Source organism: Astatotilapia calliptera, chromosome 2 (genome assembly GCF_964374335.1).
Source record: "Astatotilapia calliptera chromosome 2, fAstCal68.1, whole genome shotgun sequence".
Taxonomy (NCBI): domain Eukaryota; kingdom Metazoa; phylum Chordata; class Actinopteri; order Cichliformes; family Cichlidae; genus Astatotilapia; species Astatotilapia calliptera.
In genome coordinates this window covers 35,686,898-35,951,774 of record NC_137423.1, presented here as the reverse complement: position 1 = coordinate 35,951,774, position 264,877 = coordinate 35,686,898, and the positions used below count along the sequence as shown (strand labels likewise).

General features: G+C 40.3%; 21 protein-coding genes and 2 non-coding genes across 45 annotated transcripts; 10 read left to right on the top strand and 13 right to left on the bottom strand.

Moving 5' to 3' along the window:
* Positions 1–7,141: 7,141 nt before the first annotated feature.
* elf1 (E74-like ETS transcription factor 1) lies at positions 7,142–46,254 on the bottom strand. 6 transcript variants are annotated; one of them, XM_026146046.2, is made up of 10 exons: positions 45,675–46,254; positions 15,602–15,919; positions 15,071–15,127; positions 12,106–12,280; positions 11,546–11,650; positions 11,261–11,422; positions 11,057–11,140; positions 10,198–10,390; positions 9,687–10,046; positions 7,142–8,222 (listed from the first exon to the last, which is right to left on the bottom strand). In XM_026146046.2, the coding sequence occupies exons 2-10, from the start codon at positions 15,671–15,673 to the stop codon at positions 7,430–7,432; spliced, it is 2,001 nt and encodes a 666-aa protein (XP_026001831.1). In that variant the 5' UTR covers positions 15,674–15,919; positions 45,675–46,254; the 3' UTR covers positions 7,142–7,429. The 6 variants fall into 6 exon arrangements, with proteins under 6 accessions (XP_026001831.1, XP_026001823.1, XP_026001815.1 ...); XM_026146038.2 differs by having other exon boundaries at positions 45,509–46,197; XM_026146030.2 differs by lacking the exon at positions 45,675–46,254 and adding an exon at positions 31,755–32,089.
* Positions 46,255–46,426: 172 nt separating this feature from the next.
* Positions 46,427–46,498, bottom strand: trnae-uuc (transfer RNA glutamic acid (anticodon UUC)). The gene has a single exon. It is a non-coding gene; the product is annotated as a tRNA-Glu (tRNA).
* Positions 46,499–46,923: 425 nt separating this feature from the next.
* Positions 46,924–50,710, top strand: ube2a (ubiquitin-conjugating enzyme E2A (RAD6 homolog)). 2 transcript variants are annotated; one of them, XM_026146020.2, is made up of 6 exons: positions 46,924–47,354; positions 48,758–48,838; positions 48,940–48,965; positions 49,331–49,420; positions 49,518–49,606; positions 49,710–50,710. In XM_026146020.2, exons 1-6 carry the CDS (start codon positions 47,311–47,313, stop codon positions 49,836–49,838), a joined length of 459 nt encoding a protein of 152 aa, XP_026001805.1. In that variant the 5' UTR covers positions 46,924–47,310; the 3' UTR covers positions 49,839–50,710. The 2 variants fall into 2 exon arrangements, with proteins under 2 accessions (XP_026001805.1, XP_080145658.1); XM_080289532.1 differs by lacking the exon at positions 46,924–47,354 and adding an exon at positions 48,649–48,671.
* Positions 50,711–50,770: 60 nt separating this feature from the next.
* nkrf (NFKB repressing factor) lies at positions 50,771–57,866 on the bottom strand. The gene is made up of 3 exons (XM_026146014.2): positions 57,476–57,866; positions 56,049–56,173; positions 50,771–53,811 (listed from the first exon to the last, which is right to left on the bottom strand). The coding sequence occupies exons 2-3, from the start codon at positions 56,137–56,139 to the stop codon at positions 51,503–51,505; spliced, it is 2,400 nt and encodes a 799-aa protein (XP_026001799.1). The 5' UTR covers positions 56,140–56,173; positions 57,476–57,866; the 3' UTR covers positions 50,771–51,502.
* Positions 57,867–62,928: 5,062 nt separating this feature from the next.
* septin6 (septin 6) lies at positions 62,929–81,129 on the bottom strand. Of its 5 annotated transcripts, none has more exons than XM_026145981.2 (12): positions 81,046–81,129; positions 80,754–80,870; positions 78,949–79,063; positions 76,136–76,331; positions 74,648–74,834; positions 72,823–72,984; positions 72,000–72,096; positions 70,790–70,958; positions 70,428–70,560; positions 70,139–70,329; positions 69,032–69,078; positions 62,929–64,091 (listed from the first exon to the last, which is right to left on the bottom strand). In XM_026145981.2, the coding sequence occupies exons 1-11, from the start codon at positions 81,112–81,114 to the stop codon at positions 69,075–69,077; spliced, it is 1,440 nt and encodes a 479-aa protein (XP_026001766.2). In that variant the 5' UTR covers positions 81,115–81,129; the 3' UTR covers positions 62,929–64,091; positions 69,032–69,074. The 5 variants fall into 5 exon arrangements, with proteins under 5 accessions (XP_026001766.2, XP_026001752.2, XP_026001744.2 ...); XM_026145973.2 differs by lacking the exon at positions 62,929–64,091 and adding an exon at positions 66,221–67,122; XM_026145967.2 differs by lacking the exon at positions 69,032–69,078.
* A 333-nt stretch (positions 81,130–81,462) lies between these two features.
* pttg1 (PTTG1 regulator of sister chromatid separation, securin) lies at positions 81,463–88,756 on the top strand. The gene is made up of 6 exons (XM_026146002.2): positions 81,463–81,603; positions 83,197–83,284; positions 83,388–83,518; positions 83,596–83,692; positions 86,490–86,648; positions 88,611–88,756. Exons 2-6 carry the CDS (start codon positions 83,197–83,199, stop codon positions 88,691–88,693), a joined length of 558 nt encoding a protein of 185 aa, XP_026001787.2. The 5' UTR covers positions 81,463–81,603; the 3' UTR covers positions 88,694–88,756.
* A 105-nt stretch (positions 88,757–88,861) lies between these two features.
* sowahd (sosondowah ankyrin repeat domain family d) lies at positions 88,862–91,340 on the top strand. Its single transcript, XM_026145993.2, has 2 exons — positions 88,862–89,057; positions 89,191–91,340. Exon 2 carries the CDS (start codon positions 89,305–89,307, stop codon positions 90,271–90,273), a length of 969 nt encoding a protein of 322 aa, XP_026001778.1. The 5' UTR covers positions 88,862–89,057; positions 89,191–89,304; the 3' UTR covers positions 90,274–91,340.
* On the bottom strand, positions 90,994–99,010 carry rpl39 (ribosomal protein L39). The gene is made up of 4 exons (XM_080289526.1): positions 98,979–99,010; positions 95,161–95,266; positions 94,744–94,847; positions 90,994–91,206 (listed from the first exon to the last, which is right to left on the bottom strand). The coding sequence occupies exons 1-4, from the start codon at positions 98,993–98,995 to the stop codon at positions 91,158–91,160; spliced, it is 276 nt and encodes a 91-aa protein (XP_080145652.1). The 5' UTR covers positions 98,996–99,010; the 3' UTR covers positions 90,994–91,157.
* On the bottom strand, positions 92,405–92,539 carry LOC113009628 (small nucleolar RNA SNORA69). Its single transcript, XR_003270219.1, has one exon. It is a non-coding gene; the product is annotated as a small nucleolar RNA SNORA69 (small nucleolar RNA).
* Positions 99,011–99,636: 626 nt separating the features above from the next.
* Positions 99,637–103,863, bottom strand: upf3b (UPF3B regulator of nonsense mediated mRNA decay). Its single transcript, XM_026145935.2, has 10 exons — positions 103,591–103,863; positions 103,287–103,393; positions 103,094–103,200; positions 102,838–102,936; positions 102,548–102,658; positions 102,422–102,465; positions 102,158–102,346; positions 101,914–102,071; positions 101,123–101,438; positions 99,637–101,045 (listed from the first exon to the last, which is right to left on the bottom strand). The coding sequence occupies exons 1-10, from the start codon at positions 103,699–103,701 to the stop codon at positions 100,908–100,910; spliced, it is 1,380 nt and encodes a 459-aa protein (XP_026001720.1). The 5' UTR covers positions 103,702–103,863; the 3' UTR covers positions 99,637–100,907.
* Positions 103,864–107,634: 3,771 nt separating this feature from the next.
* Positions 107,635–110,978, bottom strand: nkap (NFKB activating protein). The gene is made up of 8 exons (XM_026180592.2): positions 110,339–110,978; positions 109,985–110,065; positions 109,564–109,628; positions 109,381–109,476; positions 109,251–109,293; positions 108,968–109,165; positions 108,359–108,508; positions 107,635–108,041 (listed from the first exon to the last, which is right to left on the bottom strand). The coding sequence occupies exons 1-8, from the start codon at positions 110,794–110,796 to the stop codon at positions 107,867–107,869; spliced, it is 1,266 nt and encodes a 421-aa protein (XP_026036377.2). The 5' UTR covers positions 110,797–110,978; the 3' UTR covers positions 107,635–107,866.
* An 840-nt stretch (positions 110,979–111,818) lies between these two features.
* zbtb33 (zinc finger and BTB domain containing 33) lies at positions 111,819–117,752 on the top strand. 2 transcript variants are annotated; one of them, XM_026145890.2, is made up of 2 exons: positions 111,819–112,391; positions 114,505–117,752. In XM_026145890.2, exons 1-2 carry the CDS (start codon positions 112,079–112,081, stop codon positions 116,355–116,357), a joined length of 2,166 nt encoding a protein of 721 aa, XP_026001675.1. In that variant the 5' UTR covers positions 111,819–112,078; the 3' UTR covers positions 116,358–117,752. The 2 variants fall into 2 exon arrangements, with proteins under 2 accessions (XP_026001675.1, XP_026001682.1); XM_026145897.2 differs by lacking the exon at positions 111,819–112,391 and adding an exon at positions 112,466–112,756.
* A 3,836-nt stretch (positions 117,753–121,588) lies between these two features.
* On the bottom strand, positions 121,589–138,097 carry tmem255a (transmembrane protein 255A). 2 transcript variants are annotated; one of them, XM_080289507.1, is made up of 10 exons: positions 137,823–138,097; positions 132,304–132,446; positions 131,738–131,800; positions 126,099–126,188; positions 123,307–123,372; positions 123,073–123,158; positions 122,843–122,914; positions 122,352–122,514; positions 122,106–122,252; positions 121,589–121,874 (listed from the first exon to the last, which is right to left on the bottom strand). In XM_080289507.1, the coding sequence occupies exons 1-10, from the start codon at positions 137,956–137,958 to the stop codon at positions 121,731–121,733; spliced, it is 1,110 nt and encodes a 369-aa protein (XP_080145633.1). In that variant the 5' UTR covers positions 137,959–138,097; the 3' UTR covers positions 121,589–121,730. The 2 variants fall into 2 exon arrangements, with proteins under 2 accessions (XP_080145633.1, XP_026001705.2); XM_026145920.2 differs by lacking the exon at positions 137,823–138,097 and adding an exon at positions 137,315–137,627.
* A 3,671-nt stretch (positions 138,098–141,768) lies between these two features.
* atp1b4 (ATPase Na+/K+ transporting subunit beta 4) lies at positions 141,769–147,732 on the top strand. Of its 2 annotated transcripts, XM_026145877.2 has the most exons (9): positions 142,327–142,508; positions 142,642–142,698; positions 143,217–143,433; positions 144,958–145,086; positions 145,207–145,311; positions 145,650–145,849; positions 146,355–146,411; positions 146,511–146,603; positions 146,700–147,732. In XM_026145877.2, exons 2-9 carry the CDS (start codon positions 142,645–142,647, stop codon positions 146,859–146,861), a joined length of 1,017 nt encoding a protein of 338 aa, XP_026001662.1. In that variant the 5' UTR covers positions 142,327–142,508; positions 142,642–142,644; the 3' UTR covers positions 146,862–147,732. The 2 variants fall into 2 exon arrangements, with proteins under 2 accessions (XP_026001653.1, XP_026001662.1); XM_026145868.2 differs by lacking the exons at positions 142,327–142,508; positions 142,642–142,698 and adding an exon at positions 141,769–141,922.
* Positions 147,733–150,718: 2,986 nt separating this feature from the next.
* On the bottom strand, positions 150,719–163,241 carry lamp2 (lysosomal-associated membrane protein 2). 4 transcript variants are annotated; one of them, XM_080289467.1, is made up of 10 exons: positions 162,970–163,241; positions 160,080–160,192; positions 158,174–158,384; positions 157,921–158,082; positions 157,656–157,831; positions 157,410–157,592; positions 157,198–157,308; positions 156,794–156,848; positions 156,540–156,707; positions 152,091–152,997 (listed from the first exon to the last, which is right to left on the bottom strand). In XM_080289467.1, the coding sequence occupies exons 1-10, from the start codon at positions 163,007–163,009 to the stop codon at positions 152,855–152,857; spliced, it is 1,362 nt and encodes a 453-aa protein (XP_080145593.1). In that variant the 5' UTR covers positions 163,010–163,241; the 3' UTR covers positions 152,091–152,854. The 4 variants fall into 4 exon arrangements, with proteins under 4 accessions (XP_026001632.2, XP_080145593.1, XP_026001623.2 ...); XM_026145847.2 differs by lacking the exon at positions 152,091–152,997 and adding an exon at positions 150,719–151,920 and having other exon boundaries at positions 157,410–157,831; XM_026145838.2 differs by having other exon boundaries at positions 157,410–157,831.
* Positions 163,242–164,348: 1,107 nt separating this feature from the next.
* cul4b (cullin 4B) lies at positions 164,349–181,571 on the bottom strand. Its single transcript, XM_026145824.2, has 20 exons — positions 180,503–181,571; positions 176,907–177,022; positions 176,714–176,817; positions 176,559–176,628; positions 175,105–175,178; positions 174,853–175,015; positions 174,550–174,639; positions 173,681–173,763; positions 173,530–173,597; positions 170,633–170,751; positions 170,350–170,542; positions 170,132–170,236; positions 169,938–170,048; positions 169,741–169,826; positions 168,719–168,826; positions 168,517–168,630; positions 168,320–168,425; positions 168,056–168,228; positions 167,823–167,975; positions 164,349–165,483 (listed from the first exon to the last, which is right to left on the bottom strand). Exons 1-20 carry the CDS (start codon positions 180,960–180,962, stop codon positions 165,388–165,390), a joined length of 2,592 nt encoding a protein of 863 aa, XP_026001609.2. The 5' UTR covers positions 180,963–181,571; the 3' UTR covers positions 164,349–165,387.
* A 1,744-nt stretch (positions 181,572–183,315) lies between these two features.
* Positions 183,316–186,710, top strand: mcts1 (MCTS1 re-initiation and release factor). Its single transcript, XM_026145810.2, has 6 exons — positions 183,316–183,560; positions 185,003–185,155; positions 185,648–185,745; positions 185,851–185,984; positions 186,083–186,150; positions 186,240–186,710. Exons 1-6 carry the CDS (start codon positions 183,550–183,552, stop codon positions 186,319–186,321), a joined length of 546 nt encoding a protein of 181 aa, XP_026001595.1. The 5' UTR covers positions 183,316–183,549; the 3' UTR covers positions 186,322–186,710.
* A 1,775-nt stretch (positions 186,711–188,485) lies between these two features.
* On the bottom strand, positions 188,486–191,410 carry c1galt1c1 (C1GALT1-specific chaperone 1). Its single transcript, XM_026145797.2, has 2 exons — positions 191,276–191,410; positions 188,486–190,115 (listed from the first exon to the last, which is right to left on the bottom strand). Exon 2 carries the CDS (start codon positions 190,102–190,104, stop codon positions 189,151–189,153), a length of 954 nt encoding a protein of 317 aa, XP_026001582.1. The 5' UTR covers positions 190,105–190,115; positions 191,276–191,410; the 3' UTR covers positions 188,486–189,150.
* Positions 191,411–195,673: 4,263 nt separating this feature from the next.
* Positions 195,674–198,842, top strand: urp1 (urotensin-related peptide 1). The gene is made up of 5 exons (XM_080289449.1): positions 195,674–196,104; positions 196,299–196,427; positions 196,529–196,569; positions 196,797–196,902; positions 198,625–198,842. The coding sequence occupies exons 1-5, from the start codon at positions 195,915–195,917 to the stop codon at positions 198,654–198,656; spliced, it is 498 nt and encodes a 165-aa protein (XP_080145575.1). The 5' UTR covers positions 195,674–195,914; the 3' UTR covers positions 198,657–198,842.
* A 59-nt stretch (positions 198,843–198,901) lies between these two features.
* Positions 198,902–204,526, bottom strand: clic2 (chloride intracellular channel 2). Its single transcript, XM_026145775.2, has 6 exons — positions 204,202–204,526; positions 202,052–202,161; positions 201,384–201,509; positions 201,192–201,292; positions 200,214–200,395; positions 198,902–199,545 (listed from the first exon to the last, which is right to left on the bottom strand). Exons 1-6 carry the CDS (start codon positions 204,253–204,255, stop codon positions 199,384–199,386), a joined length of 735 nt encoding a protein of 244 aa, XP_026001560.1. The 5' UTR covers positions 204,256–204,526; the 3' UTR covers positions 198,902–199,383.
* A 4,607-nt stretch (positions 204,527–209,133) lies between these two features.
* LOC113008374 (protein eva-1 homolog C) lies at positions 209,134–218,084 on the top strand. 2 transcript variants are annotated; one of them, XM_026145744.2, is made up of 8 exons: positions 209,134–209,730; positions 211,779–211,984; positions 212,108–212,231; positions 213,518–213,670; positions 213,918–214,061; positions 214,175–214,246; positions 214,333–214,413; positions 215,555–218,084. In XM_026145744.2, exons 1-8 carry the CDS (start codon positions 209,634–209,636, stop codon positions 215,938–215,940), a joined length of 1,263 nt encoding a protein of 420 aa, XP_026001529.2. In that variant the 5' UTR covers positions 209,134–209,633; the 3' UTR covers positions 215,941–218,084. The 2 variants fall into 2 exon arrangements, with proteins under 2 accessions (XP_026001529.2, XP_026001536.2); XM_026145751.2 differs by lacking the exon at positions 214,333–214,413.
* Positions 218,085–219,242: 1,158 nt separating this feature from the next.
* Positions 219,243–238,390, top strand: ocrl (OCRL inositol polyphosphate-5-phosphatase). 6 transcript variants are annotated; one of them, XM_080289419.1, is made up of 24 exons: positions 219,243–219,729; positions 220,243–220,321; positions 223,661–223,752; positions 224,094–224,132; positions 224,462–224,575; positions 226,277–226,444; positions 226,534–226,771; positions 226,894–227,067; positions 227,962–228,063; positions 228,163–228,277; positions 228,466–228,582; positions 228,886–229,067; positions 229,283–229,394; positions 230,173–230,282; positions 230,602–230,737; positions 230,860–230,970; positions 231,049–231,214; positions 231,520–231,755; positions 232,470–232,493; positions 234,421–234,540; positions 235,355–235,439; positions 235,635–235,762; positions 235,867–235,978; positions 236,398–238,390. In XM_080289419.1, exons 1-24 carry the CDS (start codon positions 219,687–219,689, stop codon positions 236,520–236,522), a joined length of 2,928 nt encoding a protein of 975 aa, XP_080145545.1. In that variant the 5' UTR covers positions 219,243–219,686; the 3' UTR covers positions 236,523–238,390. The 6 variants fall into 6 exon arrangements, with proteins under 6 accessions (XP_080145545.1, XP_080145537.1, XP_080145549.1 ...); XM_080289411.1 differs by having other exon boundaries at positions 219,246–219,729; positions 226,534–226,777; XM_080289423.1 differs by lacking the exon at positions 232,470–232,493 and having other exon boundaries at positions 219,249–219,729; positions 226,534–226,777.
* Positions 238,391–238,526: 136 nt separating this feature from the next.
* On the top strand, positions 238,527–261,538 carry vimr2 (vimentin-related 2). Its single transcript, XM_026145764.2, has 10 exons — positions 238,527–238,746; positions 241,180–241,318; positions 241,401–241,559; positions 241,751–241,870; positions 245,030–245,125; positions 249,047–249,175; positions 251,083–251,214; positions 255,616–255,726; positions 255,821–255,945; positions 260,565–261,538. The coding sequence occupies exons 1-10, from the start codon at positions 238,637–238,639 to the stop codon at positions 260,605–260,607; spliced, it is 1,164 nt and encodes a 387-aa protein (XP_026001549.2). The 5' UTR covers positions 238,527–238,636; the 3' UTR covers positions 260,608–261,538.
* Positions 261,539–264,877: the final 3,339 nt, after the last annotated feature.

The following is a 264,877-nucleotide window of genomic DNA, read 5'->3' as shown; positions in this document are numbered from 1 at the left end:
GCATTTTCCCCTACAGCGAATCAGTTTGAAGCACTGCAGGGAGTGAGCTGCAGGAAACAGGCTGCATACCTCCAACTTCTCAGCAAGGTAACCAACTTTCACTTAGTTGTTGGCAAACCCGTGCCATTTGCATGATTAAGCTGCTTGCACAATGATGGAAAAGACCAATTATTGCCTGATGTCTTTAAACAGCAGTTTGTCTTGTTGCCGGCCAGTTTCTGTGAACTGCAGTACTAAAATGCATTGGCTATTACCACCAACAACTACAGGTGTTATCTTAAATACTGTAATACTGAAAATGTAATGCAGTATATCGCACCTAGTAAACTGATTGTCTTTCCAATGTCAACAATAGATGTACGAGCTTCAAAAAGCCAAATGTATGGCAGAGCTTTTGTATAGGATTGCGTTAGATTGCACGGTTTTCGTGCTTAGTGAGTGTTTATGTCTGACTTTTTTTCATAGCCTTTATCTTTTTCCTGCTCACATACCTACAGATAAAAGTCCATTCTGTGCCCTGTACTCCTTTGGGCCCAAAGGACAAAGCACACAACAGTAAAACAAAAACATCAAGAGAAACACATCCATACACCAAATCACAAAAAATGCAGAAATACACAGTCAACAGGGAAAATGCTACCTAAAAAGTTGCTACATCAGAAGTGCTCTGCTCTGCTTGATTTTAATAAACAGCAACACTGCTGAAGAGATCAAATCAAGAGCTATTGTGTTGCTATTATGCAAGCGACTTGTGCCACCATACCAAATATATCCCAAGATCTTCATAAAATATGTACTTAAGCGCTGATGCAGTGGCACGAACCAACTTCATAGATCCAAACACGGACGTACGCACAAAACCAACTTCAGAAAATTTGATTATGTGAGGATAATATTCACAGTTTAAAAATATTTAAGCAAAAAAAGAAAAAAAGCAAATTATTCCAGCACGCCAATACAGAAACACGAGTCTAACCGGCACTGAAAGTTCACGACTCGCTCTGCGTATTTTAGTCACTCTTTTCTCTGTTATTTGTATCATGTAAAACAAACATTGTTTAATTAAAGATTCACAGACCTCAGCAGTCGCTTCTCATGTGCTCACTGATGTGCTATCCTCCATTGTTTTCACCACTGTTGCAGTCTTCAAAATGCTTTAAATAGTGCGGCTGTTCAAACATTTTCTTATTTGCCGAGGCGATTTTAATCTCTAACGCCTCATCTCAGTGTGTCGAGCTGAAATAACTCTCATCTGCAACTAAGCAGGCGAGATAGGCATTTGTAATTGATGTTCTGTCATCACAATAACAAGGTGCATAAATGCCCAAGAGTATTCAAGCTATGTGAGGTACTCAGAAGTCAAACAGGGAGACAAAAATGGAACACTCGTGTTGTGGTAGTTTGCGTTGAAGCCCTCTGTATGTTTCTTTCTTTACTTGCTTTTTTCCAATTAAAATTTCATTGTACGAATAATCTCCGTTGTCCTATCATATGAAACAATGTGATTTCCTTGAAAGACACTTAATGCCCGGAGGGTGTTTGTCGGAAAGCTGATAGCAGTATGGGTTTTGAATCCAACTAATGCAATTGAAACAGGCAGGTCTCCTTCTCTACTCACCATTACTCCCATTCCTCATTAGCAGAATTTTTTAGCATCACATCTTGACAAGCCAAAACAGACATATATGCTTTTATTGTCCTGATTTTATAACCCGAGACTCTCTCGTGTATCGGATGTGTAATAATGCTTTGTTTACGCTAATATAAAAGTATCTCGCCTACAAAGTAAATATAGATCTTGACTCATGTTGGCTCACTCTGATGATAATGTCAAAGATATCAATAATAATTGACAGTGAAATGGATTTTGTTGAAAGAGAGGGCGAAACTTGCTATATGTAAATGTTTTATGAATATGCTCACAAATGGAGTTCAGACTGAAGCCATATTGTTATTTTTGAATCAATAATGTCAATGGCCCAGAGCAACATGTCAAGTGAAAAATACTGGCATGAGTTAACAAATACAATAATTGCAAACATACTTCAAATAAACTGACAAGTGTACTGCAAAGCCCTCGAGGCGGTTCTGAAAAGTTCATAAAATCAGTGTTTATATAATTCATTTCTCACTACTTCCTGCTTATCACATCAAATAGGCATCTGTTTATTAAAATGGATGCATTCAGCATGCTGCTGCTGCCGCCGCTGTTGTTGTCATTGTTGTTGTTGTTGTTGTTGTGGAGCTACCGCACTCACTGTGTTAGGAAACAGTATAAAGTGTTATTTTTTCATAAGATGCTGTTAGTTGTCAGTTGTCTATCTGGCGAGGTCTCTGAGGACTCTGAGGACTCTTTTGTGTAGTCGTGAGAGTAAATTGCCATGGAAGCCCAGAGAGTCGCTGTGAATGGGATGGTTCACCCTGACTGGAGAGGCTGATACAGATATTACAGCGGGCTCCCAGAGAGCTCCTCGCGCCTGTTGGGACAAAAGTCCAATATTAACCATGAAAGTCAAATTTTAAAGTACAGATGTCTCACAATTAAAACTCATTGTAGAGGAGACCTTGAATGACACCGGATGGTGGTAATACTGCCGATGGAGGATTGCAAGAGCAAAGGTTTTAAAAACAAATAAACGGGACAACAGTCTAGTTGATGCCTTCTTATCCACATTTTGTTGCCTAGTACACACATCTACTTGTGTTGTTTTATTTTTCCATTAGACAGTCTCATGATGTAAACATTCTATTAGTACAAATTATTAAAATTGCACTATTTTCTGTTTGAAGTTAAAAACCTAAGAAATTACAAACAGGGCCGACAGACTGCAGTGAAATTTTTGCATTTTCACAGGAAAATGTCAAAATCCCAACAACTCCAAATCAGATGGTATTTGATTGTTGGCTTTTTTTAAACCCTGCATTGAGGTTAATTTGCATTCCTACTATCTATGAAGAGGTTTAGCACTGCCTGCATTAGATATGAGCCAAATCTGCGAGTGTCTGACAGTGAACTCCTTCCTTGTAGACCAGAATTAAAGAATATATCGTTTCAGCCTAAGCCCTGCACTATTTTTTCTCATGCATTTTAAATAGGAAAGCCCGCCTCCAGCACTTGTTTATCCCCGTTTAGATGGGGAGAGGAAACAAGATCGACTGCTCTGCAGGATGAACAGAGATACCGAGCATTTACCAGGTTATCACAGTTCAAAGGATTTTTGCCTACCTGGCCCGAGGAATGGCCACTTCCATTGAAGCTCACATGTGAATTAATTCTTTTTGTTACTTATCAAAAAATGCAGGGAAACTTCCCTCCCAGCTGCTTATTTTCATTTCAAATAATCGCTCCTTCGTTTCGAGACGTAAGTTGCTATTCTGGGGTGGAGGAGAGTGAAAACCAATGTATGAAGAGTGTCTGTATTTAGATTAGTGACCTGAAGGAATACTTCTCTTCGATCCAGACTGAGGCTCGGGCTCTGATGAGGACACGTGTATTACCAGTGCCATCTTGTGTAGACAAAGGTGTACTGCTGTAATATCAAAGGTTAGGTGAGGTATTTTCAACACTTTTTTTTTTTTACATCTTAAAACACGCTGTACCTCGCTGTCCTTAATACATCCACATCTGCTTCTGTGGAGTAAAGTAAAAATAAAAATGGGATCCATTTGAATCTAACTTTACCTGCATGTTGTTAATAAATTGCACAAAGCTTCAGCAGCCATAAGACAGCAGCCATCAACTCCTTTTCTTTGTAATGTTGCAGTCAGTCTGGTGACCTGATGGTTAAATAAGCTCTCCCTGTACTGTTCCTGCTACAGGCTGGAGGCACAATAATGTCAGCCGTCATCCCTCAACTGCTCCCACTGTGAGAGGCAGCATGGCACAGCAGTAAACACTCGCGCTGTGTCAGTGGCTGCAGGCGACACAGAAATAGTCCTCCTCTCCCAGGACCTGGCTCTCACTCCATCTTCAGGGTCTCTGACTCACTAACCAAAGGAATAGCACAGACATAACGGCTGCTAGTAGCCTTTCATTATTTTAGTAATCCATAAGAACCTCCGCTTACCCTATGGCAGGCAATCGATGAACCGCTCAACAGAAAAGCAAAGTGTCTGCTTGGATGTAATGGAGGGCTGTTTGTTGCCGAATGTGGAGCTTGTGCGATGATTTCATTCCCATTTCAAACCATTTTTTTCATCTGAAAAAGGTTCGGGTAGCTGTTCAGTGGCGTGAAGAAGGTTGTAATGGTGGCTGCGGCTGAACTTGGTCTTGTTTCTATGTGTGTGTGTGCACGCGTGTGTGTGTAACCCTATGGCAAGATTGGATTGTGTGGTACACAGCTGTGTATGTGGGTGTAGACGGAGCAAGGCACGGTAGGCAAGCCCCGACGCCAGAAGACTTCCTCAACACCACCCGTCTTCCTGACCCTGCACACACGCACACGCACACACACATGCACAGTCACTCCAAGCCAATGTAAACCCCAAACACACAAACACTCCATCCTCACATATATAAACACATCAACATAACACATGCTTGAAAAGAATCAACCCACTTCAGTGTAACTCATTCTCGCGCCAACCACAGCTTAAACGTGCACACACACACACACACACACACACACACACACACACACACACACACACACACACACACACACACACACACACACACACACACTTTCCACTATGCAAACTGTGGTGACAGACTCGTCTGTCTTCAGCTCTGGGCATGTCACATGCTAATGTATTCATCCACCCACAGCAACTGGAGAAGCAGAGCTCTTAAGTACAGTCCAATCAGTCTCTGGCCCGCTAATGGCTCCAATCCAGTTTTCTACAGTAGCTTTTTCTTTCTCTCAAAATACCATGTGATCAAATGTCCCCCAAAGCTTAAACAGCCCAACAATACAACTGAATTTTCAAGGCAGTTTCATTATCGCAACAGCGCAAATGAATGGACTTAGTAACCGCTTGGAAGCTATTTGTTTCCAAGTTTAATTCGGTTTTCTGTTTCATTTTTCCAAAAAAAATAATTTAAAAAAAAGCTTGTATGACACTTTATCTGCGCCTCGCTCTATTTCCAAATCATTCTGCCAGCAAAAACAGCAACAAATAAAAAGAAAGAGAGAGAACAGTCAAAAGACAAGATTTTGCATTTAATTAGCATATTGACTTTTTCTTAAAAATCTATTCTATATTCAGCATAAAGGAGGCCATTGATAACCCAAGTCATAAGAAGCAACAAAAACATAAGCAGTGGACATACCTCAATGTTTCACAGACAGTAAAACAGTGCTCTGAGAAAAAGGAAGGGTAGATACAGGAATATATACAAAGCAAACAAGGCAGCAAATCCCCACCGAAAGACTGACAGATTTTAATGCAAATGTAACCCAGTGTACTTATTGGCTGCATGTACTTTAAAAAAAAAAAGCATGTACTTTAAAAACAAGTATACATTCAGAGTGTCTTTGCAGACCCAGAGCCCTTTTGGCTGATGTGAGGTTGTAAAGTAGCGTTTAACACCTGTCCTTAGGTGCAAGTGCAGATGGAGGTCAGTATGTCTGAATGTCCTCACTCTGCAGCTACAGTCCGGCTGGAAAATACAACCAATTTAGCCGGGATACCACTCAGGATCAATATGGCTTCATCCCCGGCAGGACCAAGGGGCCAATCGGATGGCTGGCCTGAGAGGTTCTTAACCAAGTGGGACAGCAAATAAAGAAGGCACAGACTCGACTGACCCGAGCCGAGAGCAGTCGAGGAGGCGGTGAGGAGAGAAAACCAGACAAGAGGTAACAAGGTGACAGGAGTGGAGAGGAGAAAGAGGAAGGAGGGGAAAAGGAGCAAAGCTTGAAACAAGACAAAAAAAAAACAGCACTGGTTCCTCTTTGTACCAAACAAATGGCGAAACAGAGATAGGATTTCAAAGGCATGTGAATTGTTACATTTGATACTTTATACAGCACATACACAGCGAATATATATTTGAATGCATAGTTTCGTCTGCTTGACTGTTAAAAAAGATAAAGAGGTATGTCCGCTGATAAGAAGGAATGAAAAGAACATTCAGTACATGTTTAAATCAGAGGATATAAGAGAATATAACAGTGGAGTAATCATGCTGCACTGAACACTCGAGTCCAAAACTCAAGGAAATACCAAAGCTGATTATATGGAAAGCTATACACGTGAAAAATGTTGGTCTTACAAAAAACTACCAAATAAGCCTCCTGGTATTAACGTTCATATTCTTTGTATTTCCCCTCAGGTTTTTACATGTAAATAGAAAACAAATGTGCCTGGTTTTTACACAGAATTTAGGAATTCACAAAATAAATAAATTCACTGTGGCCTTAAAATTGAATCTCAATTGTATATTATATGTATATATATATATATATTTATTCATTTTTATCAATAGATTCATATATATTCCATTTGATAACAACAGGATTTAAACCTCGGAGCCTCTGAGGCAGAGACTGATAAAATCTGTTTTATCTCGTGTATTCTTTCTCTCCATTTGTGCCTCCCTATCCTGCTGTGCCTTCGGTCTGCAGCTCTATACAAACAGTTTTGATGTTACACTGTCCTTGATAGACGGAAAATGCCCATTTCCATAGTAACACAGTGTTTTAAGGCCAAGGGTATTAGAGAGTGAATGCATACCTATTTTGTTTATATGAAAATAAATGCGTAATAACTTCTTGGAAGTCTGAAAGTCTGTGAAGGTATTTAGTCTGTTTTTCATCTCTTACGCAGCTGTTTCCAACAAACGGTCTTGAACTGTTCTGAACTTCCGGTAAGGCACTCTTCAATTGAACTCCGAGATGTGTGGGTTTTCTTTTTTCCAGCAAACACAACATCCGTGCGAAAAGTAACTCGTACCTGATGTAAAGATCAGGTACGCTCACACATTGCCAGATGCCAAATGGTCATTGCACCATTTGGCATTCAGTCCCCGGTTTTTGGTTTCTTGCATTTTTCTTTAAACACGTGAGTCCAGTGAGATGAAAAGTTAAAAAAAAACAGCTAACTGGCACATTTGGTAGACAGGGATTCCTGGTTTATCCAATGGCTACTCTCCTAGAGGAAAAAAAGCATTTTGTGTTTGTGCATGTGTGCATATGTGTGTATTTGTGTGTGTGTGTGTGTGTGTGTGTGTGTTGGGGATTGTGTCTACAGAAAAAAAGAATCCTAAATCTGAAAAGTTACTTCTTAAAAAAACTAAACACTCCCTTGATTTTTAAAATTAGGCACATGGTCACAAATATGTTGGTAAACAATAAATCCTGAGGCTGAACTGACCAACCTTTAAAAGCTGCAAGATCCCTCGTTCTGATCTTTGATCAGATCACTGTGGTAGGTAAAGAAAATGGATTCAATTTTGGTTCAGCTTTTGTTGAAGAGTCCTGCAGCACTAAGCCTCTGCAGGTTCTGTCTTTATCTGGATAAAGTTTGCAGGCAATTGAACAGACACTGGCAGCTCCTGCAGGCCTTTGATTCCCTGCTCAGGCTGCAGGGACATCTCTCCACGCACTTCCAGCTCCTCCACAGGGGTCAGACCCTCACTAGGGCTGCTGCTCTGAGAAGAATGTCCATTAATTATAGTTTCACTTGCGCCCTCTGGGCCCTGGCTTTGACTGGTATCAATGATAACAGTCCTGTACTGCAGCTCCGCCTCCCCTGCTTCCATCTCCTCTTTTTCAAAAGTATGTGCGGCCAGTGATGGATCGCCGTTCACCATCGACTGAAAGTAGGTGGGGTCCAGCATCTCCTCTTTCACCTGCAGCCCTGAGAGGTCGCTAGATTTGAGCACAGTGGCAATTACGGTGCCGGGCTGCTGTGCCACCATGGTCTGCCCGCAGGTGGTGTTAATGGTGACAAGGCGGGGGAGACCATTGAGGTTGGAAGCGGTGGAACTAATGACTCCTGGAGGGGAAGTGCAGGAGGAGGAGGCAGATGAGCCCAGACTGGTGACCAAGAGCTGCTGCGGGAGGCCATCCTGCAGGCTGTTAGCCCCACCTGCTATGGAAGCCGTATGGATGGTAAGCACATCTTTACCACCTGCCGTCGTGGAGGGCATGGTGTGGAGGATAACCCGAGAAGGGGAGTGGCTGGAGTCCCCGTTGGCTAGAACAGTGAGGGGAACAGACTGAAGCGAGCGGGAAGATGTCAGGACCATAGGAACTGATGCAGGGGTGTTAATGGTCCTGATAAAATAAAAAAAACAGAAGATGTAGGTGAGTCTCCTCACTGTCTCTGACAGAGTTGGTGTAATTGAATATTCTCTTTATATCTTTGCAAATATATACAAGGTTTGTTTTTAACGGACACCTACTGTGAAAATTAGCGACCGCACAGCTATGAGCCTAAAAAGCACAACTAAAGCCTTTATTAAAATAACAAATTGTGCTGACAGCTGTACTGTGGAAATTATGAGTCTCTTCAATTTCTAACAGCAGACAATGTTTAACCACTAAAAAAAAAAAAAAGTAGAATTTTGTGATAATACAGGCAGCAGACTTGGCAACAGAAAAATAAAATGCAAAGTAAAGCTGTGCCAGAACGCAAAAAACAGAAGAAGAAGAAATGCACTTTATAAAAATCTAAAGGTGATCTGGCACTTTACTGACATCAACAACAAAAAAATGAATTATATAAAGTAAAGATTTACTTCAGCTCTGCTGGGTTGGCTGTTGCTGTGCTCACCTCACAGTTTTATTATGTATAATGAAACTCTGCATCTCAAATTCTCAAAAGGTGACATTTTGTACATACGAGGCTTCGAGATGTAATTGAGTTCCCCCTACAAGACGCCGCCACTAATATAAGAGCGATAAGCTTTGACTCAGACATTTTCTGTGAATATCAGGTCCAACGCTATGATGCATGCATGTGTGAGTATGAGTAAGATTTAAGCATAAAGCATTTAACATAAACTTAGTTTAGAATAATCAGTTTATGTATCATTTGAGATTAATAATGACATTTATATTTTAATTACCACGTTTTTTATGTTATTGGTAAGGATACCTGACTGACATGCACTTTGGTGGATGACGATTATATGATTTCTTACTTCTTACTTCATTTGTTTTACACAAAAATCACAAAGACAAGAAAGCGTGAAACACATGCGTGTCTGAAGAATTGAATGCTGGGCATATTTCGTGTCTAAGAACAATGGCTTATAAGAGTCTTGCATTTAATGCTCTTAAGAGGCAATCAGCAGAGACAAGCTAGCTGTTACCCCTTTTCTAGCCTTTGAAATTACCAGCATTTGGCACATTTTCATCACACACGACAACAGCGTCAATCTTGTAGTCTAGCTCTTCGCAAGAAAGTAAATAATCATAAGATCTGACTCAGTGTTATCTGTGTTCTCTGGTGGATATAGAGTGTATTAGAGACACCGACTCTACCATATATCAAACTCACTCTTGGGTTTTCTGTATTGCAAATCTGTTACTTTTGCTGACATATGGACAGATAGATCCAGAATAAGCTAATATCAGCCCAACTGATTTACCCATCGAGCCCTAGTTTGAAAGATCATTAAGCAGAGAATGATTTTCTGGTATCCGCTGTGGAGTAATGAAACAAAAATAAAACTACTCCTCATTTTGCTGTTGGTTCCTCTTAAAACACCTCTGGTGTTTTTCACAGTCGCTCACCTTAAAGCTTGTGCTGTTTCCTGGACTCCGGCCCCTTGGTTGGCTTGCAGCATATGAACAGACTGGAGGAGCTGCTCAGCCTGTCCACCGTTAGCTTGCTGGTAGAGACATTCATTGTTTGGCTCTTTCTTCATCTGTTTTACCGAGACGTGCTGCTGACCATGAGCTCTTCCGTGCCCTTTGGACCCTCCACGAACCACAGACCGCCCGTTGGTCGATCTCTGGTTTCCGTAGCCGACATTGGTATCAGAACCCGTCTCTTCATCCTCAATCACCACGAGGTCAGCTGGCATCTCCTTAAACTGATAGACCAGCCTCTGCCCCTCCACTTTAGCCAGGATGCCTCTCTGATAGTAGTATCTAGAAAAGAAAACAGATGTCCAACACATTATAATCATTCCTGATGGGCATTATGAATACATCTATGGAACCATGTCTTTAGGTTTCAGAGCAAAATAAAAGCTCATTTGAAGCACAGCGTTGCTCAGAAAAATGATGCTCGTATGTTCACCTGAGAGCTCTTCCCATGGTCTCATAGTTCATGTCAGGTTTGTTCTTGTGTTTGCCCCACAGCTTTGAGACAGCCTTGGAGTCCACAAGCTTAAAGATGCCTTTCTCCCGCTGTGTCCACTTGATGTATTTGGGACAGGTGTTTTTATCCTGCAGTAAGGCCAGAAGGAATTCCCACAGGTAGATGGTATTGCCTGCAAATTGGGGGGGAAATAAATTTAGTCTTGTTTTTAACTTTCAAGTGAGTCAGACGTTCGCGACGAAGCCTTGGAGCTGTGCTATAGACATCTATAATTCATTTAGTAGTACAGTTTATGAATATATGAACGCCACAGGGTTACAGGAGGAGCTGCTCTTTTATTCCAGCCATTGTATGTGTACATGCGTGCCTTGGGATGACATTAATTATATCAAGTCTGGGAGTAGATTACTCTAATTCATGAAATGCTTCGGCCAGAAGTGGTTAAAAACAGCAACGCTCCCAGTAGTCAGATGAATCCCAGACACCATGACAGGGTGATGTATATGTGTGCAACTGAACCTGCTGTCCCCAGTCCCCTCCTCTTTGAGTCACACTGTAGGGTGCAATGAGGTTTTACATGGCACACCACTAGTCTCCTTCTATCGGCAGAGCATCAACGTGCCCTCCAGCCTGCAATCACTTCTGTTTCCCTGTGAAACACAGCACTTTGAGATCCCCTCATCCATTAACTCTCCTAGATTCGACCCCACTGGACTGCAGGGGTTGAGGACTGCTGTTTGCACACTCCACATGAGGAAATGGAGCGTACACAAGAGGAGGACAGACCTTGATTTTTATTGGCTGATTATAGAAAAGTGGACTAGTTAGTGAGGCTTACCTTTGCCCTCTTTGCTCTTCTTCCTGAGTGGTAGGTTAGGGGTGGTGATGGGAGAGCAGGGACGGACCGCCCGCGGCTTTCGCACTATGATTCAAATTATGGAGTAGTGTGTTATAAGGTGAAAGGCCACAGTGAAATCATCTAATTACCTACAACAGTGAATTTTTAGTGAGGGAGTTCTAACAAGGAGGAAAAATGTCTTACCTTTGGTTTTTTTCTGAGGTTTTAAGGGAAATTTTTGGGGAATCTCATCCATAGATGAGGTGTCCTCGTCTACGGACATGTCAAGGGCAACACCGTCCATCTGGTCAGGCCTCAGTGGGGCATATGTCAGGTCTGACTCAAGCAGAGTGCCATAGGTGTGAACTTAGCATAAACAAGAGATACAGAAAAGTGTTTCAAGCTGCAATTATGAACAGCGCTAGATCAAAGCTGACGTTTTTGTCACAAGCTGAAGGAGTGGAATAATAAGCATGCAAATTAACTTACGCATACGCTTCTCATCCAAAATGTTGTTCGGAGACTCCATGTTAAGAAGAGCCGCCGCTGCTTCATTTGTCTCCATGCTGTCCTCTGTGCCTGAGACTGTTGTTTCTGTCCACCAGATGACAACAAATTCATTAATAAGAAATACTCGGAGGCTGATGCTTTGCATAATTTACTTTTTTGAGAAGTGTAGGTCAAACACAGGTGAATGGCTACAAAGGTTCTTTTTTTATGTCAGCTTTCACTTACGACAAGGAGAGTACATTTTTAAAACGTTTTTCATTTTAAGGAGAAAGACTTATTTTTAAGTTAATATCGCTGAATGCATGCTTGCATGTTCTGAATTTTCAGGTAACTCACTGTTCAGTGAATAGTTTGTGGGTCAGTCTACAGATTAATTGTAATGAATTAATTCGAAGAGTACCTAAGAAGGCTGTTTGTGCTGTGCAACGGAGCAGGAATTAAATGTGTAGTTTGTAATTTTCTGGCTTTGCATCTTCCACTTGTGTGCTTTGTTAGTTTTGTTATGTCTCATTAAAATTCAGCGTTTATTGCATGTGCACCTGTGAGATCCACCCCTCCTTCCAAGATGGATGGTTCCTCAACCACATGGAGAGTGGTATCCACCATGATACCGTTGGTCACCTCATCGGACTCGAGCCCCGAGTATACTTGCAACAGATCGGCTGCGGGAACTTGCTCAACAATCACCGCTGGGAATACTGACGGGTCGTCCAGCTGCACAGAGAGCAGACACACAGACACAGAAAGGTTTGAGATGCTGTAACACTAACGATGCCCCTCGGAGGCAGAGGACCGTGGATCTTTGTACATACGTCTTTGAGTGTATATGCAATAAAAATACAATCAATCCCTCTGCTGCACGTCATAAATGTGATATAAAAACCACACGATATCAAGATAGTGTTAAAACACTGGTCTCTTATTTTTACTGCCTTGTGAAACACTGTAGATTCACACTCATTTTTAGCTAATGTGTAGGCGCATAGCATGGAGGAGAGCTCATTTCTGTGGTGCTGTATTGGTCCAGAGGAGCCTGCTGAAGAAGCCAGGAAGCAGCTGTTTGTTCTAGCCCACTTCACCTGAAGAGTTAATCTTATGTTCAGAAATGATATAAGACCAAATGAATGTTAATGCATGAAGTCATGAATTGCAGGCAAGCACACCCTTCATCATCTCCTAAATGTGCTTTGGGAATTCGCTATCTCATTTCAGGCATGGCACAATCTGATGCAGGAAGGAGCGAGGGGAAAGAGGGAATTACCAGAGTGTGGGCCAAAGTGAACTCCACCAATAGAGACCATGTCAAAAGGGCTCACTGGGCACTTGGTTTGTGTCGGTCAGAGGCTAATTCAGTCCTTTGAATATGTGCAAAATGTGGTTCTCAAAACCTGACAGTACTTCTCAAATAGTATAAAGAAAATGCAACATGAAAATCCAGTGGAATGCTGACTTAATAATCATTCAAATAAAGCATTTTATCAGCATTATATAAAGAAGTCAACTTGATGCAAAACATGTAGTCACCTGGGCACCAGCAGATGGCAGCACACTACACTTCAAAATGCTTTGAAATCATTTCTTCTGTGCCGCTGACAGGCAGACGAAGCTACTATGTTTAGCTTCGTGAGAAATGGTCTCTAAATGACAATGTGTCGGAACCTCGCTGAATTACATCAAATGATTCATGTTGTGATTTGTTTTCATTTTAGACAAACAATGTCGATCAATGAAACACCTTAAATCACATTCCTAGAGTGATGACCTGATTAAAAGGAAAGACAAAAAGGTGTGGTAGGCGGAACATGAATAAAGGCTTATCTGTCTCTTTGCACAAGTGTCCATTGTTGGTTTGGCCCTCTGGGGCATACCAGGTGTCCAGGCCTTGAGCTGGGGGGAGGCTGGGAAGAGGGGCATTCGAGTGTGCGTGGCTGCATACCCATCCCGGCTATAGTTTAACCAGGAGCCTAACCGATTGGCTCATTATTTGGACACAGTGTTAAACGGTTAGCCCTCCTTAGCAGCACTAGCGCTAATTATTCATGGATTCTTTATTAATAAGGTGTTTATGAGTCGAGGGAGGAGGTGGCCCTGCATAATGTCTACCATACCTCTACCAGATACAGACAGCTTGTGCCATCTAAGCAGAAAAACCACAAGGCTTCCTGGGACTACTAAAAACCCTGGATTTTGCTATGACTGCGAGTGCTATCAGTGTCTCACTGACATGCACTGAATATTTCCCATTAATCAGACTCTTTGGTAGACATACTATCAGAGTGCGAGACAGTGAGGCTACCCCATTTTCCCGGCTTGACTTAAATTAAGTTTTCTGTCCTTGAATAAGAACAAAGCGTGTGTCAGGAGATAAAACCGTTGCGACTATTTGTCTGCGTCTGAAACAGCAGCCTTTCCCACCCTCTCCCACTAAATGCAGACAGCCTGTGATCCCACACAGTTTGCTGACAGAGCGGCAGACACATGTTGCTGCCGTCTCCGCTGTTGTTTTGATGTTAAATTGATTGTTTTTTTCTGTGAACAATTCAGAGTTGCATTGCTGTGCGAACCCGCTGATAATCCGGCAAGAACTATGAAAGAGTGAAACTGTTGTTTAAAGGAGTAAAACGATGAGAAGGTGGTACAAGCACCCTGCATGCAACACAAATTATACTGCACATACAACAAGTATCCTAACGGCTTCTTCCTCTTTCTTGACCTAAATAGTGTTTCTAGTAGGGAAACACAGGCGATAAAGCTCCAACCAATTTGCATTTCTGAGTTCCCCATTCTGCTTTGAAAGCACAGCATCTGTGCAGCCTGTTCCCCCACACCCCACTCTCTTCTGCTTTACCTGCCTAACCACAATGTAGTCCAACTGTCTGTACACTTTCTGTATCCGCATCACGATATTTGAGAAAGTGTAGCTGGCGTAAGTAAGAGATACCATCACGTTTAAAAGCTGCTTGTTTGCCTAAAGCCACATGCCTTTATAATGTAGCTTAAAAATGGAGGAAATTTTGGGACCCTTTTCGCGTCTCCCTACCCTCAGCTGAAGCAGATCCCGACTGTGTTCAAACTACACATTGGCTTACAAACCAATATAGCAAGGCTAATCGTTACAGAATCTACTTGGTGATTTTACTCAGCTCCGACAGCTTTACTGTGGCGAGAAAATAAAATCTTTAAATGTCTAAATGGCCGCTGCAGAAGTGCCATTGTGAGTTGTTCGTTTCAGTGTGTGTGTGGGGGTATATTCATGAGTTAGTAAATAGAGGCAAACTGCTTGTCTAACAGGCCAAGTGGGTGCAGCAAGTCACAAAACTGTAGCACTGGAACAATACAAGACCTTTTGCTGGAATTATCCCATCCCTTCTAAACAGCCTTGTAACTGGTCCATCAGGTTAGGCTTGAACTGGTGCTATTCAGGGATCCAATGACAGCCTGCCACTCTAGATACACACATACAAATACTAGGACACATAAACACACATACATCTCCACACTTACAATCAAGCCTGCTCCACAGGATTCAGACCCGGGTGTGGGGAAGAGATAACTGCACACCTGACCGAGCAATGAAAAAACACACAGGCACAAGTTGACATCGAATGCACACAGTAACCTTTGGGTAATAAACACATTCACGTCCTAGCCCCACCCTCTGCCTCCCACACACCCTAGCCTCACTGCAGGTTTTTCAGTCTTTCCATTTCTGTGCTACCGGCAGCCCGCACTCTTCTTCCCAGACCTCCTCTCGGCTCCATCCTCCTCCCTTTCTGTGTCGTCAAACTTAGAGATCACAGGCTAATCCTACCCCAGTGGCCATGCTGTTTACACTAGTTTTGTTTGTTTTGAAATGTATTTCATTTTTCAACAGGATTGCATACAGTGTGTCATGTAGGAAAAGACAGACGGTCGGCCACTGAGCTCGACGGGTTTGAACGCTAATGCAGACCCTATAAGTCGAGTCATGAAAAAAAAAATCAACAACAACAGAGAGTTGCATTTGAAAAAGTGATTTCTCTGGTGAGATTGTACCTGATTGATTTCGTCCATCCCATTGCTGGCAAATTCAAACACCAGTTCACTGGGTTGTACTGCTGTCGTCATGGTAGTGGAGTTTCAAAGTCGAAGAGCAGCCTAAAAAAATCCCAGCTATAACTACTCCAGCGCAGACAGACTCAGTTTCACCTCACAAAATGGCCTCCCTGTAATCCCGTCTTTTTAATCTGAGCAGTTATTGCTCAGAGAGAGACCATGAGCCAAGTTTCAGAGGAGTCCTGTGGCCCAGGTGGGAGCAGCCTCGTCCCACTCTGACACGGAGGCTGGGCCCTGCTGCGCCTGAAGCATCTACACCTGGAAGATGGAGAGACAGAGGTGATAGGTCAGCAGTAATTCTAGTAATTTTACTAGAAAATCCTCATAAAGTGGAACTCCTGGGACTTCACATTGGTTAGATCTATAACCTGCTCAAATCTATGCAGTTTAGGCATTATCTGGGTCATGCCTAGTTTTGATCTGATGCTGAAAAATCAGATCACTGACTGGTTCCAGCCTAAAAACCTTTTTTTTTAAAAAGTCACTAATTAACAAACGTTAGTGTCACCAGGTTTAAAATTTCTTATTTACAATCTGTGCAGTTACTTTTACTGAAAATATCAATGTGAATACAAACGGTAGAGATACAAAGCGCAAATACTCCATTTACAGTGTTAATAAACAGACCGTCAACACTTGTTTAATGATCAATTAATCTGTCAGTAATGTTCCAGATTGACTGATTATGCTTTAATTAAATGCTGGAAAAAAACGTGAGCATGTAGAAAAGTTACATGCTCTTGGTGACATCATCAGACAAAAAAATTCAGGACCACCCCCCCAAAAAAAAAAACAATAAAAATTACTGTGATAGAATTTTCTGCTGTTTTTGAACTTGTAGGGTCGAGACCTACTTTATACATTTTTTAAACAGGATTTCTGGTAGTATTATGAGTAAATCTGTTTTCTTTTTCACCGAACTACTGCACAGTTCATTCTGATTTAAACACAGATGTCTTTTTCTGCCCCTCAGTGTGAAACACCCCTCAGCACTCTGCCTTAGATCATAAGGCTCAGCGGGGTCGATATTATGATCACATGAGCAGTCTGAGCAAACCCTCCCTTGTTTACACACACACACATGCAGACACACATACTCTCACATACACACACAGGCAAAAGATCACTCGTCTGATGCGGCTCTGGAAGCCCCTCTGTACTGACCCTCAGGGAGTTACTGTGATCACAGCCTGTGTTGAAGGGAAACTGGTGGTCATGTACTTCTTGTTGTGTATATGTGTGTGTGTCTTTAGGTGTGTCCCAGCAATCGATACCCAAAGGCAGGTTTCGGGAATGAAGGGTAGGAGGGGCTGATTTTGGGTTAAAGTATAAGTATAAACCCAGGGGCGACAAACACAGCCCCTCCCTCTTGTTTCCCAGAGATCAGAGCTGGCAGGAATAAAGAAGTAAGTTGGAAATGTTTGGTACCTTCCCCCACCTCCAAACACTCGCTATTCCTGCTTTTGCCACTGCTTCAGGGTGGAGCTTATTTGCTTTTAAATGCCTGTATGAGTGACAAACTTGCATACGAGGCCAAACTGTATTTTAAAGGAACAGAAGAGGAGGTGATAGTGAAGGACTTCTGCAGCTCATAGGGCACAGCCAGCAAACACATTAAAGTGTATTTCTCTGCTAAGCATCCAAACAGACCAGTAGCATGCAGTTACTGTCTGGAAGGCATTGCTTTGGGAAACAGAAGAGAGACGAGGAAACTTAATCAGAAGGCTAGTGTTTCACTCCAGTCAATCTTTCATGCTGTCCCTGCTGCAGCATCCATGCCCACCTCCGCCAGGGCTGGACGCTGCCGCCATCTGTCTGGAGCTCAGTGTGCTGGACTTCTTGGCATCTTTATGCTTGGTACTGTGAATTACCAGATTCAAGCCGAAGCGATATACTGTGTGAGGCTTCCAAATTAAACACATATGTCTGCTTTTTAAATCATTTGCAGTTTCCACTGGTGTACTCGTACACTTACAACAGAAGCCTTGATCCATGTTTTGCAAACTAAATGTGTGTTATCTGTATCGCATGCAATCACTCTGACAGGGCCCTGCCCAGCTTCGCAGCAGATCTGAGAAGACACGCTGCTAATCTAGCAGATGTTCTCCGCTGCAGACGTTCTTGGTTCCCCTTTTGTAGTTGCAGTTTGTGTTCGATTTATGGACGTTTATCAAGCTGTACATTTCAGCTATCAAGGACTGTGCCTATAGAAGGGTAAATAATCAGCATCCAGTCACTAGCCACTTATCAGATGACAAAAAAAATGGCTGTTATCAAATCAACAGGCATAAAGATGAAAGTAAATATAATTTATTTATTTCTCTGCTTTATGCTTGTGTTTATGTGCAGTTTGCTACAATGTACCAGACCATGTCAGTGGTTGCATGTACTTTCTATATTCCTGTCAGAGCTTCATTGATCTGGATGACCCAGTTGGCAAAGTGCTAACAGCAGACTGGGATACAAGAGAGCCAGCCATTAGTCAGACGCAGCCTGCACATTATCCCCCAGCACATGACAACAGCTGCCTTGTCCCAGCACAGGGGCAGGGTTGTAACTGCATTTACTACGTCATAAAGAGGAGAAGACGAGGACAGTGAAGGGAGGGATTTTACTGGGATGTTAGTGAATGCATAATAGTCTACAGAGCAAATAGACTGCCTGTGATTCGCTATGGGTGGGGCCTTCTTTTGCCAGACTTGAATATTTCAGCGTGGTTACCAGGTGGGGCGTTCTGGTGAGGTTTAATGGCTTAATGCTAGTGTGTGCAAGGTTTGACTCCAACCAGACACATGTGTTTTTTTGGGTTTTTTTCCATGTCATCCTGTCTGAATATGTCCTTGTGAAAAGAAAACTATATGCTATAACATATTAATAACTACTTAAAATGTGCACTCATTTATTTTGGAGGGGGATGGGTGGGTGGGGGTTCTGGGGATGTTATTGGGGTGTTATTAGCGCAGAACTACCCATTAACACCCAGCAGACAGAAATAGTTATCTTTGTAAGATTGTGGTCAACAGCTACCTTCTTCTGTTTGTTGCTGGTGTTGGGCAGACATCTGTACACAAGTGTTTTTGCTGAAAACAGCTGCCTGATGCAGCTGGAAGCAATGGTGATGTGAGTGATGTGACTGAAATAATAAAGTCTGATGCCTAAAACCAAAATAGTAAGCCTTAGGGCACTACAATTCTAGCAGACATGGGGAGATCTATAAAGCTGGGCGCTCAGGACTCCTTTCACATTAAAGCTTTCTTTCACATATTCAAAACCCAGCATTGTTCACTTTAGTATTCTAAAAGATTTTTGAATGTTAGAACTCGGCTGAAATTACATTAACACATTTTTGGTTATCCCAAGTGCATACTAATGGTATAGCTCATTGGAATGTAGCATAATGAGCATTATTATCAGTTACAGCTGACATTTTGGCTCCATTGTGGCCCCTGTCAGGTGACACAACGATGGGAGTCTTTCTATCACTCAGCTCTCCTCAGACAGTTATGACTGGCTGTTATATATGGCAGTTCAGTGTGCAGCAGACTGAAGAAGCATATGAACCAAACACTGGCGTACTCCACCCCTACAGCATGGTGACTGCCAGTCCCAATAACAACCAATTAGAGTCAGGATTCATGAACAAATGAAGCATTCCCAGAAGGCCCTACTTCCCCCGCTTTCGTCTCTTCAGCTGAGCTCATTGTTGACCATGAAAGGAGGTAATTTAAGCCAATTGAATGACTGTGCAATGAGTCACCCTGCATGTGGTGAGTGCAAACATTGTGAGATGCAAGAAAAGGGCTAAGCAAACTTTACTTATCAATCCTTTTCAGCTCAGGTTACAAAAATACAGGTTTCCTTAGGTGGCTGATTGTTCAGCAGTGTACTGGGGTAGCTACATAACAACGGTCACAGGATGGATGGTGCCAGAGGGGCAGCGGTATTAATTAAAACCTCACAAAGGTATAGAACGCTGCAGAGGTAAAAACTGAAAGAGAAATAAACCAAGAATCGCTCTACACTCATTACACCTGCAAAGTTCAACACCAGTACAAAGAAATCTTTACCTCACATGAAAGGTTTAATTTTCCCCGGTCGCCTGTGCAGTGATACACCTATGTCTGACATGGCACATAGATGAATGAGAATGCACTGGCTTACTTACCACTATGTTATTATATAGCTGCGAGCATGCTGTTTTTGCAGGAGCCTATTGGTTCCTGTTAGGGAAATGACTCAGTTATATGAGGCCCAAGTTCATTCCTGGAGCTCTGTGATAGCCCACATGGGCATCAGAGGATCCTGATCATCATTTCTGGACAGCAGTTCCCCTTTGTTTTTCTCAGTTGTGGCTAACCCACCCACATCTATGTAACAATGCCACTTTGGACGCCAAGGAAAATTCCTTAAGCACAGCAGTGTTGCAAACACAGCACAGATCAGAGCGAATAATGAAAGAACAGCTGGATGTATATTCTACATTTTGAGACAACAAAGCACTAAAAGTACAGGCAGTGTGGATGAATTCAGCAAAGTAAGAGAACAGTAATTAAGGTCTTGCATCACAAAGGCAGACAAAAAAAAACACACTAACAGGGCGGTTTCATCACTGCCATTGCACTATGTCAGCAACATAATTGTTTTGTATACAGCATTTTCTGCGTATTCTATATTTTACTCAACACCTAGCGTTGCACAATACAAAATGCCTCACCGTGTTTCAAACTCCAACTCCACTTTATTGACCAGAATAAAGCAGCACTTTCACAGCACTCCAGGGGCCACACCAAGCGTGTAGTGATAAAATGGCTGGAATGGGCACAGAGGCAGGCATAGACACCGGCTAATGGCATGCAGCTGCAGAGCACCAGGCATCAGAAGCACAGACAGCAATGCATCCGAGCCAGCACTCGCTGTGTCTGTGTTACACTAGTAGGCAATTGGTTCTGCCGTGCCAGGGCCAAATGAAGACTGAAAGAAAAATGTCACCTCGCGCACAGGCTTTCAAAAAGCGAATGGAATGTAATCTCATCTCCTGCGAACGTTGTACTTTTCCACTCAGGCTTCAAGCTCTGGAAGAAGGACCCATGCCTTCCTGTGACAACGGCTGTCCGTGCCAGCTAACACACTATTCAGTATAACATTAGGCTTTTTTATGGAAGATTGGACATTAGCTTTAGCAGGATAATATGGTCTGGAGATTAGGGATGAAAGCCTAGTGCTGTCCCCGGAGACGACAACTCAGACATGTCCACAGAGACCAGATTCCATTTCTCTTTTGGTCACATTTTCCTTCCAGTAAAGACATGAGACACAGGCTATTCTTGCTCCTAACGTGTGCTTCATCACAGCGTAGAATACTGGACGTTTCTGTTTACGCCATTCGACACGAAGAATGACAGACAAAAATAGAAATGACTTATTTTAAAGCCGGGTAGAAGAAGAAAAACACCCACAAACTGACCTGTGAATTTTGCACTCACAGGAACAGCATCACTGAGCACTGGGTTTCTGCTGCTTCCTGTCTGTTAAACCACACTCAGAAGAAAATTTCTTCCTCTGTGTAAGAGCGGAAAGTTCTCAACTCCCCCTCCTTCCTCCTGAAACAACACACTATCACGCTCGTAGACTTGAGTGTTGTCATACAGGTACCATTTCTTTATAACTACTGCCAGAGTGACGTAAAACATGAAGGTGATTACACTGCAGTTGGACTTTAGATAAAGACTAAGTCTGACAGTGTAACATATAATTGGATTTTAGAAGTTAAACTAGTCAGAAGTAAGAAATCTGTAAATATTGTATATTCAAAATATTAAGAAGCTAATGAGTCATTTCAAAAATGTATTCTGCAGATGAGACGCTTCCCAGCTTTCTTTTGCTTTCTGACATTTTCAAACCTGCTACTGCAGTCAGGGCTGTTTAGTGATTCAAAAGGATCACACCAGAGTTCTCAAAGCCACACCTGCCATTTGCAGACATCTCTTCCCCACAATGCTGACACAAGTCATGCACAAGCAGATAGCATTACTAACCCACCCACCCCTCAAAACAGACACACATCCCTTATTTGGCCCCGTGAGTTGGTTTTGCACAAATTCTAAGAAGAAACTACAAAGTTCCTGTCACACAGTGTTCTCTTATTGGTCATACAGTATTTCAGTGTGCGCAACGACAGCACAGCAAAATGTTTTTAGAAGACACAGAGAAGAACTTGCCTGAAGCCCAAGTCATTCATTACAGGTGTGAAAATATTCGGTTTTGTTCTTAACTGAACATGAACAAATATTAAGCTTAGAAATACACGGTAAACAAATCTAACCACAATAAAGTATCAATAAAATCCATCTTGACTCCAGTACTGTTGTCTTGCCTGATACGCAACAAATCCAAAGAGAGGCCTTTTGTAAAGTAACAGATGTGGGCTTTTAGTAAAAATTACCACCAGCAGCCTACTTCTATAATGTGGCAACCAGCCACATGTCACAGATAGGAAGAACCACTAAAGTTGTGAAAACAGGACAGGAAATTGCAGCAAAGTTTTAGAAAAGAAACTGCACCAAACATAACAGTTTGATTCGCTGTGTGCTGCTGTGACCGCCACACTTCTGCCACAGTTTTATTTAAAAATGTGATCTTTGCCATCCATGCAAGTGTAAGCCTGTGTGCAGCGCCATATCTTTAAAATATTGTTAACATATATATTTACAGCACTGCCGTGAATGTTTTTCGAGACGTTCACAGCAGCGCTGCGTGTAGTCGGATCTGTAGGCAGTAATGCTTTACATTTATACACCTAAAATGAATACTCGAAGCAGTAAAGCATGTAAAGCTTGTGATTTCAGTTTTCTATGTTGCTCTTTGCCAGTAAGAAAGAACAAGAAGCAACTGAAGTTTTGATAAGAGCAATAAGATATATCCAAGCTTTTTACAAACCAGAGCTGGCTCCAAAACTGTACTGGCCTGTTTTCAGGGAACTATATAAACCATGTTGTTGCTTTTTCTAAATGCTCTCACATCTGAGCTCAATGACATAATTTCAAAATAACCCAAAAAGATCTCTGAGTAAAAAGAACTCAGAGAGCACGGATGAATAAAAAGCATGCATGTCTGTGCATGTGTGTCAGGAGTTTCATCGCCCTGCTGATTCTTTTCTTGGAGACATAGCTGAAATGTTTCATCTGAACTTCTAGGCTCTGCTGTTGTTTTGGCTGCTGAGTGGGAGCCATTTGATGCATGACTAGACTGGAAAAGTCAAAGTTCTCTCTTTTTGTAGACAATAAGCAAGCTTCCCACAAGCGCTAGATATATACAGGAGGCTAGTACATACAGAGTCACGTCTTTGTATGAACCAAAAGTTGGAAAATTGCTTTAAACCTGTCCTTCATCACTATAATCAAACTAAAATTCAAACTTTAAAGTAATTATAAAATTTGCACTACTGTACCACTCACAAGCACTTACATTCATACCAACACAAAGATGTCATTTCACAGGAATACTGACAGCAGCAAGGGAGGATACTGTACCCAAGGGAAAAATACCAGCAGCATACTATCAACTGAGTTTAAATAAAAACAAGTTGAAAGTTGACATCCTAAATTCCTTCTTACACTATAAACATCGATGCCAACTTTATCTCTGATAGCTGCCACTCTTTTACGCAACTTTCCACAATTCCTAATAAACTCGAGGGAAGAAATCCACAAAGCCTATACTGTATGAACTTTGCCAAGATACTTCCTAGATTGTCTCTTAGCGTAAGTACATGTTACGGATGGAGCCCAGACATTTCAGGGCTGACTGTGGAATATAAAGGGGGACCTGGCTGTTGCAAAGGAGGCTGCATACCAAACAGGTCTGGACACAAGCAGGCTGATGTGTCCACCTACAGTCAGGCATGCAGTAATACCTAACAGGCAACACACCTACAGAAGGCACATAGTCAGACAGAGACAAAGTAATCTTTGTCTCGTCATACAGTTTGACTCTACCACTAGTTCAAGAGACAACATGGAAGCTGAGAAGATTGATGTGACTCACAGATCTGTATGATAAATATTTACCTTATGCTACAAGGGGGGAAAAGCTAGCTCTGTTCAAAGGTAACAAAACCTGCCTACTATCTGATAAGTTAACCTACTTTGTGAAAGTACAGACTTTACAAATCTTTGTACAAATTATGCAAACAAACTATAACATTCGAATTACATTAGATTTAGCACACAAACATATATGTGCCTTAAATCTCCTCATCATTATTGTGCTGGAAGGCAAATAAATTTATTTCTCAGAAGTATTCCTTTTAATGCTCACTGTCTTTAGAAATAAGTACCATATAATACGAGTACAGCATGTCATACTACATCCTATTACATTTATTATGTTTTCATCAAAAGGATAAAACCCTCTCAGAGATGCAGATTTACAGCCCCGGCTGTTTTTGAGACTTCCAGGGATCATGCTTCAGTTTAACAGCTAATAACAACAAAATCAGCTCTTCTCATCTGATCCCCCATAAAGCCTCCCTGATAGGACCACTCACACTGAGTCAGCTTAGCCCCTTCAAGACAGCTTATCTGATTTCGCACAATTGGATACTGGGTCAGTGTGGTATTGGATACCACTGGCCAATGTTTCTATCTAATCTTGCAGCCAGTAAACGTGTGCCCATTCCTGGATCGAAGGACAGAAGTGCAAAGTCATTGCTTTTCAAGATGCCAGGTGCATAGTTCAAATACAGACAAGGGAAAAAGTGTTAAGCTGTGTGAGTGACCTAACAGGCCTAAGCTACAACAACTCATGGACTCATGACAAATGTTTGGATTGCATGCTTTAGGTATTAGAGCATTACTTGGACTTCAAACGCTTGAGCTCGTCATCTTAACAAGTTTTCTGGAATCGTGTCCGCCCTGTGCTTTCACTACTCATAACATTCAAATTAACATTCCCTGCTAATACCACCCTCTTCCATCCATTTCGTATATTCCAGCTGCCGCAGATGTGAATCTATGGCGCAGCTCATACATTTGGAGAGATGTTTGACATATTTGCAAGGGACAGAAGGACTGTCTGCTCAGGCTGGTCAATATTTGAGAAGGCTTTATGAAATACACTTGTTTATGACAGTCACCTGATGAGGAAGGTGCAGCATAGGTGCATGAAATGAGGACAATAAATCACCTGGTTAAAGAGACAGCTGTGCTCAGTACTGCTGTATAACAAAATATTTACACGGTGTGATTGCTTTACCATATTTGGGATCAGTAATAACTACACGTGCAGAGAAAAATGACGAGTTTCTAGGAAGATACACACACTACAGGCTCATACAAATGCTAATCTTTGCTTCATGCTACTTTGAATAAAAAAGCCTGACAATCAGTCTCCAGAGGGGCTGGGGCTATGTTGTTCTGATGAGAATCACAATGCAAAAACGCAAAGGTAAACAAGGAGTGGCTGTTGCCTAGGAACACGCAGAGGGAGAGGGCTTGTAAAGTAGGCTCTGTGGAACAAGAACAGAGCAGGTGGGCCTCATTCAGCTCAGCAAAGGCACACTGTGTGTTTGTGAGGATACATGTTGAAGACCAAGCATAACAAGCACAAACACACAACTGAATGGATTGCCAAGCTGGCTGAAATCAAAAAAACTGAATTGTAAAAATTACTCCTCTGATTTTTCTTTTCTTTTCCCCAACAAAGAACTCTTCCAGCTAAGAAACATTTTGAAATTGTCCAATCTGTAATAGCAGCAAGCCTCAAAGTGCCTCAGTTCTTTATATACTGCACTTCTACAGTCGTGCATTTTAAAACAATGACGTCAAACTCCAGGCAGTGGAGCGTTTCCACACCTGAGTCACATGACAGACTTTTTTCAAAGTGCTTTCTGACTCGGTGACATAAAACCATTAACAACTAAAAAAAATTGGACCTACAAGCAGAAGCCATAATCACTTTGGCATCAACAGAATCAAACCCATCCATAATCTTTATTCACTGAAAAAAACCACTACATTACTATCATCCTAGTATAGCCTACAAACTTCAACAGCTGATTAGATTAACTTAGAGCAGCGACTAAAAACATAGTAAATCACTATACTTAGCTCTAAATCTTACCTACTAACCCATGCTATCTTGGATGTTTCATCCCTGGCAGATTAAACAAACATAATATTGCATGTTAATCACTGGCCTATTGACTGATTCTAGCTAAGCTCAAATGCTGCTATTAATTATGTCATCAGTATTCACATCTAACATCCTGCAAATAAGGAGATCTTCTGAATTGTCAAGTTATGTAATGAGAATGCAGTGGGGGGTTTTTTACTTGTGGGTGAGGTGCAATTGAATACGCAAGAAAAAAAAGAAAGAAAGAAAAGAACCAAAGCGGTACTGTCACATAAAATCAATCATCTCTGGATGTAGACCCAAATGTGTGGATGCGAGAACTTAAGAGTTACAGATGTAAGAAGTGATGTTATTATTGATTTTTATACATCGACCATGTCACCACAAATTTTTAGAAATTTGCATGCAGCAGTCATTCCTTGAAGCCCTCAGGCATTCGTTTTAGCTAAATTAAATGACTGAGAGTCTGTTACAGTCCTTTTATATTTGGACACTAGCACTCAGACAAGGGGATCCACTCAGCAGATCATCTGAGAACTGCAGTAATTATGGGCATGGCCAGTTTTCCATATGAGAGAGCTTGCTGCTGAAAGTTTCAAACTCAGACACCACTGCAGCTGGGTGTCTGGGACCAAAAGCCTCCTAAAAACATGTGGCAAATCAATTTTCCTGGGTTAGAATGACTCTTTGTACCAAACGATATTGCATTAAAGCAAACACGATGTCTAAATTAGCACAGCAGAGCTGGGAAACTATAGCAGCTAAAACTTTTTTCAGACTGTGTGAGTTTTATGTTCATATGCATCTCACACAGGGTGAGTCTACGTTTTTGCACTTTGTTACCTCATGCAGGGTGGAACCCACATAACTGGAAACAAAAACACTGCACTGTGAACTTGCTTTCAGGCCTTTATATAGCATTAGCAATTTATAGCTACTGCATCAAACTGCATCAGAAGACATGGAGTTTTCTGTTTGTAAAGTATACAGTCCCAAATGACTGTGTTTCAAATAAATGCAGAGCACAACAGAAGGTTGTAATGGAAATTTTTTTCTGATGTCTGTATGCTGTTTTTATCTGGAGGAAAAATAAATCTGCACCTCAAACTCCGCCCACACAACTTCAGTGAACAACGTCTATGAAAGATTAACTTTTATCAAGATAAATGAGTTATCATCATTTCCATGTAGACGCTTTATATAAAATGTATATCAACCAACACTAACTTAATAGTAGGTCTCTTTAACTGCATGATAGTAAAAGGGAAGTAATTTCTAAACAGCATTAACCAAGTCACACGGCTTCCAGTTCATTATTTTATAGATGTTATATTTATTTTTCACTGTTTCTGCGAGTCTGTTGGTTTTATTAGTACTAGGGATGTGGCCAAAAGGTCCTATCACAATCCTTTTTGGGTAGAATCGATCTCTAAATGACAATTCTCCCCACAGATAGTTGATCTGAACCAATTAGATGATTAGTTGTGCTTCTGATTGCCTGGAAACAGCCAAACTCTCAAATCTCTGCATCCTTTTCCTGTTGTAATTTAAATCTTAGCATTAGTCTTCGTCTTCTTTTTTATTTTTATCTTGTGTTACAACTAGTCACGCCCAGTTCATGTGAAGTAGGAAAGTTTGGACAGGGAAGTTATTAATTTGATTTTTTTTTTTTTTAATGGAGCATTTGTTTTATTTATTTCACTTACTGTTAACCAGCTAGTTCCTTGTCCTGTTACATGTCCATGCCTGCGTGGTGGCGGTTAGTCCCTATTGTGGCAGTTGCTGATGTCAGTACTTGTCCAATGAGTCTCAAGTCCTGTGGGTTAACCCTCCCCTGGTGAATCCAAGTGGAACTGGTTCATGTACTGATACGCTAAGTTCACCAAGGCCTCAAAGCAAAAGGACTATCATCTCCGCCAGCTGCAGTTGAAGACAGAGGAAGTAGAGTCCAACCACAGAGCAAGAGACTCACAGGAGATAGCTGAACTGCATTGATAGCAACTGAACTTTCACATTAAGATACGTAAATATAGCACCTTTTAAATATGTGACGCCATTATTCCTTTGAAAATCTATCAAGGATGCAAACTAATCCATTGCTAAATGCCACCTGAATTTTATGCCACTGAGAAGAAAGCAGCAGGATCAACCTTTTATTCTAGAAACATACAGGAGGACTTTGCATTACATTTCTTTGTGTCCGAAATGGTGTACGGAGTACTCAGATCTTTAACTTGACCAAAGGTTAATCTTACTTTCCTTGACACGCAACTGTACAGCGCATAGATATTCATACATCATCATGAGGCAGCGCACTAGAACCATTAATGTTCTCTATTCTTTTAATCTGAACAATAACTACTAAGTAAAGCTTTTGAAGTAATGTAGCAGATGAAAACATGCAATACTTCCATCTGAACTGCAGCAGAATCCCCAAGTTTCAGTACCTCAAAACTATGACTATGTATGGTACTTGAGTTAACAGAAGTTACATTTACTTTTTCACAACTGACCGTGACGCCATATGTCATGCCAAGACTCGTGTTATGTTAAATACTCCCAGATAAGTATGCTGCATTACATAAGCAGGAGTGTTGTGAAAAGGTGTGATCTGATATTCCCTCTACTAGATCATTTCTCTTGTGCGCCCTCTTTCTTTGTGAGAAAACATGACCTACTTCACTTATTTCAGCCTGGCTTATTATACCAGTACTTTTGTAACCACGAAGTTAATGAGTACACACTGGAGGGGTTAAATCTATAGGATTTACAGTATTTATGTGAGAAATTAGCCTCAAAACATGTAGTAAGTAAAACGTCTAGAAAGTCTTTTTACTTCACTACACAGTAAATCAACTCCAAATAAAAATGACTTAAAGGACTAACACAGACAAACAATATGATCATCAGTATCTTAGAGAAAGCATCACTGAAAGAAATCACAGACGAGTTCCCAGTCAAGAGAAATGCACTGAAGAAAAGAGACAAAAGAAAGAATCTCTGCCCCTCGAATATAAATCAAGATCGGGGACTGAAATGAAATACACCAGGCTAGAAGAACTTCAAACGGTTTGGTTTTTGGGCTCTGTGGTGAGATGTGATGATAACAGCTCTGGTTCGGTATGTACTCCAGAACAACGGCCAGTCCTAGCACGCTCCGAGCATGAGACGGTTGCAACACAGGGAGACAGTTGCTCAATCGATTTAACTTTATTTATCAAGGGAGGGTTCTTGAGCACCGGCAGCATATTAACAGAGATACACAACCAGCTTACAAACTGAATACTGAATGTGCCTTGCTCAGTGGCACAGTAGCTATTAAGCAGAAGAGAAAGTTATACATTAACTTTCCCCACCCAGGTTTTCCCAACGGGTCACAGGAGTTCAAACTTCCCATCACAAGTGTACTTCTCTAACCTTTAGGTCTCCATCCATCCCATAAAAAGAGAGCAATGGAAAATAAAACAGCAAAGAAGAAATGGGGGAACTGACGTGGAAATGTGATGCAAATTCATCGTTTAGCAATACAAAAAGGGCTCTGATTGTGCTTTCTCATATGAGACATTTTCCAGTTGGGCTTACTGAAATACAATGGCTGCGGGTGCACAAGCCTTGTTTATTCACTAGTTTCACTATGAGTTCACTGGTTTTCCGCAGCGGCTTCAATAAATAAGGCGGCTGAAGGGTAGTGGTAGAAGTCATGGTCACCAGGCAAAAAGGAACACATGAACACGTTGATACTTTAAGCAAAGTTGTTTGTATAAAGAAATAATTCTTGCCAAAGCCATCATAATATTACTAAGAAAATATTTCATTACTTGAATCATGGAAATTATGGCACCATTTTTGTTTTGAATACGCAGTCATAACATCGACAATTAGGACTATTTAACAACCATTTCTCTACTGCCATCTGACCACACAAAGGTGATGTTACTCTCATTTATTCTATTCAAATCATAACCAACAGTTTGTACCTGACCATTCACAGTTGGCTCTGTGTTTTCTTTTCTTCTCGTGATAGCATGCACCTGCAACATGGAGCAACACAAATCCTCGATTTTTACATATCTCGGCCTGCCCGAGTTGTAGTAATAAACTAAACCCCGCCTGCTCCTGCTCTCGTCACGTCCTTATCTTGCACCACCTCCGTCATCTTGCCCAAGCCTAATGATCTAATTACAGGCTAAGACCTGTTGACACTGTATTGAAGGAAGAAAGACTGCAGTCAAGCCGCCCTCCTGTTCTTTCAATGAGAGGCATAAAACCTCACTAAACAGCAGCTTCACTATGAGTTCAGCCTCTGAGGCAAGAGGCCCTCATTTACAATCCAAATCAAGGTGGGCCATAGGTTATGATGAGAAAGTAAGGCAAGTTAGGTCAAATGCAAACTTCTACCGGCTCAACAACAGAGCCATTCACACACTGAATCATGTGTTGATGGTACAACACATAAAAAAAAAAAAAAGTCCTCTGTTTTTCAGGGCCAGCCCACCTGACCCTCACCCAATAATACTCAATATTCAGTCTAAAGTATAGAGATATTTATTTATTTGGTGTCTGTAAGATGACCTCTTCTACACTGCCTTTAATGGGCCTCAGCTGTTATGCAAAACATTACATCAACAAGATAATTTCTGAATGCCAAACCAATGAAATAATCACACGCTTGGATATTTTGTGTATAATTACATTTTTTAAAAGCCAGACTAAAAATTAGACGAATGTTTTGTGCTTGTTCGGGGTTTCACTGAGATAACTGCACAGTTCTGTGCATCTTCAATGAAGCAACATTTAAAAGCAGATTCAGAAAAAAGTGCATGTGAAGTCAGAATGTTACTCAGACTCGGAGGCATGTTTATTCAAACATGTATTGCATGCACACTGTGGTGCACAAAGTGCAGAGTAGATTTCTGAGGAAACAGGAAGTGTGCTTTTATCTCTGCTGCTCTGTGCAACTTTTAGAAACAGATACTCAACAACTTTAAGCACAATAGCCTGGTTGACAGACTTTACACAAGGTTAACTTTTACATGCACAGAAAAGGAAGCAAGGCACTTCAGGGTCAGACTTTGCTGTGAGCTGAAATGTCAAACATCTGGGCATCTACATTACAAGATAAGCAGCATTCTGTTCTAGTGATCAGAAGATTTTGAAGAAGCTCTGCATGACTGACTCGATGTGGCTGTGGCTAAGAGCTCCAACAGCGAAACCACAGCCGTTCCTTTACTTTTTTTCTTCTCTACTCTAATTGTGAATGTAGCAACTCACAGTTTTTAATAATAGCATGACATTTGTGCAGCAATTATGGATCAAAATCATCACAGAGTGTAATTACTTTTTAGTAGACCATTACTACACAGTGAAAAATACATGTGGGCTTGGTCAGGCGACTTGCAAAATACTGTTCCCGCCCTTATTTCAAGACGCCATATAAGGCAACAATTCAGAAAAGAAATGCAACAAACACACATATAAGTTAAAGATCATCCTTATTATATCTACACATGGCAGGTTTTAAAGTTAAAAGTGATTACCTTATCTGACAAGTTTTCAGGCACTAAAAAGTTTCAACTAGGTTTGAGGAAAATGGTGAGATATGGGCAAGAAGGTGATTAGAATAAATACAAATGCAGGTTTGTTGTTTTTTGAAGTGACATTTGATTTATTAGTATGCCTCCAAAGATGCAATACAAGAGAAAACATGCTCCTAAATGTAAGATGAACTGGGATGACTTGTTAAAGCTCTCTATTGAAAACCTTAAAACATGTCAGCGCAACGATAACGAGAGCCATGCACAGCAGAGCAACCAACTACCTGACTGCTTGTCCGCTTACTCACATACGTCCTAAATATATATTATTTATGTTTGTTCATGTAAAATGTATACCTTTCCTTTAACACACTCAAAAAAAGCTTAAAACAGGTAACATGTGGAGAGGAGAAGTATCTGTCACTGACCTCAAAGACACAGGATTCGGGTGACAAGGTCCATAATAACAACCAACCAAGTGTTGATCTCGGCAACCAAGAGAAGAATCGGCAGCAAATGGTGAAACTGGAAATAATCCAAGACGTGTTCAAAGGAGGACAATGGTGCCTAAAGACGTGGACAGGCCCACACCTTTCTACAGTGACAAAACAAAGCTGGAGATGAGGGGGGGGAAAGACAATGCAAAGGCTGCTGGTTGAAACAGAAAAAGGAGAAGTGTAGTGAAGCAACTTGTCCTCTCCCTATGAGTCACGCAGCACTGTCGCCATTGGTAGTGAAGCCCTGAGGCAGAGTGCCTTCACCTGGCCAATCAGCGACGAGTATCGGCCCTAAATACAAATCCTTTCAGGTGAGTTCTCCTGGTGGCGGGGATTGGACGGAGCTGAAGGGGGGGGGAGGGGAAACCAGAGAGGACCAACAGTAGGGCCACACCTTAAACACCATGAAAGACGATAGACGGGTTTCACCTGCAGAGGCGGTGGAGTACTGGATGTGTAAGTAAACAGTTGGACAGGTATGCACTTCGTTTAGACTTTGACCATGCAGTGTGGGCGATTAAAATCTGTGTGGCACCTTAGAAGTTAAATTCACCTGTCTTTGTGGCCCATTAAAACACTTGAAATGAATTGTAAGCCTATTAGGCATGCCACACAGTTAAGCAGCTGACATATGGAGTTGTTCTCCCTGCACTAAAATGCATCATAAAATAACTTCTAGCAGTGGGAGGTACAAAGAAATCAAAATGTAAAGTCGACTGCGTTTAGTATGAGCAAGTATGACAACATTTTTAGTGACACACATCTTGTTAAGTTCAGCAAATGAGAATAGATAGGAATCTTTATCAGAAATGACACTTTAGCAAACAGGAAGTGGTGGTCTGTGGTAAATGCTAAGCACTCTGTCTTCACACCCTGTGCACCAATTTGTACATGTATTCCACTGAAAACCTCCACGTAGTATTTTTAACAGAAGCAAACGTCAAATGTTAGTCACTGGATAAAATTAGTTTTCAATTTGGATTATTGTGAAAGAACTTAACATGATCTATCATAGGACTTAGTATTCAAAAAATTGGCCCATTAAATCTACTGCAGCCAAGTCTGTTTGTCATGAACCTCCAAATCGCCCTCTCGATCTCCACTGAGTGCCCTCATCTTCGCATTAATTCTTCCTGGCCTCCGTTCGGCACAATACAGCTCAGAGTAAAAGCAACTGTTTGCTTGGGAGCGAATTGATAGCCTTGTTGTGAGGGAAAGTTATACCAAGCAAGCTCCATTTATCACTCGCCTTTGGAAATACTGTCCACAACCTCGAAGCCTTAGAGGAAGCTGTTCACTTCTTGTGATATAAACTCTTAAGGCTAATGGACTGCAGCACTGCCCAAATCCAGGACAACCATGTAAACATAGAAAAAGAGGCAGATGTATGCAGACAGGCAAACTTTCAGACATGACAATAGCTCTACAAAACACCAACAAAAGCAGAAACAGTGCGTGAGGCCTAAAGGAGAGCTACGTGCATTTTGATCTTCCTCTAAATGTTAAACAACAAGCTATAATTCTAGATATTATAATTTGGAAACTGACTAAGCTTTTCAACTAAGTTTTTATTTTTACCTAAATTTTCCAAAGAACAAATTCAGCATAGAAAGCTGATAAGTAGTAAATTCAAAAAAACTCCAAACGGAGAAAATGGTTAGATAACGAACCACACATTCCAGCCTTCAGTTAACACTTGGGAGAACATTTATTCCCTCAACCTCTTGCCAGTATAGTCAGAGCCAGACAGACCATTGCCCATGGAGGAATTATAAGAGCAATGCTCAAGGAACTGGACTTATCTGTCCTGGGCAGCAGGCATATATAACTTGAAACTGGTGTCTGAACATTTTAAAAGGTTCCCAGCAAGAAATGGTAAATGGCCTGTATTTGTATAGCGCTTTACTAGTCCATAAGGACCCCAAAGCGCTTTACACACCCAGCCATCCACCCATTCACGCACACATTCACACACTGGTGATGGCAAGAATTGACTAGTTTATCAAATCAATTTATCATGTATGATGGATCAAAGGGCATTAGAAAAAGAAATCCACTAAAATGTACTGAATATACAATGAATAGCACAGATAACAAAAACATTCAAACGATAAATGATTGCATCACTTTAAAGTTTAGCGTTTGCTTCTGAAATGTAGAACTTGGATGATTAACATATTTCCAACAGAACGTTATCTGACTGGTTTCGAAACTGGCTAATGGTTTAAGTCACTTTCTGAACATGCGGCAAAATGTTCTTTTCAATATAAAACGACTATAAAGGAAATCTTTTGATATGAAGTCATTATTACTTGGTTACCTGAAGTAAAATACCAAATAATTAATACTGAAAATTACTGAAAATTTCTAATCAAGTTGAAGTGGAAACAGATTTTTATATAGCGTTTCCAAACGTTATTACAGACTGTAATCTTGCTGCAAAGGAGCCCTGTCCACACATGAAGTGCCTACCAGTGAAGTGGCAACCAGGCTCTATGGAAAGTTGATGATAATCAGCAACTTGAATCAATAAGGAGCAATGTGAAGTAGGTGGTTACCAACTTTTTCTTTTCTTTCCAACTGAGAGTAATAAATACTGTAGAGGCTTATCTCAACAAAGAATGTCTGCTAGCAAACAACCATCAGCAAACTACCAGCAAAACAATCAGCAACACTTTAGAAATCAGAGAGAAAAATTAGGCATGTTGACCCAGAATAACTTATTTTTAAGCAACACTTTTGGAGCTAACAGCATGGTGGTTTGTTCAGTGGTTAGTGCTGTTGCTTCAAAGCAAGAGGGTTGTTGCATTAAAACACTGCTTCTGTGTTCTCCTGCATGTGCTCTTTATTCTCCCACAATTAACCCTTTAACCCCTAAACCATGAAATATTTGCCATAAAATTAAATTTTTTTGAAAATTGAGAGTTTATTGAACCACCTGACAAATTAGTTTAAAAAATGAATTCAATTTTTATTTCCATATATGACTTTTAATTTGTAACGTATTTGTAACATGTGGCTTTTTGTAACTGCTTAAAATTGTATTGTGCAATTTATTTATGTTTTTACGAGGGGAAAGAAATCACACTGAAGTCTCACATAAAAACTGTATGTATCAAATAGGATACACTGGGCGTTAAGGGTTTAAATTCTAACTCCTTCTAGCATAATGCTGCCCGTCTTAACTGACAGCATGCTTGTAAAAGACATGTTTAATCTCAAGGATGTCACCTTGTTACTGGGTGAACACAGAGAGACAGACATCAAACACATTCAGCCTATAGAGTATCACCAATTAATCTAAGGGGTAGGTCTTTGGACTGTGATAAGGAGCCAGAGTATCCAGCGGAAACCCCTGAATGCAGAGAAAGAACATGCAAACTCTACAAATAGAGACCCTTATTGACCAAATACTTTAATCCAATAACCTTTTAATCTGCACATCCTTTAAATCCGTCAAGTATTAAAAAAATATATACATTTTAGTCATAAATTTCCAACCAAAATTAAAATCTTCAGTTCATGATGATACACAACAATACAAAGCATCAATCTTTACATCTGAGCATCTGAAACCAGCAAAAATTGTTCATCTTAAAAAGATTCCTATGATGCTTCACGTCTCAAACTAGTTGATGATTCATGCTCAGAAAATCGACTAAACACCACAGAACTAGAGTCATCTTTATGTGGAAAACATCTGGGTAGCTGTGAGGTGACATTTTTAGCCACTGCATCACCGCACTGCTCCGTGTTGTACTGTGCTTTAACAAAAGAAACAGACAGCAAAGGCAGACAAAAAAATTAATATTTTTGTCAGATTCTGCAGCTATTGCATTTTCTTTATGCAGTAAACCTTTTGCATCCTGTGGCAGACAGACTGCATAATGCAAGTAAGGTTAATATGGAACAAAATCTAGAAGGATGTGCTATTATTGCTGTATTGCTAATATATAATCAACTTCTAAGTGCAATAGATGTCATATACTCACTTTACATCTTTAATGTATGGCAAAACAGACACTAGATTACTGACTGGGCTGTGGACTGGATTGGCTATCTATCTATCTCTTAAAGTGTTTGGAGGAACATATTTGTGGCCTTAAATCTAGACTAAACTGAGAAGGATGGTGTGTGAATAATTTGCTACAGTGTTTACAGGATTTTCCTTGAGTACAGGAAGGAGAAAAAAAAAAAAGGTCTCACTTATTCTCTCCAAAGAATTTGCCAAGCTTCCAATTATCTTTTGTAATACTGAATGCAAACTCACCCAAATTTGCACAACAAATCACATCCACACTCTGGGGAAAAGCAATAACAGCGAAGATGTTTAAATTGCTGTTGCTTGAAGACGTGTCAGTGGAATGAAATTAAATTCAACCCACAGTATCAAAACACAAAAAGCCTGTCTCACACACAGCTCTGTGTTCTTGCTTTAGTCCTACAATGGTTGTGTATTAACTAGAGCAGAGGGGGGAAAAGAATGCCTTGATGTGTGATCAGTGCAGAGCCACGTGACCATGCACACTATCTGGAAGGACACACCTTTCCTTTTGCAGCCCAAGAATAAAAAAAGGGTCAGTGATTACTGTCGTGTGCTCATTCTACTTAACAGAGGCCAACCACAATAGAAGCAGGCCTCAAAGCCCACATTTTCTGCGGTATGTCCCCATTAAAGGCAGAGCACAACACCAAAGTCTGTCACTGAATTGCTTTCAACCCCGAAGGAGAAAACTAGATGACTAATTGCATGATATTAATCTTATAGCTGGTCTAAACTCCAAAGCTAGCGTCACCGTTAGCTGCTTGAATCGAACTGTGACACAATCCTCAACATACTTAAAATGTAGCCCTGAAATAGGTCTAATTCTCGCATTTCTCACCTTTTTTCACACTTGCGAAAACACTTTATGCTCTGCAAATTTGCACCGCACAAACTTTCACCACAAATTGCTACAAGAAAATTCTGATCACTCAGCCGAGAGTCAAGATGGAGAACTGTGGGCCCTGACAAACATTTTGAAACGATCCTTGACAATGTGAGATACAGGAGCATTTGGAGGGCATGCAGAAATATTTGTGTAGCTTGGAGGCAGGTCTAACACTGGCGGCTCCTCTAACACCGAATCTGAGGCAGTCAGATGGTAGCTAACAGAACAGATGAGCACCCTGCAGGAAATGCAGAATGAGGTAAGCAAGAGGGCAGAAAGGCATTTTAATTAACTCCCACTGAGATGTTCAGTGAATTACTGGACAAGATAATACTTGAAAACATTTCTCAGGTGTGGATTATTGTCAAAGATTGAAGGCAGCCAGGGTGATATGCAAATACTGCAGTAATTTTGGATTTATAGCACACCACCTGGTTGAGGTCAGACTTTGTTGTTGCAGCAATCTAACCGGTTCAGTAAGCTGACGGCTCACAGCGCTATGAAAACGTTCTCGTTCTCGGACAGTGACCGACCTGAGCTGAGCCGGCATCTATGATGACTCACTATGCTGATGAAGCATGACTGCATAAAGACTTAACAAAGAGCTGTGCATATACAGCTATAAAGACAATGCAATGTGGAACTTCTCAGCCCATCATATGTGAATGATTCATCAGAAACTGTAAGCAGAGAATGATGGAAGATTGCAGGTCTCTATCGGAGAGTGTTCAATGTGGTACTCAGTTCACCCAACTACACTCACGCTAATGTGTAACATGAACCATATGCAGCTGAAAATGACTTGTGAAAGAGATACTGTGTAGCCTTCTGGGCCTGTCTTCTAAATGATAAATTCAAACACTTCTCTCTCCCTCTCGTGCCTGCTTTCTCACTGCGAATGGGCATAAGCCAGCCACATGAAACTCTGCGAATGTGGAAAAATGTGTTAAATAAAAAGCTAGTGTAACCCACATTTTGCTGACTATCATGGGAAATGTAATTATCATTTATTCAGAATTTTAAAAAGGGCTTTAAACAAAAAGATCTTTAAGAAGAGATATACTTTTGTTTTTTCTGAAAATATACTTCAGGCAATTAAACTATGTCACTGAAATGTAAGATCTCATCTTAGGCTTTCTTCTGACCTAATTCTCAGTGGTTGAATTTTACATCAGGATTGTTATTGGTTATTTATTGGCAGTGGGGGGAACAAACTACCTGTAAAATATTGGGAAGTTTTTGCTGATATTTTGGATTTCCACAGCTCTGGAAACAACCAGCCTCCTGGGAGTTGGCGCAGAATGAACAGAGACCGTGCTTAAGAAGATTAAACCTCATTTTGTTAAAGTTGAGTGTCGTAAACATTGCTCATGTTGTTGCATATAAAAGTTTAAAAACCGACATATCATCTAGCAGTACATTAGCTCTAACTTAGATTCTTTCTAGTGCCAACCAGGATCATCTCCTCTGGTTGTGAAAAGACTAATTGAAGATTATGTGAACATCTATGGGAAAACAACCTTGCTGCTCACTTCATCTGTCACCTCAGTAAATGCTTTGCTGCTAAGTTTATGACCTCAGTTACTAATTTCAAGGTTTTCTGAGTACAACATGTTGTTTGGTTTGTAAATCGTGTCCCCAGTTACAGTCAAACAGACAACAAAAGAGTGTATGCTTTAAAGTGATCATTCCTTGTCATTCACAAGTTGCTTCTGTAGGAATAAACATTGTGAGATCCACCCCTTTCCCCATCACCTGACTTCACTAACCAGTGGCAGACGTCACAGTGGCTACGTCCATCTTTAATATACAGTCTGTTATCCAGCCACGGTGTCATTAGCATCTTGCCACAGCATGAATCAGGCCAGGCTGCATGTGACGCCACCTCTTATCAAAATGGAAACATTAGATCACAGTGGGAACTGTGGAATGTATTGCGCAAGACATCAATCAGGCTGTTAGCGTTACACAATAGCTGTTGTACAGGGATAACCGGATGACATCATATGTGTATGGACAGGTGCAAACTGAAGCCTCAGAGTCTATTTTTTTCACATTTTTGGTACATTTTCGCATCTATTGGGCTCAGTTAGGCTAACCAGGAGGAGTGCATACAGTAACAGACTTGAAATGTCCATAAGACACTAACTACAGCTGTAAACTGAAGCAAAAAGCTTGTTTCCTGCTAACTTTAGCATACAGGGAGTGTTGTAAAATTGCTTCACATGCTCCCACAGCCCCAACGTATAAGAGATAGGCTGAGTTATCAACAGTTTTAGATTTATCTTCTGGGTATGCTAGCAAACAAGGCAGGGGTGGTATAAATATTTTACTTTATTGTACAATATAATGTACGTTTTTATAAACAGGGAGTGGATGGAGTAGTAGCATTAGGTTCACTGCTGCTCAAGCCACACACACAGACTGCAGCTTATTAAAAATTAAATACAGAGATCACTCACATCACACCTCGGTTACATGGGCTATTTCAGCTTCATGCAGTTAGATATTTGCAGAAAGGATTTATAACCACATAGGCTGATTCTCACACAAGCAAGTTATGATGAAAAACAATACGGTTTTGAGAAGTCCACCTGTGTCACACCAGCTAATTCAAAGTTAAGCACATGTTCGCCCCGATATAGGCAAATACAAAGTAGTTTTTAACCCCAGAGCCCTAGCTCATCATCTGAAGCTTATTAATAAAATACTATGAGAGCTTTAGAACATATTGCACCACCACTCAGGGCCTTGATTATAATGCCAATAGGCTGCATGCAGTTAAATAATTCAGCAAGGCTGAGAACTGCCACTGTCACTCTGAAATTAACCCAGAAGAACAAAACCAAACCCCAAATGCACGGATGGCGAAGACAGACAATTGCGTTTCAGTGGATGTAATGAACCGTCAGAGAACCCTGTAAGTTCTGTCAGCTGTGCCTCTCCTTGTGTATGTTACATTTAATGAAAGTTGAATGAGGGGAGATCATTTGGCCTCTCTGAGCAGAGCTAAATCCAAACCGCACTGGCTAAGCTGACTCATGAAAAGCGTCTGTGAAGCACTTGCTACTACAGTACCTCGTTAGCTCTAAGAGACATGAAAAATGATAGGATGAAATAGCATTATATGCCAAAGTTGCAGACAAAGCCAGTTTCTATTTTTGTGAGGAGCTACTTCGTGTGGTCAAAGCTAGAACATTACAAACTAAGCCACTCCTTAATGTAATTACACATACATCAGTGATACAACATGCTACACTGTGGGTCTACAAGGACCTCAGTTGGCACCATAAAAAATATAAGTAATATGGTTAACTAATCTCATGAAGTCAACATGCTGCCAGAGCCAACAACCTACAGCAGTTTTCCCCGCAGACAAAGTCATACACTGAGACTGGATTGTGTGCTCTGGCCAAATATTAAATTATGTTATTTTCTTAGCATCTGAAGGGTTTTAGTTTTCCCAGCTGCATATAAATTCATTATATTCTCTTGATTTTTTTACTTAAAAGGAACAGTAATGAAATATACTTATTTAATTTCCTGCTAGGGTTCAGATTAGAGGATCAATTTTGCTACCCGATCAATATAAAGTTAGTGCAAATAGGCTTTTAGTTTGGACTAGAAATGAACAGAGGAAGTAGTTTTGTCTTATGGCACCAAACCCCATAGTGCCTTTAAAAGGCAATAATCATTAACACCAATACACAAATATATGTGATTTTTCAATGTATGCTTTTTAATAACAAACAAATTAATCATATAAGTTTTATGATGCACCCAGATTCAAAGCTTTCCTCAGAGTAAAGCCAATAAACCCAAATAACTCTCCCCTCCCATAATTTCAGCTAGTCTGTATAAATGCTTTACAGGCCTCGTTTTTAAAAGACACGTAGCCAATGATAACAAACAACCTTTATGGGGGCACATTTAGCCCAGTTCATTAGAGTTGTTACTGTGTTATTATTAGCATAGACTTAGCCTCCCCTTTAGATAGAAAATAAAAATAAAGCTAATTTGGAGATTTATTGCCAACTTGCGGTAGAAATATTTTGACCTGGCACTTGCTAGTACTCTGTTTAGAGTTCGATCACCTTTTGCCTTCAGAGCTGCCTTAATTCTTCATGGCATATATCCAACAAGGTGCTGGAAACATTTCTCAGAGTTTGTTCCACGTTGACATGATAGCATCACACAGTTACTGTAATCCAGGATGTGAATCTCTTGTATCATAAGGTGCTCTATTAGATTGTGATCTGGTGACTGTAGAGGCCATTTGAGCACACTGAATTCATTGTCATGTTCAAGAAACTAGTTTGGGATAATCTGAGCTTTGTGCCACAGTGTGCTATCCTTTAGTCGCATAAGAAAATGGGTACACTGTAGTCATAGAGGGACGGACACGTTCACCAACAATATTCAGGCAGGCTTTAACTGATCTTCAATTTTCACTAAGTAGCCCAGAGTGTGCCAAGAAAATATTCTCCATACAATTTGACCAGTACCCCCAAGGCAGGATGCATTCATGTTGTTTACACCAAATTGCAACCCTACCATCTCAATGTTACATCAGAAATTGAGATTGATCAGTCCAGACAACACTTTTCCAATCTTCTATTTTCCAATTTGGGCTTGCTTTTTGCAAATACATGGTTATAACAAGACGTTTTCTGAGTTACTGTTGCCTTCCTATCAGTCCAATTGACCGTTCTCCCCTGACCTCTGACAAGAACAAAGCATTGTCACCTAGAGAACTTCTAGACCATCCTATCCCATCTAACACTAACAACCATGCCACATTCAAAGTCACTAAATCACTTTTCTTCCCCATTCTGATGCTCGGTTTCAACTTCAGCTGCAGATCATCTTGCCCATGTCTACATTAGGGCTGCCACAAACGATTATTTTGATAGTCGACTAGTAACCAATTATTTTTGCGATTAGTTGACTAATCAGATCATCATCCATTGGAGTAAAACGTACAGCTTATTGCACCAGCAGCATCTGCTCTTATATAACTATCATTAGCTTACAGCTTTAAGTGTTTCAGGTCTGTGCTAACTAAAAATAAAGACAAGATGATAGTTTATTAAATTTTAATGAAACTTGCAGATTGTCTCGGTGAAGTTTAATAAACTCCTTGCTATCTAAAATATAACAGGACACCGGAGTCAATTCTCGAGCATCTCACACTTCTGATGATCAGCTGTCTGCTTGACGTTTATTCAGCTGTGTAAAAACTATAACTTTAATCTCAGACAAACTGATTTACTCAGGAACAAATAAAATACTAAAAAAAGCCAAACAATAAAATTTTAAGTTATCTAAGTGACTCATATATCATGTTTAACCTGAGTAGCGAAAGACGGCGGTGGGTTTGAAAACGATTTGCCGGGAGTCCGGTGTTCTCACGGCTCTAGTGAGCCTAGCCCCGGCTAAGCTAGTGGGTAACAGACGTCTCCGAAAACGTCGGAGCGCTTTTGAAAGTATGTGGCGTCTTGATAAACTGAGCAGATATTTGAGGTTTACACAGCTACATTCTCGCCTGAAAATATGTTAAACGTTTATTTTGTGACCCAGAAAGAATAATAAGAGTAATATTAAAACTAACTAGCTGCGCTATGAATTCTGGGACACAGCTTCTTCTTCTTCTTCGGGGTTTAACGGCAGCTGGCATCCTTGTACATGCAGTGCTGCCATCTTCTGTTTCAGTCCATTATTACACTCTTAAATCCTGCTACTTATTCCTGCGTCTTTTGTGATCTTACAAAGCTTCAAACGACGCGTCGACTATTAAATCAGTCGTCGACGATTTTGATAGTCGACGTAATCGTGACTAGACGACTAATCATGGCAGCCCTAGTCTACATGCCTAAATGCATGTAAATACAAACCTGAGTTTCTGCCATGTGACTGGCTGATTGGATATTTTGTGTTAACAAACAGTTAAACGGATGCACATCATGAAGTAACAAGTGAGTCTATCTATCTCTTTAGCTATGTGGTTACATTCACCTGTCTGCTACTGATGTTGACCACATGTGCACAGTATTGTTTTGGCTGAAACACAAAGGATTTGTTAGTGCCCCAATGTGCATTTTCATAATTAACAAATAAGCTAAGCATAGGTATAGGTTTTACAATGATGCTTCATGATTCAAGGAAGGAAACTTGCCTCACAGTAAAGAATGGCAGAATTCACAAAACTAACCCATCCTAACTTCCAAGTATCACAGCTAGATACTTGTATTACACAATCTAGTTGTCCTCCTTTACATGCTAAATATAGTTCTAGTCATTATCAGTGCTTTACGTCATAAAAAAATATGCAGATCCATGAAGAAACCAAGGTCTAATGACTAGACCGAGTCACATGCTTGTGAGGCAAGCAGCATAAGAGCAGAACGAGGTTACAGGTGGAATTTCCCCTGTCTCTCCTTTCTCTCTGACGTCATGTCCAATGGCAGTGGTTCATTGCTGCTCCTGCTGCCTAGCAATCAAACGTGTCTGACAAGGTGATACTCAGGTGTCAATGGCTTGGGCTGGTTCAACAGTAGCATACAATTAAGGAACTTTGCAATCAGCAGTTCCCCTGCAAGCCTTTAACAGAAAACAGACAGACGTGGGTATTTTTCTACATGTGGAAAAAAGGGGGAAGTTCAACAGTTTTGTTTCTCTTTTCACAAGTCAGTTCCTGCATTTATGCAAGTCATTTGAGGTTTCAGCCTTCCCATATGATTGTTTGTTTAGCATATGAACATTGCCATCTTGTGGTTATTTCTAAGGCATTAATTTACACCTACAAGCAAGGATCATTGAGCAGATTTGGTGGCCATGTGAAATTGTGAGTCATTACGCAGTTATTGAGGTTGAAATTGCATGTGTGGGCACTAAAGCACCAGATAACAGAACTTCATATTAGCTCTTGATACTCAAACATCTCTGAGATTTGCAAGAAGTTTGACTTGTTTTCAAAGATTACCACATACACCAACTTGCAACCAAAAAAAGCTACTATATTCCCTTTCTGCAGCAAGGCTGCTCTGAAAGCTTATTATGAAACTGGAGTGCTGCTTTCTAAATGGGATAAGAGCTCAGTTCTTCTTTTTGTGTAGTTAAATCAATATCCAGAAGCCCATTAAGCCAGGCGGGTACATCTTGGGCAAGGAGACATATCTGATGTCTGAGGAGCCCTTCAACACTTAAAGAAACACAAGGACTCTCCATTGTTGTCCTCGGTCATCTTCAGACTCCTCAGCTGCTCAGGCTGCTGATGGTGACATCACTGTCACAAGATAAGAAGGCTAACAGGAACTGCTTTAGCCTAAACCACACAGTACTCTATCCACAGAGTGCTCAAGTCCACACAGATGAAGCCTATGCAACATTAAAGCAATGAAAAGCAGAGAGGAAAGGGGCAAAGTGTGGGCAGCAGCGTAGCAAGATGTTCCTAAAACAAGGAGCACATGTTTGAAACAAACAAGACTCCACACTGGAGTATATTTGGAAAGTCTTGTTCTGGATAATTGCTTTCAGTGGATTGAAGTTTCCAATTATCCACAAGCCTCTCTGCCAGTGTTCCCACCATGGGAAGTCTAAAGGGGAGAGGGGTGGGTGAAGGACTGGTGGGTCCAGCTGTTCCCGTCTCTAGTGGGGCCGTCAGACTAAAAGCTCTTAAATCCCCCCACCTCTTCCCTCTGCGTCACGGCCTCCTGCTCCGAAAGGCCGGCCAATCAGACGGTGTTTGTCGTTCCCATGATACAAGCATCTCAGAGCAAAAATGTAAACATCTGGCAAACATTTAGACTCACTACAGAATAGGGCTGATCAACACTTCTGTCAAGCATGCCGGATCTATATTTGTGTAAATCAGTAAACATTCATTGATCCTGCAGAGACAGAGAGACCCCTGTGAGGAAACCTCAGGGTGTTTCAGTACAACATACTTTCTCATAGCATATATTTGTATTTTATTCAAGAACATTTCAGGAAATTATGAAAATTGTACATAATTACGTAGCTGAAGTTGAAAATACACATTTAAACAGCTCTGATCTAATGTAACAGAAAGGCCAAAAAAAGACAACCAGCTCACCATGACTGCAGACATGAAAAATGACATTCATGCTTAGAAAATTATTCAAATGAGCAGTCATTTCATCTGTAATCTCACTTAATTGCAGTCAGAGATAGAAGATATGCCAATTTGAATATTGCTCTAACTGGCTAGTTATGCACAGACTCTCAATTTCCACACTTTCTAGGCCTATAGTTAGTGCAGCTGTGCAGGGGTCAAGGCTATATTTTTCATAATGGAGGACAAAATGAAAGCTCTCATCTAGTAAAACAAAAGTGGAGACAGAAAAAGTGCCCTGGTACTCTTCTGTTATAGCTGATCTGAACTATTTTTCACACACTCATACAGACACACACCATCACACCATGTAGTCACATGCCAGCTGACTGACACAAAGGGGAGTCACAGAAATCTATGGAGTAGTAAAGCAAGGCAGAGCAAAGCCCTGCAGGTCGTGTGGCAGCTTCTAGTACATCATATCGGTTCAGTCGTGTTTCTTTAGAGTGCATTTAGTATATAAATGCTTACATGTGGTGACAAAACACATTATTTCCTGTATCCATAAAAAGAAAAATGTACATTAAGGCGATCTCAACGTTAGCACCCACGCTGTTAGTCACAAAAAAAAAACAAGCAATTACTGTAAAACATGCCTTTTAAATCCCAGATGTACTTACCCCAGCAGAAGTTATCAGTACATTATATTCCCCGGCTTTGTATAGCCAGTAAGAAGCTGTTCTCTTATTTTTTAAGAAGCGGCGACGTTAGAAAAACATCCCTGGAGCGAGTTGGAGACTTTACGGTGCTACAGCTACATCATCACACAGTCACCGGTCAGCTTACCCTCCCGCTGCTTTCGTGTGCTTGCTGACACAAGGTCGAGGTTTTCTCCGGCGGGGGCTGATGCGTGGGGAATTCCTATCAGTCACATTTTCCTGGGAAATAGCTGGCCCGGCACCAAAGTTTTCCCAAAGCGTGGTAGTAGTACGCGAGTCCGAAGCAGACGGAAGCGGTTTAAGAGCTAAAAGGCGTTTTTAAAAAAGTTTCTTAGTTTAAAAAAACGGCAAAAAATGGTTCATAATTTTTATACACGTCATGAAAAATTGTCATTTGCGTGTGTCATGCGCAGCAAAGTTGGATTTTTTCAAGTTATTTACACGTTAAAAGTGAATTAATTTTACTTATACCGTTACGAAGTCGCAGGTGCGATTTTTACAGACAACCCACAGCTTCAGACACAATGTACTTAAAAATTAAGTTGAGAAAAGAGAAAATGACGGTGTTACACGCGAAACTTGGGGTTTAGTTTGAGCAGATTTTGTTCCCCTGTACTCTGTTAATATTACGACAGGCGTCATGGAGATATAAAGTGGGAACAGGCATCTTCCGGGAAAGTCCAAGCCCTTGTGAGATGAGAGCAACTGACGAAAACTCCCTGACGGGCGGGGTCGATTCCCTGGAAATATTGACCGCATGCTGTGCCAGACGTATCAAGGAAAAAAATTACTGAATGGTTTTATGTATTGCTTGTATTACTGCCAATGTCAAATCATCATTAAAAGCCTAAATACTAGAATTTGAGACAAAAACAGCAGTTCCCATACCGGGAGTCGAACCCGGGCCGCCTGGGTGAAAACCAGGAATCCTAACCGCTAGACCATATGGGAAAGTCATGTCTGCCAGGAGGCAACATTACTTTTTCACTGGTTTCCAGATTGGTTAAATCATGATTGTTAGCTATTATTATCTGACCTTACAATCTTTTATGGTTTCGCGTTATACATTACACGTTTATGTTTATTTATCATTTACATATGTTTAAAGCTATCCTGTTTTGGGTTGCTGTAGCGTATTATATACAACACTTGGGAACTAGGCACCATCTAGTGGTGTTTGGAAAGTATTGTACATTAAATCTCAATGTCTTAGGCACGGGTTACACCTAAAGTAACAGAGCTAACTGGGTATGCATCGAATAGATCAGTAAATTAATAAAGTCAGTACTGAACAGGACGACAAACAGAAGATAGGCCCATTTATGAGGCGTTAGCGCGTCCTAATCAACTAATGTGGGTGCAAACATATGACGTAATTTTTGCTGGGATAGTTCAAGTGTAGAGACGGGTTCCACCAACCTACATAAAAACGCTCTAGCGATAGTAAAAACGAGCTTCAATATATTCGTACAAGTACAGGAACATCCAAAAGTTTTATTCTGTATCCACTTTTTAATTTGGCTTTATGTGATTGTACAGTTTACTAATTTCAACGCAAGCGGCGTGAGGTCTCCCTTTTGGGTATTTGGTACAGTCGTTATACTGGCGAGGGGCAGCCAAATATTTGACAAACTAGCCGCAAATCGTTTAGCTTAGCCAGCTAAGAGTTAAAATAATATACCGATTAAAAAAAAGAACACGCATTTCATCACGTTTGACCCGCTTAGGTATTTGTTAACGATTTGGGTTTCCATTTAATCAAGATGTCAACTCCAGCAAGACGACGTTTAATGAGAGATTTTAAACGGTAAGCGAAAGGAAAACAACAGAGAAGTAGCTAAGGTTAGCCTCCTGCCGCTAGCTTGTTAGCGTTAGCCCAAACGGCAATCAAAACTACAACACCGCTATTAAACAACAACAATAAAATTCAGGGTCTTAAAAACACGAGATGATCATAAGTGGGTGAAGATTCGGGTAGTACTAACGAATGTTTGACTGGTAAGCTACTGATCTGTAAAGATAATTACGCCGGGGCGCTGACACCGGTGTTAGCAAGGCATCCGGGAGTAGTAACGTTCAGGTAGTGCAACTTAAGAGTCCCGGCTTATTTTAGGTGTCGTAGTACTAACTGAGACGATCACCGAACATTTAGCCTAAACTGTAAACAGCAATATTTCAATATGATTTCAGTTGGATGTGCTTCTAACTTGTAATTAAGGTTGTAGTCAAAGCGAGTAGCCAGGTGGCCCTTCAAATCCAGGTGAAACGTTTAGATAAACTGTTCATATACACACTGATCTGGGAGACCTTCTATCCGTGGGCCTTGACAGAGGGCTACCTGAACCCGAAGATCAGAAACCATCTGCTATGCAGCCACTAAAAACCTGCACAGTATGTTCCAACCACACAGTACTGGTGGTCACAAGGTCCAAAATCTAATCTCTTCTGGGCCACTGTAACACGATATTTATAGTATTTCAGCATACTTCAAGAGCGTGACTAATAGGATGAACTTGAACTGGTTAAATCAGACAGGTAGTGGTTGTAATGGCCCGTCAGATGTGTTTTTAAAAGGACTCTCTTTTTGTCTTTTGCCTCAAAACATTACTCTGAAAAGTTTTAAGTTTCTGTCTTACTGCAGGCAGAAACATTAAACATCATCATAAAAACATGGCTTAAATAAAGCCGAGTAGCTCTGTAAAATATCTCATTAAGGTAAAGCTACACAAAAGAAGAAACACAATGAAACGGAAAATAGTGGAATAATATATATATATATATAATTGCCAAGCACTAAGTGTATGTTATTGGTAAATATGTAAGGCAAGTTTGGCAAGGCAAGTTTATTTGTATAGCACAATTCAACAACAAGGTGATTCAAAGTGCTTTACAGAGACATTAGAAACAAGAACAAATAAAAAGCATGATTTAAAATTGATTAAAACAAGCAAATAAACTAACTAACTAATTAACAAACAAACAAAACAGTATATAAAATCAAAACAGATAAAATCAGAACAGATAAAATCATGTAGTGTCAGAGTCCTTTTAGGATTAATACATTAGGAGGTTCATTTTCAGTTTTAAATACTTAACTCGCCTGCCCTAATGACCAGCCTAAGAGGTAATAATAGTAAAGACTTTGACAACTGACTGTTTCAGTCATTTTCTTTACCTGTGATATAACTGTGTGTCCATTTTATCTGTCAGGCTGCAAGAGGACCCTCCAGCTGGAGTTAGTGGAGCCCCATCAGAAAACAATATCATGGTATGGAATGCTGTCATTTTTGGGTAAGTTGCTCTAATAAAAGCTATATCAGACTTTTTGTGGCTGTTTTGAAAAGTGCGTTTTTGCAGGTGATTTATCCCCTTTACTGTTTCCTCTTTTGTAGACCTGAGGGAACACCTTTTGAAGATGGTAAGATGTCCATAAAGCCCTTTGCATCCACATAATGCATCTTCCCAACGCTGACCTGACATTAACTCAGCAATAAACCATGATGACTGTTAAGCATAGAGCTTTCGTAGTTGGATCATATCGATTGGTACAGTTTTGAGTATATTTTAGTGGAAGAATTTTTTTTTTTGTTTTTGGCCAGAAAGCAACAACTGCTTATCGTTATGCATTGATTAATGTATTTATTAATCTTAAACTTTTTAATATTTGAAAAACATTAATAACGGCAGAGAAGACACTGTCAATCACCATCAATATACATGGTACTCTATATCCAAACAATTCTGTAATTTAATTCACGTTGTGCTGTTCCTTCTCTCTCTCAGGAACCTTCAAACTTACCATTGAATTCACAGAGGAATATCCAAATAAACCTCCGACAGTGAGATTTGTCTCCAAAATGTTTCATCCAAATGGTATCTACCAACATACTGAGTTTGAGATATTTATTGATGTTAAAATAATCACGCCCTAAAGTTTTAACATTGTGTGGTCTTCAATGCTCTTTTGCAGTGTATGCAGACGGCAGCATATGCTTAGATATTCTTCAGAATCGTTGGAGTCCAACCTATGATGTGTCTTCAATCTTAACTTCAATACAGGTATCCTGCCGCCTTACAGTAATGAGTACGCAGCTCTGACTCTTACGCCATAAAATGTTATTAGAAACCTAACCCACAGGCATTCTCTGTTGTGTATTTAAAGTCTTTACTGGATGAGCCAAACCCAAACAGTCCTGCCAACAGCCAAGCAGCCCAGCTCTACCAGGAAAACAAACGGGAGTACGAGAAAAGGGTTTCTGCTATTGTTGAACAGAGTTGGCGTGACTGTTGACCCCCGTTGTCGTTGGGAGTATGAACAGTGTCCAGCCCAGAAACAAGAAAACACTGATCAAGAAAATTGACCGATCTCACCAAAATGAAATGACACATCTTAATAAAATCCTTTGGTATATTTGTCCCCCTAACTGTTGCAAAGTTTGTATGCCGTTGTGTTGTGGCATTCACTCCTGCTGAATGCTGTTGTTGGGCAATAGCGTATGTTTGGTAAAAGTTAATGTACCTTGTTATATCCGGGTTACTTGCTACATGCCCCAACGTTTTGTTTCTCTCTTCTCTCAGCCGTCACTTTTCTACCCATTTATTCATACATGAAGTAATGTGGTCGGATGATAGGGCGACAGATACTTAGATGTGCTTGCTGTGTGGTTTGCTGTGTAGATACTGGCAGTTCATATTTACAAAAAGCAAAGCTGTTCTTGGGTGTTTTGGGGCTCACTCTTCTTGGTTTTGTCTCTGCCTGTCAAAAGCCTTTAAGAGGGATTGAAAATTAACCTGGCATAGACATCTATCCCTCTAACAACTCAGCAGATGCCTTTTGGGGGTCATTTTCTCTCTCAGCTTTTCTTGTAAAGCCATGCCTTTGATTTAAAAGGAAAATAATCTAAACACAAATGTCCCTCTTCAATACAGAGAAAGGATATTTCGTACCCTGTCCAAGCACTTAACTTGGTTTCATAATGCTGACTTTTTAAAGCTGTGTAAACATTTCTATGCTATTTTACAATCTTGGAAATCAGCTGCCATGAAAAGCTGATTACACTGTTTTAAACAGGATGGTGTCCATTTTCAGATTATAAACCTTTGCACCGGTAACCCATGTAACAAACTGTACATTTTCTTGTAAATAAAAATAAATATACACCATTTGTTTGCTACTTATTTCTTAACCCGGATGAACAAAATATTTGAATTAATTTCAGCCTCTTTGATGATTCTCAGTTTTAATTTATTCAGTCATTACAGCTGTGAAAACAAGCAGACACGTTGACTGTACTCACATAAACCAACACATCTGACATTAACAAAGATCACAGCTTACAATGTGAAGATTTTCTGCTCATGGATGCAGCTCTTGTACTTGTAAAATGATCTCCATGTTCTGAAATAGCAAACAACATTGCAGGTATTGCTGAATAGATGCCTTATTACTACAGTGGGACTGGTATGAGCACCTAGCTACAGTTTGATGTTAATGCCGTTGTAATCCTTGTCTTTGATGAGTTAACTGTCTACCAATGTTCACAAACAAGCAGTGAGAAAAGCTGCATATTCTGCCAGGTTTCTTAAATAGTCACAGAACAAAACAAAAGGTGACAAAAGCCTAAATGTGTTTTTTTTTTTAAACTGGAAAGAATTGCATTAACAGGAGCGTCATTAGGAGATGATAGCACAATGCACTGACCACAAGCTCATGTGGAAAAGCAGGAGAGACAAAAAGACAAAATCCATCCTACAGCCCCTGTTAGAGCTAAAATACAGTTCATGGCAAAGGAATGCTGAAACCACCAGAGATACCTGAAAGATTCTCATTTATTAACATGTGCTGGAAATTTGTAACATAGTACAAACACAGCAGGTACGCTTGAGTGCAGTTTGCCTTCAAGTCCAAGACGATGAATGCGTCCTTTAAAAAAAAAATATACACGATTTTTCCTATCATGCAAATTCGTGTGAGGTCTGAGGTTTCACAAGCTCATATCGGCCCACCTGTCCTTCCTGTAGAAGTTGACCAATGAGCTGGTCTTTGTGTACTTTGCGGCTGACGACGAGGAAGCGTTGCCATCCCTGTCCGTACGACTTGCTTCGCAGCCCGTATTTCTGGGATATCTGGTGGATCTGTTTGCGTTCGTCATTGGTGAGGTCAGTGGAGAAGCGGAGATCGTCCTGGCGGTCTGAACTGGCGTAGCTCCGAATGATGTCCTCGATGTCGCGCTTGCTGAGCTGATTTGCGGTTTTATCCGTGTCCATACCCAAACCCTCTCTCGAGAACTGTTCCTTCACTCTGATTGGCTCTGCAATTCCATCCCCGTCGCGGCCCAGACCGCCTCCTTTCCAGCCCATCTTCCGGAGCAGCTGGTTTCCAATGTTGTCTTCCTTTATCTCCTGCCTCGTGGCCTCTTCGCCTGAGCGACCCATGATCTGAGAACGTGATATGGCGTCACTGTGACCCTCCTTTCTTAAGTTGGATTTGACCACAGCCTGCGTCTGTCTCAGTGTGACTAAAGCCTCCATCGCTGCAATGTGCTTCACTATTTTCTTTGGCCCAATTCCTGCTGCGACATACTGTCCTTCTAAGTAAACTTCACACTTCCAGCGATGATCGGGCAGAACTGTAAACTTGTAGTCAGCAGTCACTTTATTAAACTGAGCGGTATCATTAATAATGCAGATTGCATTGTCAGAGTTTTCCAGGATAACCAGCTCGCTCAGCTTCTTTTTGCCACCTTGTTGCCCGAATCGTCCACCAAAATCTGACTGAATATTTCCTCTGGAGTACTGAGACTGCGGTTGACGTTGCTGCTGCATCTGCTGCTGCACCTGCTGCTGCATCTGATGCTGCACCTGCTGCTGCATCTGATGCTGCATCTGCTGCTGCTGCCGTTGCGCTTGGTTCAGGCGAAGTTTTCTGACCGCCTCCTGCGCTGCTGCGTGCTTAGAGCTCTTTTTGGTGCCCATCGCCTGTGCCACCAGCTCGCCCTGCAGGAAAACGCTGCACAGCCATTTACTGCTGTTGGGCAGCAGATCAAATTTATAGTCTATCTTCATGCGATTAAAAGCTGCAGAGTTGTTCAGTATGCAGATAGCGTCGTGAGCATTGTCCAACACCACAAACTCTGTCCAGTGCTTATGCTTGTCAGGCTCGTACTGGCCCTTGGAGCTAGGTGTCGGCTTATCTTCCGGGTTGCGGAGTGCAGGCAAAAATGCTGGTGTTGGGCTGTGTAGCTGGCACACAACCATGTCATTAACTACAGTGTGTCTGAATTTACGCTGCACGACACGAACCTCGACTGGTTTCAGGAAAAGTTTTACAGCCTGCTCAGAGGCTCTGTCTCTTGCCCCGTTTTTACTTCCGGAGTATCCAGTAGCGAGATACACACCCTGGCATCTCAGTTCACAGGCGTAGCCGTCTGTCGGTACTTTCTTGTTCTTTGGTAGATCAGCCTGAGGAATATCCTTCAGGCTCACATAAATATACTCAGGGTTGGTTTTGCAGGCCTGGATGCTACGGCTCAACATGAAATTATAGTTTGGTGAGTCACTTCCAGTCATGTACATAGGGTCCCTAAAAGCAACAGCCAGTGCAGATGCTACATTGGCAATCAGCCTTTGCTTCTCATCTAATGTTGGCTGAGATATTGGAAGAGGCTGCAATGAAGAGCCCGACTGAGAAACATTAGGACTGCTCCTCCCCGGGCTATTGTAGACTCTGCTGAACAGCCTGCTCGATGACGGCCTGTCTTGATGGCTGTAGCCCAAACCCTGACGTCCCGAATCCCAGCCTCCTGATCGCCCCCCTCCCCCGTACCCATTGTACCTGGGCGGCTGAGAGTAAGAGTCTGAACTCCGAAAGTTTTGGGCTTCATATTTTGCTGTGTACTCCTGCTGTGTTTTTGCCAAGAAGTTTGACGACGACCCACGACTTCCATAACCCAACCCACTACCTGAAGAAATGTCTCTGTCTCTTTCTCTGTCCCTGTGGGAACCCCAGGAGTCAGATGTGTATGCTGGCACTCTGTCAAAAGCGGGCCTCATTGAGGAGGATCCCTGTGCTCTGCTGCTGCTATTGTACGAAAAGTGTTCAGAGTCCCTCGGACTGTACAGCTCGCTCCTCCTGCGCTCCTTATCGTTCTCCTTCTCATCAGTGTAGGTTCCTCCACTGCTCCCGCCGCTTACGAAGTGCACAGGCTCAAATCGAGGTCTGGAACCAAATTTTGTCAAAGGCATTTTTCTCATGGGCTCCTCTCCTGCAATAAAATGACACAAGTAAGCAATTAAGGAAAAACAAAAGGGACCCATATAATCACAGATGTTTACAAAAAAAGTAATAAAGACATCTTTTATAAAACAGAGAGCTAACTTATTTTTATTACAGTGGCATTTATCGTCAGGTTCAGAAACATATGAAGAGGTAGTGCACAACATGTTAATGGTGTGAGGAGCTGAGCCATATTAGCTTTTCAGACTAACTGTAGTTTTGACACTCTACATTTAGCTAATGATTTCCCCAAATGATTTGGCCTTTTAAAACAAATGCCAACATTTTTCATAATGGATTTTTACATGTGCATGTCAGATGTATGCTGAATAGTGCTGTGTGATCTGACTACATGTCTGTCTGCATCTTCAAAACTAAATGATAAAAATTAAAGGAAAAAAAACCCCACTAGCACCTTATTTACAGATAGTGTCATTGCAGGATATCGACATACACCTATTGCATCCCTGGTTTGTAAACAACAACAACAGCAACACAGAACTGTCTTTATACTTTCAAAATAGAGAGCTGCAATGTTGCTGAAACCTGAAGCGTTAAAACACACCTCTGACTCAGGCTTCCTCTGCTATTCCCTGGTATATGGAGACGTATATTTAATCTTTTCTGTCAGCACATAAGCTGTGTGTTCAACTGCTGAACTTTGCATTTATCTAAACAGTAGTGCTAGCAGCTGTGCAACTGTGTGTACATTTTCTTATTATTACTATTAAACACAATTAATAACAGCAGGTCCTACTGTCCTGAATTTTGGATGTGTGCGCACTTCAATGTCGATGATTGGATACAGGAACACTATGAAATTAGAGTGATCTTATTATTCAATTCATTATTGTTAGTTGTAAGAAGTCTGTAAAAGTCAGTGCTAGCTGAACCACTGAGGCTGCCACTGTAGTGCAGTGGAAAATAAATAAAAGGCTAAATTAAATTAGAGCTTAACTGTAATGTATTCAAACTAATAATAGCAAAGATAACAACCTGTAAACTGGTATTAACTCATTCACTGCCAGCCATTGGCAGTGAATGAGTTAAACCCATTGACTCATTCACTGCAATTGACGGCTATAGAGGTCAATGGCAGTGCATGAGTTAACAATGAAACATAGTTGGGATGAAGACCATGCCCAGAATGACTAGAATGAAAGAAAATACATAATTCACACAAACACATATTATATAAAATAGAGAGATGCATAAGGTATATTAAGGTTGTGTCATTGTTCAGCCAAGGAAAGCATGTGAAAAGGAAAATGTCTCCAGCTTGGGAAAGGGTGAAACTGCAGATCACCTGCAGCCCTTGGTGGATGCAAAGTAAAATATAAATAAAATATTGTAATATACTATTGCTGTTATATAAAAAAAGATAATAGCATTAATAATGAAATAATATTAATATGAAGAGGCACCTCAGTCAGTTATGATGTGAGGTGGATAATTGTTAAAAGTAGTCTGCATCAAGCTTAAGGTTTGCTCAAATTCAGTACAATGACATATGAGATGAAGAAAATAAAGAAAATATCTAAACTAATTATTATATATATATTATTAACTATTGTCAGTGCTGAGTGGTGCTTGGAAACATATCCTGATGACCTATGTGGGATTCACAATGCCACATTTGTGTCCACCTGAGTGGGTATTGGGCTATGCAGAGTGAAGGATTATGTGTGTGCAACCTACAAATTTTACTTCAGCTCTTTTGTCTCCTATGTGGCGATCTAAAGGGCCCAATAATAGCCTAAACAAGAATGGCGCACAGACCAGTTTCCCCCGGTAAATATAAACTGTGAAAACTTAGGATCTGCATGGGGCCAGTGCACAGCTATGAGAGCCCTATTATAAAGGACTGAGTAGGCTTGCACTGACAGACTGTCATGTCCATAGTGAGGCCATTTTGCTAGAGTTGGATGATGGGAAGATACAGAATAAATCTTAAATTAGTAGCAATATTACATTTATTTTACTTTCTCATCAAACGTTTTGACTGTGCATTATAGCAGCTTGGTTTGGTCTTGTTGATGAACAAAACTTGACACTGTCTTTGTTCCTGTTTTTAAGATCATGTTGCTATCAAACACAGAAAACTTGCTGTATCTGATGATCACATCCTGGGGAAAACTATGAATTTAAGTTCCGCTGATGTCCCGGAGTAACTTTGGCATGTTAAAACAGAAACAGAAAATGACAGCAACCCAGATAAACACTCACTGCCATCAGAAGAAATATGTCTCTTTTTTGCTTCAGAACTGGGACTTGGCTCAAAGGAGGGCATCTCGCCAGTGTCCGTCCCTTCTGCCATAACCAGCACCGTCCAAGTCAAATCCAGGCCATACCTGTTAATGGGGCCAAGGATTTCAGACAGATTAGGCAAATGTACGTGTTACAGTTTCAGCATAAAGAACCAGAGGTCATCTTTTTCTTGCTGCATTAAGGGGTCACCACAGTGGATCATCTACCTTCATCTCACACTATACCTGCCATCCTCCTCCGTCACAACAACCTTCTACATGTCCTCCTCCTTTCTCTTATCCTCCTGCCTGGCAGCCCCATATTTAACATCCTGTATCCAATATATCCACTATCCCACCTCTGCTCATTTTCAAGCCATCCCAGACTTGCCTCTCTAACGCTGCCTCCAAATCGCTCAGCCCAAGCTGTCCTCTGATATACTCATTTGTAATCGTGCGCATCCTGGTCCCTCCTAGTGAAAATCTTAGCATTTTCAGCACTTCCACCTCCAGCTCCGAATCCTGTCTTCCTGCCAGTTCCAGCGTCCTGAACCATACATCACAGCAGCTCTCACTACCATCTTGTAAACCTTGCCTTTCACTCTTCTTACTATCCTTCTGCCACTCATCTCTACCCTCTCCAGTCTGTCTGCACTCTTTTCTTCACCTCTCTTGTGCACTGTCCATGTGGGTGGTTGGCCTAAGTATTAAAGCTTGTTTGCTTTCACAACCTCTACTCCTTGTATCTTCACTGTCTTCTTCTCATTTACACACGTGATGCTTCTGCTGACTTTCACTTCTCATCAGTCCATACCTCCACATCCCCAAACTTTCCTCCACTCGGTCCCTAAAGATAACAATGTCATCTGTGAACACCTTATCCAGCCTGGCCTCATCTGTTAACCTGCCCACCATCACTGTAACCATGAAGGGGTTTAGAGAAGATCCCTGTCTCACTGTCCTCATACATGTCCTGCACCATTCTCACACACTTCTCTGTCACTCCTGACTTTCTCTCACAGTACCACAGCTTCTCTCCTCGCGCCCTATCACATGCTTTCTGTAGCTCCACAGACACAAATAGCTGGAGGTAACGCGTTCATTCACACTCCATGCGGTTAGCAGAGAAAACCGTCTCCCAGCAACACGTAGAGTCTAAAATACAAAATCCGTGAATGGGCAAAATGTTAAAATACCGAAATTTATATTTTAAGCCTATTATGGATGTTAAAGTGTGAGAAAACAGCTGGATTTCATGCCATCACAATCGCCTCGACATAGTGACGCAGTACACCGACAGCTTCCATCCTATGCAGGGTCCATCCCTCACAAGCAAACACGTTGGACAAGCTAAACACATTTATCAACATTTAAGTTTCTCGTTAGATATCAGTGTAGTGCTCTTACCTTAAGGTGTAGCCTTTGATCGCATCTACATGTACACTTGTCTTTTAACTGAACTGGAAACAGCGCATTTATTCTTACGATAAACCGGCAATTATTATTATCGTGCTAGCATTAGCCCGCTAACTGATTCTGTAGCTTCCAGCTAACCCAGCCCCGCATCAAAAACTTGATCACACTCTTTGATAACAGTTAAAGGATCAAAACAGACCAAAGAAGAAACCGTCTGGTAGGTCTGTTCTCTTACTAACTCTTTCCTGAAAAACTGTAGTTGAAAATGTTACAAAAAACCAGCTTGCAGCTACAGCTACCCATTCAGCTAGCAGGAAGCATCCATTTTCTGGTCCAGCTACAGCAAAATCATGGCGTCTGTCACCGCACTGCCCCAGAATGCATTGCGTTTGATTATTAGAGAGCACATGTAGCGTACAAAACAGGCTCTCGTGGTTTGTGTTTGCAGTGCTTTGCCACAGTCTTGAGCCTCCTCTCATTTCTTTGTATTTTGCTTCCAGTGATCCAGACTTTCTTGGAATTTTTATGGTGTTCAAAAGCAATAGTTCACCAGGCTGAAGAAAACATTTGATTTGTTTACATTTATTTAGTTTAATCTACAGAAGTGTCAAATGTAACATTATGACATAGGCTACCTATACTAGTAGTTTTGCAGAAACAAGGTGATTCCCAAAGACTTATTAGCTGAAAACTTGGCTGGAAAGTGGACAATTAGTATAAGACAAATAACAAGTAGAAGGCCTTTGGGAAGGAAAATAATGAATAATCAATAGTATCTGAAAGTCACGCAGGAACTGAGAGACTTCCAATTTAATTTAATGTATCACCTTAAGGTGCTTTATATTGTAATAGAAAACCCCCAGCCTCAAATGACCTTCTATGAGCAAGCACATGGCAACACTGGGAAGGAAAAGCATCCTTTTAACCTCCCACAGAACCAGGCTCAGGGACAGACAGTTATCTCCCACAGCTGGTTGGGAGTCGGGAGGAAGACAGAGATTAATAATAAGTAATGATTTAATGCATCAGATGATCGGTCTGCTAAGCGAAACAGGGAAATGACACAAGAACTGGTCTGAAAACCTCGAACAGGGATTTATGAGTCTAAATTTGAAATCTTTGATTCAAAGTTTGATCACTATGTTGATGTACAAATTACTTTTTAATACACAGTGTTAATACATTTGTTTTTGTCAAATGTCATACAGACTGCCGCGATGTTTTGTTGTTGTTTTGTTTTTCTTGTTACTGTTTGATCTCTTTGCAAAGGTAAATGCAACTTAGGACAACCTGGTTGTGTGTGTCTCAGTTTCTTTCAGATTTCCAGAATGAGCTTGGTTGGTGTCAGAGGTGGGATCTCTTGGCTTTTACTGATCTTGAAAGAAGGCTTTACAGCCTCTAACCTCATGTATTTGAGAGATGGAGAGCCTGACTATTTGGACCCCAGACCATCTCCATGGGGATTTCTAGGAATGGAGCACATTGTCCTCAAATGGCGAGAGATCTGAAATAAACTGTTAGAATTTAGGGGGACGAAACAGGAAAACAATTGTTTCTCTGTGTTCACATCTGGTCAAAAGGTGATTTCAGGGATGAGTAAATGCTGTGTTCCAGGAACACTGGGAATATTTTTCAAAGAAAGAGAGTAATTGAAGACCGGCTCCTCCTTGCTGAATTGACTGTCCATCAAATTATGGTGAAAAACACTTTGGATTTGTGGTGATGATTGCCTCTAGAATAGAGATCAGGCCCGTCAAATAGACAAAACTGGACATTTGTGAGCGTGGGAAACAAGTCTGATAAAGAAAAATACCAATCAAGAGTTGGATTGTCTCCAAATGTGGTTTATGTGAATAGGATAGTGATCAGGGCTTTTTGTGTTTGGATAAAACATTCTGGATTTCTGCAAGGACAGAAAGTCAAGAGATAGAATACAAGAGAAAAAACATGTACAAAATCACCTGAAAGCATTAAATATGTGGAAGTATGAGAAGCTTTGTCAGAGAAAGTTCTTGTCTGTATCTCTTGTTAGAGCCTCAGTCTATTAGAATGGACCATGACCCTGACTCTGGCTCTTCAATGGCTACACCTACTCCACCTCCACCCCCACCATTTAGCAGAGATGACGAGGAGCGCACAGTGCCTGCAGACTCTTCCAGTGATTCATTATCAACCACAGCCTGCCACCGGAGGTTTCATATCCACAAGCTGACTCATCAGAAAGCATGATCGCCTCCACAGCAGAGTTTTCTACCACAGTAAAGTACACCCGACAGCTACACCCAATATGTCCCTTAAATGCCCACAGTTTAAGTGACAAGCACCAATGTACAGCCCCTATTAATCTTTTGACTGTGATCAGAAGCTCATATTAAAGAAGCCAGGAGTCATGACTGGGGAACAAACTATAAACTTCTAGAAGCATCTAGGATCAGACTTCAGCAGACATCACGAATGGGATGATTGTGACAGTGAGGCGCACATGGAGGCCACAACAGCCCTGTGCAAGGTCATGCTGACAATCTCCTCAGAGCCCTACAGAAGAAGACAAAGGACAAGAGCGAACCATTTACCAGTCTATCATTAGATGCTACAGCATCTGGGCCCACACCCCTGACTGCAACTACATATCAAGCTGCTGCTGGAGGAAGAGGTGGCTCCAGAACGGGATGATGTGAACCAGAGAGCTGTTTCAAGTCCCATTAGAGGGGACATTGTGCCTCAGCAGGGACAACCATGCTAACGACAAGTATGGAAATGTGGACTGAGGCTGCTGGGAAGGCAAAAGAGAGATGTGCAGCTACTCTGACTCATCTGACGCTTGAAGATGACAGTACCACCTACAGCACGCATATTAGTATACAGCCCACACTCACACACAAGTTTTTCCCTACCTTCAAGACAAAATTGAGAATTGCCAACTTCTGCAAATCAAGACAAGTGATCCCAGGTAAGGGAGCAAAGTCTCAGCTCTGCTTTGTTGCTTAAGGGGAGAGAGAGAATGCTCAATGTACTCTTCCTGTTTGAGCTTCAGCCATCAACCAATCCCAGGATCAACAAAGCAGTGAGGTGTGATGGACTGACTTACCTGTGTGCACCATGGAAGAAATAAATATCAGTGGACTTTCTATCAGTGTTTGGGTCTAATGTTTATGTCATAAATTTCATGTGTGTGATCAATGAATCAGTGCTAAAAACAAAGGATTGTAAGGGAAAATAGTAGGATTCTGCTGGATTCTTGGAGGATTCTGCTGGATTCTTGACTATACCAAAGACGCTGAATAAAATAAGGATGTGCATAGTTTTAAGCTTGGCCAAAACTTTGGACTCTTTCTCCTGTTCTTGGAGCTGCTACACAGGTTTTATTCCTGTGTTGCAGGGTGTTTGCTGCTCCCGAGGGAGACAGCTGCCATCGAGGAGTGTCACCGACTTAATTTATCATTGTTCGCTTTATCTGTGTGGTTTTAATGTTGTTTTGTCCACTGATAGTTAAGACTAAGTGTGTAATTACAAGTCAATATGATAATAATAATATGAGAATTTTAGTGTTTTTCATATTTATGTAAGTAGGAGTATTATATAGAAATTGTAGTTTTGTACGTCTTCTAGTTAAAACATTTTTTAATATTCAGGGAGGGAATAAATATTCTCTCTTCTTCATTCAGATAGTTCAGTTGATACAAGCAAAACCAAATTCACCATGTTAGACATATAGATAAACATAAGTATTGCAAAAAATACATTTATAGTATTGTGCAAAATGAATAATTTATAAAGTCCAACCAATAGCAGGCAGTCAAACTTTAGGTACTTGACAGGAAGTTATACTTGCCATTTCTCTGGAGTTAGTCTGTCTTGTCTCCTCTGTCTCTTCACATTATCCTGGATGGACTCCATTATGCAGACATGATCTCTGTGGCTCTGTGTCAGACTGTATGAACCAGTCCTGTTTTGCTTGATACTGAAAACAGTTCTTTCTGACTCCGGTTGCATTTTTCATTTGTTGTTATGTTGCAGAATGAATTTGGGGTTGATGGCACACCTCTCCGAGAACTGCAAGACCAATATGAACTTGAAAACTTAAGACTGTAATGTAGTTGGCTCATTCCATGTTGGTTTTGTCATGTCATCTCCAGATTTGGAGGACCTTAGAAAACACAGTTTTGCAGGTAGTGAGCTGGAATGAGCAGCAATTCAATGCTGCAGGTGGTCAACTATTTTAAAAAGATTAAATAATTTAATCCATAGTATAATCAGTAATAAACATACTGGTTCTTTCTTTCTTTATATGTGCACATCTTTGCTTACACTGCCTCCTTCAGGACAAAGTGGGACAGAACAACTTCTCCATCTGTAAGAGTGGGTATTACCATTACGTTAAGTCTTGGGACATTAAATTTATTTAGCTTATGTCATTTCCACCAAAGCTCCACCCAACTAAATATAGAGGTCTAATCAACCAGTGATAACAACATCTTATATATGCAAAGCTATTGGTAACTGTAGCTGATAAATACAAGTCATAAAGTGAGGCAAACCAGGGAAAAGTGCAATATTTTCCTCTGAATTATATTCTTCCATCCAGTATTTTACAATGTGACATTATAATTTGCTATCATTGTGTATGTAGGGCCTGATAATAGCCCTGGGAATGTTACAGTAGATATGTTTAACAGCAGTTTTAGAATTTATAAATGAAACAATTCTTTGCAAAAAGATTTGTCTCTAATAGTTAGGCTTAGTTTTTGCATCTATGTAAGTTTTCTTTAATTAAAATCGAACATTTCTGTCCACATATCTCTCGTAAATATATATAATAAATCCAGAGAAAGACTTCGAAGCAGATGAACCCTATGAAGAGACACAACTTTAGGATTTGACTGTGGTCATCAAAGAAAGTGAAAATAACAAAGACAAAAACCATTAATGTCACAAAACCCAGTTTGTATCAGTTATTTGTCTTAAAAAGGCATCTAAGATGTAGTTTAGTTTCATTCATTTATAAGTAAATATGTTTAAATAAATTGTGCAATTTTACTTTCCCTTAAAAAAAAAAACCTTCATTCATTTTAGTTTCTTTTTTTTTTTTTCCTCTACTTGTCTGTGCCTCACAGATTGAGAACCATCTATCCATTTCCTTCCAGTTATCCAAATAGGAGTCACAGAGAGGGCTGGAGCCTACTCCAGCTGTCACGGGACGAGAGGCGAGGTAGACCCTGGTCAGGTGATCAATCTGTCACAGAGCTAACACTTAGAGACGAGTCAATTTAGAATCACCAATGAACCTAAGTCCATGTAAAAAACTCTGAGAGAACATTTACATTCTACAACGAAAGACCCTGCGCTGGATTTGAACCTAGCACCGTCTTGCTGCGAGGCGACAGCCAGCGCTAATCGCATCAGTTTTAGAGCCACTGTTGAAAATGACAGACAGAAGCGTCAAATGTTTGGATCACCTTTTTTATTCAAAATGTACATCAATGGAATCAAACTAAAGTAAGATCCAGAATCATTTGAGGTGTGGGAGAGGTTCTGACTACAAGAGGTGATGACTGATACTAGAAAAAATGTATGGCAATTCCTGACACCAAAATGTTACACTCAGAGTCACGTCCAAAGATCATAGGTAATAAACAACAAGTCTCCACTTCGATACACAAAATATATCCTTATAAATTATATAAATGCTCGAGTATTTTTTTAATACTCCTATCTGGGGTTTCAATTCAACTCCGTCTTATACTAACATTTGGCAAAGTGGGAGCTGAAATCATAGGACAGAGCAAATGTACATGAATTATATGCACCGATTTGAAGAAAACAGCAATGAAGGAAAACAGATAGCAAAACTTTGTTATTTAAGGGTTAAAAACAAGCAGGTCAAAGATCACTGCAGTAATGAAAAAGAGAGAGAGAGAGATGCATGCAAAATATAGAGTAGGCAAGTGAATATTAAAGCACAATGTGTAGTAAAAGGCCATGACATGTGACCTCCATGGTATTCAGCAGTGACATGTAAACATGGGCACCATAAACATTGCTTTGGCTCTTGCATGATTATGACTCTTAATTTAGATGTGCAGAAAACAAGGGAAGAGGACATCCTCATTATACTGTATCACTTTAACACATTACACATAGTTTATTAAGTGCTTCTGTTCTTTTGTTTAAAAGTAAGTCTCGATGATTCACTTTCATTTTATCCTAATGCCTCTGGGTTGAGAATTCTCTTGAACAGATGAGTGCATAGTGCAGGTCACAGCAATTTTATTTCAACTAAAGGTCAAATAATGACTTCCTCTGTGAGTCCTAAAAGTGTGCGAGTCCCACCCGACGACTTCTATGAACTACAAAGAGTCTCTCTATACATTAAGACATGAAAGCAGATTTAAATTGTGCCCGGTTCCTGACCTGCCCAGCTTTTAACCATCCTTAGGTGGTCAGAAATACCATGCGAGTCCACATTAAGGCCGTATTCAACCAAAGGAGATGCAATGGGGAGAGTAAAAGGTTCATACAGCGAGAAAAACAGGAAGAGGTAAAGGGTGCTTAGTTCTTGCTGAAGCTGCAATCCCCTCTTCAGGTGGTCAAGACAGATTAAAAGAAGCTAAAGAGACAAAGAGAAAAGAGCAGGCAGTTAGAGGGAGGAAGCCAAAGCAGACACGCTTACAAATAAAAGATTCAGAAGTGCGATTCATATCAAGGAGAGAAAAACTTTAGGTTTTGAATTAAATCTTAGTGATCATAGTTATTCAAACAATACACTATAGACATAAAACACCCGATTATATTGTGTCCACACCATGATTTTTTTAAAACAGTGAAATAAAAGGTACAGCCCGTGTTACGATCCCACGACTTGTCTGTGGTCATTCAGGTGCACAGAAATTTAAATAAATGAACAGGTGCATGTCTTCTCCATCACAACTGAAGTGGAAAAGGTATTAGTCACAACAACACAAAAAGTAAACATGTAAGCATAAGCAGAGGCAACATATCGTGGATTAGATTGCTCAAAGTGAGTTTAAAGCAGCATTGAAGCACATACACGTTAACACGTATTATAGCAGAGCAGGTAATGTATAAGAAAACCCTGCAGGGATGGGGAGGGGGGGTCCACAGAGCCTCTGGTCACATTTGAGGTACTCAGTACCCACAAAGGCTGGTCCCTTAGCAAAGCTTGAGGGCTGAGGACCTACTCAGTGCAGAGCCAGGGATTACTGCAAAGGAAAGTGAAACCACACAGACCAATGAGCTGAGGATTGCGAGGAAGGAAAGGATCTTCTGTTGAAGTACTTTGACCCTGGTATCATGTGGAATTATGTGAGTTAAGGCAGGAGTACTTTCAACCCAAGACAATTCCCTCTTTCAAGAGGTGATAAAAGTAACCCTGAACCTTGAAGTGGTGGAACAATAAAGTATAAACTAAGTCAGCAGGCGCCTATTTGATCTGAGGGCCATGAAATAAACACACCTAAAGATCTTCTTTCAATAAAAAATGTTAAGCAAAGCTAGGACAGCAGCTGGCCAATGAACTTGCACAAGTACAACCTACTGGCACCAACATTTGTTCACTGTAAGCCCCTGATAAATGAAATATAACTATTTCATCCATTTATTAAATAAACCTTGATTTAATTTCCTAAAAATAAAGTAATGTTTGTCATAGACAATGATTATGTTCACAGGTATAATATATGGTGAAAAATTGGCCTTTATTTTATTAAAATTTTCTTTAATATATGCGTAACACTGATACAAATAACACTGGTCCCTGCAGGACAATTGACATTAAGATGATTGACTTTTAAAATGTGCCTTCATATTGAGAACAATAAGAAAAAAGAAAGTTACAATTGCACTTACAACATTAATATATAGTATGTAAAAAACCATCACATTCAGGTATAAAATATTAAAAGTGCAAATGTGAAAGCTAATACAACGATGCACAAAACACATGATGATGAATGAGGTATGGGAGAAGTGGCAAAGAGAGGAGGCTCACATCTGTTCATGCATGAGGCTGAAGAGAAACAACATCAGCAAGGGGACATTAAGAAAGTAAATCTCCATTTTATTTTTTATTGTTTAAAATGTCTTTATAATCCTTAAAGAAAAACAATGTAATGTGGTTACATTCTGCAATTAATTTACAGTGCCGGGAAGCACCTTTCTTATCATTCAAACTGCTTTTACAAGCAAGAAACTGTAATACAGTATGAATTTTATCTAGTTACAGCTGAGTTGTTGACTCTTGTATTGCTGAAGCTTCACATAAAAACAAACAAACAAACAAAACTTCACTTACTAAAATTATAGACTGTATATAAAAGAGAGCCATAGCTGCTGTGACATCAGTGGTTTGTAAAGCCCCGCCCACAAGAACTGGGATTGGAATTTGGAAACTAGCAATCGCAAGAAACTGCAACGCTCATACAGTAATAATTTGTTGCCCTAAAGTAGATCTCACTTAACCTATATTGTGATTTATACCGTAAACTCGTAGAGAATGTTTTTATTGAGGTATTAAACATTTATGCAATTATACTTCTTTTTATCAGCAGAGGAACTGCCCCCTAATGGCCATTGAAAAGAATGCAGACGTAATCCACTTTCGCTTTGACTTTACATTTTAAATCCTGAAGATACACCTATCTTTTATATACAGTGTATGATGAAAGCACACGGTGGCTTTTATTGTGAAGGAGATTAATCAAAGGAGACTAATCAAAATTTTATCTACAAGAGAAGCAACTTTACTCCCTGCTAACAATTTGAACAATATAACATGAGACAAATTGACAGATTTTAAATATCTACATCAAGACAAGGTTTTTTGGCTGCACAATAACGGACACAGAACGGACACGGGCTGCTTTTCTGTCGCACTTCTAAAAAAGAAGGTGCTTGTTGTAGCACAAAACTCTACTTCCTGTTACCACTTTAACCACAGGTGTCACCAAATAAGCAAGAAGTGATTAGCCTATCAGAAACCCAATGATTAACTACTTGAAGTGTGCTTTTCTTCAGCAAGACATTTTCTTGAAATGCAGCAATTTCAGACACCACAGTTTCATGGAGGCGGCTTAAAAAAAACAACATTACTAAGTCTACTGCTTTTCTTCAATCTCACAGTCAATCTGCCTTCATATTAATAACAGTCTATTCTTGTAAAGTCTGAAATCCAAAACAGATTTCTCATCCTTCATGCTTCAGTCCCATTGTTTTAATGCATGTTTCCATTTAGCCTCAGTACATTTCTGCCCATCACTACAGTAGTCATGTATGTTAATATCTTTTTAAAAGCTCACATCATGCAAAAAGTCACTAAATATTAAAAAAACAAAAAACAAACATGGAATGCATTTTGTAAATTTGCATAAAAAGAGAAGCCGAATAATTGCTTGTACAACCCACACAACTGACAAGCATCATTCAGCATGAAAAAAACAAAAGAGTAAGTCAAACTGATAGCAATGCCCAGCGTCTTCCACAGAGCAGGGAGGGGCATGTGGAGGGTTGGATTATGGGGTAATGTGAGGGTGAGGAAGGGGTACTGTAAAGGATGATGGGGTTGGAAACTCATTCACAGCAGGATGGCCACAAGGGAGCACTTTTTCTACAGGAATCCTTAGCTGGAAATAAGAGAGAAGGGCTGTTATTGCTTTCTTGGAGTTAAAACATCATCACAAGACAGTTTCACACAGGTGACATCACATCAACATTAGTTATCAGGGGGCGCTGACGGGGAAAACATGCTTCTTAAGGCAACTCAAAAGGACTGAGTGCAGAGGTGAGGATGTGAGTACAGCTGTCTATTTGTTTGAATCAGACAGTTAAATAAATCTTTTTCTTTCTTTTCAGGTTTTCCTCCCTCCCTTGAGTTTCAAACAGCGGGTCTTATTGTCTTCCTCGAGCCTTGCTCGTCAAACACCATCTTGTTTCCAGCTTTTTTAAGAGCTCTGAAATGCTTGTGGAGTTTACAGATTGCAAGACAGATGTCTTTATTCACTTCTACCCTCCCCAGTGGTTGAGTCTTAACAACATGTCCCTCTGTGGATTTGGCTTTTGAATCCACAAAAGTGGGGTGGGGTGGTGGTGGGAGTGGGGGTCGTCATATGGCTCTGGCTGATCAACAAAACATGTCATCTCTGTAAACAGAGAAGGGCCCTGAGGCTGCTAGCTGCTCTGGTGTGACCCGTTAGTTTCAGTTACTCTTCAGTTCAGCCTTGAATGAGTCTTTGTGCAAAGTCAGGGAAGGGCCACGAGAAAAAGAGACTGTTGTGCTTTTTGGGAGGCAGATGGAACAGTACATCAAATGGATGGGTGGGGATCTAATAAAGTGGCTGATTTAGAAGCTGGCACAAGGACGGTAAACACTGCCAACTCAAGGATAGGATCGGCACAGATGTTTCCATGAAGTACTGCAAATCTGTGGCAATAAAATGCTACATTTGGATTAGCCATTTCTCAAACAGTGATGTGCTTAAATAACTTAAATGGGCAAATTAAATCCATGCAAATTAGAGGAGATTTAACAGCTTTATAAATCTTCAGATTGTGTTTACATATTCAGATTCAGAGAAGTATTTGGCTGCACAGTTTGACAGCCACTAATGCTTCAGTTTCATTTCTGGTTAACTTGTACTACTTATCAGTCAATCGTCTGAAGTACAAAATGTCAGATAATGAAAATGTTGCCTTTTCAAAGTCAAATAAAATGTTGCGAGCTCCATCAATGTTCTGTTAATCTGGGCCTGGGTCACGATGGCAGCACTCTCAGGAAAGATGCCTAGACATTCCTCTCCCCAGCCAACAATTCTAGCTACAGTAGGGATGCAGGGGCGTTCCCAAACCATCCAACAGACATAATCTCTCCAGCATGTTCTGGGTTACCTCCCATTAGTACTCAGACACATCTCCTATGCGGCGTCCAGAATGCCTTGTGATCAGAAGCACAAACCACTTCAACTGGCTCCTTTCCACACAGAGGAGTTGCAGCTCTACTCTGTGCTGCATCTTCCCAGACATCCAGACACTCTTGGCTGCTACATACAGCTTGTGGTCCTATGAAGGTGGGAAAGTAGATCAACTGTCTTCACTACAACAGCCAAGTAAAGTGTCTGCATCGCTGCAGACACGCACCAATTTGACAGTCTTCTGTTCCATTCTCCCCTCACTCGTGAACAACACCCCAAGATACTCAAAAACTCTCCCACTTGGGACAGCAACTCCTCCCTTTTGCCCAGAGTGGGCACTCCACCCATGTCCAGCTGAGAACCATGGCCTCAGATTTGGAGATGCTAGATGCTCACACTCAGCTGCAAAGTGCCCCGGTGCGAGCTGAAAATGATCAAAAGCTGAGAGGTGATCCTGAGACCACCAAACCAGAGAACCAGTGTCATAAAAATCTATGAATCAGTGACAAAGGGCCGTTCTGGTGGCGTTAATAATGATTCCCGAATTGCAGAAGCTTCAGAATTTTAATATTTATATATTTTTTTTCACATCTGTTGGCGGTGTAACTCAAGAAGGGGGTCTTACCCGAAAAGGTGCCTCACGCAGCATGCAGCAAGTGTGGGAGGAGTTAACTGGAAAACATTACGGATGCAACATAGGTGACACATGCACTCACAGGACACATTCAAAACACAACATTCATCATAAATAACTGTCTCCCGGAGACTGAAAAGAACTTGATTATTAGACCCCGCTAGTCAGATTTAATTTGTGACCTTGAGACAGAGCCTAAAAAAGAAAATTAGAATGGCTGTGAAGAAAATCAATTAGCAAGAAGGAAATAAAGCAACAAGAAACCTCTCAGTGCAAGTGTCTTCTTCCTTTTCCAACGGGCACATCAGCTTTAACACAACCAGGAGTTGATTAGCACCATGAAGGGACCAACAATGTCAATAACACATCAGGCTGCACACGCAATACCAGCCTCAGCCTCACTAAACTTGTGGTATAAGCAAAAGCATGTCAGATCTATTACCAAAGCATTTGGAAAAGTGTATAAAGTATTGGCACATGTGTGTAAAGTTGTTTACACACATGTATTGAGAGCGTTTGATTCTGTGGTGAACCAGCAGCAGCGCTTAATTGCAGAGCAATGATTTCTGACTGAAATTCATTCATCTAACTCTGCTGACAGTTGGCTACTTTTCAACTATTTAGATGAGGACAGATTGTAATTTTCACCAGTCTCTCTCCCCTCTCTTCTCCTCTTATTTCTCCACACTGGCGATGAGTTATAGTCAGCTCACTTAGCGTGGAATTTAGTACTAACTACAATCTCTATTATTATATGGAGGGAAAACTGGAACATTCATCTGCCTCTGTGAATTAAAGAGCAGTGTCAAAGTCTGCTTATAAGGGTTTGCCTGAGCCTGTCAGCTATACAAATCTAATATGGATTAGCATCAAATTACACAAATCCACGGTGGGTTATTAACCAGTGGTGGCAGATAAACCACTGAGATATTGATATGACAGTTCCAATACATACTGATATAAAACCTTGAAGTCAGTTATTTTATCACTGGCTTGTCAACACCCTCCCAAATTCATTTCATACTCCATTTCCTGTAGTCACACAGCCAATGGTACACCTGTGAGGGTAAAGCCACAGAGCGGGATAACAATACTCACTTTTTCCTCTCTTTGTCCCTCTTGAGTGTGGTGGAGCCCCCTGCCTGCTGAGCTTGATTCTGCAAGAGCTCTGCAGCAGTCTTTTTCTGTTTGAATGTGTTGACCTCATCGTCCAGAGTCTTCTTCTTTTCTTCCAGCTTCTTTTTCTCGTCCTGGTGGAGTTTCTTCAGACGGTCGAATTTCTCGTGCAGCTACGTGACAAGAAACAGACACAGTTGTTTTGTGTTTTAAAAACAAAGCAGAAATATATCTGGCTCACATAAACACTGGTTATGCTGCTGATACTTACCTCTTTCTCTGCTTCTTTGAGCTCAGCCTCCTTCTCTTTAACTCTTTGGACAAACATTTGCCTCATTTCTTCTTCCTTCTTTTGCAGTTCTCCCATGAACTCGTTCCTCTTAGCTTCATATGTTTCCTGCAGACTGGCAGAGGAAAATGACAGAGGGAAGAAATATGAGCAATAGAAACAGTAAAGCAAATCTCTTATAAGATAAATTTAGCATATTTTATAAAACCATTCAAGATTTTAACCTCCATACTATGAAAACTTTCACAGTTACAGGCCCCCAAAGTGTAAAAAGTAAATGGGAGGTTGGGGGTAGAAATAAGATGATGAATGCAAAAATCAGCTGCAATAAAGGAGTCTGCTACCTGAAGGGCTTGCTGTCAGGATCCGTGTCCTTGAACCCCATTTCCTCCAATTTACATCTCCGATAGAGTTCATAGTGACGCGTGTGAGTCTGCTCTCGCAGGTCCTCCATGTTAACTCGGATCAGCATTTCCCGCAGTTTGACAAAGTCACAGTGAGTCTCATTTTCCACTGTGAGAAACAGAACACAGGGACTTAGTGCATGTCTCACAGAACAAACTAGAACGCATGCTAAAGCTACAGTATAAAGTAAATCAAACAAACTGCAGCAGTATAAAAAGGCAGTGTTCATGTCCTGTGTTTTCTGTATTGATTTTTGGTGCTGGACTGAGCCGAGCTGCATGCCTCCACAGGACATGTGACACCATGTGAGTATGCATGAAGACAGTCTGGGGTAAACAGACCCAGTGTTTGATAAAAAGCCTTCTTCAGTCATAAATATTATACACTGCAGGCCATTCGCATTAAAACGGCGGTGTGGGTTTCATTGTTTTGGCAGCAATCCAGCACACTGAATTTTAAATGAAGTATTAATGATATGGGAAAAACGCTGACTTTAAGCTTTGGGGTTTTTTGATGTAATCCACATAAATATTAGACACACATCGTGGGAAATGCATCTCATATGGCTGCTTGTATAAAAGGATAGAATTTCTAAAGGGATTACACCAAAATTAAAGCAAATTTAGCAGAAAATTGTTGTTGTTTTTAAAATAAAGACTTCAGGGTGTTTTTTATGTTTGATAGCATTATAAAGTAGACATAACAAGAAACGAGAAGAGCAGTCATACTGCAAGCATTTAAGCTGCGTGTGTTGAATAAGACCGAATCATATAAACATCTGCCCACATGCATGCATACACATTTGATAATAACAGCAAGCACGTGTCTGTAACAAACGGCATAGGAGCAAATCAGTGCAACTGGAGTTAAAGTATTGACAGTTCTGTCTACTTCACATACATTAACCACACCATTGATCAAGGAGGTCAATAAAAGCGACATAAAATTCCTTTATGGGCTAAAAGCTGGTGCTGCAATGATTTACAGTGTGATGGCAGTGATGGAACTGCAGGTTATATAACGGGTTATCAGCTAGTCTGTAGCAGCTATTTGAGTTGAGCAGAAATATAAGGGGAGGGAGTGGCTAGAGCAGCTGTGATGAGAAGGAGCATGCTCTCATTTCCTGTGCAGGATGTAACCCGGGCTTACCCTGCACCGTTCCCCAGGGGTACTGCCGGGCCTTCACCATCTTGTTCCCAATCTTGACTTCCTCTGTGCTCCCCACCACGGCAAAGGGCAAATGGCTCTGTGAAGCGTAAAGAAAAGCACGGTTGGTGTGCTGCCAAACACACACTCTGCAAATTCTCCACAGCTTCTCTCCACACACAAAGTAAATAAATAAATCAAACACCTTTTTGTTACCAAGAAATCCAGAAGTATTTGTGCTGCCGGCGTACGTCGATTCCATTATTTCAACTTACACAAGCTGATCATTAAGAACTTGTTTTTCCAGACAGCAAGTACTACAATAAAGATTTGAGGTCAGGCTGTGCAAACATGAGAGGAGAGGCTGCAGTTTAATAGAATCAGTTAAGGATAGTTAAGGAATTTGCACAGATCAGGACTAATAAACATCTAAGTGAGCCTTGAATTATCTGTCAGTGCACACAGGCCCTTTCCCACACTGCAGGTTTCCTGCAGAGCAAACTGAACACTCTGCCGTGCTGCGACAGCGGCTTCCTGACAGACTAAGGAGACACGTACAAAATCTGCCCCGACTCCACATCACAAGTTGTTACGCTGGTAAAATAAATTAGAATTAAGCAGCGTAGCTACATCCGTCTGCTCCCTTAGTCACACAGGGTCGCCACAGCAGGTAGCTCCACACGTTTGATTTGGCAGACTCTTTAATCCCAGATGCCCTTCCCGACACAACCCTGAAGGCATTCGTGTCCCCCTCCATGACTGAACTGTGGATCTTTTGCTTAGGTTAGCTGAATGTGTAACGCACAACAGTAGAAATGAGCCTTACGTTCATGGTGGAGTTGATCTCGGCCACGGATTCGTCATCGGTGGGGAACTGGTAGATCTGCACTCCGTTGCTGACCAGCTCACTGGTGATTTTGATTTTGAACTTGGCCAGCTCACTCTTCGAGATAGCATCTGACTTGGCGATGATTGGGATAATATTGACCTGCAGTTAAGAAATGAGGCGAGCATTCATGTAGTTATCACAATAGCGCAATAAGGTGAAGTGAAATATTTCAGACATTCAGCTAAATATAGTTTCACAGCTAGTTTCACAGCCTTTCCCCTTCTGTAGTCCAAATTTAGAAAGTAGTTGATTTATTAAAAAAACTCTTAAGCTGTAGCTAGAATTAAGTAATATTACAGTTTAAGAACAGAGTGCATAACACTTTTTCTTATACATGGCTTCCACTCATATATTCCCAAAGACTGCAGTAGTAATTTAAAAGAAAATGTGAAAAATGATAGGGGTACTGTTTGCTTTAACATTCAGAGAGTATAAGCAAAGTCAATACAGACAAAAGCTAAAACTCCAATCAAGAGATAAACAGAATCACTGTGGTTGTCAACTTAACTCAGGTTTCCTTTATATAAAAAGGGTGAATTTGATGCTTCATTTGATTCTTCTGCACAAAATGCACTAATCACATGCTGCCTGTTTCATTTAAGACGAACATACCACAGAGGAATACAGAAACGATGAAAATAACTTCTTTCATCACATGTGAATCTCCATTGCTCACAAATCAGGAGATCAATTAGTGAAAAGGTCATGATTTTTACACTCGATTTAAGTCAAAACAAATTTGCTGTCCACTCATGTGATAAAGCCAGGTTCAAAGAAAGCATCTTTTTGACATTAAATGCACTGGCTTTAGGTTTTAATATATAAATTATAAAATATCATCTCGATTCATACTTCCCCCTCAGAGAGGACAGAAACATAATCTTAAGTACAGAGATAAAAATAGTAAAAGCAGCACAGAAAGTGAAAGCTTTCGTGTTATGTCTCAGATCACAGAAAGTTTCTCCAACCGTGGACATATATGTTACCCAAACAGTGATAATTCTAGGGAGGTGGGGAAAAACAGGCACAATCACCGTCGTATATAAATTACAGCTGACAGGTGGAAAATAACATTTCACTCCTACACAACTATTTTACAGTGCTGTGTCAGCCCACACAACCCCTGATTTTATTTATTATTATTTGAATGTGGGCCCCTTTCACTAAAAGCAAGGGATGCTCCGGGTCATGTGAACAAAAATATCTTAGTGCATCCCTTCGTCTGGTGAGGATTCAAAGTCTAGCTCGAGGACACTTCAGCAGAGCGCTGTTTGAATGTGCTCCTAGGTGAACGTGTAAACAGAGGAGGCTCTGCTCTAGATCACGCTGCTGTGAATGCTTGCTGGAGGGCACAGCTGCTCTGGCAAACGCTAGGCTGGTTCTTTGTGCGAAAGCCATGAGGGCCATGCAAATAAGCTGATGGGAAAGGACCTCACAAAAACCAGGCTTCAGTCACTGAGCAGACTGCATTTCACAGCTGACCTACACCGACGCAGCAACAAGCCCGAGCCAATTTACATTCAAGCAGATGGAAAGGGTTTATGGCCTATGACTGAAGAAGGCAGATTCAATGACACAGTCATGCAGTGTCAGAGCACATACCTACAGCATATCTACGACACGCTACTCAATAAACAGATATTCTGTAAGATCATTCAGCTGCAGCACAACTGTTACATAATAGAAACAATCCTAAACATCTTCTAGTGGACTCCTTGACACAAAAACAACTAAAGATGACACTCAGTGAAGTGAAGCTGACCTTGCTATCAAGTTTTTTCATGGTCACCAGATCCAGCGATTTGAGCGAGTGTCCCGTTGGAGCGATGAAGTACAGGCACGCATGGATGCGGGTGTCGTGGTAGCTGTGTAGCGTGCGCTTGATTTTCAGCTCTTCCTGTAGATATGCTTCAAACTGGGCATCAATAAACTCCACAATGGACTTGTAGCTGTTAAAAGATGAGGGACAGAGAAGATTTTTTCAACACACCACAGCATCTGAAACCAGCAAATATTAAGCATTTTTTTCAAATATAAGCTACATTTCTTATCTAAATAGTAAGGTATTAATATTCAGGATATCAGCGAATCATTGCAGCACTAGAGTCACTGTTATCTGTGGAAGGCCCGAAAGTATACTGAGAGTATAGCAACACAGAAGACAACTGTGAGTTCTAAAGACTTTGTCTCCTCTGGGAAAATCATGTAGGAACATCTCTTATACTTTTATTATAATCATTATCCAACAATCTGCAAGGAACCTAGCAGAGTAAAAGTCCACTACAAAAAGAGTCCGATCAGATTGGGAGATTTGAGTTGTCACATGTTTCTCCTCATGGTAATTTCAACAAAACTTTAGGGCTGCAGTGCATGTGTGAAGACGCCTGCAGTCAGAACATGTGAGAGCAACTACCTGGTAAACATGATTAATTTTTAACTAACTTTACAGAAGCAATGATCAATTTTGCTGTGTGTTAGGACAGACCGTCTTATCTGAGGAGGTTTAGTCTAAAGCAGGGAGATTTCAAGTCATACTTTATACTCATGCCAGGTCAGATTCTTGATGTTTGTAGTTTTAGAGTATTTGATTTATCCAATAACTAATTCAATCTTATCTGCAATGACACATGCGAGAGAAAATGAACAAAAGAGAAAGATGTTGGCCGGTTTATTGAGGACTACAGGAAGCTTCAAAAGGCATCCACTCTTTCCAGAAAACAGACCCATAAACACTGTGAAAAAACCCCCACAGCTTATGTAGAAAGTATAGGATATTCTGCCTGCAGCAGTGTATAAGATAGTTTAACCCCATGTTACTTCCCCTGGGATTTCCAACAATTGCAGGATTCCCATTGTACAGAGCTTACAAAGTTCACACAGTCTCCTCCTCTTCCTCAACTTACCCTCTGCATCACACTTAAGGTTTGGTAACAAAATCGTGGGTGTACACAGCAGCTTAAGTGTCATATCCTAAGGCTGTGATTTGCTTCTCATGCCAGACAGGAAAGCAGCTACATCTTAATTTCTGTTTCCCAAAACTGATGAGGAAACTACTTCACTTTAGACATCTGATGAAAGAAAGTTAAGCAACGAATGACACATAAGCTGCGGAGAGGCTTTAAGTACTCCCAAGATGTCAGGTTTGTCTGGGATGTATATTGCTCCCACTGAAAGATCCAAATAAAAGAAAGTTCTGGAGTTTGACGTCGCCCTCTCTCAAAGATGAAGCAGCTAAGAGTGGCTGACTTACCTGTCTTCTTTATTGATCTGGTCTCCAAAGCCCACGGTGTTGACAACAGTGAGTTTGAGGCGCACGTTGCTCTCCTGAAGTTCATAGGTGTTGGACTTGAGTGTGACTCCCGGCTGGTTGTGCTGGGTGGGCTCACCTTCAAACTTGGTGTTGAACAGCGTGTCCATCAGAGTGGACTTACCCAAACCCGTCTCACCTGCACAACAAACAGAAAATACATCAAGTTACTATCTTCATCTTACAATTACATCATTCAAATCACATAAAAAGGACCTCTTCATCTTTACTTACAGGGCAGTTGCTATTATTTCACTAACTGGAAAAAACTCCCAAACCAAAAGGAATTTAATGACAGGCCCTTTTCTTTGATCAGCTTTTGATATATTTCAGCTCAAGCCACTCTCTCTGACACTACAGTTGTGTAACTCAAGCAAAAAGAAAAAAAAATGGTGCCTGATAATGTTAGAGTACATTAAAAACAGCGTATTGAATATGCTTAAAACAGAGTGTATTACTCTCAAATGCTTAAAGCCACAAAAACAGCAGCAGTAGCTGCTATGTAATGTACTGACATCCATTTACTGTTAGATGACTCAGATACTGAGCTCCATCTGTAAGAAAATCTATTTTTATTCATTATAGCCTGACCTACAGTCCAACCATGTTAGCCCATTTTTGTGGGACATCTTACAACATCCCTATTTTTCTCTGATAGCACAAGCACACAGACACATCTTTCTGAGCAAAGCTCAGTTCACAACAGTTAAAATTTTGCATCTTGTTTGAAGAAAGTGAAGAACACATAGAAAGGACAGGATGGGTCAATGTGTGAAGTAAAGGTCAAAAATAACACAACAGAAACATTCTGCAGACATACCAGTCATCTTTGAGGCACACATCGTCACATTTTTGCTTGAGTCATACAGCAGTGCTTACAGTTTGGAACAAAACTGGTTTTTCTGCAGCATTGTCTTTGCATCCATATTTTGATTGGATTGTACTAATGTTTTTATAGATTATTTGGAAAAACTGGCAGTCAAAAAGCATTAAAAAGTAACATTATGAGAAAAAACACACATTTCACTCCACTCCCGAGTATAAATAGAATCTAGAGGATGTGTTTAGCTCGAAACTCAAAAGCCTGTCGCTCGTGCCCACCAATCATTTCATCATCAAAAAGTCTTAAGTGGACATATTCTGCTCATTTCCAGGCCCATATGTTCATTCTTGCACTTTACTAGAGTATCTTTGCATGTTAACAGTTTAGAGTAATCCCTCAGTTTATTCTTTGTCTGTATTAAATCTTTTTAACTCCTCCCATGTTCCCTTTAAGCCACCCCCCTTCTGATTGTTTGCCCCTTGCAAGAAAAAAAACAGCAGGTTTGAACAGCAGATGGGCTGTGTGCCCGAGATAACCACATTACAGATATCCCCTTTAAGTGACATTGTAAAGAGCCGAGAGTTTATGGACATGGATTACTTGTATATACAGTGATCTCATGATCTGAAACCTTTGCCTGGTTTAATATGAACATGCACCTGTAGAAAATATGAGACAAATGCATAACAGGTCTAGTTTAAAATATATAAACAGAGGGTAGTAATGTAACGTAATCTAATTTGCAGCATATCACAAAAACACATTGTATTCAAGGTTAAGGGGAACTATCAGAGTTCCCACAGCTTTCTATGGTTTTAAATGTTATAGCTCTGCCATCAGAGATGTTTAGTTAAATATTCAAGCAAGAATGCTGAAGTTAGTCACAAAGCAAGTTCCCCCACAAAAGAAGATCTCATTGTTTTACTGCTATTACATCCACTGCAGTTTACCTTTTTTGTTTTTGCTAACTCACTGCCGAGCTGATGACTGATGAGTATTTTTGAATGTTGTAGTCTGCTAAGACTCATCTTTCATGTTACTTCCTGTGCTGCTCTGCACATATTTTATTGCTTTCTGGACATTTAACATGTTCCAGAACGGAAACCCTAATGAAAAGATGTTTGTATTTTCAAACAAAAACATAATATGAATACTTCTGATTTCTATAAATACAGTATCATAAACTATAACCTCCACCTTTCTCCCATTTTATTACTTACTGTTTTTCTTCCTGCCTGTCAACTCTGGCACTGACATATTACACATGCCTAACCTGAACAATAATAGAAAGGATTAAATAAATATATAAATAAAAAGGAAAAGACAAACAAGAGGAGCCTATACAGAGTTCTGAAAATGCAAATACGTTTGACATAATGGCACATTCAGATCCTGTTTCTGAGTGCAAGTACTGCCAGACATGACAGGCCTTTACAAAAATACTATAACCTCCACAATTGCAACAAAATGCCATCTAAATAAATTGAACATTATTTTCTCCATTCAGCTAGGGCTGCTGAATGGCTGTATTAGATTAGTTTTAGTGGGATGCTAATAAATTGGCAACTGAGTGCACATAATTGAATACTTCCAGCACTTAATAAGGCTGATGTGACTTGGTTCTCCAGTCTAAAATGAAACTTGTAGGGCATCATTTCTGACTGTCCTCTACATCCTGGAGAAGGCTTGTATCCTGCATTCAGTGTTGCATTTTTTTTTTTAAACAGTCATGCATATTCAAATTAAATAACCACCAGCAGACACTTGACTTTCCTGAACTGAGAGCATCTTACTCATTACAGTAACCAAAGCAAGCAAAAAGGAAACTGAGAGTCAAACACTGAGCAGCTTTTTGTCTTGTGGAAACACTTGAACTGAAGCAAAGACATTGTGCCTGAAGACATAGAGAGGAAATCTCACATGACACACTCACCAACACAGAGGATGTTGAAGCAAAATCCGTGGTTGACAGACTTGTTGACCAGCTGGTCAGGCATGCTGTCAAAGCCGACATGGCCCGATAGAGGGACAGCACGAGCTCCTTCACCCTAAAAACAAAAGACATAAAGCAACAAGTCAGTGCCTTTCGATCACTAAACGCCTTCCACGTCTGTAAGCACGTGCAGGATTCCTTCTAACGTGCTGAAATATGCATCGTAACGACAGCTGTCCTGTGTAAATAAAACCGTACCATGCCTTCGACCATTTTTTGATCACGTTAGTCTTTGACAATGAGTTCAGGTGCAGTGCTAACTCACTTCCTGCTTCCTGAGCTGTGACTTTCTTCCACAGACGAGACAGTTAGAAACCACAATGTACATATATGGAAAGGTACTGCTGTTTGTGTCAAGACAGAGCATTTAGAAAAATTTGGAAAAAAAAAAGCTTACTGTTTAAAAATTAAAAAAAGAAAAGAAAAACGGATAAAAGCATTAGCATTACTGGCACTGAGTTTTTTGGGTTTTTTTTTAAACTTCCTCTTCTGAGCCTATTTCACTTCCATTCACTCTATCACACTGTTTATAGACAACCTGTATCTGGACCACTAAACACAACAAGTGTAAAAACACTGTTGTTACATATGTGTGTGGGTGTGTGGCTGCTGGTAAGCATCTCCATCAGTGTGAACCTCCTTTCTGCAGCCTACGTTTTGCAGGAAAACAAAAAATGTAGATTATATGGCAAAAGAAAGAATATCTCAACCATCTCAACCTCAGACAACCAGCTATTATGTGGCTTAACATAACACACTGTTGCAGTCCAATGTGGTGAAGATTTCTGGGAGGAAAAACACTCTGTTTTAGACTCAATTTAAAATAACTGAGCAAGCTGAGGGCACTAAACAGTTGTGGATCATTTGGATGGCTGAAATTGGGTTTAAACAGCTGAGGGAGTGTTTGGAAAACTGGACAACCAGCCCTATACTCTTCAGCTGCAAGTGCAACATTCCTGAGACCATTCCCGCTTTTCATGACACTCACAGCCAAGTTACACACAGTGAGCGGGTTTCCATTCACTAGATATGGATATCAAACTGTAAAACCTTGCTATTCTCAGCCCTCCCTCTGGGTTACGCGGCTTCTTTCCAAGCCCCCTCCCAAAAAAGGCAAACTTAGACCACGATTTGTGCATTGCACGGCCAAATGTCTACAAGGACCTACGATCTATTTGTCCGTAATATTCATTAAGACAACGCCCGGAAAACAAAGTTGACGGGTCTTGCATAAAACAACATAACGGAAATGAGCATCGTAGCCGTGCCGAAATGGGGGCGTTCAGAATGAATGGCCTACCTATGGCTCTGTAACAGCCTCTCGTTTTTATGTGAGATAATAGATAAGTCGGTTACTTTAAATTTTAAATGTCTTAATCTGTTAATTCCGTTTACAGGGTAATTTAGGTTTTTACCAGTACAGGAAATCTGCAGGCGTTAGCATACCAAAATGAAAATATTCTACCGGAGAGCTTCGACTGTTGAGTGCTGGGCCTTAATTTGATATCTGGTTAAATTTTGTTTTTATACCGTGTTTAGGGACGCATAATCAGATTTCTATTAGCTCTAATTATAATTGATCTAATTAAGCCACGGTACACTGGATTTGGATGGAATAGCCACGAAAAACGGATGGTGGCTGGGTAAATCTGCTTGAAATTATACACTCTTCTGCGAAACGCTTGATCCATAACAAAAATATATAAGATAAATACATGAATTCCAGTGTGAAACAGGCTACTTACCGCTTGCCTTGCTATCTCGGTTGACGCCATAGTAGCTGCTGTTAGCCGGAGGACGAAACCTCTGCTGCTCTGTTTAGCAAAGGAAGCTGCACCGTTACCGTTACACCGAAAGATGGCCTAGCAGGAATGTACCACAAACCAATGCGCTTTTAGATATGATATTTTTAAAAACTGCACCCATATTATGTATTTCTTACTTATCAAATATAAGCTACAGGCATACTCCAAATGATTTATTTAGAATTTTGCTTCGTAAAAATAATAAAGATATAAATAAAACTATTTACTGTACCCCCTCAGGATGTCGCCATGGTTCCGTCTGGTGGTAGAGACTGCGATCTGCAGTCAGTAAACGACACATTCGTGTCAGTTAAGAATAAACGGTAAAACCAACGCGGCAACGACCAGTCAAGGAAACTTTTTAAAGTGTTTATATAACTTCAAAAAATTAAGCACTGTCTCAAACACACTTAGGAGATGTATGTAAGCACGGGAAGTAATGTTTATGGGTTTTACGTGAGAACTAACACGAATTCCAAATAAAGATCAGGGCTGTATTTCCTAAATACGTAATTGATTTAGGGTTATTGTTGTTTTACCATTAATTAATACATGATTATAAATATGTGCCGTGCATGATATAAATATGATAGCAATATTAAAGCATTTCTGTTGGCAGATATTTATTTTTTTAGCGTAACGCCCATTTCAAGTCATGTGTGCTACATCGACCAATGGGAGGTGGACCGTGAATTTAAAAACGATTCGCGGTAGCAGCTGTACAAGTTTTCGTACCAAAACAAGTTTGTGATCTGGGAGCAGCTAGCGGCGACTATCACAGAGGACTGAGGTAATGTTGGTGTTAACGGTCTGTTAAAGCAAATGTTGACTTTATTAGCAGCGACGGTAAGTTTATTAAATGGCGAAGACGCTTTGTCAATGACGTGAGCTAGCGTGCTAGCTAGTTAGCGCACTAAAGCAACATTTTGATTCTGTATCTCCCTTTTGTTTTAAGACTACCTCAAAATCAACCTTTTCTGTTCACCAGAAGTTTTATTCGTTATGGTGGAAGTGTTTTGCTTAACTTTACTAAACTTACTACTACGTGTTGCTGTTTGGCATCCAATAACATCAGTTTGTACTCGTATGTATTTGCATAAACTGGAGACAAGGAGTCACTCATTTCCTTAATGAGTTTACCCGTGAACACTACATCTAATGTTAATCGATGCTATATTATTTCTACTTTATCAAACAAATTCTTTTTTTTCCTTTAAAAAGAAAAGCCGCTAGGAGGCAGCACTCTTTATTTTGATTGGGAAAATGATTTGAGTTTGTTTTTCAATCATATGGTTAAAAGGGTCCGCCCGAGCTATGCAGTTACTTGAAATTTAATGTAAATAACAAATTGTCCCAAAGTGTTTTCTCTTTGTGCTGCTCCCTTTTAAAGACCACCACAACAATCTCAGTATCCCTGTCATGCTCCCCTGTCAAACCAACCCTCTGCAAGTATCCAAACCGTCTCAGCCTTATAACTTTGACTCTATTGTTCCATCTGAACTGTCCCTCTGATATACTCATTTGGTCCTGTCCATCCAGATCACTTCCAGTGGGGGGAAAATAACCCTGACACCTCCTTTGCTAACATCTCCAAACTGTACATCACAGCAGGCCTCACTGTTTTCATTACACTGAGCTAAAATAAATTGACTAGTTTTACCAATTTGTTTTGGTCTTTCCTTTCAGTGCTTTACTTTCCAAATTCATTCTATTTTGCAGACTTTTATTTGTTTTGGTTTGAATTATAATTGCATTAGAAACCATCTGCTGCAACTTGTTGGAAGTTTAGAGGGAGATGAATGAATCTGATGTATGTTGCAGAACCTCAGGGTCACCTCAACTCTAACTAGAAGCTTTAGAAAAAGGATTTACACCTAACTTTTAACAGAGCTGTTGTCAGTTTCCGGACCCCAAAGTAGAAGCTGGTTCAGTACGAGCAGGCTGAAGGCACTGCCTCCCATTCTACTTCTGGAAACTCTAGGAACTGAAATTAAGCCTGCACTCTGGGAGTGAAGTGCATTGTTGAAATATGGTGCTAAGAGGTCTTTAAGGTATGATGAGTAGAAGCATATTATGTTTGCTGCAACAATGCTGTAGCCTGTAATGCTGCCAAACTTGCCATTAGTTCCAGCACTGTATTCATAAAAGGGTACTGAACTTAAAGCAGTTGGCTATTAGGAGTTGATGCTCACCCAACTCTTTACTTGGGGAAAGTCTCATTCACACACATACAAATGCTGATTGTATTCAGTTTAGTACTACATGACAAAAGCAAGAAAAGGGCTAGCCTGTTAAGAGGCACTCTTTGCTGTAATGTATTAAACACTGCTATAGAAATTCTCCCTACATAAAGCTGCAGTAGCCAGTGTCTTCTTGTTTTCAGATGGCCAATATAATCTTTGCAGAGCGGGAAAATGCAGGTCTCCATGCACCTACACAGAAAATGAGGCAGCGGCTTCAGTCTGCTCCAGGTATGAAAATTATGTCTTTGGTCGACTTTCTTTTTTTTCTGCTCTTGAAACACTGATAACGTTTGCATAGGTGCCACGTTAACATTTTTGTCCCTGCATTCAGAGAAACTAGTCAAATCTCCTACAAAACCATTCAGCACCCCCTTGCCATCTGGACGTAAGGCTTTCGGCTGCCTTAACGTAAAAGTCTCGACCCCTGCCATCAGCAAACAAGAGAAGAAACTCCTAAAACAGGTTGGACTATATAATTATTCAAGTATACACTAAATGCTTGGCTGTATTCTGACTTATTTGATTTTTCTCTGCCACAGCCACCAGTTTGCCTTGAGGAAACAAAAGCCAAAAATGCACCTCAAGCCAATGTGGAGTATCCAGAAACTGAGAAGTTGTTCTCTTATGACCCACTAGGTAACTGATGCTATAAGTTGTAATTGTCAAGTTCTGCTTGGTGGTTATTTTAAAAGGGCAAAAACAGTAAGGCAGAATTTGGAAAGTTGTTGCATATTTGACCCGTCAATTTTAAAATGCTGCTGCACTGTAGCACAAGTTTATGCTTTCATTTGAAGCTAATTTGATTTGGTTAAGTAATCGGAAGGTTTGCCTCAAACTTGTGAAATCAAAATATGATTCGGGTGTACTTGAATAAGGCCATGATGTGGCTTTTAAAATGTGTTTTAAAATTATTTTTAATGAAGGTTTTACACTTCTTTTTTTCTTTTTCTTTTTTTCCCCCAAGACCAAAGAAGGAAGCAGTCGACTGAGGCAATTTTAGTAGTGAAAACACAGCATTGTATTCATGAATTGACCACATGTATACAAATGTGGGTGAGACATATACAAGGCTCTAGAGTGCAACCAATTTGGTCGCACATGCGTCCTAATTTCTCAATGGTCCAACTTTAAAAAAAAAAAAAAAAAAAAAAAGTTGAGTAGCTTAGGCCCAGTAGAAGTGGATGTACAGTGGGGCAAAAAAGTATTTAGTCAGCCACCGATTGTGCAAGTTCCCCCACTTAAAATGATGACAGAGGTCAGTAATTTGCACCAGAGGTACACTTCAACTGTGAGAGACAGAATGTGAAAAAAAAAATCCATGAATCCACATGGTAGGATTTGTAAAGAATTTGTTTGTAAATCAGGGTGGAAAATAAGTATTTGGTCAATAACAAAAACACAACTCAATACTTTGTAACATAACCTTTGTTGGCAATAACAGAGGTCAAATGTTTACTATAGGTCTTTACCAGGTTTGCACACACAGTAGCTGGTATTTTGGCCCATTCCTCCATGCAGATCTTCTCGAGAGCAGTGATGTTTTGGGGCTGTCGCCGAGCAACACTGACTTTCAACTCCCGCCACAGATTTTCTATGGGGTTGAGGTCTGGAGACTGGCTAGGCCACTCCAGGACTTTCAAATGCTTCTTACGGAGCCACTCCTTTGTTGCCCGGGCGGTGTGTTTTGGATCATTGTCATGTTGGAAGACCCAGCCTCGTTTCATCTTCAAAGTTCTCACTGATAGAAGGAGGTTTTGGCTCAAAATCTCACGATACATGGCCCCATTCATTCTGTCCTTAACACGGATCAGTCGTCCTGTCCCCTTGGCAGAAAAACAGCCCCATAGCATGATGTTTCCACCCCCATGCTTCACAGTAGGTATGGTGTTCTTGGGATGCAACTCAGTATTCTTCTTCCTCCAAACACGACGAGTTGAGTTTATACCAAAAAGTTCTACTTTGGTTTCATCTGACCACATGACATTCTCCCAATCCTCTGCTGTATCATCCATGTGCTCTCTGGCAAACTTCAGACGGGCCTGGACATGCACTGGCTTCAGCAGCAGAACACGTCTGGCACTGCGGGATTTGATTCCCTGCCGTTGTAGTGTGTTACTGATGGTGACCTTTGTTACTTTGGTCCCAGCTCTCTGCAGGTCATTCACCAGGTCCCCCCGTGTGGTTCTGGGATCTTTGCTCACCGTTCTCATGATCATTTTGACCCCACGGGATGAGATCTTGCGTGGAGCCCCAGATCGAGGGAGATTATCAGTGGTCTTGTATGTCTTCCATTTTCTGATGATTGCTCCCACAGTTGATTTTTTTCACACCAAGCTGCTTGTCTATTGTAGATTCACTCTTCCCAGTCTGGTGCAGCTCTACAATACTTTTCCTGGTGTCCTTCGAAAGCTCTTTGGTCTTGGCCATGGCGGAGTTTGGAGTCTGACTGTTTGAGGCTGTGGACAGGTGTCTTTTATACAGATGATGAGTTCAAACAGGTGCCATTCATACAGGTAACGAGTGGGGGACAGAAAAGCTTCTTACAGAAGACGTTACAGGTCTGTGAGAGCCAGAGATTTTCCTTGTTTGAGGTGACCAAATACTTATTTTCCACCCAGATTTAAGAATAAATTCTTTACAAATCCTACCATGTGAATTCATGGATTTTTTTTTTTTTTTTTCCTCCACATTCTGTCTCTCACAGTTGAAGTGTACCTCTGGTGCAAATTACTGACCTCTGTCATCATTTTAGGTGGGGGAACTTGCACAATCGGTGGCTGACTAAATACTTTTTTGCCCCACTATAGCTGTGGGCAATGAGGGGAAAAAATGAAAAGAACTATTGATAACTTTCCTGTCTAACACTAGTCCAGAGATGGCATCAGATAATTAGCCACATACGATCAACTGAGCCAGAGCCCACTGATAGTAAAATGGGGAAAGTGTATACATTTCAAAGCTGGCAACATGATCCAGTGCATTTACTGTCATGAGTGTGGAAAGACCATGGCTGGCAATACTGCATTTGGAGTTGACCATCTGAGGGGCATGTGACTGCAATGGAAGATGGTCCATAATATATCAAGCTGTTCAGTTTGAAGCCTTTGAGGCACTTAATGTAAAATTTCATTTAAAATATCTTGACGTTTTAAATTTCAGCTCAGTGCAGCACTTTAAGCACAACCACTTTCTCAGTAACTTATCTTTCTTGTAGAACTGTGTTCCAAATAAAGAACTTTGTGTTGACAAGATTGATTGTTTGGTTTGTAAATTAACTAACAATCAATCTTGTCAACACAAAGTTCTTTATTTGGAAACCACTTGTCCCATTTTGTGATAGAAGTATTAGCTTGTAACCTTAACAAAAGGTAAAAATTTTCAATTCCATGGATCTCCTCAACAACCTTTCCTTGTTTTCTATTTGCATTTCCAGAGTACTTGAGGTATGACGTACCTGAAGACTTGATTCCTCTAAGTAAACTTGCTTTACCTGGACTCGCCTGTTTCTCACAAGTACCTGATATGTGTGAGGATGACTTTGAAGAGCTGGCACCACTCCCAAACCCACCAGCTGTGACTTTGAAACATTCAGGTATCAACTTTTGGTCAGGGGCAAAGAACCCTATTTCAAGCACCTGGTTTATTCAAAGAACCACTGCAGTGGTTAATAATAATCATGCATATTGCTGCACTCTAACAAAGCAGCTTTGTAAGGTTTAGTTCACCTAAATGAGTCATTCTCCTAGCTTCCTTTATTTATTTTAGATAAGTCTGCTGGCTGCAGAGCAACTGATTTTGCAGGGAAAGATAAAACTGAAGGGGGGGGGGGGGGAGATTAAGCGCACAATACAGGTGTGAGAGAAGCATGGCACAATAGCGCATTAAACCCTGAATGTGTTAAGGACTTCTGGTCAGTAATCCCGGATTTGGTCTACTGCAGGAAATCTGTCATAACTTGCGACATAACCGGAAACGCCTTTCAACCATACACCGTAGCCTCCAACATAATTTGGTCATTGCAGGTTAGGTCAGCCTGAGGTGTAGTTGCATTTCTCGGGAGGTGTACATCAGGTTACGTAAAAGGCTATGATGTAAATGGCTTAAAAGGGGTTTGTGGTCAAATCATAAGTAACAACGTGGATTTCCTGCAGTAGTCTAAATCGGACAAGACTGAAATGACTGCTTTATTACAGCCAGGAAGGAAAGGTGAGAATAATAAATGCCAGTTAAGACAAACAGTATCACAGCTGTCTTTAAGGCATAGCAGAATTTAACAGACTGCAACTGTTATTAAATTAATGTTTAGATGTGCACGAGATGGCTTTTTAGTCTCTGTGGCAGCTCTGGTGTTGAACAGTCTGAAAAGATGAATGGAAGTAAGAAGTGAATTTGATTAAAATTAGGTGTCCTTTTCTTAGATCACTGTTTATAGAACAATGAAAGGGTTTTTATTGGCCAAAGGGAAACCGGTAACTGAGGAATAAATTTAAATCCTAAGAACCTGTGACAAATGCAGATTCTTATCACAGGTCTAAGGTGTCTTCCAGGAATGGTGATGACTTTCCAGAGAATTTGCTACAGACTTAACCTGCTCTACAGCATAAGTTACCATGGTGACATAACACAGAAAACTCGGGAAGTTTGAAGTTGCCTGTATAAGCTCAAATCATGCCTTAGGGAACAGGGCTGGGCTCTGTGTAGTACAAGGGGCCCAACGAGGAAAGAAATGTGGCTGTACAGTTCATTTTCACTTCACGTAATGCTGGAGATGCATTGGTGGTTTTTACACTTGAATACATTTTGCCTCTTACCTGTGCAAAATTGATGACTTGAACCAAATACCAGCCTCTGACATAAACGCTACTGTCAGCAGGGCCAGTATTGCCCAACATAAAATTAGGGCAAGGATATTAGTGCCTTCCTAAGCTATGATTCAGGAGCCTTTGGGAAATACGACTAATACATTTTCTTCAGTGTCACCCCTGGGCTCTCTTGTCTGTCACTCTAAAACAAACAGGGTTTTCCCAGAGCTTTCTTCCTGGAAAGCTGTTTAATTCCTATCAGCCCAAAATCATCTCATCATGTTGGTTCTGTCTTGCAGTATGGCGTACCCTGTGATGGCTGTTAACTGCAAGAGTAAAAACAAATTTAAATTCTGTTCCATCGTAGCAAATTAAATCTTCCCAACTCTGACAAGTGCACCTAGTGTCAAGAAACCTCCCCTCAAAAACGGTTAAAACTACACACAAGCACAAAAGTGACAGCTGCCACTATAAACAGACTCTGGAATGAGACATTACAAACATGGCATTTATGTGGCCCTCAATTTGACACTCTACTTTCTCAATTTCTCAACCTCTGCTCTAATGGATTAGATGTACAATTTAGGACTTTGGGATTTATAAATGGTATGCAGCCCTCAAATAAAACTACTTTTATCAAGCAACTGTAATTGTATCTTTGCAGCTGAAGTGCAAGTTTGAATCTCCTGGTATAATTAACTACAGGTATCATTAACCTTCTGTATGATTAAATTCCCCGTATCTCTCTTCAGATTGCCGTGGGGAGCTGGATGCCTTTCTTCAGACGCTCGAGGAGCTAACAGTGGAGCTTCCTCCAGAACCTGATACTGATTAAAGTTGTGTTTTTTGTCTGCTTTTAATTGAAATAAAGTTGTTTTTGTTTTTTTGTTTTTTTAAATCGTGCATGGTGTGTTTTATGTGCTGGAGCTCCACTTTATAATTGGTGACTGGCCATGAAAGTATGCCGGATATTACTTCCTGCTTTTAAAGTCCATCAGTGGTCATGTGAGGGTTTCCCGCTATTGGGAGATGAGTGGACTTTGTCTCGGTTCCTCTTGCAAGACTAAGAATAATCTGCGTCACGTAACTTTTTGGGGGATGAACGGTTAAAATTACTCGTGACGTGTTACGTGATTTTTAGATCACCTATTGGGTGGCACACCTGAAGAGTCGGTGTGTGCGGTTTGAGTGCAGAACAGGTGAGTGGCAGCCGTTTTAGACGGAAACTTAAGCGTAGGTTTGGCTTAACATGGCAAAATGAGGAACTTCTGTGTTCGCCAATAATCGCGTTAGCTGAAATGTTTTTAAAGAGCTTTTTCCTCCCTTACACAGGGGACCGAGTCCAGTCAAGCGGAGGAAATGGTTTCATGTTTATAATTTGACATATCTTCGGGTGTTGTCTAAATAAAAAGGAAGTAGCCTTGAGCTCTGCAGAAGAATTCAGACATGCTTGGGCGCAGCTCGGATGAAGCTATGTCTGAACCAGCTGTCAGCAATACCGACGCCCACGGCGGCAGGGGGTCTAAAAAGGGCACCGTTGTGGAGCGAGTGTCCAGATACGGCATGCAGGTCATGCCCATGCCAGTGCCCGGGGGTTTCCAGCGTAGGACGAGGCTGCAGAGGCAGCAAGAAGTCTGTGACAGCGCCGCTCCGGAGAGGGAGTCTATCACACCCGCTATGCGTAAAAAGTACCTGAAGGAACTGCTTCTGGGGAACTCGTCCAACAGCGGGTTTAGCAGCGTGCTGTCCTCGCAGAATTACAGCCGCTCCGGCGAGGAGGACACGGATTGGGCTTTGTATCCGATGGAGCACGCGTGGATGCTCTCAGCGGTGGAGGGCAGCTATGAAATCATCATGGATTTTATCTCAGAGGACCCCCAGCTATTAACCAGGAAGGATTTCATCAGCGGCTACTCGGTCCTGCATTGGCTGGCCAAGAGGGGACAGGACGAGACTCTGATCAAACTTTTGCGCTACGCACAAAGCGAGGGCATCCCCGTGAACGTGAACCTGAAGGGCAGCGGTGGGCTCACGCCTCTGCACCTCGCCAGCATGCACAGTCAGTACATGGTCATCAAGCTGCTGGTCGGAGCTTTCAATGCCAACGTGGACGCAATGGACTACAACGGAAAGAGGCCCTGGCAGTATCTGAGGGAAAACGCCCCGCCGGAGATGAAGGAGCTGCTGGGGGCCTGGGATGAAGAGCACAGCTGGGGATGCACGCAAAACGTCAACAAGAACGGCAACAACAACTGCGCTGGCGCAGTGAACTTGACCGCATGTGAAGAGGACGATGCTGTGGAGGCAGAGGAAGTGAAGCACTTTGACCGGACTAAGAGGAGAAGCGGCTGGAGGCTTGGGTCTCTAAAAAAGCTGCTGCCCTCCTTTCCTCCTTTGCTTGGAAGCAAAACATGAGTGGGGGATGACACATACTTTCCAATATGTGCATCATCACTCCACTATTTTTATGTTAGTTTCAGAAGGGGTCGTGAAGACAGTGAAAGGAGGCTAGTTTGTAGGCAGTGGTGACTATTCAAGCGGTAAAGATCAAGCTAAATGTTAAGGCAGCAAGAATGTGCAGTTTTTCAAGTATGCTTTCCAGAAACAAAATACCCATTTATATTGGTGGATGTGCTTCACTCATCCAAGACCAGCAGTGTTTACATGACTGATTTCTAAAGAAATTTCAGTAAAATAGCCAAACTTTAAAGTGTTACTTTGTCTTTCATAAGCTGCTTTTAATGGACTTTTCCCGCTTCCTGCCCAGACTCATTTGCGCTACTTGTGTCAACTCCAATATTAGTAATTGGCTGTGTAGGAGCTTTCCCTGCAGTGTATGAGCTCTGAAATCATTTTTTCCTAGTTCATCCTGCTGCTTATTGAGGCTTCCTTTAATACCTCTGGTATTTATTCCAAAGACTACAAAGTCAGAAGTCAAATTCACACTAAACAGCAAGTGAACAGTTTTCCATGAAACTGTGATTCAGGAGTGTTAGCTGTGTGGTCAAACACAAACCCCCTTTCAGTCCAAGTGCTTCTTTTTGCCGAGCTGTGTCAGCATGGCAGCTTCTACATATTTGATTTTCCTGAGAAAAGTAAACACTTTGCGGGAGAGAAAAAGACGCCACTCAAGCATTTCACATTTGATCAATGATCTTTTATTGTCAAACATGAGTATAACCAGAGTATCTGTACAAAATGATTCCTGCTCCAGATAACATGGCTTGTCCCCTGCAGTCAGTCCATCAGCTGGAGTTCCTGGCGCATGTTGTGATGCTGGGATCCACAGAGCCTCATGTTTACAGGCCAAGCTTGGTTCTCCTCCAGTGTCTCCTCTTGGAGTTGTACCTAAAATGAAAGAACAAAAAATAAATCCGTCAGGAGGAAAACACTGAGATTCTGATGTTGGCAAACTATTAAACTGTCACGCTGTCAAACCCTGAGTGGAAAGAATTAAAACCTCTCTGTACAAAAACATAAAAGGCTAATATTATCTCTGTTGCTGATGGTTTTACTTGGTGTCAAACTGCAAATAAACTGAATTTTTTGGGGGAGCTTATTATAGCAGGAAAAACAAACACCAGTGTAGCTAATAAATGTGATTTTAGTACAACCTGCCACCGTGGAACACTTAATGGATTACTAAATGCACCTAACCATGTGCTCTTCCTAATAAATGTATACCTTTAAAGAGATTTATTTTGGTAAGTTAATTTATGTGTGTGCAAAATGGGGGTATGCAAGTTTTCACAAAAGTCAAACTCACAGGCAGACAGTATAAAACGTGGAAAAATGCTTCAGGTACTGAAAAGTGAAGCTAAGTACCTTAAACCTGCAATCCTTTAAATGACCACAAGGAGAGTACTTTTCTGCTCACAAGAAGACTAAAGGTCTTTTTCAAACTCAAGACAAACGTCTGTGACCTCAGTAAAGCCTTGCAAGATTACGTTTTGGGCTCAACAACCAGTTTCAGATCATATTAAAAGTTCATTATTTGTGGTCTTCTTTTTTTTTTTTTTTTTTTTAAGTCAAAGGAGGATCATCCAATGTTCATTGAGCAAGGATTAGTCCATCACAAATCATTGGGTAATGAGAACAGTCTCCCATGGTGTCAGATCTCTTGCATCACATGAGCTTTCAAAACACTAAGATGGTTTTACAACAATTTAAGTGGTCAAAACCATGTAAATAGTAGCTTTAACAGTCTCTATTGAGTGGTGAGAGCTTCCTTAATAATGCTCCACACCAAGGAAATATTCAAATGAATCGTTGGTTCACGGGTTCAGAGTATGCAAAGTTGTTTGATGTGCGTCTAGTTTCAGATTCTCCAGCACAGCATGTACATTGTGTATTCTTCAGTGTGATAAATATTATAAATCAATACAAAGCCCTATAGTGATTTAGTGAATTTAAATTCCCCTTTGAAGAGATAATTAGAAATAATGTCACTTTTTACAGGCACTAAATCACTGCAGTATTCATGGCAATCATGGCATCCACAGAGTTTATACAAGATGACGGAGCCAAAGAACAGCAGATCGGTCATTAGTGTTCGGCTACAGAGTTTCCTCATCACCGGCACAGCAAGTGAGAGAACAAGCTCTGCAGCAGAAACATGCTCTCAGCAGGGTTAATGACAGCACTCCACTGTAACTAAGTGCTGCAATTGCAGACCTGCTTTACATGAGATGATGTTCCTCCCTGCAATTACACTCAGGTGCGTCAGCACTTCCTGATAACACGTGCAGCTCAGCAATGAAACTGAATGTTGACAGCCCATTTAAACAGACACTCAGCTTCACTAAGATTTGAGCCATCTGTGAACCACCTAATCGCAACGCTGACATCACAAAAACCTGAAATTATGGAGTTCTTTTCAAATTAATCTATCCTCCCTGCAGTACTCTTAACAACCCGCACGGTGGAATTACTGATTTCCACCTTTAAGGAAATTTCATGAGCACAAATATTTTCGACACCAAATTTACAAGTTAAATTCAAAACCACTGCAACAAGGGGAAAAGAGGCTTAAAGGCATCTCCGATGATATACACTGTGCTAGAAATATTAGGAATACAGTAGGGCTGTGCGATATGACCAAAATCTCATATCCCGATATAAGAATTATATTGTCCCGATAACGATATAAATCACGAAAATTTAACATTTTCTGTAAATTCTGTGAATCTCGGGCAGCTCGACTTGCGTGAAGTGTTTCCAGCTGCGCGTCATGTAGCTGGAGTCGAGTGTTTTAACTGATGCATGAAACGATACATTTTTAGACATAAGTTGTAACGGCCGCCGTTTGCTTTGTGAGTATTTATTACACGGCGTGCTGCGGGGGAAAGCCTGTTCTAACGTTTGAGTCTAAGGTTTATTTTTTAGCACCTGACGGCTCTTTTTTTGCTTCTCATCTGTAAATACTCTGCATACTCTTTTACGTGATTCGGTTTATTTTGAAAAGTCTCAACAGGATCTTGAGCTTTATTGTGAAAAGGTTTATGTGGAAAATAAACAAGCGGACACGCGATGGTTTTACCGTCGTTGTTGATAATGACAACGCATAAAAACAGTCGCTTGTCCGTCTGTAGTGTGGTTATATTAAATATAAGAGAAAGAGAGAACTTTAACAAATGAATATAGTCACTACAGTGACCATCAAAACCATGAAAAAATATTGTTGTAAACAGTTTATTTTGCGACACCACGAAACAAACGATAGCGTAAAATGAAACGATAGACGTTTTTACATCGTCATCCGATATATATTGTTATATCGAACAGCCCTAGAATACAGTGTGATATCAAAGTTCACCAACAACATCAGCTACATCACTTACTGCTGCACCAGCTACAGCAGCCTCAACGGGGTCATTATAAGCTTCAAAGATACATTCATTTTACAATGGCTGCAATATGCATTAAAATGCTACAATAAAATTAATCTAGCATTGAACGGGACTTAAGTGAATTATCATTATTTATTTATTTACAGAATATTAAATATATTCATACACTTCTACTTTTTCCACAGCAAAACTAAATGATTTATTTAAAGTTTATTATTAACTAGAAACTTTCTCTCCTTAAACGGCAATGAGGCCGCACTTCATGCAAGAGTATTCAAATCTCTCCTCTCCCCTTGCCTGCCTTATGACTGGATTACAGAGAACTGATGAATTCACAAATGGAAAATAAAGGAAGCAGGGATGTGCAGGACACAACAATCAAATGATTACATTGACTGACAAAGCTGTTGATGTGGACAGCAAGGAGTCCTAAAAAAAGGTATAAAACCTAAAAAGTGACTGGCCCTTTTCCCATTAGTACCTACTCTGATCAGGGTGACTCGTTTTCTATTACAGCGCCACCTAATATGTGTGGGGTTGTTTGCTTTTTCAGATCGCTTGGACCCTGGCGAAGTACGTATTGAAAAAGTACCTGCTATCAGGTACTATGACCCAATGGAAAACCCTGAAAACCAGCTGACCGGAATAGGTTCTAATGGACCTGATGTTACTTAAACGTTCTTTCAATCTGGTCTGACGGATTCTGAGTTGGGAACAAATAAGCATGTTTATGGGTGAGAAGGATGAGGCAGAGGATTCCAGTGGTGGGGGAGACATGATGAAAATAAATATACTAATCTTAAATGGTCATATGCAGCTTGAAAGAATGTTTGAAACTAGACACTTTACAGCTTTTTTTTGAAAAAAAAAAAAATCATCTTTCCCTTTTCTGTCTTGGTTCTCATAAGCCTGCAGCACTGAACAGAGGTGGATTACATGACTACAATAACGTGTACAAATGTGGGAACCCGTATACCGTCAGCTCTCGGCCTTACAAGATGCACAGGGCAGGTAAAATCAGTCATGGTAAGCTCACCTGATCTTGTTGCCGGTCTTCATTCTGATCCACTGAGGAATCGGCCTGTTCTGTTTCTGCTTCTTGGCGAGGAAGCGCTTGATTCTGAAAGTCTTGTGGGACGACTGGAAGACGTAAAAGACACCGTATTAGCACAATCGTTTAAAACACCAAGTATATACATCTTTAACCAAATGCTTCTGGTTTAAAACTAATTTTTTAAAGCTTTCAGTGCTAAAATAAACAAGCTGGCCGCTAGCATGCGCAGAACCACCGTACCGGCTAGCATCACTGAGCACTTTTAATATGCTCCATCTCATTTTTTTCGTATAACATACACATTGTTATCGTGACAATAATTTTAGTTTTAAATGCTTAAGGTTTCGGGGAACTTTAATAAGCCATGCTAGCTCGGATGTTTGTAGATTTTCTATTTACCATTTTCTCCACAGTCCTTTCCCCACTATGGCGGTGGTCGAAAAGAACGAGAGAAGTGACGCCACGGCTTTTTGACCAATAAGCGTCCAAAAAACTGTTCCACGTCCTACAAACAGCGACACCAATGTGTCATTAGAGGAAGTACATGTCATAGTTTTAACGGTTTGCCTTTCATTCAAGAGATAGTTCACACAGAGATAGTTCACACAGAGCCGGAGCCTTGAACTAAAAAACAGGATAACTGACTTCAGTTTTTTTTAGTTTTACCCGGTAGTCACTTCACACCAATATGGTCACAGAGCATCTAAAGCATCTAAAGTCTTTGAGCACCATAGCTGAATTGATCAAGAAACACAAAATCACAGGAGTTAATGTATTTCTGATATACTTTCCAGTTTTTAACTTTTTTCCCTATAAAATTGCAATATATGATTTTAAAGCAGAGTACCTGCTTTAAAATCCTAAAGTCTAGGTTTTAGTCATTACTTGACCTTCTTCTTCTTCTTCTTCTTCTTCTTCTTCTTCTTCTTCTTTCATATGGTCTCTGTAGGGGTTGCCATGGTAGCTCATCTGCCTCCGTCTCATCTTATTCCTAGCATACTCCTCAGCAGGCCAGGCCTCCTCAGAAACTGAACTTCTAACAGGAGTACACTGGAATCCATCCTGATAAATGGTGAACCAGTGTGGTATGCCATCTGCACTTCTGAAAGATCTTCACCAAGTGGTGAAAATGGCAAAGCACATTGTTGAGATGAAGCTCCCACATCTGGACTCAATCTGTGCCATCATCATGGAGAGAAAAGGCAAGCAGACAGTATCACTAAGGACAGTACACACCCCATTCTGTGGTTGAATCTCTGCCACCTGGCCAGCTCTTCAGAAAGATCATTCACTCACTACATCCACAAATCTTGTCTGTGGTCTCCCATGTTTCCTTCTGCCTGGCACCTCCACATTCAAGATTCCATGTCCAGTATATCCACTATCCCTCCTCTGCACATGTCCAAACAATCTCAGACTTGCCTCACTAACTTTGTCTCCAAATAGCCTGACCCGAGCTGTCCCTCTGATGTACTCATTTCTAATCTTGTCCATCCTTGTCACTCCCAGTGAAAATCTTCAACTCGGTCACCTCCAGCTTTGCAGGTTTCACTTCCACCTTGTAAACCTTCCCTTTCACTCTTGCTGTGATCCTGCTAACAGAAATGAACCCTGACACCTGTCTCCATCCATTCCACCCTGGCTCCACCCTCTTCCACACCTCTGTTGTGCACTGGATGGTTGATCCATTCTTCACTTATTCTAATTTGCCAGATTCACTGTTGTTTTAATGGCATTTTTTTTCTTCAGTTTTTCTTCCTGGCTTCCGCTTGGATAGACATGCTACATGCTTCCAACCTGCACTGTGTTTAACCTCTTAAAAATTTTCAAAGATAAAAGTTGTATTTTCTTTTGTAATATGAGCCGCAATGCTGCCAGCAGACACGTCCCTGTTTGTGTTTGGTCATATTCCACCATCACCGCCTCTTTCATGTGAAAGCGTCATTGTGAGATTGGGAGTTGATGACTGCCTTTGTGTCATCGCTTAGCCTGATCGCTGTTGTTAGCCTCAGTGAAGCCATAGTGCTGGCCTCAGGTGTCTATACTCAGTAAACCACAGACAACATAATACAGATGCTTGTCACTCACCAAATCCTAAGATGAATTTTAGAGAAGAAACAGAAAAAAACAGAAGTAGGAGCATAACTACAAGTGGAGAAAAGGAGTTTTATTTATATTTTTATTTATTTTGCTATGCTACAGTGGAAGTCATTGTGAATGTCATGGTAATTTGAGCTTTTAATGATTTCTTGATCTCTTTCCAAGGTAAAAACATTGTACAGCATCTTTAATGATCTTAAAAAACAAGAACTGGGTGCACGGGTTTGAATTTATTTTGGATTTTCATTAATCCTGAAGTATGCAATATTAAGTTAAATGTCCCTTAGCAAGTTGCATCTCGAGCAGATGCTTCTGGCATTATTCTGGCTGGACATTTGATTACTCTTCTTAGGAGAATTGATAGAGTTCACTTAAATTGTTTGGTTTCCTGGCTTTTAAGCATAGTCCACAAATTTTCAATAGAGCTGAGGCCCAGAAGCTTAATGTTATCCTGATTTTTCCATTTCAAAACGAATATTGATGTGTGTTTAGAATCATTGTCCTCTTGGAGCACCCTGCTGTATTCAAGTTTCAACCATGTAGCTGTTGATTTGAGGCGAAGTTGAAAAATAAGTAGTCCTCTCCTCCATTATTCCATCCACTTTGTGCAATGTACCAGTATCACTGGAAGCAAAACAGCCCCAGAGCATGATGCTACCACCACCATGATTCACATTTGGTACAGCTGCTGTTAAGCAGGTTTGAAAACATCACCTTTACTCCTCTGAACGTATTTCTTGTTACTGTGGCCAAATAGTCCAATCTTGGTCTCGTCTGACCATGAAAAAAACTTTTCTCCAGAAGGCATTTGGCTTTTCCACGTGGGCAGCTCCAAATTTTAGGTCAAACTTGAACGTGTCGATTTTTGGAGCAGGATGTAGATGTAAAACTTGACTGTAGTTGTTTAGAAATTATTCCAAGACATATTCCCAATTTGTGCAAACCTACATTTCTCCTTTTTAGATATTCACTGAGTTCTTTGAACTTTTTAATTGTCCTGAGTATTGGTCCACCCAGTGAGTGCTGTCAAATAAATCTCCAAAAGTCCAGATGAACAGAATCAACTTTTGGAGATTTACTTACCTGGATGATTGAGCATGCATCAAGATGTCAAATAAATCCGCTTTATGCTGGCAAACAGAAACTACCAGTTATTACTAATATCATTAAAAGATTTGAGTGTATCTACATCATTGATCCTGTGTATACCATATAGTTGTTACTGTGTGTGGATTAGAGAAAATCCCAATTCCTGTTTTTAAGTTATTAAAGTCGTATGCTGTACAATCATTCCACCCTGGAAAAAGAAACAGCTCAAGAAATAACAAAAAGCCCCAAATTACCTTGACATTCATGACCACAATGAACGAAGCAAACGTCTGACTTCTCCTTCACTGTGATATAAATCCTCTAAGTTTTCTCTGCCCTCCCTGTTGTCTCTGCATCCAACTGCCGCTTTGCCTCATTTACTGGTGAAAAATTCTCAGTTCCAACTGAGCTGCCCCATTGAATGAGCATTTGTTCAATGGCACAATGACAACACCACCTGTTTGAAAGAGCACCAAAGCAGTCTTGACAGTCATGTCTCTAACATAACCGCTGATGCCGTGACATTTTTTCCACAGGTTGGGAGCACCTTGGCTCTTTGTTGTTCTTTTTTGACTTTTCAAATCCTCCTTATCCCATTTAAAGGTTGTAATTTTGCCTTCACCTGCATCCATCTGGTAATAATCATGAAGAAAAATAAGATAAACAAAGAAAACGAGATAAATGCAGTGTAACACTACAGAATGGATCGTTGTTATCTATCCATTTGAATTGCACTAGTCTGGTTTTATTTCAGAGTCCCTGGGCTCCTGCAGGCTCATTTATAGGCGCACTACTTTCTCCTTTTTCCGCCCCTTTTCACACACCTCATATGAAGCTCCGATACCAGACAGGTGAGCTGAAATAATATGAATCCAGCTGGAAACAACACATTATGCTGCTGTAAGTGTAACAATAGCTTCCAAACACCGAGCCAACTTCCTTCTGGTTCATACACCGTGCATAGTAGCACCTCTCTGGCTGAAGTGAACATGAACGGAAGAAGGAAAGAAGCCGAAGCACATTCTCACCTGAGCCTTTCAGTCATGTCACATCACTAACCCACAGTTTGAAGTTCAGCTTTAAAAAAAAAGAAACACCCAAAGAAAAACTGCTGCTGTAGCATTACCTCCAAGTGCTGCTGCTTCGCTTTTATCCTTGCTTCCTGCTGCTGATGTCCACAGCAAAGTCCAAGCACACCTACTTTTTTTTTTTCATGCAAATCTATTTCATTTAAATGTTTCATGGCAAACCGCGTCGTTATGTTCCAGGTCCAACCTGCAGGATAAACGAAATAATAACCCCCCCAAAAAAGGCTTTTGTTTATTCTTACTTTTGTTTTGTCTGCAGACAATAATCTGGGATAGATCTGCATGTAAACTGTGTCATTACCACGAGTTTATAATGTGAATATTTTACTTTGTACTGAGTTATGCTGATTCTGTAATATCCAAGCACAAGGTCGTGAGTTCCTTATTAACATTCTTACACTTCTTTTGATGGACAATTGTTTATTTCTTTAGTTCAAAGGACTAAGTGTGGCGTCTCTTTCTACTGCACACAAGCTAAAGACACAGCTCAACATCAAAGTATTTGCTAGGTTGTTAGCTTTTTCCCCCACTTATGACTGATCAACAATCCAGATACTGGATCACTTCATACCTTAAAAAAAAAAAAAGATACTCAGACTTTAGTGACGATCTCTTTTATTAGTAGTCAAAAGAGGCTACAGTATGTTAGCATCACCAGCAGTGATATGTTTCCATGCTGCATTCAGATTAGAGCATCGCAGATGAATGTTTTAAGGACAGTTTGAGATTAGAAAAAGAGGAAAGGCCACAGATTGGTCGAGTCAGCTCCAATTTTACATGCCAGTCTAGTCAAAATGGCTGTTTCTCCTTTGTCACTGACTGAATGAAATGAAAACAGTTGATCCCAGATAACAGAAGCGCAGATTATATCTGCCAGTTCATGTTATATATGAATTGTACGGCTATCCAAGCAGAGTAAAGCCGAACCCTATGCCCTAAACATGAAACCCTCAAAGCAGTAATGTGAGTGTGCGAGTATAACATGGATCAAAATGGTATAAACAGGAACCTTAAAGCCAGAATAGGTTTTCTATTATTGTGGCCTAGGGTCTGTCTGATCTGTTGTGTTCCAGGCTCCCATCTAACAGAGGAGACAAGAGCGACCTGTCATATAATGGATTTACTTGATTTAGTCGAAATATAATACGTTTTTAAAAAGTGTAATAAGGCATATAGTGCATTGCGTTGACTTCTTGGGTGGCTGCTCCTCTCACTTGCTGGCTTTTCCTGTGAACTGTGAATAGTTCCCTAAGGTAAAGTCTGGAGAAACTGGGCTTAAGGATGGTGTGCATGGAGGAGTTAAAACGTGTAGCCCTCACACATTTAACACAAGCACAACTCAAAGGTTTGTGAGCATGGACGCTGGGATTGAGCCAAAGGTGTCATTTTTATGTGTACACTTCAAACTGAAAGTGCCAATGCTACAAAAGGAAAATCATTAAGGAGTGTAGAAACTATGCTGTAGAGCTCTGCAATGTAGAAATACTGACTGATTGGAAAGTTTGAGTGAGTTTTAGATGAAAGACAAGTTGAAAGCTAAAGTTTTCAGCGCCTACCACACATTTTCCATCAGAGAAACGCTACTGAAGTAAGGTCACTTTGAGTTTATGTGGTCCAAGAAAGCTTTGGCTTCACTAATGTGCCCTACAGCCAAACTCTTTCCAAAGTTTACCTCTTTGATCAAACAAAACTAAACAGGGTCACATTTAGGCACTAACAGGCTCCACAATCACACCTCTGCCTCTGAGACTGGGAGACCCTGATGCTGTGCTGCACGTGGCCTCCAGATGCCACTCTGCTGCTCTGAGCCCCACAGGCCTGTCTCCTCTCTCTTCGCCAAACGTAAAAATGCTGCAGGTAGAAATCTGCTCAGTCGTCTTCTTTCTCAGCCACTTTCCTAGCCTCGGTATCTGGCTTTCTGTCAGCGGAGTTGGATTCAGCTCCTCCTCCTGCAGCACGGTTGCGGCTTCTTGCACCTGGCTGGTACAGCTGAATAGCAGGCCGGTCCTGATACAGACAAAGAACAGGCTCAGAAACACAACTGGATGAAATCGTGTGATGATTTAAGACCTACGGGCAGTTACCTTATTCCGTAGCCGCTCTCTTTTCCCACCGTCCTCCTTCTTGTTGTCCTTAGCAGGCTTCTCTGGCTTCTCAGTGTGTGGGGAGTCTGGCATGTTTTCACCCTTCTTCTTCTCCAAGGGTTTATCTTTTTTAACCTCCTCCTCCCGCTTCTTGAAGGAGTTATCTCCATCCTGATGTTCCCTTCTTCTCCGACGTTCCTCATCCTGTCGCTTGAAGCGTTCCCTCTCTTTCTGCCGACGCTCCTTCTCGCGCTCTCGGTCTCTGTCTCGATCCGTGTCACGCTCCCTAAACTCCTTCCGCCCATCTTCGTCCCCTCTGTGGGAAAAGCACAAGCTTGACTGAACCTATAAGGGACCATTTTCATTATATGAAAGTAAGTATTGAGCCACCTCTTAATTAAAATCAAGTAGCAATCCATGTAGTCTGCCTTTACAAACATTTATTTAAAAAACAAAAACAAACAAACAACCAACACACATAACAACAACAGTCTTCCTGTGGAACTCCTACATTTTCCACAATCAACTGTAAGCAGTGCTATTGCAGAGTGGAAGTATTAAATAACCACATCAACTCAACCACAAAGAGAGATCAGGTGAAGTCAGAGAGAGCTGAGGCTAGTAGAGTGTCAACAATGTTTTGTTGGCTCAATACCCACAGAGCTCAAACCTCCTCTGGCATTAACATCATTGCGGTATTAAATATAATGGGGTCAACCTAAAATAGCTTGTTCACTTGAGGGTTGAAGGTTAATGTATTTGGACAATTAAAAGAAGAGTGATGAACTAACTTCCTTCCTCGATCCTCCTTGTGCTCGATGTTCTGACGTCTCTTATGATCAGAACCTCCCAAAGATCTGTCCTCTTTATTTGGCTTCTCTGGCTTCTTGGACTTCTCTTTTGGCTTCTCCGGGTTGCCTTCATCTCCTCTCTCTGGCTTCTTCAGGAGCTACAACAGAAAAAGTAAACACGCATCAAGTACTGAAAGTTGGACACAGTTTTGAGCTTATTCTTTCAACTACTGCACACACACACCTTTATCTTTGGCTCGTCTTTAGCTTGGTCTTTGTCCTTCTCCAGCGGTTTCTCGAGCTTCTTCATCTTCTCTGCCTCTTTGCGTTTCCTCCTCTCCTCCTCCCTCCACTTACGACGCTCCTCATCGCGCAGACGTTTGCGCTCGAGTTCCCTCCTCCTTCGCTCTTCTTTCTTCTCCTCCCTGAGTCTCTGAAGAACATTAAAACAAAATGTGTGAGGCCAGCCTTCAGCAATGTATACACATCTCGACCTGAACTTATTTACCTGTTTATTCTTCAGGAAGTCCAGCAGAGGAGTTGTTTTTTTAGCTTGAACAAAGGAAATGATAAAAATTATTCATTCTGCAGTGCGTTTGTTTGAAAACTATCAGTATTTGACTGCGAAACATACCAACGAGTTCCTTTGATTTAGCCTCAATCTCCTCCAACAGGATCTCAGGTGTAGACGTTAGCTTCTCGTCGTCCCCGTTGTAATATTCAAGGAACCTTTTGTAATCTGGATCTTAAAGTCAAATGAAACACAAATAAACACATTAATGATTATAGCAAGACTACTTTTTCTGTATCTTTATATGTGTTCCTAAATTGCACTTAAAGTGGACCTATAATGCTTTTCCTTATTTTCTGACATGCTGTTTTACAGTAGATGAATTGTATTTATCAAGGGGTGAATATATTTACCTTCGACAATTGTTCCACACTTTGCATCCTTTTTTTTACTTCTTTTCTTGGCAGTTTTTTGAAAAGGTGAAAACTCCACAATGGCAGGATACTCCTGACCTGTTCGTAAACATCATGTGGAAAAAGATGAAACTTCGGGTTATTTATATATATATATATATATATATATGTATATATATATGAGCTCCCAGGCCTCTGGTAGAGGACCCGAGCTTGAAGGATAAACCGCCCGCATGGGCGTGCTGGGTGTTGTTACCTCTGCTGTCAATGAATACATATCCATCAAAGCGATCTCTGAAGAGGACTATATCCTCTTGGTTTCTGAAGTTGATATAAGCCCTTGCAAAGAGGTGAGGGTAAAGGCTGAAAGAGGAAAACACATGTGTCACACATATACGAGTATATTTATCTTTTGTTAACAGTGAGGGAATCTTTACAGATAAACTCACCTCGTGTCGTTAGAGAAGAACTCCAAATAGTCCACCTCTGGGAGCGGTTGCAGTTGCTCCTCCAGCTCCTCTTTGGTGAGACTTGGTGGTAGTCGTCTGATCACAATCTATTTTTTTTTTTAATCATAGGTGAAGTTATTGTCCGGAGAACAAAGTTGGGGCTGATAAACAGATTTCTTAAGTTCACGCGCACTGTATCATTATACACGTGAAAGATGATAAAACACTACAACATAAAAATATTGCAATTTTATCAACCTGGCGGTTTATAGCAACATGAGCTAACGCAGCTAGCAAGTTTTACCTTTGTCATGGCCTCCTTCTTTTCCTTGGACTTCTCCGTCTTTTCTCCATCTTCACACTTTATCTCCACCCTTTTCTCCTTCGGTCGATTGTTTTCTTTGTCTTCCTTCATTGCGGCAAACTTTACTTAATCCGGGACTTGGGTCTCATCTCATTCAGCTGACTTGTTTACCTTTCAGCGAGTTAGCCTCTGCTAGTGAACGAAGTAACTAGAACTTCCTCACTGACGGTTAGCGCTGCGCTTCAGTATCAGCGCCGGAGTGGGGCGCTGCACATGAACTCAATTGTGCCTAGGCAATTAATTTAATAACTAAAATATATTTTGTGTTGTTTTATTTACATTCTTAATTAGTTTGTCCCTGAAAGGAATTATTCGGAAAGGTTAGTTAATGATGTTAGAAAGAAATAATGCTAGCATGAGCCAAAAAGAGCTTCCGCCTTTCAGATACACTTCAATTTAAAAGCTCACACGGTTGAGTTCGTGGGTTTTTTGTTTGTTTGTTTTAACAACGTCGTGTTTGGGGATTTCTAGACAAAAAACAAACAAAAAAAAAAACAAACGAACGAAAGGAAATTAAATAAATCAGGATTTTTTAAAAAGAGTGCATAATTAAAAATTTCGTGCTTTTAAGTCGATTTTTTTTGGGGCGGGGGGGAGACAGACTAACTCTAAACTAAAATTTTTGAGATAATAAAGAAATAGCGAAACGTTGACCTATAAATAGCTAAACAAACATTTGTACGTTTTTTTTTCCCAATGACAAGTGTCCATAAAAAACAATTAACATATAATTTGAATTATTATAGAATTTTTACCACTATTTTTCCTCCCAACATATCCATGTCCGATCGGTTTCGTCTTTTGACAGTAAAAGGATAATTTAATCAAGTAATCATCGATTTAAATTTACGATCAAAATGAATTGTTGAATTGAAGTATTTTATCTTGAAATTCTTCAACAGGAAGTTATTGTCTTGTCCTGGAAGAGGAACGTAGGTCGTGCTGACGGTCGACATTTTGCTACTTTCTGGGATAAATAAACAGCGTTAGGTAGGTTTGGGGCAACTTTGTTGTCCTCGAAGTTGCTCTTTGTCCCCTGACAGTTAGACGCTGTAATCATGTGGTATGAAATTCTGCCCGGACTCGGCATCATGACCGTGTGTCTGATCATCCCCGGTGTCGCCACCGCGCAGATCCACAAGTTCACTAACGGAGGAAAGGTGAGGACGCAGGCGCTGCCAGCAGGTTCTCGTGTTGTGTACCAGACTGCTGGATTATAAAGAGTGTGTTTTTCCCCCGCAGGAGAAAAGGATTGCTCGGGTTCCGTGGCAGTGGTATCTCATGGACAGAGACAAGCGAGTGTCAGGAACCGGACGCTACTTTGACTCCAAGGTTAGCTTCCCTCTGCCCATAATAAGTAATGCTAATGAATAGCAAAGTGTCCAACTTACAGCCTTCCCCTGAGACTACAACTGCATATAAATATAAAAATCGCTTAAACTACCCGACAGTAGTGTGCACAGTTTCATAAAAAACAGTATGTGCAAATACGGTGCACTTTCAAAACCCTAGGTTTGTTTCAGTTAGTCGTTTCATGGAGGCACTCTTGGTAGCACATTTGCAGGATCTGGGGTGCATCTATACATAGGTGCGTTTTCAAATGGCTATAACTTCATCACAGAAATAATTTTTATCCAATTGTCTCCTATAATGATACTTTAACCTAAACTATATAATTATGCAAACTGATCATCCCATATGCTCTCTGCTAAATAACCAGATGCCATACTATAGCCTCATATAGTACCACACGGTGGTCTTCTTTGTTCTCGGTCATCAGGTATCACCAAAATCCATCAACTTTGTAAAATACTGAGGATTTACAGGCAGCGATGGGGGTGTTAGTCATGTGTAGAGCATAAAAGGAGACTTAAAAAGTCCACAAAATGAGTTATTAGCTTAAATGAACACAATGGCTGCTCATGTATAACTACGTTTAATCCTTATTTGTTTCTCTTTTTCTCACCAGGGACTTGAGAACATCCACTGACGAGGAACCTGGAGAGACCCGGGAGAAGAAAGTTCTTTGTTGTACATTAAAAGATTATATTTAACATTCAGTTGTTTGTGTTTTTCAGTCTTTTAAGATGGGTGATTAAACTCTTCCACACACTGGGAATCTTGTGAGGCTTCTTATATTGATTTCTACCAGTAACAGAAGGAGGAGTGCAGTTACTATTATTTATTTATTTTTTTATATCTGCTTAAATGTTGACAGGTTTACTGGACTTGAGATGTATAACAGTACCTGCTGTTATCATTTAGCTGTAATACAATTCCTGCAGCATCACATTAACTGTAACTAACTTTATTGTTCTGAGTGGCTTCAACAAATAACTGTTAAACAAAACAAAAAGACGTGATCTTAATCCATACATTTTTTTCAATACAGTTCAATTATGTCTTTCAGTTTTTTACAAATATGTTTTTAAAAAAAACTTCTATTACTGTCCTCCTTGTGCTTACAAAAATGTTCATATAAACAAGCAATAATGAAACGCTGTGGGGAAAAAATCCCCTGTAAGAAAAAAAATACAATAATTCTGTATTAGCAATTTTTAGAAATTGCACAAGTGAAAAACACCTTAGAAGTCACAAGACTTTCAACTCGTAAATAAATAAAGGTTTTAAAAAACAGATGAAGTAAATGTACATTGACCACTGATGTACTATAATGACGTTAAAGAAGCTGAAACAATTGCATTCGCTGTGGCATTGTTTTGATAAGCTTCTGCAATGTCACAAGATTTATTTCCATCCAGTTTTGCATTCATTTTTCACCAAGAACTTGCATTGATGATGGTAGATTGTGACTGCTGCGCTAACCCTTCTCCAGCACATCCCAAAGATTCTCAAGGAGGTTAAGGTTTGGAGTGGCCAATCCATGTGTGAAAATGATGTCTCATGCTCCCAGAACCACTAATTCACAATTCAAGCCAGATGAATCCCGGCATTGTCATCTTGGAATATCCCCGTGCCATCAGGGAAGAAAAAAACCATTGATGGAATATCCTGGTCATTCAGTATAGTCAGGTAGTCAGCTGACCTCATTCTTGGAGAACATACTGCTGCTGTATGACCAACCGAAGCAACCCCAGACCAAACACTGCCCCCACAGGCTTGTACAGTAGGCACTAGGCATGATGGGTGCATCACTTCATCTGCCTCTCTTCTCACCCTGACGCACCCATCACTCTGGAACAGGATAAATCTGGACTCATCAGACCATGTGACCTTCTTCCTTTGCTCCAGAGTCCAATCTTTATGCTCCCTCGCAAATTGAAACCCTTTTTTCCAGTTTGCCTGACTAGTGGCTTTCTTATGGCTACACAGCTGTTCAGTCCCAATCCCTTGAGTTCTCTTCGCATTGTGCGTGTGGAAATGCTATTAAACATAGCCCTGAGTTCTACTGTTGTTTTTCTTTGATTTGATTTCATCAAACGTTTAAACGTTTAAGTGATTTTTTTTTTTGGCCCGGCAGTATATATCTGATACATATTTTGAAATGAAAAAGAAAATGCTTGGAACAAAGAAGCAGACTTTTGCTTTAGACTGTGGTCTTGGAGTGGCTGTAAAATTGATTTGGCTGTACTTTACAACACAGCTCAAACTTTTTTTTTAAGTACTGAAATTTTCACGTGGTTCCTTTCTGTTCTTAAGAAGCTATTTGCTCAGATATTTGCTCAAAAATACTGGCAAATGTTTATTTTAAATATTCAGAGTTTGAAGGTAACATTGTTGCCAAGCTTTCTTAAATATGCTACAATTAACTCTTCACAAAAAAAAAAGATCAGTTACTTAGTTTTAAAAGAAAAAGGCCTTATTTAAGTGGTTCACTCAGTCTGAGGACCTCCTGCACTTTAAAAAACAATAATACTACAAACTGCTCTTTTTTTCCTAAATTGTTTTCTACTCTTGATGCATTTATCACTTATAGTAGAACTCCCGGCAAAAACAGAAAGAAATATTAAAATGGCAACAAGATATGATAGTGAAAATTTATTTAACATTCTTGTTGGGAGCATTTGAAAAGATTTACAAGAGATGGATAGAAAAGGGAAGGAGAATACAACTGAAAACTTCTCAGACACAATTTTTACAGTTAAAACACTTCTGCACTGTACACTCAGTTCAAACTGAGAGGAAAAAAAAGCTTTACACCTCAGGTCACCAAACAAAGAGTAAAGGTTCCAATAACAGGAGACAAACTGGTCGTTCACTTCTCCTCCTTGCCTTTGGTTTTCCTGTACACCATCTCCCTGAAGCTCGACAGGATCTTGCTCTCTCTCTTTCTCCTCTCCTCCTGGTTGAACGATGCCAGGGCTCGCTTTTCGTCTGCGCTGTAGATCTGGTTTTCCTTTCTCAGACGCACGGCCTCCATACGACGATGTCTGCGGGGCGAAAAATTTGTCAGTATTACAGGAAGAAAAGCTGAACACGCTTCTGGATCTGCTCAACTCAACCCAGCCTAGAGCACAAGCTAAAGCAAATGTTACAATGTGCAGAGATTAGTAAAGAAATTAAACAACATTTAAAGCAATCAGCTCTTTTTCCCCTCGGGGAAAAACAAGTATGTTTCTGTAAAAGATAAGATGTAATGCAGATCGTGGAATATCTGTTGATAGAAAAACCTGATCGTTCAGTATATTCAGGCAGTCAGCTGACCTAATTTTTCATGAAAAATGTCCATTTTCTAAATATTACGTACCTGCTGCCACTCATGACGTAACCAGACTTCTCGAAGTTTGCGATCTCATCGCTGGTGAGACCGATCTCTCCTCTTCTTGGGATACGTTTGCCAGCTTTCACGTACTCTGCCATGGCAGCACCTTCACCTGGCAACAGGGCGTGACCGAAACTGGAGGAAGGAGGAAAAAAAAGAAAAAGAAGCTTTTATCAAAAATTCTGCCAAATGATTTAGACAAGTTGTGTGGTGGAAATGTTTAACAGAGTCTGTCTTATTTTGTCACATCTGATAAACTGAATCACGGTGATTTCTATTTTTTTTATAGCCTAAATAAAACTGAAAGACCCAATCAATTATCAGCAATCTTCAATAAAGTCAACTCTACTATCACTTTTTAAAAAAAAATCCCAGTCTTCAAGCTCACCGTTTAGCAAGCAAGTTTGAAAATACGTAACCTCTGTTATTTTTTCTGTTTTCAGACATTTAATCAGTTTTCTGTACTGTGCTGTACAGGTACACTCCACTGTAAACAGCAGTTGTGTTTGGGAATTCAACACAAACTACATTAGGGTTAGATGCTTTTCTCTTTAAGTTTGTTAATGCAGGAATTAACCCCGAACAGTGACTCACTCCAAAGGTCGATCGTTCTGAGACATGTGAGTGAGAGGAGCTTCGGGGCCGACCACATGCTCATCCATGGAGGTTTTCTCCACCCACATCACCCCATTGGGATCTTCCTCCTCTTCGTCCTCTGAGGCCTCGCTGCTGGAGTCGCTGCTGGACTCCTTCCGGCTTTTCTTCGCCTTCTTCTTCTTGGACTTCTTAGACCTGACGGGAAACAGGATGCTTGGTTAGTCAAATGGGCTGTTACCACGTCAACAGAGCTGATGCACAGCTTCGTATCAGAACTTACTTTTTGCTCTTCTTTTTCTTTTTCTTCTTCTTTATTTCTTCCTCTGAAACACAAAAACAAGACAGTTAAACTGATGAATCTGATTAGAGAAAAAACAAAACAAAAAAAGGGTGCTTTTCGTTCATCTTACCATCCGAATCTGATTCAAGCTCACTGTCCTCTGAGTGCTTTTTGTTCTTTCTCTTCTTGGACTTCTTCTTCTTTTTCTTTTTCTTCTTCTTCTCTTCTGATAATAACAGACAGAATGGGTTTGTTATAAATTCACAGAAAATGTTGGATTGCTGTAATTTATGTGTGTCCACACTCTGTGTACCTTCTGTGCTTGATTCTGAACTGCTGTTTTTCTCGTCTTCTTCAACTGGTGTGAACTCATCGGAGCTGATGGAGGTGAAAAAAAATACAGAAAAGAATTTTTGATACCTGAAAATAAGACAGAACAACGCCTGATGTCTCTGCCAGGGCGCCAACAGGTATGACACATCAAGACCTTTTAAATAACTGCTTAAATAAAATTTAACAGGAAAAGTAAGATTTAAAAGGTGGAAAAATTGGTTAAAACAAAGTCATTGCGAAACAGAAACTCTTACGGTGATGAGACTAAAAACATCTAAGACCAAGACACACAGAATTTAAGACAGTTTTAATTAAAAAAAACCTTTTACAAATAAATGCAGTTTTAAAGACATGTGTCTCCACAAACCCAACACAAAATTAACAGTATGTTCCTCACTTACTCTGGCTCTTTCACTCTGGGTGAATATCCCCAAACTTCAGGACAACCCAGCTCACCGATCCTCTCCCTCTCCTGCAGGCGCCTAAAACACAAGTTTGCAAAAACGTGTTTTTAACTGAAATGTCAAACTACACTTAGATTAGCAGCAAATCAAAAGAGGACGGCTTCCATCCGTTTGGTTTTTGGTAACAGATGCATTGACGAGCCCTCCACCTCCAGAGGACTGTTCATCTGAAGTGGTGGCACGTCATAAAATGCACCAATAGGCTCGTGTACCTGAGGACTGATTTGTATTATGGGAATTGCAGGGTTCAGGCTTTGATAGCTTTTCACAGTGATGTTAGACTTTTCATACCTGGCGATAAAAGCCTCTTGTCTCTGCCGCTGAGCGTCGTCCCTCTGCTGCTCGTAGTAATAATCATCTTTGAGGCCGCCGTGTTTTCCCGGAGGCTCGGACCAGTGGTTGCTGTGGTTGTGGCTGCTGTTGTTGTTGTTGTTATGGCGCTCTCTGGATCGGGACCTTGATCTTGATCTGGACCTGGAGCGGCTACGATGAGGACTTCCTATGCGGATCCGTCTAATGTTTCTGGCCTCTTTGAATCGACGCTCGCGTTCCTCTCGCTCCCTCTCACGGTTGCGTGGCTTAGGAAGTTTGGGTCCGAAGCTGTCCGGAGACAAGCTACGATCACGGCTGTCGCTGCGATGGCGACTGCCGCTGCGATGGCGACTGCGGGAGCGGGTCCGAGGTCTACGGGCCCGAGGACTGCGTGGCTCCCCGCCGCCGTCAGAACTCGATCGATCCGACAGAGGCATGCCCTCTGACCGTGAGAGACTCACTACAGGACGGGGTAAAAAGTAATTAAGTAATTAGTATCTAAGTAATCAGTATCTAAGAGGAGATTTAAAAGATGTCGCACACAGTTTATCTTCTTCTCCCTACGCAGAGAGCGTTTAATAACAGGAAGTACTGGTTGGTCCGTCCCAAAAAAGAATCCGACGTCAGATGTCATAGAGAACAGTTCCCAACATATTGATATAACACAATTTTCTTGCATTAAAATAATGTAAAAAAGAAAAAATCCTCAAAACTTGCATAATTACTAGCAATATGTATGGAATAAGTCCCAGTAAAACCAGTCAGATTAATTTAGGATATTTATCTATGTTTCTTTGGCTTATACTTTCTTTAAGTTTTTTTTGAATAGTTTTATAGGGAAATATTTGCTAACAATTCCTGCATGTATACTTGTAGACAGTTTATGTGCATGTCAGTATTTTCAGATGACAAAACTGAGAAGGAAAGCATAACTAATTTAATTTGTGTATACTGTGTACTCTTGATAAATATGTATTGTGAAAAACGAAATACGGTATGAATTATACTGAAGTGTATAATATAATCACTATGTAAAGAAAAAAAATAGGCTGTTCTTAATTTTTTTTATTCTAAATTCATAGCAACAGTAACAACTATAAAAAATATATAATTTCTTAGGTGGTTTTGATATCTTTTTTATTTTTTTCCAAATGTTAAGCTGGAGTTTACTTTTTATTACTTTCTGTTTTAGCTTTAGATTAATTAATCACTAATATGAGGGGAGATTTGTCAGGGGCAGATTTAATCATTTTAGAGTAGGCATTACAATTTAAACATTTAACCAAAGAATAAAAATAGAAATTTCCAAAATGTTTGAAAATTTTTCTTTGTACATTTTTTTTTTTAAAATTCAGTAATAATTCTGTTTTAGTTAGCCTATTTTTCACAGGTAAACATGGGATGAATAAACAAAAAATCATTAATTTTATATCAGGTCAAAAAAAAATATTGATTTATTTTATTTTGCATTTACAAGGTCGGGCGGGGGGTGGGACGCGGGGTAGTCCGAGAGTTTTGTGGCTGTGAAAAACTGTGAAAAACCCAACTTCCGGTTTTTCGCAACGCGCTCACGCGCCACCGGAACTACCGAGGTTTAACCGACCAACACACGGTCGTGTCTCCTACTGCTCAACTCAACATCTCTGGAAACTGGACTGCGTGTTCACTAAATTTGAGTCTTTTTAGCAGCAAAGAAACAGAGCAGCTCGGCACGTCGAGATGTCGCTCTCTATAGTTCAAGTTAAAAGAAAACAGGAACCCGTGAGCAAGCCCGTGGAGGAGAAATGCGCAAAGGAGTACTTTTTCACGGAACTGGAAACCACTGCTACATGTCTGATCTGCAAGCAGAAGGTTTTATTCAAGGAGTTCAATATGAAGAGGCACTACGACGCAAAACACGCGGAAAAGTATAACCCATACCAGGGCCAGAAGAGGAAGATGATGTACGATCAACTTCAGAGAGAGTTCAACGGCCTTTCACCGCCGGCTTCCAGCCTAAAAAGAGAGGATGAATTCAAACGCTATTCTGCAGGTACTTATTCAATTGACCGTTTATTCACCCGTGACCGTTGTGAGCTTTTATTTTGAAGGCGAGACTTGTGAACCGGCAGTTATCGCGCTGCTAACCGGCGTGCAAAAAGTAAACAGTTTCCAGTTGAAATAACCTCAGAACTGAGCTTTATTTGTATTTATATGAAGCTAGGACGATGTTTTTAAATGTACTTTAAAGCCACATAGTTTGCATTTGAATGCTTATAATCGCTTACGACTGCGACTCCTGGTGGCTGAGAATGAAAAGTGAGGCTCTCTGTTGTTGTTAGCCATTGTTTGTCGTTCATTAACATATCCGCCGGCTGCCACCCTGCTCACTCCTGACAAAATCATCAAGGTTTGCAGGTAAACCTCATCAATTTAACGCTCCTGTTAGAGAGGATTTCGATTTGGCCTCTATTCTACTAGAGGCATGCTAATAGTATGCTAAACAGCGGGCCGCGATTCATTAAGGAGGAAACGGTGCTACCTTTGTTAGCAATAGATGTCTTAAAAGCTTCAGTAGAGATAATAATTGCGCTCTCAGTGTTGCATTAATACCCCCTTAATGTCTTTTTAATATGTTCCTCAATCTGCCTTGGTGTCACAAGAGGCTAAAAATGTCCCGCAAATTAACGTTTACCTAGCACCAGCTAAGGGACGGTTTTGTTTTTGTTGCCAGGCTAACGTAATTAGCATGTCTGACAATGTGTGCACAGAAACGGAATTATGCTGTCCAAGGTTATAATTAACAAAAACTAAACTAAAAACATACAGATGATCACTTTAGGTTTAGTCTTTGCTAAGGAGAAGATGTTCACTTGCCTGTGACTGAAATTATAATACATGATCTAAACTGCCAAAATGTATATCTCCTATAATACAGTGAGTAAAAAAGACACAAACGTAACACTGAAACCGATAATAGCTAAACTAAAAAACCCACCCTGGATACCAAGAACTATATTAAGATATTTTTTTATGTGCATAAATAAATCCACTAACAAAAATATAGGAGGCCAAGCTGGAGGTGGCAGAGTGGAAGATTTTGCCATAATTAGAAATTAGTATGTCAGAGGGACTTGTGCATAGGAAGGTTAGTGGATATACTGGACAAAGACTGCTGGATGTGGAGCTGCCAGGCAGGAGGATAAGAGGAAGACCACAGAAGATTCATTAATGTAGTACAGGAAGATGCAAGGATACAGTAAGAGTGGGTCATAGTGACCTCAAATGGAATCAGCAAAAAGAACAAGATGCCTTTAGTTTGTAATATTTGGAAGACATTGTAGTAGCAGTGTAAAGTGTTAGCTTAAACATTAGTTTTTCAACTATACTCTTTTATATTATACAGTGTCCCACTTTCTCTCCTTTTTCCATTATTCAGTTTATCAAGCAATAAACAATTTATTATTATTTTTATTATTATTAGTTGAAACAGTCGCCTGCAGATGCTGAGTTAACAGACTGACCAATGAGTGAACTGTTTCTATCCAAAAAAAAAAGGGCCCTATAGCTCCTAGACCACCATGACTCTAGCTATACCAAAACATGAGCCATGATTCAGGCTGAACCTCCTCATGTATTGTTCTGGGTTGTTTTGATGTTCCTGTTAGAACTGGAAATGCAGGAAATGGCAAAACTGAATTTGAGCCAGCTCTTTTACTATCTGTTGACATAACTTGTGTAACTCACATTGCTCTGCATGGTGGCACGTTATAATTAAGACATGATATAATAATATGATAAGATCAACTTTATTTATCCCAAAATTTAGGAAGAAAACGGTAAGAAACCAGGAAAATAAAATAAAAACCGACCAAATATAGTTGCTTATTAAGTTAAAAATTACTCAAAATGTGAATATTCAATTTAAATCTAAAAATGAACCTGTACTTTGTTTATCTTAGTTTCATTTTTTTTAATGCCACTTAACTTTTATTTTTTAATTGTAGTTCTATTTCTTTAAATAAAAACTTTTTTGTGCATTTCCTTTTATTTAGTACTTAGTGATTGTTGACTCTATGAAAAATGCTTTGGATATGAATAAATGTTACTTGCTTCACGTTGTTGTGCATTCACAGGTTTGATTATGATTTGCTTTTTCTCTGTAGACATGCCGAGTCTGAAGCTGATATCTGCGACCGACACACAGTACTCAGCAGCTGTGCTGAAGAACATGAATGAGCAGCGGAGCCACGGATTATTTTGCGATATCACCATCATTATACAGGACAGGAAGTTCAGAGCTCACAAAACTATCCTGTCTGCCTCAAGTACGTATTTCCACCAGCTGTTTACCGTGGCTGGGCAAGTGATTGAACTAAGCTTCATCAGGCCTGAGATCTTTGAGCAGATTCTCAACTATATTTACAGCTCTAAGATTGTCAGAGTCCGCTCTGACATGCTCGAAGAGCTCATCAATGCCGGGCAGATACTGGGAGTAAAGTTCATTGCAAACTTGGGTTCACCATTATCACAAGTTAAGGGCCTTCCTGGTTTGTCTAAGGAGGCAGAAAGCAAAAGTGACTCATCTACAGAGATGATGCCGATCATCACAGAGTCCTTCTCAATATCTGCGGAGGAGTTCAATCAGGTAAACAAGCCTGCGGATAACGAGGAGGACTCGGACAGCGACGTTCTGTTTGTCTCGAAAACAGATAGTCAGAACAAAGTGGTCGGCTGTGGTGAAGTCATTGATTTGGAGAAAATGGATTCAGAAAATGTCCCGTCAAGCCAAAATGTAGAATCAAATCATGCAGTTTCAGAATGCAAAGACAAAGCTACCACTCCCTCGAAACCATCTGCTTCAAATCCTCCCAGCATCAGCTGTCCTAAACCAATTTTAATAGACAGCAGCCCTCTACAGAGCCCGGACAGCAGCTCCAACAACTCGTCTTCCCCTGCCAGAGTTTACTCAGGAAGTGCTCCCACAACACCAGCCAGAACAAGCAGTTTGACCCCAGAGCCATCGAGTGCCTCTCAGCCCCCTGAAAACAGCGACATAATGGGAGTCCACAAGAAGCAAGTGTCTACTTCATCTCAGCAGGGGGACTTCAAAATAAGACTCTCTGATTTATCGGAAAGTTCGACACTTCAAACAAATGTTCCCAAATCTGCTATAACGGGTAAAAAGACAGTGACGCTCAGCACAGCCACGGAAATCGACTCTATTTCGTCAGGCTGCAAGGTGTATGCCAATATTGGAGAAAATACGTATGACATTGTCCCGGTGAAAGAAGATCCAGGCGAAGGAGGCTCCAAAGCCAATAAAGGGAAGAGAGCTTTTATGGCGACACCATTGAAACCCTTCGAAAAAACACCCGTGTCACCCAAGGCAGGACCAAACAAGAAGAGGACCAAAACGGAGCTCGAGGACCACTACGAGCTCATCATGGATGGAAAGACTTTCTACGTGTGCATTGTCTGTAAGCGGCCCTACGTGTGTTTGCCAAGTCTGCGCCGTCACTTCAACACCCATTCGTGGGAAAAGAAGTACCCGTGTCGTTATTGCAACAAGGTGTTTGCCCTGGCCGAGTACAGAACTAAACATGAAATCCACCACACAGGAGAGAGGAGGTACCAGTGCTTGTTGTGCAATGAAATGTTTATAAACTACCAGTTACTCTCCGCTCACTGCAAGCAAGTTCACAATCAGGATCCTTGCGGGAGGAAGGAGAAAGACGACGGCGGCAACAACTTGTACCGCCTGCTTCCGTGTAAAACAGTGCAGATGAAGTCGTACTCGTGGACTACAGATGGGCCAGGGGTCCCAGTAATATCGGAGGACGGCAGCGTGCATCACATAACCTCAGTCGGCGAAGCAATGCACTCGTCCACCCAAAGCAGGATGTTGAACTGGGACGACATTTTCGTTGAGCCCGACGCTCACATGGCGCCTAACAGCCGTGCACAACCGGAGACAGCTATGAACACGCCTCCACAGGGTCCAGCAGAGTACTACTAAGCACAGCTGACACCACTCCTTTTATTATATGTGCCTTTTAGGTGCCCCTCTTTCTCCTCGGTTCCACATCAACAATATTTTTGCGCAATTCTCAATAGTTTCAGCTGTACAGTGCGGTCTCATTAGTCTGTCAGTTGAAATGAGTGGACTAATACTGTAGTGATAACACAGGTACTAGTTTGCTGGTGGCGCTCAGTTATATGGTGAACGATGTAATGGGACCGTACCTCTCATGTTCCTCTGCTTTTTTAAAATGGCCATGATCTTTTACATTAGGTGAGCACAGAAATGGACGTGGTTCAAACATGATAGAAATGAAGAGTTTTTATGAATGAAAAGGCAAAAAAAAAAAAAAAGAAATTGCTCTTCTTGGCTCAAACCTGTGCTCTGTATCTTTATTGCCCAGAATATTTCAGCTAAATGAGCTGAAGCACAAATGAAACGGCTGTTTTGTTTTTCAGTTTTATTTTTTCAACAGGCTACATTCCCTTAATCGTGAAATGACATTAAACGGAGGCCTGTTTAATGAAATGGAAATGGGGTTACCTATTTAAAGTGATGTATGAAGCCTTATTGTGTGTATGTGCAGCCAGTTTTGGTTACATTACACATGAAATGATGAATTTTCAGGACCGATCATTCCCGTTTCTTTTTTAAATCTCATTCTGTGCGAGAGAATGTTGATTATGAATTTCATTATATTTGTATTTTGTCATCCTGGGTATGCAGTTATTTAATTTTTGTAGCAGCCTGGAAAAGAAACTTTCTGTCTGTTAAAGGGGACCTGTTAAGATTTTTGAAAATATACGGTTACAGCAGGGGATGCTCGTATTAAACAGGGTCGGTATGTAATCTAAGGATCTCATTCATTCATCGTTCACAGTCCAGTGGGTCTGTGTCTCACCAGTGGGGCTCTCCCCAATCTTAATATAGGAGGAGCTTAATCAGCTTGTTTCAGACTGAGGCCCAGTATAAGATATGTGAGTATATAAATAAGGATTATTTTGTATCGCGAGTCATGCAAAGCCACTGTAGCATGGAGCTGGAAATGAGCTTAATAGTTCCCCTTTAAATACATTGTTTATGTTTATTTTTATTTCTGTTACTTTGTCACTTCCCTTTATTTAAAATTGCAAAATCTGCCCAGCTACATATAGAAGGCTGGAGATTTCTCCTACACGTGTGACGATAGGATGGAAATAAACTGAGCTTTATTACAGTCAATAGCTGTAGCACTTAGCATTCAGGCAGAAAACTCTTTGTTATAACTTTTCCGCTCTGTTTTTCACTGTGTCAGAGGGTAGTGATTGGTTAGTACAAGTAGTACTAACAGGGGAAACTGTACTTTGTCATGTCATCGTGCAGGGTTTCTTTTTAATAAACAGATTAACATCAGTATGTGATGTGTGGTGTGTTTTTGTGCTTGCTACACTCCAGTTTGGGCTCTTGACAGCAGGTTAACATTTCTCATAGTTTAAATTGGTCACACTGCCAGTATAGAAACAGAACAGCGCCTGTTTATTTCTTGTTTGTGCTACTGCACATTTCTAGTTTGTAGCATGTATTCTACAGTGTTTTATGGATAAATCCTGTAGTTTTGCTCAAAAGGGAGTGTATTTACTTGTTGTTTTTGTACTGAAAGGTTAGCAGCTCAGCTGTGTGAGGACTTTGGCTTTAAATCTTGTTATAAAGGTTTATTTTCTTTTGGTTCACCTGTAAAAATGTTTTCTGGGGTGTGATTTAGCATTTTTATTCCAACAAAACCAGTGGGGAACATTTAAATTTACCACAGTCTTTTTTTTTTTTTTAAACCATGAAGGTTTTGCTTGAGAAAGTAAACCCCATGTTTCATTAGCCCGTAGAACCATCTCTAACAGCAATAACTTGTTTTCGCTTTCTGTATGACTTTATCAGTCTCTCACATCGTGGAGGAATTTTACCCTTTTCTTCTTTATTGTTTCTTCACTTCATGGAGGTTTGCACACATTCACGACTCTCTTAAGGTTCCACGACAGCATTGAGGTCTGGACTTTGACTGGGCCATTGCCATTCAAATTTGCTGCTGTGCTTGGGATCATTGTCCAGCTGCATTCCCCAATTTGGGCTAAGCTCTAGCTGTCAGACAGATGGCCTTACATTAGAATACCACGCTGTACAGAGAAATTCATGGTTGATTCAATGACTGCAAGGTGCCCAGGTCCTGTGGCTGTAAGATGAGCTCAAGTCATCACTCCACCATCGGGCTTGACAGCTGTTATAAGGTCCTTGCACTGTCCTGGACTTTTAACATTTAGCATGCTAAATGAGGCCTGTCTGAGATGTAGCTCCGGGGTTTTTGCACTTTCTCTGAACATTGCATGCTCTGACCTTGGGGTAAATTTGCTGGGATGTCCACTCCTGGGGAGATTGTGGCGTTATGGTAACACTCATCTGAATGCTCCAGACCTGCAAGGTGCCAAAACCTCACCAGACTTGCTGATTATTTACTACTTACCCTCTTAATTTTGATGGAAGCATTAAGAGTGAGCTCAGTTTTTCAGTTTGTCACACACATTGTAAGACAAATCTTTTGAAGTGTTAACCATGTACAGCTGCTCTAGTTGCGTCTAACAACTATAAAGGTGGAACCGAGCGTAACGTCCGCTTTAGGAAGTTAAGTTCAGAGCACTGAATACAATTGATCAGTATGGGGGACGTGTGTACCAAATTAATAGCAAGCCACTCAGCAGTTGTTCACAATGACCTAAACTCACAGTGACCTAAAAATGAAAAATTACAGGGGGTAATTTTATCCCCTGCAAACCACGAATACATAGCACCATAGTGCAAAAGATGTCAAACCTCCAGCATTAGTGTGTAAAACAACTGCTGGTTTCCTTTATCACGTCAGAAAATATACAATTACAGAAGTATGAAGCAGAAAAAAAATATAATCTGCCTCATATGTAGTAGAGGTGCTACCGGTGTTGTTTGACCTCTTGAAAATTTTACATCTTACTCCATGCACCTCAAAATAGGTGAAGCTGTGGCAGAAGTTCCTCCTTTGCTCCTGTGACCTACTGGAGAGGTAACCAACACCGAGTAGATAAAAAAAGAAACGGCACTATGTGAGTTACATAAAACAAGTTTTAATGACGTGACGAAGAAGAATGTGCAGTTTAAATTTGGAAAAGCCGTGATCAAAGCTGACAGTGACTGCTTTCTTGGACATTGACGAGGTTTCATATCAGCGAATCCAGCACTGACTGTTCACACTGAGCCTCACAAACTCCTGGGTCATTCCATAGAAAAAGAAAAACCAGAGTGAGGCTCCAACCTGAACCCCTTAAGAAGAGGATAGTTTAATGTGCACAATAACTTCAGGGGAAATGTTTCCTTTGTACTATAAAATGTTCAGATTAACGTACATGAGGGCAGGTCGAAAAACTGGCGCTTTTTAAGTGAACGAAAAATCGGATTAACGGGTGCTGAGCCACTAAAAACTCAACAACAAAAAATATATATATACATGAATGTCAGCATATGTGTCATGTGCTGGGGATTTTGTTATGTGGGAAGGCTAATAGAGACTGAAAATGGCGTACAGGCATGGAGGCTTATTGGTCATTGTATCTGCAAGCAGTCTGTCCTAGAAGATTAAATTAGATTTTATGAATCTGCCAATTCAATTATTTTAGTTGTGCATATTACAATAATCTATAAACATTTTAATGTGTATATTAATTGGTTACTGTATGCCACACGTTTCTATCTATAACCATTAACTGCTGAGTGTTTGGTTTTGTGTAAATGAATTCAAGTAGACTTAAACTTGCAAACTGATTGCTATCGACCACAGGCTTTAATGATGGCCACACTCACATTTGTATTCTTAGATGGGCTTATTATTTCACTTCTTAAGTACTGGAGCTAACCAGGTGAAATTTCAGTACAGGATCCAAAGCTAAATTTACATTTTTGGTCTGATCTATTTCTTTATAATCAATATACCCAATCAGTATCATGTGATAGCTCCAGTCCAAATTGCACGCGAGGAACAGAAACAAGTGTTGTTGGTATCCTGGATGTTTTCTGAGAATTCGTTGGAGAAAACCTCAAAAATGCATTGTGGGTAACTTTTAAATGGTCATATCACTTTGTAGGATTTCAAACAGGTAATAGCTTATGAAACGTTTCATTTTTCCCTCCATTTAGTTCTCAGCCTCAGCCTCTAGCCGTGATTCCTTATGTTTGAAAACTGACATCTAGTGTTGTATAACACCTGTGAAGTTGCAGCCTTTGGTAGGTGTCTGATAATTTTAGATTCTGTCTAATCTACTGAAATGATCACGCTGGACCTTTTTTGCTTCTTGAAGATGGATTTCACTTATTTTTCTTTGTCTGCACAACAAACCCTCAGCGGATTCGGTGGATCAGGTTTGACTGATTTTATATGGAATGACCCTTCTGACACAAACGTGCTACTACAGCTACTTGACAAAGAGAGAGACACATATATGATGCTTACCTGCTTTGCTGCTGTTAGTGGAAACACAGTAAATGAGGTTTGGAGTGTAACTGGTATCTGATTATCCTCAACAACTACTGTAGGTACAATAGCTTATTTCTTCATTAATGCTGCTCTGCAAAGTTTGCCACACACTGATCAGGATATTCTTAAACATAACGTGAAGATTTGATAAATAGGAATCTTGGTCTGTTTGTATATGCTAGGCCTAACTGCATATTATACTGCTGCACATACATTATGAGCATGTAATACCTCCAGTTCTGCTAACTCTGCCTGTAATAATGCACAGGGACACTATTGACTGCTACAGAAACAAACGCCCGGGCCTACAATTTTTAAGTTTGGAATTATCTAGCTGATTCAGATTTTAAGAAATATGCCAAAGCTTTCACCTAGCTCAACGTCGACCTTGCACATGTAGCTGTACTCATCCTCCCAGTGAGGACGGGATCTCCATCTTGATGGAGGAAGCATTTACAGTTTCTGCAAAAGAGAGGTGAATGTAAAGCATGAGCTCTGTCGTTTTGTCCTTTTACAGAATACATCTAACACTGGAAGTCTGTTTACGTTGCATAAGGCAGATAGATGTGTAAACAGTCCTGGCTTTGACCAGGTTGTCTCTCTCGATGTGCATGTGCACAAACACACACAGTGCAGGCCAGAAGAGTGTGAGTGGTGCCCGGGGAGACGAATGCTTTCTCCCTCGCCTTGGGCTGAAGTCAAAGTTAGTGTGCTCTGTGGCTCTCCTCCCCTTCCTCGCCTCTTTTTCTTCAACACTCTTCTGAAGGATTATGAAGAAAAGTCCAGAGGAACTGTGCAAACACCCGATGATGTTTCAGGTGTTTCCTTTTCTCGCAGCTGTCTTACGGGCTGTATGGTGGGGGCTTCTCATCTGGAAGGTTGTGAGGAGGGGAGTAGCGTGGAGGGATCATTGTAGGCCAGAGGTGGCTGGCTCCAGACTGGGAATCGTCTGACAGGCCTGAAGAGTCAGGGAACACATAGGAGCCCTGCGAATAAAGGAAAACATTTATTACAATATATATATGCTTTGAGCTATTGTATGCTGGCATCAAATGCGTGAGGACCATGAGATACTTTATATGGATCCAATTGGTAACCCTAGAAACAATCGTCATTAGATCCTACTAACACAAATTTCCTGATAAAGAGCTTGACTGTTGTCCATAAATAATTAGAAGCACACACTTCTCAACTGCACCTTTAAAGCAGCTGCATACCTGCAGGTCGTAGGCCGAGTACGGTGGCAGGCAGGGGGCGGTGTTGTAATATGGGTTGAGAGACGTGACGGGCGGGGGAATCTCTGAAGGGACTGGAGCTGTGATGGCCTCTGGTTCAGATGTGCTCTCTGAGGCAGGAGCAGGTGTCTGATGAAGCAACAGAGTGCATTGATGTAACAGTTAGAGAGCTGCGATTACAGAGAAGCGGCTACTGATAAATCTGACATGCTCGTTCAGTGCACGCACCATGTCTTTGAAGCCTCCCAGCACTGCTGCAGTAATGATGCCCAGGAAGAGGGCCACGATGTTGAGGATCGTAGCCGACCACAAGAGGTGGTAGAGGTGTATGACGTCCTGGCAGCTTTTCACATCTGTATATTCATGGTAGCCTCCCATTAACTCAACATGGCTAGGCCAGTGGGGTAAAACAGAGAGGGTGAAAGCTTATAGTCAAGCCAGAAAAATCACTGACAGTGTTTAGTAGTTTTTAAAGATGCACCTACATAAACAAGACACAGAAAAACAAAACTGGGGTTGATTTATGGTTATAAACATTCAGAGGTTGCTGCTGGAAAGCTGGGAGGAGACACGGACTGAGGTTGGTGACACACAAACATGCAGAGGAAATGACAACCTACAACACATTTCTATGATGTTTTCTTAAAAAATAAAATAAGACAAGACAAGACCGAGTTGATCAATACTGGGCATTAATAGCCTAGAAAAAAGGGACCTACTTCCAAATCATGGATGATTTCTTAAACTTTTTCAAAACATCTTTATTCTGAGGTCCCATAAGAGGATGTTCTCTGAAACAAAGGTTAAAAAAGAAAAGAAACATCCTGGTCTGATACAATCACTGCTGCAGTGCAAATTAAAATGACACAGGAGCGCACATCAAAATATAAACACTGCATAGCGAGTAGGCACAGGTTCTGAGGGTGCTCGACCCCCTCGGCATACTCACTTCCCGCAGTTGTAGAGGTCGCAGCAGTAGCAGGTGTTGCTCTTCACTCGCAGGTTACAGGATATGCCTGCTGTATGACATGGCACCTGAAGTGCAAAAATTAGCTTATGTCTCTTCTCGTTGAGCCTGCATGGATTATTCAGCCCCCCAACAATTCAAGCCTATACAAATAATGATCACACTGACAGACAGCATTTAATGGCTCATTGAATATGAGTTAAATGTCTTTCTTACATCATGCTCAGACGCCGTGTCACTGGTGTGATAAGCACAGCGGCCCGCGTACAGAGGCTTGAGGTCCTGCAGAAGAAACGGCATAAAAGAAAGAACTGATGAATATGAAAATGCTGGAATAGTCTTATTTTGTTTGCCAACTAAAATTAATAATAAAGTTTTATATTAGACCTGCTATGGACATTTCCAGCTCCATGTTGGGAAGTTAAAGAAAAGCAAAAAACAAAACAAAAAAAAAAGCTAATTTATCTAAGGTGCCTCAATTCATACACTCTGTGAAACAAGACTTTTCCATCCATTTAAACCAACTTTGTTCTGATTGGCTGCTTCTTGTAAGCAAAAGATTTGAAAAAGCAGGTGGGCGGGGATTAAGGATATCCTATCTCTTTTACATCATACAGCAACAAAGGGTAGAAAAAACTGTCAGAAACTGAGCTTCTACAGCCGTCTTCAGGCTCACAGGGATTACATGCACATAAACAGACCATTTTATAAAAAACTTTGGGCCAGTTTAATATAACCAGCTACCATTTTAACAGGAGAGATTTTACATAATTCTGTCTTACATGTTTTAAAGCTTTATTTTGTAAAATTTGTCTTCTTTCAGCTGCTTCCTTTAGTGATCCCCACAGTAGCTTTGAGTTTATTCTTCTTCAGGTGGAGTTTTAAGTTACTGGTTACAATTTAGTCCTTGAGATTCAGTTAATGTCTATTTTCTATAAGTATTTTGCTTTAGGTGTTTTGTTTTTGTCTCATAGCTTTTATGAGCCTGCCCTGTGTTTCCTGGGTCCTGTTAAGTCTCTCTCAGTATAGGTGTTGTCATGTTTTGTTACTTCCTGTCTTATTTTGCCAGTCATCTCGTGGGCTCTATGTTCCTTTCCCCCCTCTGTGTCCCCTCTCCCTAAAAAACTCAAATATGGATTTTTTCACATTTTCTCACTTCTTTTTCACATTCTACTACATGCTGCTTCTTCATTTGTTCCATGTTTCCTCTCTGGTCACCAAAGCTTGCACTTTTTCCTTTGTTTTGTCTTTTTTTTGTTTCTGGATAGTGACCCCAAATCTGCCTGACAGCATCATTTTGCCTTCATCTCTAGCATCCCCCTCTGTAACACAAACCCTTTGCATGTCCTCCTTACCTACATCCCACATGGAATGCTATATTAAGATGGACATCTGGTCTAAAATCTTTGCTAAATCAAACATGTGGACCATTTCTAGTGGGAATGCTTGAAAAGCATTCACAGTATTGTTCTTTTTAACTTAAAATTCATCAATTATTTCATTTCAGCTCATACATTCAGATTTAAGCGTTCACGCTGCAGTTTCTTCAGAAAATGCACAAAGGTAAAATCGTCAGGGTGAATTATCGCTACATGACCAGGCGTCCAAAAGTAACACTGCTTGGGTCAGTTTATTTTATGGCCCTGGGAAACGTATATTTGGTCTGACTTTGTTTTTTACTGGGAAAGAAAAAATACTGGGGTCAAAAATAAATCTACTTTGAAAGTTTGACGAGGACAGCAAAATGTGATCAGGCCATATTGAGTTTTATGGTTTATTTACATAATTTTTCCCCTGTTCAAGTTATTTTAAAGTTTAAAAAAACAAAAACAACCCTGGAAGAATGACAGACGTTTCAGAGGAAACACTCAGCATACTTAAATATATACTAAGATTATGCTGAGATTATATCTGTAAACCCTCACTACTTTTATATTAAATTACTAACAACTATGTCCCTACTCATTATTACAGTTTAATAATAAAAACACACATACCAGCAAACATTTTATATGAGGTGTCTCCTTGGGGACCAGTGCAACACTACTAGCACTCTGATCCAGGTGCGTTTATTTGAATTTCTTTTTAGAAAACAGGAGAAAGTTGCAAGAAGGTGAGAACTGAAGACTGCTCTCATCAATCACAAGTGATGATCCTTCAAGTGAATGTCGGGTCAGACAGCCGACGTTAACTCTCAGGCCAAGTTTGAAGTTGTGACTGCACGTGCAAATACAGAAAACAGCCAACCAGCCACTTGATGACACTGTGTAGCATACTCTGGATCGTTCAGTATACGCTACGATAAAAAGGAGCTTTTATGTATTACCAAATCAATAAGAATAAAACTGACCTCACTGTTCTCTGATGCAAACAAGAGCCTTTTTGAGCAAGCACTTCAGATGAAAATCATTAATATCACAAATAACACTGACATTCAATCAGCTGTAAAAATCAAGACTGTGCTTTTACTTTCTGTGTCCTCAAAGAACAAAAAATGAACGTGTGGTTTAAAACTGCTACCAAATATAGCAAAAATAGATAAGTTTAACGACCATGCTCCTCAATTAATGCTCCTAAATTCACTTGATTCAACAGTGCGCCTCTTCAGAGTCTAGTGTACCAAATGCTGTTTGAAAGGAAAATGTTCCACTTCACTGACGCCATTAGTGGCGAACGAAAACCTGCTAATGGGAATCTCCCTTTTCACACTGCCCTAACTTACTTCAGCATAATTGTTTTAAGAATGCATTAGTGGTTACTTGTTGTTTTCTGTGCTTTGCATCATGGAGAATAACAGTCTTCTACCACAAAATAAATCATCTTGTGAGACACCCTTCTGTCTCACAAGAAGGGTGTGGCAGCTACCCCAGCCTGAAAGATGTGAGCAGGACGTCGAGGAGGGGATGCGTCTAATGTAGCCTGGCGCCCAATAAGAAGCCCGTTATTAGTGTGTAATTAGAATGATCTAAATTTACAGGATAAGCTAAATAAGCTTTTGTGATACTTACAATGTGCCTCGCTGCAAATACTCCATCGACGATGGCACAGCAGAAGGCAGCCACCACTCCAAAGCTGATGAAGACAATGGATGCCACTAACTGTGGAAGAAGATGGAGAGGCCCGAGCTTCATATTTGGGTTTTCAATAGAAGGGTAAATCTTAACATAAACGTGCATCATTCTCATTTTCTTTTCTCACCAGTGGCCAGCTGAAATTGCAGTACACTCATGTATATCAGTGTGCAGAAGTACAGTTCAGGTCCAGTTAGTGGAAACATCTAGCACTCGCAGTGCAACCCTTTACCTAAACCCATCCACAGACCTCTTCTCTTTTCAGTCTTCGGTGAAACACAGCCAGTATTCGGTTACACATCACCCCACTCCTCTGGAGCCGCCCCACCACAGAGGAGGGAGGGAGTGTGAAGTGACACCACAGACTGAGCAGCTTGAGGTACAGTTTCCACAATCAGATCTGAGTCCAGATTGAAAGGCTGAAGCTCCTCTGACCTTTTAAAAGTGGACGTGGTTGTTCTTAGAGATTACTAAAGTAGCTTTTCATGAGTCAAAGTTCAAACTAATCTCTTGTGTACCTTGTGCAGAAACTCTGAAGTCCCCCCACCCCTCTTTTTTTATGCTGCCTATTCTCTGATTGGCTGCCCCTCACACACAGAAGGTGGGCAGACCTCCTGTGCTCACACCCAGAGCTGTATCCCTGAGATCACCATACTAAGGGGAAGCCTTCTTTCTTTTATAATCATAAAAATCCAATAGTAGAAAAAAGGGAACTAAATGTTCAGAGGAAACTGAAGCCTGAGCGTTTAGCTCACATGCACCACTTATGTGACCTCATTATCTATCACTTTGTGGAATTGACCAATATGTAGAGTACGTAAACAGCCTTGTCTCATAGCAGAATGTGAAATACACAGGAAAAAGCCATCGATTTGTTAATGAATATGAAATGTTACATTTTTGTCCACACTCTTCAGAGGGGAAGTGTCAACATGGCAGCCAAAAAAATTGTGTTCAGGAACACGGTAAGAAGGATGGACAATTTATGTCTGCAGAAACATGGATGAGTAGGTCAGCTGTTATCACAAACTGCTATGAGACTGTCTTGTTATATATGTCAGAGAGTAAAAAAAAGGATGATTGGTCAGCTTTAACAATCACATTTAAAAACCACCAAAGAGTTAATGTTTTTAGTAGCATTTGTGTGCGTGTCATTCTGTCTGTAAGCATGATAGCTGGAAAAGTTTTGAATGAATTCTCATAATGAAAATTTAAATAAGATTTGGCTTACAGCCACCAAATTCTTCAAGGACAACTTAATGATGTATTGGTTGAAAACTGACAAAAAGCCTCAGTAACTTAGAAACTATGTCTCAGGTGTGTATTCTCAACATATAGAAAGAACCACATAAATGGTCACTTTCAAACTGTCCTTTAAGGTCAGTAAAAACAATCTGAAAAAAAGTCTGTGAAGGTCCTCAATCATCCAGGCCATCGTAGTCTAAGGAGCTTGGAAAGAAAAGCGTCTGGACTTCTTTAAGTTGCTTGAAGACGTTTCACCTCTCATCCGAGAAGCTTCTTCAGTTCTAAGGTCAAATGGGGTTAAGGCATCTGGGGAGGGAACTCAAAACTGGATTATAGATGGCAGACAGTTGGTGTCGTAAGCCCCGCCTCTGTTCAAAGATGGTCGCTCACAGTGGACATAGATGCTTCTTTCACTCCTCTTTCAAACCATCTGTCCTCTCTGTCCAAAATGTGAACATTGGCATCCTCGAAAGAGTGACCTTTGACCTTTAGATGCAGATGAACTGCTGAGTCTTGTCCTGTGGAGGTGGCTCTTCTATGTTGTGCCATGCGCTAAGGAATTCACATGATAAGGTGGGGCCAGGTTTCACAATGAGCTCACCCGAAACTCTGGCTGATTGGGACCCACACCCAGTTTCCCACCTTGGCTCAGGCGATTAGAGGATCATCAGGGGGTCCTTTGTCCCTCTGTGGGGGGAAACTCCCACTAGGTTTATATCTGGGACTCCCCACCATTTGACCTTAGAACTGAAGAAGCTTCTCGGATGAGAGGTGAAACGTCTTCAAGCAACTTAAAGAAGTCCAGACGCTTTTCTTTCCAAGCTCCTTTGAATCTGAAAAAAAATTTGTCTTTTTGTAATTTTTTTGGTTTCTTTTGCTATTTGATGCCTCAAAGTTACAGCTGAAGAAATGACACTGGGGCTTATTAGACCTGACAAAACTCAGTTAAAGACAGAAAATTAAAGACATCTAAAAAGAATTCTGACCTATGTCTTTAAATTGTAGTTTGAGTGCTGTACTTTGAGGAAGTTTGTTATTGCATTTGTACATGTGGACATTGCATTCTTTTTGGGAATCATCTGATGGTGTTGGATATCGGTCTCACACTGCAGCTATATGTATACGAATAAGGAACATGCCCTTACTGAAGTCTGCTTCTTCACAGGTCATATCACAACGACTGATCGGAAGGTTTTTAAATGAACACTTAATACTTCACATATTTCTCACTGTGAGTATCAGTAATTAGCGCTTTACTTTTCTACTCAGACGTCACTTCACAGCCCCAATGAAACGTGTCAGCCAAGCAGTGAAGCTGCTCTATATACTGCAAGTGTCGCTGGAAATTTGACCCATTTTGATATGTCACCACAGACTCTGTGATATTTTTATAATTATTTTAGCAGGTCAGTTCAGTCAGGACAACCGTGGTCAAAAGACGACTGTTTTTCCATCTGCAGTTATTTATATTTGACCTCTCTGCCCTTCCCACATGCATACATGGACAGCGTAAGGCACAGACAAGACCAGGCATCAGTGAAAACAGATACTGTGCTGGTTAAAATCAGGCACACAATAAAAGAACGAGCTGAGGTAGAGGTGCGTTGCAAAGTGGCTGGCAGTGCACAGCAACTGTGGGAAGGTTAAAGCAGCTTAAATAGTGTGCTCTATATGGGATTTGCCAATTGAATGCATAAAAAGATATCAGCTTAGGCACCAGCTGTTGTGGGCCGGCGATGTCAAGACTGCGGCTGAGTTTGACTTTGCGGCCTCCCCGAACAAACACTATACTCCCTTTAAAAGGGTAACCCTACAAACAAAATTTGTTTGGGGCTATGTAGTAGTAGTTATAAGTCTGCTTAACATTTCAAATTCTGTAATACTAATGTGGGAATCTAAGCCTAGAGCCCCTCTCATAGCAGCTGTCTAGGATATACTTTCCTCTTGCAACATGGGCGATAGAGTATGCTCGCTAAGTGGTTAAAAAAAATACATCGGATGAGTTACTCTCTTTCTTTCCGTTTTAAGTATAAAATATGTTAAATAATTCAAGGATTCTTCAATAAAAACTCATAACAACAACGACTCAGCACAAAGTGGGCCATGTAAAATCAGAATCGGAATACTTTATTAATCCCTGAGGAAATTATGTGGTTACAGTTGCAAGACAGCAAGAAATCACAGAGCGGGGTCAGTGGATGCTTGGGGGCATAGCGCGCAGAGGTCACCAACTTTCTGCAGAGTCAGTCGCTGCAGACCTCCAAACTTCACGCGGCCTTCGAATTGGCTCAAGAACATTGAGTAGAGAGCTTCATGGAATGGGATTCATGGCGAAGCAGCTGCATCCAAGCCATACATCACCAAGCACAATGCAAAGCATCAGATGCAGTGGTGACTCTATGCTGCACTAGAGCACTGGAGGTGTGTTCTGGGGTGACGAGTCACACTTCTCGATGGATGAGTCTGAGTTTGATGTTTGCCAGGACTGCTTGTCTGACTGCACTGTGCCAAGTGTAAGTTTGGTGGAGGGGGAAATATGTAGTGGGGTTGTTTTTCAGGAACTGGGCTCAGCCCCTTAGGCTACGTTCACACTGCAGGCGAAAGTGCATCAAATCAGACATTTTTGACCCTATGCGACCCGATGCATATCCGAGGCATATATGCATATCTGATCATGGTCTGACAGTGTGAACGGCACAAATCCAATATTTTCAAATCCGATCTGGGTCACTTTCGTATGTGGTACTGAATCCGATACATATCCGATGTTTTAGAAAGCGACTGCTGTTTGATGGTCATGTTGCATTAAATCTGTCTTTTACGTCACTGACACAAGACAGACGCCAATTATCAGCACCGTAGAAGACATCGTGAACGCTTCCTGGCCATCCAGTGTAGATGTCAGTGAAACTGTTGGGAAGACAACGTTGGAGAAACGTGAACATTTTATTTGTACTGTATAATCAGCAGATTCTGACAGAAATCTGCAGCTATCCTTTGAAGCACCGCTCCTCTAAAACAGCAATAAGGATCATTATTAGGCCAAATGTAAATAACAAAATAACTTTATAACTTAAAGCAAAATTGGGAAATGTAAAGTCCGAAATAAGTCTTTATATTAAGGGCCATCAGTCAAACAATACTGTTTGGTCTGGGTCTAAACAGAGCGCGTTGTGTGACGTCTTCTTCGTTTGTGCAAGCGGGGCGCTTTGAGGTTCACACTAGAGCGCGTTTGCTGTCGCATTTTATTTGGAGTGTGAACAAGCAGACAAAAAATTGGATTTGATCAAAAAATCGGAATTGAGCATTAAGACCTGCAGTGTGAACGTAGCCTTAGTTGCAGTGAAAGGACTGCGCACCAGTGCACAAAGAGAACAAATTTGGTGTTGAAGAACTTGACTAGCCTACACAGAGTCCTGACCTCAAACAGACCTTATGGATGAATTAATCAGTCTGACCTCACAAATGTACTTCTGGACGAATGGTAAAAAAAATTCCCATAAATGCTCCTAAACCTTGTGGAAAGTCTTCCCAGAAGAGTTGAAGCTGTTAAAGCTGCAAAGGGTGACATCATATTAACTCTATGGATCAAGAACGGGATGTCACTCAAGTTCATGCGTGTGAAGCCAGACACGCAAATGCTTTTGGCAACATACTGTAGCTGAACTCAGTAACCTCGCTCTACGAACCGAGAGGAAGCTTGGACCACAAGCAGCTCCTCGTGCACCCACCATGACAGTTAAAATAAACAGAATAAAAGCAGTGCATGAATGTAGACAACTAATACCAGTGCAGTTACAACGTCACTAACTAGTCACGCTATAAATAATGTCAGCACATGTTCTGTGTAATGAGATTTTATGGTGGTAAACAAGAGTGTGGTGTAATGTGCCAGGGCTCATTCAACACACACGCCTGCTGACTGGAACTCCAGGCATCTAAATGCTGTTGCATGATGGGAAAAAGTGTCACGACACAAACACATTCTTAACTCCAGCTCTGACAGAGCCTGCCCGGCTCCTCCCACCTGCTCCGCTCATCTGAAGTTTCCTTCCCCACATTCCTGCACGGACATCTGTCTTCCTCCACTTACACCCTATTTCTATTTCAGGCTGCGTAACCCCGACCCCGAAATTCAGGATAGTTTGTCCGATACTCAACACATGAAGCTCCTCGGGATGAGTGGGACTGCAGCTCCCATAATCAAACTGCTTTGTCTGCTGCAGGGTAACTGGGACTAATATTCAGTTTAATATCAGTGATGTTGAGATGAGGTGACACGAAGCACTGAAAGAGATCTCAGTGCACAGAGGTAATATAAATCCTCTTACCATCTGCCTCTTGTTCTCTATCAAATGAGCGCCGATAATTCCCAGAAAAGAGCCAAAGCCCAGCTGAAAGGAGAGAAAACAGCTGTTAGGGCATTTATCTAGCTTTGATTTCAGAATCTTGATTGCACAGTGCAAGCTCAGCACAAGTCTGATATATCAAGTATTAATAATACTTATCATAATCGTACAGTTGTTGTGATTTCTCTTTATCTTATGATGCTCGCTTTGTAAGTAAATTCCAATATGTTTTATTAATTTATCAATCGGACTAACGTGGCGTAACCTGCTCTACAGTAACCATTTATGTAAGCGAGAATGCTAAAAGCCAAGTACTGTGACGAACAGGTTTAGAGATTGAAACATATTACCTCATTCAGTGGATAATGACAGAAATGTGGGTAATATTTACAGCTCAAAGACCTTCGGTGATGAGGTTTATCAGGGCTAGTGAGCAGTGGCGAGTGTGCTGGAAGCACAGCGACTTCACTTATCATGCAGCCTAAGAGAGAACAGGCCTGCTGGGCCGCGTCTGTCGATGGTAGGCGCCGGTGCGAATGTGTACTCACAATGACTCCTGAGTAGTAGCCGCCCACCGTGATGTTCTGTGTCCTGGTAGTCGCTGCCAGGCCGAAGATGAGGATGAGCACAGACACAATGAGCAGCATCACCGTCACAATTATGGATTTCCTCTTTCTTCTCTTAAAGGATCCTAGAAGAAATAAGTAAACATGAACACTGGCACAAGCAGTAAAGAGATTCAGGCATTTGCTTCAGCTCTCATATGGTCCTGCCACAGCATTTCATGCAGGTTCAGGTCTGGACTTTGAATAAGCCATTGTAACACCTTGATTCTTTTCTTTTTTAGACGTTCGTTTGTAGATTTGCTGTTGTTCTTGGATCACAGTCCTGTTGCATGACCCGGTTTCAGCCATGCTTTAGCTATCAGACTGACGCCTTCACATTTGACTCTAAAATACTTTGGTATCCAGGGGAGTTCATGGTGGACTCACCAACCCTCCACCACTTTGCCTGACAGCTGGTATGAGGCGTTTTTGCTGGTATGCTGTGTTCGGGTTTCTCTAGTGTGGCACAGCGGGTAATGGCCAAACACTCTGGTCTCTGTCAGAAGTCTTGTGGTTTGTTCAGATGCAACTTTGCAAACCTAAGCCATGCTTTCATGTGGCTTAAGGTGAGAAGAGCCTTTCTTACTCTGCTAAATTAACTACATTGTCCTGTACTGCATAGCCATTTCTGGAAATGTAAATCTTTTTAGTTTATAGCCTACATAGTTTTTTTCTTCACAGACTAAGAATTAAAACTACCTGCTCCTGATGCCAGCATCTGAAAAGTATTCAATTTGATACACAAAGGCCATCAGTTCTACTCAAACATAACAATTTGAAACAGTAAATATTCCGTTTCAGAGAAAACAAGGACACAGCTTTCAAGGAACAACAGCTGAAGCAACACATTTCTTCATCCATTCTGGCAAAATGACTACTTTACCCAATGTCGGAGGGATTCATTCCTTTTAGCAGCAATGACTTATTCAGTGACTTAAAAGAAATTTGATAGAATTACCTCCTTAACTTGCAGGTTTTCTGTATATTTTTGTGAATCATCAAATAAGCGCTGATAATTCTGAACGAGAACTTTGCAAATGTTTTGAGATAATGGGTGAAAGCAATTGAGAAAAACCACAAAGGGACTCGTGACTGTTCCTTAGTATTCTGCCGCCCTCGCTTTGACCATTAGTGGGCACTTCTGTTGATGTGTCTCTGAGGAAGTGATAAAACCTGAAGTATCTGAAGAGCTGCTGCATGTGTGAATGTTTGAAATATTCACAGGGACCTGACTGAGTTTCAATTTAGCCCAGTTATTGATTCAATTCTTACCTAAAAATTAGGAAAAATTTACTACTATGGTTAAAAAAGATTTTTTCTTAACGTCAGCACCTACAAGTGATATGTTCAGATTCTTGTCTCCACTCACTCCACCCTGCCTGCGGTCTCTTCTTCACCTCTCTCGTGCACGGTCCATTGATTTAGCTGGTTGACGTCAGGTATTTAAACTTGTCACTTTCACTACCCTTACTCTTTGCAGTGTGACTGAAACCCCTGTCTCCTTCTCATTCACACACATCTGTTTTGTCTTGCTTCTACTGGCTTTCATTCCTCTTCTCTCCAGGGCATACCTCCACTCTCCAGGCTCTCTTCCGCCTGCTCCTTATTCTCACTACAGATCACAATGTTGTCTGAAAACATCATAGTCCATGGAGACGCCTGCATGTCCATCATCACTGCAAACAAGAAGGGGTTTAGAGCCAAGGCCTACTTTGACTCAATCGAAGCACCACCCTCACATACGTCTCTGCGACTCCTGACTTCCTTCTTCAGTACCACAGTTCCTCTCTTAGCACCCCATCATATGCTTTCTCTAGACCCACAAAGACACAGTGCAACAATTGTTAAAACACTGCATCTGCAGTGCTCGTTCTCAGCACAAAGCCATACTGAAGATCACTGAAGATTATCACCTCTATGATCACTGCAGCTCTGCACATCACTTTTGTTCTTAAAAATCTATTTCTCTGGCATATTCTCACTCTCCAAGATTGGTTAGCACATTTCCATCTCTATCCTTAACCACCTGAACCTGCTGCGCATTCTTATCAGCTCAAGCTCTCAGCCTAGCCAAATCATTCCTTCCTTAGTGTTCTGCCTCTCATAAACTCACTATAAGCCTTTTCCCATACTCCCATCTACTTTCTTCATCTCCTTGACTTTTCAAACCTCTTCCTACAAATACTGTCTTATACTTCCTGATTCCACGATCGAATCTCCTAGTTCTCTTTCATCTGTTTAGAGGATACACCAGACACTTCCTTGGCAGGTTCGCACGCCACTGAAGCTGCTCTCTGTCTAAACTCTTGCCTGAACTCTGCACAACATTCAACAAATGAAAGTTAAACCTCTAAATGCAAATAAAAAACAGTGACAGGATTCACCCAATATGGACTCAGCCAAAATGGAAAACTGTCCTGTGGTCCATCCAATCAAAATAAAGCTTAGACCCTGTATCTGCTGGGATGAAGAGGAGCGGGACCAGCCCACTTATTATTGGTAAAAGTTCAAATGCTATCATGTGTTAATGTGCCGTTAATGCTGAGCAATATCTACAAATTTCAGAGCAACAAATGACATCTATAAAAGTGATTTGCTTTTTTCAGTGAAGGACAGGGCCAAAGCACGTTCTACACGTATTCCAACAGGGTGGATCAATAAAGAGCTTGAGCACCTGCAGCATTGAAGAGATGACCATAAACTATAAATAATATGTACATCAATGTGCCAAAGATCAGCCTTCAACGGTCAAATACTCTAAGGTGATATTCCTTTAATTTGCTAAAGCCAAACCTCATCAATGTAAGAAAGGAGAATGGCAGAGAGAGGCAGTGGCTGGTAAGTTAAGATGCAGTCTTCAATATCTACTCTCGTGCATTTGTTTCAGTCTGTGGTTGCACAAAACCGCTCTTTCTATATCCTCGGTGATTTATTCTGTCGTCACAGCCCATTTTAGATTAAGCCGAGTCACTTCCACACTCAGTTTTATCAATACATGAACATGTCAAGGTCAAGTCTGCTGCTGAATACTGATGCTCCAACCTGGAGATAAACAAGAAAGCACACTGAGCTTGTGTGACTAAAACATATGGCTACAGTTCATTTCTGTCTCCATGGTGCCTGCGTAGAGAAGGACGCGGCCTCTGAGATTAATGAGCCAGAAATACATGTGTGAGTTTGCAGAGCTTAGAGTTAAAATAACAGTTCTACTGTGAGAAAACTACTTTTCCAGCAGGCAACAGAAGGAGTGAAATGACCATGAGAAACTTGGTGCTGCCATCAGAACAGTTCACCCAGCACAAGATTAACATGTTACCATTCAGCTGGTGCTAGGGTGAGGCCTGGGTTTTGCTGCTGACACATGATAAAATGGCACAGTTTCAGAAACTAGAAGATGTTACCTTTAAAATGAGAAAACTCAGCATCACAATTTTTCTGCTTTTTCTCTTTTTTGGGGGAAAAAACCCAAACAGTTTTTAAAGAGACTCTTAAACAGTTTAGAAAAAGGATGCGTAGATGGAGTTCCAAAGAGGCTGGAACTCTGAGGGTTTTATTCCTGAATGTAGCTGAAGAAAAAAGAAGAGGATTGATAACTAAACTGGACTTTAGTTGTTGTTTTATTAAACTTTTACCACATTTAAAACCGACTAGGCTGATATTTTTTGTTTCTTGTCAAACTGATACTTTTAATTGGACTCATTTGCACAAACACACGGGACACAAAAAGGCTGCGGCAGAGATCATATAATTACCATTAAATTTCAATCATTAAATGTTTACAATCGAAAGGATTAAAAATTAATAAAAGAAAAAAATAGATTAATACATAAAGTCAGTCTAACTTTATCAGGCCAGGTTTTGATCTAGCACAGTTTTTCTACTGATCATTAGCTTGTGGAGGGAAATTGTATGGTGGCTACCAAATACCAAAAGAAATCCAGTGAATCACCAGAAGAACAGAAATGGATTTAAAGGTTTGGGTGGGCCACAGAAGATTTTCAAATTAAAAGTGATACATGGTGCTAGTTTTTGAATGGCAGATCTAATATAAATGATTCAAGGTTTATTTAATTTAACTTAAAATTCTGTATAAAAAAGCCAAAAGTAACAAGAAAATGGAAAATTTTCTGTTAACTAAGGAGAAACGTTTAGGTAGCTTAAGCATACTTTACGTTATTATTGAGGTAGGATTATGCCTTTTTTTTTAAACTTATGTAGTCTCATTTGAAACTTTAAATGCTTGTTTTTGTATTAAATAAATGTTTCATAAACTCTTCACTTTCTATTTATTTCTGATCAAATGTCTTTGAGTAAGGTGCCACTTTATGAAACAATGTCCTAGAAACGCCCCTGCCCAACATGCCTTACGGGGATTTCAAAAAACAAACAAACCAAACAAACAAACTCCAAGGCAAACTTCTATTGTTTGAATAATCAACGATGTGCTGCCATCTGATGAGAATTACCCGCATTGCCAAATATATTCCCGCGACTTTTTTTCTCGCGGTATTTGATCGTTTAATCGATTTATTTTTCATGGTAGCTGCCCGGCATCCAGCTGACAAAGAAAGAGAGAAGAAGAACACGAAGAAGAAATGGGTGTGCGGCAGCCAGCAGCCATCGGAGCCAAACCTCCAGGCTGCTCTGGTTACTCAGCGCCGCCGCACCTGCAGTGACGCGCTGCGGCCTGGGAGAGGAAAAAATAGTCTGCCCGGTGATGCAACGAGTGTTTCAGGCTGCTTTTAAAAGACATGAGAGAAAATCATAAAACGATTTCATTTCGCTCATCCGATGTAAATAACAGGTGTGGATGAGCATTTTAAGGCTCACCTGGGTGTTACGGAAGAGGTAAAAGACGCATGAGAAAATCCCCGCAGTGTAAGTCAGTTTAACGGGTTTTAATTGACAGAAAAACCTGCTGCAGACACGCCGCTGACCTTGCTCGCACACCTACCAATGCTCGTCTCTGAGAGGGTCAGACCGCTGGATTGGAGGCTCTGAGGAGGGGGCATGCTGGCTGGAGGACGTTTTACCGAAGTCCAATCCTCTTCCAAATAAAAATAAATAAATAAATATATATAAATATTAAACAATCACGACTCAGTGCTGGGTGATGTAAATCTGAGGGCTAACGGTGGACGAGCTGGGGCATTCTCTGACGAGCTGTCCTCCGTCCCGCTGAAGCCCGGGCCCGTCTCATTTACATCCCCGCGGCTGCGGAGACCTCGCTCGGGGTCCGTCCTCTCGCCGTGTCGGTGTCGGACAGCAGGTCGCTGGTGCTGCTGCTGGTTGTATGTGCGCATGTCACACACACACACACACACACACACACACACACACACACACACACACACACACACACCGAAAAGCAGCTACTCTGGAAGCCGTTACTATTTAAATAGTAATATTCGTTACTTTGCGTTACACTCGCAAACCGGTTAGCGTGGATCTGTTTTGCTTACCAGCTGCTGCTGAAGGAAACGGTTTCCAAGGCCTACTCCGTGGATCGATTTCCTCCGAGGCGTGGACGTCTATCAGCAGAGAATGTCCCTTAGTCTGTAACACAGTCAAATATATTCTCAAGTAATATTCAAGCATGCCATTCAGCGTGTTAGTACGAGCTCGGGAGCAGCTTGGGAGAACAAGAAAACAGAGACTGCTTCAGGTTGTCTTCCCAAATTGACTCAACTTTATTCACAAGTACAACAGTTTATATAGAGGGTAAAATTCATGAGACAGCAGATTATCAGTTTAAACCAGTACAGACCAAGATAAGGCAGCGTCTTCCTGCCCTTGGGTGAAGAAGCATCCTTTGTGTAGTGTATCAGTTCAGCTACAATTGTGATTATCTCAGCGACATATTTTCAAGGCACAAAACAAAGAGTTCTTTCATTAGTGAAATCTGAAACAAACCATTTGGCCTTCAACAGGCGTCTCCTAAAAGATTAAGAAACTAATGTAGCTGAGGGAGTGATCTCTGTGGTATTTCAACCTTGTACCAGCCTGTGATTCTCACACATCAATTCTTGGGTCAAAGAGAAAAATAACTAAAACAAAGGGGCCTTATTGAATGACAGAGTTTTCCTGTATAATGTCACTATAAAACAATATCCAGTAAATGCTACCATGGTACTAAAATACCTAACAGCTGCTAGTTTATTTGCTGAAATATATAAACTGATATCAAGAGGAGCAACTACAAGCCTCAGGGCAACTTAAATTAAAAATCTGTCTAATTGAACCTTTCAGATTAAGACTGAAGTTTCAAAAATGATGTTGATTTAATAGAAATTACAAATAAATAGGAGGTATGAGAGTGAATTAACGAAGAAGCTTCTCGGATGAAGGTGAAACGTCTTCAAGCAACTCAAAGAAGTCCAGACGCTTTTCTTTCCAAGCTCCTTAGACAGTGAATTATCACCGAAAACAGGGATTAAACATCCTACTGAGCGCCTGTTTTGTGACAAATTGAGTTTAAAAGGGTTTTAAATCTTTTTTTTTAAAATTTTGTTTGATATTACGAAGATTTAAATTCACACTTCTAGAGAAGCTCATAAAAAAGTATCACCTTGGTGTTTAGTGAGCCTCAGGACGCGCAGCGAGCGCCACCAACCGTCACAACTACAGCGTTGCGTTCAAGAACTGCGAGACGTTCTGGGAAACTGTTAATCATTTATTCACAGGGATGCTTTTGAGTGCATGTCGAAATGTGAGGAAATCTCAGAAGTATCATGAACAGGAGCTGTTTTTCTTCTAGTGTGGCGGGTTGGAGGAACAGCTGAAAGAGGACTGGAAGAAAGACCAACTTAAAAAAAGCCACCTGGGAATTCCATCCCTGGAAATGTAGGGGAGACCGGGGATAGTTGTAACGTGGGTCAGTTGTAACACTGCCAATTTCTCCAATCAGGGCAAAGTTTCAAATGATGTGACTCATCCTGTACATGTGAAAAATCAGCACATTTTGTCAAACACAGACAATTTAACATGAAAAAAAGTAATTTGTATGCCAAAAAGTAAGTTTTTCTACTTTATTTCAATTTCTAATAGCATTATCTGCTTTGCAGTTAAACTCATCAAACTTAAATTATGTTATTTGTATGTCTATGGGGATATATTCTGTGTAGGTCTTTAGAGCTAGTGTTTTAGCTGTTGGCTGTAATGCTAGCTAGTTCATGGCTATAGGAGTCTGGGTCAGTTGTAACAATAATGCAGATGTTAAAACTTACCACACTATTACTTTAACTTATATTAAACAAGTTGGGGCAACGACATCAGCAGAGAGAGATTCACTGGTCACATTTGTATATGCGGTTAATGCCATTGGCAACACAATTCCTCCACTGTTTGTGTTCCCACACATACATTATGCAGACCACTGTGTCAGAGATGGACCAGTAGGAAGTACTGGTAGTGGAAATAAATCAGGATGGGTGCAAGAAACAGATTTCCTCATCTTTCTGAAGCACTTTGCAAACCACACCAAGGTAAGCCATGATAAAAAGTAATTCAATTGCGATGCTGGTGAACAACTACATTTTTTCAGCTTCATTGTTATGTTCAAAATTGGTGCAAGAGTTGTAGGTTATAATGCCCACTGAGCCAATGAGGCCAAACTCAAGGAAGACCAACCAAAATTAATGAAATATTCAGTTGCAGAAAATTCCATAATTTGTCTTTTTTGGGGGGTTGGAATATGTTCAAAAGTTAGATTTCTGCATTCTGTCACACACACACACACACACACACACACACACACACACACACACACACACACACACACACACACACACACACACACACACACACAGCTACATAAATGGCTCTAAGTGCATTCATGTGTTGAATAAACAAAGATTACATGTTAATATTTTGTTAGTACCCTTATTTCATTGTGTTACATTTCACCCCAGGATATGTTACAACTAACCCAGACTATGGGGTTAATTGTAACATTTCACTCTTTGTGTTTGAGACCATACCATGCAATGGGTAATTGTGCTGCAGAGAAAATAGCTGCACTATTTAATAGCAGAGACATGTAAATACTTTGCATTACATTTTGAATCCACTACCTTAAAAGAGCTCCAATTTACAGACAGAAATGTCAAAAATGTTACAACTATCCCCGGTCTCCCCTACTCAAGTGGACCTTAATTACAATTTATCACAAAAGCACTCAGACTTGGTTTCTTTCAATAAATTTCTAAAACACACTGGAAAAATAGCAGCTCAGCTAAAGCAACACATGATATAAGTTGCCACGTCCTAATTGGACAAACATAGCGGTGTCCCTTACACCTGCGTCCCAGTGCTTTTATTCACAAATGAGGAGAGAGGACCTCCCCAAAGGTGCCCGCAGCTTCTCAAAAAAGACCTTCTGCTTTACTAAAAAAGAAAAAGTAATCAACAATGAAAAGACCAGGCAACTCACTTGAACTAGAAACCACTGTATATTTCAATGTATTACCCTAAAAACTAGAATAAAATACAATAAAACCTAAACAAACAGCAGCAGGGGAGTAAACTGCAATTACTCACCAACGACTACTGGGCAGCCAAACACATACCAAGTGAAATGCACCAGATCCACAGACATCACGATCAGACTATAACAACTCTCAATGTAAGTCTCAACACATTAAAACGAATTTCTACATACCTGTATCCAAAGATGAAACCCCCAAAAGACCAGCCGATCCTGAAAAATGGGCTATAATCGAACTTTGATGGAAGGGCTAGAGGAGCACGGTTAATGATGCATTCACAAACACTTAGATACACTGGTTTAACAATTATAAGAAATATGTGTTAATATAATTAAAACAAAAAAAGTGGATTTATAACTTCTTCTATTTGACATGAAATCTGGTTATCAGTTGGGACAAGAGAAAAAGGGCATTTTGGGGGGTTCTCAGGAGCTATTTTGTATTTTAAATGTTATTTGAGAGCTACTTTTTCAACAATTGTGTTTACACTTTGTCTCAGGACAACTGTAATTTACACACACAAACAAAGAAACGAAATGAAAAACAGCCTTATACACTGCCTGTGCACAGACCCTGAGCATGAAATGTGAATGTCCCCCATAAGTGACATTGGAGTATTTTTTAAAATAGTTACTCAATACAAATTAATGTAAAAAATGTCCAGTGTTCTCCAAACAATTTTCATTTCTGATGGAATATTCTGATGTTATGGGCCCCGGCTGCCCAGAAAAATCCTGGAAGCACCCCTGCTCGCTTTTCTTTTGAAGGACATGTTCAGGTTATTAATCTGCACTGACAGGAGAACTACTGACAAATATATTTTTGTGACTTTTAGTTCTCTGCAAACATCCTTATTTGGCTTTTACTGTAAAACACGCGAGCTCTAACACACACGCACGATTTGCCGCGCATATCTCAAAGAATTGCTTTTTCCATGACGCAATTTCTCTTTTCATGTAAAAGGAGGAGGGGAACTTCTTAGGGACGTTCCCCCCTTCCACTTTAGTATGGGGGTAACAGAACGGTACGTGACCGGAGTGCTAATGGGATCAGGGATGAGGACTACTTCACCAGAGGTTAGTTTATGGTAATCCGTTGAAATTGTGGGTGCTGACAGCTGGATTAGTGCGCATACACGTGCGTGGAGTGTATCTAATGATTGATTTACTTTGATTTGATTTGTGATTTAAGTTAGATAAACACCCGAGTCAAAGATATTTAACTAAGAATTGAAAAATAGTTAATTGCTGGAAGATCTTTGCGCATTTACAGTACGCAGCCAGGCGCTGATTGAGTGTCTTGTGCTGGGAGAGGCTATAAATATTGTATTCACGCTTTGCTTCAGCTTAGCAGACAATGGCTGATGGTGTGCGTGTACAGCATGCAGTGCTGTGATCCAGGCCGCTGCCAAAACGTCTGTGGGACCCAAAAAAGAAAAAGCACTTTGCATCCCACCCCCAGCTTTTCTCCGGCCAGCGCTCATTCACTATGATGCGCGCCTAGTTGAAGGAAGCTCTCCACACCCGGTTCCCCCTGCACGCCTAAAACTTTCTAATGAAATCCCCCAAAACTTTTTGACAAATAATATTTTTTTTCCTCTGGGGGCCAATAGGGTTTTCGACTTATTAATCCGTGTTTTTTTAATTGAAAAGAGAACTTCAGGTATGTCCGACTTTTCATTCATCGATAGAGCACAGATTGTGTATTTCAGATAGCTTGGCTTTGAATTGAAAAGTAATTTAATGGACACCGTGGATTGTGGTTGGTTTAACTGGCACCTTTTCTTTCTGCGAAGAATATGGAGCCCAGTTCCACAGAGGGAGGAGCTGAGGAGAAGCTTGTTAGAAGTCTTGTGAGTGCTGAGATTATTTTATTCTTTTTTCCCCTCTGGCTCATGAGCGTTTTTGATGAACCTCAAAGTTATCAACCCCGCTCCCATCCTCCCGTAGCAGCAGATTCTTATAAAGGCCTCTCTCTCGCAAATGATGTGTCCCGTGGCTCCTCTGGGATCTGTGTGTCCTGGCCTCTGGATGCTGAGACTCAGTAACAGCTGGCTGTCAGAGTGACCCTCCAGTTCTGCTGTCTGCAGCTGCTGCTCCAAGCAGGAGGGTCCACTCAGAGGAGGTCAGCTCTCCCAACGAGTGCCACAAGGTCACCAGCGGGTTTATAATTTGCAGAAACGGAGGACAGGACCATCAGTTCATTAATATGCAGAGCGCTGTCTGGCAGTTTATGTTATCGGTCATACTCAGATCAGGAGGCATGCCATTTTTTTCCTGCAGTAATTTGAAAAGCAAATAGGTTTCACTGTAGAACTCAGCAGTTTAGAATATGTGTGGTGAGGGCTTTTTCTCTTCTTCTTTCCACCAGCCTCACAAAGTGATACTCAAGCATGGCCAAGAGCTGGAGGAAGAGCAGGAGGAGCTGGCCGAGCATCAGCCTCTAGAGCAGGAAGACCTCAACTTTGAGAGATGGAAGCGCAGGCCGATTCCCAAGAGGACGCTCCACCAGAAAATAGACGACCTGAAGACATACCTGTGGAATGCAGAGACCAACGAATTCATGGGTCGCTCTGGGAAGAGCTGGAGTGAGTTGATGAAGAAAGAAAAATTCTCTGCTGTTGGGTTATGGGGAAGGGACATTTTGTATCATATATTTTTTAGTGCATATGACCATAACGACACTTTTAATGTTGAGTGCAACACAGTTAATCATCCTAAATAACATGCAAATGTGATGGTTCAGTGTGTGTGTGTTTTTTAAGATGCACTCAGCGATAGTTTTAGGGTGAGAAATGTCTTTCCAGTCCAGTGACTGAGCTCACTGTGCTGCGAGTGTGTGTGTGTGTGTCCTCATGCTCAATGTTTACATAGGTGCATGGATGATTCAGAGTGTCCCGACAAAAACAGACTGCCTGGGGACGATTCCCCAGCGGGACGCACTGTTCAAGGCCTCACATTGGCCAGGAAACACATTCCTCTACATCTTACCATGCTCTCCACAGCCTCTTTCCCAAAGCCTTGGCGACCTCATTGCTGAACTTAACATGCTTGTGGCCTCTCAGTTGCAGTAAAACACGTAGAGGTGTTCATGTTCTTTTCCCCCGCCCTGTAAATCTAACTGCCAAATCGAGCTTTGGGCGCTGGAGAACTTTTTTGGCATGAGCGACACACTGGACGAGTTTGTTGAGTCAGTGGTGATGGAGCAACCTCTTGGTATAACCAGGGTAGTTGCTATGTGATGCTGTTGAGCCCCCTCTCTTTTCACACAATGGCAAACATGATCCAACTGTGTGCAGAAAGAACTTCTAAGGAAAGTGTGTGTTACTTGCATAAGCTGCAATGCCGGATCCCCGGGCCACATAACCAGTGTGTGTGCACACTTGTGGAAGAGTGGGGCCCATGTGTCTGCTGAAGAAAGACCCCGAGTTGAAGTCTGTGCTGCGTGTCCTGTGAGACGAGTGTGTAAGAGGGGACACAATACCAGAGTGGGGTGATTGGGGTTCCTTGGAGCTGGCTGTGCCTCTATGGCTGCAAAAGGACCTTCACTACGATGGCAACCGGAGGTTCACTGTGTTCCTGAGTGAAAGGACAGCTGGGAGAATTCTCACTGAGCTCAAACAGAAAGGCCTTTGTGGCTCAGGGGATGCAACGCTGGCTACAGCTAGTCCCCTGTGAAATTGCCCACACAGCAAAAGCCATTTTATTTAGGACACGTTTAGCTTGATTAGTAGCTAATGGACTGTTAATTGAAAATTGCAGACCAGTGCTATTTCTCAGGATTTCTTTGGCACAAGGTCCGTGCTTTAGCTAAGTATGGGTTTCATACCAAAGCCAGTGGAGTTATTCGCAAATGCAGACACGAGGGGACCACAGTGCTTTTTTTATTCCTAAACAAATTAGTGACCGTCCTGATCAAGGACAGTAGCTGGAGTCCAGACAGACCAAATGGTTTGCCTGAGCAAAGTGGGAATTGTTCATGGTTCGTTATTCCCCTTCACTCAGATCAGATGTAATTTATCAGGAGCTGTGTTGTCTGTTATGTAATCCACATTTGTGCAAGTACTCCCTAATGCCTCTTTTTATTTTTTTCCTTCACTCTCACCATTCAGGCCTCATCCTACTCTTCTATGCTGCACTTTATTTGTTTCTTGCAGCCATGTTTGGCGGCTGTTTGTTTTGCCTCATGTGGTCTATTAGTCCCTACCACCCCACCTTCAACGATAGAGTGATGCCACCAGGTAACTATAACTCCAAACTCAAACCACCTCCTCTGTTCTCTGTCCCTCTAGCTGTCCTTCTGTCTGTTGCTTCTCCCTGAATCTCAGCACAGTTGACTGTCTCTGCGTCTCCACTGGCAGGTATGACGATGGCCCCGCACCTAGAAGGCCATGAGATTGCTTTTAACGCATCTGATCGCAAATCCTGGAGGAAGTACGCCAGGTCTATGGAGGAATATCTAAGACGTGAGTGATGCGATCGAGGTGGGGTGGTCAAAGCTGGGAGGTCTGACAAGGTTGTTGAGTTTGTTTAAAATGAAGAGACATGGAATGGGTTAATCCTCATCTTCACTGCCTTTGTCCCTCTTTTTTCTATTTGGTCCTTGCAGGGCATGCTGGGAAGGGAAGCCTCTTTGTGGGCAGAGGGTTGCTATTCAGTCCTGGGTGTTTTTTTTTTCACAATCATCTTTTGTCAGGCTTTCTTAATCAGAGGCCTGCGCCTGGCAGGGCACTGCAAAGGTTTATTTATGCCCTCCTCTCTCTCTCATTCTCCCTCCCCCTTTCTCTCTGCTCTGTACTTTCAGCGTATAACGATGCTGCTCAGCAGAGGAAGAATATTCCCTGTGATAAGGAGACATACTTCATGCAGGACGACTTGGACGAGGCTGCAGAGCGGAAAGCGTGTCAGTTTAAACGGTCCTGGTTGGGGCAGTGTTCAGGGCTGCAGGACGCCAACTTTGGCTATTCTCAGGGAATGCCATGCATCCTCCTTCGAATGAACCGGGTAAAAAAAGATGGATTTTAAAATATCAGAAATCCAGATTACTGTACTGTGAATCAATTTTACTATCAATTTACTGTGTGAGTGACATCTTGTGGTCATTCTAGGTAAGACAGAGAGAAAGCCTTTTGTCATTGGGTGCTTATTTCATGCCTAATTAGAAACATTTTTGAATGTTTTCACATATTTACTTGTGATTTTTCTTGCAAACAGAAACAGTCGGTGCCCCACAAAGAGGGCAAAGGAAACTCACCATCAGCTGTGCCTTAAAAAAAAATCTACTTATCTAATTCAGTTTGGGACAAAGATGATACATAGCGTGTGCATGCAAACAATGCAGGATGGAAAAACTACAAGAGAGAAAATGAGGCTTTGGCATATTAAAAAAAATGGAATATTTCACTTTTAAATGTAAAGACATTGTCAGATGAATCCACAAAGGTGCATCTTTACATTTGTGCTTACAGAGTGAGACATTTTCCCTCTTACTCTTGTTCTTCTTTAATAGATCCTCGGTTACTTACCTGGTCAGGGGAAACCGATAAATGTGACCTGTGGCGTTAAGGTAAAGTTTTTCTTTCTTGATTCTTTGACTCATGACTGAAAGTGTATAAAAATAAGTAAGTCTGTAAAATAGACTTACTATTTTAAGTTTCTCTCTCAGAAAGGACCACCAGAAGTCTTGGGAAAAATTGAGTTTTTTCCCAAAAGCATTTTTGAAAACAAGTATTATCCATACTACGGGAAGCTGAGACATGTGAGTGAAAGTTTCATGATTGTCGGGGAACTGCTGCAGCAGCAGTCGAATTTAAAACACCCGTCGGGTCTTAATCTTCTGTCTCTCGTCTCTCAGGTAAACTACTCTTCACCAGTCGTGGCTGTACGTTTTACGGGCGTGCAGCAAGGCGCTAACATCCAAGTACAATGCAAACTGAACGGAAAGGGCATCATTAACGATTCTCCTACTGACCGCTACCTGGGCAGCGTGACCTTCTCCTTGGAGGTCGGAGCGTAAGGCGAAGGTGTCGCAGGACGCTCACAAGACGAGGCAGGAAAACATTCACGAGACAAGATTTATACTGAACCGTTATTTTCCATGAGATATGTAATTTGCCCCTGTCCTCGTCTTTCACTTAAATATCTTCTGCTGTGAAACAAAATCCTCAAGAAGTAGGTATTTACTCGTGTTTTTTGTTGTTTCTTTGTACCACGAGTGTGCTACTGGCACCTGCACCCACAACAAACAGTGCTGAGCACAGGAACGAGTGCCTAGAGCGAGTTATTCCTGTTCGATTCCTGATATTTTGTAATGATTAGTGAGATTAACCGCACTAAATTACACTCTGCCCATTAGTTAGAGTTTCTGGCTATGCAAATCCAATTATGAATTAAACATTAATAGGGAACTAGAGTTCTTTCAGGTTAGATCGTACGTTTTTGTGCACATTTTTGTGCGACCAAGTGTACTAATTTGTTTTGCATTATATTTTTCAAACATGTATATTGTAAGAATTCAAAGAACTATCATGCAAACACTGAAAGCAGGACTTGTACTGTACTTACACAGTAAAAAAAAAAGACATAATAAATGCAAATACATGATTACTATATTTTTGTTGAATAGAGCAGTATTATACATTTATGATAAAGTATCACTTCTTCTTTTGTAAAAAATATTCGCTTTGGAAAATGAAATACTATACATGACTGATCAATAAAGAGACGCACTGTGCTGTGAAATAGTTTGTCAAAGGTCTGCACCGTTTTAATTATGCTATAACTATTTTGTGATAGTATTAATCATGCCTGAACTGTGCTACTAAACTTGGTATCAGTGTTGTATTTATTCCTATTATAGCTCTTACAATAAATACAGTGTTCTGGTATGTACTGCAAGTTTTCTTCCACATCACTAACAGCCTGCACAGACTCTGACATGTTGCTATAACATCTAAATTGATTTACTGCAGAAGTCTCATATTTTTAAAGAATGTCGTATTATACAGAGGCAGCTGCTATAAAACAAGGTTATAAAGTAAACACTTAATGCTTCCTTAAGAAGTAAGATGCTGCTGCTCAAATGCAAAATGCACTTGATTAACCACAAACCAAGCAAGAAAGACAGCAGCAGTGATCTTAGAGAAGTAATTATTGCTGCCCATCAGTTTGGGAAGCGTTTCTAAACAACTTTAAATCCATCATTCTAGAGTGAGACTGATTACGTACATTCAAATTTCCAGTACCAACTTTATTGGCATCTCAACAGCTGTGTTATATGCTGGTGTCGACCAAAGAGGCCAATCAACACGCTTACCATCCACTGGAGGGTAAGTGTAAGGAATCGGTTCTCAGACTTTTTGAATCGTTAACCACAAAAATTTAATTCTAGTAAAATGTGTAATTGGAGGTATAATGAGGACCCAAGCACAGGACATGGAAGCAGGTTGAAACATTGGCTAAAGAAGCCCTGAAATGGATAAGGGTAATACAACTGCAGGCATCCAGGAACTGAAGAGTAATAAGAGATTAACACGAGGGGGCTCTACCAAAGGGAGGATCGTGTTTTCATTTTATACTTCGCTCTTAGCTTTTCATGCCCCAGTGCAGCAGCTCTTCGTCTCTGTGTTGTTGACAAAAATAGGGGGTACCACTCAAACGCTTTGTCTACATTTTTGCTTCAAGTTCAGATAAAATGTCAGAAACCCATTTATACAAAGTCAGCATTGATACTCGTCTCCATATCAGTTCAGCATTGTGCAACTCCAGGGTCAACTTGTTTTCATGTCAGTAGCTGGCATGAGAGTCACAGCTGTGCGTGCTTGTTACAGGTCATAAAAAGCAGGTAGCCAATCAAAGTCAAATGCACAGTTTAGGCCATTTGATCGTTCAGCAGTGTAAATGTTTACGCCTGTTAACCTTTGAATGCAGTTTAGTCGCAAGACTCTCGAGCTTGTAGGGAAAGTTCCTACGACACTGGCAATAGTCACCTACAAGTTCTAATGATGTTATCGAGCACATGTTTTAATTAATTATTCAAAGAACACAGAGAGGGTAGATTTTTTTTTCTTTATATAATGTTCCTGAAACGTTAAAAGTTAAACTAAGACATTCTCCCTGCAGCATGTTGAGCATGGCTTGGAGTACCAGATTATACTCTAATCTTTTATGAAACATTCCCACAATGATATTAAGGTGGGAAAACATCCTCCAAACAACATTATGAAATGAAAATGAAAATTAACAGATTGCGTTAGAGCAGTGGTGTCAAACATAAGGCCCAAGGGCCAGAAATGGCCCAGCAAGAATGCAGAGATGATTTGCATTTCTTTTTTGTGTGTTAAGATATCTCAGGGATTACATTTGAAGGTAAACATCTTAACCTGACAGAAAGGAGTGTTTTGCTGGTCTGGCCCACTTAAAATGAAAGTGGGTCGTATGTGGCCCACGGTATAAAATGACTTTGATATCCCTGCATTAGAGGTGAGTATTAGAGTAGCAGCTCATCAGGTTCACAGGTTATTTTAATTTCTTAAGTACTAAAAGTAGAGTAACACGTTTTCTTGTCACCGGTTGACAAGAAACTAAACTAAGCAAAATTACAACCCACTGACAAATGTGACCTTAAGCACAGGTTGGGTGGAGACCCATTAGGTGTTCAGTGTGTCTGAGGTTAAATGAATCCTGACCATGAAGCTATGGTGGTAGACAGGTTGACTGATGAGGTCAGGCATGAGTCTCTGTGGACTATGATGTTTGCAGATGACATTGTGGTCTGTAGGGAGAGAAGGCAGCAGGTGAAAGAGCTTTGAGAGATGGAGGAATGAAGGTCAGTGGAAGCAAGACAGAATACATGTGTATGAATAAGAGGGAGACAGGTGTAACAGTGAAGCTGCAAAGAGTAGAGGTAGTGAAGTATTTGAAATACTTGAGGTAAACCATCCAAAGCAATGGGCAGTGCATGAGAGAGGTGAATAGAGTGCAAGTGAAGAATATCAGGGCTGATTCATGACAGAAGAGTAGCGAGACCAGCTCTGATGCATGGTTTGGTGATGGCGGTACGGCCAAAATGACAGGAGGCCGAGCTGAAGATGAAGGAAAGCGCAGGGTGAGTGACTCGGAGACAAATTTAGAGAACAAAGCTGAGATGGTTTGGATGTGTGCAGAGGAGGAACAGTAGATATATTGGATAAAGGGGGTTAAAGATGGAGCGACCAGCTAGGAGGAAACGAACGACCACAGAGAAGATTCATGGATGTAGTGAAGGAGGACATGCAGAGGGTTGGTGTGACAGAGGTGGAAGATGCTCAGGTGATCCGTGGTGGCGATCCCTAAAGGGAGTAACTGACAGGAGGTGGTAATGTTTGGCAACGTTGTGTGAACATTTTCTGAAACATTTTTAGTTTTGCATGATTACGATGGGAAACCCCCCCCCCCCAAAAAAACCCAACTCCCCAAACATTTAGAGGCCTGATGTTTATGAAATGCTCCTCTAATGTAATATTAACCTAGGTAGAGTGCTTCACCTGAAGTATTCTGAGGATGCTGTCAGGCTAACAAATACAACATGATCTGGTTTCACATCCATCTTTTAAGAGTTTTGAACTAAATGGTTTGATTATCATAAAATGTGGACTACCAATCCATCCAGAGGGTTTGCAAAGGCAGCTGATAAAATGTTAAAACCATCAGAGCATAAAGTAGAACAACATTATCACTGAAGATTTTTTTAAAGCAGGTTATCAAAGACTTTAAAGGGACCCTGCTTTAAGCATCAATAGGACAGCAGTCAGGAGATGAGTTTTTCTAGCTAAGTCTGCACCTTGACAAGTAAAGCAAAGTAGATACAGTTTAAGAAAAAACAAATGACAATGATACAAAACAAGAACCAAACTTTATTTAATTTGTTCCCCACTTGTGTCAAACAAGCTCATCACATCACATTCTTCATCAGATGGAGACAAGCTTCAAGCAAGCAACTCGAGAGGTGCACAACAGAAAGGCACGAAACTGTCGGGGAGTGACCGGACGCTCAGAATCACATGAACGAAACGGTGCGACTCGAGGAAACGTCGTCTTCACACCTGAACTTCACCTGTCGTTAGTGTACTATGACATGGACGGGGTAGTATGCGGTTTGATCCGGGTGATCGGTGTAAGCCTGAGTCTACTGCGTTTGAGCTTTTTCAAATATCACAGGGTTACGAGGGGACACCACCATGATTAACTCACCAAGTACTCATGTGTAAACAAATGTTCATTTCAGGAAAATATAAATCTCCTACCGTGAGTGAGAAACAACATTAAACCAGAAAAAACAAAACAACTAAACAAAAGGTGGTCCCAATGCTGGTTAAGTGTCCTGTTATCGTCCCTTTAATTGAGCTACAAGTGACCAAGTGTGTGCATCAAAAAGAGGTTCATGTTACATGGAGCGTAATACAATTAGCGACTCAGTGGAAAAATATGAATGTCTGGGAAATTAATGAGTGGCTCTATTAGCTTGCTTGTACATTCATGTCATCAAAAATCAGTGTCATTCATTCTATACAAGAGTAATTTACACATACTATTATACAGCACAGAAACCGAGAGCAAAAAGCCTCTCTGGGGTGGCTGAGGGAAGGGAGGAGGAAGTGGAAGGCTAATTGCAGCCATAAATTTAACTTTTTAAAACATGCAATCTATAATCAAACGATGCAATATCGATCATAAATGTTTTGGTACTCTATTCAGTCACTGGCAATAAAGCAAAACGGAGGGGATAAATTTGAAAGGGTGTTTGCGAAATAAGCTGAAAGGTTATTTTATTTTTTTAAGACGCTGTCTCACGGGAAACTGAAGAGAGCATAAATGTGGGCAGGAGAGTGCTGGGAAGGTGTTTTTTTTTTTTTTTAAAGAGCTGTAAGGGGCAGAAGACGCAGCGGGGTTGAATTATACGGACTGGTAGCCAGTGCGACTCTTCCTCCGACCAATCAGGTAAGAGATAAGCACAAGGATGATTAGGAAGCTGAGTGCCACGCCAACTGCGATGGGCACCAAAAAGCTCAAATCAGAATCCAGGAAGCACTCTTCAGCTGACAGAAAGAGAGACACAGAAAGGACAGGTTAGTGCTTTAGGAGGAAAAACACTCAGAGGAAGTTTGGGTTAGAAATGCAGCAGGAAGCAGTGAGAAGAGGAAACAGCAATCAGCAACATTACAGTAGTGTTGATTTTGGTGGTGGTGGGGATAAATACGTCAACACAAGGATTTGAGTCAGTGTAATAGTTATTAAAGTGAGTGATGGAGGTTTGGAAGATACACAAAAACGCCTTTTTGCCAAATCCAATTGATGCCGCTCTTATACAAAGCTGGTCAGCACAGCTTAGCATAAACACTAGAAACTGGTCATGTCAGCATCTTTAAAGTCTGCTCATTAACAGGTTAATCTGAAAAGACCGTTAATACAACCTGTGGATTTTAATATGTACAAGTTGTTTGTTGCCATGAAGAGAAAAGAAAAAACAAGATTTCTGAATCTAACCACCGCCAGCCAAGAAATTAGTTCAGATTTATTCATTCTGCTTAATTTGTGCATCTTAAACATTTAATTTAAAAAACATTTTCTGCAAGAAATGGTGGCACTACTGTACTGCCTGGTTTACATGGCACTCATGGTTACATTAGATCAACATCACAGCCTTTATTCTAAGGAGCTGGCAGTCTCTGCATCAGCCGAAGTGCGGCCGAGTTCAGGGTAGGAATCGTGTAGAAAACCAGCTTAAGTGATCTTTTGAGCTGCTGGCACAGACTTCAGTTAAATCTAAAGATGCAGCCTCAGCGTTTCCAGTCTTTACGCGAGGCTAAACTGTAGCTTCAAATTTACAGACAGAACAGCGTCAATTTGGCTCTCAGCAAGAAGAGAATCTGAACACCTATCAACACTACATAAACACAATGATAGTTTTTCCCCACAATTAGTCAAAGGCAGCAACTATCCTTTGTATAGCTGAAAGCTCTAAATGAGAAATTAGAAAGACTGATAGCCGGTGGCCATGCTTCTCCTTCTTCCGATGAAGTAGGCCAGCAGAACAATAAGAATGAGAACAAGCAGGGCAACTCCGACAGCTATGGGAACAAGGAAGCTCTCCCCATCAGCCAGGCATTCCTCAGCTAAACAGGAGTGAAGAGAGCAGAGAGGTGAATGTCTCACAGGCTTAACATAGGACATAAACATAACATATGGTTACTGAAAGGACAGCCGAAAGATAGAAGTGGTCTGACACGTAAATCTCCCAGGTATTAAAAGCATAAACATTTACTCAAGTGGTTCAACAGCACAATCTTTTATTTCTGTAGAAAACACTAAAAAGCTCAGTTGACACAAGTTGAAATCCAATTTATTATAGCTAACAGCATGAGAGAATGCAGAGGAAATCAGTTGCATCCACATAACACACAACAACTGAGATTGTCTTGCAGCACAGATTCCCTTTATGTGTGTGCACGTCTCCTCCATGAGTGGAGGGAAATTAAGCAGCCAAACATCACGCAGCGAGTAAGCAGTGAGTTACTGAATGCACAGGACAAAGTTATTGAGCAAAGCTTGTTAGATGATTTGACAAGTGTCTAATTAAAACTCTTAATGCTGCAAAACCATCTTCATCATCAAGGCAACTTGTACAAAGCTGAAATACAAACTGCAACAATCACAAGCAAAAGTCAAAGCTCTTAAGTGCCATTAACTATACGCATATACAGTGACCTGGAAAAAGCAGAATTTCACAAGCATCTTGGGAAATAAAAAAAAAAGTAATGATTTGTGGCTGCGACCAAATGAACAATAAACAGTACTCTGCTTGAATTAACATACAGCTACTGTCGTGTCACACAGCCTGCCTGTCATTACAAAGAACACATTCTGTGGCCTGCAATACCCGACTGTGCTACTCTGATCCAACTCCCTGATTCGAAAGGTCCTGAAAACTTACTTTCAGCCTCTTTAAAAATCCATTTAATGTCAAGTTATCACTAATTTCAGCACACCAATTAAAGCTATCCTGGCAGTTGTGTGGTTGTTTGCACATTTATTAGAATAATCGGATTAAACTACAGCCTGAGGTCTTAAAGAGACAGGTAAGCTGAAACCTAACAAACAGTTTGGCATTTGGAAAACTGGACTGACTTTAAGAGTTGTAGCACACAGATTAACCAAACATGATATGAACGTGTCAAGTTGTGAGCTAGAGAGATGCACGAGAATTGTGCAACACGTCAAACCATTCCTGCACCATTTGTCGTCATTCCTACTCAGTTTCGTGACATATCTAAAGATGCAGAGCTCTGAACCCAAAGTTTTCAGGGGCTTTAACACCCACTGATCCAGCAGCAGCCACCTGTAGAGCTCAGGCCAAAGCCCAGAATTTTACACAGGTGAGATCATGTGACAGCAGAGTCAACGTAAGAAAAATATAAAGAGTGTTTAAGTGCATTTACATGCAAATATCCCCATTTCAGAATCATCTGTGCTGAAAGTGAATATCTACATAATAGTATGATCCCTTTTCTAAACATAATGCCAAAATGTCTTCTGAGTGAGGAAGAGAGAAAACTGCCACACACAACTTCCGGTTTGAACAGAGCATGTGCAAATTTAATGACTAATGATGGCTTCATCACAGGTTTGTCACTCTGGGGGTCGTCACAATAATCTGTTGGTGAGCCATTGTTAAAGTAATTAGCGCCATGTGTGCTTTTATATGTTCAATGCCATAACCAGGACAAATATCTTATGTTTCTCCTGCTCTACAGGGGCAAACATGGACTAAGGCATATTCATCTACAGCCTTTTAAAAGGAGCAGACATTCATCTGTGTTAATGAACTTCCAGGGAGGGAGGAGGGGAGAAAAAAAAAGAAAAAGCTGCTGTGACATTGAGGTTTTCAATTGATTTCCACAAATTCTCAATGGGGGTTAAACAAGAAAACAAATGTTTTAAAGACAAAAACAAAAAGGGGAATGTCTGCTGAGCGAGTGCAGGATCCTACAGAAACCAATTACATGGTCACATCTTGTGCTAGAAATGTGGAAGATGTTCAGGGGGCTTCGTTTATGAAAAGGTAGACTTTGCATGACCAGATATCCAATTTGAACAAATGCTTGATAGATCTTGCACTTGCCCATTAACCAATAAAAAACAAAAAAACAAAAACAGAAAAGACATTCAGGTGAAAACAAAAACATGAGGAAAACAAAGACACCACAAACACTTGGGGGGGTAAACAAGTCTGGTCCTTGAGAGAAAATCCTGCATCTTTATGAAAACCAAAACTTTACACCTCAATGATCAGACAGTAAATTTTGAGTCCCCTCCACACTGATGCCATTTCACAAAACTGTAGATTTAGTTTTAGACCAACTCCTGAATGTGAGACCATGAAGGCCAAGGACCAGGCTTGGGAACCCCCATAACATCACAAGATCGACTGCAATATGAATTTAAAGAGTCTGATATCCAACGTAAGTCTTTCTTCGACCAATCACGTAAGCAATCACTACAATGAGAATTAAGCCAGCCAGAGCAGCGCCAACAATGATTGGGACTAAGATGTTTGGGTCGTCCACTGAACATTCATGGGCTGCAGATAAAGAGAGAGTCAGTCAGCAGGTAGAACAGTGCGTTTGTGATTTAACAAACATTGTGAGACAGACATGTGACGCAGCAGGACAACAGGTCAGATTATCTGTAGTTTGTTTTTCGAGCACACGACACCAAAATCTCATCTCTTTCAACTCAAGACTTAATGACAGATGTTATTGCAGATGTTTATGAAGTAATTAGGTGGATGAACCAGACCTCATTTTCATGATGTTTAGTGCTTTAATTTAAGACTACAAAGGCAATAAAAAGCACAGCTTCCTTCAGTGATGTCAGTAAACTGCTTGCATGTATAAAACTCTGGGGCAACCTGATATTTAAAGTGCTAGCATGCCTGTAGTTCTCAAAAAGAACCGATATTGATAGTATTTACTATTCGATATTGATTTGCAACAGCACAGAGCTTTACCTCCTCCATCTGGAATTTCAATGCAGTCACACAGATGTTAACCTAGCCAGTGCACACATTAACCATCAACTATAAAACATAAGTCATTCTGTTACAATGAAGAGAGCAGCAATGGCTAATCAGCAGCAAACATGTGCAACAATGAGTGATAAATTAACAGGATAACACAACTGTGTCTAAAGGTGCTGTGTTTCTCTTAGATTGGATATGATAAGTCTTCCAGCAATTACACATTACCTCAAACATTTTATCAGCAACAAAAGTGCAATGCACCAAAAGAAAAGAACTACACGGGAGATTTGTCAGCACTATGAAGAGAACCTTACAGAGGCTGCCCCTTTTTTTAATTTATGCAAGACAACTTTTGTTTTAAAGTCACCAATCTTATGAAATTGAGGTCTGGGTCCAAACTCCAACGGGTAAAACTAGCATGTCACAGATCCACAACTATGCACAGTTGTGTGAGCCTGGTTTGGGAGAGGATGATTACTGAACAGTTCAACACCAACTAGAATTTTTTTTTAATGTCTTCCCTAAATAATAACCTGTTAACCAGCACTGATAAATCCATTAAAAAAAATTCTTGCCTTATTCTGATCATGATCAGAGCCACTGTCTGTACACTAGGAGATTTCAAAAATAACCTACCTGTACTGAAAACACCTTTGTTCACTCCGAAGGGCTGCACATGCAGGCTGAAGGTGTGGATGGAGAGTGTGTCGGTGATGTTGAAAGTCTGCTCCTTGTTACACATGTAGGAGCTGCCGATGGATGCCTCCCACAGATTGAGGCTGGAGTTCTCCACAGAAAAATTACCTTCAAGGAAGAAAGACAGCACATAGTTTGCCTTCTTCTCAGTGCATTGCCTGGTGTATGTGACTATACGAGAATCGTTTAGTTACCAGAGCTCGTGCTGACACTGATGTTCAGATCATGCAGGCGGAATTTCTTTGTGTCCTGTAAAAGTTTAGAAACAAAACGGGAAACTGAAGACTTCGTTTAAGTCAACGGCATTCCCCAAAAGCTCCTAAATACCAGTCACTGACACAGAGATTTAAAATAAAAGCACTTAGCATTTTTCCTCTTTAATTAATGAGTTGTATAACTTTAGGTTCTCATACCTCCTGTCTGAAGTAAATACTCATAATACAAGGTTACATAACCACCTTTTACTTTTTTGTTTTCCTGGAAGTGGAGTTGTCATGTTAAGGACAGTAAAATGGCTAAGTATGTGCAGTGTGACCCTTGGTAAGTTTGGCAACATTATCTACCACATGGATAAATGATTTTACCTCTGAGGACTTACATTGGTAAAGGTAAACCTGATAGTCATTTTTTTAGATGCCAAAGTAAGCTCACTGCTGTTGACACCACATGATCCAGAGACATTGGCCATATTGGGATCCAAATTCATTTCCTGTAAATTTTAAGCCAGACAGAACAGAAGCAAAATCAACAAATGATAAATTATCTGTCAAGGGGGGGGGGGGGTTACAAATGTGAGTATATGAAACCTACCTCGCCCTTAATACCAATGCGCAGGCCAAAGTTGGCCAGCAGACAGACTGTGCCATTTACAGTCCCGATGCTGTAGTTCCCAGTAGTGGGTACAGGGAGAGTGGGTACTGGGGTGGTAGTAGGGACAGGCATAGTTGTTGTGTTGGGGGCAAGTGTGGTTGTGTTGGGGGCAAGTGTGGTTGTGTTGGGGGCAAGTGTGGTTGTGTTGGGGGCAAGTGTGGTTGTGTTGGGGGCAAGTGTGGTTGTATTGGGGGCAAGTGTGGTTGTATTGGGGGCAAGTGTGGTTGTATTGGGGGCAAGTGTGGTTGTATTGGGGGCGGTGGTAGGGACAGTTGTAGTTGTGGCATTAGGGGCAGCAGTAGTAGTGGTATTTGGACCAGCAGTTGTACTTGAGATGGGTTCATCTGCAGGACAGGAGCTTACTGTGCGAGGAGAAAACAGAAGAACACGTTAACAGAAATGTACAAAACGCTACAGCCAGGATGAGCTGCGTCACAGGTCGCGTACTTACTTTCAGAACTCTTGTTGCCATCACTGATAAAAGCCTGCATTTGCACATCCCACAGCGTAATGTTGACGTCACCACTTTCGATCAGGTCCTCACTTTTGCATGAGTAGCAGGTATCTATGCCTATGTTTTTAATGTCAGGAAACCCTGTTGCCACAGTAGGTTCTAACAAATCCAGAAAAGTCCAAAAAGTCAGCAAGAAGATCTATCGCCAAGTTTTTTAAAAAATAAATACACATCGAGATGTAGACGTTACCTTTTGATTTAGAGTTAGGGAAGTGGACAGGGTCGCCGAGATTGTAGGTAAAGGTGACTACGTCCGCCTCGTAAACTTCTTCAATCTTGGAGAAGCTCATACTGAAAGCGTGACCCTCTCCAAAATTAAGTATCAGCATTGAGTGCTTGGCATCACATGTACTTTTAGTTGAATTGGCGTCATCAGTTAAAGCAAACACAGCTGTCTGAGTCTGAAAGACAGTGTAAATGATCATAGGAACTTAATCTGACACACTTGACAAGTTTAACATTTAACTTGTAAGATGGGCAAAACAGAATACATTTCAAATTAATAACAAAATGGATCCACAGCTAATCAAGCAAGGGGTAAGCTCAGACAGTATAAAAGATGGATGCAGGTAATCAGAATGGCTATTGTGAATCCTCAAGTTGAGTGCTGTCACAGTCACAAGCTAGGCTGAATAGTCATTCTCCAGGGTTCGGTCATTGACTAGCCTTTTGTGACCAATTACCAAAATAAACTTCAATCACATGACATTAGTGTTAGAAACCATGAAGTTATCATGAAAGCATTTCTTGATGTCACTGAGCAAAGGACATGTCTTCAACCAGGAGGCACCCCCTGCTGGTCATTAAAGAGAAAGCTGTGTCAAGGCATTTCTGCTAGGGCTTCACTTTTTAGATTCAGAAGCTGCATCCATCTTCTATACAATCTATGAGCAAAACAAGAAAGCTTCTAATTTTCAGTCCGTGATTACAGACCACCTCCAATCAGCTTTAGATTTTAAATTATGCCAACATGTCCATATTTTTTCCCCTTTTTAAAAAACACAAATACAAGTAAAACATACAGTCAATGCCAATGATCAGCACAAAAGCAGATTCTGAAAACCACAAGTCAAAATTAAGGAACCAGTTCTGTCGTGTGTTCATAGAGCTTAGACATGAAGCTTATTTAACACTTGCAGCTACTAGCCAACAGTAGCCTAGTCTATTAACACTTGACAGGAGTTTGTGATAGCAGTTTAACATTGGTTAAATCAAGACTAGCAACATGACTAGCACCCATCCTTCATCTTGCAGGCTTCAAGAGCAGTGGAAATTCATTTAAATTTCACCTGCCCTGACAAGCCCGAACAGCACAGAGTTTGTAAATGCTTCTTGATTTGCAAACAGGGTCTCTCCCCTCCTCATGTTGATTACAGTCTTTAGAGGCATTTTAATGGACTGATGTTGACAAATGTAGGAAAAAGTACAAGTTTAATAAAAAAATAAAATAAAAAAAAACATTTGTGGGGATCCGTTTTATTATAGCTTGTCTTTTTAATTAAAAAAAAAGTGTGCGTACCATGTTTACTTATCTTTGTGGGGACCGGAAATTGGAATGTTACTATACTTATGGGGACAAAATGACTGTCCCAACAAGGTTGAAGGCATTTGAAACTCAATAGGGTTTTAGTGTCAGGGTTACAATTGTCCTAAACCTAACTTTAACCTAAGGGTTAAGATTAGGCATCCTTTTTATGGTTAGGGTAAGCAGCTAGGGAAAGCATCATGTCAATTAGATGTCCCCACTAAGATATGAAAACTGTGTTTAAAAAGTAGCATTTTGATAAACAGATCAGATTGTAGGGTTTAAAAGAAACAAAAATTAACTTTAAGAGATTACTTAAACAACACCTCACAAGACAACACTGCAAGAGCAGGATATCCACCAGGAAAACACCAACTAAAATACTGAATAGCAAAAAATTTGTTTTTTCAGGGAACCCCTCATTTCCTCTTCACATGACTGGAACAAAAACACTGTCACAGCTAAAGTGTCTGATAAGAGCCAAGCTGCTATCACACGTCAGCACAGTATTTATATGGACTGCTGTAGACTTAAGAATCGTGATTCACATCGCTAAGACAAAAACACCTACCTGGTTGTCAAGATCTTCATAGGTGACCGAGAATGTGAGCTCCAGATTGGCATAGAGGCATAACTTTCCATCTTTTGTGACATTGAACTCAATGCCATGTGATAGCTGGAACACTGGAAAGAAAAGGAGCATACTTAGTATTTTTTTCTTCTGTACATACAATTCTTACTCATAAGAATCATTAATTGTGACATTTTATGCTTTAAAAGGTCGATGAGGGGATGGAGTCAGTCCCTGCAGACCAACAAGTGGGCAAAGTTATGAAGATGACATCACTCACAGGGTCTCACAAAAGCCACACCAATCCACCCTAATTTAAAAAAAAAAAAAAAAAAAAAAAACCACACAAACAAACAGAAAAAAAAAAGTCCAATACCAAGTGTGTTGTCACTTTCATGTGACTGGTCATTTGTTCAGGAAGCAGAAAGCTGTAGCTCATGGAAAATGACCAAAAAAAAAAAAAATAAAGCAAAGCACATTGCAATAAAAGTAAAGCAAATGTGTAAGAGCGCCATGGAGCACACACTATAACAATTTCATAATTTAATGATTAATGTTGATCATGCATGTCTGCTGTGGTGGAACTACAACACTGATAAGATGGACTACAAAATCACCATGTTGTTTTATGCAGGTCATGTAAACATAACTTTCTTATCAAGGCTGGGATCTCAGATAAGACGTTTTCTAAGTAAGTCGTTCATCCTGTCCAACCTCATTTTGTCATCCTGCTGGAGAGAACACCTATAGTAGGTCCTGCCTTCATTACAGCCTTCTCTGAAGGAGGTTAAACTCATGACAGATGTACAGCAACAGATGTTACTAACGCAAGCCTAATCATGGCAAACCGTAAATAATAATAATAATTATTATAATAATAGTCACCCTTAGAAGCAGCCAATTTTTAGTCACAGTAGCTTAGGCCACCAAGCTTGAGGTTTAACACATCCTAGTATTGAGGGCTGAAAACCTATCAGCAGCTTATCACATGACATGATCCCCCCCCTTAAAAAAAAAACAAAACCCAAAACAACATTTGAATTGAGACTTGCTTAAACTTGTTCTGCGTCACCCATCAGTTAAACTGAGTTTTCCTTTCTAAAAGATGTTCCAGTTTAGTATTTGTTAAAGCAAACAATTTTTCTTTAATATTTAAATGCCAACAGCTATTATTGCAGGGTAGCCAGGAACCTTCGGAAGCACATAAAAATTTAACTCCAACCTAGATTTTTAACCCCCCCCCCCCGCCCCCGCCCCCCAAATCATGTGACTCTAGTGCAAAGGAGTGTCAGCATTATTGTGTCCAAAGGTCTCAGTTTCCAGTCCTGGCCTTTTCAAAAAACACACAATATAGTGGCCTTGAGTAATATTTCTCCAAGTTTTATAAAAGTATTTCAAAGTTTCTCTTTGGACATGTCATTCATGTTTAATCCAGTTCTTAAAGCGGACCATTTTCAGAGAAATGCTTGTCCTTTGTGAAACCAACTGACACTGACCTATGAATCATCCAAGCATGACAAACAAGTCACCCGACTCAAGAGATGAACCAGTGTGCTGTCTACACTGACAACTTAAGAGTTGCTTTGTGAACACATTACTGGTTTACAGTCATTTAAATCATTTTATGGTGAATTAATGAAAAACCAAACTCCTCCCACACAACTACAAATACAGACTTAAATGTTCAAGATACTCCGGACCACAAAAATGTGCGTGCAATTAAACAAAGGCCGAAGTCCAGTTATACGCCAGCTGTGGTTTTAACCGCATGCTCTCATCATCTCAGGTCTGCAGGTAATGTGATAAACCTATAGAGTCCACAAGACACACAAGTGTTCATGAAATCTCTTACAGGCAGATATACAATCTCAGCTATACCTTAACAAATTTCAGGGCACTGAAATACCCCCTTTATTATCAGAGTAAAAAGGTACACAGCATAGTTGCAACAGGGCCCGATAAGGTGGCATATTTTCGTATCAGCCTGCAATAGACGAGAACTTTCCAGAAAAACTACTAGACAAACAGCGATCTATCCAGCGAAGCCCAGTAATTAGAAGTTATCGTCACTTAATCAAATAAGCGTCTGTAAAATCAAAGACTCTTCAATAATCCAGATCTGTAGTTCTACTCTGCATTTGCTTAGCTTTTTATGCTACACTTTAGCGCTACGGTAAATCGTTTCAGCTTCACGGTCACGTGCCAATTTCCAGCAAACTGTCAAAAAGCTAATGCTAACTATCGGACCCACGGCTCGTTTAATGTCGCACTTTCTATTCATTTCTGCTCTTGTAACCTTGATCTGTTTTAGGCCAGTATTATTTAGCAGAGGATAGGACTCCGACGGGTTTAGGCTTCATGATTAACTGGAACTTTCGCTTCTAAACCTGGTGTTATCTAATCACCAAGCCATCAGACACTAGCAATTGTTGTCCAAAACATTAGCTGCAAAATTAACGCGGAAATAGCTACTTTTTATTTTTGAGTTTTTTGTTGCCGTTTTTTGTTTTTTTTCCCCCCTGGTAATAAAGCAGCTATATATGTGTAAATCTGAAAGCTACATGCGACCGCTTGGCTGCGTTTCAGTTTAGTGTTGACGTATGTAACAATTAGCCATGAAGCTACGACGGCTAACCATCACGACTGAACCGCTTAAGGCCTGTACTTTATACTCACTCTAAGCAAACACGTTTGTGTCAGTGCAGTTGAACACATCTTCAACTACGTTTATACTCTGCAATTTTCCTTTCCAGAACAGCAGTAAGATTTAGCCCTGAAGCGACAGGCCCGGCGCGTCCCAGAAGTTTAATCACGCCACTTCTCAGAAACAGTGAGCGATTTTTCCCCCCAGCCCCCTTCTTTAAAGTTAAGCTATTTTGAAGACACTTACCGATTCCAAACACAAAAAAGAAAAGGCAGCGAGACATCATGGCTGGGCAGTTTGCAGGGTCAGCCGCTGGAGAGAAAACAACCGACGGAGACGCTCAGTCAGTGGTGTTTGGCTGCAGCTACCACCGACGATACCAGGAAATGACAGTCATATGACAGACGCTGACGTGCCAGCCCTATAAGAGGTGTGGAGCCAGGCCCACACCTAAATCTCGTTGATGGACTAATTATTGGCCCGTGTGCGTTTTAAAGCTCACACGAACCTAAGTGTTTAATAGCGCCTCATAAAATCTTCACCAATGATTTCATACTATTATAATTAGGGTGACTAGATACCTCCCTTTATGCCGGACTCGGCTTCTCAGTTAACGAAAGTGAACTTTCACGAGAAATACGCTGCTGTGCAAACGTTTTGAGCTAACCTGCATTTCTTTACATTTTGGAAGTTTTCAGAAGTGGTCTTGAGTAATAGTTTTCCAGGCTTTCTGAAGATCTTTCAGAGTTTTTATTTGGACATTTTGTTAAGCCACTTAACACTGACTTATTAATTGTTCAAGCATAAAAAGGGACCTAACTCGAGGGATAAACATGACAACTTGGAAAAGAACCAATTTCAAACTGTCTTTAGGCAGCTTGTTATTAGCAGCCTGTCAAAAAATGCATATCATTTGTTTTCGTGTCTTTAGTTGGATCTATAAAAAAATATAAAATTGGATTTTTAAACCAAAAACGACATTCCAATTCTCAAAGACCTGTTAGCTGAAAAGTTGGCATATCTCGACATGGTGAGCAATGACCTTTGACAAAGATTTGAGCAAATTGGACTAGTGCAGGACTAAACAACCTGGAGGCTTAAAACTATCTACAGTCAATGGTCACAATCTGAAACTCATGTCCTTAAGAAAAGGAAAAAAAAAAATCCTCTTATTAACTGTATTTCCATGTATGTTTACTGCCTCAATAAATCACAGCACCTATTTATTACCATGCCTCAAGACCTTTGCGCAGTACTGTATGGCTCAAAAAAAGAGATGTTATTTTCTGTGGATTGATGGATAACCATTATTGCAAAACAAAAAAAACCAAAAAAAAAACAAAAACGTGAGCAGACAATATAGAAAATGGGATTATAGAAGCCATCCCATTAAAAACAAACTTTAGCTTATATTTAAGCTTACAAGGTGTAAATTGCTTTAATATAAAATATTCCATCTGTCCATCACATAATCAGCATCACACCGATAACATCTGTTTAACTTAGACTCTCTTTCCAGCTTTAGTACCCAGCCTCACATAGTCATACGCTGAAATAGTTGGGATCTGGTCACCCTAAATATAATTACACGTGTTTGAAAACCAGTGATTAAACATGACATAACCCACTGAAACAGTTATTTTAATCTGAAGAAATCTAACAGACTCATACAAACAACGGCATATCTGATCAATCATTGTCTGCCTCATATGTTGAGGCGTTTTCCATCCACTTTTCAGTAAGCCTGATAGGGAGACTTAAGAAAAAAAGTGTGTAGTAATGACATTGAATGTGGACTCTCATCGTATTGTGCTTTTACTAAGGGTCATCAAAAACCTAACACAAAGTGGACTGCCATGTCAGATTATTTAAAATGCTTTGTGGTGCATGTACAAAAATGACCTTCAAAGAAAAAGCAAAAGAGAAACTTAAATGTGTTTACTTATACAAGTGGGCTGCCTTAGCAGCTTCATTATAGCCTATAACAACAAGAAGTGCTCCATTTTTGGCACATTTTGTGTGATTACAAACATCGCTATATCACTGGGCTACATGGCCTTGAAACTGTAAAACTTTGCTGATGCAGGATCACACATTTGCCACAGAAATTCCCAAAATTTCCAGTTCCCTACTTTAAATGTTAGTCCCACTTTTGACACTGACAAAAGAAACAAGCATCAGTTTAATTTTTATCCTTTTTTCTCTCTCAAACATGTGGTACATTTAGAGCATTGTTAGGTGTGTTAGCATTTGCCTGGGATACTGGATGAACAAAAAGGAAGAAAAAAAATAGTGACTTGATAACAAAGAGCATATTGATGCAAACCAAGGACAAAGAAGAATCTAAGTTTGAAAATAAATACTTTTCCTCTCCATTTAAAAAAAAAAAAAGAGCAAACTGAACAATATCTGTGTGTCTTCTTTGTCCCAGCTCTCTCAGAGGCACTGACAAATATGGACAATATTCTCTTTTCAATAGGCATGCAGTCCACAGGATCACAAGACCCCTGACGAAAAACCCTGTGGAGCTATAGCCATTCAGTTGTCGGTCGCTGGGTTGAAGATGATAATGGATAACATCCACTGGAGCAGACGATTTAAGAGACCGAGCACTCAGAACGGCTTTCATCCTGACTGGACCACCTGCATCCACCTTTCTTTCATCTAAGCCACATAGTTGTACTGGTTGGAGTTCTCCTTGTCACGCTCCATGTAGTCCCTGTCAATAAGAGACTCTATCCTCTTTTTCAAGTCAGCAGGCTGAGAGGAGAGGACAGACAGGAGGCACGAGTTAAAACATGAAAAACATGCCAGCATTTCAAGCTATATTTTGAGGTGTGATATAGAAAAAAAACAGAAGTGAAAAGGCAGATTCATGTTAGTCTTCCCAAAATTTATCATAAAATAAAAAGTAAATTAAAACACCTTCTCCTTTTCCTCTAGACCTGCATAAAGGTTATAGTTTTTTTTGTTAGTTTCCCCCCTATTTGATACACGCTGTTACACTGGAGCAGGGGTCCCCAATCCCAGTCCACGAGGGCCGGTGTCCCTGCAGGTTTTAGATGTGTCCTTGATCCATCACAGCTGATTTAAATGGAGAAATTACCTTCTCAACATGTCTTGAAGTTCTCCAGAGGCCTGGTAATTTCATGTGATCATGTGATCCAGGTGTGTCGACCCAGGGTGAGATCTAAAACCTGCAGGGACACCGGCTCATGTGGACTGGGATTGGGGACCCCTGCACTGGAGGATGCTGATATTAAACACTGCCAAAGTTTAAAACCCCGATCCCCTAAGAGTCATATTCTAAATTTGGTCAACACAGCGTAACAGCAGCGTCTAACATTGTTCCTACACAGAGCTATGGAGACCATTATCTATAGCGCTTTACTCAGTCCCTAAGGACCCCAAAGCTACATTCAGTCATTCACCCATTCACACACTCACACACTGGCAAGCTACATTGTAGGGGGCGCACTGACAGAGGCGAGGCTGCCGGACACTGGCGCCACCGGGCCCTCTGACCACCACCAGTAGGCAAACATGGGGTTAGTATCTTGCCCAAGGATATTTGGCATGCAGCTAGGAGGCAGCCTGGGATCGAACCACCGACCTTCTGATTAGTGGCTGACCTGCTCTGCCGCCTGAGCTACAGCCACCCCATGTTTTAGCAGGATCAAAAACATGTGAGACAACTGGTCTCTTGACACTCTTGTTTGTGGCGTAGCTGCTTCTTTAAAAAAACAAAAACAAAAAAAAACAACCATGGAAATTCCAGACTGTACTGTTCCTCTAGTGGTCACCTGAGGCTGGCACCCAAAGCAAGCCAATTCCTATAGAGTCACATCTTAAAATGCCCAACTTTTCAGCATTAAAAACAGATTTACAGCCTTGTAGATAAACAAACAAACAAAAAAATTCTCATGTAGAACTATTTGTGTCTGTGCGGCACACTGGTACTGCATATGGTTGCAGCTTATAGTTCTTATGAAAAAAAAAAGAATAAAATGAACACTACAGTGGACAAAAAACACCAAAGTTAAAGCTTTTAAATGCAAAACTCAAAACCAATGGGTGACCTGACAATCATGTGAAAAAGTGCATCTTTATAGGAATGGAGAGAGTCCCCTGAAAACTTTTTCACATGACTGCATCTTTTATCCTGTACGTGAAGAGCAAACGTGTTAAAATACAGAGAACTTCTTTGCCGTGAAGTGAAACTTTCAATGCAGCCACTATCTCGGCTTCTCATTTTGGCTTCTTGATCTCTGACTATTTTTCCCCACTCCTTCCTCTTTGTGGTAAACACTGAAGTCACCCCCTATCATGTCCAAGCAAACTTTTAAACCGAATCAGCAATCTGTCACATCGAAGCGTCACTGCTGTCTGGCCAAGTCCTAGTGGGTTTTTTTTTTTGGTTAGATCTAGTTTAGCTGAAATTGTCGACTGTGGAAGAGCGGGGGTCTGTCCAGCAAATGAAAGAAACTTCCTTTACTGGAGGACTGAAAGTAGACGAAAAAGGAGAGGGACTGAAATGGTAAGTGAAAGTAGTGAATACCCAATACAATATTCACATGTAGGAAGCCCCACAGCTTGGAAGGTTTCAAAAGCTACATTCACTTCTCATTATTTCTACTACTAGATCATGCATTAAACCCAGTGTAGTCCTTCTGTATGTTAAAAATACTGGCAACTACCAGTGCTATTTCAGCCTCCTAGTGGACACACCTATCAACTTAAAATTGGCTTATTTTCAAGTTATTGCATTTACAAGATTTTCAGAAAACTAGACCTTCAGTTCGAGGTCACTGAGATTCAAATTCATCTGAGACTTGTAGTAGTTACACCTATGGTATCAATTTTAAAATCCTACGTTCTCAAGTTATTGCATTCACGAGATTTTCAGAAAACTTGACCTGAGGTCAAGCTCGTAGATACACTTATGGTGTCAATTTTAAGGCCCTACGCTGACTCATACTCGAGTTATCACATTCACAAACTTTGGTGTCCGCACCTGGTGATGGCATTCCCCATCAGCTTTTACGACCGAGTGGTAAAAAGAAAAAAAAACAAAACAGAAAATCATTTGTGATTATCACCTTGACGGGGAACTTCAGCTGACTGTACACTTCAGACATCAAAAGATTATGGGTCAGAGTCTTCCTCATCTTCATGATCCGCACAATGGCAGCATCGATCTGGTACTGACGATCCTGAAAGACTCTTTCTGTGGTGCTGGCTTGCTCCTCCACCTGAGTAAAAGAGGCGAGTTAAAAATAATTTTCCGATCCTTGAAAGATAATTTAGAAAAATACGGTGAGAGCAAACATACTGTTTCTTTCATCTGGATCTGGTTTATTTTGATCCTGAACAGCTTGTGTTTGAAGTCGTCATTGCAGGAAAACTTGTCCCCATCTTCTACATCTTTGCTTTTTGGGATTTTGGTGAGGACACGTGCTTTACCACATGCAAGTGACTGAAGAGTCCGCCGTAGCTCACTGTCCTCTGTGGAAAGGCCCAAAGATCAGTGTGGCTGGGAAAAAAATAGAGGATGCCATTTCTTCATGAAAAAGTGCTTTAATGTGTTAATACAAACCTATTCCTGTTGCCACTTTGATCTCTTCCAGGGTGAACTCCTCTCCCTCATTAAACATCAGTAAGACAAGGGTTTGGAAAAGTGACACCTGCAGCTCCTTCTTGCCCTTTTGCAAGAAACATCAAGACGATTAGCATTAAACTTGGCTCACTGAGTGAGCAAAACACACAAGGTCATTCTTAGAAAAGAGTTCAAACCTCTTTAAATTCAGCTTTTAAGACACAGTGGCCTAACGTCGACTGCCACTGCAGCTTCCTGCCACTGTGTTTGCCCAGGTAGAAAGTCTTGAAGATCTCCTGCAGTCGCACCATCTGGACAAAGATAAGAGAGGTGTTACAAAGCGACGCTCGTTATATTGAAAAGTACAAAATCAACCCTCAGTATTTGCTCAGGACTAACCTCAGGTGGCAGGTGCACTTCCATAGGGACGTACGTTGGCCAGTAGCCCATAGTGAGGATATTCACTGTCAGCTCGATATTGCCGGGAATGTTTTGGCACTGCATATACTACAGAAATACAAAGACATGAGTTTATCTACCCACAAAGAAGTTTTAATCTTAGTAAACTGAAACTAGCAGGAAACTGAATCCATTAGCAGGATTTTAGACTGAAAACAGGCAGTGTTGGTGAGGGTCCACCCTTTCAGTTTTATTGTAATTACACAAGTCTGAAGACAGAAAATCAAACCAGACTGTAATTATATGAAGAAACTGAATTTTACAACACTGGAAACTAATTTCACCAAACCCTCGTTTACAGAGCTATTTTAGTAACCAGGTATTACAGAGATACTTCTATTATAAATGGCTCTATTTGTGTTTATCATCCTCCCGCTCTGTTTCCTTTATACATGTCAGATACTTTGCAATACTTTAATGTTAATACTTTCAGTTTTTATTCATCTTTATACATACAGTTTTTTCCCCTCAAAAAAATGATTCAGTGCGCCTTATGTATTAATTCTGCATCAATAGCAGGGAAAGTTTGTTGTCTGCATTTTAATACGTCAGAGTTTATATGCACATCCGTCCTGGCTGACTGTAGTTGGTGGTTGTCTTTCTGACGCACCCACAAAACAAAACGTACATTAAGCCAGCTGCCTACTGTCTCACACCTCTTCCATGAAACACGTTGTTTAACTGGAGAACTGGTGCAAACCAGACACTATTCTCAGACTGAATGTGCCCCAGGTTTTATGTTATGCTGACAGTTGAATTACATCTTACAATGTCTATATTTCAAGCCCTCAGGGAAAGCAAAGGTAGGCTAACACTTTGGTTGCATTGTCGGCAATTTTTTTCTTTTTGATAAAACTTCAATGAAAAGATTTGTCTTTTTTCACCATGTAATGCTTCAATATGTGTGAACAAAACCTTTTCCAAAATGTCATTTTTGCCTATTTATGTAGGCAAAGTGTTACCTGTTTGAACTGCACCATGATGTCCTTAGAAAGCTCCATGTCCTTGAACATCCCCTCCAACTTGCTGGTGAACGCTGCTCCACATTCTGAAAAACAAACGTTGTGAGTCAAAGTTCAATCAGTCACTGTCAGGATTCCATCATGTAGCGCCTGTGTGCACACGTGCTAAGAAATGGCACTAAGCTATGAAAACTGACCGTGTTTAAGCTTTGACAGCATTGATTTTTCAGCATCAACAGAAGCACTTTTTCCAACCAGCAACCTCTTAGCCAGGTCCTTTTTGTAAAACGCCTCGAAAACATCTTTTCCTGCAAGGACATCAAAGTCTCACAATAAAGGCCGCACAAAGGACAAAGTACTGTACTTACACAACTGTTACAGTAAACATTACCATAGATGAATCTAAAGATAATCATGATCTTATCCAGCATCTTCTCCAGCTCTTCATCCGTGGCCTCTTTGTTTCCTGCCCTCAGCTTTGAATCCACATGTTTTGCTATAGAGAAATGTTGATTATTATCATGTTGGCAGAATTATTGTTGTTGATTGTTATTATTTTTCTCTTCACTGTGTGGCAGTTATGAATGGGGAACATGCTTAGTTACAGACCTATGAGCTCTGCAGGTTTATTTGGCCGTTTGTTGATGAATGTTTCAAAAGCTTCCTTCATGGCATTAACAAATTTCTCATTCTTCATGAAACACACGTCGATGATTAGATCCACTTTATCTTTAAAGTCCAGCAACTCCTGCACCATGGTTTTGTCTTTTTCCGGATTGATTACGATCGTGCTTCCAAAAGCCTGAATTTGTATTTTCAAGACATTAAAAACAATTAAAACAGTGAATTGATTCTGTCTTCTCTTCAGTCTTTCATTTAAAAGCTGCCATACCTTTATGTATTCTATCCAGTGCTGCAGGAGCACGCTAACGCCACCACGCACTCGACTGAAGAGCTGATAGAGGAGAGACAGATCCTGAATTCTGTTCTCATCCAGCAGGTTGGTCAGACCTGCAAGTTTCAAATAACAGCTAGAGGTCAATCAAGACTCAGTATGAGGTTCAGACAAGACAGTCACATATCAGGTACTTCCAGAACAGTCACTTATGCTTCACTAAGAGTAAAAAAACTAGGACAGCAGGTTGACTTTAATTTCATTCCCACCGACTGGATTCATTGGAATCACTCTCAGACTGATTGCCAAAGGTTTACAAATAACTGCAGTCTAATTTTTCATGCAGATTGCAAACATGTTGCAATCAGTATCAGTCAGTCTGCGCAGATGAGTGAAAATCGCTTGAGGTCCATCTATTTGCAATAGAGGACTCGACTTAACTGGTTGCATTCTGGTTATATTCCCAGAATTCCGCATCAAAGTTACTCGGCACCGATGTCATTCTGCATTTAAACTGCCATCCTGAAGTAACTAGAGAACTATTTGTTAAGGAATTTTTATTTTAAATTCATGATGTTCTGGCTAAACTCTGAATGTAAGTAGTGAATACGATTTTCTTTGTATGTAGACGACAGCAGATTTGATTTTTTCCCTCTTAACTTATCACAGTTCATCTCTGTATTATCACAAGCAGATTGCATGCAATTGCTAACTTGACTCTGTTCAATTGCATAGTGATAGTCCTGTTGCCATCTAGATGCACGAATGTTGTTTTGAAGACACTGACTGATTGGTCAGAGTGGTCATAGACCTGGGGTCCGTTCTTCGTACCTCGCTAAGTAAGTTAGCTGGATTTGATTGTTGACGATTTCGCGTGATCTTGGATCGTTCGGTTCTCTGAAGCTCATCCGGGACTTGCTGTCATAGCAACAGATCCGTAAGCGTAAACCTGCTCGGGAGCAGGCTTACTTTATGTAAACAGGATTAGATCGCGGCCACTCAGGTATGTCCGCTTCATTTATACGAAAGCAACAGCGATATTTTACCACTAAAGATATCAATGTAACTAAAGATAATGCAGTACTTGATTCTTGTATTGATTCCATACAGATACATACAGGTCATTTCCTAAAAAAAGGGAAATGTACTATTAATCATTCTATTTCATGTATTTGATTATTTCAGATGTAATTCATATTTTAGAGTAATAATAGTAAATTACTTCATGTAATCAAGATGAGAGACCACGGCTATAAAAGCGAAGGTGGATTTGGGAAGTCTGTCGCAGCCATGTCCTGTCCGTATACGCGAGCCACCCATTGCGGAAGGTGCAAGATTGATAATGAGAGTTTTCAGAATTCAGCGTATATTGCGGGACAGACAGGATCCTTTAGCTCAGCGCGACAGTGTGCTCATTGAGAGATATCGATTTTCCCGTGAGGGTATTATTTACTTAACCAACTTGTTGACGAGGGGGTGCAGGACCACCACCTGTCTTCTTCTGCTCTGCCCTTTTCTTGGTTGTTGTTATGAACAAACAAACAGATTATTTCAGGGTCTCTTTCCAAGAGACTAAAAGCAATATAAGTGATAAATATTACCATTCTGTAGAATATTCTTATTTCACTTTTACTTGTTCCCATGTTCTAGTGGGTCCTGTTGTGGCTCTAATGTGAAAGAGGATATAATGTAATATAATATAATATGATATAATGTAATAAAATATGATAAATCTACCCTACCGCCTACTGGTGTTGGCCAGAGGGGCCGATGGCGCGATATGGCAGCCTGGCTTCTGTCAGTCTGCCCCAGGGCAGCTGTGGCTACAACCGTAGTTGCCTCCACCAGTGTGTGAATGTGAGAGTGACTGAATAGTGGTATTGTAAAGCGCTTTGGGTGCCTTGAAAAGCGCTATATAAATCCAATCCATTATTATTATTATTATTATACTTACGAGTTTAATTTGTCAGCAACTTCCTGCCAGCCCTCTCTCCTTGCTTTTGCAGCCTTTGCAGTGTTCCCTTGCGTTTTAATTAAACTCTGAAACTCCTGAAATCCCTCACTCAAGAGTTCTTGCTCTGCTGCCGAAAAATACCGAGCGCGCTCCTTCGACATTTTCGCCGACCAATCAAAGGGTTGCCGATCAATGTTTCTACTATCGATGCATAGCCCCTGTTAAGCCACCCAGTGATCTCACATTACTTCATCCAGTTGTACTAATCGTCAACAACAGGTGTGTTCGGAGAACCGGAATAGCGAGCTCAAAGTTAGCGCGATGATTTGATCTTGGATGTAGTAAGCGAGGTACGAAGAACGGACCCCTGGTACCCATTTTTGAAGCTACCATATCGAAGCCATGGCATCACAATCACTGCACACAGTTACAATAGGTCTCTTTCTATACAAAGCGGTGAAAGACAAAGAGACTTAAACAAAAAACTCTGGTTTTTGCATTTATAAAAGTTACAGGCCACTAGATATCTGCCTTAATGAGGACTTAAGATTTGCCTGCTTTTTTGTAAACCTTGTTGTTCATTGACTTTAATTCAAATTCTTCACAATGGAAATTACCTATGTAATTTATTTAAATTTGACAAATATTGTGAGCTAAAAGGCTGTCTTTATATCCCAACAGCCTTTTAGGACCTAGAACTGGTCCAAGTTTGAGAACTACTACTCATATAAACAACATAAAAACAAAAAGACTAATGCAACATTATATGAAACTAAAAATGTCTTAAATCAGACACACTGAAGAGAAAATCTTGTTAAAAAATTGCCATAATTTAAAATATGCTGTAACAATGACAAAAAGGTACATTTAATAAGCTAAACCCTCATTTGTTTTACAATAATTTATTATTATATAGTGACCGCTTATATTAAGTGTTTACCTTTTTGCAGAGTTGCTGTGAGATGTTCACCAAGCAGCTGCTTCTCCACAGCAAGGATGAGCGGTTTTCTGAGAGGAGGAAAAAGCTCAGGTTACGCATCGATCTCTGTCACCGTTTATTTGCTAAGTGAACGCTTCAGTCCGACACTCACTGTGTGCTCTGGTCCAGGTACGTGATTACTCTGTCAGCCTCCTCCTCCAAGCGCTTGTTAACATGATGGAGATATTCTGGTACCTAAAAAAACACATTTACATTCACACCACAGCTTTTAATGCTTATTCTGTAATGCAGATGAAAACTACCCATCGAAAGATTACATAACATCATAAAAAGTTGTTTTTCTTGCATAGAGGATAATTTGGCAGTCTTCACAGAGAGGTTTGTAGTTTTATTTTCCCTACAGTTTCTTCAAATTAAACTATAAGAATTGAGCGTTTGCAAAACAAAGTCTCTGCGCTTCACCTTTTGTATAAAAAAAACAACAACCAAAAATCCACATAAACTAAGCTTCCAGTTGCAAAGTGAACGTTTTATATACTTTCTGCTTCAACCAGGCAAATGTTTTTTTTGCTGAGCTAAAAGCTTCACTCAAAACACGTTTACGGTGCCAGACCTGCTTTCTGCTTTACTAATGCTTAGTTCAGTGGCTACATCTGTGTTCCTCCTCTTCTATAATGAATTTCCACATGTGGTTAAATGGTTGGCTTTTTGTAAAATTTCTAACAACATCAAAAAATATTGAATCCTTTCTGAGGCATTAGTTGCTTATTTATTCCTTAGAAGAACCAAATGTGACAAAAAAGCTTCAAATCCTCACATCTGACAAGACAAACCCAGGGAATGGTTGGATGTTCTGTTAGAAGTAATTAACAAGAATTCTAAGAACAGCTGCCAAGGATTTTTCATGGGTTACTAAACTAATGACTTTAAGAATTGGTTTAGTCAGCTGATCAATGAATCGTGGATAACAGACGACAAAATAAAAAGAATGTGTTCCGAGTATGAGGTTATATAAATCACCTCTCTCTCCTGCATCAGCCTCTGTCCCTCTGCAGCGTACAGTCGATTAGTTTCCTCCAGAAAGCGTTGCTCAAAGGACTCTTGATAAATCTGCCAAGGAGGCCGACAGAACACAGGTTTCATTAAAAATATCTGACAACAGGAAACAGACACTTTATCACACCTGTGTGCAGGTGAGCCATGCAAACAACACACTTTTGTTGTGGTTCAAATAAACGGAGGAAATCCAAACAATCTTCAAAAACACATTTAGACCGTCACTACTTAATATCTGGGTTATTATTTGAAGAGTTGCCCTATTACCTGAAGGTCAGAGAGCATGCTCAGCAGGCTCCTCAGCAGACTGCGGTCTATCGCCTCTCCGTTTCGCTCCCTCTCAATGAGCAGCAGAATCCCGTCGATGGTTTTGCTCTGAACCTTCAGATCGCTGATGATGTAGAACCGGAACAGCTCCAGACCCATGTCCCTGAAGACCACAACAACCCGTTCACCATACAATAAAACAGAAATCAGCCCGAGTACGAAGCTAAAACCACAACATGGCTGATCACTCACCAAATCGATGGCAGCATGGAATTCTGTAAAACGTAGGTGCGATCCAAAAACAGGAATATACTCCTAATCATGATCTGTGGAACAAAGATACACAATTAATCACGCTTTCAATGTTCAGATGACCTCCTCCAATCTTACATATGAAGTTTAAAGGTCCTACAAAGCCTGCTGAGATTTCTCAGATGTTGCAGCTTCATTGTTGGTGGTTAAAAAGTTAAGAAATGGAACAGAAATCACTTTAAGACGGAGAACAGATCGTTAGCTCTTTCAGTTTGGGGGAATTTTAATTCCCTGAATATCCATGTGTTGTTTAGGATGTGAAGAAATCAGTCAGAAATCAGGTTGTGCACATATTTCTATACTCATTGCCTTAGCTGCAAGCAGACTAATGTTGCGCATAGTCTGTCCCCAGAGGCTCATTCTGAACCAGAGAACAGCAAATCAAATTGATAACTCATAGGCAGCAAGTTTAAGACACACATATGAGACAAACATAACTTGGCTCAGGATAAATACTCAAATAAATGTATATGTTGTTCAGTTAATAACTCACTGATTGAATTTCAATCAATATAAAATCCTTCGAGCAATAAAATACGGTATTACAACCTTGGGCCAGTAAAACTAAAAAGTGGGTCTGTGCAATCCTTCTTACTGTTTAGAGTAGTAAGAGCGCTGCAGAGGCAGTAAGAGTAATGTATTGTGGTATTAGTGTTAGTGGAAGGATTTGATAACCTGCAAATAGTAAATTTATGGAGAACACATGGGTTAACTGCTGCTGACTACCCGAAATGTCTAAACTATCATTATGGGCTGGATGGTCTGTTGTGTGGTGGCATTATAGGAAAATTCTAATTTTTAACATTACATTTGTTTCTCTCTCTTCGCTGTCAAATACTCTAGTTAGCACAGATGCATCTGCTCCATACTGCTGTATGTAAATTGCCTACTATTATTGAAGTTTCATATGCTTGTTATGCTAGTTTTCAGAACCACACCCACTTCCTTCGATACCTGATCACTTTCACTTAAACAGCTTCTTTATTAAGTGTGTGATTAAGAAACCGTTACTGCGCCAGCAAGCTGGATGCCCTGTAGCGATTCAACTTTAAACACTAGCGTAGGTAGCAGACTTGAGATATTCTATAGTAATGTCCCAAATTTCCATCTCCTCTAGCGTTCCTCACTCTGCTGGACTGGCTGCTTGCAGACATTGCACAACTAACCTCATACAAAACCCAAGATAGTGATATTTGCAAAACAGTCCATTTACAGGGCCGGGGTGGGGGGTGACTAATGACAGATGCATTTGAGTTGCACTACTTGGAATGTAAGAGCCAGAATAGTTTGTCTCTGTTTGTAATATTTCATTTACAAGCCCCCCGACCAACTCTATTATAAATCAGTTTTAAAAAATTGCTATGTTTAACAGTTTTTAACAGTATAAAACATACCATTTGTCTACAGTGATCTTGCCAGCACTTGTCAATTTTCTTCAGGAAAAGCACGCTGTCCAGGGCATCCGTGAGAACAAAGTTAAGGCAACAGTGGACACAAAATAACAACATCTTCTCTATGCGATTCAGCGAGCGAGACCGTGAAAGGATATTCTCTGAACTGATCAATTTGTGCCTTGATGTGGTCTTCACACACGGCCCTCAGCTGTTTGTACAACTTGGCAGAGATCTTATGGAAGCAGAGGTTTTCCACAGCCTGAGGGGAGAAAACAGAGCTGTCGGAATAATGATAACGGCACAGTTGCTGTTTGCAGATGGGGGAATTCAGCGGGTCTGTCTGGATACCTGGTAGAGCTCCTCTAGATTGTATTTGATTGACGTGCTGTTCTGTATGGCCTCCACCGCCTCCTTCAGCTTCTGCCAGGTCTCCTGCGTGTAGTTCTCGGGCAATTTGGGCTTTTCTGTGAGAAAAACAAAAACAGAACTGTGTTACCAGTCTCACTCATACTTAGAGGACTGATTATGAGAAGGCATAATCAGTCTGTCTAAATGCAAGTGAATACGTCTGTGATAACTTTTTAGACTGACTGTAACTTATTTTTGGTAAATTCCCAGTTAACTAGAATTACTTAAATTCCAGAATTTTCATTGGTGAGAGAAAAATGCATTTACCAACCAAGAAAGATAAACTCATTTGTGAAATAAGTCACAACCAAATTTGGGTTCCTCAACACAGATGTCCCTCTCTTGTTTCTATGTCCGTCTGCATGTGGTCTCTCACGCAAAATTACCATTTTCCCACTCTTGTTTTGGAAAATGATTCACTCTGCTCAGCTCAAGTTGCACACATGACAGATTTTTACGGATTATTTTTAATATACATTTAAAGGACGTTATCATTATGAAAACAATCTGGTTTAGTTTTGGGGCAAAATACCGAGGTTGCCACGGTGATACGAACCCCACTTTGTAACGTACATGTTGCTAAAATGAGGAGTACCTCTAATTGAAATAAATGTTACAGTTCATGTTCACAAACGCTAACAGACTTTTTCACATTTGCTGAGACCACACTGCAATACTCCTTTTAAATTTTTCTCTTGATTCTCTCATTTCTGTCTTATAAATATATAAGACATCCCATGAGAGCACTTTAAAAAAATATGCTTTTTTAAATGTTTGTGCAAGATTCTCACAGTTTAAACTTCTTAAATTTTTTTTTAACTCTGTGGTTTGATTTGCTGTTCTTGTGTTTTTGTCTGGTCACCTTAAAGTCAAAGATGGTTTAAGTACTTATCACAGTATTAATCTGTTTTTTCCCCACATACTACACCCGGTCCCAGTCTTCATTTACTCATTGTTGGCCATCTATAACAACTGTACCATACAAGCTGAAACCACAATATGAATTTTAGTGTATTAAAAAAAACTGCACCTCAGTTTTTCTCAGTTTACTGACACTCGGCCAAATATTGTATCATCGGGTCTGTGACACACATTTGCACCAACAAAATGTCAAACCTAAAGACTCCAGATCAGGTATCTTTAAAGTGAAGATTTCTTTGTTCTCATGGAAGAAAAATGGGTTGGGGTGAGCAATCAATAACGCAGTTTACAGTTTATAGGGCTGACGCAGTGTTTACAGAGTAAACATCTTTACTAATATATATACAAATATATTTCATACAAAATGGGTAGTTTTTTAAAAAACTTTCCAGCAATGTATCTGATAACTTAGTTGCCTCAGCATCACTGTCTGTAATAAAAAACTGAATAAAATAAAAAAGAACAATATTTATTTATTTGATATTTGTCTTGGTTAAAACTTGCTGCCTTTGTTTCTACAGCTTGAATTATTTGTTTAACACGTGTAAGGTAGGATGCTACTCTAACACTGGTTACTTACTGGTGTCTTGTAATCCAGTGTGGGCTGAGCCTGAAGACTGCAATAATAAAATACAATTAACTGATACTCTGCTATGTGTGCTGCAGCCCAGATTTCAGGGTTTTTCCTGGCTTAGAAAAGATCATCAAGGGGTGACAACCAGAGCTATTACAGTGTTGTATTCTTCTTATTAATTTATTATTACTTTTTATTCCATCTTGAATTTTCATTTTAAATTTTTGTTTAAGCTCGCTTAGTTTCCAGAGCCACTTTGCTTGACTGTATGCCATTATTATTATTTGAGAACGTTTAGTTTTAGTTCATTTTCAGTGTTTGTTTTAGTCTGTTTTTATATATTTAAATTTATATATATATATCTCTCTCTCTCTCTCTCTCTCTCTCTCTCTCTCTCTCTCTCTCTCTCTCTCTCTCTATATATATATATATATATATATATATATATATAGGGTTTTTTTTTTTTTAAGGACAAAGTCTTGAATTAGTCAATTACACAGAAATTTTGAATGTATTTACACCTAGTTTTGACTAAGTGTAATCCGATATAATCGAATACACCTAAGTACAGACAAGTATAGTAAGCTTGTCTCTGTGTCTAAAAAACATTGCTATGTTAGGGATCAATAAGCCACACTTCCAGGTTATCATTTCAAAATTTTGAATTGGGTTCTTTAAAATTCTCAACTTAGTTTCAGCCAGTAAGTCAAGATTTCGAGATAATAACTCCTAAGGTCAATTTAATGTTCACTTTTAGTTCAAGCTACCCACACAAGCGGTTTGATGAAAGACTAATCGATATTTTAACGAAGACCCCTATCATACATGACGGTACTGCACGCATAGGGAAAATATGGCCCGAGGACAAAAACTGCTTGGCTCCTGATGTCTTTAAAGAATAATCAGACCCGAAGCTTCTGGGAAACAAAATACAAAAAAGATTTATGTTCTTGGATTTCAAAACAACGACTGTGAGAAGTCAGTGCTGTTATTTCACTCATGTTGAACAGACGGCACTCCACTGCAAACAACTGCTCTGTGATGAAAAGCAACACCTTCAACCTAATGGTAAATATATCAAAATACCAGAAGGCCGTACAGCCTTTAAGTGGACTGTTTTATTTCAGATCTAATACTTTACTTGAATCCATTAATAGAAACGCCACCAGTGGCCCAGATGGACTTGAGGCTGGCCTAACATAGTTTGTTTTACAGCCCATCGATGGCATTGAACCCTGCAATAATAGTCTGTCAATGTTTACTATTACTTTTTTCCCCTGGCCACTTTATAAACAAACGTATTTTATGCTCAGGCAAATGAAACTTTCAAAAAACAGTTAAAGAACATGGTACACCTACAGTCATTAATAACTGTCGTTTGGTGGGATGTCCACATACCTAAGTCCTCTTTTTTTGGTATGTAAGTGGAAATGGGCCTCTACTTAAACAAGTGATAATGTCCTCCAGTGTTCAACTTAACAGGCCAACAGATCAGACGATTACTGCCCCACAAAGAGAAGCCAATTTAATTATTTTAGTGGAGTACATGCTTTCCCTCTCTTTAGACTCGCCCCTCCATGCTGCAGGTACTGCTGTTGGAAAGAGAGGATGGCTGCTGTCAGCTCGCAGCAATGTTTACCAGAAATCTGGCATATTTAAAGATCTGGCAGCTTTAACTTTAGCTCCTGATTTTGGATAGGGGCAAGTGAAACCCATTTATAGGTTTAAACTATCCGTACAGGTGGTTTGATTTAGCAAAATCAAAGGGACTTATTAACTTATTTATAGTTACCAAGATTACTAATCAAGGAAATACACATTTTTCCCAAGTTTGCCAAGCCCGTGATATCTTTGTCCTATGTTATGGTACAATTTTTAAGCATTAAACTCATAGATAGCTGTTTAAAATGAGCTCTAGTCTCTGTTAAATGTGTCGGCCAGCTGGGACCATATCATTGTGATATAGCAGGGATTTGTAAGTTTAAGGTGTGTTTTTTTTTTCTTTTTAGGAGCTTGGACCCCATCATCCACCAGTGTCTACCTCTGAAGTTCTTGATGACTAGTTTCTTGGCAGCACCGGGTTTACTGTTGGAGAAGGTGGTGGATCCTGCAGTTTTCGTCAGTCCGTTTGCGTGGTGCCCCACGCCGCCGGGCAGGAACATGGCTTTGCTTTTGTTATTGGAGCACGAAGCAGCAGCAGCAGCAGCCTCCTCAGCCATTTTCACATCGAGTCCAATGAAATCCACTGAATCCTCAAACCTCAACTTCTTCTGAATGTGCAGCGGAGTGGGAGAGGAAGAGGAGGAGGAGGAGGAATTCAGGGTCTTTGGAGGCGAAGAGGAGATCGTGTCACTAGTGTCTTCCCTCTCCGAGCCGTTTATTTTCCTCTTTTTCGTAGATGTGATGTTACCGCTGTCGGTTTTGACATCAGTAGCCGCGGGTCTAGCCTCCTGGGTTGGCGGTGGTGGGGGATTAGGGGAAGATAAACCTGTTGGAAACATGAAAAAACGGGAATACTAATTCTTAACAGCCAGTCTTCTGATCGGAAACTTCCAGGGTCGCCGGGAGGGGGGAAAAGCTCAGCGTCCGAGAGCTTTTATCTGCCTTAACGCGGAGAGGTTAAACCAAAGTCCTCTATCCTGTATAAAACAGACAATAAATCACAAACTACAGAAGCTCCACTTGAACCTAGCCTCGTCGCTGTCTTGTTATTGCTGGCAGGAGACGAAAGATGGTTGGCTATTGCTTCCTCTTTTGCCTCGCTTGTCTAAGCGCGTCGTAAAGTCGTGCAGAGAGTGAGCGGTTTGAGGAAAGCGGCTGTTAATGAAAAATATTTACAGGAGAAACGCAGAAACTACGAGAACACGCTCACATGGGAGGAAAACAGCCGTCGGCGAACACGGGAAAAATCCGCTCAGAAAAGCTAGTCCGTGACCCCACCGGAAGTACTTTGTACAAAAGTAGTTTTTGCACAAGCGTGTTTCTTTTTTTCTAAACCAACCCAAGCGCTGTGACCGTTTCGGCCACAAGATGGCGCCCAGGCTCGACGTTTGACGTAAGTGTCACGCAAACAAATAAATAATAAATAAATAAATAATGCAATCGATGAATGAAAAGGTTTTGTACCGAGTCAACCTTTTTTATTATTATTTTTTTGTTTTGACCCATGACAACTAATTTTCTTGGTTTGTTTGCCCTATATGTTTTGAATGGTCAACTACTTGTAATAAAGTTAATTTCAATTTAAAAAACCAAACAAATCAACAACAACAAAAACAAGGACAGATACGTTTCAAACTTCTGCTTCTTTGTTATCCGATATTTTTTTCTTTATTTAGAAATGACGTCAGTTCAAACGGCACCTTCTGTAATTCCCACACTGAGTGCAGTCAATCTTTTCTGGGAAAGTACCCATGAGTTTTGGCACGGGATTTGTATATTTATCTTGGATTGTATTACTTGCAGCTTTAACTTTGGCTTGAAAAGCTTACTTTGTAATATATCTCACAATATTTCTGGCAGGATTTTATATCTATAAATGTACAAATTTCCAATTCATTCATTTTGGTTTTGGGTTTCTTTTTTACTGTCTTCCCTGATTTTCTGTCCCCCTTATATTAACAAAGTTAAATATTTTAACTACAATGTTCTTTTTGCACTGTGGTGCGAATGTTAAAGTAACCAGAGTGAAGTATATATAAACTAATTTTTTTTTTTTTTTTTTTTAAAGTTGAGATGATCATGGGATTTGAACCAGTAACCTTTGGCTAAGTAACCATTGCACCAGCAATACTTTTCCAATAGAATTTACTAAGAAAGACTTGACTGTATTCAAAATCGATATTGATTATAGATTTTACCGCGCAGAAACTCTGGATGTTCAGATAAACATCTGTGATACAATATTTTATTATTCAAGATGAAATTATGAAGAACACACCATTTATCATACAACTATTTCTTAATGAGGGAAAATTACAATTCATGAAAGACTTTCAATATAATACCATCGCCATCTTAAAATTCAAACAACAAACATTGCTTTATTAAATGATTATAATATGCTACAATATGTGGTAGGTGACTGGCTTTTCTTTCATTTTAGCAACAGGTATTTCACAGAAAAGAAGATCAGACACCAGCTAGGCAGGATAAGAAAGACAAACGCAACAACATTGTCATCCCCTTTGTAGCCGGTGTATCAGAGAAACTCGGGAGAGTCTTCTCCAAGCACGACATCCCAGCTTACTTCAGACCCAGCAACACACTCAGACAGAAACTGGTTCATCCCAAAGACAAACTTCCTAAACACAAACTTAACAATGTAGTGTATGCTGTACAGTGTAGCGAGGAATGCCCAAATCTCTACAATGGAGAGACCACCATATATATATATATATATATATATATATATATATATATATATATATATATATATATATATATATATATATATATATATATATATATATATATGTTTATAATATATATATATATGTTTATAATATATATATATATATATATATATATATATATATATATATATATGTTTATAATATATATATATATATATATATATATATATATGTTTATAATATATATATATATGTTTATAATATATATATATATATATATATATGTTTATAATATATATATATATATATATATATATATATATATATATATATATATATATATATATATATATATATATATATATTATAAACATTTTAAAAACATTTTAAAAACTGAGTATGTGTATAGTTTTAACAACACCTATATATACACACATATATATATATATCGGGACTTTGTCGTGATAAGAGAAACGGTTGTGTTACGAATATTACCTAGGTAACAGGATGACGCGCCTTTTGACCTGACTTGCCGTGTGACGTGAAAACTGTTGCAAAGTGGCGCAATCCACGCACCGCTGGCCCTCCACTGCTGAGCAGGCGTGGGGTTGCATTAGCTTTACTTGATAGATGTTCTTGTGACTTTTATCTTATTTCCCTGAACGTAGTCTAAAGCAGACACCGTGACATAATTTCACCCACTCGAGGAACGCTGTAACGACGACCAACGACGATGTTTAAAAAGTACGTTATTGGTTATTTTAAGTGTTGTAGTTAGCAACAGCTAGCTCACTGATTAGCATCCTCGAATTTTTTAAGTGGGCTCAGCTAATAAGACAAGCAGGCTCGACTTATGATAATATATGATATATTTTGTTGCCGATATAAAATTTAGGCTGCGGCGGACTAACAGAAAATAAAGATTGTTTAAGGGTGCTGTGTGATGTCTGAAAATATGCAGACGCATGTAGTTTGCCTCTTATGACTGAGCTAAATGAATTACTTACAGGTCCTACTTGTCGCTGTGTACTGAAAGAACATGAAAAGTGACATTTCAAACACTGAAACTAGAAGTGTTTTGAAAATATCCATGACCATTATGTTAATAACTTTAAGCAGATTTAAGTCGAATTTTTTTATTTGAGCTTACACATATTGGCGACGAGGGAGATGGATTGATGGACAGATCGAGGTACAATTACGTTATATGATAAAATCAGGTGTAAGTCGTTGAAGTAAACAGGCCAAGCAGGACGCCTCCTTAATCACTTTTATCTGCTCTCTTCTCATGCTGACTGTGTACTGGGGGATAATAGGTTTACTGTTTATAGATGCATTTGGAGTTTGAAACATACCTCCTGTGAGGAATGCATGGAAAAGTTCAGGGCTGGGGTGTAATCAGCATATGAGAACATTTGTTGCCAACTTTTTTTCAGTTGCTCTCTTTTAGGGATTGAAACGGCACGTCCTCCTGTGTCACACCAATCCTTTGCATGTCTTATAGTATAAATCTATGAACCTCCTATGTGGTCTTGCTGTTTTCTTTCTACCTGCCAGCTCTATATTCAGCATACTCTGACCAATATATCTACTGTTCTTCCTCTGCACATGTCTAAAGTATGCCAGGCATACCATACATCATAACCTCAAGTTTACAATCCAAGATAGCGGCAGTGAACGTAGTAAAAGTGTAAAACTTTCAATCTCCCACTACCCCAATTTCCCCCCACTCCTGCCTCTTCTTCAGTTCTCTTGTGTACCGTCTTTAGTTTATGGTGATTGACTCCAGGGACTTAAACTGATCCACTTAGTTTTAGAGAACTCCCAGCTATGGGGACCAAAAGCCAGCACACTCAAAGGGGCCATTCCAAACCTGGATAAATGTGGGTTGTGTCAGGAAGGGCATTCAGTGTGAAATCTTTGCCAGATCAAAGATCACAAAACAGCTGTTGTGTTGACAGCAAATATTTTATTCAACACGATGTATATCTATAATAATGTGTAACATGGGTTGAGAGATATTGGTTGTTTTCTAAAACCATGTTTAAAAGGTATAAATCAAATTCTTAATGCTTGCATACGTTCCTGATGTTTGCTACAGCACATTGACTAAATACTTTAACTTAAGGCTCAGTTTCAGTGTTTTTTTTTTCTAGTGTTAAACATGTTACCTTTTCTCCTTTCAGATTTGATGAAAAGGAAAATGTGTCCAACTGTATCCAGCTGAAGACATCAGTGATCAAAGGTATCAAAAATCAGCTGTTGGAACAGTTCCCTGACATCGAGGCATGGCTCAATCAGATAATGCCGAAAAAGGACCCTGTGAAGATAGTGAGATGGTATGATTGCTCATTTTAATATCTGTTATTTTTATATGTGGTGTATTTTTTCTAGAACACAAACCCAACTGTGAAAAAGTTGGGATACCTTGTAAAATCGGAATAAAACAGAATGCAGTAATTTGGAAATCTCATAAACCCATATTTTATTCACAATGGAATATAGAAAACCCCAAACTGTTGAGGAGGTAGAATTCTGTATCAGACAAGAACGGGACAGCATTCCTCTTCCAAAAGTCCAGCAGTTCTCAGACGTTTAGAGACTTGTTAAGACAAGAGAGGATGCCACACATGGTAAACATCGCCCTGTCTCAACTTTTTTTTGGAATATCTTGCTACGTCAATTCAAACATTTGATGTTTTCTTTTCTCTGTGGTGAACAATAAGATTTCCAAATCATTGCATTCAGTTTGTATTTACTTTCACACAACCTTCCGAATCCAAACTGAGTTTGTAGATTCATCCCTACATTTGTTTCTTTATTTATTGCAGCCATGAACACATTGAAATCCTGACAGTGAATGGAGAGCTGCTTTTCTTCAGACAGAGAGAAGGACCTTTCTACCCAACCCTCAGACTGTTGCATAAATGTATGTGAGACCTTCTAATGCCGGCTTATTGCTCGCTGTATTTTAATTTCCGCCTTCTGATGACCTTTCTGTTTTTTTTGTTGTTGTTGTTTTTCCTTCTTGTAGATCCTTTTATTCTTCCACACCAGCAAGTAGACAAAGGGGCCATTAAATTTGTCTTGAGTGGAGCCAACATCATGTGCCCTGGGTTGACATCGCCAGGCGCTAAACTCTACCCAGCTAAGGCTGACACAGTTGTCGTATCCTTTCAGACATGATGCTCTGTCTTCTAGGTTTAAGCATTTATTCTATTTCATGTGAACTCCCCCATTGGTTTGTCTTTAATAAGTGAATTCAGGCAATCATGGCAGAGGGGAAACAACATGCACTTTGTGTTGGCGTGATGAAGATGTCTACAGAGAACATGTAAGACTTTACTGAGTAAATCCCTCACTAGTTGCTGCTGCTTCTTTTTCCTTAAATGTGCTCAACCCGCCCTTTTGTTTTGCAAACAGAGAAAAAGTCAACAAGGGAATCGGGATTGAAAACGTCCACTATCTGAACGACGGACTGTGGCACATGAAGACGTATAAATGATAACGCCAGCCATTTGGAAGATGTACGGAGCTCCTGATAGCGAAGCATGAGCTGCCAGTCAACTGTTTACACCTAGAGACTTAGCTGTGTAATCTACTGGAGGCTTTGAATCAACCGTCACTGTCATGCAAAAATAAAAGAAAGAGCTTGCTTTAAAGTGTATCTCAGTTGGCATTTTGTATTGCGGGAAAACAAATTGTAAAATGAACCACTTAAACAAAACTTGAACATGTCAACATGCTCTGATGTGCAGTTGCAAGAAAACGTTTGTGTGAATGCTTTGTGATTAATAAAGGTTTCTTGATTTGATTTCTCATGAAAACACAGTCTGCTCTTCATCTAAAGCCGTAATTACGGACAAATACAATCTGATTAAAAATGCACAAACAGTTGGACTCTTCCTGTCTTTATTAAACGGGGCTGGAAAAGAACGTTGAAATTAATAACTTGAAGCTCCACAAAATTTTTCTCATCCCCCAACTGGTCAAAGTACATTTCCTTCCTACTGCCGCCCAGTGCTGTGGGTACTTCCTCTTTAGCTGTACTGTTTACTTCTGTATGTTTTATTATATTACCCGAGCCCCTGAGCATCAGATAGTGGAGTGTTGCCACATGCATAAACATTGTCGTTTTAAGCATGCAGACCCTGAAATAACCAGGAAGCCTCATACCATGATGCTCCCTCCACCGTGCTTCAAAGCTGGTATGAGGTCTTCCTCTTTGGTCTTCCATTAACACAAAGACGGATTTTTCCAACTTCTCTAGAAAAACAGTTGTGATTGAAGACAGGTCCACATAAACCAGACTTCGTGAGTGCGGTCTTTATTTTTATGGATTGGCACCACTACAGGGCACAAATCCTATATCTCCTTAACTGTAATGCCTGACTCCGAGTAGCATTGGGAGAAGCGATTAGCTCAGAGATTCTTACCTTTCCCAGCCTGCACGGAGAGCATTTTAAATAACAAATCTGCTTAAAAAAATATTGAAATGAGCTATTTTCAGTTGCTTCCTTGTGGCAAGTAGTCACCACAACATGCAAAACATGCCAAATCAAACGTTGTGTTTGATTTGGCATGTTTTGCAACACACCCTTAAAGGGTATTTACACTTATTTGATTTACTGGAACTGAACCAGCATCACTTTCGTGTTAACCATTACAGCATCGCAATAAAGAAAGAGAAACTGGAACGAATTATGTGTTATTTCTATCATCTTTATTTTCTATTACTGCGACTCTGATAAAGATCAGACCACAATTTCTTAGTAACCAATTCAGAAATCTTTGGAGAAACTCACCTTTTCATAAAGCAGCATTTAGTGATGCAGTTTGTCACCTCAGGGTACAGGATGTGAACATATTTACATATAGAGCAAAGGCGTGTCAGTGTGCGCAGACGTTAGACCTGTTATTCTGCCTCTCTTTATTGCATGAACCTTGCCATATCTACATGACAGATCAAATAACATTCAAATATCCACTTAGAACTGATACTGTTTACAGCCCTGCAATAAGTGCCCCTTTAAAAGAATTAATAAAAAAAAAAGTTTAAAAAAATATAAAGTTCTTTAATTTAACATATGCTCTATTTCAATCCATCCAGTGCTGCCATCTAACTACCAACGCTTTCCAGTTGCTCCAACAGGTTTTTCCATCTATCTCCAGTAGAGCGTACCTGGAAAACTAAAAAGGAAACATTCGGATCAGATGCCCATATCACCACAAATGACTGCTTTTGACATGAGGGAGCAGCACCTCTACTCTGAGCTCCTCATATCCCCAATGCTGAGCGCAGCAACCCTACAAAGTAAACTCACTTTGGTTGCTTGCATTCAGGTCACCAAGGAGTTTGCATGTCCCTGTGATCCAGGAGTTTGTGTTGTCAGGAGAGATAAACCCTGGTAAGCTTTCCCAGAGCAAACTAAGAGAAAACCAGAGTAAGAGCAATAAAAGAAATTGCCAGTTTAGCCAGACCTGCCAGGATTTGTGAGGCGTAGCAAGATAAAACCCAGAAGAAATAACATGGATCTGTTGTCCCGGGGGGCCCACAAAGTGTGGTTGCAGGCACTGAGGTCAGGAGCAATCAGGACTGTCAGGGGCCTGAGTGTGTTGATTCCCATTCCCACAAATCTTTGCTGGCCCATACAACACAACAAATCAAATTAAGTTTCTCTAATAATTATTTTTTATTTTGCTTTTATTATACAAAAGTCACCTTATCCATTCACCTTGACTCCCATGTGATTTTAAAAGAAATGTGTTTTAACACTAAGATAGCCTTTAATTTGTTTATTTACAATGTCTTCATATGTTGAGATAACCAAGTATAACATTGCCAAAAAAGAAGAAGAAAAAAAAGTGTAGTAAACTTATGGCTGGACTGCACAATAATTGATTCAATACTGATTATTGGTGCTCCAATACATTCTTCAAATCAGAAAGATGATTCTTAAAAAAAAAAAGAAAAAAAGAAGAGGTTCACTTGTAAAGAGTTAAATAATTAAACTCTCATTACTTCATACCTTTAAGACCAAAAAGAAGACATACATAACCATACAATGGTAACTAAGCTATGGAGAGAACACATTTTTGATATGTTACCTGTCTTGGTTGCCTTCAAAGGATGAAACTTCTATTCAATCACACAGTAAAGGAATGGGCTGCTGATTGTGCCAAGTGCAAAAGGTACAAATTTACAGAAAAAGGTTAATCCTACCCAGGATCCAGTTTTATAAACAGCTTTAGAAAAACATCTCCCCAAAGTTACGTGTGCCGTCACAGAAGCACCACAGTTAAAATACCACGTAAAGCTTGAAGAACTGAAGCTCTAATCGTTGTCCGAATCTTTAGGGGGATAAAACGTTAACCAATCGTGAAAGTCGTGCCCGTAAGGACGAAGTCTGTAAACTCCAAACATCATAACGTGCATCTGATTTGGGGACATCCCGCCGTAAGTGACCGCCATGTCAGGGCAACAGCCCTCCACTACATCAGTGGGATTGTCCTGCATGCTCTGTTTTATCATGTTGACCACATTCTGCTTGTTGAACAGGCCCTTGCCATGTCTATCTTCGCCATTTTCCGCAAACACACCGGCATATTTCAGGCACAAGGCCAGCTGCTTGTCTTCACCCATCTTCCACAGTGTGTGGGTTCTTTCAGGACATTGGCCTTCATCTTTGAACATGGTCATCAGCCTTTTCAGAGCTTCATAGCTTAGTACAATCCCGCTGCTATACTCCACATACTCGAGCTCTCCTGACTTGACAGCATTTCCCAGGTAGAAAGGTTCATTGGGATCCTTTGCGAGAATGAGATATTTCAGATTCTCAATGATGGCGAACGTGGTGGGTTGGGCCACAAAGAACCAGCGCAGGTCCCCAGCATTCTCATACGCATGTATGAGAGCTTTGCGCAACCTTGCCCAGTCATCTTTTTCATTCAGGTCTACCGCTTCAAGTGCCTTGGAGCCCTCTGAGGTGTAAAACACAGCATTGTCACAGTGTTTGCTCCAAGTGTCCAAAACGGTGGCCCAGTACACAAGAGTCTTGGGCTGTACCATGATGATGCAGTAGACCCGCACTTGATTCTTCAACTCCTCCACTCGACTGTCAGAGAGGCGTTTCAGCTCGTCTTTAGAGGGAGCATAAATATGGTGATGATGATGATCTTCTGTCGACGACTCAGAGCTGAAATTAAAGCTGCCCAGGAACGACAGCACCAAGCAGAAGACGCCTCCCAATAGCATCCCCTTCATGAATGAGCACCCATCAGACAACATGATGGCAGACACTGGAGGAGTAAGAAAATTCATTACTAGGGCAAAGACAAGCGTTTAAATATTATCCTGAAACCTAAGGGCTGTTATACAAATGTTTTTAACCATTTTTTTAAAGGAAGGTTTAAAGCATAAAGCAGACTCTTTAAAAAAAATCAAATGCACAAACCTACTGCTTTAAATATTAATTGTGCTTGTTTGAGTAGTCACTGCCAAAGACCCATTTGAACCAGGAAATAGGCTGTAGATTGTGTTTAATTTTTAGCTGTAGTAATGAGGATTTCTCCACTTTTGGGATAAATATTATATCTATCTTAGTCATCTGTGATGCTAACTAGGTTTTTAATTGTTCAGCAGACAAAACAAGTGAGCTGAACAGCTTTCATTTTATTAAATTGAGCTTCATCTGGATAATAATAAAACTTCTGATGCCTTTTTGGTGCTTGTAGAAAAACCATACTGAATGTGGCACAAATTGTGGGGAAAGCAAACCTATCTAAATGAGTATAAATCTGAAAATATACTCATAACTGTAAAGAAATGCCACATAGGGATCACTTCGGACTCAACCTTTATGACTATCCTATTGAATTAAATCGACAGTTTTGTTCTTCTCCTCTTTGTGTCTGTTTGAATACACGCAGTATGGTATAACGTTACAGGTTATTCAAAGGAATGGGAGTGGTTCCTGGCCATTCAATCATATCTCTGCCTCAAAATTGTGTACTGTTGCTCACTCCTGCCACTTTATCTCATGTGCAATATCCCATCGTATGGAGGAAAGACCTAAACAACTCTATCAAGGCTTGTCAAACACATTGTTTGACGCAATCAGCTTGCACTTCTAGTTTGACGTGTCTTCACTACATAGAGACTCTCAGCTTTACATTAGGTTATTTATAAATTAATAATAAAAATGATTTAAAAAAAACAAACATCATATTTGTTTAGAAATACTTCGAGACAAACGACAAACACCCAACAGGCTAGCAGTGTTGTTGTCAAACTGCGCAAAATCATTCTAAATCGCTGATTCAACGTCGATAACTTTATAACAGCACTGGGAACCAACTGTTAGCTGTTAGCTCCCTGCCTTCTCAGTCTTACACTACGAGGCTCACTCGGGGGTCTTTCTAGCACCACCAGGACAACAAGCAGAAGGAATTTACTGTACCTAGAAGCGTTACTACTGTCGTGCTTCCTGTTGTTCTCCTGTTTGTCCAGTCTTTATTCAGCCAGCTGTCCTGTTTGGAATGACTACAAACGTCACCCAGCAGTAGAGCCAACTGTTCTTCTTCTACGACCTCAATAAAGCAGACTAGACGCTACAGCTGCGTGACACTGCCACCTACTCGTTGTTCACTACGCGTGTCACACTCGTCTTCTTCTTTGGTGGCTTATAACCCATATAAGGGTGTATTACGGCAACCCACATGGCGGCAATTTTGCACTTAATTTCAAAACCCAGTAGCAGACGTGGGCAGATTAAATACTGACAGTATCAATACCAATGACTGATGTTGAGAATAGCACAAAAAAGGAAGCTGATGACAATGACATACAGTATAAAAAGTGGGGGTTATTTTAGTATTTATTTACTGGGTCTAAAGAGCTGCATGCTTGTAGCACGAGGCAGTCTCTGCAAACTTAGTCTACAATGCTAAGAAAATTCAATAGAGAGAGGAGGCATGCAACTACAGCGACATGGTGTTTCTTTAAGAAGCTTCAAAAGTGTTTTAATCAGCAGAACACAAAGACAGTATTAAGGAAAATGAAGACATATGATCGAGAAAGGCCCTACACCAGACAGAAGATTAGGGACGTGACTAGTTTCAAGAACTCCTGTTAGTGTTTGTAAGGACAGCACTGGCGTTGAACATCACATCCACAGCTGCAGGATCCAAACTGCAGAATGTGCGACGGTGATGCTGAGACCACACCTTGCAGCAATCTGTTGACAATGTAAGTACAGTGTACTGGAATAAAAGTCAGGAAGATGGTTGAGAAGAAAAGGGCTAAGGTTCAGTGGGACTTCTGAGTGAAGGTTTCATTTGGCCTTTTGAATCCCAGAGAATAAATAAGATAGCTTCCAGGTGTGCTGGCTGGAACAAGTGGCAGAAGCAACCCCCCTATCCAAACCTGCGAAGAGGTGCAGAAAAGGAAGAGAAGGAGCAACATGACACTGGTGAACTTTGCACCAGTGTCCTTTTGCTTTTGTTAAAGACTAACATAGGTGTCCTCTTTGCTTCCTTTTATTCCATAGTTCCTTCTGCTCAAGTCTTCTTTAATATTGCTTATGACGCACATTGACATGAGACAAACGAACACTGGAGGAGAAACATATAAAACAGAAGCTTGACATTAAAAACAACTGGATAAACTCTGGGGGAACTGAACACACAAGAAATGAACTTAAAGTAGAAACTGAAGCTAAATAAACACCAAATATTTAAGACCTCTAGAATGATAAATTATATAGACTTCATGAATAGTTAAAGTATAGAGGAACTAGAAATGAGGTAGGTGTTGTCACTTGCTGCACTCTTCCCCCCAAGGGGACACCACAGTGGACAATGCACATATTTAAACTGGAAAATAATTTATGCAACCCTCCTATTTATCCAGTTTTGGCACCTTCACTAAGAGTGTGTCTGCTTGTGTTTCCTCCCAGGTGCAAACCAGGGCCTTTTTGTACTCGAATGTGATAACCACTCAGCTGTGGAATCACCAGATAGAAAACCAAACAATAAAACTAAAACTCAGCTTACTGTAACCATGAAATCATGAACCAAAACACAGAAGTTAAAAGTCCCTAAACAGGTACCAAATTAAGAAAATGCATTTAAAGTTGCTCCTGTTCAGCTGTTGACCAGCTATAAGCACTCAGATGCCTCTCATAAAACATTTTATATCCTCTCTCTGGGACACATCTTCAGTGATACTCCTTGGATCATGCGGTGTTCCGGGTCTTTTGACATCAGACACCATGGTCCTGGTCAGCCAACCAAAGCCCTGAGTTGTGTCCTAGTGGCTTTCTCTGTGGCTTCACAGACACCTTCTGGGCTTTCCTGTAATTCACGGTTGTTTAAGGACTTAGAGTGACCATCCTGCAAAACCTCTGCAGCCAACCCTCTATCGGCTCACTCAAACTCTTCCAGCCTGCTATTTCTTCATCAGCTCTGGGTACTTTGCATATTTCTTATTGTTTGCGTCTTCCAACCTTCTTCCCAGATCACAATAAGCTCCTGCATTATCGGGGTTTTATTGTCTTGGAGGTGATGATCATGCCTGGGTGGAGTAATGTCATGACAGTGTCTTGTGGAGATTTCATCATGATCAAAACTTCTGAGTTTTTCACGTTAGACTAGGCTATATTTGACTGTTTCCAGTCAAATAAAGATGTAAAACAGTGATCTAAATTCCACATTATGGGAATTAACAGATAACTGATGTATTCGTTTTTACAGCACTTATCTTTTATTTTTTCTTTACCTTTTTTTAAAATAATTTGATTTATTTGTGCATTTGAAACTGAGCTTTTGACCTTAAACCTGAACCTTTGCTGTGTCTTTGCTTCTTTCCATTCATTGCTCAGCTGTCAGATGCATCAAATGTTGTTTTCAGCTGTAATTTCAGAGGCATGAAGACAATAAATCACCTGAGGCCATGCGCACTCATCTCAGCATGAGGAATCTTTCAGTTTGACAAAAGCCACCAGGCTCCTCAAACAACAGAAAACTCTAAATGTGCCACTCTTGTTGAGTTTGCCTTTGATTTACAAACTCAAATATATTGTATTGTAAATTTAAACTTATAAGTAGTAAATAATTTATTTATAATTTATTTATTTATAATAATAATAATAAATAATAAATAAATAAATTCTTTAATAATTTATTTAATTTATTTATAATTTAAAGTTTGATTTAATATGGATGATGCAGTTTAACCTTGTTCTAATGCAGACATCCGTTCATTTTATTCAGAGGTGCAGGGGAGGCTAGAGCCTATCCCAGCTGTCACAGGGCAATAAGTGGTTCACAGCCTGAACAGGTGGCCAGTGCATTGCCAACCTAGCACAAAGAAACAATCATTCCTGCCAATAGAGAGTCACATATTAATCTAACTCTATTTCCTTGGACTGCAAGGAATCAGGAGAACCCATGCATGCTCCACAGCCAACCAGTGGATCTGAAAGACCTTCTCACTGTGAGGTGACAGTGCTAACCCCTGCATCGCCATCTTAACATAGGCTGTGACATCCAATATGTACAAGTATTAGTTTACATACGGCAGATGCAAAACTATAACTTAAATTAAATTCCCCCAAATCATTTTGCTGATCTGAGTTGCCTTTAGTCAGGGTTCACTGTGAAAGACGTGCTGCCTGTGATCAATTTCATTTCCCCTGCTTGTGTTCCTCATAGATGACAAGTTGTTTGTTTGTTTTTTTCTTCATCATAAAAACAGGAATGAAATCTTTATTACACAAACCTGAAACTACAAAGTATTATTGACTCAGGTAAGTGCTGCTCTGCAGAAACGGGTCCAGGTTTTCAGAGCGAGAGAAAGACATTAAAAAAAATCGAGTGGTGGAGAGCCAGCAGGCAGGTGAATCAAACAGTTCTCCTTCAAGCAGGAGGACTGCTTTAAAAAAATATTGGAAAAAAATGTTAATTTTTTTTATGTGTGTCCATTAGAATGATTACTGTCCTTTTTTCTCCCCAAAATAACTTCTAGTGATTGCCAACAATGCATATTTAATTTTTTCTAATGATAATTTCCAACATTTTGGCATGTTGCATTTTATAACGCATGCATACAGAAGGGAGCAGCATTGTATTATAATTTATATCCAGCACTTACAATGTCACTTCCTAACATGAGCTGTACCTCATATTCACACAGAAATGGGAGAAAACTGAGTTCAAATACTTTGGAAGAACTTGAATTTGAAGAACCCGCAGTTTTGAAACATCTACATTTTCATTATCGGTCTAGATATAGACCGGTAATGAAAAGTATGTTCTTTTGTACACACAAAAATATTCAGATCACAGTAAGATAGTCTGTTTAAAGAAGATTTTTATGTGATAAGATACACTTCATTTGTCCCAGATTTGATACATATCTTTTGCTACAGTACAAAAACCCCCAAAGCCAAATTGCTTAAATAAATTAATAATAATAATAATAATAATAATAATAATAATAATAATAATAATAATAATAATAATGCATACATTTTAAAGTTTATACTTCACAATAAGCTGGACTTAGTTTTCTTTATAAGTGACTTTTATTTTGAAAGGGTAGCAGTGCACATTGAAGCCTACAGAGATTAGAAATACTCATTTGGAAATTAAAACTGAAACAGCTGGTCTGATGTCTGTACAGGGATGACAAAAACAATAACACATGTATAACTTGTATTATGGTTTATAAGTCAAGTATTTTGTATATTGTATTGTATAAGTATTATTTATAAGTATTGACCTCAGTCATAACTGATGTCCTCACAAAGTGACTCAGAAACCTTCAGTGACACACTTCCACCAGCCCAGTGATCTCAGACATGAGCAATGACACGTTCAGGCAGCCCATCACGTAGAAAGGGTGCCATCACGGCGTCTCTGGACAGCCTCTGATTATTGTCGGAGAGTAAACATTTGTTTGGCTGCTCTGTACAAGCGCAGATAGGCTTCAGATGAATTGACAGGGTCCCCTAAATTGTGTCTATGACGCCTGATCCATCGCGTCAAGACCATTAAGAAGGAGGCTGGGTGAGATGATAGTGCATCGATCAGGTCGTGATGGATGGGCCCTGTGAATATATAAGTGAAGTTCTCGGTCGAGTAAAGGGAGATGAGTCCAGATCTGGTCATCAACACAGAGACACCATGCTTTCTGCAGCTCTGTTTTACCTTGTAGCTGTGATTTGTTCAGCAACATGGACACGCGCTCTCCCCCTTTACCCTGAGTCCAACCTGGAGCCACAGACAGGTAAGACACTTTTAAAACTGTTTTCTTCTTTTCAGGTTATATTTCTCCTACTGATTTCTTCGTGCCATTTTTAAATCTCTTGACCTGATCTCTTGTCACCCAACACTTGGACAGTCACATTGTAACTTATCAATGAGATGTGTGATAAAAAAAAAAATGGAAAAATGAATGAGAAATATGTTTCATCTGAACAGATTTCATTCAGAAACTAGTTTCAGAAGTGGAGGACGGCACCAATGCTGCAGAAGGCGAACAGAGAGATGTGAATAATATTTATCCCCTACTGGTGCATCACAATGGAGGGAGGGACTCATGGAATAAAGGTTAGAAAAAAAACATAAATTTGCACATAAACAGGAAAAAAATCATCAAATTTTGTGGTGAAAGCAGATTGTACAACTCTAAATTTTATAACTCGTTTCAGGGGTGAAAGATTCAGCACAGCAGGATAAGTTTGCAAACATGGTGAGTTTGATCATCTGCACATTTGTACACTAATAAGACATAGACAGAGAAGTCTTTCACAAAAACAAGTGAAAGATGCAGAAATGTTGAAACAATGAGAAGCTCAAAGTATCATAAAATAAAAAGAGTATTCTGAATGTGTGGGTAAAGGCGAGTTTATGCCAGTGAAAACAGTGTCCCTGTGAACACAGGGTCTGCATCTAAATCATCATTTTGCTTATTTTTAGGTCGAGGAGCTGAAAGAAGTTGTACTGAAATTGGCTGCCGCTGAGAAGCTTCGGTCACAGGGTTTCCTCAGATCAGAGCAGAGCCTCCCGAAAACGAACAAAAGAGGTGCGTGACTCACATGCCACACCTGCTCAGCCACCGAAACGCAACGATCGAGTGAAAAAGGATGTTTAATTTCTGGGATGGAGTTTTTAACACAAGCTAAGATTAATTATTTACACTGTAAACAATGACAGATGTATAAGCTTTAAGCATTTAACACCTTTTATAACACATGTAGCATAGCTTTTGCATGATATAAAGACATTTTTTATTAAGGTGAAACAGTACAGGTAGAAAGGTTAAAACATTTCACTAATAGATATTGCCATGAAACTCCTCCAGAGGATTACACGCATTAGGAATATTAATATTATTTCTACTGCTACTACTATGGTGTTTAATAGAAGGCAAAGGCAAAAAGATAAAGCTATAAATCTCCAAAACTTTATGTCTTCCTTCATATTTGCTAAAGCCGTTCAGTGGGTTGATTGTTACCAGGCTGATTTTATATTTGACTATATCTAGACTTTCCACTAATCTAGATGATTTGTTCAACCTCAGCTGACTGCAGGTTTCACCAGCCTTATAGACAGTACACTATGGTCATAAAAGACCGTAGCGTCTCCTGCCTCTATAGTGATGATTCTTACTTTCTCAGTGTGTCAGTCAGTGTTTGAAATTCTCTGTGAAAAGTGCTCGTGATCATTAATCAGTTTAAGCCACAACAGTTTGCAAATCATCAATGAGAAAATGAATGTAAAGCTGCTGATTTTGCTTATTTTACAACTTTACTGTTTATAAAGTGAGCGAAACCAGCAGTCAGCTGAGACTGAAGATGTGGGTTGTATGAGTTGAATTTGCAATGAAAATTCTGCTGCCAGGTAAACAAATGATCTTTCTAACATACGCAAGTTATACTTTCTCTATCTACATTTGGACTCACTTGCATAATTTCTTCAGAACCAAAATCCAAATATTGGATAAAGCGATAAAGTGATTCTGGAAATCCCATGTTATAAAATAATCTATAAGTAAGACCCAGAATGATATCTGAACATCCCCTGTATATAATCATTCAGGATATGTGCATGGAAATTAAAATGGAGAGTTTTGTCGTGATGAGTGCTGCTGAAGGGAAGATTTCTACCTGAAACAATGAAAAAGAAATCTCATCTTGACATTGACTTGAATTGGCTTTATTGTAAACATCCATACATATTCACTAAAAACCACCAGGAAAAAAAATGTCTAAAAGATATCACAGTGAACCTTCTAAAGCCAAATACCAACATACAGCTTTCTGAAATGTTATATTTAAATATGCAATAACTATGATGCTACATAGTTTAAATACAGTGCACCAGTAGATAACATGCAAATTTCAAACTTTAACATTATCAGATTTTTTGTTTGCATGCTATCTCTTCGCTGCTGTATCACTGGAAATGTCCCTGATGTGAAATATCATCTTAACTTATTACTGAAATAGTAACTGAGTAAAACAACAAACAAATAAAGGTCCCCTTGCATTAAACAAAACAGTGTTCAGTATTTGTATTGTATCTGTAACCTCCCTGTGAATATTTAAGATAATATTTTATCCTGTAAACATGTGCACTACACTACAGAGGAGTAAGTAGAGTATATATAAGATATTAATGCAATTACAAAGCTCAGATATGTTCAGTTAGTCTAGAAAAACAAGAAAAACACCTTGAAGGGAAAAAACTGACAAATAAAAGATGCGAGTAACATCTTTTTTTCTCTCTTTGATGTCCCCGACAGCATGTTTCTGGAAATACTGTGTGACCAACTAGAGCTCAGAGACAGCAAGTACGATGTGGTTTCAGCACGGCCTGGTTTGAAGCGCTCTCCCTCTTCATCACCAGTTTTGTTTCCCACCACGTGGTATATTCATCGTCTGCACCGGATCAACAGAAGATATATTTTTGAAGCTGTAAAAGGTTTTTTTTGTGGCTGAAAATAAACTTGAATATCAGAAATGCCGTTTCGCGTTCCCTGGTTTTACCCGTGAAAGTTCAAATGAATGACAGAAACCAGATTATGACAAAGAAATGTGGTATTTATTTTCATTAGTGTGACAGTGTGTGACAATTCAGTGAAACTGTATTTGTACACAGTAAGATATACAGGAGTGTTTTACATAAAAATGAACTGTTTACGCAGCCATTGCTCACACTAACACAATCATACATATTTCTATGTGGCTGTTTTGATTGTAAAATGCAAAAAATATTGATATTTACACTATAAACAAAACTCTACTAAATATAAATCAACAATCAATTGCACATATGGCCTTTTTTTGTCTGTGAGTGACCTGGATAAACAGTAAATGCCAAAACATTTGACTTTGGCATGTCTTGGAGCTCTAAAGCTATATGAGCTTGAGGATTTTAGGGTGTCTGGTTCACTGCCACAGTTTATTTTTGAAGTTTGCAGTGCCCTCTACAGATCACCATCTCTACACACATGGTTACAATTGATAAAAAAAAAAAAACACAGAACAAAGGAGTGAGATGTTTATTTCCTCTTGTTGGCCACGCTCAGGTAAGCCTTCTCAATTTCAATGTCGGCCGGGCACGTCTGTTTGAACTCGTCTCTCTCGTCAGCGTTTTTAAGGTATCTCCACACGCCTGTGAAATGGGCTGGAATCTCAAAGTTGCAGTACTTTTTGGCAGAAACCTAAAATAAATAAGTGGAGAGGAAAGTGTTTTAGGAAGTCCAGGGATCGGTTAAAACAAGCACTTATCTCATTCAAAGTTTAGTAGTTCGCATCATAGGTTCAGGCCTTCAAGATAAAAGAAGACAAATTTCACGACTGTTAGATGTTTAGTGATGTATGAAAGTAAACCTAACACATGGGTCATGTACTATTCCTTTAGGTTACTAAGACAAAATATCAACGAGGATGCTTTTAAACAGTGTTACAGGCACATAAATGCTAAAAGCAGGTCACTTTAGCCAGTTGCTAGGTGGTTGCTAGGCAATATAATCATAGCATAATATTTGACATAGGCGAAAACCTTCAGTAGTTCAGAAGCAGAAGTGTGCCAAGTCTGGTTGCACAACTGATGGTCTGGGAGAAGTTTGCAGTCAAACACACTCATGAACAGAGATTTAGCATTTATTAAAGTGAGAAGATCAGGAAAACTATTGAGTTTCCATCTGAGGTAGTTTATTTTACTGTATTTTGCAGTTTAAATTATAATAATCAGGATTAAATAAGGATAACAAAGTGTCCAGCTATCTGTTCACACAGGGATTCTTCTGATCCACTTTAGATGATCAGATGATTTTTTCCTTCCTTCCACCTCTGTTTCCTTTCAGCCATTAGTGCACAGATGTCTCACCCTGATAACGTGCAGTTTGGGCAGCAGGTTGCAGTCAGCTAAGGTGAGCCTGTCGCCGTCCAGGAACTTCCTGTTGGAGACGGCGATGGTTTCCACTGAATTGTGGTCGATCTCCTCGGGGAGGGGGCTGTTCAGGTAGTCATCCAGACGCTTGAACTCCCGCAGCAGGTTTTTCTCTTGTACTGTCAGAAACACAGAGACAGGTTTCATGGTGTGTTTTAAGCACTGCTGGTCAGACACGAGAGCTGCGTTTAAAAGCAGTTACCAGGCACCTGTACTTTATGTGAGAGCTTCAATTTTATGCAGTTTTATGCATTTGAGGGAAATATTGTCCTTGGTACCAGTGACACCACTACTGTAATTTATGTAGTTCCAACCTACTTTGCATTAAACTTCTATCTAACGTGCAAAAACTCGGTTAGCATGTCTCATATTTTAGCACATTTGGGGTGAATCTTGCTGATGCTGAGATGCACAATCTTTATACATGATGACAACGTCAGGTCAATGTGGTTAATCCTTCACAGCAGCAAATAAAAAAGGGGGCTGAATATTTTAGTACATATAATAGTTTATGTAAAACAAAATATATTTCAACAGGTTTTTGAACATGTTTTGAAGTTTGTAAAGGAATTTAATTGTCCAGAGGTTTGATCCAAATAGAGGTTTTAGGATTTTTCTCTTTATGAAAGCTTCATCTTGGTGTATGTGGACTGTCACGTTTCCATGTTTTGATTTGGAGGAGCTTTTTTCTTTTGTTTGCTTTGTGGGTGTGCGTCTGGTTTTTTTATTTGTTTCTTCTGTTGTAGAAAAATTGAAAATATGTTGGGAAAAAAGTTTAGAGTGAGTGTAATGAGAAAAAGCTCATTTTAACTATACTGACTTGACTTGAACCAACATGCAAACACAAATGCAGTTCAATACTCTGCAACATAGCAATATTGTATCAATGCTGCATGTCTATTAAATCTAACTTACAGGCGTTATTTGGGCTGTTTTTGATAAAAGCGGAGAACTTTGCAAAGATGTCCGCTCCCACATCAAAGGACTCTTTGTTTACCGGGCTGAGATGAGGATACCTGCAAATCGAGAGCAGAAAAGAGCGCATCGGTTCAGTGAACCGTCATCAACATCATAAGATGTTTATGTAATGATTAAGCGTGACGGTACCTGGGAGGGGCCAGCGTTTGTTCGAGAAACTCTTCAATTTTGATGAAGTCTGTTTTGAGGGTGCCGTTGTAGAGGAGGAAAGGAGGGTTAGTCCCAGGGGCCAGGTCTTTGAGCTCAGCTGGCTTCCTGGAGATGACACAGATTGATGAACAAAGGAGAGGAGAGAATTTGAGTTCTCTTAAGCATACCAAAATAGTAGTTTATCAAGACTGTCAGAATCAAATATTGTACTCTAAATTAATGAGTCAACACTGGCTATTAGTTTAGTTATGAAAATACACAGTGATGGGAGGGGCTGCCTTTTTAAAGGCCTGTTTTGTGTGTGCTCTGAATCACTTAATTATCTGTATCCTTTCAAAGTTTCCAAACCATGTTTGCTTGGCACGTAGTGGCCCTGAGAAATTCACGCAATAAAGCCTCAATTAAAGGAGGTGATTGTTTGAAAGTGACACAGAGGTCTTTGTACGCTCCTGCCTCAAACTTCTACAGAACGGAGCGAGTAAAACGTCAATAGGCGTTCAATTGGATTAGATTACTGACATACACACACACACACACACAAAAAGGTTCTCAATTTCTCCCTCGCTTTCCGCATAATTGAGTTTTGTGTGAAAGTCCCCACGACCAGATGCTCAGGAAGTGTTTTTTTCCACTGGAGCAGTGCTTACTTCCTCATATCAACAGTGGTCACTGTAAACTTCACTCCTTTGAGCCACAGCACCATGAAGAGCCTCTGACAGAAAGGGCAGTTCCCCACGTTTTCACCGTCATGTCCAGCCTGAAAAATACAAGAAATAAATATCCCATGAGTCCAAAATGTTCTGTTTAAGTGACTTCACTTTTTCTCTATGATCTCATCTGCAGATTAATAAAGTTATTTTGGAGCTGAGAAGGTGCGTCTGGGATACACACAGTCGATTTCCTATGTGGAGGAGGGGAAACCCTGGCATTGTGTTGTAGCGGAAAAACAACCGACACCAACGCAGAGAAGTTTAAAGGTCCACCACATATTGACCATATGTTAAATAACAGTGTGAAATGTCTGGAAATGATTTGCTTAAATGAGAAAATTGATGACACTCTCAAGTCTGTGTGGTAAACCTGAAGAAAGCTAGTTGGCGTAGCTTAGCTTATAATCACTGCTAGCTAGATGTGTATTCGCCTCTTCACACCGAATACAAAGCAACTGATATGAATTTGTGTTGTTAGACACAAATTACGGCAAATCCACATTAACTTATGTGAACATTTAGGGAGCTCCTATCAGTCGAGATTCTCTAGATATCACTGACAATCTCAAATAGAGCACACACTCATTGCTACAGATTCTGTCAGCCTGAGGTTTAAATTGACTTCTCTTTTAAAAGAGAAAGAGAAAAAGGAGAGCGCTAAGAGAAAGTGAGAGAAATCAGATGACTTCTTGGTAAGTTTTGAAATACTGTAACTTGATTCCAGCTGTCGGTTGTGTTCGTCCTACTCATATTGGCTGTTTTGAGTGAATATTTGGGGGTTTTCAAAACCACTGCAGCAACTGGACTGACAGGAGTGATAAAGATGTGAAGATAAAAGATAAAGTTTTAAAGATGGATGTAGCCTTTGGGTCTGAACAAAGTTCTTTTTAAAGGCCACCAGGGAGCAATATATGCGGTTACAATAGCCTTCTCTGGGGACCTGTGTAAACACTCCTGATGAGCTTATGGGCTTTCAGGCTGTACTGGATAAAATGTTAAATTCATTCTAAGTGTCAGAAAGGAAGATTAAACTCACTGATCAGTGAGCGTGTGCCACGTTCAGTATCAAAGCGGCAAGATGCCGACTGCAAAGGAGTTCATCTCGTATCTTTAAAACAGGACTTCACAATCCAACATGTGACATCACGCTGCTTCCATCTTTATCCTGTCTATGGTAACACGTGGTAACTTCACTTCCAGAAAGATCAGCGGTCAGCTGATGTTTCCATTTGTTTGAATTTGTGCAAAAATTGTAAAAAATATCACTTGTAGCTTTAAGCAGGTTTATATTCTGGGCTCTTATCAAGTCTCATCAACGACAACATGCCATTTTAGACTTTGTTTACATTCTTCATTATATTAAGTAATGAGATATAACTCATAAGTGCTCTTTAGAGGTATTTTTCTGCTACTTTTTGGACAGTTATTACAGTCTTTATGCTAAGATGACTGGATTATCTGCTGGCTCCAGCTCCACATGAGAGTGTTACTTAACTTTTCATCCAACATCTGGCAAGAAGCTGCACGTTTAAGTGGCTGAAATATGGCACGTCTACCACTCTATACTGCCTTATTTTGTTTTTGCTATTGAGCTGCCTTATTGCATATTTCAGAATACACAGTTTCTCTGCACTTGTGCCTCAACTAACTAAATCAGGAAAAAAAATCAGAAGAAAAAAAGAAGTAAGAAAAAAAAAGAGAGAAACTTTTGTGACTTTTAGATAGATGACTGTATTTGAATGTGTGCGTAACTAAGGTGGGTGTGTCTGTCCAGGCTTGAGGCCAGTCTCCATATGCTTCTTGCTCCTTCTGGGTGTGCTCTGATAAGTTGGAGAGTGTTTCTGATAAGAAACCAGCTATGGCCCACACCGAGGATACAAACACCCCAACATCTGCAGCGTATGGTATCTGGGGACAGCACCAATCAAAAATAGAGCTGCCCTCTGATTGTTGCTGCCTCTATGGCAATAATTGTGGACCACTGTTGTTTGACAACACTCATAAATGAGCAGCAAGCCTTTGTCAGAGTGCCCCTTTTCTTCAGAAGATTGTTTTGACAGGTTTAAAATGGACATGAAAGGACTGACCTTGATGAACAGCTCGATGCTTGGCTCCTTATCAGAGCTCTGTCGAAGTGCCATTTTATCCCCCAAAAGTTTTTGTTCTGTTTTATTTAAAAAGTCCAAGTGCTCCTATTAAAATTTCCCCCGAAGTCAGCAGTTGCAAAAATCCACAAAGCTGAAGAGAGGAAGCTGAGTGTGGTGCTGTCGTAGAGGCACTCTCCTCTGGTTTCACGTGCTTTCTGTGGTCCTGGGGAAGTCTCACACCTCAGGGCTGCCTGTGTTTGTCTGAGGGCTCCTTGGAGGCTATCGCTCTGAACATATTTTACAAGTTAGGGGGAGAGGGCGGATCCGAGTAATGGGCGGGGTACATGCCCCACACTTATATACCCAGAGCCTAGCTCTATGAGGAGAGAGCTTAAAATAGCTCTTCTGCACATTGCAATACACAGGAAATGATAACACAGGGTGACTCACACAAATGAGCGCAATTCATGAGAGCTCCTCATTCCAACAGCATTTAAGATAAAAGAATTCGTTTAATGGAAGACATCCACTGTGTTTTAAAGGGCAGTAGTGAGACAGAAAGTATGAAATGTTTGCTTTAGTCATTAATAACATGTAAATATGCTTGAAACCAGTTTTTATACAACATATAGATGGCTGACTGAACCAGCAGCAGACAGATAGTAGTAAATAATGGAGCAATTTACCTTTGTGTGGATATTTATGTGGTACTTTACTGTATTCTACTCCACTGTGTGCCATAATGAAAATATTTTACATTCTACTTTTCACAAATATATGATTTTATTTTAAACAAGAACAAACAAAACCAAATAACAATCCACATTTTAGAAAAACACAACAAATGATAAAATAATACAAGTGACTTTTTGTTGGAGCTACATCCCCTCAAAAATGGCTTTCAGTATATGTGCTGTTCCTCTATGTGGAGGCTTTATCAATATTTGTCTTCTTCAGTGCTCAACATTTACTCTGCACATTTTTTCAAAAACAATAGTATTAGCAAACAAAACAAAAGCTGGAGTTCATTAATGTTTAATCATTTGTATTATATCTGTATCCTTCTGATTAGGAACCAAGCAGGTACAGCTTTTTTATCACATCAAGGTGCTTAACACTGTAACTTAAATGGACTTTTAGCTGTTATTTCTCAGTGGGATCCCTATGTGACCCCTTTGGAAACTTAATTGCCCTCCCCTGCTGTAAGGTAAAGACCTGCGATATTAGAGGGAAAAGACGAATGTTGAGAAGATCCCTTTGATCAAGCATTTGGCGACAGCGGAGGAAGAGCTCCCTTTTAACAGAAATAGTGCCAGGATCAGGGAGGAGCAGGAACCTGCAATGACCTGGTAAAGAGTGAGTCGAAGGAGAAGAAAAAGGAAAGGAAAGGGGAGAGGATAGAGACACTGGGACAAAATACAAACTATGGGAGAGAGTGGACTAATGTTAATGGCATGCAGCAGTAATATATGAACACACTGTGAGAGATAAGATAGAGTTAATATGGTTTATTAAGTCACTGAACAGTATAGTGGCCTGTAGGGATGAATATGATCTGTGAAACACTGACTGGACAGTCCTGATGTTTTGTTCTCCTTTCGGGTGTTTCAGGTCAGCTTTTTTATCTTTATAATGTCGTTCCTATCAGTCTCAGCTGAACGTACTGTGCTAATCTAAGCTATTAAAGTAAGATTGTGAATACTGTAAAGCGAACAGCTGCTGAAAAGCTTGTTAGTACTATCACTATGAACGTGTTACAAATGAGTTCAAAATCCGACTTCACAAAGATGTTAGCGTTACCGTGAACTCTGGACTCAACAACACTCAATTTACTGTTTTCACTGTGCCTGTTTTCTTTACAGGGCACAAAAACCAGTAATAGAATAAAAATTCAACCCCAAAAAGCAAATTAGGAGAACAGAGAAAGTCAGTTTAGTCACTACCTTTACTTCCACCTGTTCACTTTGTTTTTCTAATAATATTTTAGCAAAAGTTTGACTAATGTAGCCTTACATTGTCATTTCTATACCTTCACAAGTTCAGACTGAGAGGGAAACAGTTTTGTTACAGATGCTCGCATAAAATATAAACATGGAAAGTAAAGTAGACTCTATATTAAAAAATGAGTACTAATAAGTCACTCAAATTGCAATGTTAAATTAGAATTAAATATTAAAGTTAAAGCAATATTATGTACAGTACAGACAAGATATTGCAGACTAAGTGAAAATAGTTGTAGGTAAGGAGCAGTTATAACGTTTGATGGCCACAGATAGGAATGATCTCCTGTGGCTTTGAGGTTGCGTCATAGTTGAATTTCTACAACCAATGACTGTAGTGCGTTTTTAGCTAAACGTATAAGGTCTGAATGGGCTTTGCCCTCTTCTTTAAAAAATGATGTGATACTTTGGGGGTATTCTGAGGATGTTCTGAGTAATGAGCTGTGGTTGTGGGAATCCCCCTCAATAATAAAATAAGGGCATAAAAAGGGCCAACTTACACTGCTCGAATAGTGGTGTTTGGAAATAAAGAATATTAAAATACTTTAAGATTTTGAATTTTAGCGCTAAAAGAATATCAAATATCATGAAATTTTTCAGCTGAATACTGTATATGCTTGCCATATTTTAAGTAGGAGGTCTCTTGGTCAATTAAAGACTGAAAGTGATAGTTTGTGCTTAAGAAGTGGAGACAGGAGTGGAGGGGCAGTCCGGTGTTTATTGTAATATGGCATCATTTACAGTAATTAGGGGAAAGGGAAGTTTTATGACAAAATCCCCATGCTGCGGTGTAGAGTTCCTTAAAGAAACAAACAACACTGGCGAGATTGTGAAATGTACCACAAGGAATTGAAAAAGAAGGCTTTGTGCCCCATTCTCATTTATCTGCTCGAGAGGATTTGAGGAATTTGCATCACAGAGCGCGAGCATGGAAACAAACCCATCACAATGAAACTACCAACAAATCCCGGAAATCTGGCAAATAACACCCCATCGCCACAGGAAATATAACTCAAAAGGAGAGAGATCATGGAGAAAAAGTCCTCCTCCTTTTTCTTTTTAAATGTCTTCGGAGTCATGGAGGTTACTTTCCAAGTGTTTGGAAATCCGATGTCCATTTCTGCTCACTCATAACACATCCTCTAAAAAATAATCACCACCTCTGGGAGGTGAGTGGAATTTTACTGCAGCACGGTGGGAGTGCCTCTCTCATTTACTCACATGATTAAACTGCTTTTCAGTGGTCAGTCTTTATTATAGCATTTGCTGTGACAGAGGGTGTGTCCATTGAAACCTGTGTGACAAAGCGCTGGTGTTTTATTAAGAAATTCAATAGATTCGCTCTCACGGGCGACTGCAGTTATCGATAACGTCTTGAGGTCAGCATGGGCTGATTTCATGGGTATTTTGTGTTGTGTTTGGTTGCCATGACGACACCGTGTTGAGAAAGAGGGGATGAGTAAAAGGGAAATTAAGGTTAGAATCACAGCCATTATAGTAAACTGAAACCAACTGATTCAGCCCTGCCAGCTGGGGTATTCAACAGGAGAGTTTTCCAAAGTATCCCGGGAGCGTGCATAGCTTACTAATGATCTTCCACTTCCCAGGAAAGCCCTATCTCCTGGAGATAAATACACATATCTCCACTGGACACACACACAGCAAATGGAAATGGGGGGGAAAAAGTGCCTTATCTCTATGAACAGAGCTCTCAATGTGGACACCGAATCCAAGAAAGTTGAACTGGATTTTGCCATTACAAACACACACACACACATGCAGCCACACAAAAGGTCAAACTGTTATCCTGTAAACTCTGCTGCTCTGTGGTGGATTCCAGACTCCCTCTTTTACACAAGAGGAACGTTTTGATCTGTGAACTTCAGACATTCATAGGCCTAAATTTCAATAACATTTTAAGTGGGCGACACGATGAAACTAATTCCCGGACAACAACTTCTTGGCAAGATGGGTGGGATACCAACATGCTTATATACAGATCTTTTCGAAAAATGGCCGGCAAGCTTATGTTGCACACAGAAAAAATATCAGGAAACTGTTGCAACATGTACTGTCCCTCCCCTCAAAATCCCAAATGGCAGTTAGTCAGTTTTATAGTTGTTTCCACATTTTGTTTATGGTTCAGAGACAAGCTGTTTTTTTTAAAAGATAGAAAACCATCATACCAAAAGCACGAGAAGAAGAAAATATCTCCTTATTCAAGTTTAGGAATAAGCATGAAGTTTTTAACGTAAACACACAAAACGAAGCAGCATATTTTAATCCCAGTTACATGTTGCCAGAGATAGTCAAAAATAGTAAAATTACAAGTTGTGCTCAGTTTGCAGTTGAAATCTAAAGATTTCTTGTTGAAAATTTTGCTTTTACATAAACTGATCAGCTAAGGCTGAATCAAAACAATGCTGAAGTTCAACAATTAGTGCTATATAATACATAAAGACACAGTCAAATGGTATGCTGTTACCCAGTGGTTTGCAGACTTCCCTTTTTGAGGCCTGGAGTTAATTTCTCATCCTCGTCTTCTTTATTTAATAAACCAGACTTCATGATTGAGAGGTGGATCTGAAACAGGGGACATGAGGACAACTTCTCAATAACAGTTGTAACAAGGCATATCCTACTTTATGCTTGATTTGGACATGTTTACAAAATTTACCAAAAGAACATGTTTCACATATAACGTTAAAAAGTATTGATTAAAGTACATTTGGAAATTGTTTACTGAGGTCATAAAGCAAGTGTAAATTCAGGTCACGTTGTTACAGATCTCTATATAATTGGATATCTTTGATTAACCAGAGGAGCCAGCCTCTGTTGGATTTAGAAAAAAACAAATACATGTCCATGTGACTTTCTATGGTGTCTGCTTGCCATGTTGCTGCAGATGGATTCCTTTATGGACAGGTCATTTGGCTACTTTAACCTTTTATACCTTATCTGTCAGTCCCATTCGCATGAACTTAATATCTCAGGAAAGCAAAATCTGGCGCAAACAGCCACTTGATCTCAGGGATGAACTAAGTCAAAGTCAAACAAAGTCAAACAAAGTCAAACGTCAGCAGGACCACACAAATACATATTTTTGGCCCTAACTCAAGAATTCATGCGTAAATGATGACAAAATGTTTTGCACAAATGTGTGGTAGGATAACAGGATAAAGTGATGAAATTTCATATGCAGCAGGTCAAAGGTCAAGTCTGGTTAGACATGGATGTAAACTTGACTGATGAGCGATAGAACCACATAAATGCTTGGCAGTAATTCTAGTTTATTGCTCAGCAGGGCCAGCTGTTTCTTGTAAACACAATGGCATCATTGACCTACTGACTGCTCTCTCACAGGCAGTCAATCGCACAAACAGCCTATTACCACACAAACCCTGTTGCAGGGTCTGTTGCAGGATATTCACAATGACAGCGTCTTGGAGTTTCTGCCGCTCTTTTTGTCTCCTGCCTCTCCTCCTGGCTCTGAAGATGCACACAGCACGTTCGGCTCCTGATTTCTCTCGTAAGTCTCTTGGTTTTGAAATCAATAGCGGACTCAAAATGCTGATGCGTTGCTTTTCAGCTGCATAAAGAAGCTTCACAATGACATTTCCTAACAGATTTCCACATCCTGCTTCATAAGCAGCTTGTCATAATCTCGCGGAGAGACCAGAATCAGGGTGAAGAGGCTGCAGAACAGATCCTGAACTTGGATATCCACTCAATACAACCAGATACTCCCATAGCAATAAATAAACTACAGCTGACCTGTGTTTATCATCTGAGCTGTTTTCCTATTTGGACTGTGTCACTACTGACATTATGGAAACATTGGTACTGTATGTTCAGACACAGCCAAAGGTAGCTTTTGTCTCAGACACTGTTCTGTTTGCATGTGCATCTCTATATCTGATCACAGCAGAGATCTTTTGTTTGTTTGTGTGTGTGTGTGTGTGTGTGTGTGTGTGTGTGTGTGTGTGTGTGTGTGTGTGTGTGTGTGTGTGTGTGTGTGTGTGTGTGTGTCTAATAATAGCTCATTGTGAGTGAGTGCCTGGTACTGTGTCTCGTTTGTTCCCTAAAGCTTTAAAACGCCTCTGTGGAGCACACACACACACACACACACACACACACACACACACACACACACACACACACACACACACACACACACGGTTTCCATCATGTCACAGAACAAAACATTGACTTATATTCATGTCCTAGAGATGTAACCATAACTAATAAATAAACTAGCCTTAAACTTGACCCTAAACATAACTTAAGTCTTAATACATAATAAAAATTTGCATTATAAATCTTCACAAGGCGAGATATACTGCACGTACACACTAGCACAATACAGTACAGGAAACACACATGGGAGGGGAGATTTCACTTCAGTGTCTATGCGCTGTTGCTGATGATGTTTATATGTGTGGTCATAGTCCAAAAATTGTCTTGGCGAGCTACACCCAGTGAGTCGGACACCACCCTGTCGACAGGGGACTGAGCTGTTGTAGGGGCTAAAAAAAAAGCTCTAAATAAGTCAAACTGTTGACTTGTTGACAATGAAAGGGTCGCAAATTGTGCATGAGTAAAGGTAACTGAGTCATCCAGTCTTTATTAGTTGGTTAACAACAGAAAGAAGACCCTTTATTTCTTTCTCTTTCATCCAGGCTTTCTGAGAAATGTTTTTCGCTTGTTAAGCTACTTAACATTGACTTTTGAATTATTCAAGCTTAAAAATTTCACCCAGCTCAAGGGATGAACCAGTGTTGTGTCTACACATAACAGAGAACTTAGCAAGAAAACTATTTCAAATTGTATCTTGAGGTACTTTGAGCGCATGTCACGAAAGCACATGAATTAGTCCCATTTTTTTAACTGAATCTAAATGATTATACGGTTTGACGGGATTAAAATAGGATTTTACGTTGATAGACAGTGTGGAGCGCGCCCTTAAAAAAGAGAAAACTGGAAAAGCAGAGGACAAAAGAAGAAGTGTCAGGTCTTAAAAACTATCAGCAGCAGACAAAATGTGTCTGAAAGACATTTCCTGAAGAATCAGAGAATAATTCAGCAAAGATTTGACGCAGGAGCTGAGAGATGCATGTGGCCCTTTAGCTGATCCATCTACTGTTCACTGATGCCTCATCAGAAATGGTCATAATGGAAAGGCGGCAGACAAGAAGTAATTCTTAAGAAAGGGAAACAGGAAGAAAAGGCTGGCGTATATGACGCTATACAGGAACTGAAAGTGGAATGATGAATCAAATTTTCCTTCAAGAAGCCTGGAAAACTGTTCCTGAAGACGATTTAGAGATATTACAAGAAAGTCTGCCTAAGAGAGTTCAGACTGTGTTGAATGAAGAAAGGTTGTGGCACTAAATATTGACTTTCAAGCTTGTTATATTTGTGTAATCTCTGCTTTTGCTTTATATACTTAATTCCCATTTTTCTAGTAAAATATAAAGAAATAAAGGGGGCTCAAGACTTATGCACGCGACTATAAATGAGGTGTAAGATGTGTTTGAAATGATAAAATAGACATCATCAGCTCTTTTTATCTTTCAGTGTATCTTCACAGCATTCTGAAAAACCACACGGCTCATGCTTGTGAAGGAGAAATTCTCATCATCAAGTGTCCCTCCAGGACGTCTGTGGCCATCCTATCAGCCTTCTATGGACGCCGTGTTCCCAGTCAGCATTTATGTCCTCCTGCAAGCACAAACACAACTGCGGAGGAGGACACAGAGTGCACTTCCTCAGTTGCTATCGAGGTACACATAGCAACATTGACATAAACTGTGAACTCACTGCATAATCTGCCTTAATCAAATGCTCTTATGGGCGACTCCTGTTGAAGATAACAGTGGTCCACATGGATTTTCCTGTGCTTGTAGAAAGTGCTGTCAGAGTGTCAGGATCGGCGGTCGTGCCACATTCCCGTCTTAAGTCCGGTGTTTGGCCAGGATCCCTGTCCCCTCACCACCAAGTACCTCCTAGTCTCCTACAAGTGCAGACCAGGTGCACTACTGAGCTGGACAGTCCAGTCACTTCACCACTAGCGAACACATGACTTTTAAATTTATGTTAGCTAACTGACAAAGAAAGACTCCATCACATAATTTGTGCATAATAAAAGGTGTGCAGAAAACTATCAATAAGAGGGGCCTTGGCTTGAAAAAAAGAGCTGCACAGTAAAGTTCTTAATTAAAAAAATCTATTAGCATATAAAGCTGGTAAATAAAATCTTTTTTCTTTCATTTTTTCTATAATTAAGTAATCGTCTTGAAATTATTATTAGTTTAAAATATCTTATTTATGTCTTTTGTATGCTCACAGACATCTAAAACGTAATAAATATAACGGTAACTTAGAAAAGAGGAACTGAACTTGGTATCATTTAGAGTTTCTGTAATATTCTTCCTCAGTCAGCCTCTGGTTTCAGGCCTGTTAAGCAAAACATAAAAAGGAACTTACATTTTTTGGGGGTGTTTTAAAAAAAACGGGCAGTCACACATAAAACACAAAACTGTACATTGAAACATTTGCATTCCAAACTGAAGTGCATATAAAGTCTGAGTTACATAAAATTAAGTGGGAGTCTTCTAAAATTGTGATTGTAGCTTTTAAACAAAGCCACACAATCAGTCCACTAGTGACTCTTATAGTCTCACATCAACTTCATATGCACTTTGACATATATTGTCGCATTAAATTACCTCTTCTATAATAGGTTATGACTGGATTTGCAATAATCAGCTTGAACAGGAGGAATAATAAATAAATAATAAATGTCTAACATATAGTAACAGCCTTTTTAACGTGTTTCCCTTCCTTATTACTGGGTCAGGCCAGGGTCACGTCTTTCCTGGATTTTTCCCTATTTCTTAAGACATGACTTTCAGATACTGTTCATCTGATGTCCATAGCTCATAGATTAGTGTTAAGTAGCTTAAAAGACAAAAACAAACAAACAAAAGCCATCGTCTCAAAAAGAGTGGGTATAAGGAATGCTTAGAAAATGAGTGAAAAAGCAGCTAATGTCCAAAGACCTTCAGAGAACCTGGAGAACTGTTGCTCAAGACTACTTTGGAAAAAAAAAACTGGCTTGAAAGCAAAATATAAAGAAATGCAGGGTAGCTTGAGTCATTTACATAGCTCTCTAAACAGCTGTCAAACAAGGTTGTAAACTTTTGAAATAATAACAATGAATGCTTTCAGCCATCAGATTTTCTTAAAACAGCTACAGAAAGTTCTTGTCAACTTTTAGATGTTCTTCAAAATGTGCCATTTCATCTGTTTTTCAGAGCACCACCGCACACGACTGGTGTGTGAAAATGAGCGTTTGAGGCTGATGTGTAAAAATGAGACTGTCATCGCAATCTACTCTGCCTCATTTGGACACCTGCTGCACGGCAGTCCTCACTGTCCTCAGGAACCTGGATCAAAGGCTGACATGGGTCTGCAACAGCAGGGGGCTCAAGTGCCATCTAGTGGCAAAAAAGTGGAGCTAAAGTCCTGTATAGACATGATGGAGAATTACTACTGTACTGTATTTAATCATTCATATAAATAGGAATTATTTATTCATATTCATTAATTTCTAGGTGCTCAGGTTTTAGAGAAACAGCTTTTCTTTAACAATAAAATGTTACTGTTGTCTTCTTCGTTACAATCATTGGTTTCATTTATATTAAATTATTTCAGAGTGTTTGTCTCCGGCGGCCCTGAGGAAAGTGTCACGCAGGTGTCACAGCAGAGCAAACTGTTCACTAATAGCCGATACTCGAACCTTTGGGGACCCGTGCTTCCCCGGCACCAGGAAACACCTGCGGGTGTCCTTCACTTGTGGTAAGTGACAAATCTACACCTACTCTTTTTTTTGGCTTGGATGTAGATGCATAGTATATTTTCTGTATTTGCATACAGCTGCGTATTGTGACAGTGTTTCATTTCCTCTTTAGTCCCCAGATATCTCCTAGAAGATGTGGGTCAAGGTCCAACAGATCCTTTCATGATCTCAGATTACACACACGGTGAGTGTGAAAACGAACGTTCACAGGTTTCATTGCATGCAGCAGACTTTGACTGGCTATTGAGCCCAGAACCCTCTCGCCTGCAGGTGGATGGTACACTGGCCCCACCTACAGGCCTCAAAATGTGTTCTTAACCAACTCTCTGGAGATCTTTGACAAAATACTGGGTATGTGTACTGATGCCTGTGGATGTCAGGCTACAGCCACATATATAGAAATGTCGGTGTTCAAGCACGTTGGTGGACACAGTCGAGATACTGAGCTCCAAAACGACATGGAAAAATTAGAAGAGGTGCTGAATAAAATGAAACGTATTGTTTTTAAATTTGATTTAGAGTAACTGGAAGCCCTTATATACCACCTGTCTATTTTCTCAGTTGCTTATCTAGCCTAGTGTTGCAGGGGCTGACATATATCTCAGCCGTTACAGATAGAGAGGTATGATACTGGACTGACATTCATATAGCACTTATGTACTCTTTACTGGCCCCTTTAAACCACAATCCACATTTACTCTTTATTCTGCTCACTTTATGCAATTCATTTACCTCACGTCCACAGCCAATTTACACTCACCAGTTAACCTGATATGCATGTGTTTGTACTGCTGGAGAGAATCCACACAGGCACAGCAAGGACATGCAAATTCCACACAGGAAGGCTCCAGCCAGCCTCTGCTTATCAGTGTGCCAGCCACTTGTCTGTGCTGATAAGTAGTAATCTAAAATTTGCGTACATATTTCTGTATTATTTCCATTTTCATATAATTATTAGCTTATTATATTTAAAAATAACTTTTCCTAATTTCAGTCTATTTCTTTCCTTTCAGTTTATTATGACATGTTATATTTGGACATATAAAAAAAAAAACAGTTATGTTTGTTCCCTTGGATCATACATTAACCTGCTGGTGGAAAATACAAATATTAGCCATTATGTACTCTGACTAAGATAAATAATCATATATGGTTTTTGCAGGGATGATCCTAATCCAGAGCCAATGCTGTGTCTTTGTTTTTACAATACTGCACTGCCCAGGAAGATTTTTCAGCTAAATCAGTTTATAACAATATTAATTTAAATAGAAAGAAAATATCGATAAAATTATTTGGATATTTGAACTGAAATAGGAGCACTTGCAAATTGATTTTGATACATTACTCACATGAAATGAATTTACTGGTTTCTTTGAAAGGTCACACCTTGTATTAATAGTGTTTTCTAAAGCAATTTGAGAAAGATGAGCTGAGTGGACACTTGTGGCTTATGTTGGCAAATTTTTAATTTCCTCACACATCTCTCTTCCAGGTCTCCCAGAGCGAGTTGCTCTCTACTTTGTCTCCGGCATCTGTGCTGGTCTCGTGTTCCTGCTCTGCCTGTTTGGTGTTCGCTCCACACTTGTGAAAGACGTTAAAGATCTGGTTTCTGACCTGAATGATGAGCTGAAAGCATCTCGCAGACGACGCAAGGAGCTCATGGAGGACCTCTTTGAAGAGGATGTCTCTGACACATCTTCTTTCCGCCGCCTCACACAATCCTACCGGACAACTGACATCTTCAGTCCACCCACTTTAACAGTAGAGATGGTTGAGTGGGGGGAGGAACAGACTAGGGATCTGCCCAATGGAGACATTTGGCCACACAGAGACTCCAGCCCTTACGCTATTCACAAGATTAAAACCTACAACAATTGAGAGTAAAGCATCAGTATACTGCATTAGAACGATAGCTGCTAACTGAAATCATACTGAGATAGTGCTTTTACTGTAAATTGGACCTATTATGCTCATTTCCAGGTCCAAACTTTCACTCCTCTACTCTTCTAGAGGAGCTTTGCATGACTCAAAATCCAAGATAATCCTTATTTATCTTGAGCTGGGTCCTTAGTTCATTCACAGTCTGAAACGAGGCATATGAACTCCTCTTCCTCCAAGCCAACTTTCTTCTGATTGGGTGCCCCTCACAAACTCAAAGCTTAAGCATTAGGTGGTTGGTTCCTAAGTGCCAGAGATGAATTAGGGAAGTCCCCAATCTTTGACATTATGCAAAGCCAAGAGTAGAAAATAAAGTCTGAATTTGAGTGTTTAGAACAGCCTGAAGGGAACCTCTTGTACATACAATAACCTCATTATTTAAAAGCAGTTTAACCTGAACAGTAATGAGGTATATGTGACAGAAAATAAGTGAAAGGATGATAGCTTCTCTCTAAATGTAACTGAACCTTCTAATCTGTCTCAATGCATGATGACACTACTAAAATACATGAAAACCTAATGGTGGTTGATTACAATCATAAAGATTAACATCACATGTTTGTTGTTTCAATTAATTTCAAATGCTGCTGTGTTTTATGGAATAACAGTGGACGTGCCACTGATTTAATTTTAATAACTTCAATGCATTTTTGCAGTTACAATATGGAAAACCAGTATTTTCAGTGCACTGTGTGACTAATAAATCATTGGGTGAGTTAATGCCATTTTTAATGTTTCATTAAAACGTACAAAAATAAAGCTGCTCTTTTGTGGGGGAAACATTTCATATTATTGCTGAAGGATGGAGAGTTAAATGTAGAACAGTGCAAAACCAAATCCTCAAAAATAAATATATAAATTGAATAATTTCCAAATATCTACTAACAACTATATTTTGATTCTTTGTTAAATTTTTGTGCCTTTTCGGATTGATAAAAGTAATTATATCTGATTAACTGATAGAACTACAACACAAAAGTTGTGCAAAGTCCTGACCCACCCTTTATTTCTTTATATTTTGCTTATAATTTTTTTGGTCTAAGCAATTGTTCTCCAGGCTTTCTGAAGGTCTTTCAAAGTTTTTCTTTTCACTTATTTTTCTTCCAGCTCTTGTACCTGACCATCTTTAGAGGGATGTTTTTTGAGGCATCATCAGAAATGTCTCAATGGTGTTGGTGGTCACAATTTATGAAGTCATGAATGCAATTGTACATGAATTGTACAAGTAGCCTGGAGAACTTTAAAAAGGTTTTATGATGAAAAAATAGCCCGATATCAGATATTGATTAGTGGGTAGAGGGGTTTAAAAGTCTGGATCCAGGAAATGGAAAAACATACTCAAAGTCTTTGCACAATTGCTCTCAGAAATACATCAGCTGAGGAAAGTATGGGATCAAATTGTGGTCATAAATATTTTGTACTTTTAAATCAGAATGTGTATATATGTGCATCTGTAGATAAGAATTTGTGTGTGCGTAGAAAAGATTTGGGTGTGTAAAAATATTTACACAAGTTACAAATTCTTTTTGTTAAGATCTGGTTACAGATACAAAGGAAAAAAAAAATACGTGTGAAACTCAAGTTTTAACTTACAAGTACGAATTTTGACCCGATTTTTCTTCCTTTCAGCTGATCAATGTCATATCAGTCACAAATTTAACTATCCAATCAGAGAACAGAATTGCAGTACTTACTGCAGTTTTGTAAGTACAAAACTGATCAAAAAATATTTTTGACCACAATTTGAGCCCACAGGGAAAGAATCAGTGTTTAAACTGTGAGTACAGTTCAGCTGAAGTCATTATAATCCTTAAAATCACAGTCTGGGATGAATGAAAAGACTGTTGGTGAAACTGCTCTATCACATGACAGACTGCTTAATTTGAAGGGGTCACAAGTCAAAGCGGATGAAACTCGCCCCCACCCCATTTCTGCACATAGCTTGTTCTGAAGACTACTACTTATGGTAGCTTTATCCAAATATGTGGTACCTTGTTGTACTTTTATTATATTTATTTTTTGCATCGTTGACTCATTGGCATTATGCCTCTGTAATAATAATGTCATTATAGGTTAATAATGAAGTGAAGGTGGTCAATTTTCTCCAAAACTAGGACACCCCTCAGTTTTAGCATGTAGGTAATACTTTATTTGACAAGAAGCACTCCAGGAGCACAAACCTCCACCAAAGCAGGGCACTCTCTGGGAAGTGTTTTTTTAAAGGAATAGTATTGTATTTTGTGTATATTCATTTTGGGGGTTTTGTTGTTGTTCATTTAACACATACGTTACAAAGTTTGTAGTGTAAGAGTAGGTAATGGCTGATCGTATTGATTTGACTTGAGCTTATTATATAATACTACATACTATAGTATATTCTGACTAACTAGGCAGCTCATTTTCTTTCTATTTAAAAATACTTTATTTAAAGATATAACACACCTTCAGTTGTTGTGAAATGTAAAACTGATCAGAGGTCAAATGTGACTGATGTTTGAATGTAAACTGTACTGTGATATTTAGAATCACCATTTACTTGTATCCTTTCCTAAATTTTGCCAGTACAAACACAGAATTTTATGTAAAGTTTTAAAGATAAAAGACAGTATAAGTTTTATCTTATTTGAACTGGAAAATGAGGTCTAATATTTAGAATCCCTATATTTCTATATGTTGTAAATTAAACCAATGACATTAAGAAACATAGTTTTAAATAGTTCTATAGCAATATTACTTTGACGTGAAAATCAGTCTATTTAATTAGAGCTCGGAGGTCAAATTTGACATATTCTAAATCTTTATATGGCCATTTTTAAATATGGTTTCTCGGTTTTGACAAGTAAATCATCAGCGAAGGATGCAGGCCAAATTTGAATGGATTGTTTAGATGACCACACAACACACTCCTACAAATTTTATTAGAATTAATTCAATTTTTTTTAACTATCGTGTTTACAGGAAGAAGGAAACGCGTAAAAACACTGCGAAAAACACATAACCTCCTTGGTGGCGGTAATATTAAAAAATGTAAAAGCGATTGTATTAGTTACACCTCATCCCTATTAATGTGGGACAAAACACCTTCCGGACATCTTTAATCCCCCAAAGAGGATGTGCGAAGCTGGAAAGTTAATTATATGCAGATAATATTGTTTTACCACACGATGTCGCAGGGTTTTCATTATATGTGTCAGGGCTGGGAGGCTTACTCACTTAGCATTGCACTCCGAGGCAGAAGATGGCGTTATTAAGCTCATACTCGAAACCAACTGCCGCAAAAAACCAGGATGATGAGTCCTTAAACAGGGTGAGGAGCGGCAGGAGGAGGGAGCCCACCACATATCAAACTCTGTGCTGTAGCATATGCGGCTAAATCATAAAACTGCCAGCTAAAGCTATGTAGCCTGTGCAACCTGCTCTCTGGCATTCACGGGGACACGAGAAGAGCCGGGGTTTTCTTCTTTCTTTTTAAAGTTTCTAACTGTGATATTTTTAATACTATCCGGGAACAGCAGCAGCAACAACAACAACAACAACATCATCAGCTGGCGTTTAGCATTAGCAGCCAAGCTTCGCGGAAGGAGGCCGCAGCGCCGGGTGGAGGTTTAACTTTCCCTGCCCTGACGTCCGCACCGAAGTGATATAAACCCAAATGATAAACTGATATTTATTTCCTCTCGGTAAGAATGGATTCCTCTTTGGGGATATGCAGCGAGGAATGCTTGGCAATATCCTTTCTGAGTTATGGTATTTTTTGTTTTGTTTTTTTTGGCTTTAGCTTGTTGGCTAACGTTAGCTTTTAGTGAAGCCCATTAGGCAACGTTAGTAATTCAGTAATATGGAGATATTCAGTAACCGTGCACTTAAATAATCATGTTATAAAGTAGCTACAGCTCACTTTTAACCCAGTTCATTGCTAACCGCACAGATATATGCACAGTGTCATGCAATTAACGCTAATTAAAATCACTTGTACAGAATAACGTTGGCCATCCTTACACCTTTACATCCTTAAGCTAAAAATATTACCTGCACTGGCACCAGCAAACCCAGCATCTGCCGTGCTTTGTCCCACCTCCTGCTGTTTTCATTTATAACCTTAAGTTGCCCACCTTTTAACTGGCATGGCTTGTTCTAACCCTTCGGAGTATCTGTAGTGTAATCTCAGTTTACAAAGCCTGGCGTGACAGTCACTAGTTTCTCATTCTCAGTCACAATAATTCCTTGATTGTGCTGCTCACACTGTAAAATGCCTGGAGCTGAGGTCTGGCCAGAAGGAGCCCAGACTCCTGTCACTAATTGAACGCGGTGGAGAGTTTATGTAAGTATCAATGAGCCAAATGACTGAAAAACAATGTGATTTTTGTCAAGCAGTAGATAAACTTATTGAGAACCATAAGTAGTGGTAATGAGTTGTCAAAATAATTTGAACACTCTTAGGCATTTACTGCAGCACCCTAGGTTTGTGAGAGCTCGTAAAGCTGTGGTTTGTAGCATATCTGAGGTGTCTGCCCAACTCTGGGTTTGTCTTTATGTTTCCTCCTATCTCTGACCCACAATTGCTGTGATATTGGTATGGTTCAAAATACACTCTGTTAGGTCAGAAAGGTGTGTGCCGTGATGGCGTCACACTGAGTACTTGGCAGGATGATGGATAATTATATAGTTTAACTGGCCACTTGGTTAGGTACTAATAATATGGCAGTAACTCAGTGCATTTAGGCATGTAAATATGGTCAAGAAACCCTGCTGAAGTTCAAACTGAGTATCAGAACACGAAAGAGAGGTTATTTATGTGACTTTTATTGTAGTGTGGTTGTTGGTGCCTGATGGGCTGGTCTGAGTATTTTAGCAACTGCTAATCTACTGGGATTTTCCAGCACAGTCATCTTTAGTGTTTACAAAGTTTGGCCTGAAAAAGAGAAAATATCCAGTGTGCTGTAGTTCTGTGGGCAAAAGTGCCTTGTCACAAGTCTGAAGGGAATGGCCAGACTGCTTTTAGCTCACAGGAAGGCTGCATTAAGTCAGATATCCACTCATTACAACTAAAGTATGCAGAAGAGGATCTCTAAACACAGAGAGCTGAACATCATTTACACACCACAGCCTTCCTGCATATTGTTGCTGACCATGGCCACCCTTTATGAATATAGTGTATCCATCTTCTTATGGGTGTTTCAGGCAGGATAGCAGACCATGTCACAAAACTCAAATCATCTCAAACTGGTTTATTTAACATGGCCGTGAGTTTACTGGTACTCAAATGGCCTCCAAAGTCACCAGCTCTCAATCCAATAGAGCACCTTTGGTATTTGTTGGAACAGGAGGGTTGCATCATGGATGTGAAGCTGACATATCTGCAGTAGCTGTGTGATACTGTCATGCCAATATGGAGCAAAAACTTTCCAGCATCTTGTTGTGTCTGTATATAAAGAATTAATTTTGAAGACAAAACTGGGTCTAGCCAAATATTTGCAAGGTGTTCCTAGCAAAGGGCCTGTTGAGTGTAGTTGGATTATCTTTTTAGGGTTGGGCGTTATCTAACCAATAGATCTTGCAATAAGAAAAGGAAAATGATGCATGGCTATAAGGAATGATCTGAGAAGTGCTCTTCAGTGGGGCAGGAAGAAGTACAAAGAAAAATAATCCAGGAATAATTGATAGATTTTATGTGGTACATGTAATCATAAATAATTACTGCCTACCTTCAGGTAAAATGATAAGATAAGACTTACTTAAAAGTAGGGGAATTTCTGTCTCAGGCTTTCTCATGGTCCCTGATTTGATTTTACCTGAGAGAGTGCCTCAGTATGTTTCTGTTTCTATATTTTCACTGTAAAATATCTATCCAGATTTCCTGGATTTTGTTCTTTGTAGATTTTAGTTTCCTAGGCTAAATGTAAAAAACAAACAAACAAATGCAACATAACATAGTCAGAAATTTTTAGTGTCAGATGTCATGCAGCACAGCTAAAAGAGTGAATGCTGCAGTTTGAGTGACTCTTCATGGCGCTCTTCCTCTGAGCTCAGAAGGACACTTATAAGGACGATGCTGCCCGCGGGGCTGTGGTGATATGGTTGAGGGTTCAAGTCCATTCAGCTGATGTAAACTTGCTCCACACATACCACACCACTTCCTAGTTAGAGTTTACTCAACAACTTGTGTGTAACACTTAGTTTGTGTACTTTTTACACCTCTAGCATTTGTTCAGGTTATGTTGTGACAGTGTGGGGTTATTTTAAATTGTCACTGTGGCTTGGGTTGTTAAGCATTTTTTTTTTTTTGCACCAGCAGGCAGCTCACTGCAGATTATCTAGAATTCCTTTGCTTCCTAGGCTGTAATGACACTCACATGAGCACATAAGCTACATGCTCAACTAACTCTATTAAAAAACACACTAAACTAACAAGTAGTCCTTACAGGGAGAAATAGCGAGATAACCAGCTCCTGTGTCAGCTTTAATCTTTAAATCTTTCATCAAAGTCCCCCCCGACACCACTTATTCGGGTTGTTAAAATGATTGGCTCAAGAAACTTGAATTTAAATGGTCTCCAGGACATAAAGTTTGCATATATCAGATTTCCAGTCACATCTAATAATAAATGCTTAAAATATTTGCTGATAAAGATATTAATCAATATTAATTTTTAGGCATTTTCGTGGCATTAAAGAAAGCCATGCTTAATTTTGTTTTCGATTTTATTGAGCAAACTATTAGGTGAGGACCTCTGTCTTCTTAGCCAGTTCACTGTTTTCATTTACAATAATGAGGAATCGTGTATTTGCCGCAGTTTAGTGTTTTCCATACTCTCAGCTATAGTAGAGGTGCTACACCCAGAGTGATTAAGGTTATTTTTAAAGATTTTAGACATCCAAAGTTGGTTAAATAGAAATGGATACTAGAAAGTCAGATAAATACGTTTGACAAATCTGAGCATCATGAGGTCCGCCACATATTTTATTCATTGTTCTGTGTTGTATGGTCATTGTAGTATTTTTATGTTCCCCTGAGGGGTTTTCGATTTTCTCGGTTGTCGATTGTGTAATTTTCAATATCAGACGTTGATTCTGGTCAACGCCGAGTTCCTCTGACACGCTTTTTTTCTCGCATGGCTGAATCATTTTCCTCTCACTATATGCAATTTGACTTATGGTGAAGTGGAGGGGAAGCGTGGGCAGTTTCCTGAGCGCAGTGTTGACCCCGATTGTTAGTCAGCAATTTGTTAGAAAGGAAAAAATGAGCCTGCCTACATCAAACCACATCACGGACTTGAAGCTGATTAAGCTGAATGTTTATTGACGCAAAGCTTGTGCGGCTCCAGTGGACTTGAATGACACACACTGTTTGTTTGTTAATCTTTAACTGCAGATAAACATACGTTTTGCATGTGTGCATGTGCTTGTTTTAATCACTTGATAGTTATAGTCTATCACTAATCTACCAGCATTGAACCTCAGATGTTGACTTTAATATTTCCATACTGAATGTTGCATGAAACTTGCTGCTAATTGCAAAAGAATGGCCGTTATAAGAGGGTTATATTGCTGCAGGTTGTCTGTATGTTTCTTGTGTTTTAGTTGGATTTACTTCTAAGCTTATGTGTTATTAAGCACCACAGAGCTGATTTTAAGTGGGAGTTTGTACTGTTTTGATCCAGACTGGGTGTTTTAGCCAACCCTGATGCTGTTGTGTCTCGTCCAGTGGCTCAGCTATCGATACCCATCAATGCTAAGTTTGAAATTGTACGAGGTATGTGACCCTTTTATTATTCTCCATTTTTCTCTTGTTTTATATCCTGAGTATAATCAGTCAGGATACGTTTGTGTATTTTCCTGTGAGCTCTCTCCGTCACACCTCACTTTCTTTGACCTCTATTCCATGTGAAGTTAATGTTTAGTCAATATCACAGCACCAAAAGTAAAAGTGAAAGGAGCTTTTCCATTGCACCTAATGAGAAAGTGTAAAAATTTCCCACACAGTGTCACAGTATGGTGAGCAGTGGTCAACATTAAAAAACTGTAGAAATACCTGTAACAGCACTAAGTTTCCCCCCTGCAGCACTATTTAAGCTCTCCTTTTTTTCCTTTCAGAAGCTGAAGAAGCTCTTCTTATTGATTTGTCAGTAGATCGTAAGTAGTTTTTTTTTTTCTTTTTCTTTTTCTCTTCTGATATGAGATTTGAGTCAATATAATGTGTAAAAGATCTTATAAAAAGGTGTTGGAAGCCAGGCTTTCAGAGGTGAATCATGACATTAATTATAACACAACACCTGTCTAGTTTTACTGCATTGTTAGAGCATGCCTGCAGCTTAATGTCTTTATTTAGTAGTACACTCAGGTCATGAGTTGTCAGGGTTTTCTGAAAGAATGCTGAATTGGTTCACTTCTAAATCAATTTGTTTTGTTTGCCGGACAGTTTGCAAAGTCTAAGGATGTGTGCTTTCTCTTTCCTGCTCAAGCTTCCGTTAAAGTACGAATCAAAGGAGAAAAAGCCCCAGAGCTGCTGTTGGAACTGCAGGATGATGATCGGACTCAGACTTTCCTCACCCAGGTGAAGAGTGCTCAACCAGTAGGTAAGACGCGACTGTTTCATCTAAAGCAGTGGGATAGTTAATTATTTAATGACTCATCTAACATTTATTTACAAAGGGTGGATTACACCTCTTGCTCATTTCCTGTGTTTTCTTGCTGCTGACATACTGGTGGAAAGACTACTTGGCCTCAGTTTTTGAAATCAGATCCACCTCCATGGGTGTAAGCCCACTTCTTTGAATGCAGCAATAAAGGACAAAAAACTTTTGTTTGTTTATTGTGATTTCACTCTTAGATTTACGTTTTAGCCTTATAAGCTGTGGCCAGATGTGTTCAGATATACTTATAATGCATAAAGGTCTTAAATGTTATAAGCCTCTGTTATGTTGGGAGCATGAGGAGATTATATTAAATGGTGTTCATGCGTTGCTTTTGCTTTGATCTGCACCTCACTGTGAGTGCTGAAAGAAGTAATAAAGTAATCTTATCCACACCCATCCGTAGTTTATCTTCATTTTATCTGGATATCTTAACTGGAGAGAAGAGCTTCTAGGAATCTGGATGCATAGAAGTAATTCACATGCCGTTGTTGAACTCCTGGCAGCCTTTTGGCTAAGAACACTGGGATAATTGTATTCAGTTACATGACCTAATCTGTACACGTAAGTCCAGAGTGGAGACGTGTAAAGCACTGCAGGATGTGTGTGTTTGTTTTATTTAAAATCATAAATAGTCAAAGTGTATTAAATTTGAAGCTGTGCAGTCTTTTTACGTATAAGTAACCAGTCAGCTGCCTGTAAAACAAAGCTTTGTATTTGTTTTTTCCCCCCTTGCTTGTTTCTGAGGTTCATGATTATATCTGTTCCACACAGATTATAGATGTCATGCATCTTTAGCTGACAGGTTTTTGTAGAACGCACTCTTAGAAAAACCCAGCGTGTGCACTTGCATCCAAAAATACAAGACAAGGAAATGGCCTTGCATGTGCCTTGAGTGGTTTGTATTATAGCGTGACATAAATGTAAAAGAAGATCTGTTATTTCCTTAATTTATATACAAAGTAAATTAAAAAACAGTCTAATTTACATGGATTTTTCCTAATTGCTTTTGTGTTTAAACCGTGGCTTTAAAAGTCTTTTGCTTTTCCTTTTGCCTGTTTTTCAAAAGTGCAGTAGAGACACAAGAATTAATGTGCTGGAAAATGTAGTCCAGCTGGCCAAGAGTTTAACCCGTACACACCCTAACTAAACATCCTCCCTGGCTTTTGAATCAGCGTTTTGGTTACGAGCTCAATGACCAACATCTTGCTGTGACAAATATTTTGAAGCAGGATGGTGGTGGCACTCTGAGGAGCTGTTATTTCTCAGAACCTGTTCATCCAGTTTACCGTCATTTGCTGGTTAATGCTCATCATATCCTTCAGTAAAAGAAGTACCAGAAACCCTTTCCTTATCGCTCTTGTCATAAGGCGCATGTTCATGTGATGACGTTTCTCTTGTGATTGCTGTTCGTCTTAACAGGATGTTTAATGTGGTCTTTCTGCCCCTGTTTCCAACACCACATCTCTTTTCGTTTTACACTTGATTATTTTACGCAGGTTATTTTTATTTTAAGTTATCTTGTAGAAATAATGCTGACTACATTTTGGTTCTGATCCTTTTCATCTCAACGGGCACATGTATTAAGAAGCTCGATTTTGCTCTTTTGTGCTGCTATCTAACGCTGCTAATTGACTTTCTTAGTCAAACCTGCCAAACCAACAGCGATGGAGCCCATTACACCAACACCACAGAGAACTCCAGTACCTGTGCCTCCGCAAAGGATTGCTAAGACAGCTAACCCACCCAAACCCACTAGTGCAGTGCCCCCCAGTCTTAATAACAACACTCCATCAACTCTGAATAACACAAGTAAGAATAAAAGCACTCATAATAGTTGATACAAAAAAGTCTTAATTCTTTTTAAGTTTACTTTTGTTTTTCACTTTCTCTGTCTGAAGATCCAGTTCAGTCACTTGTTCCAGACTTTGGCTTTGAGAACAACCACACTTTCCAAGTGGAAGAAAAGAAAAATCACCAGAATCGCATAGTTGCCTCTAGGGAGCCTCCACCTCTCCCTCCACTACCTCCTCGCAAAGCTTCTTCTATTCCATCCTATCCTCCGCGGCCTGCTCCAGTCCCTAAAGACAGAGCTGCCTCCTTACAGGCCAAAGACAGCTCCTCAGTCACTAGCAGCAAGTCAGAGTAAGTTAACCTCTGTCACAGCTAAGTAGATTTACTGTACATTAAAACTATTTTGATTAGCAAGCAAAATGTCCATAATACTGCTGGTTTGAAAGTATTTTCCCCTGCTTTTTCAGTAGTTTTAGGTCAGGGTTTGACCGTGCAGACAGGCCACCATCTTGGTGTGAGAGCCCCACCACTAACAGCATGAGACAGGCCATGTTCTCCACCCAGGCAGGTCAGAGAGAATACCTAATCAAACACCGCCTGGGCAAGAAGGAGAACGAGTATGTGGATATCCGGCCCTTCAAGTAAGTGGAATTCATTAATTTCTTTTTGTTTAGATAAGAAGAAAAAACTCGTGTGAAAATATGATTTAGACATTATAGTTTAGTTTAGAAATGAGAAAAAAATACACTAGGTGCTTGTCTCTGATGTTTTTTTTTTATTTTCCTTTGCTTTTTGTGTGCCTTCAAATCACATGTTTAATCTGCATGAGGTCTGAACCAAAGATTGATCCGATTCTTTCTACCATTTTTAGTCTGCTGGACTTCTGCTCTATGCATCTGAGCTTCTATAAAAAAACCAAGAAAAAAAATCATAAAATAAAACAAACCAAAAAGATTCTTCACCATTTTCATAACACTGAGTGGAAAGTTGCCTCTGAAACATGCTGCTGCACATCTGGTAGAAGTAGGGCTGTTCGATATAACGATATATATCTGATAACAATATAAAAACGTCTATTGTTTCCTATTACGCTATCGTTTGTTTTGTGTTGTCGTAAATTAAACTGCTTACAGCAATATTTTTTTTCATCGTTTTGATGGCTATTTTAACTTCCCAAAGATGTAATATAACCACACTACTGACGGACAAGCGGCTGTTTTTACGCGTTGTCGTTAGCAACAACGACGGTAAAACCGTTGCGTGGCTCCGCTGTCCACTTGTTTGTTTTCCATGTAAACCTTTCACAATAAAGCTCAAGATCCTGTTGAGACTTTTCAAAATAAACTGAATCATGTGAAAGTATGCAGAGTTTACGGATGAGAAGCAAAAAGAGCCGTCAGGCTCTCAACGTTAGAAACTAGCATTGATTGCAAGAGCAAATTCACTCTGGGAACTTAACTGAAAGTGAACAGAAGCCAAAAACTGAAGAATACTACTTTTGTTGGCATTAAATATATAAACTGCATGTTTCCTAGGTTTTTCACAGGTACGTGGAATGTGAACGGCCAGTCTCCAGACAGCAGCCTCGAACCGTGGCTCGGCTGTGACCCTGAACCTCCAGATATATATGCTCTTGGGTCAGTAAGAAATCATACAGTACATTTGTTGCAAAAAAAAAAAAATCATATCATGTTATTCTCAGGTTGTAAGTGTGATGATTTGGGTTATGCTTCTAGTTTTCAAGAATTGGACCTGAGCACTGAGGCTTTCTTCTACATGGACTCATCCAAAGAGCAGCTGTGGGTCGATGCTGTGGAGAGAAGCCTGCACTCAAAAGCCAAGTACAAGAGGGTGAGCAGAGAGACTTTCTAAAAGATGAGTTGACTAAAAAGTGAAGCCCTAATGTGGAGCACAACAGGAAAACACAATGATGGGAAAACACTGTGGAATAAGTTGAACTCCTCACCTTTGCACATGCATCCTGCCATATTGATGAGTAGGTGGGTAAAAATATGAATTTTCATTTTTTATTGCTTCAGGTTCGGATCATACGACTCGTTGGGATGATGCTTGTAGTTTATGTTAAAAAGACGTACAAGAATCACATAAAAGATGTGGCTGCTGAGCACGTGGGGACAGGAATCATGGGAAAAATGGTATGTTCACACTAAGACAAAATACAACGTGGCTGAAAACCATAAATGAGCCATGACTTTTAAAAAAAATTTTTTTATTGAAGTATCAAAGATCATGATGAGCATGTAAACTGTGTGACTGTGAGATATCCCTGCTATCTTGCACCTTTAGCTTCTTGGGTAATGTTTTTAATGAACGTGAAGTTGTTGGATCACTGTTTTGGATTAATTAAATACTAAACATGTTATCTGCAGTTTGCATTGATATCCTGGGTTTATTTACCTGAGTGTCAATAAGTCATTCTTGTTTTATTTATCTTTCAGGGGAACAAAGGAGGCGTAGCAGTGAGGTTTGTTTTCCACAACACTAGCTTCTGCATCGTCAATTCCCATCTAGCAGCACATGTGGAAGACTTTGAGCGCCGCAATCAGGACTATAAAGACATATGTGCACGCATGACCTTCCACTTACTGGACTACCCTCCTCTCAGCATCGTCAAGCACGAGTGAGTGCCTCAGTCATTCGCATCCAGAAATAATGTGCAGTGGATGACTTTACTGTGAGCCTTAGGTTTTGTTTACCACTCCTTTAATTTAGTCTGTTACAGTTTCATTACATAACCAGTTTTGTAATGAAATTATAAATCTCTGATTTCTGAATCATCATATTCATTACCAAGATGCTACTTACAGCGCTTTCTGCTTCTTTGGTGTGTTTTAGTGTTGTAATCTGGCTCGGGGACCTAAACTATCGTCTATTTATTACCGATGCTGCTGACGTCAAACAATTCATTGTTCAGGGTGATCTAAAGAAGCTTCAGGAGTATGATCAGGTAAGAAACTGTTACCTTGCTCAATGTTTCCTGTGAAACTGACATAAATCTCACTACTGTTTTGGCTGCCTTTTAACATTTAAAAACGGGGACAGTTCCTCTTTTTTATTTTGTTACTGTTAGGAACAGGAAAATGCCTCCCTCACTGCTTCTTACCCTCGCTTGTAATTTTAGAAGTTAAAAATGTCCACTCACTGGCCACTATTAGATGCTCATTTGCTCATCAATGCAAATATCTAACTAAATATAGATGGATAGATAGAGATATACATAGATAAAGATTTGGACTTGATTTTGAAACTGAGAATCAGAGTAGGGAAGAAAGGGTTTTTTTTTTTTTTAATTTTATTTTAAGTGACTTGTACCGTGGCATGGTTGTTGGTGCAGGTGACGGGGTCCAACCTGATACTAGCAAGGTGCAGATAATAAAGTGACCTATGGGTGTTTTTTCATTTTATCCTTGTCAGATTCTTATCTGCAGTTGTTCAGTTCTTAGTATGTAAATAAAACCGTGCCTATCTTGGTAAGTAGACTGTGCTTATGTTTGCAGTTTGTCAGATGTCATCCTGTCTGTTAAGTTCGGAAAAATTAAAACACAAAGTATTTCTTGATAAATATGAACTGGGAAAAGAAATAAGGGAAGCTGATTGTCAAACACTGGTATTACTTACTGTCAGGTTGTGTAATCTTTCAGTTTCTTTCGCCTATTTATTTCCAAGCAGATGAGCTCTGTTTTGACTTTTTGAATAAACAATATTTTCCTGTTTCTAATTTGTAGCTGAACGTTCAGAGGCAGACAAAGAAGGCCTTCACAGACTTCATGGAAGGGGATATTACCTTCATTCCCACATACAAGTTTGACCCTAAAACTGATCGATGGGACTCCAGGTAAAGCCACGTCCCTCTGTTGAATATAGCAAACACAGAAGCTTTTTCTTGTTTTGTTTTTTTTGTTTGTTTTTGTCCAAATTTGCTATTCATAGAAAAAAGTAACCAAAGGTCATCATACATATAAGCCATGTTAAACTACAGTGTGAGGGTTGAAAGGGTTGTGGTGTTCTGTTTTTCTTGAATAAAATATCTTATCTTGAATCCTGACTACACTGTTTTTTCCCCGGCCTTTTTGTTACACTAACATACAGTGTCAGCATTACTGTATTTGTGAGATTTCTGACTCTGCTTCTGAAACTGTGCCTGTTTCCTGCAGTGGGAAGTGCAGAGTCCCAGCTTGGTGTGACAGAATCCTGTGGAGGGGCAGCAGTGTCCAGCAGCTAGCATACCGGAGTCACATGAGAATGCAAACTAGCGATCACAAGCCCGTCAGCTCCCTCTTTAGTATAGGGGTGAGGATCTCTGCAGTCGCATAAAGCTGGCAGTCTTGCGTTTCATGTTTTTTACACAAAACAAATGCTATTGCATGAATAAAAGTTACATTAATATTTGCATTCATGCGTTTGTGTAACAGGTGAAGGTGGTAGATGAGCAGCGCCACAAGAAGGTGTTTGAGGAGATTGTTCGAGCAATGGACAGGATGGAAAATGACTGCCTTCCATCTGTTTCTCTAAGCAGGAGAGAGGTAAGAGTACTGTTACACTATGGGTCTCTCTTAAGTTTATTCTTAATATAATCTTGCTTCTCTTCCTTTGCTCTGCAGTTTACATTTGAGAATGTCAAGTTCAGGCAGCTTCAGAAGGAGCGCTTCCTAATAAAAAATGATGGGCAGGTACCCTGTCACTTCGCCTTCATCCCCAAACTTAATGACTCGCAGTATTGCAAGCCTTGGCTGCGAGCTGAGCCCAGCGATGGAATGCTGGATCCAAGTGAGTCCCATAGATCCCAGTAACACTCTTACTTTGTTAAACTCCTTAATCTTGTTGGTTCAAATTTTAGACCTATAACCAAGATCTGTGAAGTAGTTTAACAACTGGTACTGAATGCATCCCGTTGTATCCTTTTTTTTAATGATCACTAGCTGTTAAATGCACTTAATGTTAATTTTGTTAAAAATGAGTTTACCACTCCTCTATGCCCCGTATAAGTAAAAAGTAGATCATTGAGGCACAGTTAAAAACACGTTTTCCCTGCAGGAGAGTTTGCACTAATCCTCCCTTATTGTCTTGAACAGATGAGACCCTGGAGATCTATCTGGAGGTGTATGTCAGTAAAGACTCTGTCACACTGCTCAACTCTGGAGAAGATAAAATAGAGGACATCCTGGTGCTTCATCTGGACCGTGGCAAAGACTACTTTATTACAATCTCAGGCAATTACCTGCCCAGCTGCTTTGGCACCTCGCTGGAGACTCTGTGCCGCATGAAGAAGCCCATCAGAGAAATCCCCATTACCAAACTCATTGACCTGGTAAGAGGAAGCTAGTCTGGCAATCTTGAAGAGACTGATGCTTTTAGTACAGTGTAAACAGATAGGATTAGTGAACAGAGACATATTTTCCTGAGATTTGTTCAAACTGATTGCACACAGCAGATAGAGTAGGGTTTTTTTAACAACCTGAACCCTGGGCTAGGAGGCATTAGGGGTTCTTCTGTCTCGTAGGGTAAACTCAGTCACAGAGAGAGCCTATATTTGGAGACTGTAAAATATCTCAAACTATATTTCTGGCTATGAGGGGCCAAGGGAACAAGGAAGTGGCAAAAACATAGGAAGGGAGCTCCTAAAGAAAAGGAAAGACTGGCTCAGCTTAGACCCACTTTAGTTTCTTTCATATAAATAGACTCCTCTAACTTTACATGATTTCCCCTGTCTGCTTCTATTATGCTATTTTGATCTAATCTGATCTGGGTTTGGGATGTAGAACTACTATCACGGAGTACTTCTTTAGCTCTACTTTAAGCTTTTTCATTTTCCTGCTGCACTACTGATTTGATCAAATGATTTGTGCAAAAACAAAACAAAACAAAACAATCCAGAATCTGTCACTTTTCTGACACTTTTTCTGTTTATCCCTGGTGCTTCTCTCTGCTTTCTTTCCTCCTTTGTTTCTCTTCATCGCCTCTTCTTGCCTTGATCATTCATTTCCACCTCTTCACTGTGGCTGTGGGCTGACTTCTTGCTCAGGGAGAGGACAGCTACATGGAGAAGGTAAAATATTAACACGGATACTGATCACTTATCAGGCACAACAAGGTCACTTTAAGTTGAGATACAAGACCACCTCTTTTATCAGCTTTATGGGGCATTATTAATCTCCCTCTTTGTTTATGTTATATATAGAAACTGGTTCCTATACTATAAAGGTCAGTCCCATTATTAATGTGTGTTATGTATGAGGATGAACTTTTTCCAGCTTTATAACACAGCAGATTTCACAGAGGTGAACCATTTTTTGCCAGTGGACATAAAATTAATCTTTGATCATGAAAAGAAGTGATTTTTAATGAAAAAAAAAAAAGATCTGTGTCCAGCTCCTGAATTGTGTCGGCATTTCAGACTTTGCATGTAATCACTGAGAGCCAAAATCCCAGGTTTGAGACGGCTATAAAGATTCAGACAGTTTTTTCTGCTAGTGGATCTTTATGATGTCAGAGAGAAAGAGAATTTCTTTTCAATAATTTACCAAGACAGCAGCCACCTGCTGCACGAATCTGTTTGTAATGGGTAGCAAATCGGAAGAAAACTGACTGAAAATGAATGGAGCTTAAATAGCTTGTTTGAAACGATGTCTCGAAACGATGTGAAGTTTGATTATGAAGCCACAGAGTGTTTTTATCATTGAAATCTCTGTGTTTTGAAACTGAAAACTTAAACTGGGAAACCGTAGACACCGAGTGCCGTTTAGCAACCTGTGGTTGACAATTCATTAGCCAATAAAGATAATCAGAATAATCCTCCATTCTGACTCTACATGTTTTTATGGACATCAAACTAGTGACTCAGCCCATAAAGTCGTCAGAAAAGTGTGTGCTGGTGTCACAGAGCGAGGAAGCTACAGCTATACAACTAGAAGTCTCTTTGCAACCTCATGAGTCGCCCCCTGGTGGTCATTAAAATGAATGCAGGTTTGAAGCACTCAGCTTTGGGTTCTGTCAGGCGAAGCCGAGGGACTGCGTCAGTGCTCAGTATACTGTAAATAAGGATTATTTTAAACGATTAGTCAAGTATAAGTATCCTTTATTTTTGTTCAGCTACCATTATTAATCAGTACACACCCTTAGAAGCTAATCAGAAAGTGAATCAGTGTGTGCTCGTCTCACATCTCCCAGCCCTGACACAGGCAGCATTTGGTAATCCACAGGCAATCAGAGACCAGACAAAGCTTTAGTTTGGTTATACTCTGAGTGTGATTGTGTGTGTGTGGGGGGGGGTTAGTCGCCTATTAAATCTTTCATGGGCCATTGAGAGCAGAGAGGAAACATCAGCCTGGTGAAAGTCAGACACACTAAATCTCATTTCACAGCAGGCTTGCCTTGCTGCACAGCTCCTTTATGCACATGACTGAAGCTAATGAGAGGGAGTGTTGAAGCTGAGACATTCATATGAAGTCTAACTGCAGACCTCCTCTTCCTTTTTATGACTTGATGAGTGAAAATGGGAAACAGAGAACCACTTAGAATATAAGCATGCTCCATTTTCTTGACACTGGCGCAATGTAATGCGTTTTATGTAAAAGCTTTTTGGCCTTGATCGCTGTAAGATTAATTACAATGTAAATATACTTCTTACACCATATTACATTAGTTCTGTATGTTAGCATCTTCCCAGCTGCTCTCCAGTTTCCTCTGCCCTCATGTGCAGGCTCAGTAGCTGGGGTTATTTTTAGGTGTCTCTCGTGAGTCTCGGGGATCCATTTTCAGTGACAAAAAGGATGTGATATCCAGCTCTGAGTAAAATGGCTTTCATACAAGTCTCCAGAGATGATACTGACCTCACTGCTACACTAATGGATGTGATTTTTCATGTGAAACCATTATTATGTGTTACACCTGATCAAATCGGTATAAACACTGTATGACAGTAGTACTCCGCTACTGTTTGTCAGAATAAGACATTTTGATTTTTGTCCAAACAGGAAAAGTCCAAGATGAACTTCCTGATGGTGGATGGAGCCGGTACTGAGGACAAACCTCTGAAGATCCCCAAGGAGGTGTGGATTCTGGTCAACCACCTCTACACAAAGTCCTGTGATCAGGTGAGAGAGCTTCAGCTCGTTTCTGGATATGCCAACATTTTTTCACCTCTAGGAAAGAGTTTAGATTTACATAAATTCTTGCAGTGCTTACTGTCTGATGCATTTCTTTATTGCCAACTGAAGCTAACATTACCCCTCATTGACATACTTGATAAATAATGTTATTAAAGGGGACATACTGTGTTTATTTATAGGTGGATGATGTTGTTATTACTATTATGATTATTATTACTAGTATTATTGTTGCACTCTGCTAGAGTAGCTTAGCATGATAGGTCTCTTTTGGAGAATGTCTGTGTGCTTGAAAAGGCCACTGACACACTGAAAAACAGCATTTTAGAGAGGGAACATCAACAAATACAAATGATGAGCAAAAACCTAATGGTACTGTTATCTGAAATTACTGATAATGTTTCATACGTTTGTGCAGTGTTTTGTAAAACAGTGTCCCGTGAAACCATTATCTTAAAATATCATCCGTTTGAGGAAAAACTTGATCCTGCTTAGTTTTGTGCATTTTCAGATAACTCGAGTTTCTGAGTTCTTTATTTTGGCCTGTAGAATAATTAACGAGTGCAATAGATGGTCTGTTGAGTAATGGCAAACATATATAGGTTGTCTGTTTTTCTCTGAAGGGAAAAGACTGGAAAAGAAGTCAATAAATAGGACCTTTTAGTTATAGGAGTTAGACACAAAGGGCTTAACCAACGTGTTTTGGCTTCTTCAAACTTTATTCTCAGCTCCATGCACCTTGGAAGTGGGTGGAGTGCCAGAAACCTTCAGTCTGTTTCATTTGTCCCTGGTTGTCTTTCAGGAGGACTTATTTCAGACACCAGGCCTACAGGAGGAGCTGCAGAGCATCATCGACTGTCTGGACACCAGCATCCCTGACTCCATCCGTATCCTATAAAGCCAGTTCTAAAAGCAGAGCAGATTACATAACAGGGTTTTTTTTTGTGATCCGTTGATGGCAATAAGTGTTAAAATCCATGTCAGCTGGTTTACAGCTGATAGTAAGACGTTCAGGCAGGAGCAGAGTTCAGAGACGATGTGAAAATATGGACCTACAAGAATTTTCTTAACTGTTGGTGTAGCTGGTTGTAACCACTCTGTGGCTGAGGCACTGCTGATCTTCTTGGAGGCTTTGCCAGAGCCAGTGGTGTGCTATGAACTCTACCAACGGTGCCTAGACTGCTCTAACGACACCCGCCTCTGCAAACAGGTACAGTCTGATTTATAAAGAGTGAGGCATCGTGTTCATGTACAGATGAGTGCAGTTCGTTTTATGATGTGGTTAATCTCTGTGCTGACCTTGATTTTTGACAGTTGATCTCCCAGTTGCCCCGGGCTCACCGCAATGTGTTTCGCTACTTGATGGCCTTTCTGAAAGAACTTCTCAAACACTCACAGAACAACAATCTAACAGCCAGTCTCCTTGGTAAGGTCATCTCCATATATCATAATACAGAGTTTATTTAAGCAGATTCTTCCATCACAACCACTTAGTTCTGAATTAGCAGTAGGACAATATTAATTTAAGTAAATTGAATCTTTTCAAATTAAGAGCACAAATCAGTGAATTTTAAAATTGTTAAATATATAAACTATTACATTGTGCACCACAATACAGTTACGCTGTAACCAAATCAGAGACGGAGCTTCCAGGCCTTCATATAATAAAATGCCAGTATTGGATTGAGTTTATACAATAGTAACCATATATTAGATTAAACATTTGTGACCTAAAAGGCATAATGTGAGTAACTAATAAATTTGCATTTTGTATGTTAAATGTTGACCTGTTATTTGCGGTCAATCTCAATCACTGACATTTTTCCCCCTGTTCTTTTACCTTAGCTACCCTCTTTGCCAGCCTCCTCATTCGACCACCTCCCAATTTTGTGGGCAGGCAGACGTCACACGAGCGCCAGAAAGCCATCGATTTTGTTCTGGGTTTCCTAATGGCCGGAGATGAGGAGTAACATTGAGGGTTAATTATGGTGTCAGTTTGGCCTGGAGCTGATTCCCAGCCTGGCTCTTCGGTTGTAAAGGACCTGGTATTTTGACATCTACTGGAGACCAGTGCAGTTCTTCTGCACCCTACCTTTTACAAACTGTCGTGTTAATATGTAAGGTACTGAAGACTCTTATTAGAACTGGCATATCTTCAATCCATGCACAATAGGACTAGTTGCAGGATTTGGAAGCATTTGGGAGAGGTTTGAACTGATGCACTTTGTGATGACCTAAAGGACCTGTGCCTCCTGACTAGAGTTGACACTTCTTCATGTAGGTGCTCTTGCCAAAATAACCCCTAAGCCGTGAGTGTTATAAATGTGAAAACACTATATATATATATATGTATCCATAGATGCTAAATAGGAGACTCACTTACACTAAAGAAATGAAGAGACTTCTTTAGGTTTGAATAAATGGACTGAAGATGTTTAGATATATTGTTAAAATAGTTTGAAATGGGATGATCATGCAAATCTGTCACTAAGAATGTTAATGCATAAGATAAATCATGACAATCATTTATTTTGCAGCGTTTAGCTGAGGGGACAATATTAAGATACCTTTGAGCTTATCCATGGTATTGTAACTGTTTATTTATGTTTTTGTTTTCCTCCAAGTTTGCACCATGTGAACACTTTCTACTGCAGTTTACTTTCAGTTTTAAAATGTTTAATTGGGTGTCTTCTTGCGTGTTTTTATCACCCTGTTGTAGAAAACTCTTGGTTGTAAGTGTTTGCTGTGTTTTGTGTAACTTCAGCCGTCAGCCTTACCTCCAGTTTCCTCATTTCCTCTTGACTTGCGAAACAAGTCTGTTAACACACTAACTTCCTGGTCAATCGGAATCGGGTGGAGATCTCACTCTTTTCTGGTGGTGTAAATAGTGACTGTTTACCTGTTACCTGGTTGTTTGACTGTCTGCTGGTATGAATCTGTGATGGTGTTTAGTTTGTCCTGAAGGTGGTACTGTTGGTGTGCGTCTACGTGTGTTTACATGTCTTCTCCCTCACTTAAAGCTCTTTATTCATTGTTTTTAGGCAATTCTGTCCCCTTAGGGTAAATCCAAAAGACTAATGTTCTCATTTGAACTCATGCAGCATTTTCTGGGTGTGAAATTAGCAGATTTTAATGGCTCATTACTCTGCAGGAAGCTGCCTGTCTTTGTGCCACAGAGGACCATTCTGTTCTGCAGCTGATTCTCTGTAATAAGGAACTTCTAAGGCCCATTTCCTCTGAAACGGTTTAACCCATAAGCTTTTCACATTAATGACGTAATAATTTACCCGCGATGCCAGAAAAACCAGAGTTTTTTCACACATGCCCCAGGACCTTTGCAGACGACATATACACATGATGCAATGTGAAAATGCTGACAATCGTGACTCTTGTATAAATAACTGTTGGTCTGAAGTAGCTCATTCTGCCTTATTAACATCCTTACTTCAAAATCCTCTGTTGGCCTTTTTCAAACTGAGATTTGCCAAACGGTGGCATGAGTCTATGGAACAATTATTTTGGGGATTTTCTTTTTATATATAGATTTGGGAGAACTGTTTTACAACAACCTTTCATTTTTGTCTGTAGAAATACAAGCTTCATGATGTCAAACAGAAGAATCAGTGTAATCACCACCCTCTGATTTTTATGTGTTGTCTTATTCCACTCTACCAACTGATGTTAACAGTGTGCGGATTCATTGTTGTTCCTCTTTTCAGTTTTGTCACAAAACTGAGGTACGTTCAAAGGTACACAAGGATACATTTGTTTTCAACTTCTCAGATATTTTTTTTTATTTTTAATTTATTTAAATGAAATAAAACTGTGTATAAAGCTGTTTTGTGCCCCACCTCAATCTCGTCCTCTTGGAAATCTTATGCAGACAAACGGTGACTGCACGGCAGGTTTTTGGGCCTTACTCTTCGGGTGCATGTGAAATCGTCACTGGGTGATGTTCACGCCAAAGTTAGTCTGCTTCACCTCAGTGCAACATTCTGTTTCCCTCCAAGTATAAAATCCTCCTTCGATCTGCTGCTTCCATTTGGTTGTTGTGTCTTATCTCAGTCTGAAGCCATTCAAAGCTATGGCCATGCTCAGAGTGTCTTCCTACCGCAAGCTGTTTGAGGACGACAGCTGGAGACGAAACGGAGGGTTGAGCGTGCGGTGTGCGGGGCAATACCGGGCCTCTGTCAGGTCAGTGTGGGTTTTGCTTACCACTTTTAAGATATTAAGGTGTACAAACATGTCCACCAGTTTGTCTGTGAGGGGTATGGCATTTTAACCTGAAAAATGTTATAGATGAAATACATGAATGAGATTTCATTTAAAAGGGTAACATCTGAAATTTTCCCCTTATGATTAAAACATAGTGTACTGCTTTACATGTCAAAGGTTTCCCGGTGGATGCTGAAGAACCTTAGTGGTTATAATAACATCTTTATTCATCCCAAAGTTGGAAAATTATTTGTTATAGTCCTTAAGAATGAAGTTAAATACAAAAACGATGTATGACATGTACGTTGAAATTGGCCTCCCCATGACTGACTGTGAGGTTGTCAGCAAATAAGCAGAGATTAGGTTATCTGACAGATTGGTCAGATGTAATAATGTCACTATCAGTCGAGTGCTTTTTCCAGAATTCAGGACAAAATTACAATTTTATTTCTGCGGCCAGTCTCACACTTGTGGTCATAGCAGCTAGCCTAACAGTAGTAAATGATGAAAGCCATACGTTATATATTTGAGTAGCTGGTCTAAATGTTAGGCTGTGTATTATTTGTTTTGGGTTTTTGTAAAAAAACAGACAAAAAAACAAACCCTACACTAATAGAGAGAAACCCCAACAATCCAACAACCTTGGTGACAGCGGGAAGGAAAAACTCCCTTTTAACAGGAAGAAACCTCTGGCAGGACCAGGCTCAGAGAGCTCAAGCATTAGCTGCAACTAGTTGGGGGTGAGGGGAGGAAGGCGAAACAAAATAAATTGTGGCGATCGTGGCTCAAGAGTTGGGAGTTTGCCTTGTAATTGGAAGGTTGCCGGTTCGAGCCCCGGCTTGGACAGTCTCGGTCGTTGTGTCCTTGGGCAAGACACTTCACCCGTTGCCTAGTGGTGGTCGTCAGAGGGCCCGGTGGCGCCAGTGTCCGGCAGCCTCGCCTCTGTCAGTGCCCCCCAGGGTGGCTGTGGCTACAATGTAGCTGCCATCACCAGTGTGTGAATGGGTGGATGACAGGTTGTGTAAAGCGCTTTGGGGTCCTTAGGGACTAGAAAAGCGCTATACAAATACAGGCCATTTTTAAATGCAGAGTGGTGTGTAAATGAATAGTAATTGGGGGGGAAAAAAGGTGAGTGAAGAAGAAATACTCTGTGCATTGTGGGAAGCCCCTAGAAGCCCAAGTTCTATCTCAGCGTAACGAAGGGAGGAGCCATATTCATCATATTCATTTTCACCTAAAACTAGTGCAATGTGTTAACTTCATTGACCTTAATTTGCAACATAAAAATTTGAAATTTTTGGGAAAAAAGTCCTGTAATATGGTCTAATAACACTCTGAAATAACATAAGTTAGAAGTTAGAACAGGATATAGTAAAAATGAGATATAAGATGACATTTTGACGAGAGAAAATGTATATGGGCTAAAATCTGACATCTGGGTATGACTTGAACCTGTCTCTAGGTAATATTAATTAAGCTGTAAACTATAATCTCATCAACAATTATAACTTCAGAGGTTTGTGGTCTGAGACAAATTTGAAAATTCCCAAAACACCGATGTGTCAAAATGTGCTTAACAACCTAAAATGCGTGTCTACATACAGCAATCAATGCATAATAGGTAGGTAAAGTAATCGGCACTGAGGTACCAACAACTGGTAGTGACAAATGTCTTCAGCGCACAGACGCCATCACAGGGTGCAATCTTTATTTGCTGTGACGTCAAACGCAGTCGAGCATTTCAAGCACAAGAGCAGAGACTACACACCTCTGCCAAGACTGAAAATTCCCTTCGCACCATGCATGAGCGGAGTCCCTTTATCCAGAATCAAGAGATTGGTTTGTGATATAGATAGAAGTTGGTGTTCCTTATCATCATCATCATCATCATCATCATCATCATCATTTTTTTAAGAGTTGACTGTTACCCTGTGTTGGTGAAGAACAGTGAAGAATCCTTCCATGAATTCCTGCATCCAGATCCAGACTGACTCCCAAACATGAGCACCTCGAAGCCTGACCTCTCTTAAATGTATCATGCAAATCCAGAATTATGAGTAAACCTGCTAAGAAATGGACAAACTGAACCAATAACTCCATGATGTCATGTTTACAGTGAAGTATATTCAGTCTGAATAAATGCCTTGTTTGGATGCCCACGAAAAACATCTCATATATGAAGTGAGAGCAATATATGACATAACATACAACACAGAAAAATGAAAGAAACACCAACAAAAGAGAACCAAAAATCACAAAATTAGCAACATTTCAGCCTTACAAAATGAAATGAAATGGAAGAAAATGAGCAGGGATAAACTTGATGAAGCCTCTCTGTATGTGTTTAATTTATTTTTCTAAAACCTTTAAAAATATTGAGTCGAGTCTTTGGTGCTTTGTGCCTTTTCTCAGGGCTGCTGCTGTTGATGACTGTGATAAGCTAGACTTTGCAGCTGCCAGGGCTCAGAACAAAGAAGGTCTGGACCAGTTTGTCCAGGACCGCACCGTCATTGCTGCCCTCAATGACCGCCTGGTCAGGCTGATTGAGCTGGTGAGGACAAACACTGTAACTGCTGCCTCTCTGCTGGTTTCTTCTGTGTATACCTCACGCTATTTAAACCTGCGCCCTTTAGGCTCGTTGTTTTGAGGACGACAATGAGTCTCTTGAATGTCAGATCACTGAGTTGGAGGAAGAGCTGAACAATCGCCAGGCCTCTTCCAGCATCACCTCCACTGTGGCGGTGCCCGACCACAGCCTGGACGCTGTGGTGGAAAGACTGGGCAAGCAGAGGGTATGTGCTGTTGGGTGTGTCTGCTGCATGTCTCTCCGTGCGATGGCATGCCTAAATGAGGTTTTCTCATATCAGTCCGCAAGCACGTCTCACGTCATGACATCAGCCGGATCACACTTTGCATAATTGTGGGCAGGTCTGATTTACAACCTTGTCAAGATCCATCAGTATCTGGCTGTTTCTCACCACAGGATGGGATTCTGAATGACACACAGGAGCTGCAGAAAGAGCTCAAGTTCCTGAAGAAAGACTATGAGAAGGCATCGCAGCAGAGGATCTTCGTCCGGCAGGAACAACAAGATGTGGCTGAGGTAATTGTATTTGGCAAGTATTCTGTTGGTATGCATGGAAATCCCATTGCTGCTTCAGAAAAATGGTCAGGAGGGAACTCTACTCTGCTCGACAAATAAAGAATAATCTGTGCTTTTTTTCTTTTTTAAGGACTATAAATTTATTTGAAGATTTGGTTATAACAGTAGGTTCAGTTCCAAAAAGCTAAGAGAGCACAAGCGTAGTAAAATTCAGGGTCACATCAGAGTCAACCATCCATTAATATAACCACTCAAATAATGACGTCCTTATTTGAGTGGTTATATTAATGGATGGTTGATGATCGAAGGGAGTCAGCTGGGGATTGAGCATCAGACCAAGAGGCCTCCTAGATGAGGAGGAGACCCTGAGGAAGACCCAGGACACACCGGAGAGATCACGTTTCGTAGCTTGATGCGTCGGTGTCCCCCAAGAAGAGCTGGCCTCTGCTTTGACTGCTGTCCCCATTTCACCGACCACGCGAGACGCAAAAAAAAAAAAGGATGGATGGTGATCATAGGCCCAAACACAAACGTCAGGATTCCCCACAGGGTCGTGTCATCTAGTCTGTCAAGGCTACAATTTCACTTGAAGTAAAATTATTTAGTTAGAGCTCAACTCTTAACTGAATTTACTACTGTTGATCAAAACTCACAAAACAGAGGCCAGTGTATACTAAAATTACATTTTGCAAATGTGAAACCTCAAGCAGTAAAGTTTATAATGTATAAAACTGCCCTTTAAATAAGTTTGGTGGCTGTGTCTACTTAAATATATTAGTATTAAATCACTTACTTAAAACTTGAGTATGAACCGAAGCATTTTCTCTCTGATCTGACCGTGTTGCGATAATATACTTTGAGCACTAGATGGCAGGGCTGTCAAGCATCTTCACTTCCCACTCCATCCAGCTGACACCTGGCACAGCTGCTCCTCTGTAGTGCTGCCCAGTGGGTTTTGATCACCAGCAGTCACACAGTCTGGGCTGGTGGCCCACTGCAACCTGAGCCACCAAACTTTTCTTCCCTCGCACATGCCAGAGACCATCGTTTCCTTTCCAGAACCAGGCCAGATGCGAGGGAGGCTTTCATTTGTGCCTCACAGATGTAACGCAGGCTGTGATATGGTGCCGTAATGTTCCTGCTGGCTCTGTTCTGCAGTTCTGAATTGGAAGCAGCTGCAGGGTGACAAGACTTGGTGGGAAATCAGCAGGGAGGTAGAGGAAGAGCAGAGATGCGGAGGAGAAGAGTGAATACTACACAGATCGGCCCACAACAAGCTGCATCTTTGTCAGCATAACGTCAAAAAGCCACATTTGGTTTGTTTTAGAGCATACCGCTGGCTTTTGTGTGGTTTCTATCCTACTCCATCATCAAGGATTGCACATTTCACCTCATTTTGATTTTCTGTGGCTACAGAAAAACAGAGTGAGTCTGAGTGGATGAATTAATTTAGCATATATGGAGTTTAGATTCATTTAAAGGTAAAAACAAGGTCAGAATTACATTAGAAGACTTTCTTTTGGTCAGAATTTCAGCTGGTTTTAATCCTCATTGGGATAAAAATAAACAGATAAATGGAGAGCACTAATCAATATTTTTATATTAAACATGTCAACAATAATACATGTGACAAGGCACCACTCATGGTGAAGACTTAAAGCTCCAACTCTTCTGCAGTTCAAATGGGAAACGGGAATCAAATTTAAATGACTGAATTTTTCCTGGTTGTTGGTGTCAGATGGCCTCGTCTGATCTATTAGGAACCATGCTTAGGGTTTACAGAGAGTAGTACAAAAAAATATATCCAATGAGCAGCGTTTCTCTGGCAGAAAATGCCTTGTTGACATCAGAGATCTGAAGGGACTGGCCTAGATGCTTTGGGGTAGCAGGAATGCAGCAGTAACTCAAATAACCACTGGTTAAAAGCAAGGTATACAGAAAAGCATCTCTGAAGGCACAACACATCAAATCGTGAAGCAGATGGGCAACAGCAGAAGAAAAGCACACTGGGTATCACTCCTGTCAGCTAAAACAGGATATGGAGGCTACAATTCACACAGGCTCACCAAAATTGGGCTATATACGGTTGGAAAACTTTCCCTGGTCCGATGAGTCTCAAGTTCTGCTCCAACTTTTGGATCGTAGGGTCTGATTTGTTGTAAACCAAATGAAAGTGTGGACCCATCCTGTTGGTTCAGGCTGATGGTGATGGTGTAGGGAATATTTTAACGTGAGCATCTTTGAAATGCTACACGAGTTTTGTATTTGATAACAAACCATGTCACAAAGCTCAACCCATCAATAACTGGCTTCTTAAACATGTTAATGAATCCATTGTACTTAAATGGTCTACATATTCCCAGATCTCAATCCAATCCAGTAAAGCTGACAAATTTGCAACAGCTGTGTGACGCTATCATGTCATCAAACATGTGTAAGACACTTAAATTTGACCCAACATGCTTTTCCTTATTGTCTGTTATACAGTATTTTCAGGTTGAGAAAGTCAGTTGGAGCTAAAATGGCTACATAAACAGAAACGGCTTATTTTGAACAGTGAATCATGCAAAGCTACCCTAGAATTAAACTATGGAGCTGGAAATAGCAACTTGAGTAAAAGAAGTCTGTGACTGTGTGTGAACACTATGGAGCAACTACACAAACTACAACAGGTTTTTCTCCAGCTCAGAGAGTTCAGCAGCAGCAGCCAGTCTGTTTAATCTGCTGCAGTACATCACTGACCCTGCCACCCTCACAGCAGGAATCCACAACTTTACCACCAAACTCTTTCTTCCTAAATGTAAAAGCAGGCACAAACAGTAATTGCATTCAACACCAATTAATCCAGTTCTTTAAAAAGAGTAGACGAATTCAGAACCCCTGCCGGCAAATAGATTGGGTGACAAGGCTTTTGTGTCTAGTTAGCCTCCTTCTCATCTTCCTCCTCCTCCTCCCTTTTCCTCTGCATTGCGGCGTGTAGTTGCTGTTCAGTGACAGAGTGGCTGGTGCTGATTGTTCTCAAAATTGGTCTTCAGGGTGGAAACAACTTCATGTTTTTTCCACCTGTGGTTTGATTTAGTTTGCAAACTGCAGAGCACTCCTCAGACACTTCCAGAAATTAAGTTCAACTTCTCTGTTAACTTTACTTTCTTTTAACAGGAAGTGGATGCTGTGACAGCAGAGTGTTTGGCTCTGAGGGAGCAAGTGACTATCTACGAGGAGCAGCTGGCCAGCATGGAGACCCTGCACAGGACGGTGAGAGAAAGGGAGTTTGTAGCTGCAGGCTGATGAAACAGGAACAGTTTATAGTCACAGAAATGGCTCAAAATGTAGCACTTAGGTCAGACAGGAGTGTTGGAGGAATGCCCAGATCTGTGTTGACAAACGCAGCTCCTCGCGACCTTGGTCACCTTGCTGAAGAGTTGTAACCAGAAACGGCCACAACAACAGAAAAATATGAGCAGAGCATTCAATTCTAGATTCATAAAATCGCTTTTTTTAAGGGCTTTGTACTAAATGCAGTCGTTACTAGTCTTTTAATGGGAAGGAAGGTGTTTTTGGACTGTTACACTTTTAAATTTTACCTCAGGGGTTAAAGTGGGATTTGTTTAAGTGGTGGTGGAACTTAAAGATGGGCTGTTGAAAACAATTACTTGAAATAAGTCATCAAGTGATCAGCTGCTACTCTGGTACTCGCTGTTTTTTGTTGATTTACCCAGCTGAATTCAACAAGATATAAGCAGATATTTCATGAACTATATTCCTCATTTTCCAACACATAGACATTATAAACCTAGTATAAAAGTTATAATTCAGTGACTGAATCCGATCAGCATTTAAATATAACTTGATGTTTGCTATCTTTGATGTAACTTCACATTGTCCATGAACGACACAGCCTGCTCTGTATGAGTCCAACATGGCATCAGTTACTGTAAACTTCACCACAATACTGCAAACTAATCGGTATAGCATGCACGAAACTGTTAGTAGATCCACAGTATCCTCATGCAAAGTTTGAACATCATAAATTGAGTGTTTTGCAAAAATATTTTCCAAAAACATAATGCAAGAACACATAGATCATATACCTGATTTAAAAACTTTAAAATGAGTCACATGTAAGATTTAAATTTTCTGTAGAGCACCGACTGCCACTTTGCATCTGCACCATGAACAGATCACAGGAATGTGTTAATTGATATGTGAATGTGCCAAAAATTGATTGTCTGTATTTAAGCTGTTTACTTCTTGACCTGTAATGTATCAAAAACATCCCTCTCCTGAATGGTATAAATTCATTTTTGAGGCAGATCAAACATTTCTGTCTCAAGGCAAAAGCTGCAGTCAGTGTTTGGCAGAGTAACTTTTATATTTAGTTTATTTATCGAGGTAAAAAGTCTCTGTGAGATAAAAACAGTAATAGGCACCAACCTGCAGATTTAATTCCTCATTGATCGAAGATGCAGGAACACCTTCCCACTGTTCTGGGCATTTTACAGCAAACAAACAGGATGTGATTGAATTGCAGACTTTCAGTTAAAACCAAAATATTGCAAAAACATTTGATGAATTACAACCAATTTAATACACAAATATTAAATCACAAAAAAAGCATGTTATTGTCCAAAAACAGTCCTGTGAAAAAGAGAGTTTTTACTGGAGTCCTGTGTAGAACCGAGTACACTTAGCGCTTCACGAGCTTTAGCAACAACAACTTAAAGTAATTGTTTTCTGTGTGATTTTATCAGTCTCTCACATCGTTGTGGAGGAATTTTGGCCCACTCTTCTTTATAAAACTGCAAAGGTTTCACCATAGTGTTTCAATCAGGTCGAGGTCAGATCTGAGAATAATAAAAAATATGCCCATATTTTCATATCTGCATGGTAAATATGAAAGAACAACCAACTCTGGGGTTGTTAAGCATAACAAGTGGAAACAGGAGATTGAAGCTGACAAAATCTGCTTTCTGCCGAAGCTCACTTGCTGAAACATCAGTGTAAGAATTCACTGGTTTATAAAGGATTTTGTGCTAGTATCAGATTGTCATTTTATCTTCGAACTCTTGAACATGCCCCACAAAATAAAATGTATTAAGTAGCTTCTCTGCACTCAAACAAATTTTTCAACTACTCCTTTAAAAAAAGCACATGCTTGCAGCCATATTCTGTACATATCCACACACACCCCCAGCCCTCTGCACCTTCTACAATTTTCTCCACCTCACCAGGAGATGACAGGCGCACCCCGGTATCAGATCTAGAGGCTGCAGGCAGAGAGAGAGAGAGGGAGGCAGCTGAAGCAGGAGCAGCTCCATCACTCTGTGTTTTTCCTCTGCAAAGCCGGACCGCGCGGCATTTAACACACTCCCTCTGGGACACGCTCGATAACTCCCCGTCCGGGAAATGCGGCTGAATACCAAATGAAAACAGAAGTTCCCTTTGTTTTATTAACTGTTGTTATTATCGGCACTTCCAGATACCCCACATTCCCCTGAGAAATCGGCAGCCATGTCGTTATGTAGGTGCAGGGAAGAGGAGAAAAATGTTAGTCTGCCACTGCAGCTCTGTAGCAGTTCATTTTCTTTGTAACTGATGTGAGGCTGCAGACATGCATGTTGAGGCCTTTGGTCTCTGTGTGTTTGTAGCAGACAGAAAATTTACCTGAGTATACTTTTACTGCACAACACACTTGTTCCTCAGTTTTTTCTTTTACTGTTGTAGGGGTGAGCTATATCTGAAATACACTAGGCATCTATGGATATAATAAACATACATATGTGTACTAATTAATAATGCTGACACATTTTCATCAATAAAGACAAGGCTCAATTTTAAAATGTAATGTAAGAAGTCAGAGCATTGGTGGTTTGGTGTAATTGTAGCAAACATAAGGTCATATTGACCATCCATCTATACAAGTAATCACATTACTCCTGTATTTCTAATCATTTTAGACTTTTAACATGTTTCTATATAAAATTAGGTGTCTGCCCTAGTGTGCACTTCTTGCAAGAACACTTTGGTTTTGCAGGGTCTTATAGAATCAAACCACATTAAATCAGTCATACAGGTAAATGGACAATGACAGGGACTTACTTTTAGACAGAGATAGTAGCTCTCTACTGCTGGGGCTGTTGAGAAGAGCGCCATCAATAAGCTTATAGAGAGATGAAACTGATATAAGTTCAGCTTATTTGCGTTCACTTCCATAATTTGAAATCCATGATCATCTTTTTTAACTTGACTTTTAACTGCTTGACTTTAAGTCCCAACCATACTTTAATGATTCGTCCTCTCTCGTGTTCACATTTATTAAAATTATTACCAACATAGGACAGTCTTGCCAGGTGGGGTCAGCAAATTTTGGGGGGTGGCCAGTGCCCCCTCTGGCCCCCTCTTTGTAGCGCCCCTGTTCAAACCTCAGGAAGCTTCAGTTCACATGTTCTCCGCACCCTTGTGTGGATTTTCTTTGAGATCTGATCTCTCCTGCCACTGGAACAACATGTCAAGTTATTACTTATTACCAGGGCACTCCTGCAAATAAGATTCTTAATATCAAAGGGTTTATGGAAGCTTGTTGCCACCACTGTTGTTTTGGTTTGTTTTTTCCAGAAGTTTGAATTAGGTGAAATTTTCCTTGCTTAAAAAATGTTTTAGAAAATATGTATTTGTACACAATGTTCATTAATATTGCGTTCACTAAGAACAAATAGATCTAAGTGTAATGTTGCAGTAGTCTAAATTTCATACAACTACCTCCCAAAATGACCTGTCATACCTCAAAATCATTGTGAAGTTAGATGAGGCTGCTTCTTTGTCCTTTGCATGATCGATATAAAACCTGTGCTTGTTCATGTTTCATCGTAGATATCCTAAAAGCTCAGACCACCTCTCAGTCAAAGGACAAAAGTTGAGACAGAGTTGATTTGGACACGTATGAAGAAGAGATACTGGGTATGCTGGGAGAAGGATGTGGGAAAAATATAGCTGCCAGACAAAGAAAGAGAAAAGTTATAGATGGTGATTGTGGATGTATTAGGAAATATTAGGAGCTGAATTATAAAGAAGTAAAGTAAAGTGCAAGTCTATTAAAACTGACATTAAGAACAGTGTAATAAATAAATGTGTGTTGTTACATTCTTGTGTATTTGTATGTGTTTCGTGTATGAGCAGACAGTGGAGGATATGCTGGAGCCCAACGAAGGGATCACCCGGGCAGCAGTGATTAAATTTGGCAGCCCTGACATTGCTCTGGCTTTGGATGTAAAAAAGTACTACTGCCAACTGGCTGAGACACTCCAGGTACAACACAGAGTACATAACACACAAAACCCACAGAGAACCACACCAATACCATGCACCGGACGATCCGAGGGCCTGCGCTAAGGCCCAGTTATTAACTGTGAATCATGTGTAGAGCCCCAAAATGAAAACACGGAGTCAGAAATGAACATAATGGTGGTTTACAGGGAAAAACATGTATTCAATACATTACTGAGCCATATAATAACAAACAAACAAGAAAATAACGTATGTACACCACTGTTAACAGCTGCTAATTCTCCAGCTGTTAAAAAAATCATTGTGAGAAATATAACAAAGTGGGTCTCATTAGATGAAAAAAAAGCATGTGAAAATATGATAAATAAGCATTCATGGCTTCACAGGCTGGATTCAGACAGACATCGGTTGCGATCTTTCAGTGGCTCTCAAACTGTGGGTCATACAGTCACTACATTTTGAGACTGTACTACAAAAGCAAGTTTTGTTGAATGAACTAAAAAACATAATAAATGAGTTTGTTAATGCTATCGTGTTGACCGAGTTTCACAAAAGTTAAACCTTGTTCCTTTAAAACTTGTCGGGTAAATGGGAACAAGCCCTTTTTTGTTTTTTCTTCATATCTGGGATATGCCACAAAAGGTTTGCAGAGCCACCGGTGAGCACACATGGAAACACACATCACAGCTGCTTGAGCGTTTTATGATCTCATGATCTCAGAAAACTAAACAGTTGTCATTATTTTTTTTATTTTTTTGGCCATGCATCCTAAACAGGGCACAAACGCTTCCAACAGAAATCGATCTTGTGTGGTTTTAATTTCACTTGATGATATGCTCTCCAGCTAGCCAGCCAACCTGTGCTGAGTGATTTCGTGACAGGATAAAGTAATGTGTTACAATCTCACTGTGTGTATTGGCCGGACCATGCCATGGAACGAAGTAATGTGAACAATAAGGTTGTGTTACTGGGTTGTTTTTTAATACTTCTAAGTTCCTTCTGCGGTTTATATATTGGTGCAGGTCGTTCACTTCCTGTGGGTTATTTCATTATTCTTGAACTGCTTCTATTTAAATAAGAGATCTGAGTACTTTCACTTTTGACACTCTCTCCAGTGACCAGTTCCTCATCCTCTTTACGATTAACTCCAATATTCTCACCGCACCACCCTCCCTCTGTCCCTCTCAGCTTTCACAAATCACACAACGAGGCTCCCACTTGTTTTCTTTACCTCTTAACACAACATTGGGGAAGAACTTGGAAATCAGAGGTGCTGTTCTGGACCCGAACAGAATGTCTTTGTCCACCTGTGTGTGTGTGTGTGTGTGTGTGTGTGTGTGTGTGTGTGTGTGTGTGTGTGTGTGTGTGTGTGTGTGTGTGTGTCTTGCAGCATCGAGGTCCTGCACTGGGGTCAGACTGTAGCTCCGGTGGGTCTGACCCTCTCTGAGGTGAGGATGTCTGCCTGGTTCAGAGGTCAGGGCTGCAATCAGACTGCAGGCCGCCTTCCCAGGCTCCTTAGCTGCACTGAAGTGGACACTGGTGTTTGTGTGCATTTAATATGGAGACATGACTAAGGGATATCTGCCTGTCTACGTGTGTTTCTTGTTCTTTAAAACGCCATCTATTTACTCTCTCCCTCCCACTCAGGCTCTTGCCTCGCCAGCTGGACACCGTCCTGTCTGTGCCTGGCCTCGATTACGAGACGCAATTGTCTCGATGCTAAAATGATTGCTATTGGTTGTGAGCAGTAATGGTGATTGCTGGCGGACTCCTACACACCTGTGCGCCCTCATGATTTGGCTAATCATGAAACTGGTGTACGCAAGGAGAGCTAGTATGAGAGACTCTGATTGCTCCCCCTGCCAAAGTGCACTTAATTACTCAAAAAGATCCCAGCAGCACTGACTTCTCATCTTGTGTCTCTTCAGTATGAGTGCGGTGCAGCCTCCTCTGCTGTGGTCCACAGTGGTGACGGAAAGGAAGTGGAAGTGGGAGGAACTGGAGGGTCAACGGTCAAAGACTTGACAAAGATAAAGGACGCCGGTGAGATAAAGATGCTGGTGAGTGTTCTCCCCCTGCCCTTTCTTTAAAGAGTTAGTTGAGCCAAATTACACAAAGCACATACGCTTAGCATAGTTTGTTTGGAGTAAACTTGAGCTTTACATCAGGGCAGGGCGTTTTGGTTGCATTTGCCAAGCTTTTAAGTTCTTCTGAACTTCTTGCACGAAAAGGAAGCTAGTTGATCCAAAAAAGGAAAAAAAAAAAAAGATTTACCCATTTTATGTACGCCTACAGCAACTTATATCTGGAACAAACAGTCACAATTAAAGCCAAAAGATCATTTGCAGTTTATAGTGTAATAGAGCATAACATTATGTGATTGTTATGTTTCATATCTTTGTTTTGGCCACATATATTTGGAAACCAGACCATGATGAACATTCTTTATGAATGAGTTATATATTAAATAACGCAGTGAATTGTTCTTCAACATATGCTTTTGTTTGCCACTAAGACATGGCCTGAAACAACTCATGTTAGGGAAACCATCCAGCATCATACAGTAAGTTCTACAAGTAAGTGTAACAAGAATCACCCCCCTGCTTCTTTTCATAAGTAAACAAGTGTGAGGAGAGCAGATATGACATGTTTAATATTTTCCCGGCTGAAATCATACCAGACACAACACACGCAAACGGGGTCAATTTTATCCTTTTTATACATATACCTCTGATCTGCTTTCATATCAAAAACATGTGAAACATTAAGTACCAAGTTCAACATTTGCAAACCACCTTTAGCAACGTGGACTAAAAGTAACTGTTTTTTAAGTGACTATATCAGTGTCATCGTCATTGCTGTGGAGGAACTCCTCAGTGTTGCTTTGGTTTATTGAGATGTGCATGAATTAGTTTATGTACAGCTTTTTTTAGGTCCCACCACAGCATTTTAATTGGGTTGAAGTTTAACTGTGTAGCTCTGTTGTAGATTTGCTGGTGTGATTGGGATCATTGTCCTGTTGCGTGACATAGTTTCAGCCAAGCTTGAGCTGTAGGAACGTTGTCCTCGCAACGTGGATGAAGAAAAAACCCCAATGATCACCTCTCAGAGTGACATCTGATAGGCCGTGTTTGGTTTCAGGTGAAATATGGAACTGTGGGTTTTGTCTGTCCGTTTTTTCAGTAGATCTGTGGTTTGCTTAGACGAATCTTTGCAAATCTAAACTGTGCTGCCATGTTGTTTCAGACTGAACAGGCTTTCTTTTTGAAGTTTCTTTGAGCATTTCACAGTCTGACTTTGAAGTGAATTTGCTGGGAACATTCCAGGGTTGTGTTAACACAACGTTTGTCTCCAGACCAGGAAACTGCACAAACTTTTGCTTTATAGAGGCGGTCACATTTGGTGACGATCAGTAAATTAAATAATATATGATTAGCCGCACCTGGCTACTACTTACCCTCCTGATATGGAAGCACTAAAGGTGTACTGAACAGTACTGTGAAAGAGTCCTGTAAAAACTTTTCTCTTTCTTCATGACGCTATGAGAGTGATAAAATCTTCTCATGTAACTCTTGGCATGAAAATTATTATTTTTTTGGGTTTTTTTTTTTTAAATGTTTTGAGCTCCACAATCAACACTCACTTGACTTCTGCCTCCACACCTGTGAGAAATATAAAATCAAAACGCTCTGCAGGGCTGCTGATTGCAACAGCCGAATGAGAGAATATTGTTTTTGAGGTGATCAGAGCTTTACACATCATTTAAGTCCTTTAGTTACTGCCTGCTGATAGTGATCTTCCCATAATACATTTTCAACCTCTTTACTGAAAAAGGAAAGGGTTTTAACATCTATCAGCTGGCTCTGTGTCGGTCATCAGCTCCTAAATCAGATGTAATGGTGAAAATGAATGGTTTCCCACAGCAGGCAAAGGGAGTTGAGAGCGGCTGAGTGACAGCAGAGCAACAGTGTGGGAGATCCTGCTGACCAGAGTGTTTACTCTGCGGACGTTTTCAGCAGGAGATGTGAAGAGCTCGACTGCAGCTCACACAGGATTTATTGCTCTCTGTGTCCTCAGTTATATTAAGTACAGTCTTTCAGAGCGCCTGCAGTGTCATAGGCATCTTTATACTTCTCACACACACACTGAGTGGAAAGGAAATGAAGCTTAATTTGTCATCCTGCTAGCAAAAAATAAATAAATTAAAAGGTGCCAAGGGAGCAAAGAGACTTTGAAGGAAACAGACAACAAAGTGAGACGTGAATGAAAAGACAAACCAGGAAATGGTGACTCAGGTAAAAACACCTCTTATAGTCCACCCTGGTCTTATTAGCATCCGTCAGTGGTCTGACCACAGCTGGCACCCAACCACATCTGTAGCAAACATGGTGGTTTGGTTCTCATTAGTGTGGCTCTACCTTTCAGCTCTTTAAATAAACATCAAGCCTCTGTAACCTCAGCACAAGTCTCCCAACATCATCTACTTTTCTTTAATATTCAGCCTCACTTTTTGCTCTGTCCAGGCTGACGGATGGACAGCACGGCCTGATCTGCTCTGTTTCCTCTTCGTCTGTGATGGATGCCTCGGGTCTGGTTTCTCACTGAGAGACAACATGGCCAAACAAACCGATTGCAGTGAAATCAGGCCTGACACACAAATGTATATAATAGAACAGGCTCTGATGGGTTTATCCGCCACCGCTCGCGTATACATACAAGGCCAGGCTCCACTTATCATGCCAAGGAGAGTAAGTGAGTCACACAGTTTGGGAAGTCTCCATCAGCCTGTGAGTAGTAATCGGGTCGTCTTCTGGTCACATGATCTGGCTGAAAGACGAGCAGGACTGCCTGGATCCCCATCTGGCTGTGACAGCTAATTGTTGAACTTCAGTGATTGCTGTAATTACTCACGGCGGGGGAAGGGATGCTCCTCAGTTAGTTTGTGGTGAAAGTAAAGTAACCTGTTCTGTCTGTGTTTGCTGGGTTAATTTGCATACTTCAGTTGTAGTTAGAGCTCAGTTTAAATCCATGTTTTCAGTTAGTAATGATGAAAAAGTGCCACTGGGACTGATGGGAGTAGCTTTAAATCAGAGGTATGTAGTTGTTAACTAAAATACAAAATTTTGCCCAGTTAATGTCAAGTCAGGAGGCTAAGGAAGTAATTATAATTCCTCCTGAGGGGGGGTCATAATTGTGTGAACCAAATTTCATGGCAGTCTATCCAATAAATCCTCAGATATTTCCTCTTAAAAACGTCAACTTTGTAGTGGTGCTAGAAGAATTGTCGGGGGATCACCAAATTCTGCAGAAGTCGCCATCTGGAATCAATGAATGTCTGTTCAATATGTCATGACAATCTAATATACACTGATCGGCCACTACATATAATATTGTGTAGGTTCGACTCATAGCACCAAAGCAGCTCTGATTGGTCAGGGCATAAACACAGGTCCAGATTTTGATCTGGGGAGTTTGGAGGCCATGGAAAGGTCCCTGGCTCTCTGTCATTTTTGGGGGTTCAATAGACCGTTATGTCCCACTAAGGGAGGTTGCTGCCATCAGGGGGTGATATGGGAGACATGGGTTGTGTGTGTAAAGGTTGGCTGCAATTTTTAGGTGGATGCGAGGTTTCAAAATAACATCCACAGGACATTTTCCAGGAGAAGATCGCATTGTTGAGAGAAAAAATTGTAGTATTCACATCAACTGTCAGTGGTTTTGATGTTTTCACGTTTCCTAATGTCATTAGCAAGGACCCTCCCAAACCTGAATAAAATAAAAACATTTATCTATGATGAAACAACAAGCCAGGTCAGATGCTATGATTTGGAGAATGCCTTACTTGCCAGTGGCTCCTTGGCCTGGCGGGTCGCTCTCATATCATCCAACTGATGCATAACATTCAACTTGTTATGGTGTTGGCTGCCATGTTTATAACTATCGATTTATTTTTAAATATCTAGCAGCAATGGATAAACATTAGCATTCATCTGAGTCCTATTTCTGGCCATCTGACAACTACAAACTGACGACTAACATCTGCTCTTGTTCTTGGCCTCATTTGTTGATAATTTTTCTGAAGTTCAGAAGTGAGACCACAGCCGAAACAATCCCCTTCCATTTGTATCTCTAAAAATGCTTAAATGCCCCACATGTCTATTTCTTCACATTTCCATGTCTCCACATTTTTCTCAGTTTGTAACTCGGCCTCAAAGCAGTCTTCATTTAATGTGAAATGCAGTTTAAGGCTGATAAGAAGGTTGCCATTGACCAAAGGTTGAAGCTCTTTGTTGTCTTACTGAAGTGCTCCTCAGCTGCTGTTCTTGAACTGAACATGAACACGAGGGCACTAAAATGTTGTGGTATGGGATTATTACATTATCGGTAACAAAAGAATTCAATATACAAGCAATTTTGCAGATATATGTTCAATGAATAACTCCTTCTCTTTATTCCTGAAGATTTCAGAGCTACAAAAGGAGCTTGCTGAGCTCGAGAAGCATAACGAGGAATTGGAGGACGAGGTTGAAATGAAGAAGGCTGCATACATGGATGAGATTGCTGATCTAGAGGTATAACAGGGGAATGATTAATGCAGTTGAAACCTATATTCTGTCATTCAACTTCATCCTCTGCTGCTCTGTGTGGGTGTGTGTGTGACATTAGGCGACTATAGATGAAATGAAGTGTCAGAAGGCCAATTTCCAAGAACAGATGAAGGAGCAGTGTGAAGACTATAAGTTTCTGCTCACTCAGAAGATGGCCAGAGACATGGAGATTGCTGCTTACAGGTCAGATGGTTGATGTTTTTAATTATACTTAATAACAGACAACTCTGGCTTCAACATGTGAGTAAAATTAGATAATCTAATCAGTTTCGCATTGTGATAATAGAAGAGAGAACTTAAAAACTAGAAATTAAAAGTTTTGGTTGACCTCAGGGTCAGGCCATGCAATGCTCATCTAACAGCTAAAGCTTGGCTAAAACTGAGTCATGCAACAGGACAATGATCCCATGACTGAAATGGCTAAAAAAAAAAGTCATATAAAAACACCTTAACAGAGCTGTGGATACACGAATGCCTGCAAATCTCAGTGAACTGAAACAATAACTTAAAGAAGAGAAAAGGGACATTCAGAGAATGATAACATGGTTCTACGTGCTGTTGAATTAGGAAGTGTACTTTGTTTTTCACAGGACTGTAAGTCAGGTTACAGTAGCAGCCTCAGAAGGGTATTCCAGATGTTCCTTTCCTCAGCAGCGTATTCCAGTTCTCTAGCATCCCAAGGCTCTCCCAGTCTAGACAAGATATACAATCTCTCCAGAGATTTCTGGATCTGCTGTAGGGTGTGATCAGAGCTCCGAGCTCCCTCTGGATGTCTGAGCTCCTTACTGTATCTCTGTAATCCCATTTTATATTACGGTGAATTATAGATGCAGTCTAGGCATCCATTACTAGTATGAAGTGATAATGCTCAGATTTACTCTCTTGTTTCAATACTCAAGGTTTTACAACAGTAATCCACAAACCAACCACATCACATCGTGACAATATGTTAATGTTGGATACAGTCTATAATGGAGTCGTATATAAATGGTTGCAATTTTGTATCCGTATAAAGCAACTTGTTACATTGTATATTCGATAGTTATTATTGGACTCTAATGTAATAATAAAACTGATAAAATGGTTCAAATGGTTATGGTAAAATCGAATAATTTAATAGTTTATTAATTGTAATGCATTGCAGTTGATGATTAATTAATTCATAATTGATTTTAAGCATTTTCAATCATAACAAGGTCAGTATTCTGCTTTGTTTTGCAGATCATGTATTTCAGATATTGACTTTATAGCAGTACTTTAATTTAACCTTAAAACTTAAAGCACTATGATGGACTGTAATGTACAAGTGCTTATCCACGCCTCTTTTGCACGTTTTAAAATGAAGAGCTTGCATGAATATAAACCTCTGTGCCTTCACGATCCTCATTTCAGGGCTGCGGGTTGTTATTCTTAAGGGAGACCAATAAAATTTTACACACACACACTATGCCACACACACGAGAAGACTTTGGGATGACTTGATTTAATTGTTAGTGAGACTGTCAGTCAAGAGGACAGCCGTGTCTGCTGGAGAAATATTCCAAGAAAAACACTGCATCATTTGATTTCAGTGATTAGTTTGTCATCCCCTGTTAAAGGTGCTGAAGTCATAAAGTCAGCTGCCGTAATATCTGATTGCAGTTAATATCTACAGACTCTGAGGCATACAGTGGATTCTCATCTCTGTGGTAGAGGCTAAAATGAAAACAGATGTCCGCCTCAATGCTCAAAAAGGTGCCACATAATATTTAAACATGTCAGGAGAAATGAGCTGTTCGGGGCAAAGCACATAATGGCCTTGAGACGATTTTATTAAACTGAAATTAGCTCAAAGCTCTGTTTCCATTTGGAATTCTTCAAAGATGAGAAAACCACCAATATCCCAAAATCTTTTTCTAAAAGCTCTACTGTGAGTAATGCAAGGAGTGTTTCCACAAGATCCGGTGTATAAGCCCAGTATTGTCAAGCGCCTCATACAGTGCCACCTGGATATCCGTGATTTCCATTATAAGATATTCCTGAACACAAAAGGCTGACATCACGGGCCAACTGGGTTCACAGGAAATGTGCTGTGGTTTCCTGTGCGCGACCTTGAAGAAGTTTCATGTCATCCCCTCTGTTCATTGAGGTTGTTTAACCATCTGCCATCCTGGTATGTGGAGTGACGCACTTCAGCCATCCCTTCCCGCTGCCACAGGCTTCCTCCTGGTCCTTCCATCACCCATCCAACTGCATCTGACCATCTGACCCCAGGGGGGCCCCCAATGCAGGCCTGAGCTCAGACCCTCAAAATACCTCATTAGAATGGGCAAAGAGGACCTCACACTGACAGCACTGTGTGCTGGGCCTCTGCCAGCTCTTCTCCATGCCAGCCTGTTAATGTCAGTTCACCCCCCACCCACTCCGTACACACATTTACAAATTCGCCACAGTTTTAATTCCCTCTCATTACCCAGCAGACTGTCCCAAAGACACACGGGCGATGCCAACTTCTTTCCTTCCTTTCTTCATTTACTATATGTTTTGTCATCCGTGATTAAAGCCATGAATAAGAAATGAAAATGGGGATTGTTTATTCTCTCTGTGCCGTGGCAAACTGTCTGCAAAGAAGACCCTAATGACCCCGGGCTGCCGTTACTGGGTGGCTTATCGCCTGCGAAAGCACCTCAGAGCAGTTTGGGCAGATGCTCCCTACTTTTGCTTACTGCTAATGTGATCCATATTACACTGTAATTCTCTCTACTGTTCTTTGTGGTCTGCTCCTGCTGCTCCATGACGCAGCAACAAGTAGCTCATCTAAGAACAAGATCCTTTATTTACTTTACTATGAGGTTTCGTTTTTATATTACCGATATATCAAATGACTCCCCTCTTCCCCTTTTGAGCTTCTTATTTTGTTTCAGTTTCTCTGCTCTCATCACCTGTGTTGGAGTTATGTAGAAAAAGCAGAGAAAAGGTGCTTGTGTGAATGGGTAAAGTTGTATAAAGGGCTTTAAATGCCTATGTACAATAGAAAAGTGCTACAGAGAACTGGTCCATGGCCATGACTGTCATTGCAATATTGGGCTTTTAATGAACTGTTGTTTCTATGAACTGTTGCTTTGCTTGGGTGGAATGATTGTACAAAATATATCTTCAATGACTAAAATGGAATTGGAATTTATTTTGGATTTTTTTCAGAATCATACATACAGGCTTAAATATATGCATACACGCTCACTAATATTTGGTTAAATGTCCCTTAGCAAATTGCTCCTCAAACAGATACTTTTTGTAGCCATCAGCAAGCTTCTTGGCAGAATTGATAGAGTTCATTGAAATTGGTTGGTGTCCTGGCACAGGCTTGGCTTTTAAGGATAGTCCACAAATTTTTTTTTCTTTAGGGTTGAGGCTGAGGCTTTGGGCAGGCCATAGCAGAGGCTTAATATTAGCCTGTTCTGTCCGCTCTAAAACACCTTTTTATGTGTAAATGGGATCATTTTCCTCTTGGAACATCCAACTGTGTCAACCGTCTGGCTGTTAATTTGAAGTAAAGTTGAAAACAGCCCCAGAGCTTAATGCTACCACCACCATGCCAGACAGTTGGCACAGCAGTCTTAGATTTGAAAGTCTCGCCTTTACTTCTACGACTCTTGTCATTGTGGCCAAATTTGCCTTGTCTAAACATAAAATCTTTCTGCAGGAAAAACATTTTTTCCTGCAGAAAGATTTTGGCTAGTTTTTGTGGGAAGCTGCTAATTTCAGTCAAGCTTGAAGATGCTGATTTTGGAGCATGGGCTTCAATCTGGTTTTGTACCCTCTCAATTCATGATGATCTAAAACTCACATCACTGTAGACAGTAATGCAGTTTCCAGTTCATGGCAGGCTTGAGCTTTAGTGGTTCTTAGGCTGTTTTTAATCATGCTAACCACTTTCCTCTCATCTAACAGTCTTCCTGTCTTCTGCCTGTCTCACATTGACTTCACCCTTTTTGTGTATACAGTCAATGCAGTCGATATTATCCTCAGAGATGAAAAACAGTGTTCAACTTATATCCACATTAAATCCACTCAAGTGGAGAAAACCATGACTTCAAATTCTGACGGTACTCTATATGCTTGTTGTGGAACTGGCAGCTTTATAAGACGATAATATGTCATGTTATATGAGAATAACATAAAATGATGGGCGAAAGTCCTGGGTCACCACAGCAGCTGCTCAGCCATGGAAACGCATAACACAAAGTTCCCAGTGCACAGTTTGTGTGCTGATGTTAGTGATGGAGGATGTTGGGAGCTCTACAGTTACTGAGTCAGCAGAGCAGTGAAGGCGTTTGTGCATCATGCCCCCTCAGCACTTGACGATCCTGCTTCTGTTTTCTTGTCAGCTACTTTGGTCTGAGTGCCTATGTTTCCTAACGTCCTCCGCTTTGCAATCACTTGCAGTTGATGATGAAATATCTAAAAGGAACAAATTTCACAAACTGACTTGTTGCAAAAGGAACTTCCTGTTTAGCGAGCTCATTTGAACTGCTTGATCTTTCACAAACGCTTGTACAGTCTGCCTGCATGGCTAGGTGTTCGATTTTAAACAAGAAGTACCTTAGCTTATTTGTGTAAACTCTTTTTAGGCTTTTATTAAGGTTAAGCATGTTATTAAATGAGTGATGAGCTGTTTACTTGGCTTGTCCAAACTAATTGAGTAACTGAGAAAATAATGTTCTACTCTGGATCTGCCAATATATGACTAATTAGTGAATGCCGTTCCTGCTTCTGTGAGTTATAACCTGTGTGTTGTGTTTTTATGTGCTTCTGTTGTTCAGGAGTCTTGTGGAGGAAGAGGAGGAGAGACTGTGCAGCCTGTGACTTAAGCCTGAGCAGTCAGATCTGCTGTCCTGACTGTGGTTGTGCTCCCCAACACAGACAAAAGACAAACGCGTAAAAACAGACCCCATTTCTGCACTTCGATGAAGCTTAACGCAACGATTCGGCAATTTGAGCAGACGTAAACTTAGTATGACAGATTAATGCTGTCTGGAGGCCTACAGTAAGCCGGGCCATTGATTACAGGTTTCTGGCAGATGACCCTGATACTCCAAGAAAGATGGAGCTGTCTAAAACTGGTGGGGGCTGTGGGATGAGTGTGTATCCGTGCAGCGTCTGGAAGGGATATTTCGTTAAGTGAGGTTTTATCTTTACCAGCTCTCTGATATGACTCATAAATGCTTTGTCCCCTCTTTGTTGAACAAGACTGACACGCAATCGCAGATAAACACACACACACACCCTCAACTGTGCGGCTCCGCGGAGTCATTCCCGCTCTGATATCACCTCGTCCATCACTCAGCCTCTGTCTGGCTCTTAACCTGCGACCCCGTCACTGTTAACAAAGACAATGACGGCTCTCTCTTTGGTAACTAAAAGCGTTTCGCCTTCCCTTTGCTTTTTCAGCCATACATTTGAGTTGGTTTTGACGGCCGAGAGTCCAGCGTGCTGTGTTTGCTTTTCAAATGGTTCATGAAGTTGTTTTTCTGCAGCTCTTTCAAAATGAGCACCTGGATCTTTCCACAAGAAAAACTCTGTGTGATTAATCATTGCTTCTTTCAAAAGCAGTGTCCCAATTTACTGTCGTTTCGGAAATAAGCATTCGGTAATACATTCCCTAGTAATCTTTTCCTTATTTTCTACACAATGTTAAAGCCGTCTGCGATAAATCATTTTTGGTTGCTGCCTCTGCACAAGCATCAAAATGTACTTTAGATTTAAATTGATTAAAACTAGTTGCTTGAGAGATCAACCCACGGTGTGTGATTTCTTTTGTTAAAACTCCTGGTTCATGAGAACCCCTTGTGAATCCTCAGGCTTAAGACTTTCTCCCATACTGTAGAGCAGAGTGATTTATGTTCAGTGAACCTTCTTCCATTCATCTTCATGCTTAACGTGAGATTTGCACATTCCCAGCAATTAGGGATCTCAAAGGCTTGTTAGCTCTGCCACAAAGATGAAAAATGCTGCTAATAACTGATCAGATAAGATTAGCCACACTCCATGAACTTGAGCTCAGTGACTGGGGAAGTGGTTGTGTGGCATCGGTGACTTCTTTAAATGCCCCGACATGAAGAATGGATGGCTCAGAAAGGGTTTTCTCAGAGAATAGGAAATGGAGGGTTTTTCTTTCTTTCTAATATTTAAAGCTTAACAACGTCCCAGTGCTTCCAAAATATTCCTCATACTAAAAATGTAGCAGGAACTGCACCCTAACATGCCGTATTTTAGGAAAGTCACCCTCTTTCCTGGTCTTGTGCATTGTTGCTATGTACAGGAAAAGTGATGCTGTACACATCCTTACCCATTTCCTCACACAGAACGACCACCGTTAGTGATTATGGAGTAATTTTCCTCCTGAAATGTAGAGCCAGGAAGACAGATGTAAAAAAATGGGACTTTGGGGAAAATTTATTGAAAAGTAGTTCCATGTGCAAACATTGTGTCAAAAACATCAAAGAGGAAAACACAATACTCATAGAAAAAGAATCCCACAGCAGAACGTTATCTGGAAATTAAACTTGGGGAAAAAAAGCCTAGAAATAGAAGAGAAGGCGATCACTCTAAACTGAACTAGTTTTTCTCATCACCGATGCTTCCATACATGCTTAATGCTATTAGCAAGTGATGCTAGTCTAATGAATCGGAGCTGGGGTGAATACAAATACACTTTTATGTTTTTAATTTAAGTTTAAATCTGGTGCAGATGTTCTATCGTCATTATTAGCGAGTTAAGTTACTTCACAAGTCATTTACACATGAAAACACCTAAAAGACAACTTTTATGTGTATTTCCAAAGACCTGTTAGCTGAAAAACTGGCATCTCTCAGGAGACGGTGCAATGTGTGCCAAAAAGTTTGAGGAAATTGCATAAGTGGAGAACAAAAGAAAAAGTGGCAATACTAAAAATAAAGATATAACCATCTAAAAACATGTACAGCAGATGAACATCATCTGAAAGTCATGTCCTTAAGAAACAGGAAAAATACTCACACTTGTATTTTATTTGCATTTATTTATTTTTATTTGTTTGCTTTTAAAGTCACTACATCAGCGCTAACATTGACAATTACATAACGTTTTTATTAAACACATATTTGGTTGTTATGGTTCCTCGATAAAAAGCTGAACTAATTACAATAATTGAACTGGACTTTTCCATGTTTGTGCTGTTAGCACCACTTTAAGGGAGTTATTTAACATAATATGTCATTTTCTCTGTGTTACAGACCATCCAAGGAGACTTTGTTTGACTTTTAGTCTGTCATGTTCTTTTAGCTTTACCATTTTCTTAGTTCATTTGCTATAATTTGTGACTGTGTTGCACTTGTATGGTTTATTTTGCCTGCTAACCAAGCTAGCTATCGTTAGCTAATAACCTAGCACTGCACCCTTTCATCCAAACACAGTCACTTCTGACTAACAGAACTTCAGCACTAAGGCCTCAAAATCAATGGATGTTTATGCAGTCTATCGTTAACATGAGTCATTCCTGTGTTCCCAGGGTCCTACGTTCTCCAGATTTATGTGGTACATAATCGGAACATGACAAGAGATCCTGTGTTCCCAGGGTCCTGATGCATGTACCCTAGCTTTATAGCATATATTCAGAACCTGAAAAACACATTACCCAGGTCTGTATGCACTTATGACATGGGCTTTTGTGGGAAGTTCTGGGATTTTGATAGCCACCGGTGTGTATAGTTGTTTTAACACTACCCCCAACCCCCGAGAAGTAAAAATATTCAAGGAGAGGAGTAATGAAATCTTTTAACTTAAACTGAGTCAAAATGAAGTATTGTAATGGGAAATATGGCACCCATAAATATAGATATGCTCCATTATGCTAACAGCTGCTCCTTAGCGTCATTTTGTTTGTTTTTTAGACTAAAATGCGTAAATTCAGTCGAATAAAAAGTCAACCAATGCAATGAACATCCACAATTAAACATAAGAATGACCCACAAATAAAGAAAATACTCCATAGGTAGAAAAATAAACACAACTCATGATGACTTATCTCTGATCAAATACCAATAAATAAACATTATCCTGAGGTAGGTCAGCAAACCCACCGAGATGCTTGACAAGGTCCACTGGAGCTTTTAAAGGTTGTTTGCCTTTGGAAAGTTGGTATTTTCACCTTCTTTTATAACACAATTAAGTATTTCAAAGGCTCTTGATATTTGGAGAGCAGTGACCTCTGTGCTCCTCTGTATTCTTTCACCCCCATCACACGTCCCTGACAACTGAGAAAAATGTGCATTAACCCCTCAAAGCTGGTCGGTGACACTGCATGGCCCGGGGCAGGCACCTCTCCTCCTTGAAGCCGGACAATTTGATTTGGAGGTGGAGACTTTCAAAGCTGAGTCATGGATCAGCAGTCAGCGAGTGGCTTTGCCTTTTTCTTTTTCTTCCCTTGATGGTTGTTTTGGATGAGGGGGTTTGAGAAAGCTGCAAAAACCTGACCGACACCAACAAATAAAGAAGCCACTGCTGGGAATAACTGAAGATTTGGTCACTTTGGTGTGAGATTGAATGCTTCGGTGTGATTTTGGTGAAAGACATCATTATACACAACATAGACTGTGTGAATCAAGTTCACATGGTGCAGGAATGTCTTTAAATCAAGAGTGGCAGAGCTCGGCTGATAAATTATGACACCCGAGCTCGCTGTATCAGTCGACATATCTTCAATGCGCAGCAGAGGAATCTGATTAAGGCCTGAGGTAATGGAAACCAGGGTCAGCTTGTACAGCTCAGCTCAGCTGTCACCTACACATAGGTATTCCCAAAATACTCATATCCCTTCAGGTTCAGTCAGATAAATAAACACTGTCCTCACTAAGGACAAAAGTAATTTTTTAAAGTCTCTTCATGGCAGCTTGAATGTACTAAACCAATCTGGTGTTTAGAAAGCAAATAAATAAGAGAAGACGGGGTTGGATCAAGGACGAAAATAAGAACAGTAAAAATAAACAAAGGAGAAAGAGCTATTGAGAAAGTATTTCCTTAACAAGAGGGGAACAAATAATAAATTATGGGGCCCCTCTCCCTTGAGGCTGGACTGGCATGCCTCAGGGTGTAAGG

Coding starts and splice junctions, on each gene's coding strand:
- elf1 (XM_026146046.2), bottom strand. CDS start 15,673: ATGACGACAGCAGTACAACCCAGTGAACTGGTGTTTGAATTTGCCAGC. Junction 15,128..15,601: donor GGATGGACGAAATCAATCAG/GTACAATCTCAC, acceptor TTGCTCGGTCAG/GTGTGCAGTTATCTCTTCCC. Junction 8,223..9,686: donor GAAACAGCACAAGCTTTAAG/GTGAGCGACTGT, acceptor TTATTTTATCAG/GACCATTAACACCCCTGCAT.
- ube2a (XM_026146020.2), top strand. CDS start 47,311: ATGTCAACTCCAGCAAGACGACGTTTAATGAGAGATTTTAAACG. Junction 47,355..48,757: donor TTAATGAGAGATTTTAAACG/GTAAGCGAAAGG, acceptor TTTATCTGTCAG/GCTGCAAGAGGACCCTCCAG. Junction 48,966..49,330: donor GGGAACACCTTTTGAAGATG/GTAAGATGTCCA, acceptor TCTCTCTCTCAG/GAACCTTCAAACTTACCATT.
- nkrf (XM_026146014.2), bottom strand. CDS start 56,139: ATGGCAGAAGGGACGGACACTGGCGAGATGCCCTCCTTTGAGCCAAGT. Junction 53,812..56,048: donor ACATATTTCTTCTGATGGCA/GTGAGTGTTTAT, acceptor ATTTTATTGCAG/GAGAGGAGCCCATGAGAAAA.
- septin6 (XM_026145959.2), bottom strand. CDS start 81,114: ATGTGTCGTTTACTGACTGCAGATCGCAGTCTCTACCACCAGACGGAA. Junction 70,959..71,999: donor CCCCTGGGGAACGGTGCAGG/GTAAGCCCGGGT, acceptor TGTTTCTCACAG/TGGAAAATGAGACTCACTGT. Junction 64,705..70,138: donor AGGGACAAAGAGAGGAAAAA/GTGAGTATTGTT, acceptor TTTCCTTTGCAG/TAATCCCTGGCTCTGCACTG.
- pttg1 (XM_026146002.2), top strand. CDS start 83,197: ATGGCCAATATAATCTTTGCAGAGCGGGAAAATGCAGGTCTCCATGCA. Junction 83,519..83,595: donor AGAAGAAACTCCTAAAACAG/GTTGGACTATAT, acceptor TCTCTGCCACAG/CCACCAGTTTGCCTTGAGGA. Junction 86,649..88,610: donor TGTGACTTTGAAACATTCAG/GTATCAACTTTT, acceptor ATCTCTCTTCAG/ATTGCCGTGGGGAGCTGGAT.
- sowahd (XM_026145993.2), top strand. CDS start 89,305: ATGCTTGGGCGCAGCTCGGATGAAGCTATGTCTGAACCAGCTGTCAGC.
- rpl39 (XM_080289526.1), bottom strand. Junction 94,848..95,160: donor AAAGGACTGTGGAGAAAATG/GTAAATAGAAAA, acceptor TACGTCTTCCAG/TCGTCCCACAAGACTTTCAG. Junction 91,207..94,743: donor AAGACCGGCAACAAGATCAG/GTGAGCTTACCA, acceptor CTTTCATTTTAG/GTACAACTCCAAGAGGAGAC.
- upf3b (XM_026145935.2), bottom strand. CDS start 103,701: ATGAAGGAAGACAAAGAAAACAATCGACCGAAGGAGAAAAGGGTGGAG. Junction 102,659..102,837: donor GTGTGGAACAATTGTCGAAG/GTAAATATATTC, acceptor TTTGACTTTAAG/ATCCAGATTACAAAAGGTTC. Junction 102,466..102,547: donor TAAATCAAAGGAACTCGTTG/GTATGTTTCGCA, acceptor CCTTTGTTCAAG/CTAAAAAAACAACTCCTCTG.
- nkap (XM_026180592.2), bottom strand. CDS start 110,796: ATGCCTCTGTCGGATCGATCGAGTTCTGACGGCGGCGGGGAGCCACGC. Junction 109,477..109,563: donor TTCAGAATCAAGCACAGAAG/GTACACAGAGTG, acceptor TGTTATTATCAG/AAGAGAAGAAGAAGAAAAAG. Junction 109,294..109,380: donor GCTTGAATCAGATTCGGATG/GTAAGATGAACG, acceptor TTTGTGTTTCAG/AGGAAGAAATAAAGAAGAAG.
- zbtb33 (XM_026145890.2), top strand. CDS start 112,079: ATGTCGCTCTCTATAGTTCAAGTTAAAAGAAAACAGGAACCCGTGAGC. Junction 112,392..114,504: donor ATTCAAACGCTATTCTGCAG/GTACTTATTCAA, acceptor TTTTCTCTGTAG/ACATGCCGAGTCTGAAGCTG.
- tmem255a (XM_080289507.1), bottom strand. CDS start 137,958: ATGCTTGAATATTACTTGAGAATATATTTGACTGTGTTACAGACTAAG. Junction 123,159..123,306: donor ACACGGCGTCTGAGCATGAT/GTAAGAAAGACA, acceptor TTTGCACTTCAG/GTGCCATGTCATACAGCAGG. Junction 122,515..122,842: donor AAATCATCCATGATTTGGAA/GTAGGTCCCTTT, acceptor CCACTGGCCTAG/CCATGTTGAGTTAATGGGAG.
- atp1b4 (XM_026145868.2), top strand. CDS start 141,854: ATGGGGGTAACAGAACGGTACGTGACCGGAGTGCTAATGGGATCAGGG. Junction 145,312..145,649: donor TATGGAGGAATATCTAAGAC/GTGAGTGATGCG, acceptor CTGTACTTTCAG/CGTATAACGATGCTGCTCAG. Junction 146,604..146,699: donor ACTACGGGAAGCTGAGACAT/GTGAGTGAAAGT, acceptor CTCGTCTCTCAG/GTAAACTACTCTTCACCAGT.
- lamp2 (XM_026145847.2), bottom strand. CDS start 163,009: ATGATGTCTCGCTGCCTTTTCTTTTTTGTGTTTGGAATCG. Junction 157,309..157,409: donor GCATTGGTATTAAGGGCGAG/GTAGGTTTCATA, acceptor TAAAATTTACAG/GAAATGAATTTGGATCCCAA. Junction 151,921..156,539: donor CAAAGGTGTTTTCAGTACAG/GTAGGTTATTTT, acceptor TCTTTCTGTCAG/CTGAAGAGTGCTTCCTGGAT.
- cul4b (XM_026145824.2), bottom strand. CDS start 180,962: ATGTTTCCAACAGGTTTATCTTCCCCTAATCCCCCACCACCGCCAACC. Junction 175,016..175,104: donor TCCATGCTGCCATCGATTTG/GTGAGTGATCAG, acceptor TGTGGTCTTCAG/GGACATGGGTCTGGAGCTGT. Junction 168,426..168,516: donor TAAAAGCTGAATTTAAAGAG/GTTTGAACTCTT, acceptor TTCTTGCAAAAG/GGCAAGAAGGAGCTGCAGGT.
- mcts1 (XM_026145810.2), top strand. Junction 185,156..185,647: donor CCTGTGAAGATAGTGAGATG/GTATGATTGCTC, acceptor TATTTATTGCAG/CCATGAACACATTGAAATCC. Junction 186,151..186,239: donor AAGATGTCTACAGAGAACAT/GTAAGACTTTAC, acceptor TTTTGCAAACAG/AGAAAAAGTCAACAAGGGAA.
- c1galt1c1 (XM_026145797.2), bottom strand. CDS start 190,104: ATGTTGTCTGATGGGTGCTCATTCATGAAGGGGATGCTATTGGGAGGC.
- urp1 (XM_080289449.1), top strand. CDS start 195,915: ATGGATGGGCCCTGTGAATATATAAGTGAAGTTCTCGGTCGAGTAAAG. Junction 196,105..196,298: donor CAACCTGGAGCCACAGACAG/GTAAGACACTTT, acceptor TCATCTGAACAG/ATTTCATTCAGAAACTAGTT. Junction 196,428..196,528: donor GAGGGACTCATGGAATAAAG/GTTAGAAAAAAA, acceptor AACTCGTTTCAG/GGGTGAAAGATTCAGCACAG.
- clic2 (XM_026145775.2), bottom strand. CDS start 204,255: ATGGCACTTCGACAGAGCTCTGATAAGGAGCCAAGCATCGAGCTGTTC. Junction 201,510..202,051: donor ACCACTGTTGATATGAGGAA/GTAAGCACTGCT, acceptor TGTCATCTCCAG/GAAGCCAGCTGAGCTCAAAG. Junction 199,546..200,213: donor CCAAACTGCACGTTATCAGG/GTGAGACATCTG, acceptor TATTTATTTTAG/GTTTCTGCCAAAAAGTACTG.
- LOC113008374 (XM_026145744.2), top strand. CDS start 209,634: ATGACAGCGTCTTGGAGTTTCTGCCGCTCTTTTTGTCTCCTGCCTCTC. Junction 212,232..213,517: donor CTCCTACAAGTGCAGACCAG/GTGCACTACTGA, acceptor TCTGTTTTTCAG/AGCACCACCGCACACGACTG. Junction 214,414..215,554: donor GATCTTTGACAAAATACTGG/GTATGTGTACTG, acceptor TCTCTCTTCCAG/GTCTCCCAGAGCGAGTTGCT.
- ocrl (XM_080289411.1), top strand. CDS start 219,687: ATGGATTCCTCTTTGGGGATATGCAGCGAGGAATGCTTGGCAA. Junction 226,778..226,893: donor GTCACTAGCAGCAAGTCAGA/GTAAGTTAACCT, acceptor CTGCTTTTTCAG/TAGTTTTAGGTCAGGGTTTG. Junction 235,763..235,866: donor ACACCCGCCTCTGCAAACAG/GTACAGTCTGAT, acceptor GATTTTTGACAG/TTGATCTCCCAGTTGCCCCG.
- vimr2 (XM_026145764.2), top strand. CDS start 238,637: ATGGCCATGCTCAGAGTGTCTTCCTACCGCAAGCTGTTTGAGGACGAC. Junction 241,871..245,029: donor AACAACAAGATGTGGCTGAG/GTAATTGTATTT, acceptor TTCTTTTAACAG/GAAGTGGATGCTGTGACAGC. Junction 249,176..251,082: donor AACTGGCTGAGACACTCCAG/GTACAACACAGA, acceptor GTGTCTCTTCAG/TATGAGTGCGGTGCAGCCTC.